General features: G+C 44.9%; 4 protein-coding genes and 1 long non-coding RNA gene across 21 annotated transcripts; 3 read left to right on the forward strand and 2 right to left on the reverse strand.

Annotated features, from left to right (window-relative positions):
• Positions 1-23,485: 23,485 nt before the first annotated feature.
• On the forward strand, positions 23,486-76,893 carry PTPDC1 (protein tyrosine phosphatase domain containing 1). Of its 7 annotated transcripts, none has more exons than XM_032307443.1 (10): positions 23,486-23,538; positions 46,152-46,239; positions 58,931-59,102; positions 61,094-61,174; positions 61,390-61,508; positions 62,534-62,671; positions 64,890-66,130; positions 69,111-69,296; positions 71,157-71,267; positions 73,800-74,208. In XM_032307443.1, exons 2-10 carry the CDS (start codon positions 46,158-46,160, stop codon positions 73,917-73,919), a joined length of 2,250 nt encoding a protein of 749 aa, XP_032163334.1. In that variant the 5' UTR covers positions 23,486-23,538; positions 46,152-46,157; the 3' UTR covers positions 73,920-74,208. The 7 variants fall into 7 exon arrangements, 5 of the variants coding, with proteins under 5 accessions (XP_032163334.1, XP_032163335.1, XP_032163333.1 ...); XM_032307444.1 differs by lacking the exon at positions 23,486-23,538 and adding an exon at positions 43,995-44,086; XR_004277417.1 differs by lacking the exons at positions 23,486-23,538; positions 46,152-46,239 and adding exons at positions 55,848-58,478; positions 75,444-76,893 and having other exon boundaries at positions 73,800-74,003.
• A 25,404-nt stretch (positions 76,894-102,297) lies between these two features.
• On the reverse strand, positions 102,298-180,398 carry LOC116570028 (basic proline-rich protein-like). The gene is made up of 3 exons (XM_032306517.1): positions 180,336-180,398; positions 178,893-179,666; positions 102,298-103,293 (listed from the first exon to the last, which is right to left on the reverse strand). Exons 1-3 carry the CDS (start codon positions 180,396-180,398, stop codon positions 102,298-102,300), a joined length of 1,833 nt encoding a protein of 610 aa, XP_032162408.1.
• Positions 179,083-220,606, forward strand: ZNF169 (zinc finger protein 169). Of its 10 annotated transcripts, none has more exons than XM_032307327.1 (5): positions 179,083-179,170; positions 198,076-198,162; positions 210,175-210,301; positions 210,725-210,820; positions 217,106-220,606. In XM_032307327.1, exons 2-5 carry the CDS (start codon positions 198,130-198,132, stop codon positions 218,599-218,601), a joined length of 1,752 nt encoding a protein of 583 aa, XP_032163218.1. In that variant the 5' UTR covers positions 179,083-179,170; positions 198,076-198,129; the 3' UTR covers positions 218,602-220,606. The 10 variants fall into 10 exon arrangements, with proteins under 10 accessions (XP_032163218.1, XP_032163217.1, XP_032163220.1 ...); XM_032307326.1 differs by having other exon boundaries at positions 179,089-179,192; XM_032307329.1 differs by having other exon boundaries at positions 179,089-179,192; positions 217,109-220,606.
• A 37,958-nt stretch (positions 220,607-258,564) lies between these two features.
• On the reverse strand, positions 258,565-262,714 carry LOC116570866. 2 transcript variants are annotated; one of them, XR_004277584.1, is made up of 3 exons: positions 262,559-262,714; positions 259,412-259,526; positions 258,565-259,247 (listed from the first exon to the last, which is right to left on the reverse strand). It is a non-coding gene; the product is annotated as an uncharacterized LOC116570866 (long non-coding RNA). The 2 variants fall into 2 exon arrangements; XR_004277585.1 differs by having other exon boundaries at positions 258,565-259,250.
• A 2,787-nt stretch (positions 262,715-265,501) lies between these two features.
• LOC116570175 (NUT family member 2G-like) lies at positions 265,502-272,915 on the forward strand. The gene is made up of 8 exons (XM_032306891.1): positions 265,502-265,665; positions 266,467-266,609; positions 267,847-268,546; positions 269,442-269,570; positions 269,966-270,105; positions 270,564-270,859; positions 271,551-271,667; positions 272,033-272,915. Exons 2-8 carry the CDS (start codon positions 266,594-266,596, stop codon positions 272,795-272,797), a joined length of 2,163 nt encoding a protein of 720 aa, XP_032162782.1. The 5' UTR covers positions 265,502-265,665; positions 266,467-266,593; the 3' UTR covers positions 272,798-272,915.
• The last annotated feature ends 15,443 nt before the right edge of the window (positions 272,916-288,358 follow it).

Below are 288,358 nucleotides of genomic sequence, written 5' to 3' on the forward strand. Positions count from 1 at the left end.
ACGGGGCCTCCCTGAAGTCAGAGTGGTTCTGCAGGCCTCGAAATTGGCTGCCATGTGCTGAGGGGTCCACAGAGGGGCCATGGGGACCCCCACCCAGGGTGGCCTCCAGTTGTTGAGAGCCAGGAAGTAGACTCTGCCGACAGCCTGAGTGAGCTCTGGAGTAGTTCCGTGGTCGGCAGGGCCCGCAGCTGGGCCCCTGTGGGTCGCCGGAGGAGAACTCTGCCTGCTCCCCTGACCACAGAAGCGCTGAAATGACTAGCCCGTGCTGCTCTGTTTACGGGAACTCGTTAGGCAGCAGTAAACTCCGATTCAGTAAGGAGCCCTGTGTGGTCCAACAGGACTTCTGCTGGGAGAGACAGAACATGAGAGAACAGGACTCCGGGGACCCTTCCCCTGACTGGGACCCGGGGGGCAAAGCTGGGAGTCCGCCCTGCTGAGGGACCGTCGCATGCCTGGTCCGCATGCACAGGCTGATACCTTTAGCAGCAAGCTGGCCACGGGGGCCAGGATCTCTTCCCACTTCTTGCCTGGGGCAGAAAAAAAGGACATCACTCTGGTCACCTGGTACCCTGCTATCCAGAGGCCATCTTGCTGTGCATAAGAGTGAGTCCGAGGAAGCCCTCCCTGGAAAGGGGGGGCTTCCCCCAACCCTGTCTGAGGCTGCAGGGCTGGCGGCCACACACGTGGGGCCGGGGTGTCCAGCTCCTCTGTCCCCCGTGCCTGGTTGACTCTCCTGGGCTCTGGGAGGCCAGACAAGGTAGCACATGGCATTGAAGTCTGTTCTCCGACCTGGGGTCTGGTGCGCTGTCCCTACCCGCTGTCTCAGCCCCCCACCCCACTGCCCTGCAGACGCTGCCCTGCCCACAGGAGGCCTCCCCTCCCTGGCTGCCACAGGCTTCAGCCTCTGCCAGAGCCCGGCCGCCCTGGCTTTCCCACTCTTGCTTCCCTTGTTCTCCTGGCCAGAGGAAGAGCTCAGCGGTCCCCGTTGGGGGGCCTTGCCCACTCCGTGCAGGGGAGCACATGAGGCATCAGGAAGGCCCTGAGTACGCCACGTCCCTATGCCGCCGTGTAGGTGCCGTGTGTGCTCGCCATGGGAGGGGCACGGAGCTGAACACAGCCCCGCGGCAGGTGTCCTGCAGCGCGGTAGAGATGGCGGGGCTGGAGCCACCCCAAGGACGTGTGTCCAAGAGTCAGGGCGCAACGCTATATCCACTAGCATCCCACACAGACAGCGCAGGGAAACTGGCCCTGGGCAGCTGGATGTTCCGTCCGTGGCCTGGAGGGTCCAGGGTGGGTACAGGTGGGTAGGGGCTTCCGAGGCTCGCACACACCCCGTAGGAGCCCGGCCGGGGGAGGCGTGTGCAGCTGGGTCAGAGCACCCAGAGCCTCTCCTCCGTCTCAGCTGAGAAACTCATGTTTCTAGGAGACTGGGGTAGTTCTGATCTTTAAAAACGCCCACAAGGAAGGTTCTGGAACAGGGCCGTCACTGGCTTTGTGGTTTCCTGGGCTCAGTCTGTTCTCTCAGCTGGAGGCTGGAAGTGCAGGATCAGGGTGTCCTCGGGGCTGCCCTCCCCCTGAGGGCTAAGGGAGGATGTGTCTTTGTCTCCTCCAGCTTCTGGTGGCTGTGGCCGCTCTAGCGTCTGTCTCTGTGGTCACGTGGCCTTCTTCCCATGAGTCCGTGTCCCCAGATCTCCCTCCTCATGAAGCCTCCAGTCACTGGGTCAGGACCCACCCTGTTCCAGCCTGAATTCATCTCAACAAATTACCTGTTTCCAAGTAGAATGACATTCAAAGGCCCCAGGGAGTTAGGACTTCAATATGTCTCTTTGTGGGACACAATTTACCCAGCACTGCCCACAGAGCATCTTCATACAAATTAGATAAAGACACGCTGTCTTGCAGATAGGCATGGAGCAGCAGCAGAGCACAGGCTAGGGCTGAGCCCCTTGCTTGCTCTCGAGCTTGATACCCTTGCACTGCACAATTGTAAGCAGCAGCCCTGTTCTAGAACCTCTCATTTATAGGTTTAACATCCATCCCAGGTAAAATGTCCAGACTGGAATTTCAGTTTCAACCTGGGCCAGAAGGTGTTTTGAAGCTCAAGGGAGGAGCCGAGGCAGGGGGCCAAGGCAGGGTCTGCAGCAGGTGAGGCCAGGGGTACATTATCTGCAGAGAATTTAAGAACAATCACAAAGCTGAGTATAAGATGATCTGCTTTTTATTACCACCATGCACCACTATTCTAAACAGGGTAACCCAAATCTTCCATTGGTTTCAGTTCTTTTTTTTTTTTTTTTTAAGATTTTATTTATTTATTTGACAGAGAGCAATCACAAGTAGGCAGAGAGGCAGGCAGAGAGAGAGGGGGAAGCAGGCTCCCCGCTGAGCAGAGAGCCCAATGTGGGGCTCCATCCCAGGACCCTGAGATCATGACCTGAGCTAAAGGCAGAGGCTTAACCCACTGAGCCACCCAGGCGCCCCTCATTGGTTTGAGTTCTAAACAATCACTACAGGGTTTCCAGGTGAGCACGTGCTTAGTCTCTGTCTTTTCGTGAACACTGTGGCCTATGTGAAGTTGCTTGGAGAACTGGGACATTGCAGCCACCCAGGCATTCACATCCATCTTGAGGGTAGGGGGCTTTGGGACCTTAGGCAGTCATGGTGCAGTGGAACTGCACACCCCTGACACCCAGGGTAGTCAGTGTCCCTCCAGAAAGCACAGTGACCACAAAGACAAAGATAAACCTCGAGCTCCTTCAAGTCTGCGGTTCTGTGAGAGTGCTGGGAGTTTTTATTAGTGTTTAAACCTTCCGACGGTGGAAGGTGTGAGGTGAGGGGTAACCCTTCTATATCTTGCACATAGTGGTTGCTACTAACCTGTGCTTAAATGGGGGTGCCTGGGTGGCTCAGTGGGTTAAGCAGCTGCCTTTGGCTCAGGTCATGATCTCAGGGTCCTGGAATCTAGTCCTGCATCAGGCTCTCAGCTCAGCAGGGAGCCTGCTTCCCCCCTCTTTCTCTGCTTGCCTCTCTGCCTGCTTGTGATCTCTGTCAAATAAATAAATAAAACCTTTAAAAAATGGTAACGAATGGGGGCCCCCAGTGGCTCAGTTGGTGAAGCATCAGCCTTTGGCTCAGGTCACGATCTCAGGGTCCTGGGATCGAGCCCCGCATCAGGCTCCTCATTCAGCAGAGAGCCCGCTCCTCCCCTTCCCGCCATCTCTCCCCTTTCTCTCTCAAATAAATAAGTAAAGTCTTTTTTTAAAAAATGGCCAAGAGCAGCAGCATGTACCAATGCCAGCTTCCTGCTGTGGATATTGGTTAACTACAGTTAATCAACCTCAGTCGTCACCACTTGCAGAATGGCCAGAAGGCACTCAGGGACCTCTCTATACCACCTTTGAATCTGTGATATAGTTCAAAATAAAAACTTAAAAAGGTAATGGGGGACAAGAATGATTTCAGAAACCAAGCCAAACCAAACCAACAAACAACCCCCCACCAAGACACCACAATGGTCCAAATCGCAAAGCGTAATCATTTTGTTTGTGAGTGTACATTTATTCTGTATGTGAACTATTTTACTGCATTCAGATATCTTTGAAATTGAGATTTATTATTCCTTTAAAATTATGTCACTTATTTGAATTCTATTTAAAGGTTTTTAAACCGTAACAGACCAGTATATAGGTTGAAGGTTTTCCCCTTGGAAAAAGTGCATTCAAGTCGGTTAGCGGTATCAACCCACTGGCTTCTTCCTATTTTGTGTGATATTATATTTTTTTACTGGCATGTAGTTCAGAAAAAGTCAACTGAGTTCCTTTACTGTCATGATGGAGGCTATGAGTAAAGTCATTTCGTGATTATAACAGAAAACAGTTTTGTCACGTAGTGGTGGGGTGCTAAATAAGGAGTCACTCAGGCAGGCTGGGTGCGGTGCCGGGCCCCGGTCGACCTGTTAGCTGGAATCCTCTCTCCCATCTTGGGGCCTGAACCCAGCTCTGCCCAGCGCCCTCCACCCTCTGACCCGTCTGTACATCTGGAGCTTGTTATCTGCGAGGTAAACACAGGGGCGCCCATGGCCCGAATGTCGGGGCAGGCTGGCTCTGCGTTTGGTTCCCGGGAGGGAGATAAGCTGCAGGAAGCTTTGCCCCCAGAGATGAAAGCTGCCCCACTCAGGCAAGTTACCAACGTAGCTCACCTCAGTTTCCTTACCTAGAAGGGGGAGAAGACCGTGCCCAGCCCCTAGGACCGTTGTGGGTGGCTGGCTCATGGACTGAGTAGCTGCAGGGAGGAATGGGTGGGTCCTGGACCATGACATTTGGGGCAAATATGACATCAGCCCTGGCAGGCACCTGGAGGGCCATCCAATTGCAGATGGGGAAACTGAGGCCCAGGGGTGGAGGGGTACTTGGGCTGTGTAGAGAGCAGCTGAGAGCAGTGACGCGTGTGCAGTGGTGAGGATGTGGAACACGGCACACCCAATGGGACCCAATAGCGCCTTTCCGCAGCACGAGGATGAGTGTCTGTGGGCCCTTTGATGTGGGAGGCCCACAGAGGGAACACAGTTGCTGTTAGGATTCCCGCCTGAACCCAGTGTCCACGTGCACTGGGTCCCAAATGACCAAGAGTCACCCCTACAAGAGCGTTGGTGGTGCTGTATTGGGCTCGGGTCTGTGCGGTTTCTGGACAGAAGACCACTGTCACCTCTAGTCTTGCAATGTGCCTTTCCGTCTCCAGCGGCTTCACTTATCATGTACCTTTGTGGAGTTGTCTTTATATTTCTTCCTTTAGCATTTGCTGAGCTTCATGGATGTTTGGGCTTGTCATTTTCCTCAAATGTGGAAATTTTCAAGTATAATGTCTTCAAATATTTTTATGTTTTTCCTCTCCTGCTGGGACTCCAATTACAAGTCTGTCAGACCACCCGATCTTGTCCCACCGCTCACTAACATTCCTGGGTTTTTTGAGTATTGTTTTTCTCTGCGTGCTTTAGTTTGGATACGCCCAAACTGCAAGCTGTGAGGTCGCTGATTTTTCCTTCTGCAGAATCTCATCTGCTCTCAGTCCCGTCCAGTTTATTTTTCACCTCAGTTTCACAGTCTTCATCTCTACAGCTTCCACGTGGGTCTTTTTCATGCCTTCCATTTCTTTCCTCACGATGTCCACATTCTCTTTTACAGCCTTGAACACAGTTACAAGATTTTTAATATAGCTGCTTAGTGTCTTCATCCATTAGCGCCATTACCTGCCACTTCTCAGTCTGTTTGTATCGACTGATTTTTCTCTTGGTTGTGGGTCCTTTCCCCTGCTTCTCTGCATCTCCGGTTGTTTGAGGATTTTATCAGCTCTGCAGTGCTGTTCAGTGCTGCATAGCATTATGTTATTTTACAGAGTGTTGCCTTTTGTTCTGTCTGCAATTACTTGCAGATGAATCCAATCCTTTCGAGTTTTGATTTTAAGATTTACTACAGGGAGGGGCGCCTGGGTGGCTCAGTGGGTTAAGGCCTCTGCCTTCAGCTCAGGTCATGATCTCAGGGTCCTGGGATCGAGCCTCGCATCGGGCTCCCTGCTCAGCGGGGAGCCTGCTTCCCTTCCTCTCCCTCTCTGCCTACTTGTGATCTCTGTCAAATAAATAAACAAATAATAAAATCTTAAAAAAAAAAAAAAAGATTTACTACAGGGATTTCAGAGCAGCTCTAGATCTAGGGATAATTTAGCCCTGCTACTACGGATGGCCCTTGAGAGCACATTGCCCAGCGTCCCAGGCAGTATGAGGACTATGGGAACAAAGACTATTCCCAGCCTGATCTAAACTCCCAAGAATTGTTGTCTACTGCTTTCTGAATCTCTTCCGTTGCTCTCAGAGAGTTTCCTCCCCTATACGCACGAGGACTCTTGACAAAGACTTGGTGGAATGCCTCTGCAGATGCCTGGAACTCTGTCTACAGCACTTCTGCACTCTGTCTTGAATTGTCTAACTTTCTTGATGCCACCATCTGTGTCCTGAGTGCAGTGGGACCTCTGAGTCCTGCTCTGCTGCACAGACATCACCCCAGGCAGTGATTTGGGACACCTGTGGGGCTCGCCCAACTTTTCACTTCTCAGTCCTGTGCTACCTGCTTTATAAAGCCTGGAAACTCTTGCTCCAGACATTTTCCCAAGTGTTCTATTTTTGTATGGCCAGAGGGCAACTCCCATAACGTTTAATCCTTCATGGACAGGAGTAGATGTCATCCACTGAGTTCTTAATTTCAGTTATTACGGCTTTCAATTCTAGAATTTCTGTTTGATTGTTGTTAATGGTTTCCAGTTCTCTGAGAAGAATTTTCCGTGTTTTTATGGGATGTATTGAAGACATGAAATACAAAACTTAAGTATTTTAAATTTCATGTCTGATAATCCCAGTATCAGGGCATTCTGTGGGTCTGTCTTCAGTCTTAGTTTTTTCTCTTAATTTTTGGTCAATTGTTGTCTTTTTGTGTGCCTTCCTAAATCTGGCTAAGTGCCAGACCTTTGTGGTTTACAAACTATGAAGACAGCTTGAGACTTTGGATTCTTTCTTACACAGAGATTTACTTTTGCTTCTAGCGGGCCATTAGGAAGGGACAGGCTACCTTATTATATGAGACACTGGGCTGCCTTGAAGCTGCCTTTTGTCCTTGTGATTGATGATCCGCTTCCTGTCTGCCTTTTTGGTTAGAGTGTACCCCTCCAGGGACCCAGTAGAGAGCCTGGGGCATTGGACATCCTCCCCTCCTTGGCCACCTCTGAATGACAATTGTCCCCAGGCCCATGGAGTCACCAACAGTGAGCTTCACAGCCTCTGCAGCAGCAGCAGTGTTTGTAACTGGCAGATACTTACCTTGAGGGGGCAATGTACCAGTCGTGGGCTCCCCTCCCTGGGCTCTTTGCAATGCTGTCCAAAGACACTTATTTGTACTGGGTCTGTCTTTTTATAGTCGTTCTTGGTTCGAGGGTTAGTTCGAGACAATCTGGTTCACTGTTACAGGAAATAAAACTCAGCCCTGATTTCTTCCTAGTAGTATCTTTTGAGCCTGAGATGGCAGAAGCTGTGCCCAGTGGTGAAACATCCCTGAAAACATCCTGTAGTAGAGGCTGATTTGGAGTTCCTGAACGCCGAGGCTGGGAACGTGAACAGGACCCTCCCCACCCCGTAATGAAGCCAGGCAGCAGGATCCTTGAACTCCAACAACTTTGTACAGAAGAGATTCACCGCTATGACACATGCAAATGCCTTGTTAGAAAGGGCGTGGCCAGCTAGGCATCCTAAGCTTAGGGACACGGTTATCCTATTAATATCCAGGAACTGGATATTAATATTCACTCAAGGGACCGTTGCTAGCAAATCTAAGTCAGGTTTCTGAGGGTATCATAAAAATCTAGTCCAGATGCTTGCATTAAGCTCTGAACCTCTTTCCTCAGTTGCCCCCAGGAGAACTCCCCCCACACACACCTTGATGTCCAAGAGTACCTCAGGCTCAAGGCTAAACTTTCTGTCTTTCCCCCAGATCCCTATTTTTCAGAGAAAAACTTCTGAAAGGACACTGATGATACTATTTTAATAGGGGCCACATCTGGGGAGTTTAACTGTAGGACCAGAGAACAGAAGGTGGGGGGCTGCTTTTGCTTTGTAGCTTTTGCTCCCTCCAGTCTTGAAAACAAATTTAAACGATGAATGGGTATCACCCTCTGGGCACGGCTGGCACGAGGGAGGGAGAGTGGATCTGATGGGCAAGCAGACTACAAGTGCACCAGCCCAGGTTCAAAGTCCAGTGGTCCCCAAATGCCCTGTGTAGCTGGTTTGGTAAAGCCAGGTTCCAGTCAGGCAGCATGCCTCGGAGAAGGCTGCCCATCCCAGACTGTCTGGTCGCGACACTCGTCTCTGCAGCTGGGAGACGTGGGAAGAGTGAGCTTGTATGAGCTAAGAGAGGACAGACGGACGATGGTGATGGATTGTAGCTCACTGTCTGCCCCCGACTCTCCTGACACAGGTTCCACCTGATTCCTCAGCCGAGAGCGAGGCGGGTGGCGGGCTTGACCAGCTGTCCACCAAAACTGGGACACAGGCACCCTGCAGCCTCCTTTGTGTCCCTGTGTGACCCCATGAGTAGATGTGGCCAAGGGAATGGGAGCAGAAGTGCGCTCCTCTCTTTCTGTCCCCGCTGTGTTGGTTTTTTCGGGCGGCGGTAACAACGCGCTGTACGCCAGGAGGCTTTAGCATCAGAGACCGTGGTCTCCCGGTCCCAGAGGGGACGTCTGAGGTCCAGCGCCGGCAGGTCAGTTTCCCCTTAGGTCTTTCTTCTCCCTAGGCCGTCTTCCCTGTGTCTTCACACAGTCATCCCTCTATGTGTGTCTGCACCCTGACCTCTCCTCGGTCCTGCTGGGTGAGGGCCCACCCTAACGACCCCATTAGAAGCAGTCACATCTGTAAAGACCCCACTTCCAGAGAAGTCACCAGAGCTTAGGGCTTTGACTCAGAAATACTTTGAATTGAAAAAAATATTGAAATATGCGAGGTGTCCGTACAGCAGCGCAGATGGTGTCTGGTGCCCCACAGACGGGCAGAGAGGGATGCCTTTGCACAGTGGGTGCCAGCGGCCTCAGGGACCTGCCCAGTACAGCCACCGTGGCTGGGGCAGTGGCCGGAACTGGAGCCACCAGCCACTTGGGTCTGCGGCAGCCCACTGTCCTCCTTCAGGAGCTCCCACATGCGTCTGATCGTCGAGGGCAATGGGGACACTGCGGGTGTCACTGGCTTCCTTTGGGGCTCTGAGGGCAGCATTGGTTTCTTCAGTCTCCTGGGAGGGGGTCTGCTTCCTGTGCACCAGCCTGTGGGGAGCAGAGGGTGCGGGTGGACCACTTGGCCTTTCCTGCCATGATGTTGAACCTGTACCCTCCCGGGTCATGGTGTGTATCTGTTCCCAGAGATCATGCTGACCTCTGACCTGACTGTGGGCTTACAGGCAACGGGGAGGGGCTGTGCTGTGTCTTGAACGGAACGAGGCTCCCTCTTGGAGGCGTTTGCCCCGGCAAAGTTTGCAGAGGGACATAAAGCAGAAGAACCTCTCCTTGGACAGCAGAAGGCGTCACTTCCGCTGCTGGTGGAGGCTGAGAGGGAACTGTGGGCTCCATGTCACCAGTTTCTTCCGAGTCCAGCCAGATTTCTCCATTCTGAGTTTCCTCCACTGTCAAGTTTCAAGATCCCGTTCCTTCCTGATCAATACCCTAACTTATATGAGAAACTTGGCAAGACTGAATTCCACTGTCGACATTGAGCAACCTGCATCGCTAAATACTGTGCTCGATTTCCATCTAAGAAATGATGCTCTACTGGGTCTTACGTGGGACCTCTGTGCTTCTCAGAAACGGCTCGGGCCAAGATTAACACCTCCCCAGCTCCCGTTTTCTCTCCGAAAGAGCTCAAGCGCACCCACTTCTGCTGTAACAGTCAAACCCAGCAGCCACTGGGATCCCAGTCCAGTGCTGTGGTCCACAGTGTGTCATGGTTCCCAGCCTCTCACCTCCCCTGGGCGAGAAGCTCAGCACTGCACAGGAGCCCCAGGGCACCCAGCGACCTCCAGATTCCATCTGTACAGTCCCAGCACCAGTCCTCTGTCAGTTTGGATCGGAGCGAGGCACAGAAACCACATAGCGATTTAAAGGGGAAGTTTAGCCTGAGGAATTGGTAAGCTGTGATTAGGGAGTAATGCAAAGATGAAAAGGGATCTCTGAAGGGAACCGGATGGCTGGATAAACAGACCACGGTTCTCACAGGAAGAACACACAGGCCACGTTGTTCTCGTACGGGGCGCACAGGGGAGCGCGGACTTGCAGGGAGTCCTGGTTCCTTCCTCAAGCCTGGGGCTCACAGTCATCAGGGGAGGTGTGGCTGCACCCGCCCCCCCAGGAGGGCCCAGGGTTTTGCTTGCTGCCCGGCCAGCGGTCACCTGCCGTCTCTGGGCCGCAGGAAACCGCGGTCTGGGTTCGCCTTCTCGTTGCCAGCACAGCACATGGTCTCAGGAGCAAGGCGTTCATGCGGGGTGAATTGCAGCTGCAGAGCCACCAAGCCCGTTCCGGGGCCCTGAGATTTCGGGGACATGCGTTCTGGGGCTCCGAGCGTGTGCCTGGGGCGGACGGAGCCCCCCTGGCGGTTCCCGGAGCAGGTGGCGGGAGCGAGAAGCGGATACAGCCGCGGCCGCCCAGGGCCCAGCGCCGGCCCTCTGGCGCCCTCTGCTGACCAGGCTTGACCTCACACCCGGGCCGGGGACGTGCGCTCGGAGCCCAGGCGGTCCGCGAAGCTGCTTCGGGGTGAGTCTGCGGCTCGGAGGCAGCGAGGAGCCCCGACGCGTGCGCCAGCCCAGGAGCCGCGCGGGTGCGGACCGGCGGGGGAGCGGATGAGCGACGGGGCTCGTCGACCGGACGGAGCGCGCCACGTGCAGCGGACGGTCGCGAGCTGCCGGCACGCGCGCGCGTCCTCGCGAAGGCGTGCTGGGGGCAGCGCGGGGCGCGGGGCGCGGGGCGCGGGGCGCGGGGCGCGGGGCGCTGCAGAGGCTCAGCCGGCGCGGAGTCAGCCGCGTGGGGCTCCGCGAGAAGAGAGGCCGGGGCACGCAGAACCTTCTGGGATGCTGGCGGTCGAGTCCTGCCGGTTCAGTGGCTGGACGTTGTTCAAGACTCCAAGTTCTACACTTTGACGAGCGCATATGATTCCTGCAAGTTATGCCACAATAAGGCTATTTTTAAAAAGTTAGCGGGAAAGGATGGCCTCAGGAAAAGCAAGACTCCTAGGAATGCAAACTATCCGATAAGGGGGCGCGGATCCCACCCCGAGGGCCGGCTGACAGCAGAGAACATGCCCGGGGCGGCGGGAGCTGACAGATGCTGACTCTGGCTTCAGGACCAGCCATTCAAACGAACACCGTCGACGCACACCTCTTGGTGGCTTTCCTTTTGGGGCGGGGTGTGTAAACCGAGTTTTCCTCCTCCTACTGTTTACTCGGCAATTTTGGCTGTGATGAATTTCCATGACTTTTGGAGGGGAGTCACAAAATTTCCAGGTAGGACTTTGAGCTAGAACAGGAATGAGCCTCCAGACGTTATTATGGGGAGTAATGGGACTTTGTGCGTCCCCTCCTGGGCGTGAGAAGGGAGAGTCCCCCACAAAGCGTGACCATGTCCTGTTGGAAAAGTGTGAGGCTTCTATTCTTTGTGGATCACAATTTGGACACAGGTGGTGGGTGGTCACGATGCTAGATTCCTGCTGCTGTCACTGTGGCCCACCCCTGCGTCCTGACCCAGGTTGCTCTGCAGGGGGAGGGGCATCGCCATGCTCCCAGGACCCTAGGGAGGGCAGGGCGACTCTGCATCCCAGCACCTGCTCCAGGAGTGGATGGTGGTCCCAGAGCAGGAGCGATGGCGACCCCTGGGGTCCTGGTTATTGTTTCTTCCTTTTTGCTCTTCTAGACCTTCTACCTCACTGGTAACCAATTCTCTGTATGAATGTTTCTGTGTAAACTCCTGCTGGGGTTTCTGTTTTCTTTTTTTAATGTTTCTGTGTAAACTCCTGCTGGGGTTTCTGTTTTCTTGATAAGACTGTGGCAAATACAGCGTCAAAAACAGCGGTCCTACATTACACGGTGGGTCGACACAACGGCCTTGCCCAGGGCCGGGTGGAGATGCGCTGATGACCTGATACCATTTAAATGGGTGGTTTTAAAGTATTTGTTCAACACTTACTTAGCAGGAAGGCTGAGCATGCTAACTAAATGAAGGCAGGACCCAGAAGGAAGAAAGGCTCCAGGTGGGGCCCCTCCAGCCTGTCCCCACCTCCAGAGAATTCATCTCTGGCCCCGAATCTGCAGTCTCTCCTTAGTAAAGAAAGCCCTGCGAGGAAGGGCAGCACCCTCTCTGGAGGTGACCTTCTCTTCCCCTGCTCTCTCCGAGGGCAGATCTGGAAAAGATGCTGTCTCTGCCTTGCTGCCGCCTTCCCTGACTTGGGCTGCTCTGCCCTGGCTAAAAGGAAACGTGGTTTTTCCTAAGTGCTCGGGTGCTCCTGAAAGGGGTGGCTTGGCCCTGCATGTCCCTCGCACCACTCCTGACCCCCCGCGCCAGACGTCCCCATCGTAACCATTTAGGCCGTGATACAGAAGGCACACAGCAAGTTGGAAAAGAGCGGAAACAAAGGATTTGAATGAGAACCAGCGTCTTGGAACATATTCATTTGTTCAGAGTATAATAGAAAACCACCAGCTCAACCAAGAGCCAGGCAAATCTCGACGTCATTGAGAAAAGACAGTGAACAGAATCCAACACTGAGCGGACACAGATGCTGGAATTATCCAGCAAGGGTTTTAAAGGAGCCATTGCGGAAATGCTCCAGGGAGCAAGTAGGAACCTGCTAGTGACCAATGAAAAAACAGAAAGTCTAAGTAAAGAGGTAGAAGGTGTAAAGAAGGATCAGAGGAGACATTTAGGCGTGAAACCTACAAATGAACGACTCAGCGGTCGGACAGTGGCAGGCGGACAGGAGAGCACGGAGGAAAGGGTCAGTGAGGCCAAAGGTGGAAGGACAAATTACGTGGCCCCAACGATGAGAAAATGGATCGGAGAAACACATGAACAGAGCCCCCAGCGGAACAATGACAAAAGTCGCCCAGGGACATACTGGCATCTCACCTGGAGAAAGAAGGTGGGCTGAAAATGCTCAAGGAAATCCTTGCTAAAATTCCCCCAATTTAGCAAAAAACGTTAACCTGCAGATGGGGGAAGTTGAGGATAATACAGGATAACCTCAGTGAAACCCACACAAGAACCCGCCACCATCAGACGGAAAACACAAGCAGAAATCTCAGGCGGCCAGAGAAACGAGGCCTCGTCTGCAGAGTGAACAGGCCGCCTGCCGGCTGACTCGCTGCCAGAAACAGTGGCCACTGGGGGATGCGGCGCGTCTCCTCGTGAGCGGGGACAGAAGACAGCTGGGGGCCCGGAATCCTGCCCTCCCCCCTTGTGGGGACACCTGTCAGGAACCAAGAGGACAGTGAGACGGGCTCCGAAACAAGGAAGACCCAAGTCCGTCCCCAGCAGATTGCTCTGAAAGATCTTCTCGAGACTGAAATGACAAAGAAGGATCTTGGAAACAGCGGGAAGGAGCCAGAGAGACACAAACGGTGAAGGTTTGGGCAGATGCAGCGTCTTCGCTTCTCCCCTCGAGCCCTCTCAGTCATGCTTGGTGGTTGAGGCAGATCGGTGTTGGGTGGGCCGGGGAGCAGGAGCAGCCAGGCGAGTGGTGCCTGGCCCTCGAGTGGCTTGCATGTGCTAGGTGGCCCAGCGTCCCCAGCAATGCCTGATGCTCTAGGAAGCAGCGCGGGTCGGTAGCTAAAGCAGGAGATGTGAGAACACAGCACAAAGCCAACAGAAGGCCATCCACTGGCAAAAAAGATTAAATCCTCCTGTTTTCTCCCATAAATGTGGCAGCAAAGTACAGGGAGGAAGGGCTTCGTGGTCAGGAAGAAGTCCGTCCAGTGCTTCTGTTCTCAAGCGGCCAGAGTCAAGGCGGTTGGGAAACCTTCAGGGAGGGGCGGGTTCTTCCTCGCCTTCCCCCCTGCCCTCCATCACCCGCCGGGTCAGAGCTCCAGCGTCTAGCAAGGTTTTCTCCCCATCGCCCCATTTTCTGTCCAGAACACACTTTGACCCAAGCTCCCACTTTGGAACATCAGGAAAAGGCTCTGTTTGCTGCCTTTTTCATCTGTTAACACTAATTACGTTGTGAGCTAATCAACAAAGTCACTGGTTAATTGGCTTTCATTTCTTCCAGAAATGTCAGGAGAAATGACATTTTTCAGAGCATCAAATGCATTCCTCAAATGGGGAATGAAATCTGGGTCTGGGCCACAGAAGAAGGTTTTTCTGCTGGGGTCGCCTGGTGGCTCAGTCATTGCCTTTGTCTGCCTTTGGCTCATGTCATGATCCCAGTGTCCTGGGATTGAGCCCCGCATCAGGCTGTCTGGTGGGCCAAGCCTGCTTCTTCCTCTCCCCCATTTGTGTTCGCTCTCTCGCTCGCTCTCTGTCAAATAAATAAAATCTTAAAAAAAAAAAAAAAAGAAGAAGATTTCCTGCTGGGCCGAGTGAGAGTAAATTGGGCAGACCGGGGTGAGAGCCGGTCAAGAAAGAAGCTGTCTCTTACGGCCCCATTTCCTTGATGGGGTCTGTTTCACAGCGGGGAGGGGACAAGTCTGCGCTGGGAGACCTGTCACTAACGAGCTGTGGAACCGTGGGCAGGTCAACTCCCTGAGCTTGCCCACACGGTGGGTACAAATCCACCCGATCTTGCCTTTGCAAAGAAGTAAAAGTATACAGTCAGCTGCAACGCACTACAACGATACCTTCCTTTTCAGAGGCTGGAGCACGCGCACAAGTGCAGAGGTCCAGTCACGGAGCTGAATCAGGAAGCAGGAAAGGAGAGGGGACGTCTTTGGCTTGGAGAAGCAGCACGGCGAAGGTGAGGAGGGGCAGCGCGCACCTGGAAGACTGCCTGGAGTTGGCACGGCCAGGTCTGAGGGCACAAGGGAATGGGCAGGAGGGGAGAGGGTGCTGGCATGGGCAGGCCAAGGCCACGGAGCCCTTCTCGTGTTGCCTGGGAGCAGCAAGGGCTTGGAGATGCGATCCACGCATCTGAAGAAGGCAAGGACCACCTCAGAAAGTGGCTGGAAAACCCTGCCCCCAGGAGGAGGTCCCAGTGTTGTAATGCACTAAAGTAACTGGAGGGCAGGTCAGGGGACTTCTGTGCAGGCCCCCAGCTTCAGTCTGGCTCAAATCGCTCATGCACGGGTGTGTCTGGGGGAACACTTGGCCTTGTGTCTCCCTGGGAGCTGCTCGTTCTGCAGAGCAGACCCGTTCTTTCCCTGCTCTGGTCCCTCCTCCTCGGCCCTCACAAGACACCCTGGTCAACTACTGGGATCACTGCCTTCCAGCTGGTGCGGCGAGGCTCTCCATCCAGAGCTCCCCAAGCTGCCCGCCCTCACGTCTCAGGATTTCTTTATAACAGAAAACGAAAGAGGAACATCAACATTAAAAGCACATTTTTAAATCTTCATCTTGCATGGTTCAGTTTGAAAACTCTGATTCCCAACCATCCGTCCCAAGGATTCTACTGCCCCCGTATGCTTTTCCGGGCCGGGGGTCCTCGGTCACGTGTCCCACGCCCCACAAGGCTTGCAGGCCAGGATTTCCATCCACATCGAACCCGCCGTCTCTTTAGTCTGGCGAAGCCTGTTGCTTCTGGTTCTTGTCTTGATTAGCAACCGATGAATTTCTTGCCATAAGATGACATAATAATAGTTCATAGCTTTAAAGTGTGATTGGACTCTTTCAGACATCAATACAAAATTTAAAATGTAGTTGTGAAGGTGTTTCCAAATCTCAGCCAACAACGCCCTTCTTTATGGGTTTCCCCTGCCCCTCAATGAGGGACCGAGTGCTTGGAGTGGCCCAGCAGGTCCAGCCTTGTGCTCCCGCCTCCCCTCAGCCACTCCTCGCTACCCTCCCTCCCACCCCGCGCTGCGCTGCATTTCTGGGGGGCGTGGGGCCTGATTTCTGTGAACTGCTTCTGTATAATGACAACAAATAAGCTGACATCCATTTTAAGATCCAGGGCAGAAGTGGGGTCCCAACCTTTCTCTCGGGTCTTGGTTCCTCCGTCCACAACGCCGGACTGGACTGGAGTTGGGCCCCAAGATCGGGATCAGGGATTCCCAGGGAGCCTCGGAGATGGGAGCAGTTGGCAAACGGCACACAGCACGGCCGGGGGAGGGACTTGCCCTGCGCACCAGGCTCGCGTTTCCTTAGTTACACCTGAAGGAGCGGCTACTCTACCTGTTAGGCCATTTCCACGTTCAGAAGGAGAAATTGTCCACAGACGTGAGATGGGGTTCTACAAGCAGAGCTGGGGTTCTGCGAGGCCTAATAGAACCAAAGCCATGTTTCTCTGCTTTTAAATGGAATTCTGTCGATTTAATAATGTGACCGGATCATCCAGGCAACAGGACCGAGAAAGGAAAAAGAAGTGTACTCTGGCCTTACAGATACCTTTCAACACATGGCCCATCCCGGGAGGTGGACACCGGTGCACATTCTTCTACTGAAGATGGAAGCCAGTGGAGGAAGCTCAGGAAATACTGAACTCGAAGAAAACCCGCACGCAGTGTGCGCATACCATGGTCACGGCCCTCAGTGCTCCCGTGCTCCTGCCTTCACTCAGAGCGCCCATTTCTTTAAAAACTTCAGTCTTGGTCGTTCTCTGTATTAAGGACGAGCTTACATGCGTGTGGTGAATCCTTTGACCTGGAGGCACCCCCAGCCTCCCCACAATCACTCACATTAGTAAGAAAACCAGTGAGCCCCACCCAGACCTCCCACTCCCCATCCACCGCTCTTTCTAGTACATTCTGTTTCCCCCGTATTGGCTGGTGGCCTTTTGAACAGATTTAATAAGGATCAGGCTCTGGCTAAATTCGAGAGTGCCAGCACCCACAGCCACTCGGAATCCCAAGCTAGCCTGTCAAGTTCACGCCGTGTCTGGAAACAGCCACGGGGCCGAGAAGGAAGCAGCCCACCGACCCTGTGCAGTCCACCCTCGCCAGCCGCCGAGCCGAAGGAACGCGGAAGAGTAAGGAGCTCTTGCTGGCTCACGGGGTCTCGCACCATCTGTGGGTGTGGGTCTTGTCCATTCTGGAACGTGAACACCCTCCTGAAATGCCTCAGGTGTGCCCACGGCTGAATGATGGCTGGAGTTTCCCGGCCACAGTGATTTGTGAACTTTCCAGAGGCTGTAAGGGAGCGTCGGGAAACCGAGTGGGCTTTGTAATCAGACCATCCCGGGTTTTAGACCTTGATTCCTCCACTTAATCGGATAACTCGGTTCCTCTGGAAGCTTCATCTGTCTGTGTAAAAGGGAGCAACCCTAGTATTCTTATCTTGTGGGGCCTCGTGGAGGCTGAACGGACGAAGTGTGCAGAGCACTTACTCAAGGAGCAGGCACTCCACAAATGGGCTCCTTTGATTGTTGGAATGCCACTAAGCTCCCTCTTGAAATACCTACACATTGATTTCCTCAACCCATCAATCACTTATTCCATAAACATTCACTAAGTGCCTAAGAACACGCCAGTCGCGGAGCTGCGAGCCAGGGGCTGAGACCGGCGGTGGGGGGTGGGGGGTGGGGACCGCACACGGTGCTAAGTGCTGAGGGTCCCGGAAGATAAGCCCCAGCAACAGACTTTTGTATTCGCTTTTCCTCCTTCTTTTCACACATTCATGCATCTAAGAGGCAGCAAGGCTCACAGGAGCTCTTGCTGCTTTCTGGTCTCCAGAATTTCTTATAGAATCAGGGTTCTCAGGAGAGTGCCCCTGGGAGACCTGCTCTGTTCTGCAGCCTCCCCCCCGCAGCGAGAAATAACCGTGTTCGCGGACAGTCTCAGCAGTACCGAAAGCGGTAGTGCTGTGGCAAGATCATCCTGGCCTCTTACGGAAAGGCTGTTGTGGTTTGGTACTTGTCCCCGGTCGTCCTGATCTGTCATGTTGGTTTATTCCTGCTGTCAGTCCTGTCAACAAGTGTGTCCTCATGCCTCATGTTATTACAGCAGAAGTGACACACATAAAATTTCAGGGAAAAGTGCATATTACTGGAAATCAAATTACTCAGAGACCACATGTTGGAGACATTCCACCGTGCTAATTTGTTCTGTTTTCCCACAAATCTGCAGCCACGAGTGACTCATCTTCAGAACAGCTCTGGAGTCGCTCATCTGGAATAACTCGAGAAAAAAAACCCCAAACCTTGTCATGGTCATCACTGAAGCAATCGATCTTACGGCACAATCATCCCAGGACAGTTAAAACTTAAAATGTGACATGAAACCAGAAGAATTTTAGAATCACAAGGTGTGAAGATTTTTACACTTTTGATGTGGAAAAGGTATTTCTAAGCATGACGTCAATGGCAAAAAGCATTAAGAAAATGACTAATAGAACTGGTTTCTGAGAAAATCTTAAAACTTTTAAAAAAGATTTTATTTATTGGAGATAGAGCACAAGCAGGGGGAGCAGCAGAGAGAGAGGAGGAAGCAGGCTCCCCGCTGAGCAGGGGGTGCAATGTAGGACTCGATTCCAGGACCCTTGGATCACGACCCAAGCCAAAGGCAGAGGCTTCACTGACTGAGCCCCCCAGGCATCCCAAGCTTAAAATTTTTCTATGACCAATGATTCCCCAAAATAGTGACGTAAATTAGGAAATAAACAAAGTGCTTTCACAATTGCAAAATGAACAAGTCATTTAAGGACAGTTCATAAAGCAATGTCCAATAAGCATAAACATGTTTGACCTCACCAATCAAAGAAATACAAACGAAAATGATGAGATATAATTTTTTACCATTAAAATGGCAAAGCTTACATTTATGGATAAGGCCGCTGTTGGCAAGTATGTGCACAAACCTGCACTCTCGCCCATTCTCAGGGGAAATATAATGGGATTAACTTTCTGGATGGCTATTTTCTAAATATAAAGAAATTTTATTTATTTTTAAAATTGCACTTAAGTTTGAGTCAATGCATGGAAAAAATGTCTTGGATGATATAAACTTCTATGTGTATTCCCCATGCTCTTCTGCCTTTCTTGAAATTTCTTTATTTACTTAATAAAGATTTAATTTATGAGAGAGAGAAAAAAACACTCTTGAGGACACACAGTGCAAGCAGGCGGTGGGGGGGGAGGAGTAGAGGGGGAAGGGCAGAGGGAGAAGCAGACTCCGCACTGAGTGCAGAGCCCAACATGGGGCTCCGTCCCAGGACCCCCAAGATCATGACCCAAGCCTAAATCAAGAGTCAGACACTTAACCGGCTGGGCCACTCAGATGCCCCCAAATTTGTTTTTTTCAATGAACATGTATTTTATAATTGAAGATAGATGTATTCCTACTTTTAAAGAAAAACTATATTCAAGAGCTTGGAGCAGAGTTTACCTATTATGGTGTCATTTTTGTGTCATGATGATATAACTTTTTTTTTTTTTTGCCTTGGAACATATTGACATTCATTTATTTAAAGATAATGTGACATATTTGTGTTCGTTAAGGTAGTCTGTCGATAGAGTTAAACATGAATGCCCATCGTATATAAAGAAATAAAATGAAAAAAATTGCAATCAGAGCTTTTGCACTGCTAAAAATTGCTCATATTAAATTGAGGAAATTGCGTTATGGCTATTTCAAACACAATTGCAATGACTGTAAGGAAACGAAATCACAGCTTGGATGACTGCTGTGCCAGAACATTCATTCCACCTAAAAGAGGACATTGGAGCTGAGCTAACGGTCATCTGCTTCAATACAAGCCCTCTGTCTGTTCAAGAGGGATTGTCCCTTCATCTTCCCCCATTGCACTGGGGGGATGCAGAGAGGCGGGGAAGCAGTGAGTACAGTATATACTTCAGAAGAACATAACTGGAGATGATGCTATGCAATAAGCGGTTTTCATATTTTTTAAAGATTTTATTTATTTGAGTGAGAGAGAGAGAGATCGTGAGCAGGGGTAGGTCAGTGGGGCAGGGGCAGACTCCCCACTGAGCAAGAAGCCTGACATGGGGCTCGATCCCAGGACCCTGGGATCATGACCTAAGCCAAAGGCAGAGGCTTCACCGACTGAGCCACCCAACTGCCCCTAAACTGCTTTAATATTAACCAAAGAATGCATATGGTGGAAGGTTGCAAATATGGCTTAAAGATTCATACTTACATCAGAATTTTCTTATTAATGCTGTAATTCATCCACCAGGCTACTGACTTACTCCAGCCAATCACTAATTTTCAAAGATTCACATCTGGAAAGCAACTACAGCAACAACAACAAAACCCAAACAGCAGAAGTGGGGATTAAAATAAGTGGAAATGCTAAAAAAATGATCATTTTAATGTAATCTAATTCGCAACTTTTTGATGCCCTAAGAAAAAGCATTATTTTGAAGGTGTCACCGGAGACACAGTATCACATATCAAAGCCAAATTAAAGAGTTTCCTTGCAAGTGGCTCTAATTAGTGGCCCTCCTGGAACTTAACCGAGCTGTGTCTTCATTCCGTACCACCCACGCTGTCGTCTTATCTCAACTTTACTGCTCTTTATCCGAGAGCACTGATAAGGCTCCCGTGTTTCAAAGTTAATACCCATTTGTCTGGGCAGGGTTTCCTCTTACAGAAGAATAATTAAGAAGCTTCACTGATGGATCAAATAAGTCATTTTCACGCACACCAAGAAGTTGCTAGAGAGATGAGAAGTAACCTTTTCATCTGCATCCTCAGAATTCTGTGTGTGATAGGCTTCTCACAATGATACTTTTACTCTAGGGTAGCAGGGAAAAGGTAAGAAAGTATATGTTAATGCATGTCAGTTCTAATCGACGTTCACCATCAGAAAATGCATTTGCGCATAAAATCTACAACTTTATTTGCTGGGAAAGAATGACTCAGGCTCATGGGACTACACTGAGTTGATAACGAATTCTCTGATTGTGTTTTTCTTCCTTTCTCAGTGTTTTGACTAGAAAGCCGGTATTATTTGCTGAGAAATGTCAAAGTGCTTATAATCAGGGTTTGTATGTGGTAACCTATTATCTCTCTTTTTAAAAAGTAGAATGTGCCTTGAATTTTAAGGCATCATACGTGAAGTGCATGGACTCCAGCCTAGTTTCTGCGCCCACAGTCTCACCGGGGAGGGCGAAGGACAGAGTGAGATCTTGCCATCACTCTTCCAGCCCACTGAGGGGCGTCTTGGTGTGGTGGCCAAAGTGACCAGGCACGCACGGTTTCCAGTCCATCGTCCTGGCTGCAGCTGTGGAAACTACTTCCCACATCCTCTCAAAGCTAGGTTCTCAGTGTAAATTAGGATTATGGGATTTGGAGGAGAAGAGAGCCTGGAGCACAGCTACCAGCTGTGTCTTGGAATCACAACCCTAGTGTGTCTCCAAGGTCGTTCTCCTGGACAGTTAGTTCTATTTCCTTCTGGGTGGGAGGCTGCAACCGTTTTAAGCCCTTAGAAATTTACAAACCTAAAGAATTTGTGGGTCATGTAAATAATGCAGTAGCCATGTTTCCACTAGAGAAACTTGCTTTTCCATTGAAACCCGGGAAAAGTCCAGAGAACATAGAATGAGGGTGAAATTGGATGGGACATTTGCACATATTGGTCAAAGAAAATTTTTGGTGGAACACCCCATCCAAATTGTCACAGAGAAATGATGTCTGTGTAGTCCAGACTTTTCCTAACAGTGCTGATTTAAAATACTAAGTATTTAATTTTGGGTTGCAAAACATGATCAAAGTAAGTACATCTTTCCAAGGACTAAAAATATAGTCTTCATAGCCAGTCCTGAGATGTGAAAATGAACTGAGACTACAGGTTACTACTGAGTGGGCTGCAGAAACAGCCCACACGATGCCTTACTCTCTGTGGTGCTCTCCATCCCATTTTGTACACTTTTCATGAACCCATAAGGCAGCCCCCTCGCCTGCTCTCCAGTGGGGATGTTTCAACCCCTGACTCCCCATCCCACTACTTCCCCCTCTCACTTCTGGTCGACCATCCAACTAGCTTACCTTGAGTCAACTGCCCATCCAGTATCTCAATTAAGAATGCCACTAAGACTGCACACAAGGTAGAGTAACTCCCCCCAAAGCAAGGAGGGACCTACACTGGTGGCCATAGGAGGCAAACCCCTTAGCATACAGGACCCATCATGACAGGGCACCATCTGATGCTTCAGGATGCCCTTCTAGTCCTCTGTTCATACCCAGCTGTCATATATGCGACACCCTTTCCCCTACATACTTTTGTACTATCATTCCTTACACTTAGCCTGTCCCCTCCAGTTCATTTTCAAGAACCCCATTCAGTTATTACCTCTTGCGGCCTTCTCTAATAACTCGCTCCTTGTTTCCCCTCTAGGATGGACACGTTCCCACACCATTCAGGGTTATCCTGATCCGTTCAGGTCCTCTGTGCCCCTAACTTTCTCCCCATAGACTGTGGGCTCCCTACAGGCAGGATAATGTCCAGCTTCCCCAACTAACCGCCAATGCTTACTGCAGCATCAAGTAGCGGAGAGCCATCGAAACCAGTCCTCTTGCTTATTAATAAACCCATTATGGGTACTCTCCCTTGGACAGTGCTGAGAAAAAGCAAGCTCAGCCATTCAACTCTCCTTCAGACTCTACTGTTTGTCCAAGACCATTCCTTTCACAATGTTACTATATTGTTTAGCCGTTGACCATATTTGTGAGGTCTGCTTCTTGAGCTAGAAGAGTGGCCTTGGCCTCATCTTGTTACCGTTGTCAGCCCTAGAGCTGCGTGGCCCTCCTTGATATAATTTTGTGGCTACAAAATTATATTCCTTAGTCCCTGTGCTTGTGACGCCGCACAGCGGCGGATACCGGGTCCCTGGGTAGATCTCAGAGCCCTCTGCGTTCTGGTTTGCCACCAGGTGTCTGCACCGCGGGGCTAGGAATGCCTGTCGCGGGCGTGTTGGGAGTGCATCAGGAAAAGACACGTAAAGCCCCTAGTACGGGGTCAGCCCCAGAACATGCCCTCGCCCGGGACGGAATTCAGCACGTGCCGGAGAAGGGCTTGTGCGTGCTGAGCTGCGAGATCCGGGACCGAACAAGCTGCCCCACGACCTAGCGATCCGCTACTCGTCTGCCGACCGCATCCTTCCCTGCTTTTCTGGAAGATCTCCCTGAGGGCAGACACGTGCTCGGACCCCCTTTCCCAGCTAAGTAGAGGCTGCCAGGCGGGGCTTCCGCAACGCCGAGCTCCCAAGTCTCGCCCCAGATCTGCGGTGGGAAGCGCAGCCGGGAGGCCCGAGCGGAGACAGCCCGGGGCCCGGGGTCCCGGGGTCCCGGGGGCCCTGGCTGACCCTCCCTCTCAGGAGGGAGAGAGGCAGCCTTGCGGCAAGGCTCGGGCCGGGCGTCCCCGGGTTCTGTGACACGGTCCCGCGTGTCGGGCGGCAGGTGCGGGGCCGACGGCCGGGCCCCCGCCGGGTCCCAGGACCGCCGCCCGCGCGGGGGTCCCCGGGCACACCGCTGGCCAGTGGGAGCGCGGCCGTCAGAGCGGGATGGCCCGAGAGCGGGAGCCAGGTCCCGGCTGCCCGTCCCGCGGACCCCGGAGGGCCGAAGCCCGGACGCCGCCCCTTCCTTTCGGCCGCCGCCCCGCCGCCGCCGGCTTTGAACGCGCGCCGAGTCGCGGGCGGCCTCCCGGGCCGCCTTGGGCTGCCATTGGCTGGTGCGTGTCACGTGCGGCGGCGCGCGGCGGCGATTGGCTCGGGGCGGCGGCGAGGGTGGGGCGGCGAGCGCGGCCCGGGAGCGACTCTCGGGCCTGGCGCCGGCGGCCGCGGGGGCGGGAGCGGGCGGTTGAGGGCTGAGCTGGGGGCGCGGCGCGGGGCGGCGGCGCCGGCGGCTGCGGAAGCGTCCTCTGTGCGCGGTGAGTGCGGCCGGGCGGGGAGGGAGGGCCGGTGGGCCTGGCGGGTCTCGGGAGAGATGGAGGTCGGCGCTGTGTCGCCCACGCCGGGATCCCGACGCGTCCGCCGCGGGTGGAAAGCGGGTGAGGAGCGAGGGGGCTGACGTGGGGCGGGGGTCGCTCCGCCATCTGCTCCCGGCAAGCTGTCGCCGGGATGGAAACCCAAGCCCGCCGTCTGCCGCCGCGGAGCCCCCTGCGCGCGACCCCGCCGCGGGCGCCTTGGGACCGCGCCGCCCCTCGGCCTTCGGGCTGGGGCCCTCACGTGCAGGGGCTCCCAGGTGTGGGTGTCCTCAGATGCAGGGGTCTCCGGGTACGGAGGCCCCCAGGTATGGATGTCCCTAGGTGTGGGTGTTCCCAGGTGCGGAGACCCGCAGGTGTGCGTGTCCTCAGGTGCGGGGGCCCCTACGTGTGGGTGTTCCTAGGTGCCGAGGTCCCCAGGTGTGGGCGTCGCCAGGTGCAGGGTTCCCCCAGGTGTGGGTGTCCTCAGGTGCGGGGACTCTCCCCCTCGAGGGTCCCCAGGTGCAAGGCACCCCAGAAGCGGGGACCTCCAGGTGCCCGGCCCGGCGCTCAGGGGCTGCATCTCTCCCCTGGCCTGGCGGGGACGCCGCTGCGGGCCTTGCGGGGGTCCTGAGTAGGCGCGCTAGGTCTGGGAAAGCGCTCTCAGGTTGCCCCCCGCCTCCCTTCCCTTCAGGGTGTGTAGCGCCTCCTTCCGTGCTCCTCTGACCCTCATAGAAAAATCCAGGCCCCAGGCGGCTCTCCAAGTTCGCGTTAGACCGCAGCACTAGAAGCCACAGCTCACCCCGAGGCCGCCGGTCTGGCTCAGATATTTGCGCGCCCTGCCGCGTCGCTCTGCTGTAGCCAACAGTCTCCTGCAGGGTCACAGGAAAGTGTCAGCCAGAAATCTGGAAATTGGGGCGCCTGCGTGGCTCAGTGGGTTGAGCCTCTGCCTTTGGCTCAGGTCATGACCTCAGGGTCCTGCGGGGAGCCTGCTTCCCCCTCTGCCTGCCTCTCTGCCTACCTGTAATCTCTGTCAAATAAATGAATAAAATCTTAAAAAAAAAAAAAAGAAATTTGGAAATTATCCTGAGGACAGACCCTAAATTACGGTTTTCTTTAAGGCACATCTCATCCTTTTTGCCAACGAAAAATGCCGCAGAATCTGAAGATTTTCTTTAGCTTTAAAGTAAGCTGTACAGTAGGTGTGAAAATGTACACGTTGGGATGTTTCTTTTCTCGTGACTTCAGCTGTTCTTTCTCACATGCTTCAGTCTTACCAAGAGATACATTGAATCATTTAGTCTACTCACCTTTTCTGAAAAGTTGAATGATCAAAATATTTCTTTGCAGATATAAACTCTGTCTTTTAATGCGCTTAATGTGTTGTTACTGGAAAAAAAAAACAATAGGTTATTTTTTTCTGGTTCCTGTGAGGCAGCGTGGAGTAGAGGAAATAATGTGGGTTTCGGTTTAAGGAAGAACTGATCTTCTAATCTCAGTTCCAACACGTTCTTGACTTTGGGCCTTGGAATGCCTGGAGGATTCTCACTTTGCTCATCTTGAAGATGGGGCAGTGTCTCCAGGGTTTTATCTGAGACTGGGTAGAAAACCCTTGGAGAATACTAAGACGACTGTTTTTCTACTGTTCTCTTTCTCCTTCACTGTTTTTAGGGCAGATTTGTGAGTTCCAATCGTGCTATAATATTCAATGTCATTTTCATTTTCAAAAAATATGCAATTTATTTTTGAGAATCTACTCTGTGTGAGGCAGTAAAAAAATCCATAAAAATAATAAGGAGCCACCTTTTATATTTTTGATAAATTAGAGGGCATGGACTATTAAACTCCTAATCGCTTTCCTTTCTATGACTAAAATCACCCATTTGTTAGTAAATACATAGGAACACTTTTTAGTATCTGGTCTTATGTTAAGTGGAGGGGATATATCGATGAGGAAGGCAAAGAAGGTCCCTGATCTTACAGAAATAGGGGGGAAAAACCAATAAAACAAGGTAATTGCAGATTGAACAGTAAAACTGTACAGCCTCTGAGTGTTAACATGAGGAGGAACTGTGTTTCTCACTGAGTTTAATTTGTAACAAATTAAAATTCTAAAATTTAGAATTCTAAAGTTTTAGAAAATTCTAAAAACTCTTGAGTCTCAAGGTTGTTACAAGTACTTTGTGTGGGATGCCTGGGTGGCTCAGATGGTTAAATGTCTGCCTTAGGCTCAGGTCATGATCTCAGGATCTGGGATCAAGCCCCATGCTGGGCTCCCTGCTCAGAGGGGAGTCTGCTTCTCCCTCTCCCTCTGCCTCTCCCCTTGCTTGTGCTCTCTCTGTCTCTCTTTCTCTCTCAAATGAATAAAGTTTTAAAAATCTTTTTTAAAAACTGCAATTAAAAATATAAAAGTAGTTTTTGTGTTAGAAAATAGGAAACTCTAGGAAAATAAATGAGCACAACTGACGATTTTTAGGTCTGAAGTATTTTTACAGTTGATCTAAGAGACGTAACTTATGCTTGTTCCATAAAAATGTCAATGCTTTGATAGTTCTTTGGCTTAATTTCTAAGAAGTTATAATGTTATTCTCTCTTGGAAATCATTTCCTTTAATGTCCATTAGAATGGACACCTAGAAAATTGTAACCCCAAAAATCTATCTTTGTGGTCTCTAAAATTATCTTTTTAAAAAAATATATTTTATTTGTTTATTTAACAGAGATCGCAAGTAGGCAGAGATGCAGGCAGGCAGAGAGGAGGAAGCAGGCTCCCTGCTGAGCAGAGAGCCCGATGCGGGACTCGATCCCAGGACCCTGAGATCATGACCCAAGCCGAAGGCAGAGGCTTTAACCCACTGAACCACCCAGGCGCCCTTCTAAAATTATCTTGTTAGAGGTTTATTTATTTATTTTAGAGAGCATGTGAGCAAGGGTAGGGGCAGAAGGAAAGGGAGAGAAGCAGGGTCTCTGGATCTTTTTACTGGAGAATGGTATTAAAATCCAGGATTTGCTCTGATGTGCTCATTGCTACTGGTGTGTCATTGTTTTTAGATCCTATGAGTGAGAGGAGCTAGGAAATAAACATATGTATATTTATTTACCTGTGTGTGCATACATTTCTATTATTTTTACTTTTACTCATTAGTTTCTGTAGTAAGCTAAATAGAAGTTCCCAATGATGTCTCAGACTCTCATTCAGAACTCCACAGTTCATTCTAGCCTTTGCCCCTTTACTTACCCGTTATCTGTAACCTCCCACTCCCAGCAGTGAAAAACCTGGCTTCTGCCATTCACCATGTTTTTACTTATTTTTTCAGCCCCATTATATGTGTTCACTATCAAAATCATTAACCAGCACCTCCATGAGAAACAGTGTTTCCAACTCTAGTGGGAAGGTATAGTTCCTTTTGTTTTGTCTTTCAGCTTCCAGTCTTTTCCAAACTACACAGGTCCCTTTCTCCTGTGGGTTTATGTCATATATTTATATATTTGAAATACAATTAAATTCTTTTTTTAAAAAAGATGTATTCATTTATTTGAGAGAGAGAGAAAGCGAGCATGTGCACACATGAGCAGGGGAAGGGCAGGGCTGGAGAGAGAGAATCTGAAGCAGTCTCCACGCTGCTTATGGAGCCTGACTCAGGTTCAATCCCATGGCCCTGAGACTGGCCTGAGCTGAAATCAGGAGCTGAACACTTAACTGACTGAGCCACCCGAGTGTCCCATAATACAATGAAATTCTTTTGTCATAGTCTGCCTCCCCCTTCTCTTCACTCCCCAGTTGATTTTTTAATTTGCATTTTAAAATATTGCATTAAAGTTTATTCTTCATGCTCTAAAATAGTTCTGGGGGTTTTGACAGATGGATAGCATCACGTATCCATCACTGTAGCTGCCTTCCGAATGGTACTACCGGGCCGCACTCATTCCCACCAGCAGGGAAAGAGGGTTCCTGTGGCTCTCCATCATGACAGCATTTGATATTGCTGGTTTTCTTGAGTTTTTGTTTTTTGTTATTCTAGTAGATGTATAACGGTATATCATTATGTTTTTAACTAGCTTCCCCGAAATGAGAATCTTTTTATATGCTTATTTTCATCTGTAGATCTTTAATAAGGTATCTGTTCAGATCTTTTGCCCATTTTTTTTGTTTCAGTAAAATAAAATAACAAGGTTTTATTTTTAATTTCAAAGTAAAGCTCAAACAATACAGAAGTGTATAAAGGAATAAAATAAGACAAACACTTGCTTTCTTGGCCCAAATGTAAATCTTTTAAAACTGGTGTTAGCCGATTGACCCGTGTGCTGCCAGTTTCGCCCTATGTTTCTAATGCACAAATGCATTTTTCTATCATTTTGAAAATTTTTAGAGATAAATGTAGCTAGACTAAAATTATTACTCTGCATTTGCTTTTGTTTTTTAACTTATCACTGTATTACAGTCGATTTTCCAGCTCAGTACATGTAAACCTAACTTGGTGGAAACATAACTGGTTTGTATTCCATGAGAAATATTAGAATGTGTCAGAATTTGCACAACCGTTTCTTACTCTCAAAAGAATTCAAATTAATACCAGTTTCTTTTCTATAAGAAAAATACTACAGCAACCACAATTTATAAACACTGATGGCCTTTTCAGGTTTTTGTCTTAAATAGAAATACTATACGTAGATACCTATAATATCTCTAATTACCCAACCAATATATGAGCAGGAAACAGTAGTAGTTAGTCCTCCTGCAAATGTTAAATTCATCTTCTCTCTATCCTGGAACCTGTCCTTCCTGCCACCATGTTCTCTTTCCCACCCCCGCCCTCTCCCCTTACCCTCTCTCTCATTGTGCCAATTTGGAAAAATTGAGTTTTCTTATTATTCAGCCTTAAAAGTTCTTGAAATAGGCACTGGGTGCATGTCCTCTATCAAATGTGGGATTTGCAGATATTTTCTCCCAGTGTGTCTTCTCATCCTCTTCAGTGGCTTTCACAGAGTTCAGGGTTTTCATTTTAATTAAATCCAACTTGAAAGTTTCTTTGTTCATAAATTTGCTTTTGCTTTGTACTTAAAACTCATCACCAAACCCAAGATCATGCAGATTTCCCCGTGTTTTCTTCTAGAAATTTTATAGTGTCTGCATTTTACATATAGGTCAGTGATCTGTTTCGAGTTAATATTTGTGTGAGGTTTAGTTTCTTGCATATGTACTTCCAGTGTCTGGCATCAATTGTTGAATGGCTGTTTTTTCCTCTATTGATTTGTCTTGGCACCTTTGTCAAAATGGACTGTTTTTGTGGGTCTGTTTCTAAGCTCTGTTATGTACCATTGATGGATGAGTCCATTCTTTTGCCCCTTTGTGGTCATTGCTTTATGTAAGTCCTGAAATCAGGTAGTATGAGTCCTCCAGCTTGGTTCTCCTTTTCTAGAATTGACTTGGCTGTTCTCATACCTTTACCTGTTCATATAAATATTAGAATAAGGTTAAGTATGTTTCCAAAAAGCTGGCTGAGACTTCAGTAGGAATTGCATGAAGCTAAGGGAGAATTGACATCTTTAGTATGTTGGGTCTTCCGATTCAAAAACGCTGATTCTGTACATTATTTTGTTACCTCTGCACCTAGGAACTTCATTTTGGGGACTGCTATTATATTATATTATATTTTATTAATTATATATTATAAATGTGTTGTTTCTTAAAATTCACATTCCAAGTATTCATTGCTGGCATATAGAAAAGCAGTTGACTTTTAGATCACGATCATGTACTTTCCAACTTGGCTAAATTCACTTATTATGTACAGGAATTATTTGGTAGATTCTTTGGGGTTTTCTGCATAGACAGTTATGTTGTTTGTGAATAAAGACAGTTGTATTTCTTTTTATCCAATTTGTGTACCTCTTATTTTTTTTCCTTGTGTGATTATACTTGCTAGGACTTCTATTATGAAGTTGAATTAGAAGTGGTGAGAGAGGACATCCTTGCCTCATTTAGGGAGAAAACTTATCTCACTATTTAGTATGATGTTAGCTGTGATTTTTAAAAATAGTCTTAATATATTAAGGAAGTTCCCTTCTAAGTTTTTTGAAAGTTTTTATCATGAATGTGTTTTGAACTTTCTGCTGCATATATTAATATAATCCTATCTTTTTTATTTTTTAATTTTATTATTATTATTTTTAAAGATTTGATTTATTTGACAGAGAGCAGGAGAAAGCACAAGCAGGGGGAGGTGTTGGGGGGGCAGCGGGGAGGCACGCTCCCCAGGTCATGAGCTAAAGGCAGACACTTAACTGACTGAGCCGTAGAATCCCAATCCTGTCTTTTTTTCATTGAGTCCATTAATATGATGAATCACATTGATTGCTTTACAAATGTTGAATCAGCCTTGCATTGGAATTAACCCCATGTGATCATGATGTTTTGCCCTTTTCATGTAGTCAGTTTGTTGGATTCAACCTGAGCCAAAGGCACATGCTTAACCGACGGAGCCACCCAGGTGCCCCTCATTTCCCTCTTTTAATCGACATCTTTCCCCCAAAGCATCGCTGGTTCCGAGTCAGGTTTTCTGTATTTAGTTGCTTTGTCCCTTGGTGCCAGGGAGGACTTTCCCTGGTTGTCCTGTCCTATATCAGAGGGAAGGTGCTTAGCATTTGGAAAGCACTTAAGGCCATAGTTGAGTAACAAGGAAGGGGAGGAGGGAGAAACTCTCAGGTATTTCCCATCTAAATTCTGTCTTCTCAAGGTTGTAAGTATTGGAAATCATCTTGAAGCATGAGCTAGTGTCACCTTATTGGGCACATCGTTTTTGCAAAAGTTTAACAGGCAATAAAAGGCAAAACTTGGGGCACCTGGCTCAGTTGGTGGAAGGTCCAACACTTGATCTCAGGACCTGATTTCAGGTTTGTGAGTTCAAGCCCCCATGTTGCATGTGGAACCTATTTTAAAAAATGCAAAACTTAAAAATAATTATACACAACAGAAAAAGTAATATGGGAACTGCAAATTATATTATGATCTCCACACATGTTCCCAGCGGAGACTCCATGACACCATCTGTGAGTGCAACAAACTCTGAGCACTGAGGATGGTGGACACAGGGCAAGTGTCATAGCGCCCGCCGACAAGGCAGATCTGCCGAAGCTCCTGCCCAATAAAAGGGGTTCCCTGATGCGGGGACATTGGAGAGGGGTCCCCAGGTAGGGATTCTCTTTCTCACGGAATTTTAGCCACACGAGAAGCAGTGGCCTGTCTACAAGAGAACGTTTTGGTCCAGTGACCAAACATACAGACCACGACGGAAATGTCTGCCTGTCGCTGAGATAGGGAAGCTGTAGGGGATCCACTTGGCAAACTGGAGTGGCCCAGCAGGTGCTCCAGAGTCTGGGAGCAGAGCAGTTTCCCCCGAACTGGGCTCGGAATGGGTGGGACAAGCAAAGTAGGCACTTTCTGTGGCCCTATTAGCTCTTCCCTCCCCAGTACTGGTTCATGAATGCTGTTACGGTGTCAGGAGACCAGTGGTTTAAAGCATGTACAGTGGTAAGTACTGGGAGTTTTGGAACTTCTGGTGGGCAGATTGTTATTTGGCCCAAACCAGAGTTCTCCCTTTTAATCAAACCAACAATTATTAGATTTCCAATATTGTTTTTCCTTTTCTGGGGCCAATTTTTGAGATCTTTGGTTAGTTTTTCCAAATTATCATTTGGGAGACTATTCCTTTGGCCCATGATAGAGGTCTGGCTGTTGGTTTCCTTGAGAGCAGCTCCCCCTCACCCAAAATATCAGTGAGGTGGTTTCCTTTGGCCTCCAGGGAGTCATATGCAGAATGTCCAGGAATGTTAATAATGGCCAGAGCAGCCAGTGGAAATATGTCATGTAATAAATTTTGGATATAGCCATTTAAAATTTTATCTCCATTGAAGGTAAACCTCACTGTTTCTATAGTATTTCAAAGTCAAGAGTTGCTGGAAAGCATACCAGCTCTTGATGTAAATGCTTGTTATTTTACCCTTGGCTAGGGTATCAAGTCAGGGGGTATAATTCAGCCTGTTTGGCTGAAGTAGCCAAAGGTAAACGTGCTGCCTCAGTGACTTCAAAGGGAGTTCCCCTGGCCGACCCAGCACGATATTTAACAGTTTCCCTTTAAAGAAGAACCATCAGTAACCCATTAAAAATCTTCATTTGATCTGCAGAGGAATTCCTGTAAATTGTCACAGGGTGTCAAAAGGTGATCTGTCAGCATTAAGCAGTCAGGGAGGGGAGAAGTGTAACAGGGTTAAGTGTATGCAGTGAGGAAGAGTGACACAGGCAGCATCTAGCAGGAGGGTGTCAGGAGGCGAGGTGACCGGCTGAGAATCACTGAGTGTGAGGAGAGTTCGGGAGGGCTTCTACTGCGCGGGGCAGGGATGCTTAGAGGGCACCCTGTGACTGTTTCTGCAGTGGCCTTGACTACGAGGGCAGCGGCAGGAATGGCTGTGAGGAGAGGGGGGTGACACCCGAGCCATAGTCAGGGTCCGGTTGTTGGCTGTAATGCCCTACAGGGCGACGATGGTCCCCGGTGGGGTGAGCGCTCCGGGAGCATTCCTTCCTTCTCACAGACAAAGAGAAAAAAGGGAAGTTGATGGTTAAGATGTCCAAAGGCAGGGGCCTTATTAGGCTTTTCCTTGAAGTCGCAAAAGCTCTGTCATTCTGATCTTTCCAAATAACAGGGTCAGGTTTGTTGATTTTTCAGTAAAGCAACAGAGGTTGAGCTATAGGAGAAAGTTTGGGATCCAGTGTCGACGGCAGTCAGCTAGTCCAAGAAAACCTCATCATTGGGGTTCAGTTTTAGGTTTAGGCATGTTCAGGATGCCTTGAGGTCTCCCTGGATCCAAATCTAATCTTGGTCCCAAGATCAGGGGCCCTGAGTATCCAACCTGGGTTTGAACACACTGCAGTTTTTCTTTGGAGGTTTTATGTCCCTTTAAAGGCAAAAGTTTTAACAGATGAACGTTCCCTCCTGTGAAGAGTCTGAGAAGCGGAGCAGAAGAGCTGATCGTTTCCATACTGGAACAAAGTAGAGCCTGCAGAAAACCTTCTGTCGTCCGAATCAGCTGTTAAGGTTTATAACAGTAAGAAGGACTCTGAGAAGTCCCAGGGCATAACTGTCCAGATGGATCTTAATTCTTCCCAAGTGAAAGCAAAAAGATTTTGGCTATCCTTACCTACTAGAATACTAAAAAAATGCACTGCATAGATCAGTTACAGTGAACAATTTGGTTTCAGTGGGTTTGGGTGTCAGTATGTGAGGTATTAGAACAGCAGGGTGCTGAGGGATACCCGTGGTATTTGTTGCTCAGGTTCCTGACAGAGCTTCATCCTCAGCCACTGAGTGTTCTTACAGGTGAGCTAGAGATACTACAGGGTCTGGTGCCGGAGATAATGAGGCCCTGATCCTCGTGATCTTCTATGATGGACTTGATAACTTGAAGGGCTGCTTTACTTACGCAGTATTGGCTGGTTCTGGGGAGAGATTCGGAAGAAAGTGCGCTGTGGATTCTGCCAATATCTGTTGGAGATTTTGCCCGTAAGGAGAATGGCAGCTGATCTCATCGGGACAGATGGTTAGTGTCTTTGGAATCAGGTCCGGGTAGCTCAGCGATGGAGCAGAGAAGAGATGCTGAAGGGGCGTTTGATTTACTTCATGTAAGTGGAGTTACCTGCATGTACTGTTCTGTGTCCGCCTTGTTTTCTTTACTAATTTATCTTATCTTGCTTTTGCATCTTTGTCAAAAATCAGTTGTCCTGCAGGTGTGGGTGTATTTTTGGAGCTTCTTTTTTGTCCCATTGCTCCCTTTATCTGGCTTTAAGCTCCTACTTCACTGTTTTTATTACTGCTGTTGGAAGTTAAGTAGTGTTAGATGGACAACTTTTTCTTCTTTTCAGTGGTGTTTTGGCTACAGGGGATCCTTTGTATTTCCATATGTTTCATGATTGGCTTTCAATTTCTACAAAAAGCTTTATGGGATTTTGGTTGGGATTGTGATGGCTCTCTTGGTCATTAGGGAGAAAACTGGTATCTTAACTAGTCTTCTGAACTGTGAACACGGTAGATCGTGCCCCTCCCCACCCATTTTTCTTAGTACTGCTTTATCGTTTTCAGTATACAAGCTTATCTCTTTTTTCAGATATATCCCTAAATACTTCATATTTTTCCATGCTAATGTGTGTTTTTAATTTTAATTTTATTTGTCCTCATTGTATAAGAATGTGATCAATTTTTATATATTGATATGTATACCATAGCCCTGCTAAATTGGCTTACTATTTCTAATAGGTTTTTTTGTGGATTGCATCAGATGTTCTATGTAAATAATATGTCATCCTTGAATAAACGTAATTTTACTTTTTCCTTTCCAGTATGAAAGTCCTTTACTTCTTTTTCTTGTATTATCGCTCTGGCCTCCATACTGTGTTAAATAAAAGTGACAAGACTGGATGTGCTTATCTTGGGGAAGATACATTGAGTTGAACAAAATCTCAACATATCAAAAATTTGTGGGCCTGGAGCGCCTGGGTGGCTCAGTGGGTTAAGCCTCTGCTTTCAGCTCAGGTCATGGTCTCAGGGTCCTGGGATTGAGCCCTGCACCGGGCTCTCTGCTCAGCAGGGAGCCTGCTTCCCTCCACCTCTCTGCCTACTTGTCATCTCTGTCAAATAAATAAATAAATCTTTAAAAAAAATCTGTGGGCCCTCTACAGCAGTGCTGAGAGAAGGTACGAGGATGGTTCAATATTTAAAAATCATTCAGAGTATCCACTGTGTCAACAGGTTAGAGACAAAAATCATATATGTATATCAATTGATGGAGAAAAAGCACTTGACACAATCAAACAGTGATACATTATTAAAAACTCTCAGAAAATTAGGAGTAGAGGGAACTGATTCAACTTGAAAAGAGCATTTTTAAACAGTTTGTAGAAATAAAACTATACTTTAATTCAAGCTACAGAAATAAAATTGGGTTTATGTATCAATCTTCTATCTTGCCAACTTGCTGAACCTGCTTATCAGTTCCGTAGTTTTTTCCGTCAGTTCCTTAGAACTTTCTAAATACAACATCCTATCTACAAGTAGAAATAGTTTTACTTCTTTGTCAATACAGAAGTCTTTCACTCCTTCTTCTTCCGTTATCGCACTGACTGAGGCCTCCATTACAATGTTCAGTAGATATGGTCAGAGTGCATATCCTTACCTTATTCATGGTCTTGGGAAAAAGCCCTCCATCTTTCTGTGAATCATGATGTTAGTGGTGGATTTTTCATAGATGCCCTTTGTCAAGTTGAGGAAACTCCCCTCCTACTGCTAGTTTATTGAATATTTTTACTGTGAGAGAATGTTGGATTTTGTCAGGTGATTTTTCTGTCTGTTGAGATGATCGCATGGATTTTGTTTTTATTATTGATACATTACATTGATCTTAATATTGATATGTTACATTGATTTTTGAATGTTAAACTAACCATGCATTCCTGAGATAAATTCCACTTGCTCATGGTGTATATATATATACTTCTATATGCTGTTGGATTCAGTTTGCTAACACTGAGGATTTTGCCTCTGTATTTAAAAGAGACATTGGTCAACAGTTTCTTTTCCTGTGATAACTTTCTCATTTTAGTATCAGTGTAATACTGTACTCATAAAATGAATTATGACATGTTCCCTCCTCTTCTATGTTTTGGAAGAGTTTGAAAAGTGTTGGTATTAATTCTTTTTTAAATGTTTGGTAGAACTCACCAGTAAAACCGTCTGGGCTTGGTTTTTCTTTGTGTGAAGTTTTTGAAATTATTTAATTTCTTTACTTGTTATAGATCTGTTCAGATTTTTCTATTTCTTATTTTTTGGTAGTTTCTGTTTATGTAGTAATTTATTTCATCTTAGTATTTTTTTTGCATACTTTTCTTCATAGTATTTTCTTATCCTTTTTATTTCTATAAGGTTAGTTATAGTGTCCCTTTCTACTCTTTAATAATGTGAGTTTCTTCTTGGTTAGTCTAGCTAAAAATTTGCCAGTTTTCTTGATCTCTATTAAAGAACCAAATTTTGTTTTTTTATAGATTTTACTTATTTGAGAGAGACTGAGCAAAAGAGAGAGAGAGAAGGAACAGGGTGAGGGAGAGAGGAGTAGGGAGAAGCAGACTCACTGTTGAGCAGGGAACCCAGCAAGGGGCTGGATCCCTGAACTCCAGAGTCATGACTTTAGCCAAAGGCAAGCACTGAGCCACCCAGGCACTCCTGGGAAGAATCAAATTTTGGGTTTGTTGATTGACTCCATTATTTTTTGTCCTCTTTCTTTTGTTTATTTCCTCTCTACTCTTTTTTATTTCCTACTTTCTGCTTACTTGGGTTCATTTTATTCTTTTTCCCGTTACTTAGGGTGAAATGGTAGATTATTGATTTAAGTTTTCTTCTTTCTTTCTAAGAAGGTACTTTGTATGTTTTAGTTCTTTTTAATTTGTCGAGGTTTGTTTTATGACTTAGCATATGGTCCACTATGAAGAATATTCTTTTTTTAAAAAAATACATATATATATAATTTTTTATGAACATATAATGTATTTTTATCCCCAGGGGTACAGGTCTGTGAATCGCCAGGTTTACACACTTAAACAACACTCACCATAGCACACACCCTCCCCAGTTGTCCATAACCCCACCCCCTTCTCCCAAACCCCCTCCCCCCAGCAACCCTCAGTTTGTTTTGTGAGATTAAGATGAAGAATATTCTTTGTGCACTTGAGAAGAATGTGTATTCTGCTCTTGTTGGGCATCTACAGTGTTCTGTAGATGTCTGCTACAACGAGGTAGTTTATAGTATCCTTTAAGTCTTCTGTTTATTTGCTGGTCTGTTTGTTATTGAAAGTGGAATGCTGAAGTCTCCAGCTATTTCTGTTGCTCTGTGTATTGCTCTCTTCAGGTTTTCAGTTCTACTGTGTGTATTTTGGGGTTCTGTTCTTTTTCTTTTAAGGTTTTATTTGTTTGAGAGAAAGAGAAAGCACGAACAGGGGGAGGGGCAGAGGGAGAGGGAGAGGGAGAAGCGGACTCCCTGCTGAGCAGAGAGCCCAACACGGGCCTCCACCCCAGGACCCTGGGATCATGACCTGAGCTGAAGGTAGATGCTTAACCGACTGAGCCACCCAGGCGCCCTGGGGTTCTGTTCTTAGGTGTATGGATATTTAGTCATTATATCCTACTGGTGAATTGATTTCTAACCATTGTAAAATGTCCTTATTGTGTTTACAGTAATAATTTTTGTCTTACTCTATTCTATACAGTATATAGCCATCTTGGCTCTATTCAGGTTACTGCTTACTTGGTATCTATTTTGACATCTTTTTTTTCTTTCAGCCTGTGTCATTGACTCTAAAGTGTGGTTTTGTAGACAGCATATATTCAGGTCATTTTTAGATTCAAATGGAATCCAATTTATATTTTTCTTTATGCTTTTGGGTCCATTTTTAAAAAGTATTTATTTTTTTAGGGAAGTTTTAAGTTTACAGCAAACTAGAGAGGAAGGGACGGACATTACCCATATATCCCCTGCCCACACACATGCACATGTGATCAACCTCACGCACCAGAATGGTTCCTTCGTTACCAGTGATGAACCTACATTGACACCTCATGGTTACCCAGACTGCTTACCTTAGAGATCACTCTTAATGTTCTGTGGATTTGGACATCCTGTAGATTTGGACAAATACATAATGACTTTATCCATCATTATAATACTCAGAACATTTTCACTGCCCTAAAAATCTGTGCTCTGCCTATTAATCGCTCCCTCCTTCCCCCAGCCCCACTGATCTTTTTATTGCCTCTGTAGTTTTGCCTCTTTCGGAATGTCATATATTTAAGTCATATATCATGTAGCCTTTTCAGATTGGCTTCTTTTACTTAGTGACAGGTTTTTAAGATTTCTCTGTCTTTTCATGGCTTGGTAGCTCACTTTTTTTAGTGCTGAATAATACTGTATTATTTTAACGTACCATAGTTTATCTATTCACCCATTGAAGAGAATCTTAGCTGCTTCCAAGTTTTATGAATAAAGCTGCTGTGAACATCTATGTGCAAGTTTTTGTGTGGACATAGTTTTCAACTCCTTTGGAAAAATAGAAATGCAATTGCTGGATTGTAGAGTATATTTAGTTTTCTAAGAAACCACCAAACTGCCTTCCAAAGTGACTGTACCAGTCTGCATTCTCACCCACAGTGTATGAGAATTCCTGTCGGCTCCACATCCTCATCAGCATTTGGTGTTGTCTTTGCTCCACAGTTTTGTTGTTCCAGTAGGTGTGAAGCTGTATCTCAGTGTTTTCATTTGCATCTTGGTGGCATATTATGTGAAGCATCTTTCCACATGCTTATTTTCCATCTGTATATCTTCTTTGGTGAGGTGTCTGTTACGGTCTTGGGCCCATTTCTGCAATTAGGTTGTTTGTTCTCTTACTGTTGAATTTTAAGAGGGTTTTTTTGTATATTTTGGATAACAAGTCATTATCAGATTTGTCTTTTGCAAATATTTTCTCCCAGTCTCTGGCTTATCTTCTCATTCTCTTGACATTGTCTTTGCAGAGCAGAATTTTTAAATCAAGTCCAGCTTATTAATTATTTTCTTCATAGGTTGTGCCTTTGGTGTTGTATCTAAATGGGCATCACTACACCCAGGGTCATCACGGTTTCTCCTGGGTTACCTTCTAGGAGATTTGCAGTCTTACATTTTATGGTTAAGTCTGCCATCCATTTGAGTTAATTTTCATCAAGAGCGTAAGGTCTGTGTCTAGTTTATTTTTTATGTGGGTGTCTAGTTGTTCCAGCACCATTTGTTGAAGAGACTGTCTTTGCTCCATTGTGTTGCTTTTGTCTTTGATCATTTGACTTTGTTTATGCGGGTTTATTTCTGGGCTCTCTGTTCTACAAACCTATATTTTTGTGCTTTGGCCAATTCTACACTTGGTTACTGTAGTTTTGTAGTAAGTCTTGAAGTTGGTTAGTGTCAGTCCTCCAGCTTTGTTCTCCTTAAGTATCCTGTTGGCCGTTCTAGGTCTTTCCCCTCTCCATAGGAATTTCAGAATCATTTTAATGATGCCTATAAAAGAACTTGAACTACCTTTAATTGAAAAAATTTTTTAAATAATATGTCATAGAAATGTATTTAAATGTGAACATAATTATGTATCCACAATATTTATATACTTAGTAAAAGGAATAATTAACAAATATTTGTTGGTTGAGATTCCAAATTATGCTGTCCAAAATGGTGTGGTATCTGGTGCTTGACCCAAAAGTGGCTGCTGTAGGGAGTCTTTCTTCCTGCTGATCCCACCTGCAGAGCAGTGACCTGATTCCAGGTGATCACTTGGTCCAAAATAGGATTTGGGGAGCAACATTAATACCCAGGACTCACCCAGGAATATGAAGCTTTTTCTAGGTTTGATTGATGATGTGGGGCTTCTTAATGCATTCTGGGATTTTGTGAGGATCGACTAAGGAATTGTAAAAGGCAGGTTTTATTATTTGCCAGCTGAAGAGAACCCAGGAGACACACCTTCACAGTGACCTGTATGAACATTGGCTGTTAGTTAAATGCGAATGGCTTGCCTAATACAGCAGTTCTCAAAGCTTCACTGGAAACCAGGTAGAAATGCAGATTCTCAGCCCCACCTAGACCTACTAAGTGGAAATTCTGTGAGTAAGGCCCAGCAGTCTGGTTTTTTAAGAAAACCCTTTTGATGGGTGTTGAATCAGTAACTGTTGACATCTTGATGAGTTCGAAGGATCTGTGGTGGTGACACTGATGTGGGGTGGGTTCAGACCTGTAGGAATGAGCCTCGGTGGCTGTGGGGAGAACACAGGGATGGTGGAAACCTTGCTTGCGAAAATCTGCTACACCTACTGTTAACATTTCACCCATTTGTTCTATCATAATGTGTTTTCTGAAGACTCTGAACCAAACAGCACAGTTTCTCTAAATGATGAAAAAGAAGATCCTGCTCTGGTGTTGTTTTTCCCTGATCTGTGATGAGTCTCCTGAGAGCCCAGGGGCCTTCCCTGAGGTGCATTCAAGGTGTGAGATCACAGAAGCGGGTGAAGTTCATAGCAAACTGTCAGACATCAGTATATTGAAGGCAGCCCTTAGTCCTTTCTGTGAGGACTTAGCTTGCTAGAAAGGCTGGAGTGATGTCAAGAAAGAAAAAGCATTTTTAAAAAATATTGCCTGCCTGCCCCCAGGGGTGATTTCAGGAGGAAAAGAATTTTATCTAGTTTCCTCATTTATTTTTGAGGTGCAGATTCAGAAGGGAGGATGTTTCCATTTAAAAGATATTTGCGGGGGGAGGGGGGTTTGCCTGGGTGGATCAGTTGGTTAAGCATCTGCCTTCAGCTTAGTTCTTGGTCCCAGGGTCCTGGGGTCGAGCCCTGTGTCGGGTCCCTGCTCAGGAGGGGTGTTAGCTTCTTCCTCTCCCTCTGCCCCTGCTCATATGCTCTCCGGCTTACTCTTTCTCTCAAGTAAATAAATAAAATCTTAAAAAAAGAAAAAAGAAATTTTTAAAAAAGAAAAATTGGGCTTTTTGTTTGTTTATTGTTTTTATTATTTTTTTTAAAGATTTTATTTATGTATTTGACAGACAGAGATCACAAGCAGGCAGAGAGGCAGGCAGAGAGAGAGGAGGAAGCAGGCTCCCCGCTGAGCAGAGAGCCCAATGCGGGACTCGATCCCAGGACCCTGAGATCATGACCTGAGCCGAAGGCAGAGGCTTTAACCACCCAGGAGCCCCTGTTTTTTTATTACATGTGGAATCGTAAAGATTCCTTAAGGACAAAAAACTAGTGTTTTATCAGGAAGCTAGGTTTTATAACACCCGAGCCACTAGGTAAATCTTTAGTCAGCCCTACATGATAAGGGGATGTAAGAGAATGGATAATTGGTATTAGGGAAGCCATCCTAAAGCAGAGAAAATCTGGGCAGAGTTGAAATTAAACAGACCCACCTCTCAATGAATTAGAAGGAGCACACATCTGTCAGGTTGAAGACCTGCAAGAAGTTGGAGATACACATATGATCAGAAACATTAAGATAAGGAACGTACCACTCCTTGCCTTCACATGGTGGTGCCGTCGTGTCATTCCGTGGTCTCAGCAAGAGCCTTGACATAGGGAAGGCATGCTTACTGCTTCCCCTTTGCAGATGAAAAGGCTGAGGTTGGGTGAGATTAAACAGTGGGGGTGGTAGCGGCAGCTGCCTGTGACTGAACAGGAATTTGTGTATTCCTTCCGCACCTTTTTACTGAGGACCTGCCGTGTGCCAGGCCCTGTTTTATACAGAAGCTGACAAAGTAGACAAAACTCTATGCCTTCCTGGAGCTGACATTCTGGTCATGGAAGGCAGACAATAAAAGGGATAAATCAGTAAATTATGTGCCATGTTAGGTGTGTTTTCTTCAAAAGTCCTGAGGGGCACAATGAAACAGGGAAGGGGAGCTGGTTTGAATTAGAAACAGGGTGGCTAGATGGGTTTTGAAGAGACGGGGAGCATGACCTGGCTGCAGTTAACAAGGACACTCTGGCTGCTCTGTTGAGGAGGGACTGAATTCCATTACGGTCAGGCCCAGAATGAGTCTGTGCGCGGGCTTGCAGGTCACCTTTGCAATGACTGTGGGCAGATGTGAGGCTTGGAGATGTTGGCAAATGTGCTTAAGGTCGTAGAGCTGGTAAGTGCCAACTGCTCTGTCCATGCGTGTGTGGATTCATGACCATACAGTCGGACCAGCTGCATTTTCTGTTAGGAGAAGGAGGAGGCCAAAATGTGTAAAGGAGGTTTGTTCTTGACTCTTGTCTTTGGGGCAGCAGTGACTTAAGATTTGGATAAAGGATTAACAAAGTGCACAAAGCAGAACAAATTTGAAAATCTTGCTGTGGATAGAGAGGCTTGGAAAGTTTCTTGCAAGCTAAGGAATTATCATGTAGCAGAGTTAAAATGCATACAGTGATACTGAAATTTCTTTTCTCCAGTTTGAGTCTTTCCTGTTGAGAGGCTGTGTGTGTGGTGGTGGAGAGCACAGATTCCGGAGTGAATGGTGTGAATTCAGAGCCCAGCTTTGCTATCTAACAGCTGTGTGACTGTAGGCAAATTATCTAACTTCTCTTTGCCTTCATTTTCTAATCCATAAAATAGGAATAATGTATGAAACTAACCACATTTTTAGCACATGGTTCAGCAGTCATACTCCGTGGTGTTCCCGTAAGAGCTGAAAGACCTATGCACACGACACCCGCGCGTGAGTATGCACGGCAGCTTCATTCACAACTGCAAAGCCTTGGAAGCAAGTTTGATGTCTTTCAGCAAGTGACTGGTAACTAAACTGTGATTCCTCTAGATAATAGACTATTATCCAGCACTAAGAAGAAATTGACTGCCAGGCCATGAAGATGTGTAGAAACCTTAAATACATATCACTAAGTGAAAGGTGCTAATCTGAAAAGGTGACATGCCATGATGCCACTAATTTGACATTCTGGAAAAGGCCAATCTGTGGAGACAGTGAACAGATCAGGAGTTGTTGGCTTGGGACAGAGAAGGGGGTGACTGAGCAGCAGAAATTCTCTGTGTGATCCTGTGATGGCAGGTGCATGTCCTTATACATTTATCCACATCCCATAGAGTTCCAGCACCAAGAGTGCTCCCTAAGGTGAACTGCGGACTGTGGGTGATGACGAATGTGTCTGCGTGGGCTCATCCGCTGTGTCCAGTGTGCTGGCGGGTGCGGGGCTTGATGGTGAGGGGGTCTGTGCGTGTTGGGGTGGGACAAAGGGTACAGAGGAATCCTCTGTACTTTCCACTTAGTTTTGCTATGAACCTAAAACTGCTCTAAAAATACACTGTCTGTTTTCTTTTTTAATTGGAATAATAGTAGTACTCCGCACACGGCGGTGTGGTGAGGATTGAGTAAGGCAAAGAAGGGACTTGGAACACTGCCTGGCATGGAGTAAGCTTATGTGTTTTAGTTATTATTAATGTATTATTTGTGGACATAAAAGTATATAGCTTTCGTAAGTTCACTCACATACTTGGAGATCTCTATTTTTCCCACACAAACTTAAATTTTTCAACCTCAAATTCTTCTACCACGATTGCCATGTAAAAAGCAATCCCGTTGGCCTGTATCTTTAATGTGGGCAGAGGGCCTCTTGCAGCGGGAGGAGGTGGAGGGCAGGTTGACTCCTTCCCAGATGTCCCACTCAGACATCTTGAGCCCGATGGCCGCGGAGCGCAGTGATCTGCACACCGCGGAAGGAGGGCCTCCCTGCAGGCACGTCTAGCACGGTCCCCACCCGCTACGCCCAAAAGTACACGTGCAGGCTTCTTGTCTGGAAGGGGGAAGGGAAGGCAGTGTCCTCAGAACTCTTCAGGTCACTGCAGAGCCTGTCTCTCGTGTGAAATGGCTTTTTTATGAAGGAGAACATTCTTTTGGTCAGACTCTTACTTCGTGATGACTCTACAGTATGAGTGATCGTCCATTCCTGTTCTGAGTTTTAAGTATTGGGTACTAATTAGTGAGCCTGTGATTAATCCTAAATGTTGAGTCATTTTGAGGAACATCTTGGGATGAAAGCAAATTGTAGGATAGAGCGAGCAAAATATCTGTCATTAGCAGCAGGAAATGAAATTAAAGATGACCGTGCAGTGAAATCACAGGATCACTGTCCGAACCCCGTTTCTCCTGACTCTGCAAGCAGGCACACGAAATGCAGCCAGTTGTGAATGAAGCTGATGTTTCGTAAATCTTCCCGAGAAAGTCAGCCATTACTAACTATCAGCAGGACTGTTTTCTGGGTAGTCAAGGGACTACTTTACAGTCTTACAAAATACTCTGATGCTGGTTTGCAAATTAAAATAACAGTAATATATTGGATACGTGTATGCCAGACATTGTGCTAGAAATACACACGCAATTGTTCTTTATCCTCACAAGAAGCTGAGAAGGATACGATAATCCTCATTTTACAGAAAAGAAAATTGAAGCTCAAAATGGTTCATACGGCTGGCAATGAACAGAGTCAAGGTTTAAACGCAGAACTTCTGACTGTACGATACGGCTGTAGCCTAGCGGAACCACGTGTACTCGGTCCGTTACCCAGAGCTGGGCGACACATCCCTGCTTTTCGCAGAGTCAATGCGCAGAGAACACTTGCAGACTTCCTGTGGATGCCAGTTATGCAGAGAAGGCCAGGGGGGTTCTGCTTCCAACCACAGGGAAATCACAGAGACCAGGGTTACACTTTCGCCTTAAACAACTAGAAAACCAGATAAAATATATGAAAATGGGGTTTTGCACAGTGGAAAGCAGGCAACTTAGGACAGTGATCCCTGAGAGGAGAGAAGAGACATGGTGAGCCCCGGACTGCACTGTCTGCCTCCCTGGAAGCAGTTTGCACTGCCGCGTGGGAGGACACCTAGAAGGAGCCTCAGATGCGCCGAGAGCCAGGGTGAGATGAAGGGCACCGGGGAGAAGAGGGTGGCACCGGGAGGGCCGTGGACGCACGCGGAGGGCCTGCAGTCTCCGCCGGCCTTGGAGTTTGACTGAGGGCTGGTCTGTGCACACTACCCAAGGCCGGGGACAGACGCAGGGAAGAGTGGACAGTCCCATTCTCAGGGCTCTCAGAGGGGTGGAAGTGGCTCATGTTCCCACCAGCCAGAGAAGAAAGGCCTCGTGGTCCGCAGAGAGGCAGGTAGAAGCCTCGGAAAGATGTCCCGTTAGTGATGGGACTAAATCAGCTTACAGGGAAGGCTGCTGTCGAGCTGCCGTGCCACACTGGCCGCAGAGTTAGTCTGAGGAGACAAGGGAGAGAGTCAGTGGTCGAGGTCTGCTGGCTGAAGAGTGGGGGTTTCCTGGAGGAAGCTGGAACGGGCCGTGGGACAGGAGTGGGGACTGGCGCTTGGTCAAAGCGGAGGGCTGTTTACTGTGTCGGGCAGCGGAGCTGGGGGGCTGCGACACTGTTTAGATCAAAGCCGGTGGTGACACCTGCAAGGAGTAGGAAGAGGAGCCCGCACTGATGCTTTCGAGTTGTTTTAACTCGGAGACTTTGAAAGGTCTGGAAGTCCCGTTTCCCAAACCGATGTTTATGAGATGTCACAGATCTTTGAAAATGAATAGTTTAACTCTAAGCATATATTAACTCTCAGGTAATTAGACCATTAAAGAAAAATCCATTTTTCCACTGCTTTTCTTAGTGTAGAAGAATTACTGTTTCATAAAAAGCATGTATTCGTGTTATTTTATTAAATTAAAATTTAATATTTAAACAATACAAATGTAAATGCTTTACAAATAAACATAGCTTTTACTATTTTTAAGATGACTTTTATAGTAGTATAGTCACATTTGGATACATATGATTTTTTATTTAATATTTTATTTATTTATTTGACAGAGAGAGAGAGAGATCACAAGCAGGCAGAGCGGCAGGCAGAGGGAGAAAGAGAGGGAAGCGGGCTCCCTGCTGAGCAGAGAGCCTGATGTGGGGCTGGATCTCAGGACCCTGAGATCATGACCTGAGCCGAAGGCAGAGGTTTAACCCACTGAGCCACCCAGGCTCCTCTACATATGATACTCTTTGAAGATGGGCCATCTTTAATTTTGTAGATTAACTATTATGTTTTAGCAATACTGTCAGCCTGCAACAAAGGGATAGCATTTATCTATTATTAAATTATTAAATTGGGATTTACATGTTACTTTGGAGAAACTCTCCTTTTTAAAAAAAATATATATTTTTTTATTTTTATTTTATTTTTAAAAAGATTTTATTTATTTATTTGACACAGAGAGAGAGAGATCACAAGTAGGCAGAGAGGCAGGCAGAGAGAAGGTGGGGAAGCAGGCTCCCCGCTGAGCAGAGAGCCCGATGCGGGGCTCCATCCAAGAACCCCGAGATCATGACCTGAGCCCGAAGGCAGAGGCTTAACCCACTGAGCCACCTAGGTGCCCCTCTTTTTTTTTTTTTTAAGATTTTATTTATTTGTCAAAGAGAGAACAAGCAGGGGGAGTGGCAGGCAGAAGCAGGCTCCCCACTGAGCAATAAGCCTGATGTGGGACTCGATCCCAGGACCCTGACTGTGATCATGACCTGAGCTAAAGGCAGATACTTAACTGACTGAGCCACCAGGTGCCCTAGTAAGTTTTAAATTTTAATTCCAATAGTTAACACACAGTGTTATATTAGTTTCAAGTGTACAATACAGTGATTCAACACTTCCATGCATCACCCAGTGCTCATCATGACAAGGGCAGTCCTTACTCCCCATCACCTGTTTCCCCATCCCTCCCCCATGTCCCCTCGGTACCACCAGCATGATGTCTGTAGTTAAGAGACTGTTTCTTGGTTTGTCTCTCTCTTTTTCTTTGCTCTTTGTTTCTTAATTTCGGCACAAGATCGCATTCTTTTTAATGGCTGGATAGTACTCCACCGTGTGTGTGTGTGTGTGTGTTCGTAAATGAACATCCCGTAGGCAAACTCTCAGAAGCTACTCTTTTTTTTTTTTCCCCAACAGACTACCATGCCTGCAGGAATCGTACCTGGAAATGAAGAACCGTATTCCACTTTAGTGAGTAGCAGTGCATATGCTGCAAACATGAAAGGTGAGAGTGCTTTGACACACTTGTTGCCTCTTTGTGCAAAGCGCCATCTAATACAATGGTGTGAGTAGACATGACAGAAGGCTCGAGGCCTTATACTGGGAACCCAAGTGCAGCTGCTGTTTATGGCTTTTGTTTATTTCTGCCTCCCTGTTTTGACCTGTTGGAATTCCTTTTCAAAATCTGGAATAACGGGTCTCTTGAGAAGGAATGTTGCAGTGTCTCCTGCATCGTCCTCTCAGACTGAAATGATCTGTTCCTGTCATCCAGCACCTCCTTGTGAGTCACGCTTTCCTTTCTTTCCTCTCTCCTTCCTCGCAAATGTCACTAGACGCCCGTTCAGAGGCGTGGAACCCTGTGCCTCCCGGTCTGTTTTCTCTCCTCTGCCCCATCCCGGGGTTTTGGTCTTTTCATGGTAGCCCCGGGAAGGGAGGGTGCTGACTGGGGCTCTTGCTGCCACACGTGCCCTCACTCCTTCGCGCTGCCACAGGTGCTAAACTGGGGGCACACCCTGACTTCCTGCCACGTTGGCCCCGCTTGTCCTGCTGCTACCACCCACCAGCAGTGAGCCAGATGTTGAGTCATTTTTCTTGGCAGTGCCCTTTGCATGATTTTCCTGCTGCCTCCTCTAGGTTTTCGCTGTTCACTTCAGTGTTCCTGTGCAGGGAACTTTGACGGACTGACCCCCGAAGTGGCATTAGATGATGTGAGGATCTGAAGATAGTAACTGGCACTGGGTGGCTTGTGCTCTTGTAAAAATCCAGCCACGAGGGACGCCTGGGTGGCTCAGTTGGTTAAGCAGCTGCCTTCGGCTCAGGTCATGATCCCAGCGTCCTGGGTTCGAGTCCCACATCGGGCTCCTTGCTCGGCAGGGAGCCTGCTTCTCCCTCTGTCTCTGCTGCCACTCTGTCTGCCTGTGCTCGCTCTCGCTCCCTCTCTCTCTCTGACAAATAAATAAAATCTTTAAAAAAAAAAAAAAAAAAAAAAATCCAGCCACGCCACCAGGGGGAGCTGTCGTTTTACCAGGAAAAGGAGTGTCTCCTGAGACCTTGCCCAAATGCCAGGTCCTCGCAGGTCCTCCTTCATCTGTCCCTGCTGTGCCTGACTCTGGGGGCACCAGGGCGGCTGTTGACTGCCTTTTGTGGACAGCGTCTGTGTGTCAGCTTCCGTGGTTTGAGAAGGAAGCACTGTCTAAAACCAGTGCAGGAACAGTGCCGACTTGCTGCTTCCTTGGTAGAGTGATGTGTTTTCTCCTAAGGGACTCTCCAGCTAGCGAGCCTAACAGTCAGACAAACCTTTCCGCCTCTCCCTTCTTCTGTTGAAATGTCCCCTCTTAGCCGGGGTTTCCCACCAGGGATTCTCTTGGCTTCTGAAGCAGGGAAGTCTTCAGTGTACAGGAGAGCGCCGGGTGCAGCAGACAGCATCCCTGCATCCCCCTATGGCATCCAGTCGTGCCCCAGACTGCAGTGACCGCCAGCGAGCCTGACACGCTTCCAGATGCCCAGGGAGGGCTGTACGGCCTGGGTGCGGTCCTCTCACTGAGCCGTTTTACCTTTCCTAAAACCGTCTTTGTCATTGAAATTTTTCCCATTGTATTCATGTAGCAAATTTTTAATTAGGAAAAATCTGAAAAAATAAGAAACTTTACATCTAACTTTTTTTTTAAAATATTTTATTTGTTTATTTGACAGACAAATCACAAGTAGGCAGACAGGCGGGGGGGGGGGGGGGGGCGGGGGGAGGAGCAAGCTCCCCGCCTAGCAGAGAGCCCAATGCAGGGCTGGATCCCAGGAGCCCAGGATCATGACCTGAGCTGAAGGCAGAGGCTTAACCCACTGAGCCACCCAGGCACCCCTGCATCTAACTTTTTTAGAGTGAGTCTCCTCTATAAAGGTAGTCAGTTATACTCTATTGGGTTAACATTGGGATGGGAAGTATTTTGTTATTATTGGCTAATGAATCATGGGGAAATTAGGGGATATGTAAGTAAAGTTTTTAAATTATTTGTAAAGGAAAGTGGAAAACTCAGCAGGAACTATCTTTGGAATGAGACAAACCTAGATTTAAATCTTGGTTCTACTTTTCGAAAAAAATATTGCGGGGAGGCAGAATTTCAAACATTCATGAAACTATATAGAATACTATATGTGGAGGTCCTGATCTTTTTGGAGGTACCACCCCCACACGTGGGTGCCATCCCCCATGGAGGTGCCACCCTGCCACCGAGGTCCCCTTCCCTCCCATGTGCCGTCTCCCAGCTTTAACATTTCTGCTCACTCACTTCCTCCCCTCCTTTCCCGACTTCCTATTACTTCATTTCATTCCTTAACCATATCACCATTACCATAATTTTAAAAATTTAACACTTGCTCAGCATTATCAGTATCTAAACATTGCGCAAATTTCTCTCTCATAGATGTGTGTGTTTTTGTTCACATCAGACCCCAATAGAAGTCAGTATTTTAGAATTGGTTGGTATGTATCTGACATCTCTCTTGCATGAGGGTTTCTCACTCTTTCCTTTAATTTATTTGTTAAAGAAACCAGGGTTTTTTTGCCCTATGGAGTTTGCCACAATCTGTATTTTGTTGATTATATTCACACGTTGTTTCCTATAAACTGAACTGGCAGAGGGACATAGAGTCTAATCAAGTTTTCTTCACTTACAAGAGTCTAATCAAGTTTTCTTTACTTACAACCATATTTGATGAAAGGTCTGTATTCTTCCATCAGAATGCCCGTGGTGTCTGGTTGTCTCTCTTGTGACGTTAGTTCTTTTGAAATAATTTCAAACTCACAGAAAAGCATAAAAAAATTTCCCATATACTGTTTACCCAGAGACCCTCATTCAAGTTTTATAAACTGTCCCAATAATATCCTTTAATAGCAACAGGACACTTGTCATGTGTTTTCAGTTCCTTGCAGTGATCGGATGCTGCTGGTTCTCTCTGGACCTTCAGGAAAATTCCAGGCCAGTTCTGTTGCGGTATGTTGCTCACTTGGCGTTTGTCGGCTCTTACACTGTAGTAACATTAAGATCATACATTTTTGGCAGAAACATCCCAGAAGTGATCTCGCTGCATCCCATCGGGAGACCCAGATGGTCCCTGGAGGTGTTAAGTTTGATCACTCAGAACAGTGGCGTCTGCTGAGATTTATGCGTTAGGAATCGTGCTTTTTCGCTCACAGCTCCTATTTTGTGGCAAGGTCTTGGAGAGTGTCACCACCCCGCTTTGTCCAGCTCTTGCTCGGCGCTTTGAGGCTCCTCCTGAATTAACCATCCTGATGGTAGATCATGAAGTGGGGCGTTCCTGATTCTGGCATTGCTTCTGTGTGTCTCAGCCGGCACTTTCCTGTAGGGAGGAACTTTGTCCTCCCCTTTCTGGGTCCGGTTGTTTCTCCATTGCAGTGTGGATTTGTGTTCTGGTCAGGGAAATGGATCAGTTACTGTCGTTTGTTTTCATGTTCAGCTGTACCACACTTGGCCCGGAAGAGCCCCTCCCGGCAGAGCCGTCTCTGCGTGCCTGCTTCCTGGCCCAGCTCCCTGTCCTTTCCCTGTCCTAGCCCTGAAGTCACCTCTATCTGCAAGGAGCTCTGGTCCTTTCAGTGGGGAAACCCCAAATTTGCTCACTGCTGCAAGGACGTTGTAGTTGGCCGTGCTCCCTGGGGGACAGGGCTAGGAAGTGTGTGTTGGTGAGTGTACACAGATGTCTGCCTGCTTTTACATGTGTATTTGTTTGCATGTGGTGGAAACTCTGAGTTCGTTCTGGTACTTCCCATTCTCTTCCGACACTACACCATCGTCCTAGCCTTTCCCATTAGTAAGTTTATAACTCCCTTCTTCAGGAATGAGAAACCTCATTGTCATTAGCCCCAGCTTCCTTCTTTCCTCAGGCCTCCTTCTCTTGAGCAGTCTCCCAGCCCTGGATGGCCTGCCATGGCTTGCCTCAGCTCGCCCGCACAGTCTGCAGCCCGCCAGGCCGCGTGCCATACTCTGCGGCGGTTGACCCTTGGGCACATGGGGGTGGGGAGCACTGACTGCAGCGCGGATGCAAAGCCACAGATAGCTTCTGGCGGCCCAAGAACTTACCTACTAACAGCTGCCTGCTGACTGGGAGCCTTACTGATAACCACTGATTAACACACATTTTGTGTATCACATACTGTATTTTTATAATAAAGTGGAGAAAAAATATTAAGGAAATCACAGGGAAGAGAAAATACATTTACGACACTGCACTGTATTTACCCATAGACGTGCGTATAGGTGGACATGTGCAGTTCACACCTGAATCGCACAAGGGTCGCCTGTAGTTACCTTCCTTGTGTTGGGGCTGCCCTCTGGTACATGGCCCTCACTTAGGCCTGCCTCAGAGCTGTTTTTGTTTTGACTATGTATACACTTTTAATTAAAATTTTGAGATAATGGTACAGTCACATGCAATTGTCAGTCATAGTAAGGACCCTTCACTCAGTTCCCACGACTAGTAACATCTTGCAGATGCTCTAGTGCCATATCACAGCCAGGATGTCGATGTTATTTCAGTGAAGATACAGGACAGCACTTTGGGGGGCCCAGTCAGTTACGTGTCTGATTCTTGGCTTCAGCTCAGGTCATGGGATCGAACCCCATGTCGGGCTCTGTGCCGGGCGTGGAACCTGCTTGCAGTTCTCTCTCCCTCTCCCCCTGCCCCTGCCCCTGCCCCTGCTCGCTCATCACTCAGACATTCTCGCACCCTGTCTTTAGAAAAAAAGGATATGCAACCGCACTGTTGATACAAGGAGCCCTCCTGTTGCCCTTTTATTGCCGGACCCATTTCTGCCTGTGAGTCGGGCCCCTAACAAGTACTGTGACAGCAAAAGTACAATCAACACAAGAAAGAAAGAGATAAATCAGACTTCATCAAAATTTAAAACTTTTCTGCATCAAGAGATGCCATCAGCAGAAAGGAAAGTCGTTCTGCAGAATGGGAATGACTGTTTGCAAGTCACATATCCATCTAATTAGGGGCTAATTTCCAGAATATAAAGACAATCCTAGAACTCAGTGAGCAAACACAACCTGATCCAGAAATGACCGGAGTAGATGCTTCTCTGAAAGGACCCAGAGAGGTCCAATATGGACCTGAGAAGCTTATTTTAACCATTGTAGACATGCAGACCAAAACCACGATAAGATTCCACTGCCTACCCGTTTGGATGGCTGTTACCAAACAACCAGACCAGAAAGAACAATGTTGGGAAGTAGGTGGAGAAACCAGAGTCCTAGTATGTTGCTTGGCATAAATGGTGCAGCCACTGTGGAAAACAATATGGCAGTTTCTCAAAAAATTTAATAAAGAATTACTCCGGGGATGCCTGGGTGGCTCAGTCGGTTAAATGTCTGCCTTTAGTTCCAGTCATCCCAGGATCCTGGGATCAAGCCCCGTGTTGGGCTCCTTGCTGCGCAGGAAGCCTGTTTCTCCCTCTGCCTGCCTCTTCCCCTGGTTCTGCTCTCTCTCCCCACCCTTGCTGACAAATAAATAAAATCTTAAAAAAAAAAAAAGAAAGAAAGAAAAAAAGAAAACAAAAAAATAATTACTCCATGACCCAGCGGTTCTACTTCTGGGTATATACCGTAGGACAGAAAGTGGGGACTCACGCCAGTGTCTGTGCACCCACATTCATAGCACCATTCGCAATAGCCAAAAGTGGGAACCAGTGCACAGAGGCGGGCACATACGTGCAGTGGTTAGGATTCAGCTCAAAGAAGCCGGACGCCTGCTTCAGCGTGGTGGGACCTTGAGGACACTACGCCGAGTGAGATCAGCCAGACACAAAAGGATAAATACTACATGAGCCCACGTCTGTGAGGGACCCAAACGGTCAGATTCATAGGGACAGAAAGTGAAGGAGTGGGTGCCAGGTACTGGGTCGGGGAGAGATGGAGAGTTAGTATTTAATGGGGCCAGAGTTTGGGTTTAGGAAGATGAAAAAGTTCTGGAGATGGACGGTGGGGATGTACTCATAATGCCAGTTAAAGTACTGTACACTTAAACTTGGCTAAAATGGCCTATTTTAAATCATATATATTTTACCACAATTAACAAAAGGGAAAAGGAAGGCGCTTTCTCATCTTTTTCTTTTCCCTTTCTTTCCTGAACAAGTCAGTCCCAGGCCACGGGCAGGGCCACAGGAAGTAGGCACCCACACCAGTGGGTGAGCGAGGCTACAGTGCTGGAGGCCGGCAGAGTGAGCGGGACAGCCGTCATGAGGCCGCACGGGACGGTGGGTGTGCAAGGCTGGCCCCACTCGGGTGTTAGAGCCCTCAGGGTATCGGAACACAGGCAGGGCATCCACACAGGTCGTGGCAACAGCAGCCTGGCTGGGCTGTTAGAGCCCACATTGGAAGGGAATCCATATGGAGGAGGGGGCAACAGCAGTGTGGGGACATCAGTCACATAGAGGGGCCCAGTTAAAGGTGACGGTAGCAGGGTTCTCACCATTACAAAAAGATGGGGGGCCCGTGTTTGTTGGGTTGGAATTGGTAGTGTAGGGTGAACTCTTGGTTTTCTGTTTGTATGTATATGCGTGCGTGTAGAAATAAACATGGACGTGAACATGTGGAATGTGCGTGTGCGTGTCTACGGTGCACGTGTCCTTTAGCAGTGCCTGCTGAGGAGGGCTCCCGGCAGCAGCGTGCTCAGAGCCACGAGCACACCTGGTTCCCAGACTTCCTTCCCCGGGGCCATTCGGCCACGAACACCTGGGCTTCTTGGGTCTCATCATGCGGAAACAGATACATTCTGCAAAATAACGGGCCTGCACCCTTCGGGAGTCCAGGGAAGACCGAAGAGCTTGCTCTGGAGTGAATGAGTGAGACACGGGGCACCCAGTACAACATGTGGCTCTGACGGTGTGGCACGATTCACCATGAGGAGCTCTGAGACCATCAGGGAAGCTCGAGCGAGGGCTGAGGGACAGAGGAGACTGGTCACGTATCAGCCATCGTCTTCTGATTTGGGGGAGTCTAGAGGATGTCTTTATGGGAAATAAATGTTAAATTATTTGAAGTTAACAGGGCAGCGTGTCTGCATCTTATTCTCGGATGGTTCAAGAAAAAATATCTTTTTCTGTAAGTTTGAGATAGCTTCAAAATAGAGGGTAAATTCTTTTCCAAAAATTTTTTTAAACTAAACCAAATTGTCTAACCACATTGCATGCTGCTAAGTGGTCCACCAAGACAGAAACTCTCCGGAGGCCATCAGAGATCGTGGAGCAGTTGCCGGTGGGTGATGGAGGCAAGGACACGGGTTGGGCCGAGACAGGTGAGGTGCCAGTGGCCACTGCCGTCGCTGTTCAGAGGTGTTGCTGTGAAGGGGGACCAAGGGCTCTCTGAAGCAGGGGCTGCGGTGAGGGGCATGGAGACAATGGTGTATGCAGGAACGCTTGGACAGTTAAGAAGCTATAGCCCAGGGGCTCCTGGGTGGCTCAGTGGGTTAAAGCCTCTGCCTTCGGCTCAGGTCATGATCCCAGGGTCCTGGGATTGAGCCCCGCATCCGACTCTCTGCTCAGCGGGGAGCCTCCTTCCCCCACTCTCTGCCTGCCTCTCTGCCTACTTGTGATCTCTCTCTCTCTGTCAAATAAATAAAAATAAAATCTTAAAAAAAAACAAAAGAAGAAGAAGAAGAAGAAGCTATAGCCCAAGTAGGGCGAGTTGTGGAGAAGTTCTGTCATCAGATATTTGAAGATCTTGCAAAGTCAAAGAGATGCTTTGGTTTAGTTTTCGGAGGAAAGAAGAGCCAGTGTCTACAGAGCAAGGGGCTCTGACTAACGCGTTGAGCCATCCAGCAACGGAGTGGTTGGTGGCCTTGCATGAAATGAACTCCTGTCACAATCAGTGGCAAGCAGAAGCTGCTCCTGGAAGGGACTCCTCTGGTGACTTAGGGTTGAGGCCAGGTGGACCTCCAGCTCCCTCTGCACTCTTGGGCCCATGGTCACGGTCACCTGAGTTTGTTCAAATAGAAAGTTCCCATCCCTTTTCAAAATCTTGAGTCTAAGCAGAAATGACCGGTGCTTGGAGTTCTACATCTGCTCTTACCACCGTGTGTGGGGCTTAAGGAGGAAAAGACCGAGCTGGTGGGGTCCTCTCAGTGGGTTTCTTTGTTGCTTGCTGCACTTACCACAAGGGTAGACAGTCTCACGCTTGCAGTGACCAGGGAATCCCTTGGATCCTTAAACATGATTTTGAATTGGGGAAGGTCCGATTGCTGCCTGCAGTCAGGCCAGTGGCCATGAAGGTGTCAGGGCATGGAAGCCGGAGCACAGTGCCCTCCTCCTTTGTGCTTCCAGGGGCCCTTTGTGTGTTGTTGGTGACAGCAGCTTGGGGCGTATAGTTTTGGTCACCAGGATTATCCTTTGTATTATTTTCCTGCTTTTTCTTGGAGCCTGGTTTCTTTTTAGAGACCATATATTTGGAAGTGAGAAGGGTAAGCGCAGTAGCAGGGTAGCGCACCCATGAGTTTGCGTTCGTGGGACGGAGAAAGCGGGCATTTGTCTTCTTACGTATCTCGAAGACTGTGTTGTCAGAGGAGTGAGAAACAGTTGAGTTGTTAGCAGGTAAGTGGGAAGATAGCAGTAGTGTGGATTTGTGTGGACCACAGATAAACTTATAACTGTGGAGGGACAAGGAATTTAGGAAACTGACGTTCTTTCTGTAGCTGCCAGAAAAAATACTCTACCTTTTAAGTGTCTGCAAAAGCATGACCCTTCACAAAATTACTCTAACTCTGGAACACTCCATTTTATGTATCACAATATCACATGAGATAGGAATTAAAATAGTATTGTGGCTCCTGTTTATCTGAAGAGAAGGCCTCTATTTTTTTTTATCCTGCTGGTAATTTATGTATTAAAATGTTATTTGTAAGAGTCTGAACAACTCATCATTAGCAACCTGTAACTCATCCCAACTTAAATTTTATAGTGGATTTTTAGGTTGTTCTACAAATATGCTTTCTTAACGAATACAGAAAGACCAGTTTGGTACAAATATAATATCTTCTTTTCTGAGAATTTGAAAATAATCTCTTTAAAGTTATTTCATGATTGTTTTCTGGCAACTTTCTGTGAACAAAAACATGGTTTTCGAAGGCCACAAACTAAGGAGATGTGAGATTTTGGAGGTCAGGGAGATTGAAACAAAGCTTTTTGCCGATAGCTTTTCTCAATCCTTATTTTAATGCTATATTTCTCTATGAACTCAGGAAAAAAACCTGTGTTGAGTTTTTTAAAATATTACCTCTTTTAGCGTCTTTGTACATAGTTGTTGAAACCTGTAAAGACTCACCGATATGAAAATATGAGATTTGAAAATTCTGCTTGCAGCCACCTCAGCCCTAGGAATTTGCTGAAGAAGAAATTTGGATATGAAGATTTAGGTTCTGAGATGTTTAATGTCTTTTTTTTTTAAGATTTTTTTTTTTAATTTGACAGAGATCACAAGTAGGCAGAGAGGCAGGCGGAGAGAGAGAGAGAGAGAGGAGGAAGCAGACTCCCTGCTGAGCAGAGAGTCCAACACGGGGCTCGATCCCAGGACCCTGGGATCATGACCTGACCTGAAGGCAGAGGCTTTAACCCATTGAGCCACCCAGGCGCCCCTAATGTCTTATTTTTAAATAAGCTCATGGTTTATGGCCTAAATGTCCAATAGCAAGGGAACGAGGACATAAGTTCAGGTGCGCCCGCTGTGCGTGAGGGTCCTCGTGCGTCCATTAGAGGAGACTTGTGGGACGCAGGGCAAACGGGAAGGTGTGGCATCTGCTTCGAAAAGCAGGAAGACATGTTCACAGAAAGTCCACATGTCTGCAGACAGAGGCAGGAAGAGAGGTCAGTGCCGTCTTAGGGGTGGGACTAAAGGCATGCTTCCCTGTTGGAAAGCCACTTAGCATCAGTGAAAACTGGCTTTCAGAGGTGGATTTGGCCACAATTCGGGCATTTTGCCAGTGAGTAGTCTGGAGCCTAAGACTGGGTGACAGTCCTGCCATGGCTGGGGGAAGGAGGTGTCCATCCTGCCTGTCATGCCCATACCCGCAGGTGGACAGGGCTCCTCTTGAGCAGCAGGTGTGCCCCCGCACTCTTGAGTGAGGGGCGAGCACTCAAGGAGGGTACAGCTGCCTTTCAGACTCCTGTCCGCCTTTGGCGCCACTTCCCTGAAGACCTGCACTCGGGGTCCCTAAGCGTCCAGTGATGGAGTCCACGGAGTGGTTCTAGGTGTATGGGAGGTCAGCCCCGTGTTTAAGATTCTACAGCAGAAATTGTTCTTGAGATGATACATAGCCAGCCCTTCCTCAGCATCAGCACACAAGGCTGACTGCCATCAAATTTATTTTAATTCTTGGAGCCTTTGAGAGCAATGCCACTTGGGCCCTGCGCCGTGGACGTCCTTAGAGCTGCAGTCGTGGGGCATCTCCCACTCGCTGGTGGAGACTTTCCGGCCGCTGCCTTACATGCTTCTCAGCTCCACTGGAGCTCGCCTGCTGGGTTTCTCCACGGGCTGCGTGAACCAGCTTCAGACAGCTTGTTAGCGCCCTGGCTGCCATCTGTCCACTCCTGCACTGTCTCACACCTCGATTAAATCCATTCACACCGGCACTGTCCCAGCAGGCCCCTGGTCCCTGGCTCCCAGCCCATGAGCCCCCGCTCAGAGACTTGCTTGGAACTCCTGCCCCACATAGCAGATGCGGACCGCTGAGTTGGAGTACTCAGGGCCATCGGCCTCCAGGCACCTGCTTGCCCTCAGTGCGGCATCTTCTACTCCTCTCTCTCCTGTGAAGCTCTGTGGAAGCTTGGCTTTTTGGATTGTAACGTCAAAAAAATTGTTTTCCATCACAGTATGTGAACAAGGACATGCCCCAGGGCTCAGGTAGGAATTTAGGCACCAAATGAGCTTCTCTGTCTCTGTCTTATCTGACAGAGCCTGTTCAGTTGGGATTCCATTTTAAAGGGCAAGTGCTTACAGCGTTACTGATGATTAAAATAAAACTGAACAGACAAAAACGAGCCGTACCTGTGGCAGGAGGTTGTTTCTGTCTGCACATGGCTGAAACACTGTTTGGAGAGACTGAGAGAGACATGGAGACACAGAGACGGGGTGGGGCGAGCCTGACATTCACGAGGGCGGAGGCGGACGTCAGTGTTAGATTTTCTGTTCTTTGTGTCCTTTATCCTCGAGTCGCAGCCACCTCCTCATCCAGCTCCTGAGAAGAATGTGACACTTAGTGCATTTTTTCCACATGCCTCCACTAAGACATTCCTGAAGCTTCGTTTCCCGCACAGGCAGTGACAAAAGGCACAGAATTGCATCTTTGAGTGAGAGGCACGGCCGGAATCTGTGTTTTCACACTCTGAAGGCAAAAGTATGGCAGCCCGTGTCTTCTGATTGGATCAGCCCTACAGATGTCTTTATGTGTTCTGTCCAAGTATTTTTTAGAATAGTTCTGTCAGGAAAATCATAGGGGACTCTCTGGTTTTGAAGAACTGAGTGGTGTTTTAATACTGTTATGAGGTGTGCTACACATTCTGCTTCCTTACAGTTCACTTCCTGTCCACCCTGGTCCAGGCAGGAGTAGAAAGAGAAGTTTTTTCGGACTGTTCAGAGAATAGATATGAAAGGAATAACAGTTGAAACCTTTCAACATGTGTATAAAAGACACAGAATGTGTCATAAACACATTTTTCTAAATTCATTACAGTGCGTTACGTGTCATTCTTTGAGCTGGCAGATCTTTCAGCTGTGTATGAGAAACATAACAGAGTAGTTGCAATTTAGTATAATCTGTTTAAAATACATGCTCCTCCCTCTCTGAACAATCTGTCCAAAATGCAATCCATTCATGTGGGATTTCGCCTGTACAGCCCTGAGTGGGAATCAGTAGTTTCTTTGTTCGTCACTATGGAAACAAGTCAGCCTATCCCCGACGGCTGTCGGATCTCGCAGGCTGCCGCTGCCGCTGCCATCCCCTCGGCCGCAGCTCTTCCCGCTGGGAGCCCAGCCATGCAGGACCTGCCCCGGCGGTGCTCGGCCCTGCCCTTCCTCAGCGCCTTCTTCCAGGGCCGCCGGCACTCATCCTCGGACCCCATCCCGCAGCAGGGCCGGCGCGGCTCGGCCGCCCAGACGCTCTCCTCGGCCTCCCTCCAGGTGATGGTGGCAGTGGCCTCTGTCAGCTGTGCCGAAAGAAACCCAACTTGCCTCCAGAGAAAAAGTAAAAGCTTTTTTCCTCCTTAAAGATTCCCGCAGCTTTGAGTTTAAATTCAGGCTGTTGACAGTTAATTCTACATCGTACTTTTTACTGTCTGTTGTACTAAGAGCTCCAGTGGACATGTAATAGGAGATAAAGTGATTGAATGTTTTGTGCTTTTGCATTGAAAATGTAATTTTTGAAAAAACTCATTTCGCTATAAAAGATGTGCTTTTATAGTTTCTTCTTCTACACCACCCGTATGACATGTAGAGATTACTGTGCATGAAAGCCTTTTCTGTATTAAGAGATCACGCACTCAGATGAGAAGGAAAGAGTTTTATTTCTGACAAAATGAAGGGAATGTAGCACCAGCTCGTCCTCTACAGTCCTGAGAGAATATGGAAGCTGTTTCTCATGTTATTATTCCACACGGAGAGTGGAATTTTGAATCCTCCCGTCCTTGTGTGTTCTAGGAAATTCAGGACGTCCGACACCGAAGTATACAAAAGTCGGAGAGCGTTTGCGGCATGTGATTCCTGGACACATGGCCTGCTCCATGGCGTGTGGTGGCAGAGCATGCAAGTATGAAAACCCGGCCCGCTGGAGTGAGCAGGAGCAGGCCATTAAGGGGGTCTACTCGTCATGGTAAGTGCCATTAAGGGGGTCTACTCGTCGTGGTCAGTGAGTCTGCGGCAGGGAGTGGCTGTGGAGGAGGGAGCGTGGGGGGCTGCAGTCCCACCCAGGACCCCACACCCCGCACCCGGCCTTGTGGTTTGATGAGCTCACACAGGTACTCAGACCCTCATCTGTAAAGTGGAAATAACAAAACCAACCCACAGGGGTTTTTTAATTAAGTGAAACGATTACGTAGAGTACCTTAAAGAAATGGTGGTGAGATAGCTCTTAAATATCAGAAGTCACCAGAAATAATGTGTTCAGCTCTAAATCTGAGAAGGCAGGAGGCTCATACGTGGTTTGTCAGCGTCACACAGGTACACGTCAGCCTCATTTTTTTGTTCCCGTCTTGTGTATGAAAGGGCACGCTTCCCCGCAGATACACCGCCCGCGTGCCTCAGTAGAGAGCCGTGCGCGTTGTTGGCTCAGCAGACAGCAGAAGGTGCCTGCGTGGTTGGTGGGACACAGATGTGACTCCTGTGGTGAATCCTTCTGCTTCTTGTTATTCGTAGTAAACTGTCAAGTAGACCTCTTTTGATGCAGTGATATCTCTGATGAATTCTGATAATCAAGCTAAATCACCTTTGTTTGTTTTGTTTTTTCAAGATGGCACAAGTGGTGGGGGCAGGGGGAGGAGCAGAGAGGGAGGAGCAGACTCCCTACTGAGCAAGAAGCCCAATGTGGGGCTCAATGCGGGGCTCGGTCCCAGGACCCTGAGATCATGGCCTGAGCTGAAGGCAGAGGCTTAACCGACTGAACCACCTGGGCATCCTCCCAAATCACCTTGGAAACCCACAAAGCAGAATTCATGGTTTGAAGAACTCTAGTAGTGAATCATTTTCTGTAGCAAGAATCCATTTCCAAGCTAGACTTTTGTCGACCGGCCTACCTAACTTGAAGCCTGTGCGTGGTGTTAGAGTTGGGGTCTGTGGTCCCAGCCATTCCCCATAGATCGTATTCTAGTCTAAAGAGTGTTGTGCGAAATCAAGCACTAGGCCTGAGGTGTGGTCAGACTGTAAATTCCGTATAATATAGCTTGAGATCACAATAATATCTTTGGTTTATTGTTGACCAAACATCTGAGTCTTTTTCATCTGTCATGGTTTCGTGGTACTTCTCTCCTCATCTTATGCTAAGTACTACTGAATCTGGGGGAGTCCCCAGCGGGGGGCGTGATATCTTTGGATTGTGCTCTGCTCAGCTGATGTCTCTGTTACTCGTCAGGCTCATGTGACCCCTAGCTCCTGACAGACTGCCTGACATGTCTTTCACCAGACTCCTGAGGAGGGGCAGCTGTCTGTTGGGGGGCCTCTGTCCACTTGTCCTCAGGCCAGGCACTGTGCTAGACACTGTCAAATTATTATGTCATCTTCATAAAGCTCCTGGAAAGCAGACGTGGTTTATGTCATCTGTTGATGAAGGAATTGAGGTCCAGAGAGACTAAGTAACCTACTATCCAGCTAGAAGTAGAAAAGCCAATATTTGAAACCAGTCCCAAATGATTCCAAAGCCCATATGTTTTGCCGAATTAGAATAACTCAGCATTTATTCATCACCACATGCCAGGATTTGTGCTAAAGGCTTACACCCACATTGTGTTGAATTCTCATGCCAGCCCTGTGAGGAAGGCGTTACCCCTACTTGACATAATAGGTAACTGAGGGGCAGAATTACCTTTGGTGCCCAACGAGGTTCCTCCACCATACCCACTAGAGTCTCATGAGAGTCCTTGAAATCACACTGCCAGAGTCCATGAATACTTTATATCCTGGAATTTTCCCCAGAGATTCAGGAGCCTTAGAGCCCTCATGATGCAAAATTGAAGCCAGAATCTGTATAAGAAAATTGTGTCTAGAATTGTTAAAATCAAAGAAAAAGTAGGGACTTGATACATTCTCTTAGTTTTTAGAACTGGAACATTCCAAGTTTTGTGCGTCTCACCAGCCCCTCCCCCCTCCTAGGGTCACTGAGAATATCCTGGCCATGGCTCGCCCGTCCACAGAGCTCCTCGAGAAGTATGGCCTCATTGAGCAGTTCCAAAGGTAAATGCCATGTCGTTGACACACTCGCTAAGCCAGTTCTTGTTTTCTCGTCCGTTGCTTTTGACTCCAAATAGTCGAATAGGCAGTGGAGAGCTTATTTCAGTTAGGAAATTGAGGTTTTAAGAGTGATTAATAATGTTTATTAATGCCAAAAATGCTTGATTGTTTTAAACATGTGCTCTCAGTATGATAACTTTTTTCTTTTCTCCTGTAAGTCATGGCATAAAAACAGTCATCAACCTGCAGCGCCCTGGCGAGCATGCCAGCTGTGGGAACCCTCTGGAACAAGACAGTGGCTTCACATACCTTCCTGAAGCTTTCATGGAGGCTGGCAGTAAGTCCCTCCACCTCCCCTCCATGAGGTACCAAGAAGGGCCCCCAGACTTGTCGGCTCAGCTCTTTCATCACAGGGTGATAGAATGACCACTTTTGGGGGCTGGGAGGGCACAGTGGGGGCGGCGGGCTCCCTCCAGGGGAGACGATCTGACTGATTCTAGACAATGCCACCCTTCTTCTCGTTCTTCTCGGGTGGTGCTGCTCAAAGTACAGGATTTCTTTTGTCCTGGGAGAGGGATCTCGGGAGGAGCCCCGTAGAAACAATGCCCGCATTAGTTACCATAACAGGACACTGGCCCTGCTGCTCGGGCCCCCCCACCTCCAGGAGTCCCTGTTTTTGCTTCACACATGGGCCTCGCACGCTTAGCGAGTTCCCACTAGTCCGGGTCACACAGCGTACACCCAGCAGCAGGATTGGAACACAGGACTCACTCGTGCTTTCACTGCTGCCCAGCTCTGATTCTGGGCAGGACACGGGGACTTTTCATGCAGCAGCCCCAGAAGTCCCCGTCTTGGGAGCCTGGGACCGAGCCACCGAACGTGTGCCATTCAGAACCAGGCTGGGAGGGACCAACCCTGGCCACTTTTGCGACTTGTTTTTAAGAACTGTGTGTCCAGCTCTTTCTGTCTCTGCTGGTGGGAAGTCTGAGTGTACCCACCTTGTGCCATTTATCAGTCCTTTGAACGCATTTCCATGCTTGAACAAAGTGCCGTGCTTTCTCTCTGTAGCTGAGTCATTTGGGCCAAGGTCATGGACTTTATTAATTTGCAATCCTGTTTCACCTTAATTCTTTCTGGCTGAGTTTTAGTAGGAAATATCTTAAGTAATATAGAGTGTGCTTTGTAAGAAATGTTAACAATGAACTTACTGGAAATATAAAAACCCTATTATTTTAGGCCTCTGCATCTAGTCTTACAGCTTTACACTTTTCATGAATTCACTCACCTTCTTCAGATGGCTATGCAAGTACTTTTCCTGTATGTTCATTGTTTTTTCCTGTTTTCTTTTTTTTCATTGCCCAGTTTATTTCTACAATTTTGGATGGAAGGATTATGGTGTAGCATCACTCACCACCATCTTGGATATGGTGAAGGTGATGACATTTGCCTTACAAGAAGGAAAAGTAGCGGTCCATTGTCATGCAGGGCTTGGTCGAACAGGTAAATAAATTCTAGGAAGTAGATGTATTGTCTTGTAGAATATTTAAACATGTAAAGAATAGTATTTCATAATTCTAGAGGATAATATTTTTTAGAATCCTATCAAAGTTTTGGAGTCAAATGGTAGAAGCCACTGAAAAAAATTGGAAATATCTTCAATAAGTAGTTTCAGTGATCCTTTATTTGTGAGAGTGCTTTTGAGAGACTTAAGCCAGAAAAGTCGTCATATTTACTGAAAGATAGATGGGTTTTTACAGCCTCACCAAGTGACCACCCTGGTTTTTCTTCTTCGAAGGAAACAACCCTAATGCTTTATTTATACTAGGTAATGTCTTATAAAAATGTAATTTTCCTTAACCAAAATAATGAAAATAGAAAGCATTGTTTTAGTTGTTGTGTTCTAAGCACTTTACACTCGCTGGTTTTTTTTTTTAAGTCTTTAACAACAATGTGAGTTTTGAAGGAGGTTAAGTAATTTGCTACATTGAGTAAGTGACAGAGCCAAGATTTAAATTCACGGCTGGAAGGATTTTATTTGTGGAGGGAATCTCTCTGTGCCTAAAATTCTACATAAAAATCAATGAGTTTACTTACAAATGCAGCACGTCTCAGTGCAGTGCTGATACAAGGACAAAAATAAATATCATAAGGTTAGAATATAAATTGTCATCGGGTGCAGCCAGACTCCTGAGCTCAACACTGCCCACAGTGTACCTGTGTACCTGCTTCCAGGCCTCCCACCTGCTGGGGAGTGTGTTTGGGGCGGGGGCTCAGTTCTGCCCGAGAACAACAGCTCTTAGGGTCCAGCGAAAACCTCACTATTCCTGGCGATTCCACGTGACAGCACTGCGGATACTTCTTACACCAAAGTGCCAAGTCCTGGTGAGAAAGATTTGTGGCACGATGCCCCTACTGGGAACCATGCAGTTTGCGGAGGTCCTGATTTTCATGTGTAACGTGATGAACAAACTTGGTGAATCACACAGATGTCTGCTGATTTGCCTTTCATCTTGATATTAGTTAACTGTCAAAGTTGGGTTAATTGATTAATCATCACCATGATGTTATTCATTTTAATTTAATATTAATTAACAAGAATAATGTTTATAACATTAAGGTTGTCTCCTTTAGTAAAAAGTATTTATAGAATAAAGTTATATCTTGGTCTGGAGAAAAGCACTGTTAGTATAGATAAAAGTCCAGAAATAAACTTCAATATGAATAATCCCCAAAGAAAAAAATGCCTGAAAAGGAAGAATGCCAGGCTGGGAATGTGGCAACAATTCTGCAAAGATGGCAGAAGTGGAAAGTAAGTGTGCAGTCAGGGCGGGTAATGGAGTGAACTGTGCTCGGGCTCCTTATCCTCTTTAGACCAACTTTAACAGGGATGAAAGCAAATCCTGCTCTATTTCCTGCTCTGAATTGCTTTTAAAATACTCCTTCCAGTCAATCCGTACCTTCCCCTAACCCCCTTTCACTCCCTCAGGCCCTCACCACACTCCTTCCTTCAACACCTCACCACACTCTCTCCCTCATCCCTTCACCACTCTCTCCCTCAACTTCACCATACTCTCCCTCATCCCCTCACCTCTGCTCACCCCTCATCCCCTCTCCCCCTCACCGCACTCTCTCCCTCACCACTCTCTCTCCCCCCCACCCCCTCACCTCCTCTTACTCCCTCATCCCCTCACCACACACTCACCCCCAGCTCCTCACCATACTCTCTCCCTCAACATTTCACCACACTCTCCCTCATCCCCCTCACCCACATTCATTTCCTCATCCCCTCACCCCTGCTCACTCCCTCATCCCCCTCACCATATTCCTTCCCTCATCCCCCCACACACTCTCCCTCAACACTTCACCACACTCTCTCCCTCGTCCCCCTCACCACTCTCTCCCTCATCCCCCTCACCCCTGCCCACTCCCTCATCCCCCTCACCACACTACCATTGCCTCACCCCCTCTGACTCCCTCATCCCCCTCACTACTCTCATTCACTCCCTCTCAGGGTACAGAGATAACCGTGGGTTCTCGGGGGAGAAGGGACATACAGACAAGTGAATAAACACTTGTACAAGAAGTCAGTCAGTTATAATTGTCCTTAAAATGGTCCTTTATATGGTTTCCTAATGCATATTCAAAATTTAAATCTTAGAGAGTGGTAAATAGGTCAGTTATAACTTTTTCATACCAGTCTTCTCTTCTTCACCCCTAGGCGTTTTAATAGCATGTTACTTGGTTTTTGCGACAAGAATGACCGCTGACCAAGCAATTATATTTGTTCGGGCAAAGCGACCCAATTCCATACAAACTCGAGGACAGCTGCTCTGCGTCAGGGAGTTTACTCAGTTTCTGATTCCTCTTCGCAATATATTCTCTTGCTGCGACCCCAAAGCGCATGCCGTGACTTTAGCCCAGTATCTTATTCGCCAGCGGCATCTGCTTCACGGGTATGAGGCCCGACTCCTGAAACACGTACCCAAAATTATCCACCTCGTCTGCAAATTGCTGCTGGACTTAGCCGAGAACAGGCCAGTGGTGACGGCAGAGGTGGCAGAAGTGCCCAGCCTGTCCGCCGAGATTGAGAAGACGGTTTCTGAGATGATCACCCTGCAGCTGGATAAGGAGTTGCTGAGGCAGGGCAGCGACGCATCCGACTGCTTCCCTGCCACCGCAGTGGCCACGGATTTTGAGAATCAGGATGGGATTCTTTCCAGCGAGCAAGGGATTGACCCTCTCTGGAAGAGGCGGAATGTCGAGTGCCTTCAGCCCCTGACTCACCTGAAGAGGCGACTCAGCTACAGCGACTCAGATTTAAAGAGGGCCGAGACGCTTCTGGAGCACGGGGAGACTCCGTGGACGGGGCCTGCCCAGGCCTTGCTTGGCCGTAACCCCAGGCCGCAGAAGCCCGTAAGCCACTGTTACACCCCCCAGTCTCCACAGCTTGAGCCAAGTAAGGAAACGCTTGTCCGAAATACATTCTCTTTCTGGAATCAGGCTAAATTTGGAGGTCTGGAAGGACTCAAAGATGAGGAGTCACCGCTTTTCCATAGGGAGACTGTTGCAAAGGAAGTACAGCGGAGTCGAACCTTCTCTTCGGGTGTTTCAGGTTTATACAACCCTAGGGAGCCAGTTACACCGAACCTTGCAGATACCCCGACGGAATCAGACAGTTCTTCCCAGCAAGTGCCCCGCTGTCAGTACGAAACTCCCGCCGGTTGCTGCTCCGACATGCCCCGCAGGCCCCTGGACTGTGGCTTCAGCCCCAAAGCACCCTTTTCCGGCGGACACAGCCAAGCCCAGGACAGCAGAGATGTGTCCGCAGCTGCTGCACACGGTGTTGTGCAGTCTGGACTGAGTGCCGAAGCCAGGAGAGTACTGGCAGCCAAAGCCCTGGCAAGCTTAGATGAGTTGGCAGAGAAGGAGGAGGTGAAGAGGAAGGTAGAAATGTGGCAGGTACTTGTATCTCATTTAATTATGCATGGGGGGGTACTTATGTCAGAGCGAAAACGGAATACGTTTTACCAAATTGAAGGGTTATGGGAATTTGAAGACCTGTTTCGGTAATACCTGACTTCGGAACCTCAGGTTTCTCAGTGTCTGTGTGAAAGAGAGCGCGCAGTGCTTGGCACTTAGCCGGGTCCTCCGAGCAGGGCACTGATGCCCAGGCCTGTGGCGGCTTCTTGCTTTCCTGCTGGCTTTGTGGGACAGACAGACCGCAGCAGACAGCTTTAGGAACTGACTTGAGCATCTCTAACCTGGATCTGGGGGGGAGCCACACTTGGAGAATCACTGACAGAGAGACATGAGTAAAATCAGAGAAAACTCTTGTCCAAAGTCCCCAACGCAAGTGTTGAGTGAGGTCAGGACGCGCGATGGCTGCTGTCCGCTCGGCTCCCCTTCCTGCAGACCTCCCGGCGCTCCCGTGTGGCCACTGTCAGATTCCACAAAGCACTGGGAGCGAGCCGCAGAGTACCTTTGTGTCGTTAGTTTTCTTAAAGAGATGTTATTTATTTATATAGCGCGAACGAGAGAGGTGTGGGGGCAGGGACAGAGCGAGGGAAAGGGTCCCAGACTCTGCGCCACGCCTGACCTGGGGCTCCGTCTCATGAGCCTGAGCGCACGACCTGAGCTGAAATGGAGTCAGAAACTGAACTGTCTGAGCCACCCAGGCACCCCTGTGCCATTTGTTTTACCCAAAGTTGTGTCTTTGGGGTCCATTCCTGGGCTTTTACTTACATTAGAATGTACAGTTGTAAATTTTAACCCCTCTTTATGGTGTATTTTCATTAGAAACAGTCTTAAATCAGTTGTGCTCTTCACCCTGAATGAACAACTGGTGTACACAAAAGGTCTTAACCACCTAGTTACCAGAAACTAGTCAACTGCCCAAATGGTGGGGCTGACCTGGGCAGGCCTGGCTCAGTGAAATCTGGACTCATCAGTCTGTAATGTCCTACGAATTATCTATGTGGCTGCTCCTCTGTATTCTTCATTAATTAAGCAAGATGTGTACACTTTTCAGGAGGGTCAGAACCTTCCAGATGCAGAGATGGGAAAACTAGGCCAGAGCCTTGCACCCATTTACAGCTGTGGGACTGCAGAGCACGTGCACGTCTGTCAGAACTGCAGGTGTTCGCTGAGCAAATACGTACAGATACTGACTTCCCACAACGTGAAGTATTTTTTCTTATTCCAAACTGAATAGGACTTTGGGTCCTTCTGGCTGCTCAGTCTGCGAGCCCTTCCCTTGCAACACCATAGCCAGGAGAGCTAGTGGTCGGACCCCTCAGAGGTCAGCCTAGTGGGTGGGACTGTTGGAGCACAAAATACAAAAGCATTTTCCAGAGGTGAACATGACCCTTTTGTTTGGATAGGCTTGCCCTTTGCTACACTGTCTGGATTTTGTTACGAGTCTTTCAGCAGTAAAACAACCTAGCTGAGTTCTGGAAGGAGTCCAGAGCTATGATTTGGGCGGCACCGCACTGCCTGTGCCCCTGCTGGGACCTCTCTTGGCTGCTGCGTCACCTGCTCTCACGGTGACCTGGAGGGCAGAGGATACCCTAAGATTCTTCCTTAATCTTCACAACCCTTATGAATTAAGGATCACAGATAGGGAAGCTGAGGGTCACAGGGGTCAAGACACGTGCTCAGGATCATGTGGCCTGAATGTGGCCGGGCGGGGATGCAGCTCATGGGTTTAACGGTTTGCTCAGCCCCCTGGAGGATTTCAGAAAACAGAGTAACCAGCATTTTCCTGGGAGGGCCTTAGTTGTGCTGCTCTGCCGAGCTTCTGGTTACTGCAGAGCCGATCGGCTGTTGTGTGACCCGTGGGGACCGGGGCCTCCACACAGCTAAACACAGTGGCTTCTTTATGAGAAAATAAAGAGGAACCAGAGGAACCCAGAGCCGCAGGACCATCACGTCAGGGGTCAAGCAAAACCCAGGGAATGCCGCCTGCACGGTGCTGCTTTGGGCTCCTGGCCAGGTACCCTCTTCCCTGGGCCCGCACTTCTGCCGTCAGGGCCCTGCTGCGGGTGCTGTAGGAATCGGATCGGCCGCCTGCTACAGGCTGTCCCGGTCTGAGTCTTATGAACTGACCCGAAGCGTGAATGAATGAATGTGCAATTCTGATGCTTATTCCTGTAGCACACATACACTTTATTTAGAAGTTATTAGAAGAAGTTAGAATTCTTCCTGTTTGCTGCTCTCTGCGAGGTAAACTGTTAGGGCCTCCTGCTTTTAACTTGTCTTGAGCATTTGGGACATGGGCCAGACTCGCTCGTCCCCTCCGCTGTCCGGGCTCAGGGTGTGGGGCTGACTCTGTGTCCCGGCCTGCATGCGACTGTGGAAAGGAACGTGAGACAGGTGTGTCTGCCACAGTGGCAGACTGTTCAGCACTTTTCTGGGGCCCGCTTTGAAGGTTTAGTCAGCTTTTCCTCGTCCCAGGGTAATTTGTGAATGTTGCCTTATATATGCCTTCTCGTCTGCCGTTCTGCTTCCTCACAGTATGTCTGTTTTTGTTCCAAGGAACCTAAAAACGAAGGCTCCCTCTTCCCGAACAGTATCTGTGGTTTCAGAGTGGGGAGAAAGCTTAGCATTTAGGCCAACTGAGCCCCCTCTCTGAGGGAGCTTTAATGCACACGTGGGGCCGGGGTCAGCTTCACAGAGGGAAACTGAGGCTTGGAGAGACTCAGCATCTCAGCCTATGTGCCACCTGGGGGTTGGGGGCACTGGGAGGGGTCCCTGTCCACGCTCAGCCTAAGACTGTCACTCGTGGACAGCCTGAGGGCCATCAAACCTCAAATGGTGCTGCCTCCCTGTCCCCCCCCGCCCCCGCTCACCCTCCCCCTTCTCCGTTCCTCCATCTCCCCTTTTCCTCCCCTCCCCTCCCCGCTCCCGCTCTCCGTTTCCCTTTTTCTTCCCTTCTTCGTAGAAAGAACTAAATTCCCGAGATGGAGCTTGGGAAAGAATATGTGGCGAAAGGGACCCTTTCGTCCTGTGCGGTCTGATGTGGTCGTGGGTGGAGCAGCTGAAGGAGCCCGTGATCACCAGACAGGACGTGGACGCGCTGCTCGGCAGCCACGCGGACACCGCGGACGCGCTCTCTCTGCTAGAGAAGGTAAAGAGGCTGTGGGGCGGCTTCCGTTAACCAAGGGCCTTAGCATAGGCTTCGTGCACAGAAGTCCATTCTAAAGAAGGGGACTTGTGCGGAATCCCATGTCTGGGCCTGATTTAGGTTCTCCCAAGGTAAGAAGAAATGCACGCCCAGCATCACATGTTGAAGATACAAAGCCAGATGAGAACACCCGTAATCCCAGCGGCCCCACCGTGAACATCTGCAAGTCCTTTCTGTCAGACTTAGTGCATTTGTTACTATGGTCAAGGACAACCATATACTTCATTTTTTTTAATGATTTATTATTTTTTATTGACATATAATGTACTATTGGTCCCAGGGGTACAGGTCTGTGAATTGCCAGGTTTACACACTTCACAGCACTCACCATAGCACATACCTTCCCCAGTGTCCATAACCAGCCACCCTCTCCCTACCCCCCTCCTTCTGGCAACCCTCAGTTTGTTTTGTGAGATTAAGAGTCTCTGATGGTTTGTCTCCCTCCCGATTCCATCTTGTTTCATTTATTCCTTTCCTACCTCCCAACCCCCCATGTTGCCTCTCAACTTCCTCCTATCAGGGAAATTATATGATAATTATCTTTCTCTGACTTATTTCACTTAGCGTAATACCCTCTAGTTCCATCTACGTCGTTGCAAATGGCAAGATTTCATTTCTTTTGATGGCTGCATAGTATTCCATTACATAAATATACCACATCTTCTTTATCCATTCATCTGTTGATGGACATCTAGATTCTTTCCATAGTTTGGCTGTTGTGGACATTGCTGCTATAAACATTCAGGTGCACGTGCCCCTTCGGATCACTACATTTCGTATACTTCATTTTTTTAGACACAGACACGGATGCTCGTACACATGCGCACGTGCCTTCACAGATGAGGATGTCCAGGATCCAGAGTCTGTTTCGTAGTCTGCCTTCTCGCCCCTGTGTGAGGGAATGAGAGAGGTCACCCCTGGGGCAGCGGCCAGGCCCTCGTCAGGTCATAATTTCTGTTTTCCCTTCCGTTCATCTCCACGGCCCAGGATGAGGCCCTGTCTCTCAGGAAAGGCAGGCAGAGTGTGTGAGAGAAGGACTTGAACTCCGGTGGCTCTGCACACAGCTCACACCCGTCTGGCACAGGGCGTCCACCGCACCTTCCCCATCCTTTACCCCGACCCCCGCACGTGGGGTGTTTTCATCATTTCAGCTTTTTACTCTGGTAGCCATCCCTGGAGTGACCGCTTGTGCTTGCAGGTTTTCTGCGTTTCCAGTTAGGCCCTCAGAGTAGATTCCCAGAAACGTAGTCAGTGGCGCTTGGGCGAGTGTGCCGACACGTGGTGGCTCCAGAGGTGAAGGGTTTCTTCTGCTTCTCTAAATCAGCACAGGGAGTCGAGTCGGACACGTTCCTTGGGCACCTTCCCCTGAAGTTCTGTCCTCCCTCTGCAGCTCTTGCCATAGACAGGGCGTGCCTGTACCGACGCTGGCCACCCGCCACTAGTCCGTGTACCGCCGTGGCACATCAGCATCCGTCAGCGGACCCGAAACAGTGTGTACAGAAACGAGTGGGTCCTCTCATCAGTTCACTGCAAGGAAGACGTTTGGTTTGAGATTGCGCTTGTGTTCATGTCCAGTTATGCCTTATGTACCAACTCAGCAGCTTTGATTGTATCTCCCCGAAAGCTTTTCAGATTGTATGAACACGTAACAGGAAGCATTGGCGGAGCCCTTGGTAGAGAGTTTGGTGTTTGTGGTTACGCGTACTTGGTCGCACATCAGCTCCCGCCTATGCAGTTCCTTTGAGCTTATGTCTTGAGGCATTTTTCAAACCACTTGTTTGATTTTAATTTCTGCAAACACAGGGCCAGCACCAGACCATTCTCTGTGTGCTGCACTGCGTTGTGAGCCTGCAGGCGATCCCTGCCGACGTGGAGGAAGCCATCCTCACCCGCGCCATTAAAGCCTTCACCAAGGTGGGTCACATGCTGCTGTCAGCATAAGCGCAAATCAGAATGCAGAGGCCCCTCACCTGCTCTAAAATAAAATTCAGTATGTTTTTCCATAATGGAAATGTGTTGGACACTTCTCAAACGTAGTCGTAGACATTGGCCAAAAAATAGTAGTTTCTCAACAGTGATATTAGAAAAAACTGAACTGTGGGGTTTTTGAAGGAGAACACTGAAACAAAGAGCTTTCATACAGAAACAAGTGGATGTGGAGAAAATGATTTTAAATCATGTGCCAAGTAGGAGAGATTCTTTTCTGGGTGAGCCCATTCTACTTTGGGCCTAAACACATAGCTGACCCCTGAGAACTCAGCATCAGTGACCCGGGACCCTGCCCTAGTTGGCAAATCAAAGCAGAAGGTAATAAAAGAGTTTCTTTTCTGTGCACACCTTTTGGCTTGCAGCAGTCCGTCCTGGCTGAAGCAAGAACCAGGGCTGTGCCGGGAGAAAAGGCTCCAGTCAGCCTTTCAGTCTGGTTCCTCTCATAGGGAACGTGACCCTGTCCTGAGGCCCAGAGCCCAGCTTCTCCCCGTCTGCAGTAAACAGGAGTGATGCTGCCACTTACTGTTCGTGCAGCTGGCCGCGGCTCCCCCCAGCGCTCCAGAGCGTGCCCTTGCAGGCGTCCGGCAAGCGTCGGGGTCCCTCTCGGGAGCTTTGCGGCTCCAGGCCTCCCCTCAGCAGTTTCCACAGCCAGCAGCTCAGTTGTCCTCTGCACCTTACCCGGATGTCGTCACAGGCCGCGGGGCCACCAGCCCTTGGGGAGGGTTGCAGTTGGGTGCTTAGCAAAGTGAACGATTCACACCATTATTAATGTTAATGAGAGGTTTTTCAGGTAGGATAAACAATGTAGTGAAATTTCTGAATTTAATTGAAAAAATCCTTAGTATTGGTTTCTCTGAATGTGGTAGGAATTCTTTTTCATTTCTGTTGGCCTTTTAGGGGGATCCTGATGGAAAGTTCAACATAGCAGTTGTCCAAATCCAGCTTTGAAAAGGTTGGGAGACATTTATGGCCCTTTGCCCTGTACACATCTCATGAACAGAGGCCCTGGTCACCCTCATTCTGGGCCAGCTCTTCAAGGAGGCTGTACAGCAGCTGCTTCCAGTGTGACAAGGGTCCTGTTTCCCTTCGGCCAGAGCTTCCCAGGCCTGCGACCCCTCAGCAAACACTGGGGTCACCTGCACTCAGAAAGACCAGCTAGGATGCAGAGCCCCTGCTTGTGTGGCCCACAACTCTTCGGGGGACAGGGGGCTTGGAGGGCGAGGACGACCGTGTGATTGTGACACACATGCTGTCTGGTGTCATAGAGTTTTTTGTCTCTGACCTGGCTGTCTTGTGTCCACAAATATGTTGGCCAGGCCCAGACCCTCCGCAGCACTGCCCAGGGAGCCACAGTTTCTGTTGGAGTGGGAGTGGGCAGACGAGTGGGAATTGCTCTGCTTCTCTGTGCTCCTGTCACTCGACCCTGCAGCCTGCTGAACTTGGGCCAACAGCCCAAATACAGGGACTCAGTGTGTCCCCACTCTAGAGCAAAGCAACGAACTTCCATGAAAGTTCTCTTTGGCCAGCAAACACGTGAGCCTCTCATGTTCACAGCTCCCAGAAACGCCAAGGCGGTGGGCATTGTGATGTGCACGTCACAGAGGTTGGGTGTGAACCGGGCTGGCGGAAAGCGGGGCTCCGGGCGGGGGTTGCCACAGGGCAGCCCTTACAGCTGGCGAGTGTTGTTTTGATAGATGCCTTCCCTTGTGCCCGCGGCCGTTAGTCTCCAGACTCAACACTCTGCCCTCACAGCTGCCTGGCTTCATGACGACCTATGAGGACACATGTCCAGGCTGGGGGTTTCAGTTTTTGAGTTTTCGTTCATGAGTTTGGTATTGACAGGATTGGCAGTTCTAATATAGTCTTTCAATTAGTGTTGATGTGTGAGCTGTGTTGTGTATGCTGTGCGTTGTATATAATTGTGTTTGGAAGTCCGACTTTTTCTCCACCTTCCTTTCTTTTTTTCTTTTTTTTTAATTTAAGATTTTATTTATTTATTTGAGAAAGAGCATGAGAAGAGAGAGGTCAGTGGGAGAAGCAGACACCCTGCCTAGCAGGGAGCCCGACGTGGGACTCGATCCCAGGACTCCAGGATCATGACCTGAGCCAAAGGCAGTCGCTTGACCCACTGAGCCACCCAGGCACCCCTTCCACCCTCCTTTCTCTTCTCCCCAAATCAGCTGATTAAAATTCTGCTACTGTGGGGCACCTAGGGGGCTCAGTGGGTTAAGCCGCTGCCTTCGGCTCGGGTCATGATCCCAGGGTCCTGGGATCGAGTTCCGCATCGGGCTCTCTGCTCAGCGGGGAGCCTGCTTCCTCCTCTCTCTCTCTCTCTCTCTCTCTCTCTCTGCCTGCCTTTCCATCTGCTTGTGATATCTCTCTGTCAAATAAATAAATAAAATCTTAAAAAAAAAAAAATTATGCTACTGTGTCCTGAGTCTATTCATTCTTTGTCGGCAGGTTAATTTTGACTCTGAAAATGGACCAGTAGTTTACAACACCCTAAAGAAAATATTTAAGCACACACTGGAAGAAAACAGGAAAATGATGAAAGATGGCCCTCAGCCTGATGTTTAGTGACACTTCCCAGCGCTTCCCTGGTGGCTGGCGGACATCTCAGACCTGGGGACCCAGATGGCTTTTCTGCGCACAGATGAGCAGGTTGGAGCCTGGAGCCACTTCGTCTCATAGCACTTTATCTCAGACGCTCTTGGTTTGGTTTGTGCTAAGAACGCTCATTTCTGTTGGAAGCAACTATTTATTTTAAAATATCCTCAAGCTACATTTTTGTGCTGAAAAATTGCCGTAACGTTGGTGCCACTTTTTTATATTTATTTAACTGAATTAATATTGTTTTATTAATATGTAAGTATGTGGTGTTTACATCTTTATTCTTTTTGACATTTTGGAAACAGTTGTAACTCTTTTTTTCCAAAACAGTCATTTTGTCAATATAATCCTTGCTGGAGCTTTTACCAAATAGGTGATTCTAGTAGTAAAACCTCACTGTGGATCCATCCCCCTGATCCAGGACCTAAGGACGTCACAAAGTGTCTTAAGCTGTTTTGTATTTGTTATTAAGAAGGCTATTGATACGACATTTTTTAAGGATTTTTTTTTAATTTACAGATTTTTTGTTTTTTCTTTTTATAAACACGTCATAGGATTTCTCAGAGTGATTTAGTGATTTAGTTTTGTGTTGAAGGTTGACTGAGGTGGTGGGATTTTTTACCACAGGAAGTAGACTTGCTCTTGGTTAGGCTTCCAGACCCCCATGCGACCCCCGCTGTCACAGGAAGCAGGAGCGCCTCTGAGCACATCCAGCCCGATGGCCACCAAACAGCATCTTCACAGAGGAACAGGGGCCACAGTGGGCAGTGTGGGCAGCTGCTTCGACTCCGCAGGGAGGACCATTGGGCGGGGACAGGCTCAGTGCAGCAGCGTGACCACCAGCCCACACCTCCCACGTCTGCCCTTTCGGGGGACCCCGTGATCTCAGGGCCCTGTCTGCGGCCACTTGTCACTCAGAGAACTAAGAGTCTTAAACTAAATGTGGTACATGTAGACCGCACTCACCCTTGGGCCCGAGATAAGAAACAAGTGAACTAGTTACAGCCTAACTAGTTCTCTGTGGACTGAACCGTCTTTCAGCAGTGGAAGCTGTGATGAGTGTGTGCAGTGCCAGAGGTCAGGTCACAAGGAGGGCCCTCATTTTTCCCAGTAAATGTGATACTCATCTAACTGATTCCATACTAAGGCAATGACTTAATTTTAGAGACAGAATTTCGGGGGAAGCGAGCCTAACCACGGATGCGTCTGCCCACCTCCTGCACCTCCTAATCAGGCGCTGGCGCATCGGGAATATCGTCATCCTTGGCGGTCTTACGAACTCTGGTGGCAAGTGCTGTTGCCTCCCACACTGTTTCAGTTTTCTTAGGAAACCAGATCCAGTGAATTTTAATGAACCGGTTACCCGTTCCTGAAATGTCTCATTTTTAAGTGCCTGAAAGGGAAAGGAAGAAAAGATTACATTTTATCCAAAGGTACATTACAAAAAATGGGTTTTTTACCCAAAAAGATATTTACCGTCATTTCTGTCAGTCTCACATGGGCAGGTGCCAGCACGGCTCATTGGACAAGTGGCTGTTGGCCTGTGTGTCTGAGATGGTCCCGTGCAGCCCCGATGTGACCATGGCATTGCGCCAGACTGAGGAAGAGAGCCGGTGGGAGAAGCAAATCGGCTGCCTGCAGGCTTTGTATGTATTGGAATAAAAGTGAAAAGAACAACCCACAGCCCTCGTATATCTTTAGCTTGGAGCTTCTGGTGACACAGTTGTGGCTGGTGACGGGACGGTCCTGATGGGCGGACTGGGTCATGGGCTGGACGTCAGCCAGGCTCTGGTCGGCCCCAGCTCTGTTGTCCAGATGAGCCGGCGGGGACGGGAGGAGGGAGGAGAGAGAGCTCAGGAGGAGCAGGCGCGCGGAGTCCGTAAGGCCGGCGGGGTTCCTGCCTTTCTACAGTTGAGTGGGTGAGTTCTCTGCAGCCCAAGGGATAGTTCCACTGACCAGAAGAACTTCGGGATTCAGCTTAACAGAAGTGTGAAGGGTCAGGAGCACACACTCAGAACTGAGGCCATGGGCGTGCCTGTGCATTGTCTGGGTTCCTTCCGTACCGGCGAGAAGTATTGTTCATACGTGCCTGTTGAAGGAGTCCCAGACTGACGACTCCAGTCCTGCCTGTCTCCCTCCCAAGCCACCTGCCTGCCTCTGGTGCTCCCGACAGAGGGCCCAGCTGGGAAAATGGGCCCTGTCACTCCTGGGCTCTGTGGTGGCTCCCTAGAGCATCGTGTTCTTTGTCACGTAGTGAAAGTACCCATCTTCTCTGTCCTCTGGAGACAGCTGAGCTGCTGTGTTACTGTCGCATGATCTCAACTGTCTCACTTAGGAAGTGCAGGACTTGCGGCCACTTACGGTTTTCCTTCTATCTGAGAGCTCGCCGATGCCCTCTGCGCCAAAGTGCTGCTGACTTTGAGGTTGCTTTATCTGTTTGCAGAGCTCAGAAACGCCCTGTCATATGGTTGGTCGTGTCTTCAGCCAGATCCCCAGTCTTATCTCGGGAAGCGCGTGTGCTTCCATCATGCCAGAGTCCATGCAAAACAACGTGTCACGCTTCAGAGAAGTTTCTGCTTTCTCCTAAATGGAGGACTCCTGCTCATGAGCTTGTCTGCGGTTTCAACCAGTTCTCTAGACATCTCAGGACATCTCTGGAGACGATATGCTGCAGAAAGAGTGCACACCCCAAGTTCCCAATATCTGAAGGTGATTTTCGGGATCGATTAAATCTGACAGTTTACTTAGGACATCTTTGTTCTTGCTTCACGTGAACAAGGGTTGATATATTTTCGGTGCAAGTAAATCAAGAATGACATTCCCTTTGGTGCTTTTTATGAATATGGCTCAAGAGTATCACCTTCTCTAAAGGAACCTACTCGGGACGCCTGAGTGGCTCAGTCAGTCGTTAAGCGTCTGCGTTCAGCTCAGGTCATGACCCTGGAATCCCAGGATCGAGCCCCGTGTCAGGCTTCCTGTTCAGCAGGGAGTCTGCTGCTCCCTCTCCCTCTGCCCCGTCTATTTCTCTCTCTCTTGCTCACTCTCCCTCTCTCTTAAGTAGATAAATTTGAAAGAAAATAAAGGAGCCTTCTCAATGCTAGATGGTTGAAAATTGTTTACAGATAATGTGGCAGGAGAAAAATTTAACAAATCCTGGGACGCAGTTGTATGTTCTGTTTTAGTTATGCTTTTAGGCATGAGCTGGCCTCTGACTAGCGCAATACTGGCCGTAAAACTGACTTGTGAGCGATCATGATGGAGGCCTTGAGCAGCGTGGCTTGGGTAAACCTTCGCTGTCAGCCATCGCTGAAAACATCCAGTCGTGCAAGACCATGTCCAAACCAGACTTTACGATCATAAGGCCTTGTTGTGCACTGGAAATAAAAGTTTCCTGTGTCCACGGCAGCTCATATCACAACAAAAGGCTGGTATGTGCTTGCCTCCTGGCTTTGTTGATTAAACTGAAAAGACTTTTTTGACCCTTAAGAGTGCCTGTTTTAGGGAGAAGTTATATTTTTGGAATAGTTTCCTATTTACATGGCCATTTGATTACAGCCTGAAAATACTCCTTGGCTTTGATTGAGTGAGCTGCTTTCTCGTTTTCTTTCTTCTCTTAAAAATAAATTAAATCAAAATTACTCAGACATTGAACTAAACTGAACCATGTGAAATAACCTGCAGGTCAAAAATGATCAAATGTGGCCATTTTCTGTGGTCCAACCTAATATTAAATTTAATGTTCCTAAAACAAGTAGGTGACAGTTCCTGAATTACTTTAACAAAGTTTTAATTAGGTGACCAGTTATTGTCTAACAATATTCTATATGCTCATAGTGGACTTCAAAACAAGTGGAAGAGACCAACACGAAATTCCTTTCAGCAGGCAAGGCCATGCCTCCTCTGTGCGTGGTGCTCCACTGATGCTGGGACACACGGGGTCCTTTTTTCAGTCATTCGTCCTCTGTCAGGACCCAAGTTTAGCACATGCTTGGAACTAGTACTGGAATCCTAATTCTCAACATTGTCACTCATTTAATTCTGAACATCCTTCAAAACTCATCTCTAATTCCTTGGAACAGAATGTGTTAATTGTAGTCAAATTCAGCTACTTGACCTACAGCCCAAGGAGATAGAGGGGTATTACAGGCTGGATTAGGTCCTGCAATTCATGTTGAAGTTCTGACCTCTGATACCATCATTGCAGATGGAAGATGAGGTCACTAGGGTGGCCCTAATCCAGCATGACCAGTGTCCCTCTGAAGAAGAGGAGATGAGAACACAGACATGCACAGGACCATGACCAGAGAGGACACAGGGAAGATGGCCGTCTACTGCCAGGAGAGTGGCCTCAGGGAAACCTCTCCTGCCCACACCTGGACCTCAGACTTCCCGTTTCCAGGGCCATGAGAACATAAATTTCTGTTGGGTCAGCCTGGGCTGTGGTGTTTGTTAGAGCAGCCCGAGTGGACCAGTGCAGTCCTCAGTGCTTCCGCCATCTCTTGTGTGTGTTTCTCTGTCACGTCACCTCAAACAGCACAGTGCTTGGGTTTGCATGTCTCTCAACATCATACAGATTGCAGAACGCAGTGTGTGTTCTGTGACTTGCTCACATTTGTCCCTGTTGGATAGCGTTTACCCCTCCCCGTCTCGTGCTCTGGGGACTAGGACACAGACATAATGGAGCAGGGGAAGGAGGGTGGCGTGATTCCACTCACCACCCCTACACATGAAAACTACAAAATATTTCCAAGAGAGACTTAAAAAGATGGAGAGATACACCTGTCCGTGAGTTGGAGGAGTCAAGATTGTTAATATGCCAGTTCCTTTCAGATTGATCTCTAGAGCCCATACAATCCTAATCAAAGTCCAAGCGAGTTTTTCTTGAAGAAACTGACAAACCGATTCTGAAATTCCGTATGGGGAGGCAAGTGACCTAGAACAGCCAAAAGAACTTCTAAAAAGAACAAAGTTGGCAGGGTAACACTACTTGATTTTGAGAATTATTATAAATCTGGACCAGCCAAAACTGTGTGATTCTAATACAACAATAGGCAGACACATCAGTGGCACAGGATAGTCCAGAGAGAGACCCCCACACACATGGACTCCTGAGTTTGGACAAAGGTTGAAAAGGCAATGAGGAGAAAGGACGGTCTTTCAACAAATGGTGCTGGAACAACTGGACAGTTATAAGCAAAATAACAATGGAAAATCCTTGGATCCATATGTTGCCTTATCTACAAAAATCAACTTTTAAATGTAAAGTCTAAAATTATAAAATCTCTAAGAGAAAATATATGTGACCTTAAGTTAATCAGAAGTTTGTTGGATACAGCACCAAAAGGACAGTCCATTAAAGAACAAGCTGATAATCTGAGCTATATCAGTATTAAAAACCTTCGCTCTTCAAAAGACACCGTGAAGAAAATGAAGGCGAGCCATAGACTAGGGGAGACTCTTTCTCAAAGCGTGTGTCTGATAACAGACTATCTGAAACCTCTCAAAACTCAACAAGATAAAAGAAAAGTAGCCCAAACTTACAGAACTGCCAAAGATCTGAATACCCACCAAAATTACAGGATTGGCAAATATGTGAATGAAAAGGTACTAAGCAATATTAGTCATAGAGGGCGCCTGGGTGGCTCATTCTGTTGGGCATCTGCCTTCAGCTCAGGTCATGATCCCAGGGTCCTGGGATCGAGCCTCACATCAGACTCCCTGCTTGGTGAGGAGCCTGCCTCTTCCTCTCCCTCTGCTGCTTTGCCTGCTTGCACTCTCACACTCTCTCTATCAAATAAATAAAATCTTTAAAAAATATATTAGTCATAGAAAGCCAAATGAATCTGCACAGCGAAGGAAACAAAAACTAAAAGACAACTACAGAATGGGAGAAGATATTTGTAAATGACATATCTGATAAAGGGTTAGTATCTAAAGTGTATGAAGAATTTATATAACTCAACAGCAAAACAAATAATCCAATTTTAAAATGGACAAAAGATAGACACATGAGGGCGCATGGGTGGCTCAGTGGGTTGAGCCGCTGCCTTCAGCTCAGGTCATGATCTCAGGGTCCTGGGATCGAGTCCCGCATCGGGCTCTCTGCTCAGCAGGGAGCCTGCTTCCCTCTCTCTCTCTCTCTGCCTGCCTCTCCATCTACTTGTGATCTCTCTCTGTCAAATAAATAAATAAAATCTTTAAAAAAAAAAAAAAGATAGACACATGAAAAGATGCTCAACATCTCTTGGCATCAGGGAAATACAAATCAAAACCACAATGATACCATCTCACACCTTTCAGAATGGCTAAAATCAACACAAGAAACAGCAAGTGTTGGCGAGGATGCGAAGAAAGGGGAACACTCTTACACTGATGGTGGGAATGCAAACAAACTGGGGCAGCCACTCTGGAAAACAGTATGGAGGTTGCTCAAAAAATTGAAAATAGAGCTACTCTACAACCCAGAAGTTGCACTACTAAGTATTTACCCACAGAACACAACACTAATTCAGAGGGGTATGTGCATCCCTATGTTCATAGAATCACCATTTACAATAGCCAAATTCTGTAAAGAACCCAACTGTCCATCGACTGATGAATGGATAAAGAAGATGTGGCGTACATATCCAATGGAATATTACTCAGCCATCAACAAGAACAAAATCTTACCATTTGCAATGACATGGATGGATCTAGAGAGTATTATTCTAAGTGAAATAAGTCAGAGAAAGACAAATACCATACGATTTCACTCATATGGAATTTAAGAAACAAAACCAAAGGACAAAGGAAAAAAAGACAAACCAAGAAATAGACTCTTCACTACAGAGAACACACTGCTGGTCACCGGAGCGGGGTGAGAGGGTAGGTGAAACGGGTGACGGGGAGTAAGGAAGCACTTGTGATGAGCACTAGTTGACATAAGAAGTGTGGAATCACTTTATTGTACTCCTGAAACTAGCAGAATACCCTATGTCAATTGTACTGGAATTAAAAGAAATGCAAATGAAAACCACAAAGAGAGAACACTACACACCTTGTAAGATGCTGACAGTGCAGAAGCCGGGGTACCCCAGGTGTTGGTAGGGATACGGAGAAGTGGGAGCTCACACTGTGAGTGGGGACATATAGTGGGGCGCACTTTGGAAGCAGTTTGGCTGCAGCTTCAGCGGGGGGTGACCCAGCCATTCCGTTCCCACACACGTGTGCATCCCAACAAAGACTGGTACAGCAGTGTCTGTAGCAGCTGCGTGTGGAATACCCAGAAACTGGGACGGCACAAATGTCCATGAACAGGAAGGTGGAAAACCCCATCATGGCAGATCCACACGTGGAACGCCATGTGGCAATACAGTGAGCGGACTCTGATTCACGCGACAGCAGGAATGACTCAGCCTCACGGCGCTGAGCGGAAGAAGCCGCACGGAAGGAGTATGTGCCATGTGACCTCCTGTACACAAAACTAGGGAATGCAGAGCAGTGTGTCGTGACCAGGCACAGATCCAGCCGCCCAGGGCCAGGGGTGGCCCGGGAGTGTGAGGGGATGCACCTCGTCACGGTGGTGACTGCGCCCCTGGGTTCGTGGGTGAAGTTCATGGTTTCATGTCAGAAGGTATCAAGTTGCACACTTTAAATACTGTGTGCCAATTTTTCTGTTCCAGAAAATAGACTACGTTTGTACAAGAGGAAACAGTGCCTTGGAAGGAGGAACACTGGAGTGGTCATGCGCGTTTTCTCTGGGAGGGGACACGCGGGCCATCACGTTCCAGGGGCACGGGAGCTCTGACTGTACTTGAATTTCTATAACACGAGTTTGCTCACAGCATAACCGTGCTGCGTTTTCCACATGAGAAAGCAGCGGCTCGCTCACAGCTGGTCTCTGGTGCTCGTGGAGCTGGACCCGAGAGCCTCGGAGTTGCCGTGTTTTTGCAGGGGGAGCTCTGTTTCTGCAACCTGAAACTAGCTTTGCATGAAGTGAAATGCGTTTCTCGTGTTAAATGCTGGTTTCCTGAAGATTTCTAAAGGACTGATTTGGGGAAATCTGCTCTTTGACAGATGTCCCACACTCCCTGCTGCGCGGCTGCACGCGGAAGGCCGCTCTCGCCTGACTCCGGCTCCGGCATGGACTTCGGCCGCCGCCCCTTCGGAGCGCTCTCTCCTGCCAGATGTTTGTCTTCCTGCTCTCTCTGGGTGAAGGTTCAGAGGGGCCTTCGCAGCCTTAGCCACGTAATTACTTTTTCAACAGTTAAGAGCTTTGGCAGCTGGCATCCGCAAACTGGTGTGAAGACGCGGAACCCGCAGTTTAACCACAGAGCTTCCGAAGCCTCTGGAGCGGGTTCGGGCCGCTGCCCACCGCCCCCCCCACAAGGGCACTGCCGGTGCCCCGGGAAGTCGCCCCCGGGAATTCTGACAGCCTCCTGGCCGCCGCCCAGGGACTGTGAGTCATGAAGAAACCCCGTGTGCAAAAGAAACCGCTGGCAGACAAGAAATGGCTCCTGAGAAGGTCTGTGTCTGCGCGGGAGAGGAGGAAGTTGAATTAAACACGGGACCGTGTTCGTTCTTTCCCCTGCCGTCCCTCACGCCGGCCTCCCCGCGGCCCCTTCCAGCCCTGGCCCTGGTGACACGGATCCAAGGCCGTCCCCCTGAGGATGCAGGTGGCCCCGGGAGGCAGGACCGGCTCTTTCTGGGGAGCGGTGTGCCCTCGGAGCCAAATCTCTCTGGGAAGAGGGAGGACACGGGCTTGGCCTACGGCAAGTTGGGAAATGGAGGGACAGGAATTTTGGACAAGCTGGCAGTGTGCAGAGGTGCTTCTGGCCCGTTGTTCTGAGACCAAATCCTTCTTTATCCCTGGACTGTTGGAGGGTCTGGGGTCATTCTGCTGCCAAATTTCAAAGGGTCTCCCCCACCCTGTCCAGTATTTTAAATCCACAAGCACAGGGGAGCACAAACAGCCTATCTCTTGACTTTCTTTCCTCAGCGTGGCCTCCAGGCCCTCGTCTTCCCCTGGCTGGGCCCCTGACTGTGCCCAAGGTCCTGGAGAGGCCTGGGCCCCCTGCGCCCCACCCCCAGCTGCCACAGGGGCTCCGCAAGCCTGGAGCAGGCACATGTCTCCCCTGAAGATACAGAAGTGTGTCCTGGAGGCCGGCCCCTCGCCAGCAGGCAGGCGCTGCCGTCCGGCCTGGCCAGGGCACGTCCCTCCCCGAGGAACCGGGGAGTCCAGATGGACGGGGGTAAGTGATGTGGAGCAGGACTCCAGGCAGGTGGGGCCTGTCTTCTCACTTGGGATCCTCCCTTGACCCCGAGCCGACGCTAGCTAAGGAGGTGGCTCTTGGCACTTGGGGGAGGGGGGGGCAGGAACCATGGCCCGCCTTGCTGAGGATGTTATGGGCTTGGAGCGCTGACAGGGTGACCGGAGGAGATGGAGCACCAGGGTGTGTCCCTGCCCAGCTCCCAGGGCCAAGCCGGTCTGGAGGAGCCCCTCCCCGCCATCCCCAAGAGCCGGGCCTGGTGGTCCAGCCCCTCCTCGGCTCCGTAGCTCGACCACCTCCCCCAACCCAGGGACTGCTTGTTTTAAAGGCAGGTATATTGAGATGATGTAGTCAAATGCCCTTTCACATTCTGAGTTTTGCAAACACACAGTCCTGTGGCCACCACCACGGTGGTGGCTGGTGCAGGAGGTCCCCGCTGTCCCCACACAGCTCACCGCTCTGTCCTCCGGCTTTGCCTTCTCAGCTGTCACACAGCGGCAGGCTCTGGGCCCCCACCGATGTGCCTGTGCCACCGCGTGTATCGGCAGTGGCTCCCGTCTGTGGCTCAGAAGCTCCTGCTGCATGAACTGGCCATGGCCTTGGGTCCGTTCTCCCAGGAACCCTCAGGTTGGTGCGAGTTTGGGCGATTGTGACTAGGACACGATGCCCTAGCCAAGCCCCAGCAGGCTCTCCTGGGAGCTCAGCCTGGATTTCTGTTGGTGAAAAGTCGGGGCTTTGGCTCCCTGTCTTTGTGGCCCCTGCCTCGCTCCTCGTTCACAACCACCATCCATTTCCTCTCCGGCCTGTGGCCCGCGTGGTCTGTGCTCCGTCCCCTGGTGCCTGTCCCCACACACTCAGCCTTTCTAAAGAAAGTCTCATCACATCCTCTGCGTCACCTTCCAAGTCCCCCACACCTCTGAGTCCCTCCTTCCTTCTTCCAGTGACATTTATCCTCCTGGGCCCATCCTAGGGACCCCCACCCCGACTCCTTGCATAGCCTCCCAGGCTCCAGGCCGAGTGGCCTCTGGACCGGTTCTTCTAGGACAACACTCATGGCTGCAGCAGGGCCTGGGGGTCTGCGTGTTGGTGCCCCCACTAGACTCTGGGGTCTTGGAAAGCAGGGCACCTTCTGATTGAAATCTGACTCCCAGACCAGCAGGCACCTGGTGGTCACATCCAAGGGGAACACAGAGAAGTCTATGCCACAGAAAGGGGTGGCGTACCGAAGGGGCAGAGGGAAACCCCACAAGCCAGAATGCCTCAAGGCAGGAGGGAGGATAGAGGGGCAGAAAGGTGTTGGCCTTTCTTAGGTTGGCACCTGGGCCTGTCCCCGCAGTGCACACTCTTGCTGCTGGCCTCCACGCCCCATGCACCCCAGAGACAGCATGGACCCCTGCCCTCTCTCCTCGGTGCTCTGTCTCCCCGACCCTGCCTGCCCGGACGGGCTCACTCTGCAGCACCCATGCCCTCCAGCCCCCAGGATGCCCCCTGAGTGACTCGGCCCTGGAGGCTGTCCAGCCTTCTCCACACACTGTTCCGTGGGGAACAGTTTCAGTTGGGGAAGACGGGACAGCCCTGGAGACAGATGGTGTGGATGGCTGTGCACTTACCAATGGCCCAAACGGCCACTTCAGGGGCACCTGGTGGCTTAGTTGGTGAGCGTCCTGACTCTTGTTTCGGCTCAGGTAATGATCTGAGGGTCATGGGATCCAGCCCTGCAGCAGGCTCCGTGCTAGGCGCAGAGTCTGCTTGAGGTTCTCTTTCCCTCTGCCCTCCCCCACCTCAAATAAATAATTTTTTTCATTTTTAAAATTTAAATTCAATTAACATATACTGTATTATTAGCTTCAGAGGCAGAGCTTGTTGATTCATCGGTCTTCTGTAACACGCAGTGCTCGGCACTTCTCGTGCCCTCTTAATGCCTGTCACCATTCCCCCATCCCCCCACCTACCCACCGCCCCTCCACAACCCTCAGTTTGTTTCCTGGAGCTAAGAGTCACTTCATGTTGGCCTTCCTCTCTGGTTTCATCTTGTTTTTCCCTCCATTCCCCTTCTGTTTTGTTTCTTAAATTTTTAATTTCTTAAAAATTAAATTTCTTGACCCATTTAACAAATAAATCTTTAAGGGCTGAAGGCAGAGGAGTGGCAGGAGAACGGAGAGCCCGCAGAGTGGCAGCACCATGGAGCCCACATGGCCGTCACATGTCTGCATGTTGGGTGCCAGCTCTGTGCCTGTCGAATGAAGGCCAAGGGCTTACGGTGGGTTTCCATGGCTTTCTCCCCGCTGCCTGTGGTCCTGCAAGCACGTTCAGGAGTGGGAGGAGGCCGTGCATCTCCCCGGGAACGCCCCCGTCTGCAGGCCCTCACTCGTGAGCAGTGCAGCCTGTCAGAGGCCAGGGGAAAGCCCGCACGGGACCCCAGCAGCCGGAACCAGAGCAAGCCAGCCGTGCACACGAGGTGGAGTATGTCCCGCGGTGTTCTTCTACATCAGATTCACTAAAGAGCTAAAAGTAAGGATTTTAGACTTTGCAGACCACATATGGTCTCCGTTACATAGTGTGTGTTCCTGTTTTTGTTTCTTACTGTGTCTTAAAAATACAAAATGCACCTGCGTCCAGTGAGCTATACAGTAGGAAGCTGCAGGTGGGCTACAGTTTGCCCCCGATATGTGCTGGTGCCCTGGGCATCTGGGGGACAGCCCTGGAGGAAGCCTGGCATGTGCATGGTGATGTGTCTCTCATGGCTGTGTCCGTGGCCTGATGTAGCGGCCTGGTGGGGCAGGCCCCGGGCGCCGTGCCGTGTGTGCGTGGCTCTGTTCACACCTGTGCTGCTCCTTCTTGGCTCCCACAGGCGGGTACCAGGGCACAGTCTGTGGTCCTGGGGTCAGAGAGACAGAGGTGTGGGGCCCTCAGTGGACTCTGTATTTTGTCCTGTGGGCAGTGGGGAGCCAGCAGTGTGGACCTGGGAACCATAATCCACGCCACACATCCGGTGGGACCCGATCATCGTCTCTCCCCCGAGCTGGAGCACAGGAGCCACGACTGGGGCTTGTCCAGATCTCTTCGGTATTTGTGGAGGGAAGGAAGGAAGAAAGGCAGATGGAACGGATCACCCGTGAGCAGAGGGCGACCTATTGCAGACGGGGGCCGGCCCTCAGTAGTCATCAGTCGGGCATGGGGGAGGGGTCGAGGCTGCCGGCCAGGGCAGTGGTTGCAAAGCACCAGATGCTTGGATTCATTTATGTTTTTCATTTTTCAACTTGGAATTTTCACTTATTTTGTATTTGTTTTAAAGCTCTCTCAAAGTAGCACATATCAGGCTGAAGAGTCAACCTTAGAAAAGATGGAGAGCAAAAGCCATGGCCTCTGCTCTACCTTCCCCCGCCCAGGCCTACCTAGGCATCCCCTTGGAACTTGTTCTAGAGAGTTCTTCCTGTGGTACCTCACAGTACTAAATAGTGTGCTCAGTCCTTAATGTCCCGCACCCCCAGCTGTGGGCGTGGCTGGTGCTGGCTTCCTCTGCCAGCTGAGCGCCCGTCTGGGAGGCTTCACACCACCTCTGGTCCTGCCGGTGTGGGTCTAAGCCACACGCTGAACAGTAGGGACAAAGGGATTCCCTGTAAAACAAGGTTTCGCCGATGTTTGCCCACCAGACTCCGGAAGATCGAGGGTGCCCACGCTGAGCCTGGGTGTGGGATGTCCCCCAGAGGAAAGCGTGGGAGCAGGGCTAGCCCAGACGGCCGGGGCACGCGCACGTGTTATTTCTAACTAGTTTCTTCCACGCAGCGTCTTTCTCGGCTTCTTTGTGCTATGTCTCAGCCGTTCCTCTTCCCGCTGCCGGGCCCCCGTGCGCGCACACCTACTACCCACTGGCCTCCTGACTTGCACTCCCCCCGACCCCGGGCTCAGTTACTGCATCTCCTCCGGTGAGACGCAGATGCACGTACTCGCTCACGCCAACTCCCAAGTGGCGCAGGTGGGAAGAGCAGCTTTGCTGGTCTGGCTGGAGACCTGAGGGTGGCTGTGTGGCATGTGTGTCCTCCTCAGCGTTCAGAGCCCCGCCCCGAGGGGGACCGGGGTCACTGTCCCCTCCCCTCTCACTCCCCATATAGCCCACCTGAGGGAAAGTGTGCTGAGCAGGTGGATTCTGAGATGCTGGACTGTGACGGTGGCACCGGCTCGTCTGTTGTGCTTCAAAACCTGTTTTATTACTAGTCAGGGGGCAGGTGGCAGGAAACCATCAGATCAGAAGGTAGCTTGCTACCCACAGTCCCCTGAGGGGTGGCTTTGCCACGGAGGGCCACATGGTGAAACACTGGCATCAGCCGGTGAGTTACCTTATTTCCACGGGAAGGAGCAGGCAAGGCAGAGTGCAGTAGGTCTGGGATTAATGGGTGAATGACCTCAGCGGGCTCTGGGCCCAGGGGCTGGGGACCCTGGGTGACCAGGGCAGGCGCACTGACTGGGGGGCGAGCGCTGACCGAGGCTGTGGTGTGGCTCCGTGTGGGCTTGTCTGCACGTGGAGGCAGCCCCCAGGTGCGCCCTCCACCATCCCCATGCATGGCCCGTCTCTCCAGGGTCTGCCAGACCGAACGTGGCAAATGAGAGATGCAGTTAATACACTTGGGTCCTTGGTGCCTAATTGAGGCGCCCTCTCCTCAAGGCTACAGCCCTGGTCTTCGCGGTCACCCCGGGAGACCCGCTTCCTCCCTACCCGTGCTCCCCTGTGCGTCATCGTCACCTGGGAGCATCCCCAGCAACAGGCGGGGCACAGGCTACCCAGGAGAGGGCTGGAGGGCAGTGTCCCCTCCCCGTGGTGACATCACAGTTGGTGATGGGCACTTGCCACAGGCTTGCGCCTCTGTGTGTTAGCTCGTCTCTCTGAAGGAAAGGGGAGGAAACGAGTCGCAGAGGGACACGCTGGCTGGAAACGTGCAGGGCAGGTCTGAGGAGGGGCCAGAGACAGTCCCCACCATGGAGCACAGCCAGCTCGCTCCAGTGTGCCAAGAGCATGGGGACGCCACCATCCTGGTGCCCAGTTACAACTTTATTCTTGCCAAGGTGCCCAATGGCCAAAATCGCTCAGCAGCCTTACAGCTGAAATCAGGTGTTTGCTGAGGAGTATGGCATCAGATTCCTTTCCAGAAACATTCCACACCCGCGCGGACGACCTTTCGCTCCTCACACTGAGCCCAGGGATGGGACGCGCATGTCATTCTGCCACGCAGCCCACGGCAGGATTTAGGGGACCACAGAGAGCGGGGCTCAAACAGTTGGTCTGAGGATTTGGCTGCCCCTCGTCATCCCAGTGACAGAGGGTGGGGGAGGGGGGCCAGCGAATCCGCCAGTCCTCCTGCTGCTTCCGCTCCTCTTGGAGAGCTGAGCATGTTGTTCATAGCGGCCGGCATGGAGCCCTCGCTGTATTCCGTACAACACTCAGAACGTCATGCGCTTATGCGCACGTGTCTGCACACGACCCAGGCAAAACTCTGTGTCCTCTGCATCCCAGATCCCAGTCAAGGGACCTTAAAGGTAATTCGATGCATGTAGTCTTCCCCAGGTCCCCTTCACCTGAGGACGAACCCGTGTCAGTTGAAACTCAGGTGTGACTTGGACATAACACCAGTCGGCTTCAGTTGTAGCACATCTGAGTCCCTCAACGACCCTGGAGGGCCGGGGTGCTCCTTGTCCCCCGATTCCGGGGCACTGCCCACCAGCTTTCGGCGGCTTTGTTAACTGCAGGGCGTGAACTAAGCTGGTGATTTCTTTGAAGGAAGTCAGGATGATTCCCTGGTCTTCATAATGTGACTCTGGCTTGAAGCTCTGCAGCCAACGCCAGGAGCAACAGATGCGGCCCCAAGACACAGTCTCGTGGTGCCAGGGGCTCCCGGCTCTGCACTGCAGGTCCTGGGTTTCCACCCTCACTGAGCAGGGTGTCCCTGTGACCCCCCACTTCAGCCAACCTCCTGGGCTGCCAGGCCACTCCGGCCTCTGCTGTGTTCCTTCAACTGTCCCTCCTCCCCCGAGGGCATCGTGGCAGTTCTGAGCAGGCCGGCCGCACCAGTGAGAGGCCCGAGAGAAGAGTGCGCCGTTCGGCGTCGCTGTTTGGACTCTGCCTCTGAGAGTCAGTTTCATCTGCCACAAATTCTCAGTGGTTCTGCAGCGCGGTCAGGGGTGATCTCCCCTGCCGAGGCGTGAGTGCTCGTCCTGGACCCCCACTGGTGGAGGGAGCGTGAAGGGTCCCCTTCCACCCGCATTGTGCTCGCCTCAAGCCTGCAGCGGGCCTGACATTGTGGAGGCGTATGTGTCTAATGTGCCGAATGCTGCGGGCTGACGGGCGTCTCACCAGGCGGGCTACGGACACCGCAGCCAGGCCTCCTCGCAAGCCCCAGGAGGCTTGGCATAGCAGACGGGAAGGGACTCTGCTCTTCTTCTAATCCCAGTGCTGCCCCTTCCTGGTGGCGTGTCTGTGGGCACATTACCTAGCGTCTTGGAAGCTTCCCAGCTTCCTCGCACAATTACCGTCTAACCTGGTCGTTGTGAGGATTCCGTGGAGGACCCAGCATCGTGTGCTCCTGCTGAACAACCAGTTGAGTATCCCCGGACTACCATCACCTCTGTCCTCCGCCTTCCAGGGCATCCTGGGCAGGTGGCCCTTGATACCTGCTGAAGAATGAATGCTTCTTGCAGGTGTCACTGGCCAGGGACATGGCAGGTCCTGAGCACACAGCGCTGGGACATGGGGTAATGAGTCAATCAGACGTGCCTCAGCGATGGAGAACCAATGTGTAGATCTGCAGCCTCTTTGGGGACCACAAGTCTCAGCAGGTGACCAATGCATAAAATTAAAAAAAAAAAAAAGTGATGAAAACCAGTGATGAAGAAAAATATCTTAGAAGAGACCAAAGGGGGGAGAAAGATGTTCCATACAGAACAAAAATAAGGGTGACATCAGATTTCTCATTGGAAACAATCCAAGCAAGAAGACAGTGGAGCAAAATTTTAGAAGTAGTCAATCTAAAATTCTATATCCACTGAAAATATCTTTCAAAAAGGAAGGCGAAATAAAAGTCTTTTCAGACACACAAAATCTGAAAGAATTCCTCACCCGCAGACCCACACTTCGAAAAGTGTTAAAGAGAGTCCGTTAGGCAGACGGAAAATCTGGATCTGCCCATAGGAATGAAGAGCACCCGAAGCCAACACAACTTTCAAAGGTTTTTCTTATATTATTCGAACCTCTCTAAAAGATAATTGGTTTAAAAACAACAATATATCGTGGGGTTTACAATATGTAAAAGTGAAATGCTGGACAAGAAGAGTACAAAGGCCAGGAGGGGCAAGGTGGGAGGGGGCGGGGGGGGGGGTGGTGTGAAGGGCGGCAACTTCCCTCCGAGGCAGATTGGTACAAGTTAAAGACAAATTGGACCAGCCCCTAAAGCAACCACTACACTGGCAAAGACAGAATTATACAGAATAAACCAGCAATGGAAACAAAACAAGATCACAGAAAAATACTCAATCCTAGAGAAGGTAGAAAAAGAGGAAAAAGGAAACAAAAAACAGATTAGACAAATAGAAACAAATACCAAGATGAAGAAACTCAAATCTAGTCACATCTCATGCAATGAAAATGATCTAAATCCTCCAATTATAATGGTGATTGCCAGAATGGATTAAAAAATCAAGACGCAACCATATGCTGCCTGTGATAAATACACTTTAAAAAGGAAGGCACACACAAACAGGTTAAAAGTAAAAAATGGGAAGGAACAAGTCCAAAAAGAGATCTCACACCAAATAGTATTACCAGAGGTAAAGAAGATCACTTCATTTTTTAAAAGATTTTTATTTATTTTGAGAGAAAGGGAGGGGGCAGGGAGGGGCAGAGGCAGAGAGAGAGATCGCAAGTAGACTCCTTGCTGAGTGCAGACCCCAGCTTGGGGCTCGATCTCACCACCCTGAGACCATGCCCAGAGCTGAAATTAACAGTGGGATGCTCACCCGACTGCACCACCACGCCTTAAAGGTCACTTCACTCTGATGAAGGAATCAACAAATCAAGAGGACATAGTGGTCCTATGTTTGTGCTTCTAATACTTCAAAATGTATAGAGCAAAAACTGATAGAAGTCCCGGGAGAAATAGACAAATCCATAATTTTCGATATGATTCTCCCAGTCGCTGGCAGAGCAAGTAGGCGGGAATTCAGCAGGTGTCTCGGAGACTCAGACCAGACGCTGCCCAGCAGCCGCAGAGCGCACAGTTCGCCAAGACAGACCGTGGAGACAGTCCCCCTGTTTGAAGGGCTTGAAGCCACACCAAGTGCTTCTCCAGCCGTAATGCAATTCAGTTAGAATTCAACCACCGAGATCTCTGGGACGACTCCACGTATTTGAAAACTAAAGAACCCACAGATCAAGGAAGAAACCAAAATGGAAACCACTAGCTGTTCTGAACGGGATGGAAGTGAAAACACAACATTGACGCTTGAACACATCCCACTTGGCCATGGGACGGTGTTCCGTCAATGTGCTGCTGTAGTTTCTCCCCTAGTGTGATACTCACTGGAGCTGCACTGATACTTGTAAGTAGTGTGTGTGTGTGAATGTTCTTCTTTCGATGCCATCTTTTCAGAACTGCGTCTCAACTTCTTCTTGTTTCATGAAAGACACTTCAAAGTCTTTCACGCCCCATGCTGGGAACAAGTTGAAGATTTGGTAGAATTCTTTGGGAACAATGGGGCCGCGTGATTTTGAGTGGGCTCGTTCCTCAGTAACTTTATTTTGTTGTTCAGAAACTTCTGCTCAAGCTGTCTCTCTCCAGTGGGGTCAGTCATGTTAAGCTATTGTTTCTCAGGAAATTATCCATGTCACCTGGATTTTACATTTAATTAAAAGTAGTCGTCTATTTAACAAAATATTCATTGGATTCAATTCAATTTATTTCTCCCTTCTCATTTCTGATTTAATATGTTTTTATTTTCTCTCTCTTTTTCTCGATTTATTTATTCAGTGCTTTGTTTTGTGTTATTTTAGTAAATCAGAATTTTATTTTGTTATTCACAGTATTGTAATTCTCTAGTATTTCTTTTTTTTTAAGGTTTTGATTTATTTGAGAGAGAGAGAGAGAGACAGTACAAGCAGGGGGACCGGGAGAGGCAGAGGAGAAGGAGAAGCAGGCTCCCAGCTGAACAACAGCCTGATGTAGGACTCGATCCCAGGACCCTGAGCTCATGACCTGAACAGAAGGCAGAGGCTTAACTGAATGAGCCACCCAGGCGCCCCTCAACTCAAGAAAACAATTGAAAAGGCAAAGTATTTGTACAGACTCTTCCCCAAAGAAGGTATACAGATGGCACACAGCGCATGAAGGAATTCTCAGCGTCTCTGGTCACGATGAGATCCTGCTCACGCCACATCAGTGTTGGCAAGGATGCAGAGGAAGTGGGGTTCTCGTCCGTCATTGTGGGGAACGTAAAATGGTGCAAACACTTTGGAAAACAGTTTGGCCATTTTTTTAAAAAGTTAACATATGATCAGGTCATTCCACTGCTAGGTCTCAATACCCAAGAGGAAAGGAAATATAGATGCCTACAGAGACATGCCCACAAACACTCGTAGCAGCTTTATTGTAAATAAACACCGGAAACAATGCAAACATCCAGATGAATGCATAAACAACGGTACACACAACCTGTAAATGTGTCTGAAAATCGCCGTGTGAAGAAGGCAGACAAAAAAGGGCACAATTCCATTTATACAGAATCCTGGAAACTGCCTCATCACACGCAGGGAGGGCAGAGTCTGCTGGGAGGCCATGGTGGGGGTGGAAGGGAGGCCGTGGCCAAGGGCGAGCGGGACAGTTGTGCTCCCCACCCTGGCTGCGGTGATGACTTCCCCTCACCCCCTAAGCTTCGAAACCCATCAAATTGTATGCTTTTTGCATGTTAGTTACAAGCACTAAAGTTGTTTTAAGAACTTGGAGTGTTTTGAAGAGCTGGGTTTCTGGCACTCCTCCGAGCCTCAGGCGTCATCTTCAACGAAGCACCGCCTCCTTCTTTTGTTCACTTGGGTGTTTGTATCTGTTGGGTGCCTGTTCGGTGCTAGGCCCCAGGTGTCCGACGGCGAGCGAGACAGGCGTCCTGCTCCGTGAATTCATGGCCCTGCCGGAGGGACCAGTGGGCAGGGGTCATTAGTATCTTGGCTCTGTCCAAGGCCTGGGGACGTGTTACACGGAAGTTCAGGGGCCGACCAACCCCACAGGCCCCGCTGAGTGGGAGGGCTCCGCTCCAGACCACCGGCTCATCCCGCTTCCAGCTCACTCCAGGGTCCGAGAAGCCAGCTGTATTTTAAATGGGATCCAAGGCTCGGAGATAAGCAAGTCCGCTCTCTCGTGAGCGTCTCCATGGGAGTTGCTGTCACATTACAAAGTAATTTCACTGCATCACATATTCCTTATCATAGAAACAGAATTCAAATGACTCACTCAGTGTTGGAATCTGTGTTAAATTTTTTGTTGTTGTATTTGTGGTTCTGTTCTCTCTACAAAGCCTAAAATACTTAGAAAATACATCATTTTATATTTATCACAAAATAGATCCTTTTACAAGTGTAAAAAAAGTCCACAATTTGTAGTGCTTAACATTTCTTATATAGCACGGAACTGTAAGCTTTCTTGGAAGCCAAAGAGCCACCAGACTAACATTAAAAACGTACAGAGAAAGAGATATTTAGCATCTTGCAAGGCCCAGGTGGGGGAGGGGTACGACGAGCTCACCGGCCGGTTCCTCATCCTCTTTGTTCTCTCTGGCCTGTGGGAGCCCCGATCCCAGAACACCTTCATTTCCGTGGCTCTGACCCTTTGTGGACCTGCGGGAGTGGCCGTGACCTCTCCTGGCCATGCCCACTTGTGCAGCTCCCCAGGTCCCTGGTCAGGGGTGCCGCGTTCTGTGTCGGCCCTGACGGTGCTCAGGCCTCCCCGTGAGTCCCACGCTCCTCATCTCGGGCCTGGACGCTGCAGTGGCTCCCACGGGGGCTCCCCACTAATCGCCAGCACTTCCACTCATCCCAATCCCTTGTTCAAAATCAAAATCCCCATGTGGTGGCAGGGGTCCACAGACTGCGAATACCACGGCCCGGCCCCCCTCCCGCTCCCCCCAGCCGCTCCCCCGCCAGGCCCCCCTCTGAGCCCTGCTGTGCCCCAGCCTCAGCGCCAGGCTGCTTCTCAGACGTCCTTCGTGCTTTGTGTCAGAAGACCAGGCCTTGACCATTATTTGGTCCTGCCGTCTGAGGACAGCTTCTCTGAGATGCCTTCCTGGGGTGCCCCAAGCCCCGGCCGCCTGCCCCCACCCCGCTCCACGTCCCTTCATCTTTGGGCGGCGTGTCTGTCTGTGCTGCAGGCTCTGCTGTGTGGCGGTCATTGTGCGTCGGCTGCCCGCAGGAAGCTCACTCGAGGGGCCAAACAAGACGTCTCGGCGCTCGCCGGGCCGGCCACCGGAGCGATGTGGAGGCAGCCACATCTGTTTCTCAACTCAACTGGCAACTTGAAGACGGCTTTGGAAATGGTGACTCCTGATATGGGACGGGAGAGTGGCGTCATTTCGAGGTCGGCTCACAAGGTCGGGATGTGTTCCTGTCGTGCTATGGTGACCGGTGGTGACACGTGCAGGACTGCAGGGACACGCAGGGCTGGAAGAACCGGTCGCTCCCCAGAGCGAGGAGGTGTGGGGAGGGCGAGCCCGGTCTGCTGAGGGCCTGCTGCGTGCCGGGGGTGGCTGTTCACCCTGCAGCGTCACCTCGCACTCTGTTCTCTGCAGGACCTGGGTCCCTTTTCCACGAGCAGGAATCTCAGAGGCGGGGCTCTCCAGCCATCAGGGCCCAGAAGACGCTGGGGGCTGCAGGACAAGACCGTGCCTCCTGCGGCGGACGGCGGGCCACAGAGCTGCGGCAGCTGAGCTCGAAGGGCTGAGTGGGTGACTGGCGGGTGGGCCAAGACGGAGGGGCCGTGGCCATGGCCAGTCCAGGGCAGGAGATCTTGACCTTTTCTAGAACGATCCCAGTGGGCAGATCTGAGATTTCATTCCCCTCGAAGTTATTCGGGCCATCCTTTGATTTGGCCATTCTTTCCACAAGGATCTGCCCTGATTGTAATGAAAGCTCAAGAGTGATGATTTTTTAAAAAAAAACGAAGGTTCTGTTTTCTGACTGAGATGTCCAGAGCTGGGCAGCCTGCCCAGGCTGCTCGGTGCCCTCGAGGCTCTGCCCTCTTCTTCGGCCATGCTGGGGGCGCCCTTGTCACACGGTCACAGGATGCTGCCCACGGGGGCCCCGGCCGGAGGAAGGGGATGGGCAGGGGTCGAGACTTGTCCCAGAGGCATCTGCCCACTTTGCAGCCGCTGTCCCAGAGGCCCCACCCAGCCACTCCTACTTCTGCTTCGGTTGCACGCCTGGTCACCCCTAACTGCAAGGGAAGCAGGAAACCAACGTAGTATTTTTAGTTTCCACACACCGCTGGCAGGGCTCAGGGTTCTTTGGGTAGGAAAGGTGAAAAATGGGTGCTGGGCTGGCGACCACGGGTGCCCGCCACACCTGAGGAGGCCCTGTCCACGGAGGATGGCGGCGGAGACCATGCCATGGAGTGCCCACGGCCGCCCTCCCGAGGTCCTTCCTAAGGACGCGCTCACACTGCCCCTGCAGGACAGGCAGAAGCTCCTCCAGGAGCTCTGAGCCAGGACCGCTGACACGTGGGCCACAGTCTGTACCACTGGAGTGCCCTAGAGCCACTTGGAAAAGGCAGCTGGGGAGCGAGCACTCCTCCAAGTCGGAGAAGTTAGAGCTGGTTGCCCGGGAACTTGGGGCAGTCCGGCCGCTGGGCCCGCCGATGAAGGCACCCCGACGGCAACACTGGAGCGCGGTGCGGTTTCTCCGTGAGCACCAGAGGCTCAAGGTGGACAGGCAGAGACTGGGGGGCGGTGTGCCCCCCAGGGCCCCGCCGCGGACACTGTTTCCATCGGGTGTTATTTTCTTTTTCTTTTTCTTTTTTTTTTTTTTAAAGATTTTTATTTATTTATTTGACAGACAGATCACAAGTAGGCAGAGAAGCAGGCGGGGAGGGGGGGAAGCAGGCTCCCTGCTGAGCAGAGAGCCCGATGCAGGGCTCAGTCCCAGGACCCTGGAATCATGACCCAAGCTGAAGGCAGAGGCTTTAACCCAGGCGCCCCTCAGGTGTTATTTTCAAAGAGGTCATCAAAGGAACAGACCGGGCTGCCTCGGTCACCCCCCGAGACTGACCCCGTGCTGGCCAGCTCCTGGCAGGCGAGCCGCGGCACCCAGTGCCACCGATCCCAGCAAGTGTTTGAGGATACTTTGTGCCAGGCAGGTCAGGCGTGGTGCCAAAACCGGAGGAAGAGACAAAGCTTCCCGAGAGCCCATCTGACCGCTTGCTTCCCCATCCCCTGCACAGGGGAGTGAGGCCGGGTGCAGGGATCGGCCACACAGCACAGGATCGTGGCCTCAAAATGCCGGCAGCTTTCGTCGTTTTGGCTGCAACTTGAAAGTTGCCAGACTTCTTAAAAAGAAAAAAAAGATTCTTTCTACATTGTGGTTTCTCTCTTGACTTGGGGGTCTTACATTGCTAGTTGACCATCCAAAGCTTTTCCTTTTTTTTTGTTTTTTTTTTTGTTTTTGTTTTTTTAAGTGGAAATCTGCTGTAACAGCTTGTTGCCTGAAGCTCACATCGGAGGTTCTGAATTGCGGGGGCCACTGCTTGGCTGTGGGGTGCGTGCTGCACGAGGGAGTTCTTGGCACAGCTGAACAGAACGGCTTTGTGCTCTGATGACTTTCCTGGCTCTGTTGCGCCTCGGATACTAGAAATCACAACGGCAGTGATTCTCCAGAAGTGAAGTCTTTGGCTGGCTCTCGCCCATGGCCTTTTGACGTCCATCATAATAACCACAATTTGTTGAATGCTTAGTATCACTACGAGGCACTCTTTCTGCAAGGGAGTTATTTCCAGTCTCAAAATCACTGAAAGAGATGAGATTTATTATCTCTGCTCCATAGGAGGAACCTCAGGGTCCAGGAATTGAGATGACTAGCCCAAGATGACACACTTCTTGGAGGGGTGGGATGTAATGTGAATCCCAGTCCAGCAGGAGGAGGCCTGGCTGGTTCCAGCCCACCCCAGAGACCTCAAACGCCATGCTGACCCAGAAATGTCTCCCTAAAGGACACTGGTGCTTCTTCAAGAGGGAGGGGGCGCTTCTTAATGCCAGCCCACCTGGGCTTAGTTAAATATTTGCCCTAAAAGTAAGTGCTTATGGAATCTTTGGTAACCCCAATTGTGCACGACCATTGCCTTTAAGGCTTCATGTAATGACATAATCCACCTCGGAAGGTTAGCAGCAGAGTCCCATGGCACAGGTGAAGAAACGGGGCTGGGGACAGGGGGTTGGGGGAGGGCGGAGATCTGTGGATTTGTCCAAAACCACAGCTGGCCGCCTGCGTTCCAAAGGTCTTTCTCAAGCCGCCTGCTTCCACTGCCTCCTGGCCGGGGACATCTGAAACGCATGAGCACAGGGTGGGGAGGCCTCGAGGATGTCAGTCGACAGAGACTCAGCCCTGACTTTCTTCTTCCTCTGTTTTCGATACTTGTTTTGTGTATTTTCTGCAGAATGACTTTTCCCTCCTTACAGACGGGTTGAGGCTGTGGGTGGGTGGGTGAGGTCTCTTCCTCCTGTTCCTGTTTGATACATCCCAGGAAAGGCTCCTGCTCGGCCTAGACCCAAGTCAGGCCTGAGCCATGCCCCACAGAGGAGGCGGTGGGGACGTGAACTTCGCTGACCTCAGAGGAGCCAGGCTCATAATAAAAATCAAGCAGGCAGGGGCCAGGGCGGGGGGTTTACTGTGACAAACAGCAGAGCCCACTCTGTGCATAAAGAAAAGATTGTCCTGTTGGAATGTAGGCTGAGTGTAGCCAGAGATCCCGGGTTTTTTTGAGAAAAGCAAGAAATCCAGATTTTTTATGTTAAATGTCTTGATTCTTTTGAAAGTTGTCAGCTAATTAAAAATAGATTTAAAACATTGCGTGGGTGGAACAAAGCCCTTCTGTGGACCAGATGGGACCTCCCGACCATTACCAGTTTGCAGCCTCTGGTGGAGGTGGACAGTTTCATAGCTGCCCCTCCCCCAGGGACTCTGGGGCGCATTGGCCAAACGAAGGCTCTCCCCCATCTGACCGTGACTTCCCAGGCCAGCACTTCTCCAGGGGGTGTGCAAGGAAGCAGGAGGTCCCTGGAGCCACAGGCAGGCAGAGTAGGGGGCCCTCAGGAGGCACTGGCCAGACATCTTCCTCCCGATGGACACATACCAGAGCTCTGCTGGTGGGGACCCAGGCGTAAAGGTGAGAAGACTGAGCTTTGAAGAACAGGGAGCCCAGAGACAAGCTGCTCATCTGCACCCGGCTGAGTGTCAGGGCAGAGGAGGGGAGCCCAAGACACCCCCAGTCTCACCTGGGCACTGACGGCGTCACAGGGAGCTGCCAGGACTGTGTTTGTTTTAGTTCAAGTTTCGGCTGCCAGACAAGGGTGGACAGTGGACTGTTCTGAGGCTGCCTGCAGAGAGGTGTGAACCAGCAGTGGGATCGGGACAGCAGGGCTGCAGGGACACTGGGCCTTGGGGGCCCCGTGGGAGTTTGTAGTCTTCCCAGAACTCCGTGTCTTCTGCTCACTCTGTCTGCCTTTCCACCTTGTCTGCTGGCTGTGGCCCCCACGACCTGGATCCCACTGTGACCTCTCCACCATCGGTGTCCTTCAAGCTCAGGCACGGGGAAATGCCCTTGTCGCTTCCGTTTTGATTGCACATGAAGAGACTGAGCACCTACCGCGCGCACGGGGCCCTGTTCTAGGAGATGGGGACCCATCCATGAACGTGCAGATAAGCAGGCCAGGTTCAGGGAGCGTGAAGAGGGCCAGGTGTGTTCAAAGTGGGGGGCTCAGGCTGCGTGGTGAATAGAGGACTCTCTGAGCAGGCCAGACTTAAGCGCCCTCTGAATGACAGGACCTGCCAGAGGGGGCAAGCATTCCAAGCAGCCTGAGTCATCCTGGTCACGGGGAGTGGGGAGGGAGGCTGAGGCCAGGCCGTGGCACAAGCTCCCCCGTGGACCCAAGGATGACTGCAGGCTAGTCTGCATTGCCAGCAGCTCTTTCTGCTTGTGTCCCGTGATAGGCGCTCCTCCTGCCTCTTCCCCCCTGTCTGTTTGTCACTGAGGTGTTCCTCAGCGCTCCCCTGCTGAGATCTAAGTGAAAGCAGCGTCTGTGCCTGAGGGAACCCTGGGACACAGACACCAGGACTTTCAGCCATGCTTGCTCTATCCCCAAAGCTGCAGGTGTTTCTACAAAATGCCCTCTCCTCCTTCCCTAGACCCACCTGCAGAACAGACACGGGGGGCGCATACCCACCCACTCAGGCTGGCTTGCTGTGAAGTGTCCCCACACTTGATGGGCGCAAATCAGATGGAAGTCGTGTCTCTGTCACAGTCCAAGGTTTTGTGGAGGATGCCCTGTGATACTACTGGAGGATTGGGGTTCACCCCAGGTGGCCCTCCGCTACACTCCACTCCACCCAGCCCACTGGGAATCAGAGCGGGAGAGAAGAGGCCAGCTCTTTCCTTGGCGGGCAGAACCCAGAAACCTCACCCATCCTTCTGCCCACATCTCACCACACAGAACATAGTCACGTGGCTCCATCCTGGGACACTCTACTGCTTCCGTTACCTAAAAACCGGGTTCCTGTTTATTGCAGAAAAATGGATATTGGGGAACAACTGACTATGTCTGGATAATTTTTATATTTTTTCCTGAGTATGAAAACAAAACATAGTGCTAAGAATCCAGAAATAGGTGGGGCCCCTGGGTGGTGCAGCCGATGTGTCGGACACTTGGTCTTGGCTCAAGTAGTGATCTCAGGGTCGTGAGATCGAGCCCTGTGTGGAGCCTTGTGCCAGGCTCCAGGCTCAGCAGGGAATCTGCCGAAGCTTCTGACTTCCTTGCCCTTTGTCCCTTCTCCCCCCAGCTCTCTCTTTCTCTCCGATAAATAAATCTTAAGAAAATCAGAAATAGGTGAAGACAATAAAGACCACCAGTATTTCCAGAGCTAACTGATGTTTAAGACTCAAGGGGTCATACCATAGACATGATTTTATAGCCTTACTTCCTGCTTAACAGTATAACCCTGGTAACGCCCGAATCAGTAGAGACCTACATTACCATCATAGTGTTTCAGGCACATTTAAGTGGTAACTATGATGACCTTGGAGAGAGCTGTGATTTGTATTTATTTGACTACTAGTGAAGGCCAGCATCTTTTCACATTTATTGGTCATTTTTATTTCTTCTGTGAATTGCCAGTTCATATCCTTTGTCTCTGTTTTAATGGACTGTCCACTTTTATTCCTATTGATTTGAAAAGAAAATCCAGGTTACATATTAAGGATAACACGTTAGCACTTCTATAGTGCTTATGTGCACCAGCTCTAAGTACTGGTAATGTAGGTTCACCTAAACCTTAGGACAGTTCTGTAAGCTCAGTATTACTGGAATCCCCATTTTATCTTCCTAAGCACAGAAAGGGCAAGCAGTGTGGCCAATGCTGTGTCGTGGTGTAGTCGGGGGAGGCAGAACTGGGATTTAAACGCAACGTCTGGTTCAGGTTCCTGCTCGTAACTGCTCGACATTTTAATTAATGTTTTGCCACTTATAGATTTTACAAAATCGTTTTTCCAATTTGTCATTGGTCTTTTAACAGTAAGTTCTTTTTTTAACTGGTTTTTCCAATAAATCTTTTCCATCTTGGACTTTGGAGTTGCTCGGTTGGCCCGGCCTGGAAACTAGAGAGTAATGTATTTCATACGCACTTTACCAGAGTTCCTGAGAACTTCCAGGGGAGTGGAGAAAATGTCAGGAACACTCCTAGTGCGATGGGGCTCCTAGCAGACGTCCCGGCAGCACCTGGGCGCCCGGCCTGGGCCACGCCGTTGAAGCCCACCGCACCTGCTACCTGGGTGCCCGGTGGGCGTCCGCATCAGGGCGCCAGGAATGCAGCCGGCTCAGTGGGCTCGCGCTCCGGCCTGAGCACGTCTTCCTCCCAGGAGTCCTCCCGGAATGCTGCCCACGCTCAAGCGTGCCCTCCTCTAGGCTCCCACGGAACCGTCCCCCGCCTCTGGCACGTGGGGCGGGCAGCTCTGCGGGAGCTGGGAGGTGTGAACGCACCGGGCAGGCGCGACCCGCTCGTCTCACACCGTGCGCACCGGGTTCCCGCGAGCGGGAAGGAGCCCCGCGGGCCCGGGGGCGGCTCCCAGCGCAGACCCGCCCGCGTGCGCAGCGGCAGCGCGCGCCCCGGGTCCCGGCCCGAGAAAGTCGCCGCGCGCGCGGGGCAGCCCCGCGGAAGGTTTGACTTGAAAGTGGGAAGATGAAGGTTCGCTTGGAGAAGCGTCCGAAGACAAGAATCTAAGAACGCTGGGACAGCCCGCAGACACGACTGCCTCGGCCACAAACGGGTACCGGCCTCCGCGGGGCGCTCGGCCGCCCAGCGCGCCCTCGGCGCCACGTGACGGCGCCCGTCCATCACGCGCAGGGGGCGGGGCGCCCCTGCCACTCTCCGGCCCGTCCAATAGGTAGCGGGTTACGGACAGGGTAGGCGGACCCGCCCATCCCTCCGCCGGCCGCCCAGCGCGGGGCGGGCCCAGCCGCCGCCTTCCAGTGGGGGCCCGGCGAGCCCGTCTCGGCCGAGGCGAAAGGGCGAGGCACACGTCAGTCAAGCGGCCCGGCCAATGCCCTCGTGCGCTGTCCTCGCGCCCGCCCCCGCCCCGGCCTCCCGGCGCCCGCGCTGCTTTCCCTCAGGCCGCCGCGGCCCGCCCGCCCGCGCCTCCATCCGGGTCCTCGCGCGCGGCTCTCGGGCGGTGGCGGGCGGCGGGCGCGAGGGCTGGGCGGTCCCCGCGGAGGGCGGCGGCGGCGGGCGGCGGCCTCCTCTGCGAGCTCGAGGTGGGTACGAAGACGGACGGCAAGCGCAGCCCCGTCGCCATTTTCCTTCCCTCCGAACCCTAGTGGCGGTGGGAGAGGGGAGCGCTGCGGGAAGACCGGCGCGGGTCTGAAGCCGGAACGGGCGGGTGGTGAGCGGGGACCGTGGGTGGCAGAGGCGGCGGCAGCGGGCGAGCGGGGGATGGGCGCCGCGTGGCGCGGTCAGCCGGCCCCAACCCCCCTCCGCTTCCCGCCCAGTGCCTCACGGACCGGGGGGAGGGGTCATTCTTCACATTCTTCACCCCGCCCCTCCCCCTCGCCTCAATCAAACTTGGGCGGGGGAAGTCCCGCCCCCGGACCGCGCCCATTGGTCGGCGCCGCCTCTCGCTGTGGCGTGACTGGCTGTGGGAACGGCCAGGTCCCCCTGACGTCACTTCCGCTATCAGGTTTGTGGGCCGGGGAGACCTTGGCCTTGGGGGCTGGGATGCAGGAGGGAAGGTAGGAAGTGCTGGGGGAGGGCCGGCGCGGGCGGGTGCAGGCGGGCCCTGGGCTGGCTCCCTGCCCCTAATCCGCCCGGCCAAGCGCAGCCTCCGTCCCGGAGCAGCTGTGCGGCCGGCTCCGCCGCCGCGACTGTCCTTGGCGGGGGAGCGGGGCGGGCGGCGCGAGGAAGTGGGATCCCGGGGGACGGACTCGTGCTCGGCAACCCGGGCCCCCGCCGGCGGCCGCATCCCCGAACCCGGGCCGCTCGCCCTGCACGCGGGCTGGCCAGGGCTCGTCCCCGAAGGGCCCCGGGTGGGGAATGCGTAACCTTTCTGTCCTTGGCCCGCGATGGCCTTGGGTGTCCCAACTTTTACAGTAGGGCCTGGCCCCTGCCGTGTGGATCCGAGCGGAGGGGAGGGCGTGCTCGGGGCCCGGCCCTTCCTTGGTGGCGGACTTCTCCCCGCGGGGGTCGGCCGGCGAAAGACGGCGTCGGGGCGGCGGGTGTGAGATGCCCGCCGCGCATCGGGAGACCGGACGAACGTGCTGCTTTCTGGGCGCTCGGTTCCTAAAGTCAGCCGCTCGCTGAGCCGCCCCTGCCCCTAAAGCCGTGCAGTGGTATGCGATTTAAGGTCGGACTTGAGATTTGTATGTAGTTTTGTCCGAATCCAGCTTTTTCCGCCGGCTGGCCTGCATGCAGGGACTATGTGTAGTTGAGGAAGGACTTGGGTTACTTTGGGTTTTGTGAGGATTTGATTGATACAGTCTTGAAGCTTGTTGAGTTTTTTGAGAGTAGACAAATGTTGATCTCTCCTGGGTTCAGTTATGACTAAACAGCATTTTAAAAATTTTTAAAAAGATTTTGTTTATAAATTTGACACAGAGAGCACCAGTAGAGCAGCAGGCAGAGAGGGCGGGGTGGGGAAGCAGGCTCCCCGCGGGGCAGAGAGCCCGATGTGGGGCTCGATCCCAGGACCCTGACATCGTGACCTGAGCCCAAGGCAGAGGCTTAACCCACTGAGCCGCCCAGGCGCCCCTAAATAGTATTTTTAAATGTGTCTCTTGGATGCGGGCAATTACAGTTAATGTGGGGAAGAATTTAACCCTTTTTGGATACTTTGCAGGGATAGTTAGTGTTTTTCTTCATGATGGAACGGCTGTGGGTCCTTCCCTCCTCTCCACTAAGTTCAAACTGTTAAAGAGATTCAAGAATTACGGAGGTGTGAGGGAAAACACCTGTTCATAAATAAAAGGAACTTTGTAAATGAGTTCAGACTTATGGAATGAAGAGATCAATATTTTACAAGTTGGTCCTGTTTACACCTTAAGAGCATTTTATTCCTGTTAGCATGAACTAGAATTTCTTGGTTTAGAGTACAGCATGTTAGCTATTTGTGCCTTTTCTTTTAAAAGCATGTACAGTATAGTTTTACAAATAGTGGGAAGTACTCTTTATTAAGAGCTCTACGCCCTTGTCTCAAGCTGTAGGTCTTGACTCATTGGGTCATGAAATCACTTCAGTGGGTGATGGCTAGAATTTTTAAAAAATAAGAATAGAAAATATTAGGGTGTTACATGAAACTTGGTTCACTTATATGCACATATATTCCTGTACAATTTCTTTTTCTGGGGTGACAAGAAACTTCGAAAAATAGCACTTCTAAAGGGTATTTTTCTCATTTATAGTACTGGTCTTCTGCAGGGAATACTATAAGCCCTGTTAATTTATCACTTAGCATTTTTAATATTTTGAGCAGCTTTTATTTAGACAGTAAAGGATCCCAGAATATTAATTCCAGTGATCTGTGTGTGTGTGTCTACATGAGTGTAGAAGAATCTGGATCCCCAGTAATGAGTTGTCAACATTGCCTCATGTGACCTTAAGATGGGAGTCAAGGAGGTCTGGTCACTCTTGCCCTTTGCCTGTGTGGGTGTTCTAAGCATTGCACAATCACCTGAGTGGACTTCATTAAATAACCAGATACAGTGAAAGCCACTCCTCCTCTTTTTGGTGCCAGATCTTTGAAGTGTAGAGTGTATTTTACAGTTACAGCGCATTTCTCTTTGGGCTAGTTGGAATCCATTGCTTCAGTAGTGACAGGTTGCTAATGGCTACTGAGTGGATAATGTAATTCTAGTGGATTGTCTGGTTGCTTTTTAAACATTAGCTTTCTCTAGCTGTTTGCAGTTTCATATTATCATCAGAAATGTACTCTGTCTCTAGCCTCATCTCAAATGTGAGAAAATTGCATCACGTGATTTCTTAGGCTCTTTCTAGGTCTAAGATTTAAGTATTCGGGAGCAGCTGACAACTACACTTGTGATAAGTGTTACTTTTGCTTCTCTAGAAATATTTTAGGAGATTTTCGATGATATGTTTTAGAATGACATATTAAGGATGAATATGATTTGGGAGCATTTTGTTCTGTTAAGAAACCATTTTTTACTTTGTGTCAGTATTCATTATCAGGAAGTTACACCAGTTTCCTGCTCACTTGGTAGGTGTGTGTTTATTTGGTCAGTTACATGATATAATGTATAGAAGGGAGGATTTTTCTTAGAATTCACTCTTGTACAATGTAGGCTATTAATTGTCTACTAGAATAGAGGTAATTATAGTAAACTGGAATCTAGATTTAAAAACCAGAACCTACTACTTCTTCGTTTTTACGGATGTGTAGATAATGTAGTGATTTTTCAACCTGGGGACATATCAGTATAATGAAAGGTCGGAAGAGATTTTAAAGGATTGAGAAGTAATGGTGTATATATGAGGACTGTTAAGCAGAATAAGTCACCCAAGTGGAACATTGCCTCACTCTGAGTATTTGAATGCATTGTAGTGTTTGTAGCAGAAATTTATTAGTTATACAGGGGTACCTTGGAATGCACTTGTGCTAGCAGAGAGGTTCGCCCCAAATTAACATGCAGCACTGGAAAATTTACAGAGGAGATCCAGGAATTGAGTTGGTATTAGTTACTTTCTTAAAAATTTTCAGAATTGACATATTTTGTCTAATTAAAAGCATCTCAGAGTGCCTGGATGGCTTAGTTGGTTTGGCATCCAACTCTTGAACTCAGCTCAGGTCTTTATCTCAGGATCATTGAGTTCAGGCCCTGTGTTGGGCTCCACACTGGTTGTGGAGACTAGTTTAAAAAAAAAAAAAAAGCATCTGTGTACCTGCTGTATGTTTAAGTGAGTGAAAGGAAATTGTCCTTTTGGAAAATAAGACACAGTACTTCACAGTTTAATACTTGACATGGATCCTCAGTGCAGTGTTTGGTAGGGTAGGAAATTGAGATCTTAGAATTGGGTTAACTTTCACTAGCAAAACTTATTTATATCTGAAAACATTTTGTCAGTTTTATATCAGCTTATATTGGAGTTGATTCTTTGCTTGAAAATAGTGCATATGCTCTGTCAAATAAATGAAAAATGTTTTACTATTCAGCCAACATCAACAAATAAATGATTTCATTGATATTCAACTGAATACTTGAGATTGAAGGAAATCTTCGCAAAGTAGCCGGTATTCTCTTTGGTTACCAGCAAGTGAAACAATGACAGGACTGAAGGAAATGTTTTACTTTATTTGTGTGGAAGTTTGTCAAAAGTGAAATTTATACAACCATACATAGAAGGGCATATGAGTATGGATTTTTAAAAATAAACTTCCTGAGCTACTTTGATAGGAGTGTGAAAATTAATGTAAAGTCTAGGAAACTAGACTTCTAGAAAATCAGCATTTTTTTTTTCAAGATTTATTTATTCATTTGACAGACGGAGACCACAAGTAGGCAGAGAGGCAGGCAGAGAGATCGGAGGAAGCAGGCTCCCCACTGAACAGAGAGCCCGATACGGGGCTTGATCCCAGGACCGTGGAATCATGACCTGAGCCGAAGGCAGAGGCTTCAAACCACTGAGCCACCCAGGCGCCCCTAGAAAATCAGCATTTTTGCCCAGAACTCTTAATAAGTATGAAGTGTATTGAAGGTAGAGCATGATTGCTACTGGACTAAGTTTAGTATATTTTCAGAATTTTAGAAGCTAGTTTGTATAAAATACGGTCTTTGTAAAATTGTGAAATAGAAAGGTGAAATTTACATATTTTACTTCATTAACATGTAGCTTCAAAATGTATATTCAGATGTGTCTTTTGAACCACAGTACTTAACTGTTTTGCCACAGACTTCCTTTCAAATGTGGTAAAAGTTACAGATTATTGCAGAAAAATTGTATATAAATTTCTGGAGGTTACTGTAATGCTTCTTGAAGCCTGCTATGGGTGCGGGTTAAGAACTCTTGACTTTGTCGTGGTGAGCACTGGGTGCTACACGCAATTAATAAATCTTTGAACATGACATCAAAAATTAATGAGGAACCGTATTTTGGCTAACTGATCATTAAAAAAAAAAAAAAAACCCAAAACCTTGACTTTAAGGTGTTGGCTGTGTAAGTAGTATGTTAACTATTTTGTTATATAGTATGATTTACTAAAATATATGTGGATTCTAAAATGTATTAAGTATTGAATCTTGTAGTTATGGAACCTTAATATTAGTACAGATACCGGCAGACAAGCTTATTGGTAATGAATAATTAGCCTCCTCACAGTACATTTTAAGTTGACAAAGCAAGTTTTACATTGAACGTAAGTATTTTTGACTATTGCAAGTAAATCTGGGCAAGGAAAATTATTGTTTGAGACAGTTTCTTAAATTGATTTAATTTAGTAAGAAGAATAGTTAGGATTTGTTGAGTACTTCTGGGTCATGAAGGTGTTTTGCCTATGTTCCCAGTTCTGAAAACGATCTCGTGACGTGTGCCTGTTAGTTCCCTAATCTGAAATGAGAGAACTAAATCTCGGGGAGGTTATGTTTGTCCAAGAACAGCCACCAGGTACCTGCTCAACCCCAAAGTCATTGGCCTGAACTTCTTTCTTAAACCGTTATAGCAGTTTATTAACGATACGTTTATCCAAATTCGGTTGTAACTTTTTAATGACTACAATTTTTAATGTGTGAGGAGTAGTTCAGGATACAAATTGGGATAGTATGTGAATAAGCATTGAAAGTGGGTATAAAAGTGTGTTACTTTGTAAAAATTTTATCTGAAAGATAAATTCAGATAGTTTTAACTAAGAGGATCTTGTCTAAGAAGTTTTTAAAAAGATTTTATTTATTTGAGACAGCATGAGCAGGGAGAGGGTCAGAGGAAGAGGGAGAAACAGACTCTCCACTCACTGAGCAGGGAGCCCAATGTGGGGCTCGGCCCCAGGACTCCAAGATCATGATCTAAGCCAAAAGCAGACACTCAACCAACTGAGCCACTCAGGGGCCCCTTGTCGAAGAATATTTTAGTGAACAATCTAATAATTGAGGGTTGCAGCTGCCAGATACAGAGCATGCCCTGTGCACTCAGCATTGTACTTGGTGCATTTTGTATTTTACTTCTAATCCTTCTTAACAGCCTTGTAAAATTTGTCAGATTTTTATAAGTTCAAATAATAAATGCCCAGAGATACCTGATGTAAATTAAGTAAATATATGGTAGAATAAAAGGCTGGGATTCAAGTCAGGTCTCTGAAATCCACTATGGAAGGAAAAATCTCAACTGAAAATTTGCTAGCGACATGCCCCTACTCCTTTTTCTTTCCCAGTAGCCAAGAAGTTTATAGTTGTGGTTGTGTACATGGTAGCGTTTTTACTTAACCTTATCTCTTAATGAACATTTCCATGAGTCCTTATAATCCATAAGTTCTAGTACATGGATTGTGTTCTTGTTTCTGAAAGCTTGCTTAATTAAAAATTGCCTCCTCTCAGGTGTTCGATTTTAGTTTCCCAAATTTTGCACTTCTCAGTGCTTTTTAGAAAACTGAGGCTGAGAACCATCAGTGGATCATAAAATCAATTTATTCTGTATAATAGAAAATACAAGAGTGAGGGATGGTGTTCGTTTGTGAATGTTAATATTTTGTACTGGTATTACCGATTTATAGACACATGAATATGGTTTAGAAATACTAAATACTTTAGTTGCTGTGGATTGTGGAAAGGTGGAAACCACTGTTATAATTAATAGTAATGCTATGTAATAGCTGTTTCTTCTTCCCCTTGTTCATAAACACCCAGCATTTGGATTATATTCATGTATGTTTCCCCTCAAATTGACAGCATTTTAATAGCCCTTGGTGTGTAAATGGCCAGATTGCTTTCTACCAATATGGTACTTACTGACATTGCTGGATCAAGAAAGATAGTACAAAGTAAGCATGCCATACTTGGTGAGTTGAAAAATGAATACATTTTAGATTGTGAATTTTTTAAAATATTTATTTATTTGACAGAGAGAGAGAGAGATCACAAGTAGGCAGAGATGCAGGCAGAGAGGGGGAAGCAGGATCCCTGCTGAGCAGAGAGCCCGATGCGGGGTTTGATCCCAGGACCCTGAGAGCGCGACCTGCGCCGAAGGCAGAGAGGCTTAACTCACCGAGCCACCCAGGCACCCCTAGATGGTAAATTATTTCATTTTAGATTCCTATGTTTGATGAGGATTCAGACTTTTTTTTTTTTTTTTTTTTTTAAGATTCTGTTTGTTTAAGAGAGCTGCAAGAGTGAGGTCAGGGGCAGAGGGAGAAGCAGACTCCCTTCTGAGCAGGAAGCCTGATGGCAGGACTTGATCCCAGGACTCCAGGATCATGACCTGAGCCAAAGGCACCCTCAGACATGTTTTAGATGAGAAAAATTGATTGGAGTTGAGGATTGGGGTAGAAGTACTACCAGCTGGTTTTACTGCTAACTGTTGGCTGTCATTTTATTTTGTATTGTTTATTGTTTGTTTATTTTTTTAAAAGACTTTATTTATTTGAGAGAGAGAGCATGAGAGGGGAGAAGGTCAGAGGGAGAAGGAGACTCCCCGCGGAGCTGGAAGCCTGATGAGGGACTTGACCCTGGGACCCTGGGATCACCATCTGAGCAGTTGCCCAGGCAGTTGCTTAACCAGCAGAACCACCCAGGCACCCTGGGGACTGTCATTTTTTTTTAAAGAACCATGCTGGTTCTAAGGAAAGATTTTGACTTATAAAGGCTTGGCTTTTTAGGGACAGTCATCTGCATGTTCATACTTTGGATCATCTGGCCTTATAGAATGGAAATGAGCTCAGGTATAGTAAGTTTGAAGATCTAGTGCAATTTTCTGTAATTTGGGGCAAGTTATTACACTTAGCACAAGTTCCCACCTATGGAAATAGAGATGACTGTTAAATAAGGTGAAGATGGCACCTGTGAAGGTCTTGACGTGGCACTGCACGTGTGTTGGGTGCTAATAAATCTTCCCCTTATTCTCACAGATCGTTGAGCCCAGTATACTGATGTAACAGTGAGTGAGCAGGGCCAGAATTTGAATCTGGGTTTTAGATGACTCCAGACGAGTATTGTTCCTATGAAACATTCATGTACAAGTTTGTATGTTTAATTTTCTAGGGAATATACCTATTATTTGGAATTGCTGGTCATTTGGTAACTAACTTCCTAGTGAGCAACTAAACTTCTCCAAAAGCTCCTGGCCCCATTTCACATTCCCACCAGCTGTATATGAGGGTTGGAATTGTAATTTCTCCATATCCTCACCAACACTTACTTGTCTTTTTGATCATAATTATCTGAGTGGATCTGAATGTGGCATCCTATTGTGACTTTGGTTTAGGTGTACCTCATGTCTCATAAGTAATACCTGAGTGTCTCTTGTACTTGGCCATTTGTGCTTGTTAGTCATTGGAGAAATACCTGCTTAAACCCTTCGCCCTTCTTTAAAATAGGTTATTTGTCTTAAGTAACTTTTATAGATGGTGTGTGATAGGGGGTCTAAATTCATTCTTTCACGTGTATATAGCCAGTTGTCCCAGCACTATTTGTTGAAAAAACTATCCTTTCCCCCATTGAATTGTCTTGGCACTGTTGCTAATGTAACTAATGTGATCATATTGTTTAGTGCAAAAGTATTGTACTAAGGTCTTAAATATGTTGGTCTCTACCTTTGACACCCTCACAGCACCTTTCTGGCTAGAGGAAGGTGCTGGTCCTGAGTCCGATTCAGTTAATTTTCTTTTAAAAAGACTACTTAGTGTTAGTTGCCATGGAATTATGTGCATTGGGTTTATTTTATTTTTTAAAAGATTTTATTTATTTATTTGACAGATCACAAGCGGGCAGACAGCAGGCAGAGAAAGAGGGGGGGAAGCCGGCTCCCCGACGAGCAGAGAGCCGGATGCGGGGCTTGATCCCAGGACCCGGAGATCGTGACCTGAGCCGAAGGCAGAGGCTTTAACCCACTGAGCCACCCAGGCACCCCAGCATTGAGTTAATTTTAAAATTAAGTTCTCGGGGTGTCTGGGTGGCTCAGTTAGTGTCCTGACCTGATCTGAGTTGGGTCTTAATCTCAGGGTCATGAGTTTGAGCACTGCATTGGGTTCCATGCTGGTTGTGGAGAATGAATGAATGAATGATTAAGGAAGATTCTTTGTGTATTTTTTTATATCATCCTCTTGCATATATTAATGCATTTAATCATAGATTATAAGGTGTATAGCATTGCTGGGTTTTGGGGGGCATTAGATTTCATTAGAGGTTCTTTATAATGGATTTTTGTTTGTTTCTCATGGAAAGATAGGTGATTTTATGAATTTTCACTTTTGACAAAAATGTCAGGATGATAGTCAAATAAGAGATAACGTAAGAAAGTACTTTCTGTATCTTGTAAACATACGGCATTAGGAGCAGATTCAGATAAATAAGCATTTAATACTAACCAAATAGTAGGAAATGAAAGCACTGCATAGATCATAAATGTAACTAGAACTTAAAATGCTAGTTTCAGAAGGTTTGTTCCATTAAACTTGTGTTCAAGGTGAGTGAATGAAATTTTTTTCTCCGTTCATCACACAGGGAAACCAGGGTGACTGAGGAGGACGCCTTCGCGTGGTGTTGAGCTGACCCCGGACCTTCTCTTCACTGTGGGATGAGGTAGTAGGTTGTATAGTTTTAGGGTCACACCCACCACTGGGAGATAACTATACAATCTACTGTCTTTCCTAACGTGATAGAAACATCTACATCCCAGCGGCCTCACAGAACGTTGATAACTATTATACAGTATTCTAACTTGTGTAAAAATGCTGTAGTGCAGCGTTTTTTATGTTTTGCAAGTTGCTGACTCATTTACTGATTAAAAACTTTAGCAAGTAGACCAGATGGCAGTGGGGATACTTTGTTTCTCATTTCTTACATATAAGGATAAGTGTGTATTTTTAATTTGATGCTAAAATTTTTATGTTGTATATTTCTTTTGAAAAAGACTGTGTTCTCCATTCCAGAAGAAAAGATTGCTCTGTCAGAGTGAGGTAGTAGATTGTATAGTTGTGGGGTAGTGATTTTACCCTGTTCAGGAGATAACTATACAATCTATTGCCTTCCCTGAGGAGTAGACTTGCTGCATTTTATCTAGATGATGTTAAAACTCAGAAGAATTAATTTTGACATGATTTTGTATTCTGTTTGTATCAGTTGCTGGTTTTTTTCTGTGGTAGGATAGTGTACCTACAGTACGTACAGTGATCTAGTAGTTTTTACATTTCACATACAGTGTGTTCTGGGAATTTAAATTTAAATGAAAATCTCAGAGTGGAAAGAATAAATCTTAACAGGGGACTAAGCCCCTCTGGAATTAAGAATAGGTTGATCGCTCTGCATCCCACTGCGTGTGTTCAGGGCCAGCAGTAAATGCAGACTGGAAAGGCACTGTCTGAGCTGAACTGGACTCGGGTTGCTTATCACTCCTAGTTTGGGGTTTTGGGTGGCCTTCGACAACATTGTAAGTAAACACTGTTTCACTGGTATGTTGACTTGGACAGCTTCACCTCCAGCCTGGGAAAGAGAGATGGGCTCTGGGTCCTACCATTGCTCCTGGTAAGTCACAAAGACCTCAGCTTTGTCCCCCAAACCTGAAGGGGCCCTTGTCACAAAGGGGAATCCCCTGAAGCTGTCAGATGGGGAAATCCATAGTTGATTGTTTTTTTTTTTGTTTTGTTTTTTTTGTTTTTTTAAGATTTTATTTATTTTTCAGAGACAGAGGGAGAGAGCGCGAGCGAGCACAGGCAGACAGAGAGGCAGGCAGAGGCAGAGGGAGAAGCAGGCTCCCTGCCGAGCAAGGAGCCCGATGTGGGACTCGATCCCAGGACCCTGGGATCATGACCTGAGCCGAAGGCAGCTGCTTAACCAACTGAGCCACCCAGGCGTCCCAATAGTTGATTGTTTTAAAGGAAAATGTAAGGATCGTGCTAGAAAGGGCTACTGGAGTTTTAACACCCCCAAAGGCCCACGTTTCAGCCTTCGTCTGTAACCAAACCGTATCCTGCCTTAGGCCTTTAGAATCAAAAGAACAGTAAAAGCTCCCGTTGAAAGCACTTGCTGTCTATTTTGTTTTGGGAGGAGAGAAAGAGGTAATGTGTGGAGGTGAGGAAGAGGTTACCTCCTCCCAAATGTTTCCTCCCATCTGTCCTGAATCTTACTGTCTCAGATAATTCTAGTACATTGCCATCGGCAGCAGGAACTTTGTACAGAGGAAACGTCCAGTTCTCTTGGGTGGGCCTTTCATGTTCATTGCCTTTTGATGTGCCAAAGAAAAGTGGGAATGTTCGAGAAATTCTCTTTGGCTTAATTTTTCTGAAGCGGATAAATTGGGTATTTCTCTTCACTGTGTGGGTGGTGGTTTTTTGACACACGTTCTGCCCCTGTTGTGGACATCCTGGCTACTCCGCAGTTGGAATAATTAAGGTCTGGAGAAGAGGAATCTGTATCTTCTAGCCAAGCCCAATAAGTAAATCAGGTTGTAGAGAACTGATATATTCTGTAAAAGCACTTAAGTCAAAAACTCAAATCCCGGGGCCCAGGAGGGGCCTGGAACTAAGAAACACTTGGTGTCCAAAGGGAACTTGGTAAGTTAACGTGCGTCCGTGGGTGGTGGCAAGCAGCATTTCCATACAGTGTCACCTCATTTTCCAGTGGCTCAAAAGGGGCTGGAGATTTTGTGAAATTAGGTATTTAAATTTTGGCAATACTTTGTTTTTAAAAGTCTTTGGCTCCAGCAGTATAGATGGGCTGGGAGGTATTGGGCTTCTAAGATTTGTATCTTCTGATATAATTGCATTTTTGTTCTTTTTAACAAGAGGTTTGGTTTTAAGCAAATGCTTTTGTGCATATTACCAAGGTCATGGCCAATAGCCTCAGTGAAGAAAGTCTAATTGATGTGAATTTGAAATAAATCCCAAAGAATATGACCTGATTTAACAGGTTAGTTTGAAGTACAACTGCCAAGTAGAAGACCAGCGTGGGAAAAAATGGGTTCCTAGGAAGAGGTAGTAGGTTGCATAGTTTTAGGGCAGGGATTTTGCCCACAAGGAGGTAACTATACGACCTGCTGCCTTTCTTAGGGCCTTATTATTCCTCGGTAACCTGTTCCTTGTCATCTTGTTTTGGTATAAGCACTGTTCTTCCTGCGGGTTTTCTTAGAAATGAAAACATTGCAGGAATACCACAGGAAGCCGTGTTCGCCTTAGTGATTTCCAGAGCACACCGCGGCGCCGGTGTTGGTTACTACAGGTCAGCTAGTGAGCACGTGGGCCTCTGAAGAGTACCTGGTTGCTTATGAGTCTCACTTTGAGGTCACAGGAAAGTTTCGAAAAACAGGTTTTTTGGTTTTGGTCAGGTTCCTGTTTCTAATCTAGAAACCACTAGCTGTTTCCCTCTGTGTAGCCTGTGTTAAACTTGAATGAAGGCATTGAACGAGGCTCTCAAAATATTTGCTGTTTCCTACACTGTTTGTAAATATTTAGCTTACAGGGGTCTGGAGGTGGACTTGAAGTTTGGGCGGCTCTAGAGTGTGTTGCATATTGTGGGAACTGTCGTTGCATTGAGCTCCATTCTGGTATGTAACCTTGTGAGTGAATCTTGAATGTGTACATGGACACTAAGTTTTCAATAAAATACTATTTTAAAACTTGTGGTTTTAAAATCATTTTTAAATCCTCTCCATCCTTGTAGAAGACTTGTTTTAAGATCTGTTAAGATCAGTTTTATTCACAGTGATTTGCTGATCATACTCTTCACAGATGTGCATTAATGAAGCTGACTTGCATATCCAACACCTCCATTTGTACAAGCGCTTGTGTGTCTCTGCGCACACAGTTATTTATGCTCAGGGTGCCTCCACTTTCTTGGGAGTAATTCGTCTGCATCTACTCAGGCGGACATTACCTTGCAAAAAGTGCTGTCCTCTGATCCCCCAGTCTGGCTCAAACATCTCTTGAGCCTGGGATGTGCGTGTATTCACATCCCAGCACTAGATTTAATTTACTCCATACTACTGTGAACAGTAATGTAAAGTTTCACATCCCGGAGGAAAGGTGAGGAGGTGGGTTCCAGGCATAGTCCTCACCTCTGACTGGGGCTTTAAACTTCTCTGTAGATTGAGATAGTTGGATGTGGCTCTTAAGATGCCTTTTACGTTGTATATCCTTTTAAAATTGAAGGATTCCGGTTGATGGGCAAAATTACATAAATTTTGTGTGCACTGATTTGAGTGAAAAATGCATTGGGAAAGAGCGAGAAAGTGGAATTGATACTGGCTATATACTAAGATTAGAGGTGATACTTTCATTAACATTTCCGATTTCTGCTAGTTATGCTTCCAGAAGTATTCTAAATTCTTTTCTAACCATCCTCATTGAAACACTTGGGCCCTATCAACCAGACTTCATTTTTTCCTCCATTCCACTGAACTGACTTCCATGTGTTCTTGCTCCCCCCATTTTGTGTTTCTTAGCTTGCCTTCCTCTGTCAAGGTCTTGGCGGGAGGGAAGCTGAGGGACCGGCCCCTGCACATCGGCCAGCAGTGCGCTCAGCAGTGTTGGCTGGTTGGGTGGCCCACCTGAGCCATCTGCTGGGTGTGGATGCCGGGGTCCTGCCTCTTGTTTGAAACCTGTAACTGACCATTTTAGTTGGACTTAGAGGCTAGTTTTCCCTAAGTAAGAGGGCTGTGGGGTAGAGTAATGGCTGTGGGCCACTATTAGTACCAGCAGAGTGTGGGTTAGGGAAGTCGGTGTTTCAGAAATGCTGAGGCTGCCCACTGCCTGCCGGAAGCATCCTGACCAACATCCTAAAAGCTCTAGCTTCTTGCCATCTCCAGGACATCGTTTCCCTTTTCAAGATGTCCACTTTTTGTCACAAAGACTGTTACAAACTGTCCGTCAGCCTTTTGAAGATGACTGGGCACTGCTGCCCGGTGACCCCTCTGCTGACAGCGGGTGGGGTCACAAGGGCAGGCCCATTGCCAGGCCAAACAGTCTTTTTCCCCAGCAAGCAGATGGGGGAGGAGGCGTGTGGGGAACCGCAGCAGAGGATGTTAGGGAATGGGGTGTGGAGAAGGTGAGCAGGCTCTGGCCCGCACCTGCCATTAACGCCTGGACAGTGGATTTCCAGCTGAGGCAGGAGGTCCAGTCGGAAGGGCCGTGGGGCCTCCACCTCTCCAGGGAGCAGCCCAGCTGCTCAGGAGGCCTGGGTGGGTCCTATGGTGTTCTTTTGGTTTGGTACAGAACTAGAGCTGATCAGGCTTTTACTCCCACTTAAATGAACATTTTGTTTAGAACAGTTTTAGGGTTGGGGCTCCTGGGTGGCGCAGTTGGTTAAGCATGTGCCTCTGGCTCCGGTTGAGATCCCGGTGCTGTGGAAGGGAGCCCTCTCCCGCCGGCAGCTCCCTGCTCAGCGGGGAGTCTCCTCCCTCTCTTACTCATCCCCACTCATGCTCTCTCAATTAAAATCTAAAAAAAGCATTTTGGGGCGCCGGTGTAGCTCAGTCCTTAAGCATCTGCCTTCAACTCCTGGCATAATTCCAGGGTCCTGGGGTCAAGCCCCGAGTTGGTCTCTGCTCAGCGGGAAGCCTGCTTCTCCCTCTCCCACTCCTGCTTGTGTTCCCTCTCTCACTGTCTCTCTGTCAAATACTTAAAAAAATTTGTAAAAAACAAAACCAAAAACCAGTTTTAGGTTCATAGCAAATAAAGCAGAAGGTAGAAAGTTCACGTATACACTGTAGCTCCCTCCCAGACTTTCCCACCCCCGACGCTCAGACCACTGTGTTAAGCCTTAAAGCCTGTCGTCTCTCCCTTTACGGGAAGTTCTTCCACCCCTGGGATTAGGCTCAGAAGCTTAGCTTGTTGCCTCATGGAAGCAGACACAATGATATGACCAGGGCGGATTTCGTGGCTGCAAATGCCAGAGTCAACTGGAAAGTAAGTGGCAAAAGCAGGTACTTGAAATTATTTTTTGGCATTTTGTATAAACTTGTCAAGAGGTAGACCTGGAGGACTGAGGGCAACGAGTCGTGTAGCCAGAGTAGGGGGAAGTGCTGGGGAGGGAATCCCTAGGCTCATCTCTCTGGGACAGGCCTGATGGGAGCCTAGGGCCAGTGGGTGGCAGGTTTGCTGCCCTTCCCCAGAGTGCAGCCTGGAGAGAAGACAGAACTTCCAGGGAAGCCTAGATACAAGGTGGCGTTTCAGCCCTGAAGGCCGGAGAGCTGTGGCTACCCCACGGAGGTGCTGGGACCTCTGGAAAGGTACTGTAGCTCTTGGTCTAGGGAGAGGTGGTAACTGGATGCCACCAGTGAGCTGTAAGGAGTGATGGAGGGTACCTTCCAGAAGGTTGTGGAGGAGAAACTTGTGCCGTATCCTGCTGCTTATTTTCAGACACAGTTGTGTGAAGACCAGGGCTGCTGCTGCCGTCTTGTGACCATAAGAGCGAGGGATGCCATGCCAGCCTAGAGCTCTGACATCACTGAGCTTTGGGGACAATGCCAGTACTTGCCCACCTCCACACTTGAGTTACGTGAGAAGAATGAAGTCTGCCCCGATGAGTGGGTGTGCTGTTACTTGGAGAGGAAAGCTCCCTCACAGGATCCCACCTAGCTCAGGGAAGTCCAGGGCAAGCCCCCAAATGTGCTTACCTGTTGGGGAGGAGTGATGGTGCTGAGATCGTCTGCTAGGAAGGAGCCTTATGGCTGTGCGGAGGATGCTAAAGACTGAATCTCATGGAGGCTGCAGTAAGACCTGAATATGAGCATGACCTATGGCGGAGATTGACACAAAATTACATATATATAAGGTGTACAGTTGGTGGTGTGATGTAAGCATATCTTATGTAGCAACTGCCACAAACTAGCTAAGTCATCACCTCCTAGACTTACATTTGTGTGTGTTGAAAACTCTTAAGATCTACTGATAGCAAATTTCAACTGTGTAATAAATTATCAAGTGTCGCCATGCATACAGTGGATTTCTAGAACCTACTCATTTTATAATTGAAAGTTAAAGAAAGTGAACCCTCTGGTCAGTATTTCCCCATTCCTACATGTCCCAGCCCCTGAGAACCGCCATTCTGTACTATTTCTCTAAGTTCAAAAATTCTGCATAGAAGTGATCATGCGGTATTTGTTTTCCTGCATCTAGCTTATTTCACTTAACGTAATGTTGTGTAGTAATTCACATTATCTTAAATGGTCCTCCTTTCACGTATAATGGTCGATGACATATACCACACTTTAGCCATTCATCTGTCCGCGCACATAGGTGGTTTCCATACCATGGCTATTGTGAATATTGCTACAGCGAACACAGGATAACAGATACCTCTTGAAGATTCTGATTTCATTTCTTCTGGATAAATACCTGGAAGTGGAATCGATGGGTTATAATGGTATTTCTATTTTTAATTTTTGGAGGAACTGTGATACGGTTTTTCATGGTAGCTGCACCATTTTATATTCCTACCAACAATGCACAGGGTTCTCTCTTCACCAGTCTTGCCGACATTTTTTTTTTAAAGATTTTATTTATTTGAGAGCATTAATAGGAAGAGGCAGAGCGAGAAGCAGGCTCCCCACTGAGCAAAGAGCCTGATGTGGGACTCGATCCGAGGACCCCGGGATCATGACCTGAGACAAAGGCAGACGCTTAACTGACTGAACCACCCAAGCATCCCTCTTGCCAACAATTTTATCTATTGCTGTTTAATGATGGCCATCCTAACAGGTGGAAGATGATATTTCATTGTAGTTTTCATTTGCATTTCCCTGATAATTAGTGATGTTGAGCACTTTTTATGTACTTGTTGGTCATTTTTATGTCTGTTTTAGACATTTTTATGTCTTCAATGGCTATTGAAGTCCCCTGTGTGTTTTCTTAAAATTTTAATTCCAATATAGTTAACATACAATGTTGTATTAGTTTCAGGTGTACAGTATAGTGATTCAACAATTACATACATCATTCAGTGCTCATCATGATAAGTGTACGTTAATTCCTTCACCTAGTTCGCCCCTCACACCCCCCTCCCTGTCGGTTGTCTATAGATAAAAATGTTCTTTGGTTTATCTCTTTTTCTTCTCTGTTCACCTATTTTGTTTCTTAATTTCCACATATGAGTGAAATCAGATGGTGTTTGTATTTCTGACTTATTTCACTTAGCATTATACCCTCTAGATCCTTTCATATTTGTGTAAATGTCAAGATTATAATTTTTTTATGGCTGAGTAAGATTTCAGTGTATAAAGATACCCTATCTTTTATCCATTTCGTCTTTATCAGTGGACACTTAGGATGCTTCCATATCTTGACTACTATAAATAATTCTGCAGCAAACATCCAGGTGTGTGTATCTCTTCAAATTTGTATTCTTTGGGTAAATACCCAATAGTGAAATTACTGTATCATTTGTTAATTCTGTTAATTAACTTTTTGAGGAACTGCCATACTGTTCTCCAGAGCGGCTGCACCTGCTGGCGTCCCCACGAACAGTGCAGGAGTGCTCCCCTTCCTCCACACCCTCACTAACACTTGTTTCTTGTTTCAGCTTTAGCCATTCTGACGGGTGTGAGGTCTCATTGTAGTTTTGTTTTGCATTTCCCTGATGATCAGTGATGTTGAGCATCTTTTCAGGTTTCTGTTGGCCATCTGGACGTCTTCTGTGGAGAGGTGTTTGTTCATGTCTTTTGCCCATTTTTTAATTGGGTTATTTGTTTTGGGGGTGTTAAGTTGTATCAGCTTTTTATATTTTGGATACTAACCGTTTATTGGATACATCATTTGCACATTTCTTCTCTCATTTTGCAAGTTGTCTTTTAGTTTTGTTGATTGTTTCCTTTGCTGTGCGAAGTTTTTCTCTCCTCTCCTCCCCTTCCCTCCCCTCCTGTCCTTGATGAAGTCCCAGTAGTGCATTGTTTCCCTTGCCTCAGGAGGCGTATCTAGAAAAGCGTTGCTATGACTGATGGCAGAGAAATGACTGCCTGTGCTCTTTTCAAGGATTTTTATGGTTTCAGCTCAGACATCTAGATCTTTAATCCATTTTGAGTTTATTTTTGTGTATGGTGTGAGAAAGTGGTTCAGTTTAATTCTTTTGCATGTTGCTGTCCAGTTTCCCCGACACCATTTGTTGAAAAGACTCTTCCCATTGTATATTCTTTCTTCCTTTATTGAAGATTAATTGTGGGTTTATTTCTGGGCTCTCTGTTCTGTTCCATTGATCTCTGTGTCTTTTATTTTTGTGTGCCCATACCATACTGTTTTGATGACTACACCTTTGTAGTGTATTTTTAAATCTGGGATTGTGATAATTCTGGTTTTTTTTTTTTTTTTTCTCTCTCAAGACTGTTTTGGCTATTTGGGATCTTTTGTGGTTCCATATAAATTTTAAGATTCTTCTAGTTTTGTGAAAAATGCTGTTGGTCTTTTGATAGGGATGATGTTATTATCTGTAGATTGTTTTGGGTAGTATGGCATTTTAACGATATTTTTACTTCCAACTCATGAGCATGGATTATCCTTCCATTTATTTGTATCCTCTTCATCTCTTTCCTCAATGTTTTGTAGTTTCCTGAATATTGGTCTTGTGCCTCCTTGGTTAAGTTTTTTCCTAGGTATTTTGTTATTTTGGTGCAGTTGTAAATGGGATTGTTTTCTTGATTTCTCTTTCTGCTGTTTCATTATTAGTGTCTAGAAATGCAATGGGTTTCTGTATTTTTTTTTTTTTTTTAGATTTTATTTATTTATTTGACAGACAGAGATCACAAGTAGGCAGAGAGAGAGAGAGAGAGGAGGAAGCAGGCTCCCCGCTGAGCAGAGAGCCCGATGCGGGACTCGATCCCAGGACCCTGAGACCATGACCTGAGCCGAAGGCAGAGGCTTAACCCACTGAGCCACCCAGGCGCCCCGGGTTTCTGTATCTTGATTTTGTATTCTATGACCTTACTGAATTCATTGATCAGTACTGGTAGTTGTGTGTGTGTGTGTGTGTGTGTGTGTGTGTGTGTGTAGAGTCTTGGGTTTTCTGTATATAGTATCATGTCATCTGCAAATAGTGAAAGTTTTACTTCTTCCTTACCAATTTGAATGCCTTTTTTTTTTCCTTTTTGTTATCTGATTGCTATGACTAGGACTTCCAGTACTATGTTAAATAAAAGTGGGGAGAACGGACATCCCTATCTTGTTCCTGACCTTAGTGGAAGAGCTCTCAGTTTTTCACCATTGAAAATGATGTTAGGTGTGGGTCCTCTAAACCCACTTTGTTGAGGGTTTCTGTCATGAATCGTTGTTATACTTTGTCAAATGCTTTTTCTGAATCTACTGAAATGATCATATGGTTTTTATCATTTCTCTTGTTAATATGGCATATCACATTGATTGGTTTGCAAATATTGAACCACACTTGCATCCCAGGAATAAATCCCACTTGATTGTGGCGAATGATTTTTTTAAAGTATTGTTGGATAGAGTTGGCTAATACTTTGTTGTTCAGTGTTCATAAGAGATACTGGCCTATAGTTCTCTTTTTTTGGTAGTGTCTTTATCTGGTATCAGGGTAATGCTGGCCTCATGCAATGAATTTGGAAACTTTCTGGCCTCATCTTTTTTTTTTCCTTTTCTTAATTTTTTTTTTTTGCATAGTTTGAGAAAAGTAGATATTAATTTTCTAATCTTTGGTAGAATTTACCTGTGCATCTACCTTATCCTATACTTTTGTTTGTTGAGTTTTTTTTTTTTTTTGATTACTGATTCAATTTTATTGTTAGTAATTGGTCTGTTCAAATTTTCAGTTTCTTCCTGATTCAGTTTTGAGAGGTTATATGTTTCTAGATATTTATATATTTCTTTTAGGTTGTTTAATTTGCTGGCATTTAATTTTTCAAAATACTCTTTTGTAATCCTTCCTATTTCTGTGGTGTTACTTGTTATTTCTCCTTTCTTTTTTTATATTATTTACTTGAGTCCTCTCTCTCTCTTTCTTCCCTCCCTTCTTCCCTCTTAGATTAGTCTGTCTAAAGGTTTATCAGTTTTGATCTTTTGAAAGTACAGGATGCTGATTTCATTGATCTGTGCTACTATTTTGTTTGTTTTTAATTTCTTAAATTTCCTGGTTGAGTCATTCATATTTTAATAGATTGTTATTTAACTTCCATGAATTTGTCGTCTTTCCAGATTGTTTTCTTGTGGTTGACTTCTAGTTTCATAGCATTTTGTACCATGCTATGTAGCATGTACATGGTATGACTTTGAAATTCTTGAATTTGTTGAGAGTTGTGCCCTAATATATGATCTGTTCTGGAGAATGACCCATGTGCATTTGAAAAGAATGTGTATTCTGCTCTGTTAGGATGGAACATTCTAAACATGTTTGTTAAATCCATCTGGTCCAGTGGATCATTCAGAGCCACTATTTCCTTGTTGATTTTCTGTTTGGATGGTGTATCCATTGATGTAAGTGGAGTGTTAAGGTGCCCTACTATTATTATATTACTACTGATTAATTTCTTTATATTTATCATTAGCTTCTTTATGTATTTGGGTGCTCCTATGTTAGGGGCATAAATATTTATAATTGTTATTTCTTCTTGTTGGATTGTTCCCTTTATGATTATGTAGTGTGCTGCTTTCTCTCTTACTACAAGTCTGTTTGTTTTTAAAGTCTATTTTTTCTGATTTAAGTATTCCCTCTCTGGCTTTCTTTTGACATTCATCTGCATTATAAATGTTTCTCCATTTTCTCACTTTCAATCTGTCTTTATATGTCTTTAGGTCTGAACTGAGTATCTTGGAGGACAGCATATAGATGGGTCTTGTTTTTTTAATCCTATCACCTCGTGTCTTTTTTTTTTTCCCTCTTTTCTTTTTTTTTAAATCCCTTTAAAATTATTTTTATTAACGTATTAACTTCATGTCTTTTTATTGGAGTGTTTAGTCCATTTACATTCAAAGTAATATATTTTCCAAAAATTCCAGTATAGTTAGTGTACAGTGTTATATTAATTTTAAAATGCTGAAAGGGAAAAATCTACAGCAAAGTCATTATTGATAGGTATGTACTTATTGCTCCTTTCTTAATCATTATGGTTGTTTTATAGTTCTTCTCTGTTCCTTTCTTTTCACTCTCTTTATTCTTTTCATATCTATTCTGGTTTTTTATTTGTGGTTACCATTAGGTTTATATGTAACATCCCTGCATATAGCAGTCTATATTAAGGTTGATGATCATTTAAGTGTGAACCCATTATTTACTCATCTCCTCACCCCTTTTTAGGTATATGATGTTCATACCTTACATTGTTTTATTTTGTGACTCCCTTGACTGATTTTCACAGAGATACTTATTTTTACTGCTTTGGTACCCTCTACTTTTCTTACTCCTACTTGCAGTTTTTCTTTTCCACTCATTCTCCTTTAACATATTTTGTACGGCTGGCTTAGTGATCATTAATTCCTTTAACTTTTGTTCATGGGGGGAAGCTCTTTGTCTTCTATTGTGAATGATAGCCTTGCTGGATAGATTATTCTTGGTTGCATTTTTTTTCCTTCAATCTTGAATATATCATGCCACTCTATTCTGGCCTGCAAAGTCCTGCTGAAAAATCAGCTGATACCCTAATGCTGTTTCCCTTGTATGCAAATGTTTTCTCTCTTACTGCTTTTAAAATCCTCTCTTTATCACCACTTTTTTTGACACTTTAATCCCCACATGTCTTGATGTGGAATTTCTTGGATTGATTTTGTTGGGGACTCTCTGTGCTCCTGAATATCTTGTTTCCTTCCCCAGATTTGGGAAGTTTTCAGCTATTATTTTTACCTTCCTTTTTTTTTTTTTAAATTAACATATAATGTATTATTTGCCCTAGGGGTACAGGTCTGTGAATCATCAGGCTTACACATTTCCTAACACTCACCATAGCACACCTTCCCCAGTGTCCATAATCCAGCCACCCTATCCCTACCCCCTACCCCCAGCAACCCCCAGTTTGTTTCATCATGAGATTAAGAGTCTCTTAATGGGGGCGCCTGGGTGGCTCAGTTGGTTGAGTGACTGCCTTCAGCTCTGGTCATGATCCTGGAGTCCTGGGATCGGGTCCCGCATCAGGCTCCCGGCTCTGCAGGGAGTCTGCTTCTCTCTCTGACCTTCTCCTCGCTCATACTCACTGTCTCTCTCTCTCTCAAATAAATAAATATTAAAAAAAAAAAGAGTCTCTTAATAGTTTGTCTCCCTCCCAATCCAATCTTGTTTCATTTTTTCCCTCCCTACCCCCCATGAACCCCACCCTGCCTCTCAAATTCCTCATATCAGAGAGATCATATGATCCTTGCCTTTCTCTGATTGATGTATTTCACATAGCATCATACCCTCTAGTTCCATCCATGTTGTTGCAAATTCAAGATTTTGTTTCTTTTGATGGCTGTATAGTATTCCATTTTGTATATACGCCACATCTTTATCCATTCAACTGTTGCTGGACATCTAGGTTCTATCCATAGTTTGGCTATTATGGACATTGCTGCTATAAACATTCGGATGCATGTGCCCCTTCGGATCACTACATTTGTATCTTTAGGGTAAATACTCAGTAGTGCAATTGCGGGGTCATAGGGTAGCTCTATTTTCAACTTTTTGAGGAACCTCCATGCTGTTTTCCAGAGTGGTTGCACCAGCTTGCATTCCCACCAACAGTGTAAGAGGGTTCCCCTTTCTCTGCACCCTCGCCAGCATCTGTCGTTTCCTGACTAGTTAATTTTAGCCATTCTGACTGGTGTGAGGTGGTATCTCATTGTGGTTTTGATTGGTATTTCCCCACTGCCGAGTGATGTGGAGCACTTTTTCATGTGTCTGTTGGCCATCTGGATGTCTTCTTTGCAGAAGTGTTTGTTCATGTCCTCTGCCCATTTCTTGATTGGATTATTTGTTCTTTGGGTGTTGAGTTTGCTAAGTTCTTTATAGATTTTGGATACTACCTCTTTATTTGATATGTCATTTGCAAATATCTTCTTCCATTCTGTCAGTTGTCTTTGGTTTTGTTGACTGTTTCCTTTGCTGTGCAAAAGCTTTTGATCTTGATGAAGTCCCACTAGTTAATTTTTGCCCTTGCTTCCCTTGCCTTTAGTGATGTTTCTAGGAAGAAGTTGCTGTGGCCGAGGTCAGAGAGGTTGCTGCCTGTTCTCCTCAAGGATTTTGATGGATTCCTGCCTCACATTGAGGTCTTTCATCCATTTTGAATCTATTTTTGTGTGTGGTGTAAGAAAATGGTCCAGTTTCATTTTTCTGCATGTGGCTGTCCAATTTTCCCAACATCATTTGTTGAAGAGATTTTTTCCACTGGATATTCTTTCTTGCTTTGTCAAAGATTAGTTGACCATAGAATTGAGGGTGTATTTCTGGGCTTTCTAAGAATAGAGATTGATCCATTGATCTGTGTGTCTGGTGGTTTGTTTTTTGTTGTTGTTGTTGTTGTTGTTGTTGTTGTTTTTCCCAGTACTATACTGTCTTGATGATGACAGCTTTGTAATAGAGCTTGAAGTCTGGAATTGTGATGCAACTAACTTTGGCTTTCTTTTTCAACATTCCTCTGGCTATTCAAGGTCTTTTCTGGCTCCATACAAATTTGAGGATTATTTGTTCCATTCCTTTGGGAGAAAAAAACTTTTTGGCATTTTGATAGGCATTGCATTGAACATGTAGATTACTCTAGGTAGCATAGACATTTTCACAATATTTGTTCTTCCAATCCATGAGCATGGAACATTTTTCCATTTCTTTGTGTCTTCCTCAGTTTATTTCATGAGTACTTTATAGTTTTCTGAGTACAGATTCTTTGCCTCTTTGGTTAGGTTAATTCCTAGGTATCTTATGGTTTTGGCTATAATTGTAAATGGGACTGACTCCTTAATTTTTCTTTCTTCTGTCTTTTTGTTGGTGTAAAGAAATGCCACTGATTTCTGTGCATTGATTTTATATCCTGAACTTTACTGAATTGCTGTACAAGTTCTAGCAGATTTGGAGTGGAGTCTGTTGGGTTTTCCACATAAAGTATATCATCTGCAAAGAGTGATAGTTTGACTTCTTCATTGCCAATTTGGATGCCTTTAATTTCTTTTTGTTGTCTGATTGCTAAAGCTAGGACTTCTACTACTATGTTGAATAGCAGTGGTGATAGTAGACATCCTTGCTGTGTTCCTGACCTTAGCAGAAAAGCTCTGTTTTTTACCATTGAGAATGGTATTCGCTCTGGGTTTTTCATAGATGGCTTTGATGATATTGAGGTATGTATGCTCTGTCCCTACACTTTTTAAAGAGTTTGATCAAGAAAGGATGCTGTACTTTGTTGAGGGTATCATATGGTTCTTGTTGTCTTTTATTAAGTATTGTATCACATTGATTGATTTGCAGATGTAAACCAACCTTGCAGCCCTGGAATAAATCCCACTTGGTTGTGGTGAATAATCCTTTTTAATGTACTGTTGGATCCTGTTGGCTAGTATTTTGGTGAGAATTTTCACCTTTGTGTTCCTCAAGGATATTGGTCTGTAATTCTCTTTTTTGATGGGGTCTTTGGTTTTGGGTTCAAGGTGATGCTGGCCTCAAAAAAATGAGTTTGGAAGTTTTCCTTCCATTTCTGTTTTTTGGAACAGTTTCAGGAGTGTAGAATTAATTCTTCTTTAAATGTTTGGCACAATTCCCCTGGGAAGCCGTCTGGCCCTGGGCTCTTGTTTGTTGGGAGATTTTTGATGACTGTTTCAATCTCCTTACTGGTTAGTCTTTCCAGGTTTTCTGTTTCTTCCTCATTCAGTTTGGTAGTTTATACATCTCTAGGAATGCATCCATTTCTTCCAGATTGTCAAATTTGCTGGTGTAGACTTATCCACAGAGATGTGGCAGGCCAGAAAGAACTGGCATGATATATTCAGCGCTCTAAATGAGAAAAACGTGCAGCCAAGAATACTATATCCAGCTAGACTTTCATTGAAAATAGATGGAGAGCTAAAAGGCTTCCAGGACAAACAAAAACTAAAAGAATTTGTAAACAACAAACCAGCCCTACAGGAAATATTGAAAGCGGTCCTCTAAGCAAAGAGAGAGCCTAAAAGTAGTAGACCAGAATGGAACAGAGTCAATATACAGTAACAGTCATCTTATAGGCAATACAATGGCACTAAATTCCTATCTTTCAATAGTTACCCTGAATGTAAATGGGTTAAATGCCCCAATCGGAAGACACAGGGTATCAGAATGGATAAAAAAACAAAACCCATCAATATGCAGTCTACAAGAAACTCATTTTAGACCCGAAGACACCTCCAGATTTAAAGTGAAGAGGTGGAAAACAATTTACCATGCTAATGCTAATGGACGTCAAAAGAAAGCTGGGATAGCAATCCTTACACTACATAAGTTAGATTTTAAGCCAAAGACTATAATAAGAGTTGAAGAAGGACACTATATCATACTCAAAGGGTCTGTCCAACAAGAAGATCTAACAATTTTAAATATCTATGCCCCTAACAAGGAGCAGCCAACTATATAAACCAATTAATAACAAAATCAAAGAAAAAGTGGAGAGAATTTGCTCAGGCTGGAGACTAGAACAAAGCCCAGGGCTAGATTTAAGGTATATTTTGATCTATTAGAAGAAATTGTATCCCAAAATTTTTTAGGAAAAAAAACCCCTATATGTATACAAAAAATAAAGTTAAGTACAATGAAGGATACAATATGACTATAATAATGAAGGTTTAAAATGATTATTTTTAAGAAACGTATGGTTAAAATAAACTACTTAAAAAACTTTAAAAGAGGAAAAGTTAAAAAAATTAGAATAAGAAAAAAATAAAATTAAAAGTTTAATTAACTTTGCAAGACTAAAGAATGATAGGGATAAAGCCATGAATCCCATGCTTTGCTTTCCCCTCCTCTGGAATTCCACCGTTCTTGATCAGTGAGCTTGGTCTTGGCTGCATGTTCTTGCTGATCTTCTGGGGGAAGGGCCTGTTGTAGTGATTCTCAAATGTCTTTGCCTGAGGCAGAATTGCACTGCCCCTGCCAGGCCTGGGCTAAGTAATCTGCTTGGGTTCACTCTTGGGAGCTTTTGTTCCCTGAACACTTTCTGGAGAGCTCTGGAGGACGGCAATGAAAATGGCGGCCTCCCGGGAGCTTGGGCCCTACTCCTCAGTGTGTCCTTGGAGAAGAGGGGTCAATCCCTCCTGTCTCCCTGGTCTCTGGCTGCACTCCAAGCTCACCTGACCTGCGACCAAGTGTTTCTGTCTCTGGCACACGACCCCATTTGGAGTCTCCAAACCCAGCAGATTCCTGCCACACTGCTCTTCCGGTGGAGAAGTGTGGATCTCCCCGGATCTGCCACTTGTGGGGTCCCTGCTCAAAGAGCAGTGGCTCAACTGTGCCAGGGATCACAGTTTAAAGTAACCCCGAGCTGAGAGCTCACTCCTCAGCTCTGTCTCTGCAGCCGGCTTCCCCGCTGTAATACCTGTGAGCTCTGCTACACTCAGACACCCCAAACCTTCTGTGACCCTGCGGGACCTGAGACCACGCAGTCCCTGCAAGGGCTCCACCCCCGCTTCACCTCTGGAGTGATGCCCCCCTGGAGCAGACTTCTAAAAGTTCAGATTTTGTGCTCCGCTGCTCTGCTGCTTGTCAGGATCCGGCCCTTCCCCCCACGGTCTGTCTGCCCATCGCTTCAGATTCGCTTCTCCGCACGTCCTACCTTCCAGAAAGTGGTCGATTTTCTGTCCCTGGAATTGCTGCTCTTTACTTCGTTCTCATCGCTTTTCCTGACCTTGGCTTTCAGGCTTTTCCTGTAGCCCATTCAGCTCTACCAAGCTCTAGAGATTTTTCAACACCCCATCTAGGTGGAGGCTCCGGGTACCCTCCGGCTGCGCCATTCCACCTGCTGCTTCCCCCAGAAAAAACGCGGCTGCTGGGCTCACTTCCTCTATTATTTCTTCAAGTAAACGTCCTGCTTCCTTTTCTCTCTCCTCCCTCTCAGATCCCTATAGTGCAAATGTTATTACTCTTGATGGTGTCATTATGTTTTCTAAGTCTGTTTTCACTTACTATTATTATTTTTCTCTCTCTTATTTAGCTTGATTGCTTTCCATTACTCTGTCCTGCAGGTCAGTGATCTGTCCTTGTGTTTCTCCTAGTCTGCTGTTTATCCCTCTGGTGTATTTTTAATTTCAGTTTTTCAGTTCTTCATTTCTGATTTGTTTTTTATGTTTTCTCTTTCTTGAGGGTCTCACTGAGGTCCTCTACTCCTTGAAAGTCCAGTGAGTATCTTTAGGACTGTTACTTTAAATTATCTATCAAGCCTATCACTTATCACTGTTTTATTTAGCTCTCTTGCTGTGATTTTGTTCTCTTCTTTCATTTGGGAAATATTCCTGTGTCTCCTTATTTTGTCTAATCCTCTATGTCTGTTTCTATGTGTTAGGAAAGGCAGCTGTATTTCCTGCTTTTGAAAGTCCTGGTCCTACGAAGAAGAGGTCCTGTAGTGCCTTGCAGTGCAGTGTCCCCTGCTCACTGAACCTGGTGTTTCAGAAGCTGCTTCTCTGTGTGTTGCGCATGCCCTACTGTTACGGTTGAGCTAGGTTTGTCTTCAGACCAGTCATCTGCAATGGCTCTCTTTGCCATTGTTGAGGGTAGGGTTTGGTCCTTTGTTGTTACTGGGTCAAACCGGGACTGCCTTGGGCTTGAACTGAGTCAGACCAGGCCTTTGCCAGATATTCTATAGCACAGAACTGCAGGGCACTCTCCTTGTGTTGCCTCAGAGAAGTTTTTGTTGGTGGGCGGGGCCTGTAGTCAGATCTGGTGTCTGCTCCTAGTCTACTGCTGGGGCCTCAGTTGGACTGCTACGGATAGTTTTCTTCCCCTCTCTGGGGCAGGAGTCCCTTTGGAGTGGTTCTGGCCCCATTAGGGCTCTTTGCACACTGCCATGCTTGTGGCACCACTCTGGATGGGCTTGGCCAAGGGTGTATTTAAGATAGGTGCACAGGAGGACATGGGGGTAGGACGCAGTGCCAGCAAGGTCGATTGGTCTGCTGTGGGAGGATACCTGGAGCCAAGGCCTGGCTCTAAGGGGCAGATCCACAGGAGAATATAGGGCAGGGCATGCAGTGTTAGCAAAGTTTGTGCTGGTCTGCTGTGAAGCGAGGCCAGCTGGAAGGGGCTGTGTCCACCAGAGATCACAAGGGTGGGGCACACTGTTAGCAGGTCAGGTAGAGCATGTTGGTGCTGCACTAGTTGTCATACGTATCTATGTGTCAAGGCTGGGCGGGGGGGGGGTGGTGGTGTAAAATGGTGTTTGCCAGTTCTTCTGTCTTGGAGAAGTATCCCAATGATCTGCGCCCCTACAGCACATGCTCTAAGATGAGTAAACAAATGTCCCCCCTGTAGACCCCAGACATTTTTCAAACTGCTGCTTTTTGCTGTATCTCCACAGGGCTGTTGGTTGTGCTGTCTTTTTAAGGCCAGGGACTCCCATTTTCTGCCACTCTCTAGCTCTTCCAGAGCTGAGCCTGTAATTTTTAAAGTCCCCTAGTGTTAAGCACCACAGATTTTAAAAACTCAGGAAATACAGCCCCTCTGAAGGAAGTACAGCCCCTCTGAAGTCAAATGTTATGGGATTCAACTTACTCCTGTGCCCAGGTACTTTGTGTGAGAGTCTGTTTCTCTCCTTTCTCTGTACTCATGCCATCTCTTCCTCCTGAGGACAGTCCTGTGCATCTGCCCTTCCCACCTCTTCTTGTGGCCTCTTCTCTACATTTAGTGGTGGAAATTCTGCTCTGCCAGTTTTCAGGTCATTTTCTGAGTTATTTACTCATGTGGGTGTTATCTGCTTCTAACTATGGAGCAAGGTGAGCTTAGAGGCCTCCTACTCTGCCATCTTCCCCAGACATCTCCTCTGCCCATTTTTTAATCAGAATATTTTGCAATTGATTTCCTTATATATTTTGGATATTGGCCCCTTATCAGATAGATGGTTTGTAAATATTTTCTCCCATTCTGTGGGTCTCCTTTTAATTTTTGTTGATTTTCTTTTGCTGTGCAGAAATTTTTAATTTGTTGTGGTCCCACTTGTTGATTCTTGCTTTTGTTACTTGTGCTTTCAATGTCATCCAAAAAAGCACTGCCAAGACTGATGTCAACTATTACTAAAATTTGTATGGAACTACCAAAGACTGTGAATAACAACCTAAGCAATCTTGAGAAAGAAGAACAAAGCTAGAGATATCACAATCCCAGGTTTCAAGATATACTACAAAGGTGTAGTAGTCAAAATAATATGGTACCAGCACAAAAGGGCACATAGATCAATGGAACAGAATAGAGAGCCCAGGAATAAACCCATACCCATGACAAAGGAGGTAAAAATATACAATTGGGAAAAGGCAGTCTCTTCAGCAAATTGTTCTGGGAAAACCGAACAGCTACAGGCAAAAGAATGAAACTGGACCATTTTCTTACACCACGCACAAAAATAAACTCAAAACGGATTAAAGACCTAAATGTCCTTTTGTCTGTTGAAGGGCATCTTGGTTCTTTCCACAGTGTGACAATTGTGGACATTGCTGCTGTGAACGTTCGGATGCGTGTGGCTCTTCTTTTCACTCCGTCTCTATCTTTGGGGTAAATAAATACCCAGTAGTGCAACTGACTCCGAGAAACAAACTGAGGGTTTTAGAGATTAGCCCAGTGATGGATATTTAGAAGGGCACATATTGCATGGAGCACTGGGTGTTAAAAGCAAACATGGAGCACTACTTCAAAAACTAATAATGTACTGTATGGTGACTAACATAACATAATTAAAAAAAAAAAAAAAAGGAGAAAAACCCCTAAATGTGATACCTGAAACCATGAAACTCCTAAAAGAAAACTATAGGCAGTAACTTCTTAGGCATCAGCCATAACAACGTTTTTCTAGATAGTTTTCCTGAGGCAAGGGAAACAAAAGCAAAAGTAGACGTGGGACTAAATCAAAATCAAAATAAATAAGAAGGGTTTGCTCAGTTTGCTCAGGAAACAAAGAACAAAAAGGGAACCTACTGGGGTGCCTGGGTGGCTCAGTGGGTTAAGCCGCTGCCTTCGGCTCAGGTCATGATCTCAGGGTCCTGGGATCCAGCCCCGCATCGGGCTCTCTGCTCAGCAGGGAGCCTGCTTCCTCCTCTCTCTCTCTGCTGCCTCTCTGCCTGCTTATGATCTCTGTCTGTCAAATAAATAAATAAAATCTTTAAAAAAATAAAGGGGGGAACCTACTGAATGGGCAAAGATATTTGCAAGTGATATACCTTGTAAGGGGTTGATATAAAAATATATGAAGCACTTACATGACTGAACACCAAAAACAACAACAAATAATGTAGTTAAAATGGGCAGAAGACCTAAACACACATTTTTCCAAAGAAGACATACAGATGGCCACAAACACATGAAAAGATGCTCAACATTACTGATCATCATCAGGGAACTATAAAAACTGCAATGAGATATGATCTCACACCTGTCAGAAAGACTAAAGTAAAAAAGACAAGAAAAGGGCGCCTGGGTGGCTCAGTGGGTTAAGCCGCTGCCTTCGGCTCAGGTCATGATCTCAGGGTCCTGGGATCGAGTCCCGCATCGGGCTCTCTGCTCAGCAGGGAGCCTGCTTCCCTCTCTCTCTCTCTGCCTGCCTCTCCATCTACTTGTGATTTCTCTCTGTCAAATAAATAAATAAAATCTTTAAAAAAAAAAAAGAATTGGCGAGGATGTAGAGAAAAGGAACCCTTGTGAACTACTGATGGGAATGTAAATTGGTGCATCCACTGTGGGAGACGGTATGGAGTTTTTCCAAAATTAAAATTAGAACTACCATATGACCCAGTAATTCCATTACTGCGTATTTACCCAAGGAAAACAAAAGCACTATTTTGAAAAGATATACACACGTCATGTTTATTGCAGCATTATTAACAATAGATAAGACATGGAAGTAACCCATGTGTCCATGGACAAATGAATAGATAAAAAAGATGTGGTATATATCCATAATGGGATATATGCGGCCATAAAAAATGATGAATTTTGCTGTTTGTGACAATGTGGATGCTAAGTAAATAAGTCAGACTGAGTAAGATAAATACTATATGATTTTACTTGTGTGAAGAACCTGAGAAACAAATGAATAAACAAACAAAGATCAGAAACAGATCCATAAATACAGAGCAAACTGGTGGTTGCCAGAGGGGAGGAGGGGGGAGGGCTGGGCAAAATGGGTAAATGGGAGTAGGAGGCTCAGGTTTCCAGTTGCAGAATGAGTAATCACAGGGAGGAAAGGTACAGTGTAGGGAATATAGTCAGTGGCACTGTACTAGCGTATGGTGACAGAGGGCATCTATACTTGAGGTGAGCATATTGTGACGTTTGGAGTTGTCAGATCACTATGTTGTACACCTGAAACTAGCATAACTGTGTGTCAACAATGGTAAAAATAAAATGACTCTTGTCCATGATTGTATCCCTCTGTTTGCTCTAAGAGTTTCACGGGGACAGGTCTAGTGTCCTTTCATTTCAACTTGAAGAACTTTGAACATTTCTTGTGGGCAGATCTAGTAGTAATGACTTCTCTCAGTTTGCTTGGGACTTCTGAATTTCTTTCTTAGTTTTAAAGAACGGTTTTGCCAGATATAAAATTCTCGGTTGACATTTTTTCTCCTCCTCCTCCTCCTCCTCCTTCCTCTTTTCTTCTTTTAAAAATAAATATAATCACATTGCCTTCTGTCCTGCAGTTTCTCCTGAGAAATCTGCTGATAATCCTACTTGTGATTCCTTGTACGTGCTGAATAGCTCCGCTGTTGCAGCTTTTGAGATTCTCTTTTTGTGTTTGGCTCTTCACAATACAGCTATAATGTGTCTTGGTGTGTGTCTCTGGATTTATCCTACTCGAGCTTGCTGAACTCCTTGAATTTGGAGAGCTTTGGTTTTTTCCTCAAATTTCAGAAATTTTCTTCAAATAATCTCTCTGCCCCTTTATCTCTCTCTTCTTCTGGGATTCCTATGGTGTATACATTGATCTTCTTGATGGTGTCTGCTAAGTCCCTCATATTCTAGTCACTTTTCTCCTCCTGCTGCTGCTGCTTCTTCCTTTTTTTTTTGCTCCTCAGCGTCAGTAATTTCAAATGACTGCCTTCAACTTTACTGATTCTTCTGTCTGCTCAGGTCTGCAGATGAACCTGTCCAGTAAATTTTTCACTTCATTGTAGTTTTCATCTCCAGAATTACTTTTTGGCTCCCTTCTACTATCCATCCCTTTGTTTAGTAGTACTTTGTTCCTATGTTATTTTCCTGATTTCCTTTAGTCTTTATCCAACTTTCCCTTTATTCCTGAGCATATTTAAGACATTTGTTTTAAAGACATTGTCTAGTAAGTCCAGAACGTGTGTTTCTTCAAGGACAGTTTTTTGAGATTTATTTTGCAGTTTTGAATATGCCCTTAGTTTCTGTGTATGTTTTGTGATCTTTTGTTGAAAATTGGGCATAGGGGAAAACAGCCACCTTTCCTCGTCTTTGGCAGACAAACCTGAAGGACCTTCGGCAATTAGCAGGGCATGTCCTTAGCCTTGAGATTGGTCTAGCATGAAGCTAGCACCTTCTCAGTTCTTTTTGGACATGAATCTTGCTTCAGACATATGTATGCAATTTTTCCTTCTAGCTTTTCCAGAATAAATATTAACTTCCCAAAGAATCTCACCAAAGCTTCCTAGGGCCCTAGATGTTCTCTTGTGTTCCTTTGCCTGTAATTCTTGCTCCAGGTGCCCATGGGTCTGAGTTTTTCATGTGCTGTTGTATCCTCCACTGCCCTCAGTGACTTGTGCCAATCTGAGTTCTGAGCTAGGCTGTTCCCTCTCTGAGCTTTGGGTTGGGCAAGACAGAAACCAGTCCTTCAGGTAGCCCACAGATGAGTCCTTCCAACCTGAGGGAGGGAATGGGGAATTGGGTTACCTCCTGTCAACCATGCTGTGCACCTGGGAGAAGGTGGGGTGAAGATGAATTTAAAATGCCACATTTCCTACCATTTCAATGTGGCCTTTTCTTCATTGGGCAATTGCTTGGTTGCTATAGAGTTTGGTTTCTAGAACTCCTATAAAATTACATTACTCAGTCTCTAATTGTATTTTTAATGTTTCCTTGGAAGAATGAGGGCCTGGAGCTTCCTGGTCTGCCATCTTGCTAAAACTTCTTTATTTTAGTGATTCTAACTGGTGTATAGTTATATTTTCTTGTGATTTTAATTTGCATTTCTGTAAAGATTAAAATAATGTTGAACAAGTTTTCATATGCTTATGTGCCATAATTATTTCCTGTTGGATGAAATGTCTATTCATATATTTTGCCCATTTTCTGGTTGGCTTGTTTTTCTAATGTTGAGCTTCCAGGATTTTAAATATATTGTAGATAGGAATCTTTTATTGAGTAAATCGTTAGCAAATATATTCTCCCAGCCTGTAGCTTGTCTTCTCTTCCTTTAACAGGGTCTTCCTTTAATGTAGGTTTTTTTATTTTGATAAATTCCAATTTATCATTTTTATTCTATTTACTTTTAGCAATGTATCTAAGAATTCTTTGCCTAGTTAGTCCTAGATCCCAAAGATTTTATACTATATTTTTGGTAATGTTTCATAGTTCTATATTTTACATTTTAATCCATGATCCACTTTGAGTTAATTTTTGTGGAAAGTTTGAGGTTTGGGTTGATTTTTTTTTTTTTTTTTGTACCTATGAATATCCAGTTAGTCCAGCACCATTTGATGAAAAGACCATCTTTTCTCCATTGAATTGCTCTTTCACCTTTGCGAAATGTCAGGTTTATATGTATGGGTCTATTTATGGATTTATTATTCTGTCTCATTGAACTATGTGTGTATCTCTCTGCTAGTGCTGTCCTGTGTTAATTATGTTAGCTATATAGAAAATTTTTGTTTTATTGTATTATGGTTGTCAGCACACAGTACCATTAGTTTTCGATGTAGTGTTCCATGATTCATTGTTTGCTTATAATTTTTTAATTATAGAGAGTGATTTCTAACTGTTCTTTTTTTGTTTCAAAATTATTTTAGCTATTGTCATCCCTTTGCCTTTCTACATAGTCAATAAGAAGTTTATCTATGTCTTCAAAATATGTAGCTGGGATTTTAATAGGAATTGTGTAGATCATTCTGGAGAGAACTGATATCTTCACTATGTTGGGCAACCAGAACATTAAAAAAAATCTTAATTTATTTCATGAGCATTTTGTAATTAAAAGGATATAGGTGCTTCATGAATTTTGTTACATTTATAACTAAGTATACATTTTAAATTGTATTGTGTTTTAACATTCAATTACAGTTTATTGCTAGATGGTAGAAATGCAATTGCTTTTCATGTGTTGATATTATATCCTGTGACATTACTGAAATCATACTAGTTTTAGGAGATTTGGGGCTGGGTTTTGGGTGTGTGTGTGTGTGTGTGTGTGTGTGTGTCTTTTTAGATTCTTTGTAATTTTCTACATAGGGAATCATCTTCAAATAAAGATACTTTTATTCTTTTGCAATATCAATGTCTTTTATTGACTTTTCTTTTTAACTGAGATGAAATTCACATAATGTATAATTAGCAATTTTAAAGTTAATTCTGTGGCATTTAGTACATTCATAATTGTTTTTAACTTCCTGAGGAACCTCCATACTATTTCCCAGAGTGGCTGTATCAGCTTGCATTCCCACCAACAGTGTAAGAGGGTCCCTTTTCTCCACATCCTCACCAACATTTGCTGTTTCCTGACTTGTTAATTTCAGCCATTCTGACTGGTGTAAGGTGGGATCTCACTGTGGTTTTGTTTGTATTTCCCTCATGCCAACGGATGTGGAACATCTTTTCATGTGTCTGTTGGCCATTTGGATATATTCTTTGCAGAAATGTCTCGTTATGTCTTCTGCCCATTTCTTGACTGGGTTGTTTTTTGGGTGTTGAGTTTGATAGGTTCTTTATAGATCTCGGATACTAGCCCTTTATCTGAGGGACATTCTGTCCCTCTCTTTCTCCTTCTGCTGTGACCCCATTAATTCTAATATTGTTTGGTTTTATGGTATCACTGATTCCTTGAAGCCTCCCCTCATGATCCATTAGCTGTTTTCCTCTCTTGTTCTCAGCTTCCTTGCTTTCCATCATTTTGTCTTCTATATCACTCACTCTCTCTTCTGCCTCATTTACCCTAGCCTTTAGAGGATCAATTTTAGACTTCATCCCAGTTAAAGCATTTTTAATTTCAGCCTGATTAGATTTTAGTTCATTTCTTTTTTCTTTTTTCTTTTTTCTTTTTAAGATTTTATTTATTTATTTATTTGACAGAGAGAGAGAGATCACAAGTAGGCAGAGAGGTAGCCAGTGGTGGGGTGGGGAAGCAGGCTCCCTGCTGAGCAGAGAGCCTGATGCGGGGCTGGATCCCAGGACCCTGAGATCGTGACCTGAGCCAAAGGCAGAGGCTCAACCCACTGAGCCACCCAGGCGCCCCTAGTTCTTTTATTTCTGCACTAAGGGATTTTCTAGTGTCTTTTATGCTTACAAGCCCTGCTAGTGTCTTTATAGTCATTTTTCTGAAATCTAGGCCTGACATTTTGCTTATATCCATATTGATTAAGTCTGTGGTAATGAGTATTACCTCCAGTCCGTCTGTCCTTCCTTCCTCTCCTCCCTCTAGTCATTTTGTCCAGAGAAGAATAGATAAACAAGAGAACAAAATTAAAAATATCAACCATGACCCCAGCAAAATACACACTAGACAAATCCAAAAAGACCCAAAACCAAAAAAGAAAAGAAAAAACAAAAAGGAAAAAAAGAATATAATCTCACCAGTGAACAAAGCAGTGTGATACACTTCGTCCTGGGTGTATTTTGGTCTGTCTGTTAGAAGACACTAAATCCCAAAACTGTAAAGAAAGAAAAACTTGTATATATACAAAAATAAAATTGAACACAGTGAATGGAAACCAAAAATGAAGAGTATATCTTTAGAATCTAAATGTAAGAATGAAAATTAAATAAGACTTAAAGAGTTGATAAAATAAGAAACTAGTTGAGAAGAAAAAAAATTTTTTTGAACTGAAAGACTCACGACTAATGAGAAAGAAACCCTCAAATTCTATATTCTGTTTTCCTCTAGTGCAGGACTTTTTCAGTTCTGTGTGATCCATACACTTGGTATTAGCCTGATGTTCCTGCTGGTCTTCTTGGGGAGGGGTCTGTTGCACTGATTCTCAGGTATCTGTACCTGGGCCGAGTTGCACTGCCACTTGCCAGGGGGCTGAGCTGAATGTAAGCTGTTTGGGGTTGCTCTATGTGGCTTCTTTTCTTTGAAGGCTTTCCATGTGGCTTTAGAGGATGGGAAAAAAGAATTAAAATGGCCTTGCCCCGATTTCCAGCTGGGGAGCTGAAGGATCATAGCCCTGACTCCTCAGTTCACCCTCAGGGAAAAGCAATCAGTCACATTCGTATGTGCCAAACTCTGCAAAACCTTGCAGTGTGCAACCCTGCCCACCTTCCCCGGGGAAGGAGGAGGGTTGCTACAGTTCTGCTGCTTGTTGGGTGCCTGCTTGGAGAGTGGTCGCCCGATCCTGAGTTTGGGAGACCACTCCCAGCCTTGCTGATGATAACTTCTTCCCTGCTCCGGTGCTGGGGGGCTCTGCTGCACTCAGGCACCCTAGTTCTTTCGGTGACCCCAAGGATCCTGAGACCACACTGTCCCATCTAAGGTTCTGCCCTGCTTTACCACCTGAGCACCTTTCAGGCAGGACATCCCTCCCTTGAGCAGACTTGTAAAAGTTCCGATTTTGCACTCTGCCGCTGTATCATTATTCGGTAGCCAGCTGACAGAGGCCCCCCCACCCTGCCATGGTTTATCTTCCTCTCTGTCTTCTCAGAGTCACGTTTCTGCACCTCCTACCTTGCAAAAAGTGGTCATTTTTCTATTTGTAGAATTACAGTAACTATTTTCTTAGATCTCAGGTCGAATTCACAGGTGTTCAGGATGACTTGATAGAGACCTAGCTGAATCCAAGGGACCGGATGAAACAGGGTCCCCTATTCTTCCTCCGTCTTACCTCTCCTCACAAAGCATCTAATGCCTTTTTCTTTTTTAAGTACAGACGTTTTAGAGAATGTGAAGTGGTACCTCATTGTAGATTTGATTTGCATTTCCCTTAATGACTTGCGATGTTGAGGATCTTTTCATACATTTGTTGCCCATTAATAGACCTTTAGAGAAATATCTCTGTAAGTCCTTTGGCATTTAAAAATTTTGTTTGTCTTTTGTTGTAAGAGTTCTTTAAATATTCTGGATATTAGTTCCTTATTAGAGATACACATTGCAAGTATTTTCTCCCATTCTGTAGATTGTCTTTTTACTTTCCAGAAAATGTTATTTGATACACAAAAGTTTTAGGTTTGGATAAAATTTAAAATTTAGCTCATGCAAGAATCCATTGCCAAATCCAAAGTGAAGAAGATTTACCAGTACATTTTAAGAGTTGTATAATTTTAGATCTTATATCAGGTAATTGATCCATTTTTAGGTAATTTTTGTATATGGTATGAGATGGGGTCTGACTTCATACTTGAATTATGTGGCTATCCAGTGTCCCATCATGTGTTAAAGAGACTGTTTTTCCTTCCATTGAATGGTTTTGGTCCCTTTTCACAAATCAATTGGCCATAGATGTGTTGTTTTATTTCTAGATTTTCAGTTGTATTTCACTGGTCTAAATATCTATTTTTGTGCCAGTACCATGGTGTTTTGACTACTCTAACTTTACAGTAGGTTTTGAAATAGGGAATGTAAGTCCTCTAAGTTTGACCAATCTTTCTACCTCCCCCCGCCCAATCTCAAGGCTCTTGGAATTTCATAAGAATTTGAGAATTGGCTTTTCCATTTCTGTGAAATAGGGCATTCAAAACATTTTTAGGTTTTCATTTAGTTCCAGTTAACATACAGTGTAATATTCCAAATGTACAGCATAGTGGTTCAGTACTTCCATAGAACACCCCATGCTTATCACAACACCTGCCCTCCTTAATCCCCATCACCTATTCAACCTAATCCTCCACCCACCTCCCCTCTGGTAACCATCAGTGTGTTCTTTAGAGTTAAGAGCCTGTTTCCTTGTTTGTGTCTTGTCCCCCCTACTTTGCTCGTTTGCTTTGTTTCTTAAATTCCACATATGAGTGAAATCATATGGTATTTGTCTTTCTCTGACTTATTTCACTTAGCATAATATTCTCTAGCGCCATCCATGACATTGCACATGGCAAGATTTCATTCTTTTCCATTGTGTATATATACCACATCTTCTTTATCCATTCGTCAGTCAGTGGACACTTGGGCTGTTTCCATAATTTGGCTACTATAGATAATGTTGCATGTATCCCTTTGAGTTCATATTTTTGTATCCTTTGGATAAATACCTAATAGTGCAGTTACCGGATTTTGGGGTAGTTCTATTTTAATTTTTGGGAAATTCTATTTTCCAGAGTGGTTGCACCAGTTTGCATTCCCACCAACACTGCAAGAGGTTTCCTTTTTCTCCTCATCTTTGCCAACACGTATTGCTTCTTGTATTGTTGACTTTAGCCATTCTGACATTCTACATTTCATTGTTGTTTTGATTTGTATTTCCCTGATGATGAGTGATATTGAGTGTCTTTTCATGTGTCTGTTGGCATCTGGATATCTTCTTTTTTTTTTTTTAAGATTTTATTTTATTGAGAGAGAGAGAGAGTAGGGAGGTGCAGAGGGAGAGAGAGAATGCTAAGCAGGCTCCACACTCAGCACAGAGTCTGATGCAGGGTTCAATCTCATGACCGTGTGATTATGACCTGAGCCAAAATCAAGTATCAGACACTTAACTGACTGAGCCACCCAGGCATCCCCATCTGGATGTCTTCTTTGGAGAAATATCTGTTCATGTCTTCTGCCCATTTTTAGTTAGATTATTTGTTTTTTAGGTATTGAATTTTATAAGCTCCTTACGTATTTTGGATACTAAACCTTTATTGCATATGTCACTTGCCTATATATATTCCCATTCAGTAGGTTGCCTTTTAGTTTTGTTGATGGTTTCCTTTACTGTGCAGAAGATTTTTATTTTGATGAAGTCCCAGTAGTTTATTTTTGCTTTTATTTCCCTTGCCTTAGGAGACCTGTATAAAGAAGTTGCTACAGCTGGTGTCAAAGAAGTTACTGCCTGTGCTCTATTCTAGGATTTTTATGGTTTCAGGCCTCACGTTTTGGTCTTTAATCCATTTCGAGTTTCTTTTTGTGTATGGTATAAGAAAGTGGTCCAGTTTAGTTCTTTTGCGTGTTGCTGTCCAGTTTTGCCAACACCATTTGTTGAAGAGACTATCTTTTTTCCATTGGATGTATTGGATGTTCTTTCCTGCTTTGTAAAAGATTAGTTGACCATATAGTTGTGGGTCCGTTTCTGGGTTTTCTTTTCTGTTCTGTTGATCTATGTGTCTATTTTTTGTGCCATTACTGTCTTAAAAAAAAAGATTTATTTATTTATTTAGTCATTCATTCATTCTAGAGTGGGATAGAGAGAGTGTGATTGGGGGGAAGGACAGAGGGAGAGAAAGACTCCCTAAGCAGATTCCACACTGAATGCAGAGCCTGACATGGGGCTTGAGCCCATGACCTGAGATCATGACCTGAGCTGAAATCAGGAGTCAGATGCTTGGGGCACCTCGGTGGCTCAGAGAGTTAATAAGCCTCTGCCTTCAGCTAAGGTCATGGTCTCAGGGTTCTAGGTTCAAGCCCCGCATAAGGCTCTCTGCTCAGCAGCGAGCATGCTTCCTGCTCTTTCTCTCTGCCTGCCTCTTTGCCTACTTGTGATCTCTCTATGTGTTAAATAAATAAAATCTTAAAAAGAAAAGAAAAGAAGAGTCAGATGCTTAACAGACTGAGGTACTCAGGCACCTCAGTACCATACTGTGTTGATCATTACCGCTTTGTAATATAACTTGAAATGCAGAATTGTGATACCTCCAAGTTTGCTTTTCTTTTTCAAGGTTGCTTTGGCTATTTGGGGTCTTTTATGATTCCGTACAAAATACAGGATTATTTGTTTTAATTCTGTGAAAAATGCTTTTGGTTTTTGGTAGGGATTGCATTAAATCTGTAGATTGCTTTGGGTAGTATAGATATTTTAACAATTTTTTTCTTTCAATCCATGAGCATGGAATTTTTTTTAAGGATTTGTTTATTTACTGTAGATATAAAAAGATCATGTGAGTGGGGGATGGAGGGGCAGAGGGAGAGGATGAGAGAGAATCTCAGGAAGACTCCCTGCCTGAGCCTGACAAGGGGCTCCATCTCACAACCCTGCGATCATTACCTGAACCAAAATCCAGAGTTGGATGCTTAACTGACTGGGTCACCCAGGCGCCTCTGGAATGGCTTTCCATTTCTTTGCGTCTTTTTCAATTTCTTTCATCAGCATTTTATAGTTTTCAAAGCTCAGGTCTTTCATTTATTTGGATAGGTGTATTCCCAGATATCGTGTGTGTGTGTGTGTGTGTGTGTGTGTGTGTGTGCGCGCGCGCGCACGCGCGAACGCGCACACACATCTGCAATTATAAATGGGGTTGATTCTTTCATTTCTCTTTCTGCTGCCTCATTATTGGTATTTAGAAATGCAACAGATTTCTATACATTGATTTTATATTCTGCAACTTTACTGAATATGTGTATCAGTTCTAGCAGTTTTTGGGTGGACTTTTTTGGGTTTTCTTTTCTTTCTTTTTTTTTTAAGATTATTTATTTATTTGTTTGTTTATTTATTTATTTGCTAGAGAGAGACACAGCGAGAGAGGGAACACAAGCAGGGGCAGAGGGAGAGGGAGAAGCAGGCTTCCCACGGAGCAGGGAGCCAGAAGCGGGACTTGATCCCATGATGCCGGGATCGTGACCTGAGCCGAAGGCAGCTGCCCAATGGCTGAGCCACCCCAGGCACCCCTGGGTTTTCTATATATAATATCATGTCATCTGCAGATAGTTAAAGTTTTATTTTTTTCCATGTTGATTTTTATGCCTTTTATTTCTTTTTATTGTCTGATTGCTGTGGCTAGGACTTCCAGCACTATGATGAGTAACAATGGTGAAAGTGGACATCCTGATCTTGCTCCTTATCACAGAGGAAAAGCTCTCAGTTATTCCCCATTGAGAATATTAGCTGTGGGTTTTTCATATATGGTCTCTATTATGTTGAGGTATGTCTTCTCTAAACCTACTTTACTGAAGGTTTTTTTAATCATGAATGGATGTTGTACTTGTCAGATGCCATTTCTGTGTCTAATGAAAGGATCATGGTTCTTATCCTACCTGTTACTAATTTATTTACTAATTTACACAATTTACTAAATTTTCTAATTTACACCTTGATGGTTTGAGAATATTGAACCACCCTTGCAACCCAGAAATAAATCCCACTTGATTGTGGTGAATGATTTTTTTAAAGATTTTATTTGTTTATTTGACAGACAGATACCACAAGTAGGCAGAGAGGCAGGCAGAGAGAGAGAGCAGGGGAAGCAGGCTCCTCGTGAAGCAGAGAGCCCGATGCGGGACTTGATCCTAGGACCCTGAGACCACGACCTGAGCCGAAGGCAGAGGCTCAACCCATTTAGCCACCCAGGTGCTCCTGAATGATTTTTTTAAAATGTGTTGTTGGATTTGGTTTCCATCTAAAACTTTTGGATAAATTTTGCGTCTGTGTTCATTAGGGATATTGGCCTGAAGTTCTTTCTCTCTCTCTCACTCTCTCTCTCTCTTTGTTTTTCAATACAGTTTTTGAAAGATTTCATTTGTTTGTCAGAGAGATAGAGAGAGCACAAGCAGGGGGAGAGGCAGGCAGAGGGAGAAGCGGGATCGCCCCTGAGCAAGGGGCCTGATGAGGGACTCAGTCCCAGGACCGTGAGATCATGACCTGAGCCACAGGCAGCTGCTTAACGGAATGAGCCACTCAGGCATCACCCCCCCTCGCCTTTTTTTTGTTGTTGTTGTTAGTGTCTTTGGATAGTTTTGGTATCAGGATAATGTTAGCCTCATAGAATGAATTTGGAAGCTTTCCTTCCTTTTCTATGTTTTGGAATAATTGGCAAATAGGTATTAACTCTTCTCTTTTTAAAAACATTTTATTTATTTATTTGACAGAGAGATCACAAGTAGGCAGAGAGGCAGGCAGAGAGAGCGAGAGGAAGAAGCAGGCTCCCTGCAGAGCACAGAGCCCGATGTGGGGCTCGATCCCAGGACCCTGAGATCATGACCTGAGCCAAAGGCAGAAGCTTAACCCACTGAGCCACCCAGGCGCCCCTGTATCAACTCTTCTTTAAATGTTTGGTAGAATTCACCTATGCAGCCATCTGGTATTGGACTTTTGTTTGTTGGGAGTTTTTTGAGTACTGATTCAATTTCTTTGCTAGTTATTGGTCTGTGCAAGTTTCCTATTTCTTCCTGTTTCAGTGCTGGTAGTTTATATGTTTCTAGGAATTTATCCATGTTTTCCAGGTTGCCCAATTTTTTGACATATAGTTTTTCATAATATTCTCTCATAATTGTTTGTATTTTTGTGGTGGTGTTTGTTATTTCCCCTCTCTCATTTGTGATTTTGTTTATTGGGTCCTTTCTTTTTTTGATAGGTCTGGCTAAAGGGTTTTTAATTTTATTACTTTTTTCGAAGAACAAGCTCTTGGTTTTACTGACCTGTTCTTTTGTTTTGTTTCTGTATCATTTATTTCTGCTTGGATCATTTATTATTTCCAACTTTCTGCTGGCTTTAGCAATGTTTATTCTTTTTCTAGCTCCTTTACATGTAAAGTTAATTTATTTGAGATGTTTCTTGCTTCTTCTTTTTTTTTTAAAGATTTTATTTATTTATTTGACAGAGAGATCACAAGTAGGCAGAGAGAGAGGAGGAAGTAGGCTCCCCGCTGAGCCTGATGCGGGACTCGATCCCAGGACCCTGAGATCATGACCTGAGCCGAAGGCAGCGGCTTAACCCACTGAGCCACCCAGGCGCCCTGTTTCTTGCTTCTTGAGGAAGGCCTATATTGCTGTATACTTCCATCTTAGGACCGTTTTTGCTGCATCCCAGAGGTTTTGAATCATCGTGTTTCATTTTCATGTATTTCCCTGTCTTCTTTGATTTCTTGGTTGACCTCTTCACTGTCCAGTAGCATGCTATTTAACCTCCTAGTAGTTGTGGTCTTTCCAGATTTTTTTCTTGTGGTTGACGTCTAGTTTTGTAACATTGTGGTCAGAACAGATGCGTGGCATGACTTAGATCTTTTTGTTTCTGTTGAGGCCTGTTTTGTGTCCTAATATGTGATCTGTTCTGGAGAATATCCTATGTACATTTTAAAATAATATGTATTCTGGAGGCACCTGTGGCTCAGTCAGTTAAGCATCTGCCTTCAGCTCAGGTCATGATCCCAGAGTCCCAGGACTGAGTCCCACATCGGGCTCCCTGCTCAGCAGGGAGTCTGCTTCTCCCTCTGAGGCTCCTTCATCTCATGCACTCTCTCTCTCACTCTCTCCCTCTCAAATAAAAAAAAAAATCTTTTAAAAAAGAGTGAAACAAAGGATATCTCTACATACTCTGAAGCCACCAAAAGAATATCCATCCATAAATCTCACAACGTAGATGAAATGAACTGCTTCCTTGAAAAACAAACTGCCCAGACCCACCCAGTGTGGAGTAATTTGAACAGTTTTGTAACTATTAAGGAAGTCTAATTTGCAATCTGAAAATTCCTTCAGAAGAACTCTATGTTATCTTTACTTTTCCTTTCTTCTGTGATGGGTAGATTTCAGGGGTATAGAACCCTCGGCTGACACACGTCCTCCCACTGTCGCTGATTTCTGTTGTTTCTGACGAGAAGTCAGCTAGTAATTATATTGCTCTCTATGTCATAAGTCCTTTTCCCTTTCTGGTTTCAAGATTTTCCCTGTGCCTTTGGATTTCAACAGTTTAATATGGTGTTATAGGTGTGAGTCATTATGCATCTTAGGTACGTAAAATAACAATTTTCATTAAATTTGGCAAGGTTTTGGCCATGGTTTCTTCAAATATATACTTTCCGCACTTCTCTGTTTCTTCTCCTTCTAGAGCTCCATTACATACATTTTGGTGCACTTGGTGTTGTTTCACACTTCTCTGTGGCACTCTTCACTTTTAAAAAGGATTTTATTTATTTGAGAGAGAGAGAGAGAGAACACAGCACGGGGAGGGGCAGGTGGAGAGAGAGAAGGAGGCTCCCCACTGAGCAGGGAGCCCAGCTCATACCTGGAACCCAGGACCCTGGCATGATGACCTGAGCCAAAGGCTGCCACCCAGGTGCCCTGGCACTGTTCATTAAAAAAAAAAAAAATCATTTTCTTTCTGCCTGTTTTATTGGAAGGTTTCCTTTGAGCTGTCTTCAAGTTTATTTATTCTTTCTTTCACCATCACAAATCTTTTCTTTTTAAAAATTGTGTATTTTTCAGAGTTCATATCTATTGAAAAGAATGTTTTCTTAATTACAGATACCTTTTCCCCCCAACTATTACAAACAAAATTAAGTATCTTCATTAAATATAAATAAATACATTTTAAAAATCTATTTTACAAGTAACCTAAAGTTTATGTTTTCCTATCCTGAACAAATTTCTTGGAAGAGTTAGCTTGAAAACTACATGGCAAAGACTGCAGTATACACAACATTTACTTTTAAAGTTTTAGCATTGTTTTAGTTTTCACTACAGGGTTTACTGTAAAGCAAAACAAAACGATAATGAAACTGCCAAATATCAAATACCGTGTGTCCACTGGTAATCAGTTTTCTATCTGTTCAGTTTGCTAGATCACAGAAAGTTGTTACACGTAGGTGTCAACCAAGAGCCCATACTGGGATACACATTTTACAGTGGGAATGGAAACCTGTGTGACTATCTTACCTAACTCTCTCTATTAAGAGAAAATGCATTACTCGCCCCACTTCTTAAACCTTTCACAACATGCCCTCGATAAATGGCACTGGTACTTAGGTCTTTATGAAACGACCTGAGAAGAGTGCAAGCGTCACATTTCTCATCAGACAAATAAGGACAAGTCAGTCCTTGAGAGCTATGGTCCTTTCAGCCCACGGCATTCTTGGGCTAGTGCCATGATTTAAATTCACAACTCTCGACCTCCAAACCTGTACCTGCTCCAGCCGCCAAACCACATGTAAAACCATTCCCTCACCTTGTTTCTCAAATTGAGCCAAGAATCAGAATTTCCAAGGGATGACCTGATGCTACCTCTGATGGACTGTAACCGGCAATTGCTGCCCTACTCCTGAGCAATACAGCTCAGCTTGCCTTTTAATATTCAAACATCTAAAGTGATGGCACAAATATGAGGAGACCGGTTCGTATGAACATTTTTTACATCACCATGTAATATTATCACCTGTCCTCATTCCTTTAGAATAATTCTGACCTCAGTCTTTAACTTTGCTTTGTTAAACAAAATCACATGCAGCGCCTGGGTGGCTCAGTGGGTTAAGTCTCTGCCTTCGGCTCAGGTCATGATCTCAGGGTCCTGGGATCGAGTCCCACATCGGGCTCTCTGCTCAGCGGGGAGCCTGCTTCCCCCTCTCTCTCTGCCTGCCTCTCTGCCTACTTGTGATCTCTCTCTCTCTGTCAAATAAATAAATAAAATCTTTAAAAAAGCAACAACAACAGAATCACAGATTTCAAATCCACCTGGAAAATAAATCAAATATACATAGCAAAAAGTAGGACTGAGCTTCAATTAATGGAGCTTTAATAGAAACCTGGTCAGAGGAATCACTGCCTATAAAAGAACAAACAAGTCATGACAACTACTTATTGAACTCAACTATCAGATCAGTCCCTTTCCCTATTTCATAAAGTATAATTATCAAATACAACACAGCCTTCTTCAGACTTGCTGGTAAAATTTTCATTTCAATTATTGTAATTTTTCATCTCAGAATTTCCACTGTGTTTTTTAAAAATAATTTTTTTCTTAATGATATTCTCTACTTGAATACTGTCATTATTTATTCCTTTAATAATTTAGTTGTTGTTTCCTTTATTTCTTTGAAATATATATATTTAAAATAGTTTTCTTAAAAAAATAAAACAGTTTTCTTGTATATCTTTGCCAATTCCGTTGTCTGAGATTAGTCAGAAATAGTTCGATTGACTGCTTTATTTCCAAAGTATGAGTCATACTATTTCTTTACATGTCTCATAATTTTTTTGCATGAAAGTTTACCTTTTAGACAACTGCAGGAACTCTGAATTTTTGTTCTTTCCCGACAATGTATGGCTACTGGTGTCTAGCCCCCACCCCCACTTTTTTTTTTTTTTTTGTAAGCCTGGATTTCTAGAAGTTGCTTCTGTTTCAGCATATCTTAGTTGTCAGCCAAAGATTAGTCAGAGGTTCTGTTCAAACACCTTGAACCATTAAGGTTCCCACTCATTGGGGATATATCTGTGCATAGTTTGGGGGAATGTATTCAAAGTTCAGGCCATTTGCAAGTCTCCTTTAACTTTTATTTCTCTTGGGCCATTTCACGTCTCCACATGGATGGACACTCTTACGGTCATCCAAGAATGTACAGATGGCTTGAATCCCCTTTGGTCTCGCCGGCACATGTTGCAGGCTTCCAGTAAGCCTGGGACATGTGGAGAGCTTATTAAAGTTCTCCTTTTGTATCCTTGTTAAATTTCTGGCTAGTCTTCTGGTCCTTTGCTTTCCTTGGCCAGGACTGAAACTCTCAAGTAGTTGGTTCACTGGTATTCCTCTCCTGCCCCACCTTTTTTTGCCTCCTAGATGCTCGATGCTACTCTTCCTGATAACGTTGTTGGTTGTAGGGGTGTTTGTTCTTGCATTCTGCTCCAAAGAAAGTAAGTCTCCCCTCCCAGTGAATCTTTTGGTTTTCAGGGTTCGGCCCATTATAAAACTGAAACTGACCCAGCTGGGTGGGGGGGGGGGGTGGGAGCAGTCCCAGCAATAATGCCGCATATTTTTCATTCAGTAGTTTTTCATGACTAAATTATTTTTTAAATGATTTTACTTATTTATTTGACAGAGAGAGTGAGAGTGAGCACAAGTAGGCAGAACAGTAAGGTGAGAGGGCTCCATCCCAGGACACTGGGATCATGACCTAAGCCGAAGGCAGTTGCTTAACCAACTGAGCCACCCGCGTGCCCCTTCATGGTTAAATTATAAGTTTGTTGTCTTTTTGTCAACTTTCAGAGTCCTGAAATCATTTTTTGGACAGTTTTTATCCAGCTTTATTGTTTTATTTTTGGAGAAGAAATTTTACTGAGCTCCTAACTTTCCCATGTTGGAATCCCCATATTCTTAAGAACCTCAGTTCTTATTTTTTTTTAATCATTTTTATTTATTTATTTGACATAGAGAGAGAGATCAGAAGTAGGCAGGGTGGGGGGAAGCAGGCTCCCTGCCAAGCAGAGAGCCTGATGTGGGGCTCCATCCCAGGATCCTGAGACCATGACCCAGCCGAAGGCAGAGGCTTAACCTACACTGAGCCACCCAGGTGCCCCAAGAACCTCAATTCTTAGCACTGTGAAAGATGTTCTTTTGGAGAAAAAATGTTTTAATTCAAACTAGCATTGTACCAGTCAGTTCTGGAAACATGCTCGAGGGTGGCTCTATGTCGGCTCCAAATAGCTGTCTTGATTAACTGAACATTTTTGTCTTGAAAATGCCAGTTTCCTTTTACATGGATCGTTCCCTCAGTTCCCTCCTTTTACAGGCAGCACCATAGCCCTAGCAAGGCCATTATTAACACTGCTCCTCTGTTTTAGATGCAGAAGATACAGCTCAAACCTCAGGCTTTGGAACAGCCTGGATGGAATTCAGTTTAAATTCAGAGCCAACGACTAAGAACTTTGTGATCTCAGGTGAGCTACTTTGCCTTCCTAACATCCAGCATCATGATGACAATATGCCCCTCAAATGCGGTCATGTAGATGATGGAAAATTATGCATGTAACACTCTTAGCATTTTGTTCAGTAAGTGGTAGGCATCATTACAGATGAAGAATCAGTCCCAGAGGGATGAGATGATTTATATGAGGTCATATAACAGTTAGAGGCAGAGATTTGTGTACTTTACACACAAATATTTTGGGCTGGGCAGGTAATCCATTTTACAGAAGAGGTAAAGTGAGGCATGAAGAAGCCACTTGTTCTTTCTATCCTGTAATTCTGGAATGTACCATAACCTCTTGAGACTGAAACTCTGCTGTTTTGCATCCATGTGCACATTTGCAGAATGGTCCCAAGGAAGAAGCAATGATACGGAAGTGATTTTTTTTAAAGATTTTATTTATTTATTTGACAGAGATCACAAGTAGGCAGAGAGGCAGGCAGAGAGAGAGAGAGAGGAGGAAGCAGGCTCCCCACTGAGCAGAGAACCCGATTCAGGGCTCGAACCCAGGCCCCTGGGATCATGACCTGAGCCGAAGGCAGAGGCTTAACCCACTGAGCCACCCAGGCACCCCAATGTGGAAGTGATCTTACAAATAAAACCAAGAGTGCGTTTTGACCTTGTCACAGATTAGGTGAATTCCCAAGAAAGCCAACTCTGAAGTGGAGACTAGTTTGCGGAACACTTATTATACTATGCTCTCAAGATCAACATTTTAGGAGGGGAAGGAAGCAGGCAGGACTGGGCAGAGACATTCAGTAGGAAGCTTAACAGTAACTACAGCCAGCCACATACATTAGGGTCTGTGGAACTCAGATGGCCTTTCAGTGTTGTCCTGACTTGGGATAAGAGAGTCTGGTTCTAGACTCATATGCTGATAAGTTATTGGACACTGGTGATACACCTAGTGTGAACCGACTCTCTGCAGCCAAGGCAATCTCCTTGGCTGGGACTGAGGGTTGCCTGCCAATTGTGCCTCCAGCAGCTGGGATAATGATTCTTCATTTCTGAAGAGGGATCTAGGTGGCACATTCTCGCATCCACCCCAGACCTGAAGTCAAGAAGAGCAGAGGAAGGTTATGTGTGGGTAGAGACCATGTGCACAGGGTGATCATCCAGTGGCTGTTAAGGTGGCCAGCAGGGCGTCAGAGATGGAATGGCAGCTTTGACCTGATCTCAGGAGATTCACGTGTACCCTGGCCTTTCATTGTATGAGTTGTTCATGAACCGTGGCTAGGAAAGATGATGAATTGGAAGTACCAAGCACCATGAGAGATGGGCGAGCAATGAGGAAGGATTGTTTAAATCTGAACACAGTGTAGTCCAGTCCAGGGTTTCTTTATTCCAGCCACGCAGACAGGTGAAATTTCCAGGGGTGTCTTCTATGGAGAAATTGAAACAGAGAAGTCTGGCTTCCAGGTATGAGGTAGGAGTAATATGCTGGAGTGTTGGGTGAGAATTTGAACATTGAACATGAAATCCTTTATTTTCACAGAACTCCTGTTGCTGGCGAATTCTCAACCCAATCCTATTCCTTAGAGGCAGGGGATTGTAGAAAACACCTGTCCCAGAGAAAAAGATCTCCAAATACTGACATTTGAGTGAACCATAACTAAGAAGATGGCACATTACCTGATCACTTGACAAACGGCAGTTTTCTTTTTTTTTTTTTTAAGATTTTATTTATTTATTTGACAGAGAGAGAGAGAGGGAGAGCGAGCGAGCACAGGCAGACAGAGTGGCAGGCAGAGTCAGAGGGAGAAGCAGGCTCCCTGCCGAGCAAGGAGCCCGATGTGGGACTCGATCCCAGGACGCTGGGATCATGACCTGAGCCGAAGGCAGCCGCTTAACCAACTGAGCCACCCAGGCGTCCCGACAAATGGCAGTTTTCAAAGCATGGTCCATGGACCTCCAAGGGGGCCCCAAGATTCTTTAGAGGATCCAAAGATTAAGTGATTTTTATATTTTATTATTTTTATAGCATATTTCAGATGCTGTTTGCCTTTATAAATGTGTTAACCTTCACACAGATGGTACAAAGCAATAAATAAAACTATTGGTCCTTTTAGCATGAATTAAGGTAACGGCACTAAACTATACTAGTAGTCATTCTTCACTGCCACACACTGAAAGGTTTTTTTTCTAAAAACCCAAGATTTTCCTCAATGAAGTAAACTTATTAATTCTATTAAAGTCTTTTTTTCTAAATGAATTCTATTCAAATATTCTTTTTTTTCTAAATTAATTCTATTCAGGGCGCCTGGGTGGCTCAGTGGGTTAAGCCGCTGCCTTCGGCTCAGGTCATGATCTCAGGGTCCTGGGATCGAGTCCCGCATCGGGTTCTCTGCTCCGCGGGGAGCCTGCTTCCTCCTCTCTCTCTCTCTGCCTGCCTCTCTGCCTACTTGTGATCTCTCTGTGTCAAATGAATAAATAAAATCTTTAAAAAAAAATTAATTCTATTCAAATCTTTTCCCCCTAAAAACCTAAGATTTCCCTCGATAAAGTAAATTTATTAATTCTATTCAAATCTTGACCCTTGAACACATGACTTTTTAATACTATGTGACAAAATGGGAAGTAGCAGAAAGCATTTTTGAGCAGTTATTTCTGTTTGTGACTGATTTTTTTTCCCATGGGAAAACTATTTCTTCCTTGAAAGAACTACTGACAGATAAAATATGAATATGCAGATATGGGTATTTGGCAGAAATTTTCTCAAAAATGAATAAGATGAGCCTGTCATTTCTGATGCTATCTGTTGCTAATGATAAAATTTGAGCTTTTAAGTGAAATTTAGAATTACAGAAATTAAAAAAGAGAATTGTGTAAGTTTGTATAAGTGTGAGAGCTTAGCACTTTCCCAATATTTAGATATGTTTCTTACTAGATCATTGGGATATTAATGATATTTTTGATATTATGTAATGAAATGTGTTAACATTTGAAAGCCTTGCAAATCTCAGTAAATCAGTATTTTCCAAATAACCAATGAGTGATGTAACAAAATCATGTATGAGTAAAATATCTATTCAGTGTGCAAAAAAAGCTAATAGATTTTTAAATTATTATTGAAGTATAATTGACAAACAGTATTGTATTAGTTTCAGGTGTAAAGCATACTGACTTGACAATTTATATGTTACTCAATCCTTACCATGATCGATGTAGTCACCATTGGTCACCTTACAAGGGTATTACAGCATTATTGTCTATGTTCTCTTTGGTGTACTTTTCATCTCTGTGACTTTTCATCTCTTTATTTTATAATTAGAAATATTACCTCTCAATCCCCTTCATCTATTTGACTTTCTCTGCCCTCCTCTCTTGCAAACACCAGTTTCTTCTCTGCATTTAAAAGTTTGTGTATTTGTTCATTTGTTTTGGTTTTTAGATTTCACGTATTAGTGAAATCCTATGGTATTTGTCTTTTTCTGTCTGATTTATTTCACTTAGCATAATACCCTCTAGGTCCATCCATGTTATTGCAAATGGCAACATCTCATTCTTTTTTATGGCTGGGTAATAATCCATTGTACATATGTCACATTTTCTTTACCAATTCACCTACCAATGGACACTGGGGTTGCTTCTTTTTCTTGGCTATTGTAAATGAGGTTGCAATAAACATACAGATGCATATATTTTTCAGATCAGTCTCTTCATTTTCTTCAGTAAATACACAGTGGTGGAATTACTAGGTTGTATGACATTTCTATTTTTAATTTTTTGAGGAATTTACATACTGTTTTCCACAGTGGCTGCCTCAGTTTGCATCCCCATCAACAGTGCATGTAGGTTCCTTTTCCTCCACATCCTTACCAACACTTGCTGTTTTTTGTCTTTTTTTATTTTAGCCATTATGACAAGTGTGAGGTGACAGCTCATTGCAGTTTTAGTTTGCATTTCCCTGATGGTGAGTGATGTTGAGCATCTTATCCTGTGTCTGTTGGCCTTCTGTATGTCTTCTCTGGAGTAATGTCACTTTAGATCTTCTGCCCATTTTAAGATTGGATTATTTATGGGTTTTGTTTGTTTGTTTTTTATTGTTGAGTTATGTGAACCCCAAAATACATTTTAGGTATTAACCCCTTTTAGATATATCATTTGCAAATATCTTCTTCTGTTTAGTAGATTGTCTTTTTGATTTGTTGATAGTTTCCTTTTCTGTGCAAAAATGTTTTATTTTGGTGTATTCTCAATAGTTAATTTTGGTTTTGTTTCCCTTGCCTGAGGAGACATATCTGTAAATACTTTGCTAAGGCTGATGTTCAAGAGATTACCATCTATATTTCTAAGTCTTGAGTTTCTCCCTGGTATCCTTTCTTTTTTACCCTAAAGGGCTTTTCACATTTTGTATAGGTCTGGTGTACTAGAGACAAAATCTTTAAGCCTTTGCCTGATAGCATCTTGTTTTGCCTTCATTTTTATCTTTATTTCTATTTTTTAATATTTTATTTATTCATTTGAGAGAGAGACAGAGACAAGCGGGCGGTGGGGGGCAAAGGGAGAGGGAGAAGCAGGCTCCCTGATGAGCTGGGAGCCCAATATGGGGCCTGATCCCAGGACCTGGAGATCGTGACCTGAGCTGAAGGCAGGTACTTAACCAACTGAGCTACCCAGGAGCCCCTTGCCTTCATTTTTAAAAGAATATTTTCACTGGATATGGAATCGTAAGCTGACAGACTCTGTCTTTCATTTTTTTAAAGGTGTGCTTCCATTGTCTTCTGGCTATCATTGGTTCTGATGAGATGTCAGTCATCTTTCTCCTCACTGTTCCTATACGTGCATTGTCTTCTCCCGCCAACCACCCCCCACCTCTGGCTGCTTTCACAATTTTGTTACCTTTTATTTTAGGAGTTTTTTTTTGTTTTCAGGTCTCATGTCTATGTCTTTAATCCATTTTGAGTTCATTTTTGTGTGTGATGTAAGAAAGTAGTCCAGTTTCATTCTTTGGTGTGCAGCTGTCCAGTTTTCCCAGCACCATTTGTTGAAGAGACTGTATTTTTTCCTATTGCATATTCTAACCTCTTTTGTCTAGACTAATTGACCATGTAAATGTGAGTTTATTTCTGGGTTTTCTATTCTATTCCATTGATTTATGTGTCCATTTTTGTGCCAGTAGCACACTGTTTTGATTACTATTAGGTTAATGGATTTTAATGTAAACAATATGAGAATTTATTTGTAGGTATTCAGATTCCACATTGCATTCCTTTAAGAAACTACCAGTTGTTGAATTTCAGCATATTATCAAAGTAGAGTACCCATAATTATCTTTAAAAACTATTAAAACAACTCCCACATTCCAACTATATATTGGTATGAGGCTAGATTTTGATCATATAGTTCAACAAAAAAAGTGCTAGTACCACCAACTGAAGAAGTAGATATGAGAATGAATTTGCCTTCTATTAAGTCAGACATTAAAGAGAGATTTGCAAATGTAAAATAATGCCAGTCTTTCACCATTTTTTGGTTTTGAAAAATAGTTATTTTCCATAAAATTTAATTTAACATGTAATGTGCTTATTACTTTAAATAAGTATTTTAAAATTTTCTTAGTCTTAATTTTTAATGTGTAAATACTGATAAACGTAACCCATTTAAACAGAAATTCTTTCGTGTCTTTGATAATTTTTAAGTGTCTAAAGGATTCCTGAAACCAAAAAATTTGGACCCATTGCTCTGAAGATTACCATATACATATGTAACTTGTCACTGTCTACCGTTAAAATATAATATGTTGCTTCATGGGTGATATAAGAGCTTTATACAGGGTATGTCCAATTGTCACCTTTACATATGCTGTGCTTTTGTTGTCATATATGTTACTTCACTATAGACTAAAATTCCCATGTTATGCTGCTATTTTCACTTGACACAGTTTAGGAATCCATAGACTAGGTGTGCTGCTCAGATCTGCCTTTAAGAAAACACTCCCTGTTCAGCTGTGAGAAGTGCAGTTGCTTGAGAGCCTCCGATTACAGATCCTCCAGGACCTGCCTCAGCTTTAGAACTGAGGTCATGGTTCATTAGACAGCCTGCAGCTAATGAGTAAGCATGGGGGGCTGGCCAGGACCTCGCCATTCCTGCACAGTACATAGCTTCTCCAGTGCATTTGCTTTGCTGTGGCGCTCCCTATGATAGTGGCTAAAGTTTCAAGAGATCCTCCTACCAAATCCTGCTCTCTCTCCTTTCCTTTCTCAGGTGTTGAATTTACATTGTGGTCTGAAGGCTTCCCCTGCCACATTCTGACCCCTCTTCTTACCTTTCAAAGACATCATCCTCAATAAAACTCCTGCATTCCAAACTCTATCTTGTCATTTGCTTTCTGGAAGATCCAACCGACACAATGGTATGTCTTTCAAAAAGGTATTACTCTGGTGTTTTATTTCTCTCTGTAGAATTGGATTTCTCCCTGGTATCCATTCTCTTTAACCCTAAAGGACTTTTCACATTTTTTATAGGTCTGGTGTACTAGAGACAAAATCTTTCAGTCTTTGTCTGATAGTATCTTTATTTTGCCTTCATTTTAGAAGACTATTTTCACTGTATATGGAATTGTAAACTGAAGTCTTTGTCTTTCATCTCTTTAAAGATGTATTTCCATTGTCTTCTGACTGTCATTGCTTCTGATGAGGTGTGTTAGTCATTCTTCTTCTCACTGTTCCTCTACATGTATTGTCTTTTTTTTTTTTTCTGACTGCTTTCACAATTTTGTTATTATTTGTTTTTAGCAGTTTGACCTAAATGTGACCATATGTGGACTTCTTTGCATTCATCTTCTTGTGGTTCATAGATCATGTTGGACTTGTGGGTGGCTATATTTTATTAATTTTATTACATCTTGGCCATGGTATCTTCAAATACTTCATCTGTCCCATTCTTTTTGTTGTACTCCAATAAAATAAAGGTTAGAATGATATTGTGTCACATGCTTCAAAGGCTTTATTCCATTCTTAAAAAACAGCTTTATTGAAAAATAATTGACATATACTAAATGACACATATTTTAAATTTTTATTTAAATTCAATTTAATTAACATATAATGTATTATTAGTTTCAGAGGTAGAATTTAGTGATTCAGCAGTGGATTACAACACCCAGTGCTCATTACATCAAGTGTCTTTCTTTCTTTCTTTTTTTCAAAGATTTCACCCATTTATTTGACAGAGAGAGATCACAAGTAGGCACAGAGGCAGGCAGAGAGAGTGAGAGAGGAGGAAGCAGGCTCCCTGCTGAGCAGAGTGCCCGATGCGGGACTCGATCCCAGGACCCTGAGATCACGACCTGAGCCGAAGGCAGCGGCTTAACCCACTGAGCCACCCAGGGGCCCCATCAAGTGTCTTCTTAATGCCCATCACCCAGTTGCTCCATCACCCACCCCCAGCCACAACCCTTCCAGCAACTTTCAGTTTGTTTCCTAGAGTTAAGAATCTCTTATGGTTGTCTCCCTCTCTGTTTTCATCTTATTTTTCCTTCCCTTCCCCATGTTCATCTGTTTTGTTTCTTAAATTCCCCATGAGTGAAATCATATGATATTTGTCTTTCTCTGACTGGCTTTTTTCACTTAGCATAAATGACACATATTTAAAATGTACATTTAACATTTGATAAAGTATACATTAAAATTTGATATAAAATTTAAAATTTAGTAAGTTTTGACATATATATGCATACATAAAACCATCACTCCATCATCTCCAAACATTTCCTCAGCCCCTTTAATTTTAGCCATTCCAGTAGGTGTTTGGTGGTATTTTATTATGGTTTTCATTTGTATTTCCCTAATGACTAATGATGTTGAGCTTCTGATTCATGTACTTATTTGCTATCTGTATATCTTTAGTAGAATTTCTGTTCACACTTTTGCGCATTTCAAGAAATGAGTCATGTGAGACTTTGTTAATTGAGTTTTGAGTGCTCTTTATACATTTGGATATGAGTTCTTTTTCAGATATTTGATTTGAAAGTACATTTCTTTTCAAGCCCGTGGTTTCTTTCCCAGTCTTCTTAACAAGTTCTTTCAAAGATTTGAAATTTTTAATTTTGATGAAGACATTTTTAATTTTGATGAAGATCAGTTTATTAATTGGTTTTCTTATGGATCATGCTTTTGATGTTGTATCTAAGAAATCTTTGCCTAACCTAAATAACCTTTGTTGAACCTAAAGTCATAAAGATTTTCTCTTGTGTTTTATTTATAAGGTGTTGTTGTTGTTCCTTAACGTTTTGTTTTGAGATAATTATAGTTGCACATGCAACTAAAAAAATAACACAGAGGAGGGCTGCTTGGGTGGCTCAGTGGGTTAAAGCCTCTGCCTTCAGCTCAGGTCATGATCCCAGGGTCCTGGGATCCAGCCCCACAATGGGCTCTCTGTTTGGCAGGGAGCCTGCTTCCCCCTCTCTCTCTTCTACTTGCCTCTCTGCCTACTTGTGATCTCTGTCTTTCAAATAAATAACTAAAAAATCTTAAAAAATATATAAAGAAATAATACAGATTAATACAGAGGAATGACATATACTCTTTACCCATTTCCCCCCATGGTAACATCTTACATAATTGCATTACAATGTCACAGCCAAGAAATTGACATCAGTACAACCCATCAGCTTTGTTTAGATTTCATGGTTATTGGGCCCTCATTTGTGTGTGTGTTTGTGCATGTGTGTGTAGTTTTATGTGATTTTATCACAGGTATAGATTCATGTGACTAGCACCACAATCAAAATACAAAACAGGGACGCCTGGGTAGCTCAGTGGGTTAAGCCTCTGCCTTCAGCTCAGGTCATGATCCCAGGGTCCAGGGATCGAGCCCCACATTGGGCTCTCTGCTCAGCAGGGAGCCTGCTTCCCACCCCACCATCTGCCTCTCTGTCTACTTGTTATCTGTCAAATAAATAAATATAATCTTTAAAAAAAACACAAAGCAGATTCATCATAAGGATCACTGTCCTTTTATAGCCACAGCTACCTTTCTTCTTCCTCCTTCCTCATCCCTGATAACCATTAATGTGATCTCCACTTCTCTAATTTTAACATTTCCACAATGTTATGGAAGTGAAATTTTTAAAATATTTTAAAAAATAAATAAAATAATATATTTAATTACTTCAGAGAGAGAGAGAGAGAGAAAGCACAAGCAGGGGAAGGGGCAGAGGGAGAGAGAGAGGGGAAGCACAGTCCCCACTGAATGTGGAGCCCATCACAGGGCTCAATCTCATTGAGACTGAGCTGAAACTGAGAGTTGGATGCTCAACTGACTGAGCTACATTGGTGCCCCTAAGTGAAATTATTTGTATGTTACCATTTGAGGTTGGCTTTTTTTCACTTAGCATAATTCCCTTGAATCCATTCAAGCTGCTGTGCTCCTGTTGATGGCTGAGCAACATTCACTCATTGTTCCTCATTTTTGGCCATTAGGAATAAAGCTGCTATGAACATTTATGCACACGTTTTTGTGTGAGTGCAAGTTTTTGTTTTTCTGTGATAAATTCTACGGAGCATAATTTCTGGGACATATGGTAGAGACATACTTACCTTTATAAGAAACTGCCATATTCTTTTCCAGAGTAATTGTATCATTTTACATTCCCAATAGCAATGTGTGAGCAATCCAGTTTTTTCACATCCTCACCAGCATTTGGTATTAACACTGCTTTTATTTTGCTCATTTTGATAAGTGTGTAGTCATACCTCATTGTAGTTTGAATTTGTATTTCCCTAATGGCTAATGATATTGACCATCTTTTCATGTGCTTATATGTCATCTGTATATATTCTCCAGTGAACTTTTTTTTTTCATTTTTTTTGACCTTTCAAAAAGTTGGGTTAATTTTTCTACTTTTGAGTTTTGAGATATTCTAGATACAAGTCTTTTGTTGGATTTGTGGTTTGAAATTATTTTCTCCCACCTGATAGTTTGCCTTTTTGTTCTCTTTTACAGAGTGAAAGTTTAAAATTTGTGTTCAATTTATTAATGTTCCTTTTTATGAATCATGCTTTTTATGTCAAGGATAAGAATTCTCAGCCTAATTCTACTTGTCTTAGGTCTCAAAACCTTTTCTCCTTTTTTTTTTTTTTGTTTCAGATGTAGAATTTAATGACTCATCACCTACATACAACACCCAGTGCTCTCACAAGTGCCCTCCTCAGTACCTGTCACTCACCTAGCCCATCCCCCACCCAGCTTCCTTGATCAACCCCCTGTTTGTTCTCCACAGTCAGGAGTTTCCTATGGTTTCCTACCCCCCACCTTTCTCTCTCTCTCTCTCTCTCCCTCTTTTGGTAGAAGTTTTTTGCATTACATCTAAGAATGTGATCCATTTTGTGTTAGTTTTTATATAAGGTGTGGGGGTTAGTTTGAGATTCATTCCCTTCCCCCCCCCCAGGAATGTCCAATTGCTCCAGCACTATTTGCCAAAAAAGCTAATCTTCTAGCACAATACTTTTGCATCTTTGTCAAAAATCAGTTTGGTGGGCATCTGGGTGGCTCAGTGGGTTAAGCCTTTGCCTTTGGCTTGGGTCATGATCTCAGGGTCCTGGGATCGAGGCCCACTCGGGCTCTCTGCTCAGCAGGGAGCCTGCTTCCCCCTGTCTCTCTGCCTCTCTGCCTACTTGTGATCACTCTCTGTGTCAAATAAATAAAATCTTTAAAAAAAATCAGTTGGGTATTGTAAATAGATCTATTTTGGGATCTCTATTCTATTATATGCATCTGACCTGCTGCCAGCATCACACTGTCTTGATTACTGTAACTGTATAGTAAGTTCCCACTTTCTTATTCTTCTTTTTAATTATTTTAGCTGTTTAGGTCCTGTGCCTTTCCATTTAACTTTAGAATAAATTCACAAAAACTTGCTGGGGTTTTGGTAGGAATTGCATTGAACCTAACAATCAATTTAGGTAAAATTGACATTTTTATTGTGTTGTTTTCCAGTTCATGGTCACAGTGTATCTGTTCACTTATAGGAGTGCTTTGATTTTTTATATCAACATTTTATAATTTTCATCGTACAAATCCTATACCTGTTTAATCAGACTTATATTTAATTCAGTTTCTTTGGAAAAACTGTAAATGGTATCGTGGTTTTTTTTTTTTTAAAGATTTTATTTATTTATTTGACAGAGAGAAATCACAAGTAGATGGAGAGGCAGGCAGAGAGAGAGAGAGGGAAGCGGGCTCCCCGCTGAGCAGAGAGCCCGATGCGGGACTCGATCCCAGGACCCTGAGATCAGGGCCTGAGCCGAAGGCAGCGGCTTAACCCACTGAGCCACCCAGGCGCCCCTGGTATCGTGGTTTTAAATTTGGTTTCCAAATGTTTGTTGTTAGTATAGAAATGCAATTCATTTTTGTATTTGATTTTGTATACTATTACTGTGCTGAATTCCTGCTGTACATTTTATAGTTTTGGGTTTTCTGATTAGGTCTGTAATCTATTCTGAATTAATATTCAATATGGTAGGAGTTATGGATTGAAGTTCCTTTTTTTTGTTTTGCATCTAGGTATGTAATTATTCCAGCTCTATTTCTTGAAAAGATTATCCTTTATCCACTGAGTTGCCTTCATATCTTTGTCAAAAACCCAGTTTTCTGTATATACGTGGATCTATTTCTGGACTCTCAGCTCTGCTCCATTTACTGTTTGTCTATCTTGTTGTCAACACCATACTGTCTTGATTGCTGTGGCTTTCTAGTAAGTAATGAAATTAGACTTTCTTAGTATTCAAATTACAACTTCGTTCTTTTTTTTTAAAGTAGTTTAGATTCTTATAGATTTTTGCATTTTCATATGAATTTTAGAATCACCTTGTCAATTCCTAAAAAAAAATCTTCTGGTATTTTGGTTGGAGTTTTAGTGAATCAGGAGATCAATTTAGGGAGAATTAACATCTTAATAACATTGCATTTTCCTATATATGGACAAAGTATTCTTAAAATGTCTTTTTTTATTATGTTATGTTAGTCACCATACAGTACATCATTATTTTTGATGTAGTGTTCCATGATTCATTGTTTGTGTATAACACCCAGTGCTCCATGTAGTACATGGAGTCCTTAATACCCATCACCAGGCTAACTCATTCCCCTATGCCCCTCCCCTCTAAAACCCTCAGCTGTTTCTCAGAGTTCATAGTCTCTCCTGGTTTGTCTCCCCCTCTGATTCCCCTGCTTCATTTTCCCCTTCCTTCTCCTAATGTCCTCCATGCTATTCCTTATGTTCCACAAATAAGTGAAACCATATGATAATTGACTTTTCTGATTGACTCATTTCACTCAGTATAATCTCCTCCAGTTTCATCCATATTGATGCAGAAGTTGGGTATTCATCCTTTCTGATGGCTGAGTATATTCCATTGCATATATGGACCACATCTTCTTCTTCTTCTTCCTCTTCCTTCTCCTCCTCCTCCTCCTCCTCCTCTTCTTCTTCTTCTTTTTCTTCTTTTTCTTTTTTAAGATTTTACTTATTTGACAGAGATCACAAGTAGGCAGAGAGGCAGGCAGAGAGAGAGGAAGGGAAGCAGGCTCCCCACTGAGCAGAGAGCCCGATGGCGGGGCTCAATCCCAGGACCCTGGGATCAGGACCTGAGCCGAAGGCAGAGGCTTTAACCCACTGAGACACCCAGGCGCCCCTAGACCACATCTTCTTTATCCATTCATCTGTTGAAGGGCATCTCAGCTCTTTACACATTTTGGCTATTGTGGACATTGCTGCTATGAACATTGGGGTGCATGTGACCCTTCTTTTCACTACATCTGTACCTTTGGGATAAATCCCAGTAGTGTAGTTGCCAGGTCATAGGACAGCTCTATTTTTGACTTTTTGAGGAACCTCCACACTGTTTTCCAAAGTGGCTGTATCAATTTGCATTCCCACTAACAGTGTAAGAGGGTTCCCCTTTCTCCACATCCTCTCCAACATTTGTTGTCTCCTGTCTTGTCAGTTCTTGCCACTCTAACTGGTATAAGGTGATATCTCAATGTGGTTTTGATTTGAATTTCCCTGATAGCCAAAAAAATAAATAAAATATCTTTCTTTTTAGAGAGGGAGGTGCGGGGAGAGGCAAAGGGAGAGGAAGAGAGAATCTTAAGGAGACTGCATGCCCAACACAGGGCTTGATCTCACAACCAAGATCATGACATAGAGCTGAAATCAAGATTGGATGCTTAACTGACTGAGCAACCCAGGTGCCCCTTAAAACGTCTTTTAAAAGCAATGTTTTATAGTTTTAGATCTTTCAAATATTTTGTCGTATTTATCTATCAGCATTTTGTTTTTGATTATAAATATTGTAATAAAATTTTAATTTCTGGTTATTCTTTATAAAAATGTTCATTAAGGAAACACATTTTTTAGAATCTTTTTTGTAGTTGCTGAACTTGTTAGTTTCCTTGGAACTAATCATTGAATTGTCTACATGGATGGTCATGCCATTTGTGAACAAAGACATTTTTACTTTTTCCTTTCCATTTTGGATGCCTTTTATTTATTGTTTTGCACTTATTCCACTGCCCTCCAATTCAGTGTTGAATAGAAGTGGTGAGAATGGACATCCTAGACATCCTAGACATCCTTTTAGGATGTTTTAGGAGACAAAGGTTTTATTCAGTATGAGATCAAATATAGGTTTCACAGGTTGAGAAAGTTTCCTTCTGTTCATAGTTTGCTGACGGCTTTCACACATTATGAATGGATTGGATTTTGTCAGTTAATGTTTCTGTGTCTGTTTAAATGATGTTTTTTCTCTTTCAGCTTATTAAAATATTAATATTTTACATTGAGTTTCAAATGTTAAGTGAACCGCATTTCTGGGATAAACCACTTGTTTTTGATATATTATTCATTAAAAAAATCTTCACACTATTTTTTTCAGTCTTTACTTTTTGTGTTTCAATTTGAATACTTCCTGTTGACTTATCTTGAGTCCCTCTATTCTTTCCTCTGCTGTATCATGCTAGTAAGTCCATTGAAAGATTTTTTTTTTCTTCTCTGATGTATCTTTTATTTCTAGCATTTCTTTTTGGAGGAAAAAAAAAGTTTAGCGCTGTATGTTAAAGTTCCCTACTGTTCATGTTGTCCTCTTTCCATTAGATTCCTTAAAATAATCTTCATAGTTATTTGAGGTTTTGTTTGTTCCACTATTGGGGCCAATTCTGGGTCAAGAGTCTTTCCTGTGTTGAAGCTGACAGCTGTCGAGACCACTGCCTCCCATTTCTTAAAAGACCCTGAGTGTCTTAGAGTCCCTTCAGTCCCTCCCACTGTCCCTCAGAGTCCAGCAAACACTGCCTCCCCACTTGGCCGAGTCTCTTGGTTCCCTGACCTGTCCCCATTCTGTGGACCACCACTGCCCCAGACCCCATGTAATGGCCAGAGTTCCTGTGGAGTTCTGTTTTCCTTTCCTTTTTTGTCCCCATTTTTTCCCCCAGCAGTCTATGAGTGTCTGTGCCTCAGAGGGAGTCTCTTTTAGCTCTATTCTTCTGTCCCCAGTCTTACCCGAAAGCACTCAGTGAAAGCCCGTGAAACAGCTGTATGGTGTCTGTACACTCCCTTTACTTCTGGGGCAACTGAAGATTCTAAATTGTCAAACTAGCCCCTGTTTGGCCTTCAGAAAGTCTTCCTACACGTATCTCTGGCACCCTCCTCCTCTTCCTGCGGCTCTTGCAGTGGTAGAATAACTGTGGTGCCTTTTCTTTCAAGAGGACTCTGTCACTTTCTGTATTTTAGCTTAGTAGGTTTTTTGGTGACCTCAGCTTTTTGATGGGCTAAACCGTCATTTTGTTGTTGTTGTTTCAAATTTTTGTTTAAATTCTAGTTAGTTAACATATAGCATAATACTGGTTTCAGGAGTAGAATTTAGTGATTCATCACTTACATACAACACCCAGCACTCATCACAAGTGCCTCCTTCATGTCTGTGGCCCTCTAGCCCCTCCCCCCCCCCCACCTCCCTCCATCAAGCCTCAGTTTGTTCTCTGTAATTAAGAGCCTCTTATGGTTTGCTTCCCTCTCTCTCTCTTTCTTTTTTTCCCTTTCTATCAGTTTTTTTTTTTAAAGATTTTATTTATTTATTTGACAGAGAGAGATCACAAGTAGACAGAGAGGCAGGCAGAGAGAGGGAGGGAAGCAGGCTCCCCGCTGAGCAGAGAGCCCGATGCGGGGCTCGATCCCAGGACCCTGAGATCATGACCTGAGCCGAAGGCAGCGGCTTAACCCACTGAGCCACCCAGGCGCCCTCTATCAGTTTTTTAAACCTATGATTTTGTAGAGTATCTGATTCTTGTTGTTGTTATTGATCTTAAAGGTAAGATAAATAGTTTCCTCATGACTTTATGTCCTAAGTGTCTCCTTAGTCCCAGTCCCCGTTGATGCTGAGGTCCAGGGACATAGTCACCCCATCATCCTGCCATCCTTCCCTTTTGCTTAAGCTGAGGAGGGTCTGGTTGACCTCACTGCAACCCCACAGGCCCTGACTAATAGCGGCAAGAAAGGCACTGTGGAATGTTGTGGAGGAGTGGCACTGCCCTCTACCAGAAATGCCTCTGCTTCTCTTCTTGCAAAGTAGGGAATTTAAGTTCTGCTCACAAATCTCTCGGGAAATTCTTCTGGAATAATGGATGTGAATGAGCTCTGTAACATGTACATACATATATTACTGCTAATGATAAGGTGCTTTTTCCCTGAAGCTTCAATATCTGTGGGATCCCAGTCTTCTCTCCATTGGTACTTCCACGTTTTGGTTCAGGGCCATCACTTGAAGTTTAGTATCTGATAGGTGTCCTGGATGAACACTTTAGGCATCTGTGCCTAGGCTATTCTTCTTCTTTTTTTTAAGCTTTATTTATTAGACAGACAGAGATCTCAACTAGGCAGAGAGGCAGGCAGAGAGGAGGAAGCAGGCTCCCTGCCAAGCAGAGAGCCCGATGCAGCTCGTTCCCAGGACCCTGGGATCATGACCTGAGCCGAAGGCAGAGGCTTTAACCCACTGAGCCACCCAGGCGCCCCTGCCTAGGCTATTCTTATTACAGATGTGGTCTATGGATTCCTGCTACAACTCTTACCAGCTGTGTGGTGTTCGAGAAATAGTATAACATCCAAAAGCCCCAGTTTCTTTATTTGTAAGAGATAAAAATAGCACATAATCCCAGAGTAATTGTAAGAATTAAATATCATGTTTGTGATGTGTGTTTGTCACACCAGAACTGACCTGCCCAAGACCGTGTGGTTGGTTTGCATCAGGTCTTGGCTGGAACCCTGTCAGGGATACCTACGGCATTGTTTGGAGTCACTGAGTTCTGTGGTCTCTGAATAGCTTCCCTGGGCTCTCTGCCTTGCCTTGCCCTCATATTCCAAAAGACCATGCTTTTAAGGTCTCTCCCCTGCACCCAGACCTTTGCTTATTCTTTTATGTTTAGCTCACACATTCTCTGGCTGTGCCTTGAGCAGTGGGCAAGCTAAGGACAGGCAAAGACAGAGACGGCTGTTGCAGGTTGTGTGGGAGAGAGCATTTCTGGTCGGAAAATAATGGGAGCAGAGGCCATGGGACAGGTAAGCAGGGTAGTGTGTATATGAAGCAGGGCACAGGCTGCTGGGGTGCATGAAAGATGTATATTGTGGAAGGTGCTAGAGTATCATCTACAGCTGGACTGTTTGAACCGTAAGCAGATCTAGGACCCCTGGCTCTCATTAGTAGCTGAAGAGGAGTCCACCAAAGTGGTTCGAAAGGAAAAGACATGAGCATCTGCATTTACTGCTGGACGTCTTTCTCCTGGTTTGCTCCAACCATGTCAGAGGTCACTCAGTCGGAGTAGATTCTAATGTTTCCCTCCCTCTTCATTCCCATTGTGGGCTCTGCAAGACCCAGCCCCATCTACCATCAGAAAGATTATATCTGCACACTTACACTGCTGAGACTGAAGACCCTAGAAAGGCATAGACTGTGACCAGAAGGTCTCAGCTTCTCCTGCTTGTCCACATAGATCTCTCTGTGCCTTAGTTTCCTCAACTGTGAATTGGGTTAACAGCACCTACTTTAGGGGGGGTCCTATGTGGATTAAAGGAGATAATGTAAGACAAGTGCATAGCACAGGGTCTGGCATGAAGCCAGCCTCCAGGAAAGACTTCTGCTCTGGGCCTCCCTTGGCCAGTCTTCCCTCTAACATGTCCCACTCACAGACACTGTGGTCTGAGGACACAAACCAGCTCTTCTCTCCCCTTGTTCAGTACATGGGCATCGCCCGAGAGGTAAGCTGCTCCATTTCTGCCTTCAGGAAATCACAGGTGACCCGTGAGCAGCACAGAACTGAAAAGACTGGCAGTCCAGGTTTCTGGCTCAATCAGGGGTGTGTGGAAGGACAGTCCCTTCCTTCCTCTGTGACCGTGGTGGGTTTGCTAGGATAGCCGTGTGATGCAGAGGAAGACACAGTCTGCATCTAGTGACATCTTGTGACAGCTCTGTGAGTCACTGCGGGAGAACTTGGGCAAACTTCTCCACGTCTCCCCTCCTGTGTCTTCACTGGAGTTGGGCTGAAGGGGGTGGTGGTCAGAGAGAGAATATAGGAAAAGCACTGCACACTGGCTGGCCCTGCCTGTGCCCAGTGGGGATGGCGTTCTCACACTTGGGTTCCCCATGAGACTTGACTGAGGGAAGGAACAGTCAGGACAGTCAGAGGCTCCTTGCTGATCTGGGGCCTTGCTGTGATCTGGACCTCTGTGATGGGGAAGGAGTTCTGTGACATCCCCATGCCATGTGTCTATCCATCTTGGGGCAGCTCCTTGGCTCTGTGTGAGAGAGGTTCTACAAAGAGTCTAAACCCAGCACTGTCCAGTAGAAATATAATGTGAATCACATGTGTAAGTTCAGGTTTCCTAGTAGTCACATTAAAAAAAGTAAAAAGAAAAAAAGTGGAAATTTTAATGTATTTTATGTAAACCAGTATATCTAAAATATTGTTTCAGTATGTAACCAATATAAAAGTATTATTAATGAGATACTTTATGTTCTTTTTTCATATACAGTCTTCAAAATCCCATGAGTATTTTCTTGTAAAACAATCTCCATTAGGATTAGCCACATTTCAAGTGCTCAAGAACCATTATGCAGCTAGTGGCTACCATATTGGACAGATTCAGCATCTAAGACCTGGCCTCCAGGAACAGAGCCATGCTGCCACCTGGTGGTTACACCATCAAATGGCAGCCTAAGCACCCAACCTAGGCCAGGTCCTGCCGGGCGCCCAAGAAAAGTTACTGCTTCCCACCCTGGGGTGCCCTCAACCTAGTGTGACAAAAAAGGTGGCAAAAAGAACCAAACTTCAGAGGCTACCCTGGGATTTTGAAAGCCTAAGGATGATATTCAGCCAGAGAGGAGAGAAGGCCCTAGAAACAAGGAGTCATTTCACAGATACGGAGATTAAGGGGAATGACCTGCTTAGGGTCATAAACAGGTTATAAATAAGCAGCTGCCCTGAGGGGAGGAAATCCTCACCAGGACACCAGCGCCTCTCACCTGGACCAGGAAAGTTGCTTTAAAAAATTCTCTTTCTTTCCTTCTTTTCTTTTCTCTAAAATTTTATTTTTCAGTGTTCCAAGATTCATTGTTTCATGCACCAAACCCAGTGTTCCATGCAATAAATGCCCTTCTTAATACCCACCACCAGGCTCACCCAACCCCGTACCAAAACCCTCCAAAACCCTCAATTTGTTTCTCAGAGTCCACAGTCTCTCATGGTTCTTCTCCCCCTCCGATGTCCCCCAACTCACTTTTCCTCTCCTCCTCCCAGTGTCCTCCATGTTATTTCTTATCCTCCACAAGTAAGTGAAACCATATGATCATTGACTTTCTCTTCTTGACTTGTTTCACTCAGCATAATCCCCTCCAGTCCCATCCATGTTGATACAAAAGCTGGGTATTCATCCTTCCTGATGGAGGCATAAAACTCCATTGTATATATGAACCACATCTTCCTTATCCATTCGTCTGTTGAAGGGCATCTTGGCTCTTTCCAACTGTGGCCATTGCTTTTATGAACATTGGGGTGCATGTGGCCCTTCTTTTCACTACATCTGTGTCTTTGGGGTAAATACCCAGGTGTGCAATTGGTGGGTCATAGGGAAGCTCTATTTTTAATTTCTTAAGGAATCTCCACACTGTTCTCCAAAGTGGTTGCACCAACTTACCTTCCCACCAACAGTGTAAGAGCGTTCTCCTTTCTTCACATCCTCTCGAACACTTGTTGTTTCTTGTCTTGGTTTGGCTGTTCTAACTGGTGTAAGGTGGTATCTCAATGTGGTTTTGATTTGAATCTCCCTGGTGGCTAATGATGATGAACACTTTTTCATGTGCCTGTTAGCCATTTGTATGTCGTCTTTGGAGAAGTATCTGCTCATGTCTTCTGCCCATTTTTTACTTGATTATCTGTTTTGGGGGTGTTGAGTTTGAAGAGTTCTTTATAGATCTTGGATATCAGCCCTTTGTCTGTAGTGTCATTGGCGAATATCTTCTCCCATTCCATGGTTGCCTCTTTTTTAAAAAAATATTTTATTTATTCATTTGAGAGAGAGAGAGAGAGAGCGAGCATGAGAGGAGAGAAGGTCAGAAGGAGAAGCAGACTCCCCGTGGAGCTGGGAGCCCGATGTGGGGCTCGATCCTGGGACTCCAGGATCATGACCTGAGCCAAAGGCAGTTGCTTAACCAACTGAGCCACCCAGGCGCCCATTTGCCTCTTTTTTTGCTGTTGTTGACTGTTTACTTTGCTGTGCAGAAACTTTTTATCTTGATGAAGTCCCAATCTTTCATTTTCATTTTTGTTTCCTTTGCCTTTGGAGACATGTCTTGGAAGAAGTTGCTGTGGCTGATGTTGAAGAGGTTACTGCTTATGTTCCCCTCTAGGATTTTGATAGATTCCTGCCTCATGTTGAAGTCTTTTATCTATTTCGAGTTTATCTCTGTGTATGGTGTAAGAGAATGGTCAAGTTTCATTCCTCTACACGTAGCTGTCCAATTTTCCCAGCACTATTTACTGAAGAAACTGTATTTTCCATTGGATATTTTTTCCTGCTTTGTTAAAGTTTATTTGACCATACAGTTGAGGGTCTATATCTGGGCTCTCTACTCTGTTCCACTGGTGTATGTGTCTGTTTTTGTGCCAGTACCATGCTGTCTTGGTGATCACAGCTTTGTAGTAAAGCTTGAAATCAGGCAACATGATGCCCCTAGTTTTGTTTTTCTTTTTCAACATTTTCTTAGCAATTCGGGGTCTTTTCTGGTTCCATACAAATTTTAGGATTTGAACTCTAGTTCTAATATCCTACTAATGTCCATGTTGATTAGTTCCTGGAGGTCAGTATAGTCTCTTGTTCTTTTTTTTTTTTTTCATTTTGTCCAGAGAAGAATAGATGAATGAGAGAACAAAACACTAAAAGCGTAACAGCAACCTTAGAAAAACATACACTAAACAAATCAGAAGAGACCCAAAACTGAGGAGAAAAGAAGAAAAAAAATGGAGAATATGATCAGGTTGGTGAAGAGAATAGAGCCACACTCTAGATTTTGGGTGTATTTTGGTGTGTTAGAAGAAACTGCCTCCCAAAATTTTATTTTATTTATTTATTTTTATTTTTAAAAAATTTTTTATTTTTTATAAACATATAATATATTTTTATCCCCAGGGGTACAGGTCTGTGAATCGCCAGGTTTACACACTTCACAGCACTCACCAAAGCACATACCCTCCCCAATGTCCATAACCCCACCCCACTTCTCCCAGCCACCCTCCCCGCAACAACCCTCTGTTTGTTTTGTGAGATTACGAGTCACTTATGGTTTGTCTCCCTCCCAATCCCATCTTGTTTCATTGATTCTTCTCCTACCCCCTTAATCCCCCCCCTCATGTTGCATCACCACTTCCTCGTATCAGGGAGATCATATGATAGTTGTCTTTCTCTGATTGACTTATTTCGCTAAGCATGATACCCTCTAGTTCCATCCACGTTGTCGCAAATGGCAAGATTTCATTTCTTTTGATGGCTGCATAGTATTCCATTGTGTATATATACCACGTCTTCTTTATCCATTCATCTGTGGATGGACATCTAGGTTCTTTCCAGAGTTTGGCTATTGTGGCCATTGCTGCTAGAAACATTCGGGTGCACGTGCCCCTTCGGATCACTACGTTTGTATCTTTAGGGTAAATACACAGTAGTTGCTGGGTCATAGGGCAGTTCTATTTTCAACTTTTTGAGGAACCTCCATGCTGTTTTCCAGAGTGGTTGCACCAGCTTGCGTTCCCACCAACAGTGTAGGAGGGTTCCCCTTTCTCCGCATCCTCGCCAGCATCTGTCATTTCCTGACTTGTTAATTTTAGCCATTCTGACTGGTGTGGCCTCCCAAAATTTTAAAGAAGGAAAAACATATATATACAAGAATGAGAGTAAATACAATGAAAGTAGTGAAAAGAAGGGACACGTGGACCCCAATGTTCGTAGCGGCAATGTCCACAATAGCCAAACTGTGGAAGGAGCTGAGATGTCCTTCAACAGACAAATGGATAAAGAAGATGTGGTCCACATATTCAATGGAAAATTACTCAGCCATCAGAAAGGATGAATACCCAACTTTAGCATCAACTTGGGCTGGACTGGAGGAGATTATGCTGAGTGAAATAAGTCAAGCAGAGAAAGTCAGTTATCATATGGTTTCACTTATTTGTGGAGCATAAGAAATAACATGGAGGACATTAAGAAAAGGGAAAAATGAAGGGGGAGAAATTGGAGTGGAAGACGAACCATGAAAGACAATGGACTCTGGAAAACAAACGGAGAGTTTTAGAAGGAAGAGGCTTGGGGGGATGGTTGATCCTGGTGATGGGTATTAAGGAGGGCTGGTATTGAATGGAGCACTAGGTGTTACATGCAAACAATGAATCATGGAACACTATGTCAAAAACTAATGATTTGGAATGTCTGGAAAAGAGTGATTCCTTGGGGTGTCTTAGTATTGCCATGCCCTGTGATTAAAGTCCATGAAGAAGTACAACAATGCAATCTGGGCAGGACTGGCACGGACTCAAACCCTTCAGGAATGAAGGTTTGGGTCACCCCACCAGGCAAAGAACCATGACCGGCTGAGATGTTTGCTAAGGGCAAAGGGACTATGGAATACATAGTGGCAAAGGTAGTTATCAATGCCAGCTACAACCATGTGAGCAGTTACAGAAATGAGGACTGTAGTTGCCCTGAATGTTCTTTCCTTATTTTGTTATGAACATGTTAGTGCGCTGTGTGGATGCATGTGTGTATGTACACATAATATAGTATACTTTGTTTTTGGCACTTTCTTATCCCCTTACCATGTAATGTAAGATGCATTGACTTTTCATTATAGCATTTAAATATTGGTTTTACATTATGGTATTTAAGTTATAGGATATCAAGGAGAAGAGTGAACATTATTTAAGATCTTTGCATCATCTTCTGGGAAAAGGGTTAATGTCTTCATTTGTATGCAGGATAATTGTATACTGGCAGGAGGTGTGACCATATTATTCCATATTTATGCATGACTGAGATAGAAATTTTCTAAATATTGTTATTTTGATAACCCAAAGCTGTTTTGCTACTTCTTGTCCTCTCCAAGTTATACAGTGAAGCCAATGGAACATAGGAAGAAACTCAGTATTGGTTCCTCCCTCATAATCCTCACTTCCTCCACTCCTTCCTGAACTGTAGTTTCCTTCACCACCACTCCTTCCTGAACTGTAGTTGCCTTCACCACATGGTTCCCCTATCTATGTTCCCGCTGCCACCAAAATGTCCACTCTTCCTTGGACCATATTTATAAGATTGCTAGTTATATTCAAAGTCACTGTAATTTCCACTTGCATAATTTCTTCCTACGTCATTATCAAAACCACCTCTGTAGCCCCCACCCTGTTTCCACACCTAGATCTCCACCATTATATCTTCATTCTTGTCCTTTTTTTTTTTTTAAAGATTTTATTTATTTATTTGACAGAGAGAGATCACAAGTAGGCAGAGAGGCAGGCAGAGAGAGAGGAGGAAGCAGGCTCCCTGCTGAGCAGAGAGCCCGATGTGGGACTCGATCCCAGGACTCTGAGATCATGACCTGAGCCGAAGGCAGCGGCTTAACCCACTGAGCCACCCAGGCGCCCCTCATTCTTGTCCTTTATAAGCATGCTGCCTCCAAAAATGCCATCTCCAAATCCTCTTCCATGCCCATTATAGCCATCCCTAAATCCATATCTTCCTTCATACCCATCAGAACCTCCTCTAATCTTGCCTTCTGATCTACTGCCTCTGCATCAATCCTTTGAGGCAAAATGCCTTCCACTGCAAGTCCCAGAACTTTGGATTCTCTGCATTTCTTGTCTGCACAAAGACTTTCTTACTTCTGACCACAGATGATGGTACAGTATTTCCACAGTACAGTTTTATCCACAGGATCATGATCATCAAGATAATAAAACCAATGCCTCTCTTCTTTCCAGACTGCCTATCAGTAATGATCTCAAATGGTATCACATTTTCCATATTACTTGCATAGTTTCTTAGGTGATGTTCCTTAGTATCTTCTTTAATTCTACCACAAATAGCTTCTTCATGGTTACATGAGCACCGGGTCTTCCAGATTTCTCTTGTACATTTTGTACATTTTGTCTCAACCACTCTCCCATCAATTAAATGAGATCTTGCAGCCATGACAGCACCAAACCTCTGCCATGTATGAAAAAGTTACAAAACCCAATATTCTTGAGCTCTTGCTCAAAGGATTCCTTATTATCACAGTCTGTAAAATTTCCCCATGGCTTGCAGTAGTTCCTCAAACTTTCTTTTGTGGTTTCAAAACTTAAGCCACCTTTAAAGAAGTTCCAGAAATGTCCCTCCTCTTTCTCCATGGCAGACTCAGTCACTTCAGCTGGACTTCATCCAGAGAGATGAGAGAGACCTCTGCCTACGAGCATGAGTAGCTTGTCCTGGTGCTGCTGTCTTGAAGCCTCCTTTTCTTGTCTCTGCTTTGGTGTAATTCATACAAAAGCCTTCCATACCACAAGGTAGTTTTCAAAATCATTTATACATCATCATGTTATATCTTTGATTTCTTTTTACATTTGTTTTGTGAGCTAGCTTTAGCTTCCCACAAATAACTACTTTCTCAAGCAATTCAAACTGATTTGAAACCATTCTCTCCCACTTTTCCTCTCTCTCTTTCTACTTCTCCCTCCCTGGTTGCTTTGCTGACTTTCCCTTTAGTTCCTTTCAGCTAAATTGTACCATTATCACACTGATTATTACAGTATTAGATTAAAATGCTAATAATGCAGGAAATTTTCCCCTGGGTTTTGAGCTCTGCTCTCTTTGTGTTCCACTCTCCAGGATTCATTCAGCACCTGTTTTAAGGCTTCGTTTTTTTCCAGAAGGACCCATTTAGCCTTCAGTCTGACTCCTTTTTTGGAATTGGACTCTTCTTACTGGAACTATGCTGGCCTTTGGTTTGATTCCTTCTGCAGCAAGGCTGTTCCTGTTGAAACTGTGTTGTTTTGGTATTTTTCTTTATGTTCTAGAGGAAAAACCTCTAAGAAATGGGACCTCAGTCACCAAAATACTTTGAGGGTCCCCTGCTACATACATACATTGGGACTCCAGCTGGTTTTATGTTTAAAAAGACTATAGTCCTTCCTTACGTGCACTGACTTAACAAGAGTAATTTATTTTTTTTATTTGAACATAGTTGACAGACTCTGTTATATTAGTTTTAGGTGTACAACATTGTGATTTTAAAAGTTTACACATTATGCTATATTCACCACAATTGTAACTACCATCTGACACCATACATCACTATTACTATATTATTGACTATATTCCTTATGCTGTATCTTTTATTCCCATGATTTATTCATTCCATAATTGGAAGCCTGTATGTCCAACTCCGCTTCACCCCTTTTAGCAATCAGTTCACCCTCTGTCTCTCTGGCAACCATCAATTTCTTCTCTGTATTTATAATTCTGATTCTGCTTTTTGTTTATTCACTTTTTAAAGATTCCACATATGAGTGAGATTATATGGTATTTGTCTTCCTCAGTCTGACTTATTTCTTTTAGCATAATACTCTTTAGGTCCATCCATGTTGTTGTGAATGGCACGATCTCATCTTTTTTATGACTGTGTAATATTCCACTAGTTGTCCGCATGTATGTATGTATACATACCACATCTTCCTCATCCATTTGTCTATTAGTGGACTCTTAGGTCGCTTCCATAACTTGGCTATTGTTGGTAATTCTGCAATAAACAGAGATGAATATACCTTTTCAAGTTAGTGTTTTAATTTTTGAGGGTGAATAGCCAGTAGTGGAATTATTGGACCATGGAGTATTTCTATTTTTAATTTTTTTTTTTTTTTTTTTTTTTTTTTTTTTTTTTTAAAGATTTTATTTATTTATTTGACAGAGAGAAATCACAAGTACACTGAGAGGCAGGCAGAGAGAGAGAAGGAAGCAGGCTCCCCGCTGAGCAGAGAGCCCGATGCGGGACTCGATCCCAGGACCCTGAGATCATGACCTGAGCCGAAGGCAGCGGCTTAACCCACTGAGCCACCCAGGCGCCCCTCTATTTTTAATTTTTTTATGGAACCTCTATACTGTTTTTCATAGTGGCTATACCAGTATCTATTCCCATCAATAGTGTATGAGGGTTCCTTTTTCTCCACATCCTTTCCAGTGCTTGTTATTTCTTGTTTTTGATTTTAGCATTCTGACAGATGTGAGGTGATATCTCATTATGGCTTTGATTAGCATTTCCCTGATGATTAGGGATGTTGAGCATCTTTTTATGTGTCTTTTGGCCATTTATTTGTCTTCTTTGGAAAAATGTCTATTCAGGACATTTATTTATTTGTTATTTATTTAAGTGGATTGTTTGTTTTTTGGTGTTGGGTTATATAAGTTCTTTATATATTTTGGATATTAACCCATTATCATATATATCATTTACAAAATATCTTTTCCCATTCACTAGGTTACCTTTTTGTTGGTGGTTTCCTTTGCTATGCAAAACCTTTTTATTTTTATATAGTACCAATAGTTTATTTTGGCTTTTGTTTTCCTTGCCTTGGGAGACATATCTAGAAAGTACAGATTTCCCAGAACTGAAGTAGACAACATCTGACCAGACAGCTTTTCCATAATGTCTGGACCGGGGTAGTACACCTTCTTCTTACTGTTGTTTCTTCTATCTTTTGTAGGAAGACAGTACCCCTTTCTGCTTTATCCAACTCTATCCAACTGAAAGTGGCGGGGGGGATATCTTCTTATTGTGTGTGTGTGTGTGTGTGTGTGTGTGTGTGTGTGTGTGTGTGTGTTTTAGAAACAACCTCATTATGATCCCAGGACAAGTAAATTTCACTTGTATTCTTCAAAGGGTTAGAAGTTTCAGAATCCACAAAAGTCTTCTTTCTTCTGAACTATTAACTGACTTTGGATCCTTATCCAAATTCATCATCTCTGAATTTACAGGCTTATAAGCCTATAAATAGCATATTTGGTCCCAAACAGTTCTTTTTTTTTTTAAGATTTTATTTATTTATTTGACAGAGATGACAAGCAGGCAGAGAGAGGGGGGGGGGAAGCAGGCTCCTTGCTGAGCAGAGAGCCTGATGTGGGGCTCGATCCCAGGACCCTGGGATCATTACCTGAGCCGAAGGCAGAGGCTTTAACCCACTGAGCCACCCAGGTGCCCCCCAAACAGTTCTTTTGAGATAATAACACTGTTAGAATGTGTTTGAAGTTGCCCTGTTTTTGCAAAAAGTTCAGCTGTTTCATATTTATATCTGCATGGTATCTTCCCAAATGTACTTGGTTAATTCTTTGAGTGTGCTCTTGCAGTATCCACTAAACAGCTTTTGTGGTTGCCTTTTTAAAAAGGCTTTTATTTATTTATTTGAGAGAGAGAGAAAGAGAAAGTATAAGCAGGGACAGCTGCAGGAGAGGGAGAAGCAGACTCTCTGCTGAGTAAGGAGCCCAACGCAGGGTTCAATCCCAGGACCCTGGGATTGTGACCTGAGCAGAAGGCTGAGGCTTAACTGACTGATCCACCTAGGCATTCCACAGTGGTTGCTTTAAGCAGAAACTTCCAGGAAGTATACATGATCCCATGTTTGTCTTTGTGAAAACCATTCTCCCCTAAGATGGAATAAAGGCCAACAGATATTTCCTTTGGCTACTTTCAGACCTTGATTCCTGGTTTAGAACCATTGTACAATTTGGAATTGTTACGTTACTTCTGTAGTGTATAATTAGGTTTCATATTTTATTGCCTGGGGAAACTTAAAGAAAAACCTTTCATCTAACCAAAAAAGCAATGCTGGCTCAACCTTTCAAGATGATCTTCAACACTTATGATCTTGAGAAGATGTGGACTTCAGGTTAGAGTACCTGAGAGTTCTCCCTCTTGACCTTCCTTGTTACTCAGATGGGGCCGTAATTGTTTTCCACCTGCTCTGCCTTTTCCCTCTGACGTAGGCCGTGACAACCAAGAAACATTTTTCCTGGCATCTAGAGACAAAACTACAAACATAAAAAACCTGCCGCTTGATCAACAGTGCTTTTGAAGAAAAATCTTGATTGAAAGAGGGAAATGTGAAAATAAAAGAAAACCTCATTTAGAATGGAGCAAAAAAAAAGAAAGAATGGAGCCAAGAGGCAGGCAGGGGAGCTCTCAATTCCTGTCATTCAGGGACCATTGCATACAGACTAGGAAAAGATCCTACTTTACTACATCAGGAGGAGTTAGGTTCCTCCTGCTCCCCACGCCCCTGCAGCAGCCCAGCCGATGAGAGAGATGGTCACAGCTCAGCCAATGAGAAGCCACTACACCTCGAACTCCTGGTTCTCTCCAATGGACTTTTAGGTTTTTGTTTTTGTTTTAAAGATTTTATTTATTTATTTGACGGACAAAGATCACAAGCAGGCAGAGAGGCAGCAGAGAGAGAGAGGGAAGCAGGCTCCTTGCTGAGCAGAGAGCCCGATGCAGGGCTCGATCCCAAGACCCTGAGATCATGACCTGAGCCGAAGGCAGAGACTTAACCCACTGAGCCACCCAGGCGCCTCATGGACTTTAAGTTTTAGAACAGCCCCTCCCAAGGCCTCCTTTCTTCCTTAAAAGAGCTTCCTCTCATTTGTTCCTGGACTTGATGGTTTTGCTAAAACCTGCTAGTATGGGACTGCAATTCTTCATTTCTCGGTGAACCCGTTTTTGCTGTTAATATGACTGGCAGTGTGTGATGTGATGTGTTGTGATGTGATGTGATGTGATGTTGTCATTAGGAGGCTCCACCCCCAGCTTGGAGCCCCGCGCTGGGCTTGAACTCGGGCTGAGATCAAGACCTGAGCTGAAATCCAGAGTCCCACCCCTAACTGAGCCGCCCAAGTGCCCCCTGGCAGTTTTATTTTGAAAGTTAACACGTTTTTCCTCTAATTATTTTTTCTTATGAACTTCAGTATCTTCTCTAAAAAGAACAATGCCAGTACGTCTGGCATTTTATTTTTTAGGAAGTTCGTTCAGTTTGCAGTTATTTAAGTGTAAAGGCGGCTGAATCTGCAGGGTGGAGGACAGTTACACATCCAGGTCGGCATTTCTTTATTATTAAACACACAAGGGCCCTATGAATTAAAAGGATGTTCTGCTCACCGGAGCCACCCTTCTCTTGTACGGGAAAGTCCGTTTGATTTTACTTCCCGATTCTTCACAATTTCCGCAAAAGCCTCCATCAGTCCCTGCAATGAGGCGCGCAAGGGCGTGCCGCGGGCGGCTACCGCATGGGGTCGCCCGAGGCCCGGGCCGGTCGGGAGGCGTCGGCGCAGGCGCGCCGCGCCCCGAGGCACTGTGGGTGCTGAAGCTCTGCGCCCGGGGCACTGTGGGCGCCGCAGTCCCGCGCCGCGGGGCTCTGGGCAGGGCCGTCGCGTGCCGGCCGGCGTCGCTGGTCCCGGGCGGCCGTCCTTAGGCGCTGGTGGTAAGCGAGTCAGCCGCGGGAGGGTGGGGAAGGCCGCGGGAGCGCGAGCGGCGTCGGTTTCCCGGCAGGGCGGGGCGGCCCCTGGGAGCGGCTGGGGCGGGAGCTCGGGCGCGCGCCGTCCGCGGGTCTGGAGTCCCGGTCCTGTCCCGCAGGCGCACGCGGGCGGTGGGCGCGTGGGTCGGCGCAGCCCCCGCGGTGCTGCCCGTGGCGTTTGGCCCCCTGCGCCCAGGTCTTGGCGGGGAGGGTCGGCCTGGGGCGAACACCCAGCTTTGCCTCGCTGTTGGCGGCAGCCGGGGCAAGAGACTCGGGTCAGTGGCCTCGGGCCCGCGGACCCCTGAGGGCGCTGGAAGGGTCCCGCGGGGTCCGATCCCCGGGCTGCGCGCTGCGCGCTGCTGTTGTCTGTGGCCCCTCCGGCGGCTGGGGCGGCGCAAGTGGAGTGGGGTCCGCCGGCCCGGCGCTTTCCCGCAGCCCCCGGCGCGGCCCGCCCCCGGGATTGCTGGAAGTGGGAGAAGCAATGGAGGTTCCGACCTCCGTACCTAAGTTCTTAGTTTTAACTTTCTTCAAGAAAAGGAAACCCAGGCATACCCAGAAGTAGCTGTGAAGCTCATGGGTTCATCACTCAGATCAACGGCTTGAGAGCCCTGTCCCTTCTCCCTCAGTCTGCAACCCCGAGTGTGCACCTCCTTGGGCGGTGCCTCCGTCCAGGGGGCTGTGCCAGGCTTGCCATTGGAACCCCCATCCCGCCCAGAACCCCCCAGCTGTCCCGTTGGGAGAGTTCAAATCCAGGTCGGCCCCTTTTTCACTGACTCATCCGGAGCAAGTACGGAACCTCCTGGCGCTGATGTGCGTGTGCAGAGTTAAAACTTGTGTCTGACACATGCTAAGTGATTGATAAGGTTCATGTGTGTTTTTACTGAGCCCCATGGGCATGCAGCGGATCAATATACCGGGGATCAGCCTGAATTCAAAGCAGGTTTGCGCTAAAACCCGCACCCTCTCTCCCCGAGCCTGTCCGTCCCTTCCCTGCCTGCTTCTGATGCTTTGGAAAGTGGGACCCCGCCGCGGGCTTGGCAGTTTACCTGTCTCTGGGCGGGGAGAGACTCCCGACGTGGGGACCGCGTCTGCTGTGCCCAGGCGGGCCCAGGAGCAATCTGCGCGCCCCCACCGCATCAGGGGTAATTAATTGCCTGTCACGGAGGGGAGAAGTCCGGAGGGCCTGGCCGTCCATCTCAGCGGGTGCCACCTCCTTGTGTTCTTGTGGTGCCACCTTGGCCGTGTGTGTCCTATTCCCCGCGGGCTCAGTGCTGCAGGTGGAGTCCCACGCAGCCTGGCCTGTTCTTGACGCATTCCTGGGGCACGTGTCTCTGCCTTCATTCAGGAGCTTTTCGGCATCTCCATACATTCCCTCTGCTGTATTCTCAGGGCCTTGGCCGTGCTAGCGAAACAGAGACGGGGAGAAATGCTGTTGTGAGAACAGTAGTCCTGTGTTGGCCGTATTTTTATTTCCTCAGCCATCTTGCACATTAGGTGGGAGAACGTTCATTGTGTAGAACGGTACATGGGGCAGTAGAGGATTAAATAACTTTTACCTTGGAGGTAGCTGTTCTTCACTTTCCAAGTTAACATTTAAAAAGAGGTGCTCTATTTTTAAAGACTGTCTCTTACCTCTAATGCTGATTAAAAAACATTCATTCATTTTCTTCTGATCCTGGTTCTCCGCCCCTGTGGACATGAACAGGAATCAGGCCACCCCATGTTTGCAGTCCACATATTCCCAGCCTTTTAAAGTTTCATCTACTTTCCTTATTTTTTTGGAGTGTGAGCGAAAATGGAATTATTAAATTTAAAATTTATTATGGAAATTTTACAAACAGCCAAATGTAGCAAGAATATCGAAAGAGCATCTCTGCAGCCCTCATTGGCTTCAGCAGTTGTCGCCATTCTGTTCTTCTTCTTCCTTTTTGGTTTTCTCTGATGAAGTATTTTGCACAAATCCCAGATATCATAAGGAATTTTATAAAAATGTACTAAAGTGTAACTAAGTTTTATTACTTTGTGTACAACATATTCATTCAACAACTCAATGCATTACTCATGCTCACCATGATAAGCGTTGTTATTATCTATCATTCTACAATGTTATTACAGTATTACTGACTATTCCTTATGCTGTACTTTTCAGCTCTGTGACTTATGCATTTTATAACTGGAAGTTTGTACCTCTTCATCCCCTTTTTCTCTTTTGCCCCTATCCCCACCCCCTCCGCTCTGGCAACCACCATTTTGTTCTGTTTCTGAGTCTTTTTTGTGTTTTGGTTGGTTGGTTTGTTCTTCATGCATTCATCTATTGATGGACACTCAAGTTACTTCTGTGTCTTGGCTACTGTACATAAAGCTGTAATAAACATAGGGATGCATGTATCTTTTTGAATTAGTGTTTTCATCTTCTTTGTGTAAATACCCAGTAATAAATTACTGGATCACATGGTAGGTTTATTTTTAAGTTTTCTAGAAAACTCCATACTGTTTACACAGTGGTTGTACCAGTGTATCTACTTACATTCCCACCAACAGTGTGTCAAGTTTCATTTTTCATCATATCCTTGACAACCCTTGTTATTTCTTGTCTTTTTAATACTAGCCATTCTGAATGGTGTGAGGTGATATTTCATTGTAGTTTTAATATGCATTTCCCTGATGATGAGTGATGTTGAGCATCTTTTCATGTGTCTGTTGGCCGTCTGTATTCTTTGGAATAAGGTCAGTTCAGGTCCTCTTCCAGTTAAATGTTTTTTGGTGTTGAGTTGTATAAGTTCTTTATGTATTTTGGACATTAGCCACTTACTGGATATATCATTTGCAAATTTCTTCTCCCCATTCAGTAAAAGTTGTCTTTTTGTTTTGTTGATGGTTTCCTTTACTGTGCAGAAGCTTTTTATTTTAATGTGGTCCAAATAGTTTGTTATTGCTTTTGTTTTTCTTGCCTGAGAAGGCATATTTATTTATTTTAAGATTTTGTTAGAGAAAGAGAGTGAGAGAGAGCATGTGCGTGTGCACACAACCAGGGAAGAGTGGCAGGCAGAGGGAGAAGAAGGGTCACTGCTGAGCAAAGAGCCCAAGGTGGGACTTGATCCCAGGATCCTGGGATCATGACCTGTGCCAAAGGCAGATGCTTAATTGACTGAGCCACCCAGGCCTCCCTGAGGAGGCATATTTAGGAAAATACTGACAGCTGATGTCAAAAGAAATTACTGACTCTGTTTTCAGTATAGTACAGCATAAAGAATATGAAAATATGTACAGCATAGGAATTTTATGGCTTCAAGTTTCACATTTAGGTGTTTAATCCATTTTGAGGGCCTTTCTCTTTTTAAAATTTCAATACAATTAACATCAGTGTTATACTAGTTTCAGGTGTATATATAGTGATTCAGCAATTCTCGGTGTTACTCATTGCTCATCAGGATAAATGTATTGTTAATCCTCTTCACCTGTTTAACCCATCTTCCTATCCGCTTCTCTGGTAATCATCACTTTGTTCTCTATAGTTAAGAGTTTGCCTTTTGGTCTCTTTTTTCCTTTGTTTGTTTGTTTCTTAAATTCCACATACAAGTGAAATCCTACGGTATAAGTCTTTTTCTGACTGGCTTATTTCACTTAGCAGTATACCCTTTAGATCCATTCATGTTGTAAATGACAATATTTCATTCTTCTTTATGGTTGAGTAATTCCGTGTGTGTGTGTATCACATCTTCTTTATTCATCTATTCATCTGTCATTGGATAATTAGGTTGCTTCCACATTTTTGCTTTTGTAAGTAATGCTGCAGTAAACATAGGTGTACATACATCTGTTTAAATTACTGTTTTCATATTCTTTGGGTAAATACCCAATAGTGAAATTACTGCATCATCTGTTCTGTTTTCATTTTATTTCCTTGAGGGATCTCCATATTGTTTCCCACAGTGGCTGCACCAGTTTGCATTCCCACTAACAGTACAAGAGGGTTCCCTTTTTCTCCACATCCTCCTCAACACTTGTTGTTTCCTGTATTTTTTATGTTAGCCATTCTGAAAGGTGTGAGGTGGTATTTTGCTGTTGCTTTTGTTTTTAATATTTTATTTATTGACTTGACACACAGAAAAAGAGAGATCAGAAGTAGGCAGGCAGAGAGAAAGGGGGAAGCAGGCTCCCTCCTCAGCAGGGAGCCAGATGTGGGGCTTGATCCCAGGACCCTGAGATCATGACCCGAGCTGAAGGCAGAGGCTTAACCCACTGAGCCACCCAGGCGCCTCTCATTGTGGTTTTGATTTGCATTTCCCTGATGATCCGTGATGCTAAGCATCTTTTCATGTGTTGTCTTCTTTGGAGAAATGTCTGGTCTTGTCTTCTATTCGTAATTGGATTATTTGAGAGGTTTTTGGTAGTGTTGTATAAGTTATATATTTTACCTACTAACCCTTCATTGCCTTTGTCACTTGCCAATATATATTTCCATGCAGTGGATTGTCTTTTAGGTTTGTTGGTTGTTTTCTTTGCTGTGCAGAGCTTTTTATTTTGATATAGTCCTAATAGTATATTTCTGCTTTTGTTTCCTTTGCCTTAGGAGACAGTATCTAGAAAAATGTTGCTATTGCTGATGTCAGAGAAATTACTGCCTGTGCTCTTTTAACAGGATTTTTTTGGTTTCAGGTCTCGTATTTAGGTTCTTAATCCATTTTGAGTTTATTTTTTTGTGTATGGTGGAAGAAGTGGTCCTGTTTCATTCTTTCATATGTAGCTGTTGTCTTCCCAGCACCGTTTGTTGAAGAGACTTTTTCCCATTGGATATTATTTCCTGCTTTGTCGAAGATTAATTGGCCATCAGTCATGGGTTTATTTTTGTGTGTTCTTTTCTGCTGTTCAGATCTATGTGTCTGCCTTTTGTGCCAGTACAGTGCTATTTATTTATTTATTTATTTGACAGAGAGAGAGAGAGAGAGATCACAAGTAGGTGGAGAGGCAGGCAGAGGGAGAGGAGGAAGCCGGCTCCCTGCTGAGTAGAGAGCCCGAGTGGGGCTCGATCCCAGGACCTTGGGATCATGACCTGAGCCACCCAGGCACCCCTACAGTGCTGTTCTCATTATTATAGCTTTGTAGTATATCTAGAAATCTGGGATTGTGATACCTCCATTTTTGTTCTTTCTTAAGATTGCTTTGGCTATTTCTGGGTGTTTTTTGTTTTGTGTGTGTGTGTGTGTGGTGTGTATAGTTCCATACAAATTTTAGGATTATTTGTTCTAGTTCTATGAAAAAGGCTATTGGTGTTTTTTTAGAGATTGCATTAAATCTGTAAATTCCTTTGGGTAGTATGGACATTTTAACAATAAATGTTCTTCTGAACAATGAGCGTGGAATATCTTCCCATTTTTTTGCGTCATCTCCAGTTTCTTTCATCAGTGTTTTATGGTTTTCGAAGAACAGGTGTTTTACCTCCTTGGTTTAGTTTATTCCTTGGTTTTATTAATTTTTAGGCAATTGTAAATGGGATTGTTTTCTTAATTTCTGTTTCTGCTACTTTGTTATTAGCGTGTAGAAATGCAATGGATTTCTGTATATTGATTTTATATCCTGTGACCATACTGCATTCATTTATCAGTACTATAAGTTTTTTGTTTTTTGTTTTGTTGTTTTGGTGGAGTCTTTAGGGTTTTCTTTATATAGCCTCATGTCATCTGCAAGTTGTGCAAGTTTTACGTCTTCCTTACCAATTTGGGTGCCTATTATTTCTTGTCTGGTGGCTAGGACTTCCAGTATCATGTTGAATAAAAGTGATGAGGATGATCATTCATGTTTTTGATCTTAGGGGGAAAGCTTTCAGTTTTTCACCATTAAGTATGATGTTAGCTGTGGGTTTTTCATATATGGTTTTTATTATGTTGAGGTGTGTTCCCTCTAAAACTGCATTGATCAAGGTTTTTATCATGAATGGATGTCATTCTTTGTTAAATGCTTTATTTCCATCTATTGAAATGAACATGGTTTTTGTGCTTTCTCTTATTGATGGGATATATTATGTTGAATGATTTGCAAATACTGATCCATCTTTGCAGCCCAGGAATAAATCCCACTTCATTGTTGTGAATGATTTTTATAATGTATTGTTGGATTTGGTTTGCTAATAGATTTTTTACAAAGCAGCAGAAATCATGACTGATTATCTGGTATGATAATAGATGCTGTCTAAGAGCCCAGAAAAAGACCCATATAAATATAGTTAACTGATTTTTGTCAAAGAAACAAAGCACAATGAAGCAAATACTGTATTTTTTTTTTGAGGGTTTTTGCATCTATGTTCATTAGAAATACTGGTAGTCCCCCCCCTTTTTTGTGGTGTCTTTATCTGGTTTTGGTATCAGGATAATCTTGGGCTCATAAATGAATCTGGAAGCTTCCTTCCTCTATTATTTTTTGGAATAGTTTGAGAAGAATAGTTATTTACTCTCCTTTATTATTTTATTTTTTTTCATATATGAGCTATTTATTGGGTAGAAAATCCAAAAGAGTTGACAAAAGCACTTGTGAAAATCATAATTTAGCAAATTTGCAAGACAAAATTTTAATATACAAAATGCAACCCTGCCCTATGCCATCAGTGAACAGTGTAATATGAAATGGAAAACACAATATCATTTACATTAGCCCAATGGAAAAAAAAGAAAAAGGAAGATAAAATTGTTAGGTACAAATGTAATAAGATATGTACCAGATCTTCTACATAAAATGCTAAAAAATTCAAATGAATACAGTTATAACCAAATAAATGATTTGGATGTTCCATACTCATGGATAGAAAAACTTAATGTTGTGAAGATGTTGGTTCTACTTATTTCAACTTAGAGATTTAATGAAATGCCAATCAAAATGCCACCAAGTTATTTTGTGGATGCCAACAAAGTGATTATAAAACTTATGTGGGAGAAAAAAGACCTAGATAGCCAACACTATATTGAATAGGAGGAAAGTTGAAAGATGGATGATCTCCAAATTCAAGATTTTTTACAAAGCTGCAGAAATCATGACTGATGGTCTGGTGTGACAGTAGATGCTGTCTAAGAGCCCAGAAAAAGACCCGTATAAATATAATTAACTGATTTTTGTCAAAGAAACAAAGACAGCACAATGAAGCAAATACTGTATTTTTTTTCTTTCTTTCTTTCTTTCTTTTTTTTTTTTGGTTAGGATTTAAAAAAATTTTTTTATTGTGATATGTTAATCACCATAACAAACATCATTAGTTTTTGATGTAGTGTTCCATGATTCATTGTTTACATACAGCACCCAGTACTCCATGCAATATGTGCCCTCCTTAATACCCGCCACCAGGTTCACCCATTTCCCCACTCCCTCCCCTCTAAAACTCTCTGTTTCTTGGAGTCTATAGTTTCTCATGGTTCGTCTCCCCCTCTGATTTTCCCCCTTCACTTTTCCTTTCCTTCTCCTAATGTCCTCCATGTTATTCCTTATGTTCCACAAGTAAGTGAAATGATCATTGACTTTCTCTGCTTGACTGACTTCACTTAGAATAATCTTCTTCAGTTTCATCCATGTTGATGCAAAAGCTGGGTATACATCCTTTCTGATGGCTGAGTAATATTCCATTGTGTATATGGACCACATCATCTTTATCCATTTGTCTGTTGAAGGGCATCCTCGGCTCTTTCCATGGTTTGGCTATTGTGGACATTGCCACTATGAACATTGGGGTACAGATGGCCCTTCTTCTCACTGCATCTGTGTTTTTGGGGTATATACCCAGTGCAATTGCTGGATCAAGGGTAGCTCTAGTTTTAACTTTATGAGGAATCTCCACACTGTTTTCCAAAGTGGCTGCACCAACTTACATTCCCACCAACAGTGTAAGAGGGTTCTCCTTTCTTCACATCCTCTCCAACATTTGTTGTTTCTTGTTAATTTTGGCTGTTCTAACTGGTATAAGGGGGTATCTCAATGTGGGTTTTTTTTTTTTTTTAAGATTTTATTTGACAGAGATCACAAGTAGGCAGAGAGGCAGGCAGAAAGAGAGGGGGAAGCAGGCTCCCTGCTGAGCAAAGAGCCCAATGCAGGGCTCCATCCCAGGACCCTGGGATCATGACCTGAGCCGAAGGCAGAGGCTTAACCCACTGAGCCACCCAGGTGCCCCCTCAATGTGGTTTTGATTTGAATTTCCCTGATGGCTAATGATGATGAACATTTTTTCATGTGTCTGTTAGCCGTTTGTATGTCTTCACTGGAGAAGTGTCTGTTCACGTCTTCTCATTTTTTGACTTGATTATCTGTTTTGGGGGTGTTGAGTTTGAGAAGTTCTTTATAGATCTTGGATATGAGCCCTTTGTAGTGCCATTTGCGAATATCTTCTCCCATTCTGTGGGTTGCCTCTTTGTTTTGTTGACTGTTTCCTTTGCTGTGCAAAAAGCTTTTTATTTTGATGAAGTCCCAGCAGTTCATTTTTGCTTTTGTTTCCCTTGTCTTTGGAGACGCATCTTGAAAGAGGTTGCTGTGGCTGATGTCAAAGAGGTTACTGCCTATTCTCTAGGATTTTGACAGATTCCTGTCTCACGAGGTCTTTCATCCATTTAGAGTTTATCTTTGTGTGTGGTGTAAAAGAGTGGTTGAGTTTCATTTTTCTATACATAGCTGTCCAATTTTCCCAGCATCATTTATTGAGGAGACTGTCTTTTTTACAGAGGATACTTTCTCTTGCTTTATCGAAGATTATTTGACCATAGAATTGAGGGTCCAAATCTGGGCTCTCTACTCTGTTCTGTTGGTCTGTGTGTCTGTTTTTGTGCCAATACCATCCTGTCTTGGTGATCACAGCTTTGTAATATAGCTGGAAATCAGGCAATGTGATGCCCCTAGTTTTGTTTCTCTTTTTCAACATTTCTTTGGCGATTGAGGGTCTTTTCTGGTTCCATACATGTTAGGATTGTTTGTTCCAGCACTTTGAAAAATGCTGGTGGCATTTTGATCAGGATGGTGTTGAAAGTATAGATTGCACTGGGCAGCATAGGCATTTTATCAATGTTTATTCTTCCAATCCGTGAGCATGGAATGCTTTTCCATCTTTATGTGTCTTCTTCAGTTTCTTCATGAGTGTTCTGTAGTTTCTCTAGTATAGATCCTTTACCTCTTTGGTTAGGTCTATTCCAAGGTATCATGATTCTTGGTGCTAATGTAAGTGGAATCGGTTCTCTGATTTCCCTTTCTACAGTTTCATTGTTAATGTATAAGGACTTCTGTGCATTGTTTTAATATCCTGCCACATTCCTGAATTGCTGTATAAGTTCTAGTAATTTGGGGGTGGAGTCTTGGGTTTTCCACATAATGTATCATGTCATCTGTGAAGAGAAAGAGTTTGACGACTTCTTTGCCAATCTGAATACCTTTTATTTCTTTTTGTTGTCTGATTGCTGTTGTATGACTTTCAGTGCTATATTGAACTATAGTGGCGAGAGTGGGCATCCTTGTCGTGTTCTTGATCTCAATGGGAGAAGGCTGAGAGCCTTACCCACTGAGAATGATATTTGCTGTGGGTTTTTCATAGACAGATTTTATGAAGTTGAGGAATGTTCCCTCTATCCCTATACTCTGAAGAGTTTTAATCAGAAAAACATGCTGTATTTTGTCATATGCTTTTTCTGCATCAATTGAGAGGACCATATGGTTCTTCTCTGTTCTCTTATTGATTTGTTCTATCACATTTATTTGTGAAAGTTGAACCACACTTGCATCCCAGGGATAAACCCCATCTGGTCATGGTGGATAATCATTTTAATGTACTGTTGGATCCTGTTAGCTAGGATCTTGTTGAGAATTTTGGCATCCAAATTCCTCAGGGAAATTGGTCTGAAATTATCCTTTTTGATGGGGTGTTTGCCTGGTTTGGGGATCAGGGTAATGCTGGCTTCATAGAAAGAGTCTGGAAGTTTTCCTTCTGTTTCCATTTTTTGAAACAGCTTCAGGAGAAGAGGTATTATTTCTTCTTTGAATGTTTGATAGAATTCCCCCAGGGAATCCATGAGGTCTTGGACTCTTGTTTTTTGGGAGGCTTTTTTGTTTTTGTTTTTAAATCACTGCTTCAATCTCATTACTGGTTAATGGTCTATTCAGGTTGCCAATTTCTTCCCGTTTCAGTCTTGGAAGTTTATAGGTTTCCAGGAATGCATCCATTTCTTCCAGTTTGCTTAACTTATTGGCATACAGTTGTTGATAATAATTTCTAATTATTGTTTCTGTTCCCTTGGGGTTAGTCATGATCTCTCCCCTTTCATTCGTAATTTCATTAATTTGGGTCCTTTCTCTTTTCTTTTGGATTAGTCTGGCCAGTGGTTTATCAATCTTATTAATTCTTTCAAAGAATTAGCTTCTAGTTTTGTTGATGCATTCTTCTGTACTCTGGTTTCTAACTCACTGATCTCTCCTCCCCTCTTAATTATATCCCTTCTCGTGCATGGGGCTGACTTAATTTGTTGTTGATTCTCCAGTTCTTTAAGGTGTAAAGAGAGTTTGTGTATTCAGGAATTTCTTTTTTTTTTTTTTTGAGTGAGGCTTGAGGCTTGGATGGCTATGTATTTCCCCCATAGGACCACCTTTGCCATATTCCATAGGTTTTGGACTGATGTGTCTTCATCTCATTGGTTTCCACGAATTGTTCAAGTTCTTTGATTTCCTGGCTGACCCAAACATTCTTGAGCGGGATGGTCTTTAGCTTCCAAGTGTTTGAATTTCTTCCAAACTTTTTCTTGTGATTGAGTTTCAGTTTCAAAGCACTGTGGTCTGAGAATATTCAGGGAATAATCTGAATCTTTTGGTATTGGTAGAGACCAGATTTGTGACCCTATATGTGGTCTATTCTGGAGAAAGTTCCATGTGCACTTGAGAAGAATGACTGTTCTATTGTTTTAGGGTGGAATGTTCTGTATATATTTATGAGGTCCATCGGGGTCCAATGTGTCATCCAAAGCTCTTGGGGTTATTTTTTTGTTGATTTTCTGCTTAGGTGATCTGTCTGTCGCTGAGAGTGGCGTGTTAAGATCTCCTACAATTAACGTATTCTTATCAATGTGTTTCTTCTAATTTTGATGAACAGTTGGCTTATGTAGTTGGCTGCTTCCATGTTTGAGGCATAAATATTCACAACTGTTGCATCTTCTTGGTGGATAGACCCTTTAAGAATTATGTAGTGTCTTTCTATATCTCTGACTACAGTCTTTAGCTTAAAATCTAATTTGTCTGATATGAGAATTGCTATCCCAGCTTTCTTTTGAGGCCTGTTGGCATGAAAGATGGTTCTCCATTCCTTCACTTTCAGTCTGGATGTATCTTTAGGTTCAGAATGCTTCTCTTGTAGATAGCATATGGATTGGTCCTGTTTTTTAATCCAGTCTCCAGTCCTGTGCTGGTTTATGGGGCATTTAGGCAGTTCATGTTGAGAGTGATTATTCAAAGATATGTATTTATTGTCATCATGTTGCTTGTGAAGTCCTTTTTTCTATAGATTGTCTCTGTAAATTTCTGTTCTTTATCACTCTTGGGGTTTTTCTTCTTGTGTAGAACCCCCCCTTAATATTTCTTGTAGTGTTGGCTTGGTGGTCTCATGATCTTTTAGTCTTTGCTGGTCTTGAAATTTCTATGTCTCTCCTTGCCAGAGAATGTATTCTGAATGTCAGCCTTGCCAGATAAATTATTCTTGGCTGAATGTTCTTCTCATTTAGTCCCCTGTGTCTTGCCGGCCCTTTCTGGCTTGCCGGGTTTCTGTGGACAGGTCTGACATTATTCTGATGTTTCTCCCACTATCCATAAGAAATCTCTTCCCCCTAGCTTCCCTTAAGACATTTTCTCTGAATTTACGATTCATGAATTTCACAATCACATGTCTGGAGGTCTTTCTACCCTTGTTTATCTTGGGGGTGTCCTCTCTGTGTCGGGGACACGAACACTTGTTCCATTCCCCAGATTAGGGAAATTCCCATCTAGGATTTGCTCAACTATATCTTCTAGTTCTGTCTCTCTTCACGCCTTCAGGGATCCCAATAATTCTGACACTGGAATGTCTCATGGCATCATTTCTCTGATTCTGTTCTCATGGCCTCTAAGTGGTTTGTTCCAGGCCTCTTCCTGATCCTTCTTTTCTATCAGTTTGTCTTCTAGATCATTAATTTGACCTTCTGCCTCATTTACCCTAGCTGTTAGAGTATTTAATTAGATTGGATCTATTGATAACATTTTTTAAGTTCTGCCAGATCAGCTCTCACTGTTGCCACTAGTGGTTTTCTCCAACCTAGCCGTTGTCTGGATAATTATTACCCTGAATTCTATTTCTGACATCTCGCTTATGTCCGTATCCAATAGCTCTGTGGCAGAGGTCACAGTCTCTGAGTTTTTCCTGTGTTGGGGTCCTCCTCTTAGTCATTCTGTTGAGGGATGGTTGAGGCAATATACAGAGTCCAAAGTATTGACCAGAGTCCAAGCAAAATGTACCTGTTTATAGGGACTTTAGGGTTTCTGGCCTCTTGCTGTTTCAGCCTGTCTTCTGGAGGGAGGGGCCTGCCATGCTGTTAGGCAACCCTGTTTGGGCAGAATTGCCTTGCCCCCTGTGGTGGGGAATGGACTCAGTGAAAACCAGTTTGGGGGTTGGGGGGCCTCTTGTTCTCTGGCGGCTTTCCCTGGTGGGTTTCTGTGTCCCTTCCAAGAGTCAGAGCAGAAGTGACTGTTTCCAAACTTCTGTCTCAGACAGAGAGATCGCAGACTGTCCTCCAGAAAGCCCTCCATGTCACACTGACTCCATTTTTGTCTGTGCTGCTAAAAACAGCAGCAGCCTGGGTTGTGTGCCCCACAGCAGCAGTCCCATCCCTGCCTCTGGGTCCAGGCATATCTCTTCCCTTTGTGCTTTTAAAACCACCAGCCACTCCCAGGTCATATGCACACCCTGGCAGCTCCAGGTTTCAGCCTGGGGGGCGCTGCCCTAAAGTTCTTTCCCAGTGGCTGCCAGTCTGAGTCTGTGCCCAGGCTCCAGTGCAGGATCTTTTAAGCTCCTGTGTTACTTCAGCTTCCCAGTGCCAGTGCTTATGGCAGCTCCCTCCCCCTTCCGTTTATCTTCCAATATCTGTCCACAGAATCATGGCTCCCCGTTTCATACCTCAGAACCTGCTGCCAGAGATACTCTGTTGGTATAGATCCTGATATATCTTCTTACATCTCAGGCTGATTTCATGGGTGTTCAGAGTTGTCTGGCAGAGATTCAGGTCAGTTGGTTGAAATAGGGCCCCCTACTCCTCCACCATGTTGTTGTTGTTTGAAAATCATACTCTCCTTTAAATGTTTGGTAGAATTCACCTGTGAAGCTGTCTGGTCCTGGACTTTTGTTGATTGGGAGGCTTTTATTAGTGATTAAATTTCACTGCTGGTAATCAGTCTGTTTAAATTTTCTATTTCTTCCTGCTTCAGTTTCAGTAAGCTATATGTTTGTTTGTTTCTTTCTTTCTTTCTTTCTTTTTTAAAGATTTTATTTTATTTCACAGACAGAGATTACAAGCAGAGAGGCAGGCAGAGAGAGGAAGGGAAGCAGGCTCCCCGCTGAGCAGAGAGCCCCATGCGGGGCTCGATCCCAAGACCCTGGGATCATGACCTGAGCCGAAGGCAGAGGCTTTAACCCACTGAGCCACCCAGGCACCCAAGCTATATGTTTCTAGGAATTTGTCTAGTTCTTCTGGGTTGTCCAGTTTGTTGGCAAATGATTTTTCATAATTTTGTATTTCTGTATTGTCAGTTGTGCTTTCTCTCCTCTCTCATTTCTGATTATGTTTGAGTCTGCTCTTTTTTTTCTTTTTTTTTTTTTTGACCAGTCTACTTTTTATCAATTTTATTTTTTTCTTCCCAAAGGAACCAGATGCCGATTTCATTGATCTGTCCTATCGAGTTTTTATTTGGCTTGGTTTTGTAGCTTCTGTTTTATTTATTTCTGCTGTAATATTTATTATTTCTTTCCTTCTACTGGCTTTGGGTTTTGTTTGTTCTTTTTCTGTCTCCTTTAGTTGTAAGGTTAGGTTATTCATTTGAGATTTTTCTTGTTTCTTGGGGTTGGCCTATACTGCTGTATAATTCCCTCTCAGAACCACCTTTGGGCCATTGTATTTTTCCCATTTGTTTTTTTACTTCCTCTTTGATTTCCTGGTGGACCCATTCATTATTTAGCAGCATGTTATTTAACTCACATATATTTATACTCTTTCCAGATTTTCTTCTTGTGGCTGATTTCTAGTTTCATAGCATTGTGGTCCTAAAAGATGCATGGTATGATTTTGATCTTCTTGAATTTGTTGCAAGTTGTTTTGTGGCCTAACATGTGATCTCTTTTAGAGACTGTTCTATGTGTACTTGAAAAGAAATTGTATTGTTTTAGGATGAATTGTTCTGAATATATCTGTTAGATCCATCAGGCCAAATGTGTCATTCAAAGCCACTGATTCCTTGTTGGTTTCTGTTTGGTTGATCTATCTATTGATGTAGGTGGGCTGTTAAGGTCCTGTACTATTATTACTATTATTTCCTTTATGTTTATCATTAGGTGTTTTATGTATTTGGGTGTTCCTGTATTGGGTCACAAATACTTACAATTGTTATATCTTTGTGTTGGATTGTTCCTTTTATGATTATATAGTGTCCTTTTTTGTGTCTTGATATATAGTCTGTTTTACAGTCTATTTTGTCCAATTTATATATTGCTACTCTGGCTCTCTTATCACTTCCATTTGCATAAGTGCCTTTCCATCCCTTAACTTTCACTCTGCATGTGTCTTTGGGTCTGAAATGAGGCTCTTGTGGACAACATATAGATGGGTTTTGCTTTTTTATCCATAATGCCACCATGGGTCTTTTTTTAAAAAGTATTTTATTTATTTATTTGAGAGGCAGAGAGAAACCATGAAAGAGAGAGAGCATGAGAGAAGAGAAGTCAGGGGGAGAAGCAGACTTCTGGTGAGCAGGGAGCCCGATGTGGGACTCGATCCCGGGACTCCAGGATCATGACCCGAGCCACCCAGGCGCCCCTACCATTTGTCTTTTGATTGTTACATTTGGTCCATTTTCCTTCAAGGTGTTTAGTACTAGGTATGTGTTTATTACTGTTTTGTTACTTCTTTTCCAGTTGTTTTTGTAGTTCTTGTCTGTTCCTTTTTTCTTTTTGTCTCTTACAGTTTGCTGGCTTTCTTTAGAGATAAACTTGGATTACTCTGTTTTTTGCTTATCTGTTATTGGCTCTTCATTTGTGATTACCATTAGGTTATATATATAATATCTTATATATATAGCAGTTTTATTATGTTGATGGTCACTTAAGTTTGAACTGATTCTTTTTTCCTCTCCCTGCCATGTTTTAGATGTATGGTGACATACTTTACATCTTTTTATTTTGTGAATTCCTTGACTAATCTTTTTTAAAGAATTTATTTTTTTTATTTGAGAGAGAGTGTATCAGTGTGGGGAGGAGCAGAGGGAGAGGAACAGGCAGATTCTGCATTGAGTGCATAATCATAGTCATAATCTCATGACCCTGAGATTATGAGCTTAGTCCAAATCAAGAGTTGGTCATTCAACTGAGTCACCCAGGCCCCTCTCCCTTGACTGATATTTATAAATATACCTAATTTTACTGCTTTTATGCTTCCTACTTTTCTCAATCATGCTTATGGTCTTTTGTTTCCACTCATAAAGTCCCCTTTAATGTTTCTTGTGGGGCCGGTTTAGTGGTCATGAATTTCTTTTCTTTTTCTTTTTTTTTTTTAAAGATTTTATTTATTTATTTGTCAGAGAGAGAGCGAGTGAGAGCGAGCACAGGCAGACAGAGTGGAAGGCAGAGTCAGAGGGAGAAGCAGGCTCCCTGCGGAGCAAGGAGCCTGATGTGGGACTCGATCCCAGGACGCTGGGATCATGACCTGAGCCGAAGGCAGCTGCTTAACCAACTGAGCCACCCAGGCGTCCCAGTGGTCATGAATTTCTTTAACTTTTGTTTGTCTGGTAAACTCTTTATTGCTCCTTTTATTCTGAATGATAGTCTTGCCAGATGGAATATTCTTAGTTGCACATTTTTTCCTTTTAGCACTTTGAACATATCATGTCACTGTCTCTGGCCTGCAGAGTTTCTGCTGAAAAATCAGCTGATAGCCCGATGGGGTTTCCTTATGTGTAACTGTTTTCCTTTCTCTTGATGCTTTTTTTTTTTTAAAGGTTTTATTTATTTATTTGACAGACAGAGATCACAAGTAGGCAGAGAAGCAGGCAGAGAGAGAGGAGGAAGCAGGCTCCCTGCTGAGCAGAGAGCCTGATATGGGGCTCGATCCCAGGACTCTGGGATCATGACCTGATCCGAAGGCAGAGGCTTTAACCCACTGAGCCACCCAGGCGCCCCTCTCTTGATGCTTTTAAAATTCTCTCTTATTCACTTCTTTTTGCTATTTTAATTACTATGTGTTTTAGTGTGGATCTCCTTACGTTTATTTTGTGGGAGACTCTCTGTACCTCCTGGGTCTGGATTTCTTTCATCCCCCAGATTCAGGAAGTTCTCAGCCATTGTTTCTTCAAATAAATTTTATGCTCCCTTTTCTCTTTGCTCTTCTGGGATCCCTGTAATGCAAATGTTACTACTCTTGATGGTGTTCCTGAGTTTTCTAAGTCTGTTTTCACTTTTCATTACTATTTTTTCTTCTTCCTATTGAGCTTGCTTTCCATTCCTGTCCTCCAGGTCATTGATTTATTCTTCTGCTTGTTCTAGTCTACTATTTATTCTCTCTGGTGTATTTTTAATTTTAGTTATTAAGTTCTTCATCTCTAATTAGTTCTTTTTTATTTTTTTCTATATCTTTGTCAAGGGTCTCACTGAAGTCCTCCACTCCTTTCTCAAGTTCAGTATCTTTATGACCATTACTTTAAATTCTTTCTGAGGCATATTATCACTGCTTTGTTACCTCTTTTGCTGTGATTTTGTTCTATTCTTTCATGTGGGATATATTCCTCTGATTCTTCATTTTGTCTAATTCTGTGTCTGTTTCTGTGTGTTGGGAAAGTCAGCTATGTTTTCTGCTCTTGAAAGTCATGGCCTTATCTCTTTTTATAAGATTTTATTTGTTTGACACATAGAGAGAGCGAGAGAGCGAGAGAGAGCACACACAAGCAGGGGGAACAACAGAGGGAGAGGGAGAAGCAAGCTGTCCACTGAGCAGGGGGCCTAATGCAGGGCTCGATCCCAGGACACTGGGATCATGACCTGAGCTGGTCAGACACTGACTGAGGCACTCAGGTACCCCAGCAATTGATTTTTGTATATTAATCTTGTATCTGCAGCCTTGATTTACTCACTTGTTAGTGCCAGAAATTTATTGATTCTTTGGCATTTTCTAAATAATTAGGTCATTTGCAAAGTTATTATTGCTTCTTCTTACCCAATATGTGTACCTTTTATTTCTTCTTTTGTCTTCTTATATTAACTAGTACTTCCAGTGTGAAATTTGTAGGAGAGGTGAGAGGGGGATATCCTTGCTTTGTTCCTGTTCTTCAGGGACAGCATCTGCTTTCTCAGCACTAAGCAGTGTATATGAGTGGTGGCTTTTCCACTCTTTTTTAAAGCCTACCCACAGTTACCTGCTGAGGCCATCAGCACAGCCTGTTCTTAACCTGAGCCTGAAAAAATTAATGGCACTTCTTTACTGGTCTCTGACATCCAAACAGTGTTCATATTTCCTGGATTGCTCAAAACTGTTAAAACACATTGCCTTTGGTTGCTGGGTCTCGAAAGTCCTTTCTATAAGAGCTCTCTCTCTTTTTATGCTGTTAACTTGTTGAAAGCTTCACATTTTGAAAAGATTACACACATGTCAATTCACCCCTCCAGTACTTCACCATTTTTTTTTTAAAGATTTTATTTATTTATTTGAGAGAGAGAGAAAGCACGAGAAGGGGGAAGACAGAAGGAGAAGCAGACTCCCTGCTCAACCCCAAGACTCCAGGATCATGCCCTGAGCCAAAGGCAGTCGCTTAACTCTAACTGAGCCACCCAGGTGCCCACTTCACTATTTCTTAATAATGACTTGTTTTCCCCATATGCTGAATATCATGATCACAGCTAACAGTGTTCACAATACTTCTCTAATGCCCAGTTCATTTTAAATTGTCCTTTGTGATCCCCAAAATGCTTTCGGTTCATTTGTGTGAAGCGTATAATCACATCTGAAGAATGATTATCTAGTCTTTTCATTAAGGAAAGTCTCCCCTCTTAATAATTTCTTTGTGACATTGGCTTGTTGAAGTCTGGGCCATTTGCTGACTGCCCCTTCTTAAATCTCAAGTCGCATTTAAAATCCTGGGAATTCAATCTTGGACATATAAATGGGGGGGCAGCCAGAATGATGGCACCCACCCTGCCTAACTTACCCCCCGGGTCTACATTCTGTGGAGACCTGTAGCACTCCTTCTCTTTGGATTTCCTGGGACTTGTCCTTTGGCTTTAGGGCAGATGTGGATGGTGAGTTTCTGTTTTCCCTATGATAAGTGATTTTGGCTGTCAGTGTGAGTGCTCTCCTATGGGTACTCTGAGGCCCTTTCCTTCTTAATAGAATCCCCACAGTGAGAAAAGTCTTATCTACCTGCAGGGGGCTGAAGGCTTCAATTCTCAACTGGGGATTGGGACAGCCTATTGCTGATCTGGCTCTAGGATCTCCCCCCGCCCCTTTTCTGGATACTGGTTAAGAATGAGCAGCTCTGATGACCCCTGCAACCTGCCTTCCTTATCTTTACTCACCACTGCTGAACTGGGAGGCTAATGGAAGGGTACTTCTCCCAAGCGCCCCTTCACCTCTGTTCTCTTTCCTCAGCTCTGCCTTGGAACTTGACTCTTCTCTAGGAAGAGCACTAAGCTTACCAGGAATATGGCCCCAGGGCTTCTGACAACGAGGGATGAGGTGAGTCCTGAATTTTTTTCCTAGCTCTTGCAGGATGGACTCATTGTCTTTGCTTGTTCTGGAGCTGCCCTGGTGGTGTTAGGTCGTATCTAGCCCTGATTTTGGAGGTGTGGCACATCTTACCCAGAGCCTTTTCTCAGACTCCTCTGTTCCATTCATGACTTAGGCATTCAACAAGTAGTGAACTGTAATCAACACAGTTAAAATACAAATACAGGATATTCATGCTTATGTGCCCAGTGATTCCCAAAGCCTAAACAAGTGAAGGAAGGCTTTCAGGACAAAGCTCTTTGCAGAGCTGCAAGAGCTGCCCCTGATGGACTTGGCAAATTGAAGAACTTCCAGTGGGAGTGTGACAGGAAGTCTAGTGCATCTCAGAAACCAGATGACTGGCAGGCTGTCCGTGACCATTTGGAAAAATGGAGTCGCCAGTGGCCTTTGGTCACATCAGTTTTCTCTGTGTAGTGGTGAGGGTGTCTGCTTGTTACTTGGGGATACATTTAGTTTGGCTAGTCCTACGCTTGAATGATACATATTATATATCTATATCTATAGATATATATAAAAATTATATATATATATATTTTTTTCTTTTTTTAAAAGATTTTGTTTATTTTACTTGAGAGGGAATGTGAGCAAGAGAAAGCATAGAAGAAGGGGAGAAGAAGACTCCCTGCTGAGCAGAGAGCCCAACACGGGGCTTGCAGGCAGATGTTTAACCAAATGAGCCACCCAGGAGACCCTGTACTTTATATTTAAATGAGTTTTCCACACTTAAAAATGGGAAGATTGTATCTGAAGGTCTGGATTGCCAGCTTCCTTGAGAATAGGTCATTCATCACTCTCCAGAATCCACACTCTTGGCAAATGACAAGTAGTTGAACTCAAACAGTGTCACTACAGTGTAGTCATACTCCCTTCCACCCCCTGGCCCCAAGGCCGACGAGTCTAATTCACTCACTCATTACTGTTCTGGACTCTGAATTCTTTGCCTTCACCTGCTCTGAGCCTGGATGGACAGTTCAGCCAGAATCTGGAAAGCTAGGCTGAAGGTTGTGGGCTTGAACTTAGAGTAAGCTGGATTTTGAAGGATTTTGAGATGGATTTCGCCATGTTGAAATCAAGGATTGGGAAATAAATAGTATAGTTGATCCCTTGAACTATAGTATAGTTGATCCTTGAACTATAGTTGAATAGTGTAGTTGATCCTGGATTTGAACTGTGTAGGTTCATTTATATGTGGATTTTTTTCAGTAAACACAGTGCAGTATTATAAATGTATTTTTTCTTTCTCATAAGTTTCTTAATAACTTTTTTCTCTAGCTTACTTTATTTTATGAATATAGTATATAATACACATAACACAAAATGTATGTTCACTGTTTATGTTATTAGTGAGGCTTTCAGTTAATTGTAGGCTATTAGTTCAGTTTTGGGGGGAGTCAGAAGTTATACAGAATTTTGAATGTATGGTGGTTTGGCACCCCTCACCCCTGTGTTGATCAAAGATCAACTGTAACTGAATAAATACTATGTCTTAAAGGTTTTCTCTAAGATTAGGCAGTATGTGAAATTGGCATAATTGGATAAAATTAACATTTATTAACCACCTAAATAGATAGCAGATGAGATTCTTTTGTCTTGGTTTTATCAATTACACAAAGTACTGTCAGTTGTATTCAGTTTTTCATTGCCTTTTGTATCAGGTGTAGAATTTTTTGCAAAAGATCTGAATTTAATCTTAAATACTTGGCTCATACAGTGAATAGTTGCCTGTTACTGTACAAGTTAAAAATAAATGACTGGTTATCAGAACCATTGAGAGCTGCTTGCCCCTCAGTTTTCAAATATTTTATACCTTTGAGGGAAAAAGTTTATGTGGCACATGCAACTCAGAATGTTACTTAAGGTAAGAGAGAAAACTTCTGATGTTTCACTTTATCGTTTATGATGTTAATAGAGAAGCATTCTTGGCCAAAATGGAATGTAGCACTTGCTCACTTTTTCCATCCCTACTCTGCACTTCCTATGGGATCCTTAGCACACCCTGAATCTCATCCTGTCTGTGACCAGTATCACTCCATATACATTTTTTTCTTTTATTTATTTCCTTATGAGAAATTGATGTGAGGGCTTAAGTGTCTGAAATGCTAAGTTTTTTAAGATGAAATTTCCATACCTGGAAGAGTGTCAGACATGCAAACCTACTTGTTTCAGAAAGGGACCACAGTCCAAACTTTTTTTTTTTTTTTTTTTTTTTAAGAGGAGGGGCAGAGGGCAAGAGAGAATCTTAAGTGATTCCATGCCCAGCATGAAGCCCGATGTGGAGCTCAGTCCCGCAACCCTGACATGACCTGAGCTGAAATCAAGAGTTGGATGCTGAACCAGCTGAGCCACCCAGGCACCCAAAACAATCTTAACTTTTTTTGGGGTGGGGGAAGCATAAAGGGTTTGTTTTTCTGTTTGAGGCATAGAAATTACATATTTTAGGATTCTTTAAATTGCATTTCCATGTACTTTGGTATGTATCTGATCTGAATTACATAAAATCTTTTGACCTGTATTCTAAATGAATATATTGTTGGCCATATATACACATGGTATTTGGCCATGTCTAAGGAGTTTGGCCTGATAGAAGAAATTGGAATATGCTTTAGGGTTGTGACGTAGATCAGGGCTGGACCTACAGGTTGTTAACTAGTAAGAAATTAGCACTCTTTCATTTTTTTTTTTTTTTTTTTTTAAAGATTTTATTTATTTATTTGACAGAGAGAGATCACAAGTAGGTAGAGAGACAGGCAGAGAGAGAGAGAGGAGGAAACAGGCTCCCTGCTGAGCAGAGAGCCCGACGCGGGACTCCATCCCAGGACCCTGAGATCATGACCTGAGCCGAAGGCAGCGGCTTAACCCACTGAGCCACCCAGGCGCCCAGCACTCTTTCATTTCTTAAGAAATTGTTTTGAATGTCTGCTGTGTGAGGGAGCCTTTAGTCAACAAACAGTGATATCCACAGCACAGCCTCCATTCTTATAAAACTCCTAACTTATTTAGGTGTTTGTCTGTCACTGGAGTTAAACATTTAAAAGTTCCTTTATTGAGGTATAATTCACATCCAATAAAATTCACTATTTCAAAATCTACAGTTTGTAGATTTTAGTATATTCACAAAAGTTGTTCAACCCTCACCACTAATTCCATAATGTTTTCGTAACCCCCAAAGAAAGTGCACACCCATTAGGAGTAACTCCCTTTTCTTCCCTTTCCTAACCACTGGCAAGTGCTCATCTATTTTCTTTCTCTATAAATTTGTTTTTTCTGGGTACTTCATATAAATGAAACCATATAATATGTGGTTTTTGTATTTGTTTTCTTTCACTTAGCATAATATTTTCAAGGTCCATTCATGTTGTAGCCCATATCAATAATATTTCATTTCTCTTCATGGTTGAATAACAGTCTGTTGTTTTTTCATTCATCATTCATCAGTTGATGTACATTTCATTTATTCTTGTCATTGGAAATTAGGATCTTTGGTCTATGCACATATTTGATTTTAATGATAAAATTGATCTAGTGACTACCCCAGTGTCAGATCTTTAAAGGTGAAGAAACCCAAGAATCCGTCAAACTCCTAGAGGAGAACATAGGCAGTAACCTCTTCAACATCAGCCACAGCAATTTCTTTCAAGACAAGTCTCTAAAGGCAAGGGAAACAAAAGCAAAAATGAACTTTTGGGACTTCATCAAGATAAAAAGCTTCGGGGCACCTGGGTGGCTCACTGGGTTAAATCCTCTGCCTTCAGCTCAGGTCATGATCCCAGGGTCCTGGGATCGAGCCCCGCATCGGGCTCTCTGCTCAGCAGAGAGCCTGCTTCCTCCTCTCTCTCTGCCTGCCTCTCCACGTACTTGTGATCTCTGCCTGTCAAATAAATAAATTTAAAAAAAAAAAAAAAGATAAAAAGCTTCTGCACAGCAAAGGAAATAGTCAGCAAAACTAAGAGGCAACCCACGGAATGAGAGAATATATTTGCAAATGACATTTCAGATAAAGGGTTGATAGCCAAGATCTATAAAGAACTTCTTAAACTCAACAACCAAAAAAATAAAGAATCCAGTCAAGAAATGGGCAGAAGACATACAAATGGCTAACAGACATGAAAAAATGTTCAGCATCACTATGCATCAGGTAAATACAGATCAAAACCACGTTGAGATACCACCTTACACCACTTCAGATGGCTAAAATCAACAAAACAGGAAATAACAAATCTTGGTGAGGATGTGGTGAAAGGGGAACCCTCTTACATTGTTAGTGGGAATGCCAGCTGGTACAGCTACTCTGCAAAACAGTATGGAGTTTCCTCAAGAAGTTAACAATAGAGCTACCCTATGACCCAGCAATTGCACTACTAGATATTTATCCCAAAGATACAGATGTAGTGAAAAGAAGGGGCATATGTACCCCAGTGTTCATAGCAATAGTCCACAATAGCCAAACTGTGGAAGGAGCTGAGATGTCCTTCAACAGATGAATGGGAAAAGATGTGGTTCATATATATAATGGAATATTACTCGGCCACCAGAAAGGATGAATACCTACTGTTTGCATTGACGTGGGTGGGGCTGGAAGGAATTATGCTTAAATAAGACAACCAGAGAAAGACTATTATAATATGGTGTCACTCATGTGTGGAACATAAGGAGTAGCATGAAGAACCACAGGGGAAGGGAGGGAAAACTGGGAAGAAATCAGAGAGGGAGACAAGTCATGAGCTACTCTTGACTCTGGGAAACAAACAGGGTTGTGGAAAGGGAGGTGAGTGGGGGGATGGGGTATCTGGGTGATGGGTATTAAGGAGGCAGGTTAAGTTATGATAAGCACTGGGTGAATTTGAAGGGATTTGTAGAATACAACTTATATTCTGTAACTCCAATTGAATTAGAAACCAATAATAAGATACCTAAGTAAATCTCAAGTATTTAGAAACTAACCAACACATTTCTTCACATTTCTTCACTGCTCCTTACATCAAAGAAGAAATTGCACTGTGACATCAGAAGGGTGGAGGAAGGGAAGTATGTGGCTCTGCGCCTGCCGCAAAGCGACTGATGAGCTGCTGAAATCTGCCAGAATTACGTTTTGTCAAACTTGGGAACCTAGTCAAAAGTGGAAAATTTGGTGAAGAAAGAAGCTCCTACTTTGTGGCAGAAGAGTGCGGCAGCATTTTAAACTGCCTGCCTATTAACTATATCAAATATACACAAAGAGCTAAAGGAAGCCATAAACATGGAACTAAAAGGAACTGGGCCAACAGTGTTTGAAGAGACAGAATATCAATGAAGAAATTATAAAAAGGAGTCATACAGAACTTCTGGAGCTGCAAAGTACAACTGAAGTGAAAAATTTGTTTTGGGAGTTTAATAGCATATTAGGCAGGCAAAATAGAGTCAGTGAATTTGAAAATACCTAAACTGAGATTATCCACTCTGAGGAGCAGGAAAAAAAAGAACATTGAAAAATGCACAGAACTTAAGAGACCTGTGAGACACCAACAGATGTACTTACATATACGTAGTGGGAATTGCAGAGGGAAAGGAGAGGATAGAAAACTTTAAGAAATATCCAGACACTCCCCAAACTTGCTTTAAAAAACAGCCATAAAGCTATACATCTAAGAAGCTTAGTAAACTCTAAGTAGGATAAACTCAGATCCACACCCAGACATGTAGTCAAAATTATCAAAATCCATACACCAAGATAGGATTTTGAAAGCAGCAAGAAGATATCTGTTACCTACTAGGAAGGGTTTTTCAGTAAGATTAAGAGCTGATTTCTCATTAGAAATCATGGAGACCACCAGTCAGTAGGATAACCTATTGAAGGTCTTGGAAGAAAGACTGTCAACTAAGATTTCTATATCCAGCAAATTATCCTTCAAGAATGAAGGAGAGGGGTGCCTGGGTGCCTCAGTGGGTTAAAGCCTCTGCCTTCAGCTCATGTCATGCTTTCAGGGTTCTGGGATCAAGCCCCACATCAGGCTCTCTGCTTAGCAGGGAGCCTACTCCCCGCTACCCCCAGTGCTGCCTGCCTCTCTGCCTACTTGTGATCTCTGTCAAATAAATAAATCTTAAAAAAAAAAATGCAGGAGAAATAAGAGGTTTCCAGATTTCAAAACAAAAAAACCAGAGAGAGCTCATTAACAGTAGGCCTGCTCTACAAAAAATGCTTCAGGCAAAAAGGAAGGACACAAGACAGTAACTAAACCATTAGAAAGAAAATTTAACACTGGAGCACTCAGCAGGGAGTCTGCTTGAGGCTCGCTCTTTCCCTTTTGCCATCCCTCCACTTACATGCATGCTCTCTCTAAAATAAATCTTAAAAAAACAAAACAAAACAAAAACCTTAATGAGGTTTTGCACCAGTCAGATTGGGTTTTACCAGAAATAACAAGTGTCATGCACTGTTGGTGGGAATGAAAGGCGCCATTGTGGAAGACGTCTGGAGACACCTCAAAAACATGAAAAGAGAACCACCATATGATCTGTCACTGTGAGAGTAGATCTGTCCTGGAAGAAAGGAATTGTCAATCCCAAGTTCTATACCAAATGAAGTATCTTTCAGAAATGAAGGGAAAATCAGGACATTTTTCAGATGGAGGAAAACAGAATTTGTCTCTAGGAGCATGGACAGATGCAATTTTAGAAACAAAAAGGAAACAATAAAAGAGGGAAACTTGGAGCATCTGTGTACAGTAAACAGTTAACATAACAGGCTTCAGACTGTTATTCCTTTTTTTATTATTTTTTATTTTTTTAAGATTTTATTTATTTATTTGATAGAGAGAGATCACAAGTAGGCGGAGAGGCAGGCAGAGAGAGAGACAGGAGGAAGCAGGCTCCCTGTTGAGCAGAGAGCGCGATGCGGGACTCAATCCCAGGACCCTGAGATCATGACCTGAGCCGAAGGCAGCGGCTTAACCCACTGAGCCACCCAGGCGCCCCAGACTGTTATTCTTAAGAAATCCTGCTTGCAAGATGATCCTTCGGCAAGATCCTTGGGATCTTGCATTTCTGGGAGGTTAGCACCATTCTCAGAATTGGTAAGAATGGTTGACTATAGTTGCATAGTTTGCAAAAGAAAGAGCCTGTGACCAGTCCCTACTAAAAAAGTTGGGCAGTGAGCCTCTAATGAGCTTCCTTATTAGACAGTGTTTAACGCATGTTGTCACACGTCCTTGGTGGTGGAGTTAAGTGGGTCATGTATTACTCCACTGGGAGAGTATTCTTGGATGCTTGTTCCTGGTTTCCTTTAGACGTTGTCTTTTGTACCATTTCTCTCTGGTGATTTTGCTTTGTATCCCTTTGTTTGTAGCCATGTGTACAACCATATGATGAGTCTTGCAAGTCCTAGTGAACATCAAACCTGGGGGTCATCTTGGGGACCCCTGACACCATCAGGAAGAAAGAAAACACAGGAAAAATATAGGTAAATATAGGAGGCACTCCTCTTGGCACATGAATTCTCTAAACTAATTTTGATGGTTGATGCAAAAATTATTACACAGTCTGATGTGATTCTAAAGATAGGAAATATTTAAGATTACCAGAAGGGCAAGAGGATGTAATGGGAGGTAAAAGTTTCTGTACTTCCTTAAACTGGAAAATGAAGATACCAGTAGACTGATTAGTTATATGTATATAATGTAGCTCCTAGAATAGCTACTAGAAATGTTAGATAAAAAATACATAGCACTGGAGAAATCAAAATAGAATTCTTAAAAAAAAAAAAGTCCAAGTAACCCAAAAGAAGTCAGTAAAAAGAAAAGCAAAAAGAATAAAATGATCTAAATACACCAGCCAAAAGAGGGACTGGCATAGTAGAGTAAGAAAAAGCAGCAATGACAACAACAAACCCTATATTTTGTCTAAATGAAACTTCAAACATTATAACATAAGCAAGTTAAAAGGATAAAAAAAATCATGCAAACATTAACCAAAGGAAAGCTGGAGTGGCTATATATTAAATCAAGTAAGGTAGACTTCAGAGCAAGGAAAGTTACCAGATACAGGGTGATAAATGGTCAATTCCAGGAAGACCGTGATCCTTAATATGTCTGCATCACATAACAGTTCACCGTATTTGAAGAGAAAACTGAAAGAAGAAATAGACAAATCAACGATTTGGAGACTTTAACACCCTTCTCTCAATGATGGAAATAGTGGACCCCAAATCAGTGAAGAGTTTTTGTCAATACTATCAACCAAGAGAATGTGATCTTTACAGAACACGTCACCCAACAATAGTAGAATACATATTCTTTTCAGATGCCCACAAAAACATACTAAGGTAGACATATCCTGAGCCATAAAACAACACATAAAACACAAGTATTTGTTCATCTTAACAAAAGTAGAGAACTGATAACAGACAATGTGTGTTTTCTGACAACAGAATCAAACTTGAAATCAGTAAGAGAAAGATGACAGAAAAGCCTCTAAGCACTTACAGAATAAACTACACACTTCTAAGTTATCCATGCATCAAAAATGAAATTTCAAGAGAAATAAAAATATACATGGAAGAGAATGGAGAAGAAAATACAATATATCAAAGTATCTGGAATACAGCACTGAATATGTATGTTAGAAAAGAGTAAGAATCTCAAGTCAATAAGCTTCTACCTCAGGAACCTAGAAAAATAAGAGCAAAGTACACTCAGAGGAAAACAAATAGAAGGAAATAATAATGTTAAAGGCAGAAATCAGCTGCTCTTCTGAAAACAGTAACATTGAAACAACTTCTAGCAAGACTAAGAAGAAAAAAAAAAAAAAGAGTAGACACAAATCACCATATCAGGAATGATACAAAGGGGCACCTGGGTGGCTCAGTCAGTTAAGCATCTGCCTTTGGCTCAGGTCATGATCTTCGGAGATCAGATCTTCTGGGACTCGGATCTAGTCCCACATTGGGCTCCTGGCTCAGCAGGGAGTCTCCCCTAACCCTCCAAATCTCATGCGCGCACACGCATTCTCTCTCTCCCTCTTTCTAATAGATAAAATTTCTACATACTCTGAAGCCACTAAAAGAATATCGACCCATATACTTCACAACTTAGCTGAAACGAACTGCTTCCATGAAAAACAAACTACCAAAACCCACCCAATATGGAGTAATTTGAACAGCTTTGTAACTATTAAGGAAGTCTAATTTGCAATCTAAAAATTCCTACAGAAGAACTCTACGGGCCCAGATGTTTTTACTGTGGAATTCTGCCAGATCTTTAAAGAACATTTAACACAAGTGCTATATGACTTCTTCCAGAAAATAGAAGAGGAAACACTTAACAATTCACTCTACGGAGCACATATTACATTGATACCAAAATAATTACATGCTATTACCAAGTACAATTTACTTTAGGAATGTAAGACTAGTTTCATATTTGAAACTTAGTGTAATCCACCATATTAATAAACTAAAAAGAAAAACCACATGATTGTATCAGTTGATGCAGTAAAGGCATTTATTTGACAGAATTCAACAATAACCATAGTGGGGAAAAAAAAATTCTTGTAACAAAAGGAATGCAGGGGAACTCCTCTACTTGAGTAGGGACATCTACCAAAAAATCTATATCTAACTTTTTTTCTTTCCTCAGTGAGGCTTTTCTTGGCCATTTACCTAACCTTTTTTTTTTTTTTTTTAATTTGCTGAGGTATACATAATATAAAATTTACTGTTTTAACCAATTTTAAATGTACAGTTCAGTGGTATTAAGTATATTCACACTGTTGTAAAACCATTCCCATTCTCCAGGTCCAGTACTGCTTTATCTTCCCAAACTGAAATTCAGTTCATTAAAAACGGACTCATTCCTTGATCCATTCATCTGTTGATGGACATCTAGGTTCTTTCCATAGTTTGGCTATTGTGGACATTGCTGCTATAAACATTCGGGTGCATGTGCCCCTTTGGATCACTACGTTTGTATCCTTAGGGTAAATACCCAATAGTGCAATTGCTGGGTCATAGGGCAGTTCTATTTTCAACACTTTGAGGAACCTCCATGCTGTTTTCCAGAGTGGCTGCACCAGCTTGCATTCCCACCAACAGTGTAGGAGGGTTCCCCTTTCTCCGCATCCTCACCAGCATCTGTCATTTCCTGACTTGATGATTTTAGCCATTCTGACTGGTGTGAGGTGATATCTCATTGTGGTTTTGATTTGTATTTCCCTGATGCCGAGTGATATGGAGCACTTTTTCATGTGGCTTAAGTGGGTAGGAGAAGAATAAATGAAACAAGATGGGATTGGGAGGGAGACAAACCATAAGTGATTCTTAATCTCATAAAACAAACTGAGGGTTGCTGGGGGGAAGGGGTTTGGGAGAAGGGGGTGGGATTATGGACATTGGGGAGGGTATGTGCTTTGGTGAGTGCTGTGAAGTGTGTAAACCTGGTGATTCACAGACCTGTACTCCTGGGGATAAAAATATATGTTTATAAAAAATAAAAAATTAATTAAAAAAAAAAAATGGACTCATTCCTCGTTCCTCCCAGCTCTTGGTAGCCTCTTTTTTACTTTGTTGCTAAGTACCTGTGTACCTGCTGTAAGTGAAATCAAACACTTTTTGTCCTGTGACTGGCATATTTCATGTAGCATAATGTTTTCAAGGCTAATCCTTGATGTTGAATGTATCAGAATCTCCTTGCTTTTTAAGGCTGAATATATGCCATTGTATGCATATACCACATTTTATTTATCTGTTGATGGACATTTGAGCTATTGTGAATAATGCCATTAGAGACTTTGGTGTGTAAATATAGAGTGGTAGATAGCTAAGAGTGGAATTGCTGGATCGTAGGGTCCATTGTACATTTACTGTATGAGGAAATGCTGGACTTTTCCACAGAAACCACACCATTTTACATTTCCTACAAGAAATGCACAAAGGTTCCATTGTCTCCCCACACTCTGCCAGAAATTATTCTTTCCCTTTTCTTTGGTAATAGCTATCCCAGTGAGTATGGCATGGTATCTCATTGTGGAACAGTATTCTTAATGCTGTGAGACATAACACTTTCCTCCTTATGTCAAGAATAAGGCAAAGATGTCTGCTTTTACCACTCTTTATTATGCTGTTAGTACTGTAATAAAGCAAGAAGAGGAAAGAAAACGCATATAGATTTATATAAGGGAAGAAATAAATCTGGCCCTATATGCAGATGCCATGCTTGTCTATGTAGAAAATCTCAAGGAATGTAGGAGGAAAAAAAAAATCATAGAACTAAGTGAGTTCAGTCATGCTGCAGGATTTAAGGTAAACAGTAAACTGTACTTCTATATCCTAGCAATGAACATAAGTGTCACTGAAATTAAAAATATAATAGCATTAGAAGTTTTTAGGTATCAATCTAACAAAACATACATGAATTTGTATGCTGAAAACCACAAAATGCTGATGAAAGAAATTAAAGAACATCTCAGTAAATGGAGAGACATACCATATTCATGGATTTGAAGAGTCAATGTAGTAAAGATGTTAGGTCTCCTCAGATTAATATAAAGGCTCATGAAAATCTTGTCAAAATTCCAACAAGGTTTTTGTTTTGTTTTGTAGATACAGATCAAGATTCTAACATTTATATGGAAAGGATATGTCTTAGAATAGCTAAAATAACCTTTAAAATGAAGAATAAGGTGGAAGGAATGAGGCTAGCTGATTTCAAGACTTAAACTATAGCCAATCAAAGCTGTGTTTTTGACAGCATCATAGACATAAGATCAAAAGAAGAAAGGAGAGGACCCCTAACTAGACCTATGAGCAATGTGAGAAGAAGGTTAATAGTCTTGAACACATGGCACTAAGAGTTTGGGTTAAAAGCGGGATCTGTGAAACTCACCAGGGTGCCCCACACCAGCATTCTTTCTGATTTGGCCCTGGTTAGTGGCTTAGGTTGACTAGTGCATGTGGCTGGCTTCTGGGTGAGCAGGAATGTGTTTGTGTTACAGGCATTAATGGCCTTCAGGGATGTGGCTGTGGCCTTCACCCAGAAGGAGTGGAAGTTACTGAGTCCTGCTCAGAGGACCCTGTACCGGGATGTAATGCTGGAGAACTACAGTCACTTGGTATCACTGGGTAAGGACAGCTTGTCTCAGGTCTCAGACTGCCTGTGGGCATCTTAAGATTTTATGTAACAGCTGCCATGCTTTTGACTCAGAAAGGAAAATAGTATTTTCCCTGTACCCCCAGAGAACGTCTGGGGGTATATGGTCTGACACTGAATTGCCAGGCCTCTTCCAAGGCTGGGCCCCTCCTCCACAGTGATTTTCCTTCAGATCTGGGAATCCCAGTATTCACTTAACCACAGTGTACTGCCTTTAGATCCAGAATTCCCCCCTCCCTTTACTCATCCTTTCTCAGTGCTCAGAGAGCCTTTGCACACCTCCCCGTGCTTCCCTGGCTCCTTTTGGGTTATTGCATTTGCTTGTTGACTGAGTTCTGCCATAGCCTCTTAAGCCTCTAACCTAGGGTCACCTTGGTTTCTTTCCCTGTGAGTAGGAATTGCCTTTTCCAAACCCAGACTCATCACACAGCTGGAACAAGGGGAGGAGCCCTGGAGAGAGGAGAGCGAATGTCTTCTGGACTTTCGTCCAGGTGAGTGGGAAGCAGGGGGCAGACGAGACCGGGCAGTGAGGCTCTCAGCAGATCCGGAAGGAGGAGGGCACCTGGATTTCTGGGGAGCGCTCTTCTTCGGGCCCCGTGCCATGCCATCCTGCTCACCCAGAGAGGGCTTCCCTGGCATCCTCTTTCCCCCCAGGCAGTCTCATTCCCTCATGTGGCATCTCTTTTCCAGCACCTTTTCCAGTTCGCTGATCTCCGCGTTCTTGGCTTTTGTTGGTTGACTCTGCATAGCGTTTGGCCTCTGACACGGAGTCTTCTGCCCCTGGGAGACACTGTTGTTTCTGTTCTTAACCTGGTAACTTCTTAGTGCATCAGTTCTACTCCATAAATCCCCGTAACCTTGTTTCTTTTATGATGGATTATTTAAGATTACAACAGGGTGTATAGAATTGTATGATGAGTGCCTGTGTGCCTTCCCTGTGGTCTAAGAGACAGACGTTAAAGACCAGAAAACAGTCCCTGCACCTTCCCTGGTTTGTCTTGCTCTCCACCCGCCCTGAGAATCCATTTTCCACATGAGCATTCTCATGTGCCTTGATCCTTTTTACCCCATCTGATGGGTCCTTCAACCATATAGTGTTTGCATGTTCATAAATGTCTCTACACATAGTATTGCACTGCACACAATATAGCCAGTGTGGTTAAGGACAGGCCTGTTAATGGAAGAAATATCACTGAAAGTGTAAAACAGACCCACACTTATCCAGTCATTGGATTTTCAACAAAACAGTTTAAGGAGGGGAAGGTAAGTCTTTTCAACATATGATACTAGAACCACTGGGTATCCATATGAATGAGAAAAACCTTGATCCCTGCCTCACACCATACACAAAAGTTTATTTCAAGATGGACCATAAACTTAAATGTAACAGCTAAAACTGTACAGCATTTAGAAAATTCAGATCATCTTCATGACAATAAAAATTTAAAAGAAAAATCAGACTTCCTCCAAACATCTGCCAATCAAAAGTAACTGTTAAAGAAAGAACAGAAAAGCTTCAGTCTAAGAAAATTTTTGCAAAATGTACATATGGCAAAGGACTGGTGTCCAGAATTAATAAAGAACTCCCAGAGCTTAACAATTTAAAAAAATGTAATAAACTGGCAACTGGAAGAAGATCTGAATGGATACTTTACAAAGTAAAGTATATGATATACATTTGAATGATCAAAAAGCATAAAGTGCTTAACATTTAACCATTAGCGAAATAGAAATTAAAGCCCCCATGAGATAGCACTACACACCCATCACAGATACGACGAAAACTGTCTGGAGGATGCGAGACAATGGGAATTCTCTTCTCATATGTTTATGGAAGTGGAAAATGGTACAGCCACTTTGGGAAATGGATACTCATAAAACTGCATATACTGTAGCTTTGTGACCCAGTGTATTAGGTTGAATGGTATCCCACCAAAATTCACGTCTATATGAACACGTGAATGTGGACTTACTTTGATATCAGGTCTTCACAGATATGATCAAGTTAAGATGAGGTCATACCAAGTTAGGGTGAGTCTTAATTCAACAAATGCATCCTTACAAAGAGACAGAGATACATAGAAGGAAGAAGGCTGTGTGATCACAAAGGCACAGACTGGAGTGACACAGCAACAAGCCAAGAAATGCTAAGGATCGCCAGCAACCACCAGAAACTGGAGACAGGTGAGGAACAGATCTCCCTCAAAACCTCCAGAATAAATCTACCCTGCCAAGAGGTTGCTTTTTGAACTTACAGCTTCTGAACTGTGAGAACAGATTTCTTTGAAGTCTCTCAGTTTGTTGTAATATGTTACAACAATGCTAGGAAACTAAAATACCCAACCTTACTCTAGGTATTTATCCAAAGGAAATGAAAACATGGGTTTCCAAAACAAAATACCTAGCATAAGAATACTAATAACAGCTTTTTCACAATAACTAAGGACTAGAATCCATTAAGGTATCTACCAAGGGGAACGGATAAACAGTTGTCTATTTATCTGATGGGATGCCACTGAGCTTTAAAAAGGAACAGAATACTGATGTATGCAACAGCACGGATGAAGCTCAGAAACTCTGTACTGGAAGAAGCCTACAGTAAAGAGTATTATGATTCCATTCATGCAAAACTGTACAGTGGGAAAAATTAATTTATGGTAAAATCATAAGACCAGTGACACCTCTGAGGGATAGGGTGGGGGTTTACTAGGATCGGCCAGAAGGGAGCTCTATGGGATGGTAGTAATCTGTTTTTTGATAAAGTTTGGGTTGTAGACATGTACAACTCATGCAAAATTTCACATTTCCTGTAAGTAAATTCTACTTAAATACAAGAAATACAGTACTCTAGGCAATGATACGCATCTGTCGTTTACTTCTGTTCTTTTATTTCCTTCCCTCTGCTGGTTTTGGGTGGCATTTGTTCTTTTTCTAGCTCTAGTAAGGTTAGGTTGTTTGAGATTTTTCTTACTTCTTCAAGTAGGCCTGTATCGCATATACTTCCCTCTTACAACAGTTTTTGCTGCATTCCCAAAGGTTTTGGACCATTGTGTTTTCATTTGTTTCCATGTACTTTTTGATTTATTCTTTGATTTCTCAGTTGACCCACTCATTGTTTAGTAGCATGTTATTTAGCCTCATGTATTTATGGTCTTTCCAGATTTTTTCTTATGGTGGATTTCTAGTTTCATAGTGTTATGGTCAGAAAAGATGCATGGTATGCATCAGTCTTTAATTTCTTGAGGCTTGTTTTGTGGCCTAATATGTGATCTGTTCTGGAGAATGTTCCATGTGCACTTGAAAAGAATGTGTATTCTGTTTTAGAATGGAGTGTTCTGAATGTATCTGTTAAATCCCTCTGTTCCCATGTGCCAATGAAAGCCACTCTTATTGCTTTTGTTTGATCTGTCCATTGATGTAAATGGTGTGTTTAAGTCCCCTATGATTATTGTATTACTATCAAATAGTTCCTTTATGTTTGTTCCTAACCGTATTACATATTATAGTGCTGCCATGTTGGGGTACGTAACCATTTATTATTATATAGTATTATTCTTTGTCTCTTTTTATAGACTTTTATAATCTATTTTGTCTGACATAAGTACTGCTACCCCAGCTTTCTTTTGACGTCCATTTGCATGATCTCCTTCCCCTCACTTTCAATCTTCATGTGTCTGATTTTTTTTTTTTAAGATTTTATTTGTTTAACAGAGATCACAAGTAGGCAGAGAGGTGGGGGGAGCAGGCTCCCTGCCGAGCAGAAGGCCTGATGCAGGGCTTGATCCCAGGACCCTGGGCTCATGACCTGAGCCAAAGGCAGAGGTTTTAACCCACTGAGACACTCAGGCACCCTTGATTCTTCTTTTTTTTTCACGGTTTGTTGGTTTTCTTTAGCAATGTAGTTAGATTCTTTGTTTTATCTATTACTGTTTTTTGATTCGTGTTTACCATAACATGTTCTGCACACAGCAATCTATTTTAAGCTGATGGTCACTCAGTGTCGCCTTCATTCTTTACTCCTCCCCTCCCCCCATGTTTTAGGTATATGGTGTCCTAGTTTACATCTTTTTATTTTATGAATCCCTTGACCGACTCTTATAGAAGTACTTTCACTGCTTCTGTTTTTGGCTTTTCACTCTTATTATCTTATCATTCCACGGAACGTGTTCCCTTCTACAGCTGGTTTAGTGTTTGTAGACTACTGTAGTTTTTGTCTGCGAAACTCTCTCACCTATTCTAAATGATGGCTTTGCCGGATATAAAGTATTCTTGGCTGCATATGTTTCCCTTTCAGCACTTTGAATATATCATGCCACTCTCTTCTGGCCTGCAAAATCTGCTAGCCTTATGGGGTTTCCCTGTGTATGTAGGTCGTCTTTTCTTTCGAAGCGGCCTTATAATTCTTTACTACTGTGTCTTGTCATTTTAATTACTTATGTGTCTTATGTGTTAATTTTGATTTTGTTGGGGGATCTCTGTGCCTCCTGAATCTGAATTTCTTTTTCCCTTCCCAGATTTGGGAAATTCTTAGCTGAAATTTCTTCTCCTCCCCACTTTGTCATCTTCTGGGACCCCTATATAGATGCAAATGTTACTATGTTTTTGTTTTTAAGATTTTATTTATTTGACAGAGATCACAAGTAAGTAGCAGGCAGAGAGAGAGAGGAGGTAGCAGGCTCCCCACTGAGCATTGAGCCCAATGTGGGGCTCAATCCCAGGACCTTGGGATCATGACCTGAGCTGAAGGCAGAGGCTTAACCCACTAAGCCACCCATGCGCCCAAATGTTACTATGCTTGATGGAGTCACTGAGGTCCCTAGTCTGTTCTCCGTGCAGTGTTTCTCATCTGCTTAGTCGGACTGCTTTATGTTACTCCATCCTCCAGGTCACGGATACATCTTCTCCTTCCTACTGTAGCCTAGTGATTCCATCCGCTGCATTTCTAGTTTCACTTATTGAGTTCTCATCTCTGATATGTTATCTTTGTGTGAAGGGTCTCACTGGTCTCTTTATTCTCGAGTCCACTGAGTATCTTTATAATCATTACTTCAAATTGTCTTTCAGGCTACTACTTCTGTTTTACTTAGCTCTCCTGCTGTGTTTCTATCATGGTCTTTCCTTTGGGACATAGTCCTCAGCCTCATTTTGTCTAACTCTCTGTTTCAGCTGTATCTCCTCTAGAAAATAGTGGTTCTATGAAGAAGAGGTCCTGTAGTGCCCATGCAGTGTTCCCTGTTCACCAGGACCTGGGGCTTCAGAAGTATCTCCTATGTGTGTTGCCTGCATCTTGCTATTGTCTGAGTAGCTTTTCCTTTCTGTCTTCTGCACTGACTCTGCCTGTTGTAGGCTGTGCTTGCTATCTATGGTGTGAGGGAGACCTAGGCAGATCGGCTCTGAAGGAGAGTGGCCATAGGAGGGCTCAGTAGTAGGGTGATGGTGTTAACAAAATCTTCATTGAGTCGCTAGGCCAGATTCCCCAAAGGGTGGTAATTGGCCAGGGACATGGCGTATAGTAGCAGCTGTGGCCAACAATGGACGTTTGGCAGCTGGGGGCCTATGGTGCCTGGACATGGCAATGCACAGTGGCAGCAGGATCTGCACTGGGCCACTAGTCCTAGGCCAGTCCCCCGCAAAATGCAGCAGCTTGGTGTGTGCAGCCACGGGGCAGGGCATGCATGAACTGCTAATCCTAATCCAGATTCCTTTGAAGATATGCAGTGGCCACAGAAGCACAGCACACAGGACGTTAACAGAATGTCTGCTAAGCCCAGGCCTGAGGCCGGCAGGCTTGGCACAGGCAATCCTCAGGAGAATACATGGGTGCGGTACGCTGCTAGCAGGTGAGGTTAGGTAGCCTGTGTCCCCGCAGCCCTCCTCCCCACAGGTTGCCCTCGCTTTATGCTGGGGAACGGGGGAGGAGAATGGCACCTGTCCGCTTCTTTGGTCCCAGAAAGCCCCCCTGCCGCCACCCCCCTCACTCTGAAATCAGTTTGAACAGATCTCCCTCTTGTGCAAGCTTTCACTTCTATGTTGCCTCTCCTTGGGCTTCTGGCACTTTAGGGTTAGGCCCTGGCTATCCCTGGCCTAGCACTGAAGTGGCTGACTTTTAAAGCTCCAGGCTCCAAATCCAGCGCTTATACAAACTCACTGAATTCAGCCTCTCTGGTTTTCAAGGCCAGACATTCTGGGGATTTGCTTGCTCTCTGTGGGCTCCATGCTGCTTTCTCCTTTCCATGACCACAGCTTCATCCTTCAGGCAGCTTCCAGCCACTGTTTCTGTCCTTCATAACCTCTCAAAGGTGAGTCGCGGAGTTCTGCCAGTCTTCAGGTCCTCCTCGTTTACAGACTCGGTATGAGTGACAGCAGTTGTAACCACGGGACCGGGTGAGCTCAGGGTCCTCTCACTCTGCCATCTTGCACTGCTGCCCCCGAGTCACATGGTTTCTCAGTGGAAGCATATATTTGTGGATAATGTTCGCATCAGCTTTGATGACTCACTGGCTTGGAGAACCGTATTGGAGGGGAAATGAGTAACTCTAATGGCGGCAGTTTGTAGTGGGGAGACTGCCTTGATGCTTTCCCGCTGGGCTGGTGTTTGGAGCTGGCTCATCATGTGTGTCTTCTGTGTTGCGATAAGGAATGTGGCAGCGAGGGATGGAATGTAGGTGGGCAGAGGAAGCCTTGGTTGTGGGAACAGCGAGGAATGAACGTTGGGTCGGTGGAAGCCACCATTCACAAGGCACCTGTGGTGATTCTGACCAACATTTTCTCTCCAGCAGAACCAGGGACCGAACGCCAGCCATATGGCCATTCCTGCCCGCTGACCTTTTCCAGCACACAGTTCCTCGAACAGTATGTGCTGTGCGGCCACCTTCCTCCGATCGTCCGCAGCTCATACGCAGGGAGCCCCATCCCAACGGAAGCTCGGGCCTGCTCAAGTGAACAAGCAGACGATGGAGACACAGAAGGGAGACTTCACCTGAGTGGGGTTTCCAGGGTGCTCTTCAGACCCTCTCAGGGCCAGCTGGCAGACTGGGTGGAAGGCAACAGAGCGGGGCATCCTGAGGAGGCAGGCCTCTCAGCATCTGAAGCAGCCACGTGTGGAAAATACAGACTGGGGTTTGATACCAAATCTAACTTCTTGAGCCTCCAAAAGCACCATGAGTGCCGTGACTGTGGCAGAAGCTTCTGTCAGAAGTCAGACCTCACCAAGCACCAGAGGACACACTCAGGGGAGAAGCCTTACAGCTGCAGGGAGTGTGGGCGAGGTTTCGGCCGCAAATCCTCCCTCACCATCCACCAGAGGACACACTCAGGGGAGAAGCCTTACGCGTGCCGGGAGTGTGGGCGCCACTTCAGGTACACATCCTCACTCACCAACCACAAAAGGATACACTCTGGGGAGAGGCCCTTCGAATGTCAGGAATGCGGGCGAGGCTTTCGCCAAAAGATCGCCCTCATCCTGCATCAGAGGACACACTTGGAGGAGAAGCCCTTTGTGTGTCCTGAATGTGGCAGAGGCTTCTGCCAGAAGGCGTCGCTCCTCCAACACCGCAGCTCGCATTCGGGCGAAAGGCCCTTCTTGTGCCTCGAGTGTGGGCGAGGCTTCAGGCAGCAGGCGCTGCTCCTCAGTCACCAAGTCACACACTCAGGGGAGAAGCCTTATGTCTGTGCTGAGTGTGGCCACAGCTTTCGCCAGAAGGTCACCCTTGTCAGACACCAGAGGACGCACACGGGGGAGAAGCCTTACCTGTGTCCGGAGTGTGGGCGTGGCTTTAGCCAGAAGGTGTCCCTCCTGGGACACCAGAGGACGCACACAGGGGAGAGGCCTTACCTTTGCCCAGAGTGTGGCCGTGGCTTTGGTCAGAAGGTCACCCTCATCAGACACCAGAGGACACACACAGGGGAGAAGCCTTACCTGTGCCCAGAGTGTGGGCGCACCTTTGGCTTCAAGTCACTCCTCACCAGACACCAGAGGACGCACTTAGAGGAGGCAGCTGATGTGTACGGAGTATGTGAGCAAGGACTTGGCCAGAAGTCCCACTTCACCTCTGACCCGAGGTCACACTCGGGGAAGCCATGTGTGTGCAGTGAGTGTGGACGAGGCTTCGGCTTCAGGTCGGCCCTCATCAGACACCAGCGCACTCACTCGGGAGAGAAGCCGTATGTGTGTAGAGAGTGTGGCCGAGGCTTTAGCCAGAAGTCTCACCTTCACAGACACAGGAGGACCAAGTCTGGCCATCGCCTCCCACCTCCAGGGCTGCTCTCCTGACCTTCCCTTTCCTTAGGAGTGGCAGAAAACACCAGGAAATGTTCCTCAAATGCAGTGGAGGAAAAAAACGTGTTCTTTCAGTGATTGGAAGATACCTGATTTATGGTTTATTTTCCATGCTAGCCATGTTTTAATTTGTTAGGGCTGCCATAACAAAACACCACAAACTTGTTGGCTAAAGAACAACTCTCTCACAGTTCTTGGGACTGAAATCCAAGATCAGAGGATGCACTTTGGTTTCCACTGAAGCCTCGCTCCTCAGCTGGCAGATGCCTGCATCCTTACAGTGTCCTCTCCTGGCCTTTGTACGTGCGCTTCTTCTATGAACCACAGCCTTACTGGGTTAGGGCCCCCTCTATCACCAAATAAGGTCACACTTAGGGTTCTGGCTTCAACATATGGAAATTTGGAACATTTCGGCCCATAGGTCAGCCTCCTGAACCCCCAAAACTCATGTTCTTAACAGCTCCCAAAGTGTTGACCAATTCCAGTAATGAGTCTGTCCAAAATCTCATGTAAATCAAATGTGGGTGAGGCAAGGGGTACATTTCATCCTGAGGCAATGTTCCTCTCCAGCCGTGAACCGGACAAGTTACCACAGATGGAGAACTGCATTTCCTTAACACAAGGGGAAACTTACAAGGGGAAACAAGATTGATGGGTCCTAAGCAGGTCTGTGACCAGCAAGCAAACTCTATTAGGTTTTAAGGCTTGAGAATAATGGCTGGTAGGATACTTCGCCCTCTAGTCCTGCTGGGGTGGTGGCAGCAGTGCGCAGCGCCCTGAGGCCATGGAGGCATTCACCCTCCGGGTCCACCATGGGAATGGCAGACCAACTGCTTTCTTTCACCGTTGGGGTCACCATTTCCTCCTCTTGGTGGGTAGCACCACAGAAGTCTGACAGCTGGCCTTTGCTCTGTCCTGTCTGTACCATTCTTAGTTCAACTGAGCATCAAATGACTGTCCATTGGTGTTCTCTCCAGAGCAGGCTTTCTCATTTTCACAATATGGATAGGCTAAGAATTCTCTAAATCTTCAAGTTGTGGCTTCTGTTTGCTAAACAGTTCCTTCAGTTTACCTCCCTCCTCATGTATTTCTATGAGGAGCAATGAGAAAGAGGTATACCTTTCAACACCTGCTTAGAAATATCCTCAGCCAAGCCACATAAGATTTCAACCCTCCACTGAACACTGGAACACAATCCATCGATATTCTTTGGTGCTTTATAATCAGGATTCCCTTTAGTTTCTAGTAGTGTTCCACATTTCTGTCTGAGGCCCCAGCAGAGTCCCTTCTAATTCCTCTGTTCCTCCCATAGCCTTCTTGAAGCAACCCTGGCTTTCTCCAGCAAAAGCACATCAAAACACTTCCTCTATCCAAGACCAGTTCCAAAACCCCCTCCATAGTTTTTCACGTTTAGAACAGCACACCACTCAGTACCAAAGCTGTATTCTTTTGCCAGGGCTGCCGTAACAAAACCAGACACTGGAATTCCAAGACCACTTCGACCTACCGAACCTTACCCACTGGCTGGCAGGTGGTGCCTTCTCATGTGGCTGTTCCCTCGCATGTGTGCCAGAGAGCACGTGAGCTCTGGTGTCCCTTACTCCACCCCTACAACATCATTTAACTTTCGGTACTTCCTTAGGTCCTGTACTCAAATACTGTCACATTAGGAAAGGGCTTCATCATGGACTTTTGGGGGAAAATTCCATTCATAACACCTGCCCTCTGGACACCCCCCCCCAAATTCCTGCCTGGCCCTCGACCCCTGCCATAAATCTGATCTTTCCTTTCCCAGGAGTGTGAAGCTAGCAGGAAGCACTGGGAAGTGCTGCACTTCCCTGAAGTGGAACGCAAGCAGCATGCTGGTTCTCTCAGGGGCCAGGGGTATGTGTGTGTTTGGCGGGGGTGGAGGGGTTGGGGGGAAGCTGGGCATACCTGCTTTCTAAGCCCTCCTCCACACCCAGGTCTGTTTAATAAACTGCTTCCGTATAAAGCTAAACCCCGATCAAACGCCTCATTCAGCTATCAAGAATCCCATGGTCCTGAACCTCAGGAGACATGGAAGGTCACATTTGCTTGTTCTGGACTCTGACCCTGTGTGTGGGGAGGGCCGTCATCATCACCCTTTCTTAGGTCCTCCAACAGTGCCATCGAGGCACCCCCTCTTCCTGCACCCCCAGTCCTGCATCCTGTTAGCCACACCCATGTACCAGTCCTGCAGCCTGAGGACTTGGGGCATTTCTTCCATGATCCTGCCTAGTCCTCCAGTCAGGGACTAAAGGAGCCAGAGCACCTGTCTTTATATCCAGCCCAAGGTATTGTCCCTGTAGCCTGCCTCTTGCTCTTGAATCCCCAGAGCCTGACAAGTGCCCAGCCCAGGACAGGCCTTGTCCCTTTGCTTTGGGCACAGAATGGTCCCCACAAAGTCCTTTTTCCCAGGCCCAGAGGCTTTACTGGCTTAAAATCCAGAGGCAATAAAAGATACACAAAAAATAAAAACCCCCAAATTTTACATGTCAAAAAATTAGTAGTATCAAAAGACAAATGTCTGGAAGGAAAATCTATCAACATATTTCATAAAGGATTAATATCTCCTTTTTCTAAGAACTCCCCAAAATCAAAAGGCCAGAAATGCCACAGAAAGTGGGCAAAAGACATGATCACTATTAAGTATACAAATAAGCACAATCTGCTGCTTACAGCAGAATGCCAAAGGCCAACTGGTAATTTTTTTTTTCCCTAGTAACATTTTATTACTATGGTGTTTTTCTCAAAGCTAAGAAATTGGTACAGCACTGTTAGGAACTATTCAGTTTTCCACTATTATCTTTTTTGTGATCTAGGATCCCATACTGCATTTGTTCTCATGTCTCTCTAGTCTCCTCCAATCTGGGATAGTTCCTCTGTCAGTCTTTGTCATCCATGAACTTGACTCTAGAGTTGGTCAGATATTTTACAGAACCTCAGTTTGGAATTGTCTGATATTTTCTCATTATTATATTTGCATTATAGACTTTCTGGAATACCACAGAAGTGAAGAATCCTTACTATATCATATCAAAGGGTAATAATACCAACAAGGTTTATTCCAAGTAATGTAACCTTGATCACTTAGTAAAAGTGGTGGCTGCCACGACTCTCTACTGTAGACTTCCCATTTTTCTCCTTCCATGCTCCATTCATTGGAAGTAATCAGTAAGTCCAGTCCATACTCCAAGAGAAGGGAATTAAGCTCTAGCTCCCAGAGAATGCACCTTATGATTTGTGCTGCTTGCATCCACCACCCCACAGAATAAAGTGGCCCAGTGTATTCTGGCTCCCAAACTAGCAAAAGACACCCCGGGTAGGTCCATTCCTCGCTGGATGGAACAAAAGTCCTGCTGACAAGACCAGGTGAGCCCAGCAGCACCAGCAGGTGGAAATGATTATTTTCTCACAGGGTTGAGAACTCTGCCTCACCTAGACCCAGTACAGCCAGGGAGGGTCGGTGCTGCCACATAAACACCTGTTCCAGGAAGTACTCTTTGGCTCCAGAGACCTGAGATTGCCATCTAGATGCAAGACACTTAGGAAGGTGGCACCAGCAAGGAAATTCCTGCTAAACTGCCCAGCCCAAGCTCCATCTCCCTTCCTGGTAGACAACAGGTCACCAAGAGGCACTGGACATGGGGATCCTGACACGTTAGCAGCTCAGCCTGTGACGCTTTTGCTTCCCTTTTTAGCCAGAGCATCCCTTCCCCATCTGGAGACACCAGGCATCCTGTTTTGGGGCAACTCTTTCCACACTCCCAACACCAGCAGGAGAAAGTGGAAGAAACAGTGGTACCAAATAAGCCAAGTAGACCTAAATAGCATTGCAAGAGCTCTGAAAGTTACACTGTCATTGGATCAAACAGAACCCACAAAATAGGCTCTGATTTGGGAACAAACCTTAAAAATAGAGAGACTGTCTGCTAGAGTCAACGGTTTAAGTAAGACCCAGAGTCTCTCAACAGCTAAATGTGCAAAATGCAATAGAAAGTTACTCATCATAATAAGAACCAGGATATCACAACTTAAAATTTATGAGAAAAGACAATCAACTGACACCAGCACTGAGATAAGTATGATATTGGAACTGACAAGGATTTTATTTTTTTTTAAGATTTGATTTATTTGACAGAGATCACAAGTAGGCAGAGAGGCAGGCAGAGAGAGAGAGAGGAGGAAGCAGGCTCCCTGCTGAGCAGAGAGCCTGATGTGGGGCTTGATCCCAGCACCCTGGGATCATGACCTGAGCTGAAGGCAGAGGCTTTAACCCACTGAGCCACCCAGGCGCCCCAGAACTGACAAGGATTTTAAAGCAGCCAGCATAAAAGTGCTTCAGACAATCACAAATTCTCTTGAAACAAATGAAAAAAGTACAAGATCTCAAGAACAAAAAACAAAAAACCAGAAGTTACACCAAAGTTCAACTGGAAATTGTAGAAGTTAAAAAAAACAAATTTAAAAGCTTATTGGATGGGCTTAATGGTAGAGTTGATATGCCAGAAAATGGAACTGGAGAACAGAGGGTAGATTAATAAAATTTAGTAAATCCGAAAAATGGAGAAAGAAGACTGAAAAAAAAAAAAAAATCTTTGGGACAAGAACAAAAAACCTACCTTTTATGTTGAGTCCCAGAAAACGAGAAAGGAAGTGGGACTGAGAAAACATTTGAAGAAATATTTCGAAGAAATGACCAGAAACATACTGTATTTGGCAAGAAACAGAAATGTGCATATCAAGAAGCCAAGTGAACACCAAATTCAAAGATGTCCACACTAAGACATTATTAAAATTCTGAAATCTAAAGACAAAAACAAATCTTGAAAGCAGCCCCAGAGATATGTCTCATTACCCACAGGGGGACACCAATTCAAATGGCAGCAGATTTCTCATGAAATTATGGAGGTCACAAGAAGGTGGCACAACATTTTTCTTCCAAGTGCTGAAAGAAGACTATTAACTGCAGACTGAGTATCCGCCAAAACCATCCTTCAAAAATGAAGGCAGAATTAACAAACACATTTCCAGATGAAAGAGAACTGTAAGAATTTGTTGCTAGCAGACCTGACTTTAAAAAATGGCTAAAAGGAAGTTCTTCAAACAGAGAAAATAATAAAGAATGGAGCATCAGGAAGAAAGAAAAAAACATGAAAAGAGCATAAATATGACACATAAAACAGGCCATCCTTCTACCGCAAGCTTTTAAAATTAGATGTGATGATTGAAGCAAAAGTTATAGTATTGCCTGATGCTCTAGACAATGATGTTTAAGAGTGGGAAAAGTAAAGGGCCCTGAATAAAAATAACATTTTCACACTTCACTCCAAGTAGTAATATATTGATAGACTGTGATAAGGACTTAGGTGTATTGCAATACCCAGAGCAACCACTAAGAAAACTATACAAAGAGATACACTAAAAAACAAAGAATTAATCCAAAGAGAATCTTAACAATCAACCCACAGAAGAGAGAAACAGAAAAATTAGACTTAGAGGAAACAAATTTAAATTTGTTAATAAAATGGCCAACTTAAGCCCTAACAGATCAACAATTAATTACCTTAAGACTGGTTCTAATTACACCAACCAGAAGACAAAGATTGTGAGGGTGGACTTTAAAAAAAACAACTCCCCAACTATACACTGTTCATCAAATTCAATGACAAAGGTAGACTGAAAGTACAAAGTGTGGGATAATATACACCATGCAATCATTAAAAGAGTTAAGTTCCCACATTAATATCAAATACAACAGGCTTCACAGCAAAGAAATTACCAGAGACAAAGAGGAATTACTTCCTCCTATATTATTATTATATAATAATACAGGAATCAATGCACCTGGATGATTTAACAATCCTAAATGTGAATGAACCAAATAACAATATGCGTGAGGCAAAAACATAGAGCTGAAAGAGATTTTGAGAAAATTCATTATTATTGTTGAGGACCTCAACACTGCTCTCTCAGCAACTGAGAACTACAGAACAAAAATCAACAAGGATATATAGTAGACCCGAACACCATAATCAAGCACCAGGATCTGACATATGTATCACTCCATCCAAAAACAACAGAATATGTTTGTTTTTCAAATCAGCAGCGAAATACTCACCAAGACCATATCCTGGTCCATAAAACATACCTCAACAAATTTAAAAGAATTAGTAAAGAGTATATTCTTTAATTTAATCAAACCAGACATCAAAAACAGAGACAACAGGGACACTTAGACTCTGAAATTTAACAGAGTACTAAACAATGGGTCAAACAGGAAGTTGTTTCAGAGGAAATAATTAAAAAATATATTGCACTGAATGAAAATGAAATAAAACATATCAGCCTTTGGGGTGCTACTAATGCCATGAAGAGGAAACTGATAGCACTAAATACATCATACATACAAAAATGTTTCAAATCAGTAACTGAAATTTATACCTAAAGAAACTTGAAAAGTAGAACAAACCCAAAAGAAGCAAATGGATAGAAATAATAAAGACCAATGTAGTTCATACAGAAAAATAGTTAAATCAAAAATAGTTAAAGGAATAAAATCCTGGTTCTCTATGAAGTAAAAGAAACTTAACTAACCTCTTGTAAGAATGACACAAATTAGAGCAAAATTACAGATTATCAAAATCAGGAATGAAATGGGGTATCACTACAGATCTTGTAGCCATCAAAATGGTAATAAGGGAGTGCTATGAACAATTTTTACTATGGTCATGAATTCTGTATCTCTGAAGAAGTGCACCAATTCCTTAAAAACCACATCCCCAAATTCTAGATCAAATACATAATCTGAGTGTTTACATAACCACTATAAAAATGAATTCATAATATTCCTTTTATACATGGTTGGGTTCTATTTGCTAATTTTGAGGATTTTTGCATGCGTTTTCATGAGAGATACTGGTCTGTCATTTTATACTTTTACATTTTTTTGCTCTGGTTATTAGGGAGTACTGGCCTCATAAAATAAGTTCAGAAATGTTCCTTCCTCTTTTCTGGGAGAGACTGTATAACATTGGTATTAATAATCCTTCTTCAAATGTTTGGTAAAATACTCCAGTGAAACCATCTGGGCTTGGAGATTTCTTTTCTAGATTTCTTTTAAGATCTACTACTGCTCTTGTACTGAGTAACTTTTCAGGCTAATAAGTACTTCAAAAATTGTGCATAAACCCAAAACTCAACCAAAAAAAAATTAAATAAATAATGCTTAGGCCTCATAAGCACCACATTTCCAATAAAGTGCAGTCCTTCACTGTATCTCCCAGGGCTAGAGCTGAAAGCCACAAGGGAAATTTGTGTGGTGGTGTGTTTTAGGCAATCAGAACAAAGATAAAATGGCCTTTCCTTCAACTGTGGTGCTGCTTCTGTTCCATATGGGAACAACAACAAAAACCTCCCATCATCTTATTTTTTTTCAATGGTAGAAAGATGGGACACAATTTTTTTTCTATTAAATCCACATAATATGGTTGGCCCAGCTGAGCACAGAATGAAGGGTCTATCTTTTCAGTCTGTGCAGGAAGATTCTGGTTTCCTCAGCCAACCACTACTTACTCACTCTTGGGTCTCCTGGAAGGGACAGGGTTTTGCAATCAGCACCATCCCCTCTCGGGTCTCCTGGCTCCATTCCAGAAGGAACCAGACTGAAATGTGATGAGAACTCTCAGAATAATCAGTCCAAGAAGAGAAGAGGCAGCACAAATGGACATGATGCAGGAAATCAGCAGCCCCATTTTCTGCATACATGCCTGAAAGCCAAGCATGTAACTCATTTATTCTGTCCATAGGACAGATATTTGTCATCCTTGAAACTGGTAATAATATCTACCATTTGGTTTTTTTGTTTTTGTTGTTGTTGTTTTAGAAATAAGTGACACAACATGTAGAATGTTCAGGGTACGAGATAATCAAATATTAGAAACTCTGCATTCCCAACTTCAGCTCTTCTAGAACAACTTCTAAAGTAAAAACATTAGGGGGTTTTAACCCCTTTCATAAAACATCAAGATCCCTGAAATAAGACACTCTGTACTAACATATATGCCCACTCCCCAACACAGGGATTCTAGAAAATCATATAATTTTAATACATAGCTTGCCTTGAAAAAGTGGAAATAATCAAATAAAAGATGAACAAAACACAAAACAAAAATCTGGGGGCTGATGTTAGCATTTTCTTAGACCAAAATACAATAAAATTACAAATAAGAAAAACCATAAGAGGGACGCCTGGGTGGCTCAGTGGGTTAAGCAGCTGCCTTCGGCTCAGGTCATGATCCCGGCGTCCTGGGATCGAGTCCCACATCGGGCTCCTTGCCCTCCGCAGGGAGCCTGCTTCTCCCTCTGACTCTGCCTTCCACTCTGTCTGCCTATGCTCGCTCTCGCTCACTCTTTCTCTGACAAATAAATAAATAAAATCTTTAAAAAAAAAAAAAAAAAGAAAAACCATAAGAAAAAGCCTCTTATATTTAGAAAACCAAAACCAAAATTCTATTAATTCACGTGTTAAGAAATGAGGTCATAGAAACCTATGTTTGTAACTGAATAATACTGAACTCAATATATATCATAAATAGAGAACAATTAAAATGTTAAAGGAAAATCAATAGCCAAGATGCCATTATTTGACACTAATATTGGATGTAAATGAGCATTTCACTCAGAAAGTTGGAGAAAAAACAGGTAAATGCTCAAGGAAAAAGAGAATAAAAAAACAAGAAAGTGTTTAGTAGCAGAAACTAAATGAAACAGGAAGAAAAAAAACTTAAGTGTATTCAGGTTCTCCAGAAAAACAGAACCAATAGATGAGGGTGGTGTGTGTGTGTGTGTGTGTGTGTGTGTGTGTGTGTGTGTGTGTGTGTTTATTAAGGAATTGGGTCAAATGATAAAGGGGCTGACAGGTCTGAATCTGCAGGACAAGCCAGCAGGCTGAGAACCCAGTGAAAAGTATGTTTTGGAGCACAAATAAACAACAAAATATAGAGATAAACTCAGACACAAAGAACCAACTCATTCTCAGAGGGGAGAATAGGTTAAAAAAAAAAAAGGTAGCAAGCATCCTTACGGCATAATTTCTTATCTGGAAAACCTCCGTTTTTATTTTTATGGCCTTGAACTCACTGGGTGAGGCTTAACCACACTTTTAAAAGTCATCTCTACTTAGAGTCTACCAGTGGTAGGTGCTAATTACACCTATGAAATACCTTTACAGAAGTATCTAGATTTGTGTTTGATTAAATAAGTAGGTACTATAGTCTAGCCAACTTAACACATAGAATTATCCATCAGAGCCCACCTTTGTCAGCTTGACACATACATACATCTCCTTAAACCATACTTAATCTCCAAATAAAGTAACAACAAAGTTACTTCTGCCTAAAGTGATACAACTCTGTAGGGAAGTGGCAGTTCATTTTTGGTCCTACAGAGTTCACTGGACATGTAGGTGTAGTTGGTTCATGCCTACATTCTCCCACTACCCATGCTGTATTCTCTTTGCCCTCAGTAAGCCCCTCAACTCATGGTTCCTTGCCAGATGAAGTGTCTCAAACTTTCATTTCTTTTTTTAAAATTTTATTTATTTATTTGACAGAGAGAGATCACAGTAGGCAGAGAGGCAGGCAGAGAGAGAGGGGGAAGCAGGCTCCCCGCCAAGCAGAGAGCCCGATGCGGGACTCGATCCCAGGATCCCGAGATCATGACGCAAGCCGAAGGCAGAGGCCTAACCCACTGAGCCACCCAGACGCCCTCAAACTTTCATTTCTGAATGGGCCATTAGTGGTTCTACCTGAATTGTAATTTTCCATTTACTTTTTAATATTTTTTAACAGATTTTTATTTATTTATTTATTTGATGGAGAGAGAGAGAGATCACAAGTAGGCAGAGAGGCAGGCAGAGAGAGAGGGCTGAAGCAGGCTTCCTGCTGAGCCGAGAGCCTGGTGTGGGGCTTGATTCCAGGACCCTGAGATCATGACCTTAAGCCAAAGGCAGAGGCTTAACCATTGAGCCACCCAGGCGCCCCTTCCACTGATTTTAATCCCAGGACCTGAGTGATGTCCTAGGGTATTTCCTGTGTTGTAAACACTCTCTTCCCTAACTCCACTGTGTAGTGGCAGCCCAGTTTCTCCCAAATAATTAGAACCAGTCATCCCAGCCACTACAGTGACCTTTTTTGCCTATTGAGAGGCATGAGGATCTGAAAGTGGCTGGGGGAGAAGGAGTCTCAATTTCCGGGTCAATAGAATTACTGCTGTCTCCTGGTGGAAGCAAAATTTTTGCTAGAGGATCTCAATGGCTAATAGTGACTAGAGCTGCTCCCTTTTCCACCCCTTGATTCCTTCCTGACTGTGGGGAAAACACTATATACTGAAGGCAGATTTAGAGCATATACCACTGCTTGGAGTATACTGCACAAGCCATGCAAAGTGCTGCCACCTAGGCTGGCACTGGAAATGAATTTGCAAAAGGCCAATTCACTTAAGGCAACTATTCAGGATTGTGGGGAAATGATAAGACCAATGAATTTCATGTGTTAACCCATTCACACTCATTTGCTGTGAAGTGAGTTCTTTGACCAGAACCAATGCTGTATGGAATACCATGAGGGTAGGTAAGACATTCTGTAAATCCACATATGATAGTTTTGGTGAAAGCAATGCCTGCAGTGAAGACAAAACCCAATCTAATAGACTAAGTGTCTATTCTAGTAGAAACAAAGCTCCAATTCCTCCATGACGGGAGACAGGTTTTGCAGTCCTTTGTATTCCACAGGACTATGTTACTGCTTTGTCTGAGTAACTCTATGGGCTCTCAGGGAACTGAAACCTACTTCTCATGAATATGGCACCATACCTAGTCTCTGATAAGGAGGGCTGACAAAACAGTATAGAGAACTTGCCAATATGCCACTTGAGGTCCTGATGGCTTCAAATATCAAAGCACATAATACTGGATTTTATTCAAAGAAATTATGGCTAAAACTTCCCAATTCTAGGGAAGGAAATGGACAACCAAATCCAGTAAGCTTAACAGAATCAAGTTAGAGGAATCCAAAGAAGTTCACACCAAGAAGCATTATAATCACACTGTCAAAAGCTGAAGACAAAGAATTATAAAAGCAACAAGAAAATAACGACTTCATGTATAGGGTCCCCCGTAAGATTTTGAGCAGATTTCTCAGTGGAAACCTTGCAGGCCAGACGGTAGTAGGACAATATATTCAATGTACTAAAAGAAAAAACCTGACAACCCAGAACACTGTATGTGGCAAAACTATCCTTCAAAAGGAAAGGAGAGAGAAGCATTTCCCCAAATAAACAAAAGCTGAAGTTGTTCATTCACCACTAGACCTTTCTTACAAGAAATGCTAAAGGGAATTCTTCAAGTGGAAATGAAAGCATATGAAACAGCAACAGGAGAGCAAATGAAATATACTCCCTTGTCGAGATAAATATGCAGAAAAATACAGACTACTGAAAATATTGTAATGGTGAGAAAATAAATTCTAATGTAGAATAGATAAAAATATATAAATATGTTAAGCAATTCACGGCATAAATAAAAAGATTGTAAATTTTGACATCAATAACATGAACTATGTAGGAAGAGAAGTAAAGGTGTAAAGCTTTTCTATACAACTCCTTTCTATCACAGCTAAACCTAGAGGTTAAGATGGTAGAGTGGAGGAACCCTGAGCTTGCCTTGTCCCTCAAACACAGCTAGATCAACAGGCAACTATTCTGAAAAAATAGGAATACAATCAGGATTAAGAAAACAACCAGCACAACTGGAGGGGGATAACAGGAAAGATGAGGCTCAAGGAGTGGTGAAATGGGGGAGAGAAAAACTGCAAGACAGCGAAGGAGAGGGAACTTTTTGTGGAGAAAATCAGGGAGAGAGGAGGAGAGAGTGAAGCACGTAGGACGTGCACAATAAGCCATAGTGAGGGGATCATCTAGGTCCCAGAGGAGAAGCTCCCCTTCCTGGAGTACATTTGGAAGAGTGTAATGTGCTTCTCCAAAAACAAAACGTCAGCTGGGAGCCACCGAGTGGAGTTTAATAGCAGGGAAAGAGGTGCGCAGACATCCAATACCCGAGCTGCAGCTTTTCGCTATGAGCCCAACAGATTTAAGCCACCATTTGCACACCAAGTGGCTGCTTTTCTGGGACAGAACTGAATAGAGAGCAATGACATACAGACTGCAGATAACCTGGCTGCAGCGTTTCACCGTGTGCCACAAGAGACTCAAGATGCTGCGCGACTGCTCTTCTGGGACAGAACAGAGTAGGGGACTGAGGCGCATGGCAGATAACCTGGTTGCAGCTTTTTGCTGTGCATCATAATAGACAGTAGCCACTAGGTGCACACTGTGCAACCACTTTTCTGGGACAGGATGGTGCTGGGTGTGTTGCAAGCCTCTCCAGAGGAAGAGGGGAGTGGATCAATACTTTGCCAGGCACTTTAAAATTTGGAGTTTTGAATCCTAGCCACTGGCCAGAGATGAAATGCAGCAGATCCATGGCTCCAGATATGCTGATGGTCCAGGCACAGACAGGTTAAGGGCAGACATCTGACAAAAGCCCAGGACATAAGAGACTATTTGCTTTTCTCTGAGGGCCTCGAATTGCCCTCCCAGGGACAAGAAGGTGGGGGAGACATCATCTTCCTCCTTCACCATCTCTCCTTCCACCTGCCCACCAGCACAGACTTCCAGGGGAGGCTGGACTCGCTTACCCCAAGCCCCCCCTCCCCTGGCAGGGTCATCTTTATAAGGGCAAGACTGTTTGTGAGCCAGCCCAGAAGAACTCTCCCTCAGAAGACCAACACAGGCCCCTAGCATGTACTAAGTGTACTGATGAAAGAGTGCTACAAAGCGTCAGCTTCAATTTTAGTGGAAATAGGACCAGGCTTTCTTTCTTTCTTTTTCTTAAATTTTTCATTTTTAAAAAATCTTTTCTTTTATATAAATATTTTTTCTTTTTTCCTCTTTTTTTTGGGGGGTATCAGGCTTATAATTTCTTGTTCACTTCTTGATTTGTTTCCTTCTCTTATTTGAACAGGCTTTTGATTTTTCTTCTTTCCTTACTCATTCACCTTCTTTCTTATTCTTTAGAATCAGGCTTATAGTTTTTTTTCTTTGCTTTTTTGTTCCTTTCTCTTTTCCCTAGTCTTGGATCATGCTTTTTTCTTTTTTCTTTTCCAAGCTTAACAAATAAAGCAAACCTAGTTAAAGGTCTAAACACTCCCCAGGGAAGGAGGAACTCTGCAGAGGATGGACCAGTGGGAAAGAGTAGCCAAAATCCATCAGCCAACTGTTTCTGGCACCAGAAACAGTTCCTGAAGTGCCAGGCCCTGGACAGTGTATGATATATATATCTGTATTATATATCTCTATCTATATTATATAATATATATTTTAATATAGCATACTTTCAGGTGCAGGAACCATAATAAGCTTTCATAACATGCAAAATATGGAAACTTAGCCAAAATGACAGGAAGGAGGAATTCTCCCCAAAACAAAGGTCAGAAAGCTATCACAGCCACGGACTTTCTCAAAGCAGGTATAAGCAATATATCTGGGAAAAAACTCAGATCAACAGTTAAAAGACTACTAACTAGACTCGAAAAAAGCATAGAAGACAGCAGAGAAACACTTGCTGCAGAGATAAATGACCTAAAAACTACTCAGGCTGAAGTAAAAGCTGCTATAACTGAGATGTAAAGCAAACTGGTTATAATTACTACGAAGACTGGAGAAGCAGAGGAGGCGACAGATGATATAGAAGAAAAAACTAGGGAAAATAATGAAGCTGAAAAGAGGAGGGAAATAAAACTCTTAGGTCCCTAAGGTAGGCTTAGGGAACTCAGCAATTCCATAAACCAAAACGGTATCTGTATCATAGGAGTCCCAGAAAAGGAAGAGTGGGAAAAGGGGCAGAAGGTTTACTTGAACAAATTATAGCTGAGAACTTCCCTAATCCAGGGAAGGAAATAAGCATTCAAATTCAAGAGGCACAGAGAACTCCCTCAAAGTCAACAAAACAGGCTAACACCATGACATATTGTAGTGAAACTTGCAAAATGCAGTGTATTTCAGAGAATCCTGAAAGCAGCTTAGGAGAAAAAAAAAATTCTTAACCTACAAGCGCAGGCACAAAAGGCTGGAAGGAGATCTGTCCTCAGACACCTGGCAGGTCAGAAAGGACTGACACAATATATTCACCATGCTAAGTGGGAAAAATCTATAGCCATCAATACTGTATCTATAAGGCTGTCATTCACAACAAAAGGAGAGATAAGAGTTTCCAGGAAAAAAAAAACTAAAGGAATTTGTGAACACTAAACTAGCCCTGCTAGAAAATTAAAAGGCACCCTTTGAGCAGCGAGAGAGATGAAAAATAACAAAGACTAGAAAGGAATGGAGACAATCTACAGGACACTAAATTTATACAGTGGCACTAAATTCATATCTTTCATTAATCACTCTGAATGTTAATGGACTAACTGACCTAATCAAAAGTACCAGAATGGATTAAAAGAAAAAAAGACCCATAGGTAATTTGCCAATGAGAGACTCACTTTAGATACTTAAGACACCTCCAGATTGAAAGTGAGGGGGTGGAGAAACATTAATCATTTCAATGGATATCAAAAGAAAGCTGGAGTGCTCATCCTTATATCAGACAAATTAGATTTTAAACTAAAGACTGGATAAGAGATGAAAAAGGACACTATATCATATTAAAAGGGTCTATCCCTTTTAATAAGACCTAATAATTGTATATACTTAAGCCCCTCACTTGGGAGCAGCCTAATGTGTAAACTACTAATAATAAAATTAAAGAAACTCATTGATGATAATAATACAATAATAATAGGGGACTTTAATATCCCGCTCACAGTAATGGACAGATCATCGAAGCAGAAGATCAATAAGGAAACAAAGGTTTTGAATGACACACTGGACGAGGTGGACTTCACAGACATATAGAGGGCATTTCATGTTAAAATACCAGAATAAACATTCTTCTTGAGTGCACATGGAACATTCTCCAGAATAGATCACACACTACGTCACAAATAATGTCTCAGTACAAAAAGACTGAGATTATACCGTGCATATTTTGAGCCACAATTCATTAAGTTTTGAAGTCAACCACAAGAAAAAATTTGGAAGGGCCACAACTACATGGAGGTTAAAGAGTACCCTACTAAATGAATGGGTCAATCAGGAAATTAAAGAATAATTTAAAAACATACTATGGAAAATAGTGTGGTGGTTCCTCAAAAAATTAAAAATAGATTTTCCACATTATCCCTTAATTCTACTTCCCATTGTATACCCCAAATTATCCTTTAATTCTACTTCCCATTGTATACCACAAATAACTCAAATTAGAGACTTCAAGAATCACTTGTTCACTCATGTTCACAGCAGAAATTACTTGCTACAGCCAAAAGGCAGAAGAAACTCAAATGCCCACTGATAGATGAAGTGATAAATAAAATATGGTATGCACATAGAAAGAATTAATATTCTTTAAAAAGTAGTGTCATATTTAATTCTAATATTCAAAAATAAAAATACTACATGTACTAACCTTGAAGCATTAGATTAAGTAAAGTAAGCCTGTTGCAAAAGGACATATACTGTTGTTATTCCACTTAATATAAAGGACATAGAATAATTAAAGTCACAGAAACAAAAAATAGGATAAATTCGGTGATCCCAGCATCTTGGGATCGAGTCCCACATCGGGCTCCTTACTCAATGGGGAGCCTGCATCTCCCTCTGCCTCTGCCTGCCACTCTGTCTGCCTGTGCTCACTCTCTCTCTCTCTCTCTGACAAATAAATAAATAAATAATCTTAAATTTTAAAAAATAGGATAAATTCATAGAGACAAAAACCAGGCAAAATTGGGGATGGGGAAAATGTGGAATTACTGTTTAATAATTACAGATTTTCAGTTTTGTAAGAAAAAGTTCTGTGGATGATGGTGGTAATAGTAGCACAGCAATGTGAATGTACTTAATGCCACTGACTTGGCTTTTTTTTTTAAGCTTTAATTATTTATTTGAGGGAGAATGAGTGAGAGAGAGCATGAGAGAGGAGAAGGTCAGAGGGAGAAGCAGACTCCCTAAGGAGCTGGGAGCCCAATGCGGGACCCGATCCTGGAAATCTGCCATCATGACCGGAGCCGAAGGCAGTTGCTCAATCAACTGAGCCACCCAGGCGCCCTGACTTGTGCTTTTTAAAACAGTTAAAATGGTAAGTTTTATGTGTATTTTTACCAGAATTTTTCAAGACATATACACATAAAGAAAAACTAAACAAGTTCATCACTAGTAGGTCTGCTCAACACGAAATGTTATAAAAGATAAACAGAATTGGCAATCCTTTAAGTAGATGGACCAAACAAAAGACACAAGGCTCAAATTAATAAATTCAGATATGAATGTGGAGACATTATCTTTCCATAAAGAAAAAGAATCATAGGAGAATCCTATGAACAGTTTTATGCCAATAAGCTGTATAACCTAGATGAAATCAACATCTTCCTAGAAACAGAATACTAAAACTGACTCAAAGAAATAAAAATCTGAACAGACCTACATCAAGTAAAGGAATGCAATCTGTAGTAAAAAACAAAACAAAACAAAAACAACCCCCCCAAAACCCAATGAAGAAAAGCTCAAAACTAAACAGCTTTACTAATAATTCTACCAAACATTTAAAGAATTATCACCAATCCTCAAACCCTTCCAAAAAATACAAGAGGGAACATTCCATAATATCAATATTACACTGGCATCAAAGCCCCATAAAGATACCACAAGAAACAAATATTATTCCCCTATCCCTCATAAACAGATGCAAATATAAAGACAGTCTCTTCAATAAATGGTGCTGGGAAAACTGGACAGCTATATGTAGAAGAATGAAACTCGACCATTCTCTTACAACGTACACAAAGATAAACTCAAATGGATAAAAAACCTCAACGTGAGACAGGAATCCATCAGACGCCTAGAGGAGAACATAGGCAGTAATCTCTTTGATATCAGCCACAGCAACTTCTTTCAAGATATGTCTCCAAAGGCAAAGGAAACAAAAGTGAATGAACTTTTGGGACTTCATAAAAATCAAAAGCTTCTGCACAGCAAAGGAAACCATCAAAAAAACAAAGAGGCAACCGACGGAATGGGAGAAGCTATTTGCAAATGACAGTACAGACAAAAGGTTGATATCCAGGATCTATAATGAACTCTTCAAACTCAACACACATTAAACAGGCAAACATATAAAAAAATGGGCAGAAGATATGAACAGACACTTCTCCAATCAAGACATACAAATGGCTATCAGACTCATCATCACTAGCCCTCAGGGAGATTCAAATTAAAACCACATTGAGATATCACCTTTTACCAGTTAGAATGGCCAAAATTAACAAAACAGGAAACAACATGTGTTGGAGAGGATGTGGAGAAAGGGGAGCCCTCTTCCACTGTTGGTGGGAATGCAAGTTGGTGCAGCCTCTTTGGAGAACAGGGTGGAGATTCCTCAAGAAATTTAAAATAGAACTTCCCTATGACCCTGCAACTGCACTCCTGGGTATTTACCCCGAAGATACAGATGTCGTGAAAAGAAGGGCCATCTGTACCCCAATGTTTATAGCAGCAATGGCCACGGTCACCAAACTATGGAAAGAACCAAGATGCCCTACGACGGACGAATGGATATGGAAGATGTGGTCCATATACACTATGGAGTATGATGCCTCCATCAGAAAGGATGAATACCCAACTTTTGTAGCAACATGGACGGGACCGGAAGAGATTATGCTGAGTGAAATAAGTCAAGCAGAGAGAGTCAATTATCATATGGTTTCACTTATTTGTGAAGCATAACAAATAACATGGAGGACAAGGGGTGTTAGAGAGGAGAAGGGTGAAGCCCACATGGGGTCAGCATGGCCCCAGGTCCCATGGGGTCACAGAAGGATTGGGGGTGTCTAAGTGTCATAGAGCTCATAAGTATTAGAGTGGGGAAGCCAGCTACAGAGACAGAGCCGAGGAGTGAGCTCTCAGCTCAGGGTTACCTTGAACCATAATCCATGGCACAGGCCACTGCTCTGTGGGTGGGGTCCTCACAAGATCCAGGGAGACACCCCCTGGAAGAGCTCAGGGATCTGTGTGGTTCAGAGACTCCAGGCAGAGCTGTGTACCAGAGACAGAGATGCTTGGTCACAGGCTGGGTGAGCTCGGAGCATGGCTGGAGGCCAGGGAGAGGGGAGCAATTGAGCAATATCTCTGACGATGCACAGGAGGAGCTCTCATCTCCTGGCGGCCAGAAGTTGAGAGGCCGCCATTTTCATTCTCGTCCTCCAGACCTCTACGGAAAGCGTTCAGGGAACAAAAGCTCCCCAAAGCTAACCCAAGCTGATTACTTAGCCTGGCCCCTGGTAAGGGCAGTGCAATTCCACCTCGGGCAAAGATACTTGAGAATCACTACAACAGGACCCTCCCCCAGAAGATCAACGAGAAATCCAGACGAGACCAAGTTCACTTACCAAGGAGAACAGCGGAATTCCAAAGGAGAAGAAAGCAAAGCATGGAATTCATGGCTTTCTCCCCATGATTATTTAGTCTTGCAGTTATTTTTTTTCTTCTAGTTTTTTTTTAACTTTTACCCTTCTTCTTTTAACGTTTTTTTAACTAGTTTATCTTAACAATAACTTTCATTAAAAAAAAAAAACTTTTTTGAACCTTCATTATCATAGTCATATTTTATCCTTCATTGTATCTAACTTCATTGTACCTAACTCTATTTTGTGTATACACATAGGGTTCTTCTAAAAAATTTGGGGTACAACTTCTTCTAATAGACCAAAATATACTCTAAATCTAGCTCCTGGCTTGTTCTAGTCTCCAGCCCGAACAAATTCTTTCCACTTTCTGTTTCTTTATTCTCCCAACTGACTTACTTTATCAACTCCTTTTTTAGAAATTAAAAAAAAATTTTTTAAGCTTTATATGCATATTCCATCCCTTCATTGTGCTTACCCTTATATATGTTTTTCATTCTTTAAAATTTTGGAAGGTCGTTTCTTCTAAGAGACCAAAATACTCCCCAAATTAAGTGGGTGACCCTGTTCTAGTCACTAGTCTAATATATATACATATTTTTTTTCTTTTTTATATTTTTTATTTGTTTTCCTTTTTAAATTCTTTTTTCCTGAACTTCTTTCTCTCCCCCACCCCAACGATTTGGGGTCTTTTCTGATTTGGCTGAAGCACATTTTCCTGGGGTCTTTGCCACCCTTTTAGTATTTTATTTACTCCTTCATATATTCTTATCTGGACAAAATGACAAGGCGGAAAAACTCACCACAAAAAAAAAAAGAACAAGAAGCAGTACCGAAGGCTAGGGACCTAATCAATATGGACATTGGTTATATGTCAGATCTAGAGTTCAGAATGACAATTCTCAAGGTTCTAGTCAGGCTCGAAAAAGGCATGGAAGATATTAGAGAAACGCTCTCCGGAGAAATAAAGCACTTTCTAGAGAAATAAAAGAACTAAAATCTAACCAAGTTGAAATTTAAAAAGCTATTAATAAGGTGCAATTAAAAAAATGGAGGCTCTTACTGCTAGGATAAATGAGGCAGAAGAAAGAATTAATGATATAGACAACCAAATGACAGAGAATAAAGAAGCTGAGCAAAAGAGACTCAGACAAATACTGGACCACAAGGAGAGAATTTGAGAGATGAGTGACACCATAAGATGATACAACATTAGAATAATTGGAATTCCAGAAGAAGAAGAAAGAGAGAAGGGAGCAGAAGGTATATTGGAGAGAATTATTGGAGAAAATTTCCCTAATATGGCAAAGGGAACAAACATCAAAATCCAGGAGGTGCAGAGAATCCCCCTCAAAATCAGTGAGAATAGGTCCACACCCCGTCACCTAATAGTAAAATTTACAAGTCTTAGTGACAAAGAAAATCCTGACAGCAGCCCAGGAAAAGAAGTCTGTAACATACAATGGTAAAAATATTAGACTGGCAGCGGACTTATCCACAGAGACCTCGCAGGCCAGAAAGAGCTGGCATGATATATTCAGAGCACTAAACAAGAAAAATGTGCAGCCAAGAATACGATATCCAGCTAGGCATTCACTGAAAATAGAAGGAGAGATAAAAATCTTCCAGGACAAACAAAAACTGAAAGAATTTGCAAACACCAAACCAGCTCTACAGGAAGTATTAAAAGGGGTCCTCTAAGCAAAGAGAGACCCTAAAAGTAGTAGATCAGAAAGGAACAGAGACAATATACAGTAACAGTCACCTAACAGGCAATACAATGGCACTAAATTCATTTCTCTCAATAGTAACCGTGAATGTAAATGGGCTAAATGCCCCAATCAAAAGACACTGGGTATCAGAATGGATAAAAAAGAAAACCCATCATTATGCTGCCTGCAAGAAACTCATTTTAGACCTAAAGACACCTCCAGATTTAAAGTGAGGGGGTGGAAAACAATTTACCATGCTAATGGACATCAAAAGAAAGCTGAGGTGGAAATCCTTATATCAGATCAATTAGATTTTAAGCCAAAGTCTATAATAAGAGATGAGGAAGGACACTACTATATCATACTCAAAGGGTAGGTCCAGCAAGAAGATCTAACAATTTTAAATAACTATACCCCTAACATGGGAGCAGCCAACTATATAAACCAATTAATACCAAAATCAAAGAAACACATCGACAATAATACAATAATAATAGGGAACTTTAACCCTCCCCTCACTGAAATGGACAGATCATCCAAGCAAAAGATCAACAAGGAAATGAAGGCCTTAAATGACACACTGGACCAGATGGACATCACAGATATATTCAGAACATTCCATCCCAAAGCAACAGAATACACATTCTTCTCTAGTGCACGTGGAACATTCTACAGGATAGACCACATCCTGGGTCATAAATCAGGTCTCAATCAATATCAAAAGATTGGGATCATTCCCTGCATATTTTCAGACCACAGTGCTCTGAAGCTAGAAATCAATCACAAGAGGAAATTTGCAAAGAACCCAAATACATGGGAGACTAAACAGCACCCTTCTAAAGAATGAATGGGTCAACCAGGAAATTAAAGAAGAATTGAAAAAATTTGTGGAAACAAATGATAATGAAAACACAACGGTTCAAAATCTCTGGGACACAGCAAAGGCAGTCCTGGGAGGAAAATATATAGCGATACAAGCCTTTCTCAAAAAACAAGAAAGGTCTCAAATGTAGAACATAACCCTATACCTAAAGGAGCTGGAGAAAGAACAACAAAGAAAGCCTAACCCCACCAGGAGAAGAGAAATCATAAAGGTCAGAGCAGAAATCAATGAAATAGAAACCAAAAAAACAGAATGAATCAAAAAAACTAGGAGCTAGTTCTTTGAAAGAATTAATAAGATTGATAAACCCCTGGCCAGTCTTATCAGGAAGAAAATAAGGACCCAAATAAATAAAATCATGAATGAAGGAGGAGAGATCACAACCAACACCAAAGAAATACAAACAATTATAAGAACATATCATAAGCAACTCTACGCCAACAAAGTTGACAATCTGGAGGAAGTGGATGCATTCCTAGAGACATATAAACTACCACAACTGAACCAGGAAGAAATAGAAAACCTGAACAGACCCATAACCAGCAAGGAGATTCAAACAGTCATCAAAAATCTCCAAACAAACAAAAGCCCAGGGCCAGACGGCTTCCCAGGGGAATTCTACCAAACATATGAAGAAGACTTAATTCCTATACTCCTGAAACTGTTCCAAAAAATAGAAATGGAAGGAAAACTTCCAAACTCATTTTAGGAGGCCAGCATCACCTTGATCCCGAAACCAGATGAGGATACCATCACAAAAGAGAACTACAGACCAATATCCTTGATGAACACAGATGTGAAAATCCTCACCAAAATACTAGGCAATAGGATCCAACAGTACATTCAAAGGATTATTCACCACGACCAAGTGGGATTTATTCCAGGGATGCAAGGTTGATTCAACATCCACAAATCAATCAATGTGATACAATACACTAATAAAAGAAAGAACAAGAACCATGTGATACTCTCAATAGATGCTGAAAAAGCATTTGACAAAGTACAGCATCTCTTCCTGATCAAAACTCTTCAAAGAGTAGGAATAGAGGGCACATACCTCAACATTATCAGAGCCATCTATGAAAAACCCACGGCAAATATCATTCTCAATGGAGAAAAACTGAGAGCTTTTCTTCTAAGGTCAGGAACACGGCAGGGATGCCCATTATCACCACTGCTATTCAACATAATACTAGAAGTCCTAGCCTCAGCAATCAGACAACAAAAAGAAATTAAAGGCATCCAAATCGGCAAAGAAAAAGTCAAACTGTCACTCTTTGAAGATGATATGATACTATATGTGGAAAACCCAAAACACTCCACTCCGAAACTGCTAGAACTTCTACAGGAACTCAGTAAAGTGTCAGGATATAAAATCAATGCACAGAAATCAGTGGCATCTCTTTACACCAACAACAAGATAGAAGAAAGAGAAATTAAGGAGTCAGTCCCATTTACAATTGCACCCCAAATCATAAGATACCTAGGAATAAACCTAGCCAAAGAGACAATCTATAATCAGAAAACTATAAAGTACTCATGAAAGAAATTGAGGAAGACACAAAGAAATGGAAAAAATGTTCCATGCTCCTGGACTGGAAGAACAAATATTGTGAAAATGTCTATGCTACCTAAAGAAATCTACACATGTAATGCAATCCCTGTCAAAATCCCATCCATTTTTTCCCCCAAATAAATGGAACAAATAATCCTAAAATGTATATGGAACCTGAGAAGACCTCAAATAGCCAAAGGAATATTGAAAAAGAAAGCCAAAGTTGGTGGCACCACAATTCCGGACTTCAAGCTCTATTACAAAGCTGTCATCATCAAGACAGTACGGTACCGGCATAAAAACAGACACATAGATCAATGGAACAAAGTAGAGAGCCCAGAAATAGACCCTCAACTCTATGGTCAACTAATCTTCGAGAGGCAGGAAAGAATGTCCAGTGGAAAAAAGACAGCCTCTTCAACAAATGGTGTTAGGAAAATTGGACAGCTACATGCAGAAAAATGAAATTGGACGACTTCCTTACACCACACATGAAAATAGACTCAAAATGGATGATGGACCTCAATGTGAGAAAGGAATCCATCAAAATCCTTGAGGAGAACACAGGCAGCAACCTCTTTGACCTCAGCTGCAGCAACTTCTTCCTAGGAACATCACCAAAGGCAAGGGAAGCAAGGGCAAAAATTAACGATCGGGACTTGTCAAGATCAAAAGCTTTAGCACAGCAAAGGCAACAGTTAACAAAACCAAAAGACAACTGACAGAATGGGAGAAGATATTTGCAAATGACATATTAGATAAAGGGCTAGTATCCAAAATCTATAAAGAGCTTAGCCAACTCAACACCCAAAGAACAAATAATCCAATCAAGAAATGGGCAGAGGTCATGAACAGACATTTCTGCAAAGAAGACATCCAGATGGCCAACAGACACATGAAAAAGTGCTCCACATCACTCGGCAGCAGGGAAATACAAATCAAAATCACAATGAGATATCACCTCACACCAGTCAGAATGGCTAAAATTAACAAGTCAGGAAATGACAGATGCTGGCGAGGATGCAGAGAAAGGGGAACCCTCCTACACTGTTGGTGGGAATGCAAGCTGGTGCAACCACTCTGGAAAACAGCATGGAGGTTCCTCAAAAAGTTGAAAATAGAGCTACCCTATGACCCAGAAATTGCACTACTGGGTATTTACCCTAAAGATACAAACGTAGTGATCCGAAGGGGCACGTGCACGCGAATGTTTATAGCAGCCATGTCCTCAATTGCCAAACTATGGAAGGAACCTAGATGTCCATCAACAGATGAATGGATAAAGAAGACATCGTATATATATACCATGGTATACTATGCAGCCATCAAAAGAAATGAAATCTTGCCATTTGCGACGACATGGATGGAACTAGAGGGTATTATGATTAGCGAAATAAGTCAATCGGAGAAAGACAACTATCATATGATCTCCCGGATATGAGGAAGTGGAGATGCAACGTGGGGGGCTTAGAGGGTAGGAAAAGAATAAATGAAACAAGATGGGATTGGGAGGGAGACAAACCATAAGAGATTCTGACTCTCACAAAACAAACTGAGGGTTGCTGGGGGGGAAGGCGGCTGGGAGAGGGTGGTGGGGTTATGGACATTAGGGAGGGTACGTGCTATGGTGAGTGCTGTGAAGTGTGTAAACCTGGTGATTCACAGACCTGTACCCCTGGGGCTAATAATACATTATATGTTTATAAAAAATTTTTTAAAAAAATTAGACGCTAGATTTTCCCATTAAAAAAATACTTGGCAAAGTTATTCATAATTAAAGAGATCAAAATCTTCCAAGACAAACAAAAGTAAAAGGAATTCATTGCCATTAAACTGGCCTTACAAGAAATTTTAAAGGGACTTGAAGTAGGAAAGAAAATGCCATAATTAGACTATCATGACAGGAAAAACTTCATTAGTAAAAGAAAACACACAGTAAAGGAAATAGGCAATCACTTATAAAGCTGGTGTGATTTATAAGTGATTATAATCACTTATAAAGCTTATACATCACTTATAAAGCTGCTGTGAAGGTTTAAATACAAAAATTGTGAAATCAATTACATCTTGAATCACAAATTGGGGCACCTGGGTGGCTCAGTGGGATAATGCCTCTGCCTTTGGCTCAGGTCATGATCCCAGGGTCCTGGGAACAAGCCCCACATTGGGCTCTCTGCTCAGCGGGGAGACTGCTTCCCTTCCTCTCTCTGCCTGCCTCTCTGCCTACTTGTATCTTTGTCAAATAAATAAATAAAATCTTTTTAAAAAATCACAAATTAAAAAACGTAAAATATGACATCATTTACATAAAATGAGGAGAAAATAAAAATGCAGTTATTTTAGAGTATGTTCAAACTTAAGTGACCATCAACCTAATGTGGATTGCTGTATTCTTAAGATGTTCTATATAAACCCCAAAGTAACCACAAACCAAAAACCTAGACACCCAGAAAGAATAAGCCAAACATAATACTAAAGAAAGTCATCAATTACAAGGAAAGAGCAAAAGAAGGAACAGAGAAGAGCTACAAAAACAACCAGAAAAGAGTTAACAAAATGGCAGTTTAAGTACATACCTATCAATAATTACTTTGAACTGAAATTATCTAAATGCTCAATCAAGAGACAAATGAGGGTGGAATGAATTAAAAACAGGAAGGAAAGGAAAAAAAAATTCTGATGCATATTATGCTTGCCTATAAAAGACTCACTTCAGACCTTAGGACATATACAGACTGAAAGCTCAGGAACAGCAGCAACAACAGAACATTTATCATGACAAAAAAAGAAAAAGAAAAAAAGCGAGATAGCAGTACTTACATTAAACAAAACAGACATTATTTTTTAAAAACACTTTTTAAAAAAGGATTTTACTTATTTATTTGAGAGAGAGAGAGAATGAGAAGGGGTGGGGTCCGAGGGAGAAGGAGACCCCACCAAGCAGGGAGCCCAATGCAGGACTGGAGCCCAATGCAGGACTCGATCCCAGGACTCCAGGATCATGACCCGAGCCAGAGGCAGTCACTCAACCCACTGAGCCACCCAGGCGCCCCAACAAGACAATAAAACAAAGACTCTAACAAGAGACAAAGAAGGGTATCACATATAATGAGAAAGGGATGACACCAACAAGAGAATAAACCAATTGTAAATATCTATGCACCCAAGACTGCAACACTTAAATATATGAAGCAAATATTAAAGAGAGAAACTGATGGTAATACAATAATACTAGGTGACTTAACACCCCACTTAACACTAATGGATAGATCATCCATGTGGAAAAAACAAGAAAACAGTGTCTCTGAATGACGTAATAGGCCAGATTGGACATAAAACATATACATAGAACATTTCCTCCAAAAAAACAACAGAATACACGTTCAAGTGCTCAAGGAACATTCTCCAGAAGAGACCACTTGTTAGGCCACAAAACAAGCCCTGATAAATTTGAGACTGGAAGCATACATGCATCCTTTCCAACCACAACAATATAAAACTAGAAACAAATTACAAGGAAAAAAGCTGGAAAAAACCCCCAAACATATGGAGGATAAACAATCTGCTACTATACAGCCATCGAGTCAGTGAAGCAATCAAATAAATTTTAAAAATTCATGGATGGGTTAGAAGATGGCAAGATGCCAGAGCACTAGGAGGACTCTAGGCCTGCCTCTCCCACAAACCCAACTATACCCCAGAAATAGACCTGAAGACTGGTAGAACAAACTCGGATAAAACAAAAGGGAGACAAGAGGCCCCATCAAAGAAGGCAGGAAGTGTGGAGAGGCAGGCAATTCAGGAGACAGACTGTGGTCACTGTGGTGGGGAGGGAGCCACAGTCAAAGAGAAGGGCAAGAGGCAGATTAACACACCGGAGCTCAGAGCGAAAACCTAATTCCCATAGCAACTAGCTTAGAAAGCAAGATGGGCCTATGACATTGTGTCATCTGTAAATATTGTTTAAACGTCTATACTACCCAAAGCAATCCACGCATTTAATGCAATTCCTATCAAAATACCACCAGCATTTTTCATAGGACTAAAACAAGCAATCCTAAAATTTGTATCAAACTGTAAAATAGAGTCAAGGCCCCAAAGAGTCAAGCCAATCTTGAAAAAGAAAAGCAAAGCTGGAGGCATCAAAATTCTGGACATTGAGTTATATTAAAAAGCTACAGGAGATGTCAAAGAGGTTACTGCCTATGTTCTCCTCTAGGATTTTCATGGATTCCTGCCTCATGTTGAGGTATTTTATCCATTTCGAGTTTATATTTGTGTATGGTGTAAGAGAGTGGTCAAGTTCCATTCTTCTATACGTAGCTGTCCAATTTTCCCAGCACCACTTATTGAAGAGACTGTCTTTTTTCCACTAGATATTTTTTCCTGTTTTGTTGTTGTTTGATCACAGAATTGTGGATCCATATCTGGACTCTCTCCTCTGTCCCACTGGTCTATGTGTCTGTTTTTGTGCCTGTACCATGCTGTCTTGGTGATCACAGCTTTGTAGTAAAGCTTGAAATCAAGCAACATGATACCCCCAGATTTGTTTTTCTTTCTCAACATTTCCTTAGTGATTTAGGGTCTTTTCTGGTTCCATACAAATTTTAGGATTGTTTGTTTCAGCACTTTGAAAAATGCTGGTGGAATTTTGATTGAGATGACATTGACTGTAGACTGCTCTGGGCAGTACAGACATTTTAATAATGTTTATTCTTCCAATCCATGAGCATGGAATGCTTTTGCATCTTTTTGTGTCTTCTTCAATTTCTTTCATGAGTGTTCTGTAGTTCCTCAAGTATAGATCCTTTACCTCTTTGGTTAGGTTTATTCCAAAGTACCTTATGGTTCTTGGCACTATAATAAATGGAATCAATTCTCTAATTTCCCTTTCTATATTTTCATTGTTAGTGGATAAGAAAGCAACTGATTCCTGCACATTGATTTTGTATCCTGCCACATTACTGAATTGCTATATAAGTGCCAGTAGTTTGGGGGGTGGAGTCTTTTGGGTTTTCCGTATAAAGTATTATGTCTTCTGTGAAGAGAGAGAGTTTGACTTATTTGCCAATCTGAATACCTTTTATTTCTTTTCGTTGTCTGATTGCTGTCGCTAGGACTTCTAGGACTATGTTGAATAAGAATGGCGAAAGTGGGCATCCTTGTTGCATTCTTGATCTCAAAGGGAAGGCTGTCAACTTTCACCCATTGAGAATGATATTTGCTGTGGGTATTTCATAGATTTTATGAAGTTGAGGAATGTTCCCTTTATCCCTATACTTTGAAGAATTTTAAACAGGAACAGATGCTGTGTTTTCTCAAATACTTTTTCTGAATCAATTGAGAGGACCATGTGGTTTCTCTCTTCTCTTGATTAACTCTATCACATTGATTGACTTGCGAATGTTGAACCACCCTTGCATCCCAGGGATAAGTCCCACCTGATCATGGTGGATCATCATTTTAATGTACTGTTGGATCCTATTAGCTAGGATCTTGTTGAGAATCTTGGCATTCATATTCATCAGGGATATTGGTCTGATATTCTCCTTTTTGATGGGGTCTTTGCCTGGTTGGGGATCAGGGTAATGCTGGTTTCATAGAAGGAGTATGGAAGTTTTCCTTTTGTTTCTATTTTTTGTAACAGCTTCAGGAGAATAGGTATTATTTCTTCTTTGGATCTTTGGTAGAATTCCCCAAGGACTCTGTCAGGTTCTGGGCTCTTGCTTTTTGGGAGGTTTTTGATCACTGCTTCAATCTCATTATAAGATATTGGTCTAGTCAGGTTATCAATTCTTCCTGTTTCAGTCTTGGAAGTTTATAGGTTTCCAGAAATGCATCCATTTCTTCTAGGTTGCTTAACTTACTGGCATATAGCTGTTAATAATAATTTCTGATGACTGTTTCTATTTCTTTGGTGTTAGTCATGATCACTCCCCTTTCATTCATAATTTTATTAATTTGGGTCTTCTCTCTTTTATTTTGGATTAATTTGGCCAGTGGTTTATCAATCTTATTAATTCCTTCAAGACATGTCTCCAAAGGCAAAGGAAAAAAAGCAAAAATAAACTTCTGGGACTTCATCAAGATCAAAAGGTTCTGCACAGCAAAGGAAACAGTCAATAAAACAAAGAGGCAACCCACGGAATGGGAGAATGATACTACAAACAAAGTAGTATCACAAATGATACTACAGACAAAGGACTGATATCCAAGATCTACTAAGAACTCCTCAAACTCAACACTCAAAAAATAGATAATCACGTCAAAAAATGGGTAGAAGACATGAACAGGCACTTCTACAAAGAAGACACACAAATGGCTAATAGACACCTGAAAAAATGTTCATCATCATTAGCCATCAGGGAGATTCAAACCAAAATCACATTGAGATACCATCTTTCACCAGTTAGAATGGCCCAAATTAACAAGACAGTAAACAACAAGTGCTGTAGAGGATGTGGAGAAAGGGGAACCCTCTTACACTGTTGGTGGGAGTGCAAGTTGGCGCAGCCACTTTGGAAAACAGTGTGGAAATTCCTTAAGGAATTAAAAATAGAGCTACTCTATGACCCGGCAATTGCACTATTGGGTATTTACCCCAAAGATACAGGTGTAGTGAAAAGAAGGGCCATCTGTACCCCAATGTTCATAGCAGCAATGGGCACAATCGCCAAACTGTGGAAAGGGCCAAGATGCCCTTCAACAGACGAATGGATAAAGAAGATATGGTCCATACATACAATGGAATATTATGCCTCCATCAGAAAGGATGAATACCCAAATTTTGTATCAACATGGACGGGACTGGAGGAGATTATGCTGAGTGAAAGAAGTCAAGCAGAGAGAGTCAATTATGCGGTTTCACTTACTTGTGATACATAAGGAATAACATGGGAGGACTTTAGGAGACGGAAGGAAAAGTTAATTGGGGGAAATCAGAGGGGAGATGAACCATGAGAGACTGTGGACTCTGAGAAATAAACTGAGGGTTTTGGAGGGGAGAGAGGTAGGGAGTTAGGTGAGCCTGGTGGTGGGTATTAAGGAGGGTACATATTGCATGGAGCACTGGGTGTGGTGCATAAACAATGAATCTTGGAACACTGAAGAAATAAAATTTAAAAAAAATTCACGGAAACTAATGAAAATGAAAACACTTGGTCCAGGGGCACTGGTGGCTCAGTGGGTTAAAGCCTCTACCTTCGGCTCAGGTCATGATCCCAGGGTACTAGGATCGAGCCCCACATCGGGCTCTCTGCTCAGCAGGGACCTGCTTCCTCCTCTCTCTCTTCCTGCCTCTCTACTTGTGATCTCTGTCTGTCTTATTTAAAAAAAAGAAAAGAAAAGAAAACACTTCAGTCCAAAACCTATGGTATACTGCTAAGGCAGTCCTAAGGGGGAAATACATAGCCATCTAAGCTTTAATCAAAAATAAAAAGAAAAATCCTGAATATACAAGCTAACTGTACACCTTAAAGAACTGGAGAAAGAACAACAAATAGAGACTAAGCCAAGGAAAAGAAGAGAAATAATAAAGCTTAGAGCAGAGATCAATGAATTAGAAACCAGAAATACAGTAGAGCCGATCAATGAAACTAAAAGCTCCTTCTTTGAAAGAATTAATAAGATCAATAAACCACTGGCCAGATTTATCCAAAGAAAAGCCTCCCCCCCTTGCAGACCCAAATTAATAAAATTATGAACGAATGGGGAGAGATGACGACTAACACCAAGGAAATATAGAAACAATTATTAGAAATCATTATGGCCCAGCAATTACACTACTGGGTATTTACCCCAAAGATAAAGGTGTAGTGAAAAGAAAGGACATATGTACCTCAATGTTCATAGCAGCAGTGTCCACAATAGCCAAACTGTGGAAAGAGCCAAGATGCCCCTCAACAGATGAACGGATAAAAAAGATGCGGTCCATACACACAATGGAATATTACTCAGCCATCAGAAAGGATGAATACCCAACTTTTCCATCAACATGGATGGGACTGGAGATTATGCAGAGTGAAATAAGTCAAGCATAAAATATCAATTATCATATGGTTTCACTTATTTGTGGAACATAAGGAACAGCACGGAGGATACTAGGAGAAAGAAGGGAAAAATGAAGGGGGGACTTAGAGGGGGAGAGGAACCATGAGAGACTATAGACTCCAAGAAACAAACTGAGGGTTTTACAGGGAAGGGAGCAGGAGGATGGGTTAGCCTGGTGATGAGTATTAAGGAGGGCATGTCTTGCATGGAGTAGTGAGTGTTTTATGCAAACAATGAATCTTGGAACACTACATCAAAAACTAACTGAAATACTGTATGGTGACTAACATAATTTAAAAAAAGAAAAAATTATTATCAACAACTATATGGCAGGCAATAAATTAAGCAAACTGGATGAAATGGATGCATTCCTGGAAACCTATAGACTACCAAGACTGAAACAGGATGAAATTGACAATCTGAAGAGACCAATAACCAGTAACGAGATTGAAGTAGTGATCAAAACCTCCCAAAAAACAAGAGTCCAGGGCCCAATGGATTCCCATGGGAATTCTACCAAACATTCAAAAAAGAAATAATACCTATGCTCCTGAAGCTGTTTCAAAAAATAGAAGTGGAAGTAAAAATGGACTCATTCTATGAAGCCAGCATTACCTTGATCCCAAAACCAGACAAAGACCCCAACAAAAAGGAGAATTACAGACCATTATCCCTAATGAACATGGATGTCAAAATACTCACCAAGATACTATCCAATAGGATCCAATGGTACACTAAAAGGATAATTCTTTTTTGTTATAAATTAATTAATTTATTTTCAGAAAAACAGCATTCATTATTTTTTCACCACACCAGTGCTCCATGCAATCCGTGCCCTCCACCACCGGGTACCCCAACCTCCCACCACCCCCCCGCCACTTCAAACCCCTCAGATTGTTTCTCATTCTCACCACTGTTGTTCAACATAGTACTAGCTGTCCTAGCCTCAGTAGTCAGACAACAAAAAGAAATAAAAGGCACTCAGATCAGCAAAGAAGTCAAACTCTCACCTTTCACAGATGACGTGAAACTTTATGTAGAAAACCCAAAAGACTCCACCCCCAAATTGCTAGAACTCATACAGCAGTTCAACAACATGGCAGGATATAAAATCAGTGCACAGAAATCAGTTGCATTTCTATACACTAACAATGAGACAGAAGAAAGAGAAATTAAGGAATCGATCCCATTTACAATTGCACCCAAAACCATAAAATACCTAATAATAAACCTAACCAAAGAGGTAAAGGATTTGTACTCTAAAAACTACAGGGGGGTCTGGGTGGCTCAGTGGGTTAAGCCCCTGCCTTAGGCTCAAGTCATGATCTCAGGGTCCTGGGTCCGAGCCCTGCGTCAGGCTCTCTGCTCAGCAGAAAGCCTGCTTCCCCCTCTCTGCTGACTGCTCTGCCTACTTGTGATTTCTCTGTCAAATAAATAAATAAAATCTTTTAAAAAAATAAAAATTTTTAAAAACTACAGAACACTATGAAAGAAATTGAAGAAGACAAAGAGATGGACAATATTCCATGTTAATGCAATGGAAGAATAAACTTTGTTAAAATGTCTATGCTTCCCGTGCATTCAATGCAATCTCTATCAAAACACCATAAAAAAATACCATCGACATTTTTCACAGAGCTGGAACAAATAATCCTAAAATTTGTATGGAATCAGAAAACAAACAAAACAAAACAAAACAGCCAGAGAAATGTTGAAAAAGAAATACAAAGCTGGTGGCATCACAATGCCTGACTTCAAACTATATTATAAAGCTGCGATCATCAAGACCATAGGTACTGGTACAAAAACAGATAAATAGATCAATAGAACAGAATAGAAAACCCAGAAATGTACCCTCAACTCTGGTCAACAAACTTTAACAAAGTGGGAAAGAATATCTAATGGGAAAAAATCGTCTCTTCAATAAATGGTGTTGGAAAAATTGGGACAGCCACATGCAGAAGACTGAAACTGGACCATTCTCTTATACCGCACACAATGATGGAACTCAAAATGGATGAAAGACCTAAATGTGAGATAGGAAACCACCAAAATCCTAGAGGAGAACACAGGAAGGAACATCTTTGACCTCAGCCATGGCAACTTCTTGCTAGACATGTCACCAAAGGCAAGGGAAACAAAGGCAAAAATGGACTATTGGGACGTTATCAAGATAAAAAGCTTCTGCACAGCAAAGGAAAGTCAACAAACATAAAAGGCAACCTATGGAATGGGAGAAGACATTTACAGATGACATATCAGATAAACGGCTGGTATCCGAGATCTATAAAGAGCTTATCAAAGTCAACACTCAAAACACACGGGGCACCTGGATGGTTCACTGGGTTATTAAACCTCTGCCTTCAGCTCACATCATGATCTCAGGATCCTGGGATCAAGCCCCACGTGGGGCTCTCCGCTAGCCGGGAAGCCTGCTTGCCTCCCTCTGCCCCAACCAGGCCTCTTTGCCTCCTTGTGATCTCTGTCTGTTAAATAAATAAATGAAATCTTTAAAAAATGAGCAAAGAAGACCTACAAATAAGAGACCCATGAAAAATGTTCAACATCACTACCCATCAGGGAAATACAAATCAAAACCACACTGAGATAACACGTTATACCAGTTAGAATAGCTAAAATTAACGAAACAGGAAAAAAACATTGGGTGAGGATGTAGAGAATGGAGAACCCTCTTGCACTGTTAGTGGGAATGCCAGCTGGTACAGTTACTTTAGAAACAGTATGGAAGTTCCTCAAGAAGTTAACAATGGATCCCCCTACCCTATGACCCAGCAAGTGCACTACTGGGTATTTACCCCAGAACCACACAGAGGTAGTGAAAAGAAGGGGCACATGCACCCCAATGTTCATTGCACCTATGTCCATCATAGCCAAACTGTGGAAGGAGCAGAGAGGCCCTTCAACAGATGAATGGATAAAGAAGATGTGGTACATACATACAATGGAATATTACTCAGCCATCAGAAAGGATGAATACCTACTATTTACAACAATGTGGATGCAAGTGGAGGGTATTACACTGAAGTGAAATAAGTCAACCAAAGAAAGACAGTTATCATATGGTTTCGGTGATATGTGGACTATAAGAAACAGTGCAGAGGATCATAAGGGAGGGAGAACTGAATGGAAAGAAATCAGAGAGGGATACAAACCAGGAGACTTCTGACTCCGGGAAATAAACTGAGGGTTGCTGAAGGGGAGGTGAGGGGGGCGGGTGGGGTAACTGGTGGATGGGCATTAAAGAGGGTATGTGATGAGCCCTGGGTGTTATTAAATGCAACTGATGAATTATTGAACACATGTGAAACTAATGATGTATCTTATCTTGGTTAACTGAATTTAAAAAGATGAAGTCTAAAAAAATTAAGTGACCTCCAGATTCCATAAAACCCACACTTTTTTATTTGAGAGAGAGAGAGGGAGGAGAGGGCAAAGGGAGAGTGACGGAGAGACTCTCAAGCAGGCCCTATGCACAGCATAGAACCTGACATGAGGCTCCATCTCAGATCATTACCTGAGCCAAAATCAAGAATCAGATGCTCAATCAACTGAGCCACCCAGGCACCCCCACAGAATCCCTATTAAAATCCCAATGGAATTCTTTACAGAAATAGAAAAAAACAATCCAAAAATTCATACAGAATCACAAAAGATCCTGAACAGCCAAAACCGTTTTGGACAAGAACAAAGCTGGAGGCATCACACTTCCTGATTTCAAAATATATTATAAATCTATAATATATTAGTACTGGCATTTAGACCTATCGATCAGTGGAACCAAGAGCCCACAAATAAATCCATATATATAGTGTGATCTTCAAGAAGGATTCCAAGAACTCACAGTGGGGAAAGGTTAGCCTCTAAGAAATGGTGGGAAAAAAAGATCACTACATAGTTAAGAGTGCAACTGGTTCCTTATCCAACTTCATCTACAAAATTAAATGAATAAAAAAGACTTAAGACCTGAAACTGATAAAAACAAAGGACTAAAACTTCTTAACATTAATCCAGGCGATAACTATTGGATCTGATACCAACAGCAATGACAACCAAAAGGTAAAAACAGACAAGTTTATTTGCATCAAACTAAAAGCTTCTGCACAGCCAAGGAAACCATCAAAAAATGAAAAGGGAAGCTATGGAATGGGAGACAATATTTGAAACTATGTATCTGACAAGGGGTTAAGATCCAAAATATATGAGGAATTCCTTCAACTCAACAGCAAAATAGCAAATAATGCAAAAGAAAGTCAACCAAGTATTTGAATAGCTCTTTTTCCAAAGACCTATAAATGGCCAACAGATGTAAGAAAAGTTGCTCAGTATTACTAATTGTCAGGCATTTCCAAATTAAAACCACAATGACATATGACCTCACAACTGCTAGAACGGTTGGGGTATTTCACACTGCTCATTCTGCCACTGGGATGTATTTTGCATCTTCATGGCCTGCCATCCAGATGCATTGATAAAGGTTATGTTTAGTTTGCTGGGATGGGTCAACCAGTTTGACTGCTACTCGGCACATACAAGTGCTTGGTCATAACTGCTTACCTCTGAACATCAATTTCATCACCTGAAATGTGAGACAATAATGTACCCACTAGGGTTTTTTTTTTATGGATTTGGCAAGCATGAGTATGAATGTATGCCTCATAGTGCCTGGCACATGCTAAAAACTCAGTGGGGCAGTGATGATGCAAATTTACTTTTCACCAGAGCCTGATGAATGCAGCTGGGCACTCAGTTTGGGTGCCAAGTAGGCGGAAATGAGAGGCAGGAGGATGGTGTGAGAACATGGGGAAGAGGAATCCCTCCTACCTGGAGAAGGTGACTCTCAGCCACGCTGTCGGGGGAAGAAAGCAGGGTGGGAAGCAGGGGCAGGCTGGGGAAGGCCAGGGAGAACTGACATGCAGGAGGCCTCATGCTGATGTCACCAGAGGGCACAAAGTACAGTAGAACATATGCACAGACAGGCCAGTCAGCCGGGCCAGGCCTGAGAAAGACCCTGCGGGGAACTTGGCCCTTACCCTCTGTGGGAGCCATCCAAAGAAGAAAGCAGATTCCTCCCTCAGGAACTACCCTTGCATCTACCACTTCCTGGCAGAGTTCACCCAATGGGTCACTCCCACCAGCACATTCTGGAGAGAACTGGTCAAGTCTGACCTCCTAGAGGAGAAACCCTGATCTCCCAGCCACTCCGCTGAGGACAGGACTCCTGGGGCAGTCAGCCCCACTCTGCTTCCAGCCACTCGCAGAAGTGATACTCCCAGACCCATCCAGGCAAGCTTAAGAAGACCACTGACCATGCCAGGCGAATGGCTGCTCTAGAACAGAGACTGGATGACTCTGAGCAACAGAAGATCACAACAAACAAGGGTCAGTCCACATGGGAGAGCCTCACAGTCACCAATATGCCCCGTGTCCCCCTCCTACACCAACACACACTCCAGCTAGACACAGTGAGCCACCATCACAGTCCCACAGAGCTCTGCATGTCTCCAAACACACAAACCCTACCCACCAGATGCCTACTAGTGCACCTAGAACTTTCATGTCCCAAACAGACATACACCTTCAACCCCAATAAAATTACAGCCATGGTCTTGAATACAAAAATGTACTCCCAACCATCCCCCAATAATCAAACGCTAAATACGCACATCCTCATATCTAAAAAAATCCACTCAGCCCTGTATCACTCCCCATTGAAATCACACAAACCTTCCAACAATAACTGAATACATAAAAACCAAACTCACATACTTAATATTAAACACAATCCCATAATCCTAAATATACCACATATAGTCCCCCAGAACTGTTAACGTCCACTTACGTGCAATGCCTCCAAAACTCAACACACAAATACCATCCAATAGATACACATGGGGTTTCCTACTTTCTCCTAAATACTCCTCAAAAAAATGACTTCACCACCCCAATACAAACATATACCTGTCTCCCTCTTGATAACCTATAAATGGTATCTGTCTATACCCCCCAATTACAGACACATAACTCACAACACCCCACTACACTGACAAGCTGAAGCTCCCAAAGCCCTCTACTCCCTAAATTCTTACCCTGACTAAATAAGTATACACACAGCCCTGATAGTGCAAATACACATAAAACCCACACACAAAGCATTAACACATAACATTAGGTCTTCTCAAATGCACAGACACATATTCACAATAGTTTCAAAATGCACAGACACACACACTATGCCACACCAACTATATACTCACGGCTCTCATTGCCCCCCAAATCGTACATACACAGTTGCTACCCATCTTTAAAATTATCCTGAACCATCCATCCCCCCAAAATACACCCATAGGTTCCCCCCATACCGATATTCCGGATCCAGGTTTTCTCCCCAACCTCCTTCCAAACACAACACACACACACACATACAACAATCCCTCCAATTCCTGTCCCTACCCAAGGTCTCCAAAAAAAATAAGTACTCATCAGATCTTCTTAAACCTGAATATACAGGGGCGCCTGGGTGGCTCAGTGGGTTGAAGCCTCTGCCTTCGGCTCAGGTCATGATCTCGGGGTCCTGAGATCCAGCCCCGCATCGGGCTCTCTGCTCAGTGGGGAGCCTGCTTCCTCCTCTCTCTCTACCTGCCTCTCTGCCTACTTGTGATCTCTGTCAAATAAATAAATAAAATCTAAAAAACAAACAAACAAAACCCTGAATATACAGAGCCAGTCCCTCAAACCTCTTAAAATACACAAGAACTCTTCCAAATTCATCACACTTCAAGAACCCCCACATAAATACCCACATGTGCAACCTTTAATGCCCCAAATATACATGCACCCAGAATAAGCAATCCCCAACCCTCAAATATATGTATTAGATTCCTCACTAAACACTCTGAATTTACACACACCACAGCCCACCCTGTGCTATGGACAATCTATACACCCACACCAACTTCCTACCAGCACTGTGAACATTCAGAGGCACTCACACAATGACAGTGTGTACACAGCGTGTACACAAGCACACACTTGTACACAGAGCTCCACCCTCATGATGAGAAAACAGCTCTTCTGAGGGGCTGCCAGGGCATTCTACAGCATGACAACCTGCTCACACCCAGTCTGGACAGTTCCATAAAGACCTGAGCTCAGAATTCCCACCCCAAGCTCCCACTCTACTTTTCCTAGGGCACCTTTACAGGTAACCACTAAAGAGGGGAGACCACGAAAATTTAGGGACCTCCTCCCCAACCACCTATAAGTTCTCAGTGCTTACTACCCTGCTCTCTATGTCCTGCTGGCTGTGACCTGAGACAGAGAACTGCCCTTCCATTGCACACACCCCATTACTGGGATCTGTAAGTAAATGCTGTGACTCCATGTCCTTTGGAGGGGCTGAACTGAAACTGTGCCTTCACTTCCCCAAAGTGGGAGTGCAGGTGCTGAGGGAGCTCCCTCCTTCAGCAAGTCATACCCTGCAGGTTCTCAATACAGTGTACCAGGCTCGGGACCCCCAACATACCTCCAAACCATATACAAGGGCCATCCCCACCTCCCCAGACACAAGCACACCCCTCCATGCTCCCTGACTTGACCCACACAAACACTCAAGGCCCCAAGACGTACATACACAATTCCCTCCACCTTGAAGACACTCACACACTCAGAATCTATGCAAAGAAATTGCTAAAAGCTGTAACAGGCAGGAGTCTGATGACAATGGCATGCATCCCGGGTGGACAAGAGCACCTTTGGGAGACAACGTCAGCGTCCTGCTCCCTCAGGGATGGCGGCAACTACAGAGAATAGCCTTGCCCGGGGGCATCCTGTTTCCAGGAAGGCATTTGTCTCATGGGCTGATGAAGGCCTGGCCAATTTCTTCCAACGGCGACAGCTCTGAGAGACCGCATAGCCCCTCAGCTCCAGGAGGAGAAGCAGAGGCTGTTCCGGAGTCTGCCGAAAGACCAGTGCCCAGTTCTTCCTGTTTCTACCCTCACAGGTGCTGTTTAGTAAATACCTTGTTTCCTAAACTCTGTGTCTGGTTCTGTGTTCCAAACTATGACACTCTACACACCCATGACAATTATCAAGCATCAAGGAACACAACAAAGACCCCTCTCCTGGCTCTTACATTCCAGGGAAGAAAAGAGATAATAAACATATGGTCATAACACGAACTTGGATGCATGCATGTGCACAGTCAGGACTGTGACAAAGGACTCTTGATCTCTTGGGAGGAAGTGAGGGAAGGTGCAAAGATTTGTAAGTCAGGACAGGTTTCTTGCTCGAAGCAGGAGAAAGACGCAGGAAGGACGCAGACCACTGGCCCCCAAGCTAGAATTCTCTCAGCATCCCCAACTACTAGCAGCCACAGGAGCAGAGTCTGGCTGAGGGTGGAGGAATTTACCTCCTGACGTGCTCCCACCCCCTCGCCCCGCAGAGTCAAAGCCTGCCTCCAGCCTCGGCCTGAGTCCCATCTTCTCCCTCCTCTGTTCCTAGTGTCCCACTGACCCTGTTCTGCTTGTCCTGGTCTCTGTAGGTTGTAAGCCTCCTCTCTTGGACCCTAGCAGACATCAGAACAGGGTCCTTTGTGTGGAGAAAGGGGAGCACTCTTACACTGTTGGTGGGAATGCAAACTGGTACAACCACTCTGGAAAACGGTATGGAGGCTCCTCGAGATGTTAAAAACAGAGCTACCCCAAAGATACCGAGGTCGTAGAGAAGAAGGGGCACATACACCCCAATGTTCATAGTAGCAATGTCCACAATAGCCAAACTGTAGGAGAAGCTGAGATGTTCTTCAACAGATGAATGGAAAAAGAAGATATGTTTCATATAAAGAACGGAGTATTACGCAGCCACTTAACATTTACACCAATGCGGATGGAACTGGAGGGTATTCTGCTAAGTGAAATAGGTCAATCAGAGAAACACAATTATCGTAAGGTTTCACTCAAAGGGGAACATAAGGAATAGTGCAGAGGACAATAGGGGTGAGGGGGACTGAATGAGAAGAAGTCATTGAGGGAGACAAACCTTACGAGACTCCTGACTCTGGGAAACAAACTGAGGGCTGTGGAGAGGGAGGTGGGCAGAGGGATGGGGTTACTGGGTGATGGGAACTGAAGAGGGCACGCGGCACAGTGAGCGCCAGGTGTTGTCATATACAGCTGACGGATCACTGAACATTGTATCAAAAGCTAATGGTGTATGATGTGTTGGCTAACTGAATTTAAATCACAAAATTAAAAAAGAAAGAACAGTGTCCTTTGTAGGAACAGTTCCCTAGTGGCCACAGAGCCACCTTTTGGGTCTCCTCAGATCCACTCTTGTGTTGCTGCATGCCCCAGGGCGGTTGAGAGGGTTCAGGTACTCTCTCCCCAGCAACTTCTGAGAAGTAGAGCAAGTTGGAGCTTCTAATGGCCTGGCCAAAGGGGCCACTCAGTACGAATCCTGAGGACTCAGGATTCCTTCTGTCCATGGAGATACGGGGGAACACAGGCTATGCCCCATGATACACACTCCGAAAAGAAACTTGAGGCCCCAGAACAACCAGCTCTGACTAGCCTCGCCATTCCAGCAATTCCCAGTCATTCCATCTGAGTGGGGGGTGTTCAGTGCTGGTTCAATACCACAATATTCCTATTTCTCTCCCTTAAATCTCAGAGTCTACATCTTCCCATCTCAAAGACAAGGCACATTGAACCCAAGAACGTATACCTTGTACATATATTGCATTCTCTTCAGAATACTCTTTAAAATAGAAAAGCAGGCAGAGCTCCATTCTGCTGACAAAACACAATACAATTAGCATACCACACCGGCATTTTATTGGGGACAGGTTATGAAGGAGGCAGGGAGAGCTACTAGAAATCCACCCGTACTAAGAAAGTCAGTTCAAGAAGCTGGCGTTAGCACCTTCTTTTGGAGGGAGATTCAGGAGACTCACCATAAGGAAGGCCCACAAATGCTGGGTGGGTCCAAGGGAGGTGGGAGGCAGGAGGCAGCTATGTGGCCAGCTGGTGGCCATGCTCATCACGTGGCTGGTGGGTTTGCAGCTCCACCTGGACAGAGGAAAGAGCATCAGGTTTTCCTCTCAGAGAAACATGAAGCTACGTGCTTCCCAGTGTTAGGAGCATCCTGAACATTCGGAAAAGAAAGGAGAGCATTTCTAAAGGGTTTGGGAACACGAGAGCCATATCCATTCAGAGCAGAACATCCCAGTCCTCCTGGGTCACAGCCCCTAGCTCTTCTTCATGGACAAAGCCTCCCCAGCCCCAGTCTTGTCAGTTCGCTGACCCCTAGGGGTCCTGCCTAGCCCTGAGGACTCAGGTTTCCACTGAGATAGGCTGGTTGAGAACTAGTGATTCCCAACACTCCCCATGACTCTGGGCAAGTGGTTCTGCAGGCTTGCACCTCCTGGACCCATGTAGAGGCTGTTCTTGCCTACCAGCCATGCTCCAGAAGAGACAATGATGCAGCTTACCTAGGGGGTTTACAAGGGGCTGTCTGGGAGAGCACGCTCTCTTGACCTCCTCTCTAGGAATCCCCACAATGTTCTGAATGTTGCCTGTCACAGCAACAACCCATTTATGAAGGCTCTGCTCTGCACAGCCATGTCTACCAGGGCCATCCATCTTGGGGTGCCCTGATGCAAGGACCACAAATCCTGAAGGAGTGTCCACCTGCCTAACATATAAACACCCCTGAACCTACCTGCACGAAAAACTGGAAATCACCAAATATATAGCGATCCTTTGGCCCTAAAGAATGGGCCAACCTGATTAGGAGTAATGCAGCGGTTCAGAATGACAAGGGTCAAGGCACACATACAAGGGCCCAAAGCTCTGGATGCCCCCACTCACACACCCAATGATGCCTGCTTCACACACAGACACCAGTGGTGTGCCGGTCAATACTTCATAAAATGCTCTCAGAGGAAGGTGGGAAAGGCTTCAGTTTGTGGTTTTTACCTGGCACAAATATTCCCAGCATGACTAATTTCAAGCTACCTACCTAAAGTCATTAAACACAGAACTAGGAAAAGAGATGCACCACTGACCATCCCAAGTTAGTACGAGCCAGTTCCAGTGCACCATATCCCCTCTCATAGAAGTATGTGCACACAATCCACTATACGCCAAGTAGGGAATCAACTCCCACCCCAGATACATACACAAAACACTATGTATATCTGTGCATATGTGCATATATATACAAATATCCATACACGAATACACATAGATCTCCTAACACACACACACACACACATTTCTATCCTCATCCTGAATTATAGAAACCACCTTCTACTATCTACTACCAAACACATTCAGACACAGAGTAGTACGACCCAAAGAAACACACTCTGAATACTCCTAACTTCAAACCTTACGAACAAACTTGATAATTCATGCAGTTGGTGCTGGATATATCCAAAATCCAGTAGATACACACAAACCAATATGTGTGTGTGTGTGTGTGCATATATATGTGTGTGTGTGTGTGTGCATATATACATATACACACATATATACATATATGCATACACACACATATGCACTCACACATATGTATACACACATATACATATATGCGCACGCACACACACACACACGTCACAAACATCCCTCACCATCCATACATGAAACAACTTCCAAATCCCAAACTATCTGTAGTGAGTAGCAGCCAGCTTTCACACCTGCAAATACTAAGAATCGTATCACATACCTCTAATACAGAGAAATACGATTCTCCAACTCTCCTGTATGAACACTGAGCCCCATCTCCCCATCAGATACATGCATGCTCACTGTCCAAAATACACAAGCTTAATGGCCCCCTACTGAAAAATACAAACACACGGCCCCAGCAAATATTCCTCCAAATAACCATGGTCCCTGAATACACACACAGACTCAATACACACACATCTCTCCACAAGCCCGAAATACACCTAAAATAACCCAGTGTACTACGACTATGCAAATTTATCACCCACACCGTGTCACATACACATATGCCACACCACCCCTACATACATAACCTCACAGTCCCCGAGTCTCATACAGAATCAACTCTCCCATCTCGCACAATAGTCATACAAAACCCGTATCACACATATAAACCACCCACCAGTGCCATAAAACTATTCACAGGTTTGCCCTCAACACACCAATCCAAACAGGACGACTGCCAATCAGAAAAAGATACACGAACCGTTCCACGCGCTCGGACACACCAAGGATCCTCCTGCAATGCCCGTATAGAGAAGCCGAGCGCGGTCTACCTAAACCAACGCACACTTTCCCAAGCATGCCCCACCCGCACGCACATACGCTTTCAAATCTGCTCTTACTCACACGGATCCCCAGTCAGCGGGGAAAATCTCCCATCGCGTATTCCACTCAACCCCGAATTACAACCCCTAAGCACCGGCTCCTTCACTTTGGAAGGACCCTGACCGCTTACACCCTCCTAACCGCACCCAGCCCACTCTCACACACACGAGCTTCGCCGCCCCTTTTCACGAACAGCCACACATCAGCACACACCTGCCCACTCGGACCTAACAAGCCCCTCCAAGCCCCACCTGTGCTCCCCTCCGGCCCGGCCCGGCACACCTGGAACCACTGCCGCTCCTCACCGCGGACGCGCCCCCAGGGCCTCGCGCGCCGCACCAGGCTTCAGGGACCACGACTGCCGGCAGCTGAGGGGAACCCACAAGCCGCCCAGGACAGCAGACCCTTGGGCCCCTGAACCTGAGACCCACAAGCGCATACCCCGGACACAGACCCCGGGGACCCAAGAACAGACCCCACACCCGTGCGCCTCTCGAGACCCCAGACTCCAGAGCGCGGACCCCAATCGTAGACCCTCTGAATTCTGGACCCTCGAGCGCGGACCGCAAACCCTCAGAGCCTCCACAACCTACACCCCGGACCCCAGAGACCTGAGCACTGACCCCAAACACGCGGGCCCCCCGGGACGCCAGCCACCCAACGCGGAGCCAGACCCGCGGCCCCAAAAGCCCAGGAACCGACCTCACCCCTACAAGGTCAGGGTGCAAACAGCCCGCCCGAGGGACCGCGCGACGCACCTCAGCATGCGGCGAAGCCTCAGACACTGATCGGCCAGGACTCGGGTCCCCGCGGGCCACACCTCAGGGCGCACACACTGCGCAGCAAGAACTCCGCAGACCGCGGGCCGCCACCCCGCACGCCCGCGAGCACGCGCCTTCATCAAGCCCACCTCGCGCAAGCCCCAGGCGGCACGCACGGCCCCGCCCCTGCCCGAGGACCGTTAGGGACCCCGCCCCCGGGCCCGCGCAGGCGCGCCTTCTCCCGCGGGCAGCCTCAACGGAAGCTGGGAGCCGTTGCGGGGGCGGGTCCGGGACACGTTCAGCCCCGCCCCTCGGGAGGGGTGCGCGTGCGCGTGCGCGGGTCTGCGCCTCCGTGGGGCTGCGCCTGCGTGGGCGCGCGCGGGGCAAGCCCAACCCGGCCCGAGAGCCCTGCCCGAGAGGCTGGAAGCAATGGGTCCCGGAGCCGGGGGCTGCGCGGGGACCACTACCCTCCCGCACTCTTTGCGGTCCTCCTGCCTTCAAGCCAGCGCGTGGGAACTGAGCGCTCACGGCCCTGACATCGCAGACGTGCGCTCCCTGGCCTCGGACGCGACCTTGCGAACGACCTGGGGCAGGTGCCTCCGAAGCCCGAGGGCCCCGCGGCCGACCACCTCCGTCCGGACTGCGCATCTGCTGCGCTTTCCCGCCTTTCCGCGCCCTCTGCGCCCGCCTGAGCCCCGGAGCCCGCAAGGTTCCATGGAAGCGCAGTTCGGGCGGAGAATTCAGGCCCGGGGAACACTCGACGCCATCCTCCCGGACTCCATTCCCGGACCTGCCCCCGGGCGCAGCCCGTCCACAGCACGTTTCCTGGCGGCGCTGCTCGGTGCCTGTGAGCGTCCACACAGCTTTGCTCGCGAGGCGCGTCTTCCGCCGTGGGTCACCGCGCGCCTGCTGCAGGTGATGGAGCGGGCGGCACGGCCGCAGGTTTGCTCCGGCTCCCTCCGCTTCTGGAATATCGAAGGACTTCAGTGCGCGTGAAGAAAGGGTGCAACGGACTGCCCTGATTTGTGACATTTTTGGAAGAAGCTGCAATCACCCCATCTCCTGCCAGTCCGTGGCCAGGGGAGGGCTGTTTCGGTCGTGGCTCTCCGCAGACCCGGGAGCCCTGTCCAGACACGGCTCGCTCTCAGCAGCCACTACAGGCTTGCTCAGAGACAGCCCGCGAAGGCTTTCTGGTACCGCCTTCCCCGACCCGTCTTCCCAAACTGCATGTGGGCGAATTTGATTCCATCTGCTTCTGGGCTGTAGGATTTTGAAGCAGTACCGAAATGGTTGCAGCATTGAGACGAGACCCTTTTTCCACAGTGCCAGGTTTGAATCCGTGGCCCGAGAAGGCTCCTTCAGATCCTACATCTGAGCCAGGAGCGAGAACCTTGTGACTTTGGAGTCAACTTTGCTTCGCGGGGCGTGGGGCCAGGCAAGGAACTGTTTCAGCGCCTTCACCAAAGAGAGTTCCTGTTCAGTGCATGTTCCGAGAGTGCAGCCACGGTTCTAACGCTCCCTTTCCTTCCCCAGCACCCTGCTGGCCTAGGAACTCTGCCGTCATGGCGGTGGGAATGAGGCTGGTCTCCCGAGACATCGGGCTTCAGCCTCTGAAGTTCTCAGCCCACATCACCCTTGGCCCATTTCCTAAGAGCCCTCTGTTCTCACACAGAAAACACAATGCTCCGTGGCATCATGGTGTTCCCAGCAAACTGACATTGACGTGAAACATGAAGAGTCAATGAGATTTTAAAGGGGTGCTGCCATGACTCCCACGTGCATGGGGCCACAATCAGTGTGAGCCTGGATTCCTAAGAACGAGGGTCTACCGTTTGCATGCCCATGGCAGGGCTTCCAGGCTCAGAGTGGCCGGCCAGCCCTTAGAGGAAGCTGGTTGTGTGAGTGGGAAATGGATAGGAGTGGATACCCCGGGAGGCTTTGTCTCAAGGGGCACATCCATTTCATGAGGAGTGACTGTAACGGCTCAAAAAACCAGGGCTATCGGGTCTTTCTATGCCCCTTTGCAATAAGAAAGGGGAAGATCTTCTATGCCTTCTTCCTATCCTCACCTCCACTAAGCCTAGACGCTCAGTGATATATGATGGCTCTTCCAAATTCCAAATCCTTCCAAGAGCCTGCAGACACTCTGTCGGTGTGTGTGTGTGGGTGTGTGTGTGTACACACAAATGAGCTTCGCAGTGAAGCCAAGATAGCACTCTGGAGTGTTCACATCCAAGACCTTTTTCTCACAGGTAAGTGACTAATAATAACTGGATACGTTACACATTTTTGGTAGAGATGTCAGATAAAATGCAGAATCCCACCCAAATGCAAAATTAGGTAAAGGGGGAAAAATCTGCATTAAAAATACATATCCAGGGGTGCCTGGATGGATCAGTGGGTTAAAGCATCTGCCTTTGGCTCGGGTCGTGATCCCAGGTCCTGGGATTGAGCCCCGCATCGGGCTCTCTGCTCAGTAGGGAGCCTGCTTCCCCTTCTCTTCATTCTCTACCTCTGTGCCTACTTGTGATCTGTCAAATAAATAAATAAAACTTTTTTTTTTTTTTTTTTTTTTTGTCAGAGTGAGCACAGGCAGACAGAGTGGCAAACAGAGGCAGAAAGAGAAGCAGGCTTCCTGCTGAGCAAGGAGCCCGGAGCGGGACTTGATCCCAGGATGCTGGGATCATGACCTGAGCCGAAAGCAAGCCGCTTTACCAACTGAGTCACCGAGGCGTCCCAATAAATAAATCTTTTTTTTTAATAAGAAAAGTATATCTCAAATATTGTATGGGACACATTCTTGGAAACGCCGATTCCATGTTTATCTGCGATTCTAATTTAATTGAGTGTTTATTATTGTTATTTGCTAAAATTGGCCACTCCTATTGGATGGGGCCCTTCGAATTATAGAGGACTGTAGCACTTCTTCTGGGCATCTAGCCCCCAGACAGGAGGAGAGGAGCCGCATTATCAGGACAAGAACCATCACTGTGCATATCCACACACATTTTGGGACCTCTATCAACCTTCAACCAGAGAAACGAAGAGCGTACATTTACTTTTTGAGGCACAATGCCATCTCTCTAAAGATCTAAAAGACACAGGTAACACTGGGTTCCTGGGAGAAAGGGGCCGGGTTGCCAGGAGTAAGAGGTGGGAGGAAAAGGCGTCCCTGCGCAGTCTACTATGCACAGTGTGACTTTGAACCAAAGGTATTGCTCGTTAGAAAGTTTCCACTAAGGTAGTGAAAGAGGTTAGAAATCCATATCAAACAGCAACACAATACGCCAGGGAACAGGACGTTGTGATTTCTGGTCCCGTATGGTAGGGTGCACGAACTCTCTCTGCGAGACACCGGGGCTTTCCAGAAAAAGGGACCCTAGTAAGGCCGGTGCTGCTGGATCTGCTCGGCTCCGAGATCCACAGGGCACTGGGCACAGAAGCACCCGAGGCTGGAGAACGAGGTGCGAGCAAACCCACGGGATCTGCTGACACCGTGCTGGTTTGAAACCCTCAGTTCCACGTGGCCTTAAGGACGCATGTGCTCATCAGCATATCTGTTCTGGGTTTTGCTCAGGAAGTCCAGCCCCTGTTGAATAAGTCAAGAGCCAGGTAGGAAGCAGAGCGGGTGGAGAGACACAAACCCAAGTTGCTGGATACAAAATCGAACCAGAGGAGCACCGGGTCACACCGCGGTGCAGTGAATCTGGAAAACAGTGTCTGAACTGCCTGGAAGGCGCTCCCTGATTGTGCTGTCCCTTTATCGTTCGAAAGGAACTTGGGGTTCTGGCCCACCTGCCAGAGCCTGACTCATGGAATGTATCCCACCCTCAGCCAGGGCAGTGGCCCTCCGCCCCTCCCCCGCCACAGAATGTCATGAGGTCATGCATTCTCACCCTGTTTAGATTCAAACTTTCCCAGCCTTGGCTTGGGTCTTGAGTGTCTCTCCTGCAGCAGCTCATCGTGTGGGGCCCGGACCTGACTTTTGTCACTGTGGAGGCTGCCAGGCGGCAGCGTCTTCTGCCTGTGCGGATGGCTTTCCAAGGAGGTGAGCCTTTGGCTTGGGTTGGACGTGTCAGGGGCCAGGCCACCCCTGAAGTCCTTGGGATTCAGATGTGACGCCGGCCAGGGGCACTTGGGTGGGGTTAGATAGAGGAAGAGAGCGCACTGGACCCCCAGGGACCGCTGGCCGGGGGGCTGAGAGGCTGGGAGTCTGCAGAAACCTGCAAGGACCTTGGGCAGGGGCTCCTTGGAGGTGGGTCGGGCCCTGTCGGGGGAAACGCCCTGTGTGTGGGGAGAAAGGATGGCGGAGTCTCGCCGATTCTCTCCGGGGGCACACGCCTCCTTGGGCACGATGCAGGGAGAGGTGGGAGTGTGTCATGACGGCGGCACAGGCCGGCCTTAGCCAGAACGACATTCCATGGGACTGTGTGCGGCCCAGTGTGCAATGGCGTGTCCTGCCCGAGACCTGGGCCGGTGATCACTCTGACCCCACGTGCCCCAGGCCACATAGGCCTTGTCTTGGATTCGGCAGGGTCGGGGCACCAGGTGGCCTCAAGGGAGGGCTCGGGTTCTTCAGCTGCTCTGGGTCGCTCCCCTCTTGAGGAAACGCAGTTCCCACCTGCTTCCTCTTGTCCTGTGTTCTGGGCTGCTGACCCAGGCTGGCCCTGTGTCCGGGGTGTGTGGATGGTTCTGAGACGGGCTTACCGCAGGGTTTGGGGGGAGCTTTCCTGGCAGATACAGGTCAAGCGTTCTTGTTCGGTTGAGCTGGGCCGTGGAGGAGAGGGTGGGACTCACTGGGAGCGTCGGGAACGGGAAGGCTGGCGGGAGAGGGGCCCGAACGGTTCAGACGCTGTCTGTTCACAGGGGCCCTACAGGTGCCTAGGATGGACCTTGCAGAAGGTCTCCAATGGCCAGGGAGGCTTTTGAGGCCATTTCCCACAGGTCAGGGGTCCAGCCAGGCCCGAGTCTTGGGAGGCCGCCCGTGAGGCTGGACAGTCGTGTGTGGGGGTCCGTGGCTGGTTCTCAGAGGCAGTGCTGGCCCAAGGGCCTCTGCTGCGCCGACAGGATGTCGTGGTGGGAGGGGCGGAGGCGGGAGTTCCCTGAGGGAGGCCAGAGCATGGAAATCACTCTGGGACACTGGCAAACTGCACCTTTTCCTGGGATGTCCCTCACGCGAAGCCACGGGATTCACGGCTCTGCTCCCGGGGGCTAAGGGGGTCCCGGGTCCTCCCTCCCGGCTGCGGATTCTCTGACCCCATCCGGCCCTTTCCTTCTGTCCACAGCATCTGCAGTGCTGGGAGGCCATGTGGCCACGGACCAGGGAGCCTCCCTGTCTGCTTTCATGGCACGGCCCTTCCCCCCACCCACTGCCGGCGCCCCGCACCGGCCACTCTGGGGGCAGCACCCGCCGCCCCTCCTGACCACGCCATTCCCTCCTGGTGGCCCCCTGGTGATGCCAGCTTTCTCCAGGACTCCGCTGGTGGCAGGAGAGGCTGGCCTTGGCCCCAATGGGACTGGGACCTGCAATGTCACTGTGCAGGTCAGGTCAGAACAGGGGTGCTCCGTGACCCCCCAGACTCAGACCATCGTCCTCACTCCGGCCCCCCTCAGCTGGAGTGCTCCAGGGGCCCTCGGTGGGGGTGCTGCGTGTCCCGCACCCATCTTCGTGACAGCCTCTGCGGTGGAGACCAGCATGCCTGCCTCGGCCCGTGGGGGCTCCCAGGCCGGCAAGGGAGGCTTGGCCCCAAGCCTTCCACCTCCGGCTCAGCCCCCAGTCACGCAGCTGACAACCGTCGTGCCCCCAGTCAACGCCAGGCCACAGCCTCATGGAGCTTCCAGGAGCCGGACCACGGCCTCGCCCCAGGACTCCTGTAACCCCAAGAGTGTTTATGAGAACTTCCGGCGCTGGCAGCGCTTCAAGTCGCTGGCCCGGAGGCACCTCCCGCAGAGCCCCGACGCAGAAGCTCTCTCCTGCTTTCTCATGTGAGTGGCCTCGGCTCTCCCGCAGCCCTCACGCAGGCCCACCTTGGGGCGCGCACACAGGCCGGTGATCTAGGGCCGCTGGGAGGAAGGTCTGCGGCCGGGTCCCTGCTCTAGGAAGGCACGTTCTGGTCCAGGACACCTTTCAGTCACGCATCTCAACTAACACTGGGGCGGTGTGTGTGTGTGTTGGGGGGGGTTGTCCAGCCAACCTGTACCTTGCAGAGACATCACGGTGACAGTCGCTGGGGACTCACAGGCAGAGAGGGTTCGGGTGTCAGAGGAGCAGCTTTGGTTTGGTGCTGCACTCTCTGTCACCCTGTCTCCATACAACACGGGCCTGGGGCATCTCACGGCTAGGGGAATACCCCAGCAGAGGAGGCTTGGGACTTGCAGGGCCAGCAGAGGTCCTGTGCGGCCCCCCCCCCTCGCTGTTCCAGAGGATCCCTCAGAACCGGAGGGGAGGGAGCAGAGGTGGTGTAGGGGTGAGTGTGGGGGATCCTCCCTGCGGAGCTCTGACCGGGCAGGCCTGGCCTTGGCATCTGGGGTCCCTCCTGAACACGGGGTGATGGCATTTCCTGCAGAGGCTGGACTCAGTGCTGGGCACCTTGATGTCCGCGAGTATTATTACGAGAGGCAGAGTCCAGAAGGACTGACTTCCCAGGCCACCCCGTCCCTGCTCCTGTCAGTGGACAGTCAGCCTGGAGCCCAGGGCCCAGGGCTGGTGTGGTGGGAGGCGGTGACCGTGGTGGTGGTGAAGGTTGATTTGCACACCCCGACACCCCCTGTCACCTGCCAGCACTCGGTCATGCTGGGTGGGGGACACGGGCTCCAGAGGAACCGGGGAAGGCTGGGGGTCACCGGACTGCAGCCGGCCCCTGACCCCGACACCTTACAGCCCGGTGCTACGGACCCTGGCGCGCCTGAAGCCCACGATGACGCTGGAAGAGGGAGTGCGGCGGGCCGTGCAGGAGTGGCAGAGCAAAAGCAACTTTGACCGCTTCATCTACTACGAGATGGCGGGAAAGTGAGTCGGGGTCTCTGGCCCGGGGCTGCTGGGCAAGTGGGCCGGGGGCAGGGTCTGGCTGTGCTGACGCTCGTTGTCCCACAGGGCCGCCCTCCCCACCTCCCTGGCGGTTCCACCTTCCCTTGCTCTGGACCCACCCCTGGCTCCGCCAGAATGTCTCAGGACGGGGTTGGGGATCCTGAGGCCTCCTCGCCTGGGTTCGGACTCCCTCCGACTCAACTCCCTGAGGGGGTGGTGGAGGCGATGCGCCGGACAGCCCGCCTGCCTCCTTGGTGGCCCGGGCCATGGCCGTCCCTCCAAGGCCCCGCCTGTCCCGGTCCCTCAACCTGCTGCTGGCCCTGCTGGCTCCAGGGCTGGGCCCCTCCTCAGTGCGGCCTGGGCCTCCTCACCCCCAGGTTCATGGAATTCGAGATGGAGGAGGAGATGCAGATGCGGAAGTTACAGTGGGTGAAGGTGGCCCAGGGCCTGCCTCCCCCAGCGCCCCCGAAGCCTGAACGGCGGGGGCCCCCAGCCGCGGAAGCGGGCCCGCAGCCAGGTAAGGCCCCCACATCCCCACGACCGCTGGTAGACCATGGCTATGGGGGCCGGGGGAAGGCCTCTGTCCCTGGGTCGTGTCTGCTCCCACAAGGGGACATTATCCTTTGACCAGAGCAGCCGGGGGTCTCAGCTGCCCTTTGTCAGGATGGGTATTGACCTGGTGAATTTCTTGACTCCTCGCGCCACGCCTGTCAGAGGACCCCGCACCAAGTCTGCCTGGGAAGTGGACTGTGGGGAGTGGACTGTGGGGAGACCCCTGGAGGATCGGTGGGTCCCCCCTTGCTCACGTGGCTGGCTGTGAGACGCTCCTCCTCCCGCTCTGCCAGTCCCACGGTGCCCATAGCTTCCGGTGGCCCTGACCCAGCCCCCAGGGACATCAGTGTCCCCCTAACACTGCCCTCCCGATGCTCTGCCCGAGCCCCTCACGCCTCCTTCCTCCTTGTCGCTCTGCCTCAGCGTACGTTCCCAGGAAGGCGGGTTCCAGGGCCCAGCCCTCCCGCCTGCAGCCACACCGACCCCCGCGGCGCCGGCAGACCAAGGCGCCCAAGGAGATCCCTCCAGAGGCTGTGAGAGAGTACGTGGACATCATGGAGGGGCTGCTGGGGCCTGGCCGCTCAGCCCCGGGGGGCCCGGCAGGTGAATGGGGAGAGGACGGAAAGGAGCCACAGCAGGACGAGGCCGCGACCTACCCGGACCCGGGTCTCCTGAGCTACATTGACGAGCTGTGTTCCCAGGAAGACTTCATCACCAAGGTGCGCTGGCCCGCAGCCTGGTGTCTGGAAGATTCCAGGGACTGGCACTCCAACGCCCAGTTCGGGACTGAGACCAGGCCTTTGGCATTAAGCGCTTTCCTTGTTCCTGGGCTGTGTGTGCATGTGTGCGTGCATCCTTGTGTACTTGCCCGTGTGTGTGCAGGGATGTGTGTATACTGCTGTGCACAGGCGTGCATACACACGTGGACGTGTGTGCACACATGCCCAAGCATCGTGTTTGTGTGTTCGTGTGTGTTTGTGCATGTGCATACCCGTGCGTGTGCGCGTAGAGGCGTGTGCGTGTGCATTTGTGCCTTGTGCGGATGTCTTTGTGTATGTCTGCATGTGGTCCTGTGTGTCCGCTCATGTGTGTGTCTACCTAGGCGTATATCCTTTGGTCTCTGAGAGTGCACATATGTTTTGGGGGTGTGTGTGTCTGTGTGCATGTCCAGGTTTTGTCTCTCTTTGTACACATATGTGTGAATGTCTGTGTGTCTGCACACATGCACGTATGTGTGTGTGTGTGTGAGAGAGAGAGAGAGAGAGAGGCCAGTGACTGTAACGTGAAAACTTCTCCCACCGTCTGGAGAAGGATGGGTGCGTCTTCACTTTTCCACATTTCCTGCAGACCCTCCTGGCTCACAGGGGGCTCCCTGCCACGTCTGGCCCCAGCCTCTTTCCTCTGTCCCAGGTGGAGGCAGTCATCCACCCCAGCTTCCTGGCGGAACTGCTGTCCTCGGAACCACAGCTGGACCTCCTGGCCCTGGCTGAGAAACTGGAGCAGGAGGAAGGGCTCAGCCTTGCAGAGGTGAGCCAGGGGGAGGACGGGCTCCAGGCAAGCTGGGGGATGGAGGGGACCCAGGCGATGCAGGGGGAGGCAGTGGGGTCCCAGGTGAGCCCGAGGAGGGGACTCCAAACAGAGACCCACATGACTCTGTCCCCCTTTGCTTCTTGTGAGTCACAGCACTGGGGAGGCCAGCGTCGGGTGGGCACAGAGCAGAGAATGGGAAGTGGAAGATGGGCAGCCTGGGACGGGAGGGAGGGAGGGACTCAGGGGGATGTCAGCAGAGCCACAGCCTCGTGGGTCACCCTCCCTGCCTCCCCCGGTGCCACCGTCCCATTCCCCCGTCTCACTGGCCTATGCTGGCCAGTCACTGTCCCCTCCTTCCTCAGCTGGTGGAGAAAAGACTGGCGGCCTTGAATACGGAGGAGGGTGTGCAGGCACCGCCACGTCTCTGCGCGGCCCGATCGGGCCCCAGTGCAGAGCACGAGACTGGTCCCGGGAAGGGGCTGGGGGTCAGCGACAAAGCCTGCCCAGCAGACACCGACGGCCAGGACCTTCAGAGGCACGGCCGAGCACAGACACACCTGTCGGGGCCCAGAGCCTTTGCTCTCTGTCCCGGACGACAGGAGACCCCTGCACCCAGGACCCGACAGGTCCCTGCCCCTCCCCAGGGTCAAAGGTGCGCCGCCCCTGGACCGGGCCCCAGGGATGCCCCGCTTCTCAGAGAGGCCCCTCCTGCTAGGGACACTCGAGGGCTGGTGGATGGGTCCAGTGAGGACGAGGAGGAGCTCCCCAGCCTGGCCTTCCTCCTGGCCTCTCAGCACAGGCTGCTGCCCTGGAGGCTCTCCCAGAGTCCCGCTCCTGCCTCAGTCATCCCCAGCCCTGGCGGTTGGGGGCCGCAGGGGGCTCCACGGGCCCCCTCTCCTCAGAGAATAGGCCTCGGCCCGGCCACCGACCCAGCTACAAAGTCCAGGAAGCGGGCTCTGTGTGAGGGTCCTGCCTCTGTGGCAAAGATGCCCCTGCCTGGGGCCAACCTCAGGGTGTCTGGGAGGCCGGCCTTGGCTGTGGGGCTGGTTCACCCCTCACAGCCTGCAAAGAGAAGGCGTGACTCCTTGGTCACAGGGAGGAGAAGGAATCGTCACTGCAGCCAGTAGGGAGAAGTGGGCCTGCGCTCCAGGGCCGGCACACCCCGGGGCCCCCCAAGGAGCCTAGGGGGTCCTTCTCATCCTGGTGCTGATCCTGCCTGTGGGAGGGAGGGGGGGGAGGGAGGGAAGAAGGGGGGGAGGGAGGGAGGCCATGACTGTGGGGCGGGGTGGCTGTAGCCCATTGGGGCACCATGTGTAAATGGGGAATAAAGTTAGTTTTGTCGTTAACACTCTGGGCCACTGTCTTCCTACTGCCGTGTGGGCTGCCACCGGCGTGTGGGCTCCCCATCCCACAGGACGGAAGAGCTTGAGAGGGGCTTCCTGGAGCTCCCGTCACCATCTGGATCCCTGAACGTCCAGGGATGGGGAGCCCTCTGCACCACGACCGTTTTTGAGAATGAAGTCCGCAGATAGCCCCATCTTCCAGAGCTCCCTCTGCCTCCCTGAAGCTTCCGCCACGGGTCCGACTGGGCACGTGGTCCTCAGCAACTGCAGGGCTCCCTGTGGGGGGCCTGAGGAGATGGGCTCTGGGCCTCAGGCTCATGGTAGCAGGAGTGTCTTCCGGTGCCAGCGGGATCACTGAGATAGGAGGGCCAGTGGGGGATCCCCCCAATCCCAGTGAGGATGGACTCGGGGCACGGATGAGGGCGGGTGGGGGCACTGGCCACGGTGTGCACACAGGAACCACAGCGGTGGCGCAGGTGGCAAGTCCCGTGGCGGGATTTCTGGACAGGGCCGTCTTCTCCAACCATGCAGGGAGGTGACCCTGCTGCCCCCCACAACTGCCCTGCACCTCCTCTCACTGGGAGTGCTGGTCCCCTCCAGCCCCTAGCCCTGTCCCACCCAGATGATGTGGTCCCAGGAGCGAGCACTCAGGCCCTCCAGGTTCTAGATTCTGGTGCCTTTTCCGGGTTTGGTGAGGCCCCTACAGCACTCAGCACTCCCAGAACTGCTGTTCCTGGACGCAGGATGGGGCCCAGGCCATCCAGGGCAAGGGACACCTGGCCCTCTGCTTCCCTCCTCCCGACCCCAGCAAAGAGTTTGGTGGAGAACGGAACTCAAGCCGGTGTCCTTGTCCCGCTGCACGGAATCCTCAGGCCACCCCACAAGGACGCCTCCCTTTCCAGGCAGGCGGCTCTGGAGTGCTCCCCACCCTCCTGCCCCTTCCAGAAGCAGAGGTTTCCTCTTGGTCGCACTCCCCAGCGCCTGCCCCTCCCTGTCCAGCTGGGCCTGCTTTGTTGAAGTTTATTTGACCATAGAGTTAAGGGTCCATATCTGGGCTCTCTACTCTGTTCCACTAGTCTATGTGTCTGTTTTTATGCCAGTACCGTATGGTCTTGGTGATCACAGCTTTGTAGTAAAGCTTGAAATCAGGTAACATGATGCCGCCAGTTTTATTTTTGTTTTTCAACATTTCCTTAGCGATTTGGGGTCTCTTCTGATTCCATACAAATTTTAGGATTATTTGCTCCAGCTCTTTGAAAAATACCAGTCGAATTTTGATCGGAATGGCACTAAGAGTATAGATTGCTCTAGGCAGTATAGACATTTTAACAATGTTTATTCTTCCGATCCAAGGGCATGGAATGGTCTTCCATGTTTTTGTGTCTTCTTCAATTTCTTTCATGAGTGTTCTGTAGTTCTTTGAACACAGATCCTTTACCTCTTTAGTTAGGTTTATTCCCAGGTATCTTATGGTTCTTGGTGCTATAGTAAATGGAATCGATTCTCTAATTTCCCTTTCTGTAGCCAAGTGCTGGGGATCATGGAGGGCACGGATTGCATGGAGCACTGGGTATGGTGCAAAAACAATGATTTCTGTTATGCTGAAAAGAAATTAAAAAAATATATATATATAAACAGAAGGGAGGAGGGAGCCTCCAGGATCCTGTATTGTTGGAGTGCAAAAGCCTTCTGCTTTTGAAAAAGAAAAGATGAAAAAGAAAAACAAAGCTGGAGGTGTCACATTGACTGATTTCAAGCTATATTACAAAACTGTGATCACCAAGACAGCATGGTACTGGCCAAAAAAACAGACACGTAGACAAATGGAACAGAGTAGAGAGCCCAGATATGGACCCACAACTCTACGGTCAAATAATCTTCAACAAAGCAGGAAAAAATACCCAATGGAAAAAGATAATCTCTTCAATAAATGGTGGGAGTAAATAATGGGAAAATTGGGCAGCTATATACAGAAGAATGAAACTCGACCATTCTCTTACACCACACACAATGTTAAACTCTAAATGGATGAAAGACCACAATATGAGACAGGAATCCATCAATATCCTAGAGGAGAACATAGGCAGTAACCTCTTCAACACTGAGTGAATCTCAAGCAGACTCTGCTGAGCATGCTTGATCCCATGACCCTGACTTCGTGACCTGAGACAAAACCAAGAGTCAGATGCTTAACTGACTGCACTATGCAGATGCCCCCAAAAGTTCTTAAAGTTGAATGGAAAGAGCACTAATTGATAAAATGAAAATGTATGAAAATATAAAACATGCTGCTAAAGGTAAGTATACAGACAAATTTAGAATAGAATAATAATGTAGGATGGTGGTGTGAAAATAAGCTAAGTCTAGCACAAAGATTAAAGAATAAAACTCCTTCTTAAAAGAGTTTGTTTATTTGAGAGAGAGCAGAGTGAGGGAGAAAATGAGTAGGGCAGGGGAGAACAGAGGGAGAGGAAGAAGCAGGCTTCTCCACTAGGCATGAAGCCTGAAATGGACACTGGGATCATAAACTAAGCCAAAGACAGACACTTAACTGACTAAGCCACCCGGGCACCCCTAAAGAATAAAAGTATTAAAAATAATAACAGTTGAAATGATTTGTTAAAGAATACCTAATATAAAAAGATGCAATTTTCGACACCCCAAACATAAAATGAGTTCAAAAATGCGAGATTATAAATGTAACACTAAAAGGGTGTAGTTTTTGTATGCAATTGAAATTAAGTTGTTATCAGTTTAAAATAGACTGCTTTATCTGTAAGATGTTTTAGGGAAGCCTCATGGTAACCAAAAAGAAAAATCTGTAGATACACAAAAAACAAGGAGAAGAGCATTATAGTATACCATATGGAAAATCATCAGTTTACAAGGAAAAATAGTAAGAGACAAACAGGGAGCTGTAAAATAGCCAGAGTACAATTAATAAGATGGCATTAGTAATTCCTTACCTATCAGTAGTTTCTCTAAATGTAAATGGATTAACTTCTTTAATCAAAAGACATAGCAGAAGTATTAAAAAAAAAAAAAGACACCGCCTCCACCAAAAGACCCAACAATATGCTGTCTACAGGGGATTAATTTCAGCTTCAAGGACACACAAAGACTGAAAGTGAGGGATGGAAAAAAATCATCCATGCAAATGAGAACATGAATAGCTACACTTAGATATATAGACTTTAACTCAAGTACTGCAACAAAAGAATAAGAAGGTCATTTATAATGATAAGGACTCAATTCATCAAGAAGACATATCATAAATTTATATACACCCAACATCAGAACACCTGAATATATTAAGCATATACTAACATATTGGAAGGGAGAGACCACAATACAATAATAGCAGAGGATTTCAACAATGGGTAAATCAGTTAGACCAAAAAAAAAATCAGTAGGAGACACTGAACTTAAACCATACTTTAGACCAAATGGACCTAACAGACGAATACAGAGCATTCCATTCAACAGCTGCATAACATGTGTTGGGATGAGCACTGGGTGTTAAATGCAACTAATGAATCACTGAACACTATAACGAAAACTTCTGATGTACTATATGTTGGCTAACTGAACATAAGGAAAAATAAAATTAAATAAATAAATAAAAATTTTAAAAAGAATACACATTCTTCTAAAATGCACAGGGACTATTTTCAAGGATAGATCATATGCTGGGTCACAAAAGAAGTCTTACTTAACAAACAGATGAAGACTGAACTCAATACTAAGCATCTTTTAAACTACTATGTTATAAAACTAGAAATCAGTAATAGGAGGAAAACTGGAAAACTCACAAATGTGTGGAATTAAACAACACACTCCTGAAAAACCAAAGGGTTAAAGAAGACATCAAAAGGAAAATAAAATATCTTGAAATATGAAAATGGAAACACAACATATGAAAACTTAAAGGATATAGCAGAGGTAGTTCTAAGAGGAAAGCTTATAATGATAAAATGTCTACATTAAAAACAAAGATCCCGGGGCACCTGGGTGGCTCAGTGGGTTAAAGCCTCTGCCTTCGGCTCGGGTCGCGGTCCCGGGGTCCTGGGATCGAGCCCCGCATCGGGCTCTCTGCTCAGCAGGGAGCCTGCTTCCTCCTCTCTCTCTGCCTGCTTCTCTGCCTACTTGTGATCTCTGTCTGCCAAATAAATAAATTTTAAAAATCTTTAAAAAAAAAAACACAAAGATCCCAAATAAACAACCTAATTTCACACCTCAAGAAACTAGAAAAAATATGCACAACGTTAGAAAAAGGAAGGAAAAAGCAAAGACTAGAGCAAAAATAAATAGAGTCCAGAAGAACAACAGAAAAATCCAGGGAAAGTAAGAGCTGATTTTTGGAAGAATGAACAAAATTGACAACCTTTGAGTAGCCTAAGAAAAAGGGACAAAAACCTCAAAAGCAGAAATTAAAGAGGAGATATTACAACCGATACCACAGAATACAAAGGATCACAGGAGACTACTATGAACTATTATACACCAACAAACTGTACATCCTAGAAGAAACAGATAAGTTCCTACAAACATACAACCACCCAAGACTGAATCATAAAGACACAGAAAATCTGAACAGACAAGTAAGTGAGGATAATTGAGCCAGTAATATAAAACCTCCTAACAAAGACAAAAAGCGCCCAGGACAAGGGTTTTCCAGGTGAATACTACTAAAGATTTAAAGAAGAATTAAATTTGATTTCTTCTCAAACTCTTCCAAAAAACTGAAGAGGAGGGAGCACTCCCAAACTCATTTTATAAGACCAGTATTACTCTGATACCCAAACCAGTTTAAAACACTACAAGAGGAGATTACAGACCAGTATCTCTGACAGATATGGGTGAAAATTTCTCAGCAAAATACTGGCAAACCAAATTCAACAGCATATTACAAGGGTCATAACCACAATCAAAGGGGATTTATTCCTGGGATGTAAGGCTGGCTCAACATATGAAAGTCAATAAATGCAATATACCACATTGGTAAAAAGATAAAATGATCATCTCCACAGATGCAAAAAGAAGCATTTGACAAAACAAAACACACTTTTATGTTAAAAACTCTCCAGGAGGGCGCCTGGGTGGCTCAGTCATTCAGGATATTCCTTCAGCTCAGGTCATGATCTGAGAGTCCTGGGATCGAGTCCTATGTCAGACCCCCCTGCTCAGCAGAAAGCCTGCTTCTCCTCACACTCTGCCCCTCCGCCCTACTTGTATTCTCTCTCACTGTCTCTCTCAAAGAAATAAAACCCTAAGAAAAACTATCCACAAATTCTGTATAAACACAATTTTTAAAATTTTATTTTTTCCAGTGTTCCAGGATTGTTTATGCAGCACACCCAGTGCTCCATGTAATACGTACCCTCCTTAGTACCCACCAACAGGCTCACCTAACCCCCCATGCCATCCCCTCCCAAACCCTCTGTTTGTTTCTCAGAGTCCACAGTCTCTCATGGTTCGTCTCCCTGTCCAATTTCCCCCAATTCACTTTTCCTTTCTTTCTCCTAAATGTCCTCTGTGTTCCTTATGCTCCACAAGTAAGCAAAACCATATGATAATTGACTCTCTCTCTCTGCCTGACTTATTTCACTCAGCATAATCTCCTCCAGTCCCGCCCATGTTGATACAAAAGCTGGGTATTCATCCTTTCGGATGGAGGCACAATATTCCATTGTATATACGGACCCGTATCTTCTTTATCCATTCGTCTGTTGTATGTGGCCCTTGCTTCTATGAACTTTGGGGTACAGATGGCCCTACTTTTCACTACATCTGTATCTTTGGGGTAAATACCCAGTAGTGCAATTGCCGGGTCATAGGGAAGTTTTATTTTTAATTCCTTAAGGAATCTCCACACTGTTTTGCACAGTGGCCGTACCACCTTGCACTCCATCATCAACAGTGGAAGAGTGTTCTCCTTTCTCCACATCCTCTCCAACACTTGTTGTTTACTGTCTTGTTAATTTTGGCCATTCTAACTGGTGTAAGGTAGTATCTCAACAACTAACACCAAGGAAATAGAAACAATCATCAGAAATTATTATCAACAGCTATATGCCAGTAAGTTAAGCAACCTAGAAGAAATGGATGCATTTCTGGAAACCTATAAACTTCCAAGCCTGAAACAGGAAGAAATTGATAATCTGACTAGACCAATATCTAGTAACAAGAGTGAAGCAGCGATCAAAAACCTCCCCAAAAACAAGAGCCCAGAACCTGACAGAGTCCCTGGGGAATTCTACCAAACATTCGAAGAAGAAATAATACCTCTTCTCCTCAAGCTGTTTCAAAAAATGGAAACAGAAGGAAAACTTCCAGACTCTTTCTATGAAGCCAGCATTACCCTGATCCCCCAACCAGGCAAAGACCCCACCAAAAGGAGAATTTCAGACCAATTTCCCTGATGAATATGGATGCCAAGATTCTCAACAAGATCCTAGATAATAGGATCCAACAATACATTAAAATGATGATCCACCATGACCAGGTGGGAGTCATCCCTGGGATGCAAGGGTGGTTCAACAGTTGCAAGTCAATCAATGTGACAGAACAAATCAGGCGAAGAGAGAGAAACCACACAGTCCTCTCAATTGATGCAGAAAAGGCATCTGACAAAATACAGCATCCATTCCTGATTAAAATTCTTCAAAGTATAGGGATAAAGGGAACATTCCTCAACTTCGTAGAATCTATGTTTGAAAAACCCACAGCGAATTTCATTCTCAAAGGGGAAAAGTTGACAGCCTTCCCTTTGAGATCTGGAACATGACAAGGAGGCCCACTCTAACTACTCTTGCTCAACATAGTACTAGAAGTCCTAGCAACAGCAATCAGACAACAACAAGAAATAAAAGGTATTCAAATTGGCAAAGAGGAAGTCAAACTCTCTCCCTTCACAGATGAAATGATACTTTGTATGGACAACCCAAAAGACTTCACCCCCAAACTACTAGAACTCATACAGCAATTCAGTAATGTGGCAGGATACAAAATCAATGGACAGAAATCAGTTGCTTTCTTATGCACTAACCACAAAAATATAGAACGGGAAATTAGAGAATTGATTCCATTTACTATAGCACCAAGAGCCATAAGATACCTGGGAATAAACCTAACCAAAAAGGTAAAGGATCTATACTTGAGGAACTACAGAACCCTCATGAAAGAAACTGAAGAAGACACAAAGATGGAAAACCATTCCATCGGATGCTCATGGATCGGAAGAATAAACATTGTTAAAAAGTCTACACTGCCTAGAGAAATCTATAGTTTCAATGTCATCCCGATAAAAACTCCACTGACATTTTTTCAAAGTGCTGGAACAAACAATCCTAAAATTTGTATGGAACCAGAATAGACCCTGAATCACCAAGGAAAATGATGAAAAGAAAAACAAAACTGGGGGCATCACGCTGACTGATTTCAAGCTTTACTACAAAGCGGTGATCACCAAGACAGCATGGTACTGGCACAAAAACAGACACATACACCAGTGGAACAGAGTAGAGAACCCAGATATGGACTCGATGGTCAAATAATCTTCAACAAACCAGTAAAAATACCCAATGGAAAAAGGACAGTCCCTTCAATAAATGGTGCTGGGAAAATTGGACAGTTATGTCTAGAAGAATGAAACTCGATCACTCTCCTACACCATACACAAAGATAAACTTGAAATGGATAAAAGACCTCAGCACGAGGCAGGAATCTACCAAAATCCTAGAGGAGAACACAGACAGTAACCTCTTCGACACTGGCCACATCAACTTCTTCCAAGACATGTCTCCAAAGGCAAAGGAAACAAAAGCGAAAGTGAACTTTTGGGACTTCATCAAAATAAAAGGCCTCTGCACAGCAAAGGAAACAGTCAACAAAACAAAGAGGCAACCCATGAAATGGGAGAAGATATTCACAAATGACCCTATAGACAAAGGACTGATATCCAAGATCTATAAAGAACTCCTCAAACTCAACAGATAATCCCGTCAAAAAATGGGCAGAAGAAATGAACAGCCACTTCTCCAAAGAAGACATACAAATGGCTAACAGACACATAAGGAAAAAAATGTTCATCATCATTAGCCATCAGGGAGACTCAAACCAAAACCACATTGGGGGAGGGGGAGGAGTCAAGATGGCGGAGAAGTAGCAGCTGAGACTACTTCAGGTAGCAGGAGATCAGCTAGATAGCTTATCTAAAGTTGAAAACACCCACAAATCCAACGGGAGATCAAAGAGAAGAAGAACAGCAATTCTAGAAACAGAAAATCAACCACTTTCTGAAAGGTAGGACTGGCGGAGAAGTGAATCCAAAATGATGGGAAGGTAGACTGTGGGGGGAGGGGCCGGATCCCGGCAAGTGGCCGAGCAATGGAGCACAAAATCAGGACTTTTAAAATAAGTCTGTTCCGCTGAGGGACATCGCTCCAGAGGATAAACCAGGGTGAAGCCCACGCGGGGTCAGCGTGGCCTCAGGTCCCGCAGGGTCACAGCAGGATCGGTGGTGTCTGAGTGTCGCAGAGCTTACAGGTATTAGAACGGGCAGCCGGAGTAGACAGAGACGCTCTATCACTCCTCAGAGACAGAGCCGAGGAGTGAGCTCTCAGCTCGGGGTTACCTTGAACCAGTCGCAGGCTTGGTGAGCTCGGAGCATGGCCGGAGGCCAGGGAGAGGGGAGTAATTGGGTGCTATTCTCTGAGGGCGCACAGAGTGGGTCCCCGCTGAGCTCTCGGCTCCTCTGGGCCGGAGACCGGGAGGCTGCCATTTTCATTCCCGTCCTCCAGAACTCTACGGAAAACATTCAGGGAACAAAATCTCCTGAAAGCGAACCTGAGCTGATTACTCGGCCTGGCCCCTGGTAAGGGCAGTGCAATTCCGCCTGGGGCAAAGACACTTGAGAATCACTACAACAGGCCCCTCCCCCAGAAGATCAACAAGAAATCCAGCCAGGACCAAGTTCACCTACAAGGAGTACAGGTTCAAAATCAAGGAGAGTAGTGGAATTCCAGAGGAGAAAGAAAAGCACTGAACTCATGGCTTTCTCCCCATGATTCTTTAGTCTTGCATTTAATTTAATTTTTTCTCCTTTTCAATTTTTTTTCTTCTGCTGCTCATTTTATTAACTTTTACCCTTTTCTTTTTTTAACATTTTTTAACTACTTTATCTTATATACATTCTTTTTTATATTTTTTCTTATTCGTTTTCTTTTTTAAAATTGTTTCTCTTTTTTTTCTGAACCTCTTTTTATCCCCTTTCTCCCACCCCACGATTTAGGATCTCTTCTGATTTGGTTAAAGCATATTTTCCTCGGGTCCTTGCCACCCTTTTAATATTTTACTTGCTCCTTCATATAATCTTATCGGACAAAATGACAAGGCGGAAAAATTCACCACAAAAAAAAAAAAAAAACAAGGGGCAGCACCGAAGGATAGGGACCTAATCAATACAGACACAGGTAATATGTCAGATCTTGAGTTCAGAATGACGATTCTCAAGGTTTTAGCCGGGCTAATGGAAGATATTAGAGAAAACCTCTCAGGATATATAAAAGCCCTTTCTGGAGAAATAAAAGAACTAAAATCTAACCAAATTGAAATTTAAAAAGCTACTAATGAGGTGCAATCAAAAATGGAGGCTCCCACTGTTAGGATAAATGAGGCAGAAGAAAGAATTAGTGATATAGAAAACCAAATGACAGAGAAGTAGCTAAGCAAAAGATGGACAAACAGCTAATGGACCATGAGGGGAGAATTTGAGAGGTAAGTGACACCATAAGGCAAAACAACATTAGAATAATTGGGATTCCAGAAGAAGAAGAAAGAGAGAAGGGAGCAGAAGGTATACTGGAGAGAATTATTGGAGAGAATTTCCCTAATATGGCAAAGGGGACAAGCGTCAAAATCCAGGATGTGCAGAGAACCCTCCTCAAAATTAACAAGAATAGGTCCACACCCCATCGCCTAATAGTAAAATTTACAAGTCTTAGTGACAAAGAGAAAATCCTGAAAGCAGCCGGGAAAAGAAGTCTGTAACATACAATGGTGAAAATATTAGATTGGCAGCAGACTTATCCACAGAGACCTGGCAGGCCAGAAAGAGCTGGCATGATATATTCAGAGCACTAAACGAGAAAAACATGCAGCCAAAAATACTATATCCAGCTAGGCTATCACTGAAAATAGAAGGAGAGATAAAAATCTTTCAGGACAAACAAAAACTGAATGAATTTGCAAACACCAAACCAGCTCTACAGGAAATATTGAAAGGTGTCCTCTAAGCAAAGAGAGACCCTAAAAGTAGTAGATCAGAAAGGAACAGAGACAATATACAGTAACAGTCACCTTACAGGCAATACAATGGCACTAAATTCATCTCTCTCAATAGTTACCCTGAATGTTAATGGGCTAAATGCCCCAATCAAAAGACACAGGGGATCTGAATGGATAAAAAAAAAAACAAAACCCATCTATATGTCGCCTACAATTAACTCATTTTAGACCCGAAGACATCTCCAGATTTAAAGTGAGGAGTTGGAACACAATTTACCATGCTAATGGACAGCAGAAGAAAGCAGGTGTGGAAATCCTTATATCAGATCAATTAGATTTTAAGCCAAAGATTATTACAAGAGATGAGGAAGGACACTATATCATACTCAAAGGATCTGTCCAACAAGAAGATCTAACAATTTAAAATATATATACCTCTAACATGGGAGCAGCCAACTTATAAACCGATTAATAACAAAATCAAAGAAACACATCAACAATAATACAATAATAGTAGGGGACTTTAACACTCCCCTCACTGAAATGGACAGATCATCCAAGCAAAAGATCAAGAAGGAAATAAAGGCCTTAAATGACACACTGGACCAGATGGACATCACAAATATATTCACAACCTTTCATCCCAAAGCAACAGAATAGACATTCTTCTCTAGTGCACATGGAACATTCTCCAGAATAGATCACATCCTCGGCCCTAAATCAGGTCTCAACCAGTATCAAAAGATAGGGATCATTCCCTGCATATTTTCAGACCACAATGCTCTGAAGCTAGAACCCAATCACAAGAGGAAATTTGCAAAGAACCCAAATACATGGGAGACTAAACAGCACCCTTCTAAAGAATGAATGGGTCAACCAGGAAATTAAAGAAGAATTGAAAAAATTCGTGGAAACAAATGATAATGAAAACACAACGGTTCAAAATCTGTGGGACACAGCAAAGGCAGTCCTGAGAGGAAAACATATAGCGGTACAAACCTTTCTCAAGAAACAAGAAAGGTCTCAAGTACACAACCTAATCCTACACCTAAAGGAGCTGGAGAAAGAACAAGAAAGAAACCCTAAACCCACCAGGAGAAGAGAAATCATAAAGATCAGAGCAGAAATCAATGAAATAGAAACCAAAAAACAAACAAACAAACAAACAAAATAAAACAATAGAACAAATCAACGAAACTAGGAGCTGCTTCTTTGAAAGAATTAATAAGATTGATAAACCCCTGGCCAGACTTATCTAGAAGAAAAGATAAAAGACCCAAATAAATAAAATCATGAATGGAAGAGGAGAGATCACAACTAACACCAAAGAAATACAGATAACTATATGAACATACTATGAGCAACTCTACGCCAACAAATTTGACAATCTGGAAGAAACGGATGCATTCCTAGAGACATATAAACTACCACAACTGAACCATGAAGAAATAGAAAACCTGAACAGACCCATAACCAGTAAAGAGATTGAAACACTCATCAAGAATCTCCAAACAAGGGCGCCTGGGTGGCTCAGTGGGTTAAGCCGCTGTCTTCGGCTCAGGTCATGATCTCAGGGTCCTGGGATCGAGTCCCGCATCGGGCTCTCTGCTCAGCAGGGAGCCTGCTTTCTCCTCTCTCTCTCTCTCTGCCTGCCTCTCTGCCTACTTGTGATCTCTCTCTGTCAAATAAATAAATAAAATCTTTAAAAAAAAATAATCTCCAAACAAACAAAAGCCCAGGGCCAGATGGTTTCCCAGGGGAATCCTAACAAACATTTAAAGAAGAACTCATTCCTATTCTCCTGAAACTGTTCCAAAAAATAGAAATGGAAGGAATACTTCCAAACTCATTTTATGAGGCCAGCATCACCTTGATCCCAAAACCAGACAAAGATCCCATCAAAAAAGAGAACTACAGACCAATATCCTTGATGAACAACAGAAGCGAAAATCCTCACCAAAATACTAGCCAATAGGATTCAACAGTACATTCAAAGGACTATTCATCACGACCAAGTGGGATTTATTCTAGGGCTGCAAGATTGGCTCCACATCTGCCAATCAATCAATGTGATACAATACATTAATAAAAGAAAGAACAAGAACCATATGATACTCTCGATAGATGCTAAAAAAGCATCTGACAAAGTACAGCATCCCTTCCTGATCAAAACTCTTCAAAATGCAGGGATAGAGGGCACATACCTCAATATTATCAAAGCCATCTTTGAAAAACCCACCACAAGTATCATTCTCAATGGAGAAAAACTGAAAGCTTTTCCGCTAAGGTCAGGAACACGGCAGGGGTGTCCATTATCACCACTGCAATTCAACATAGTACTAGAAGTCCTAGCCTCAGCAGTCAGACAACAAAAGGAAATTAAAGGCATCCAAATCAGAAAAGAAGTCAAACTATCACTCTTCGCAGATGATATGATACTGTATGTGGAAAAACCAAAAGACTCTACTCCAAAACTGCTAGAACTTGTACAGGAATTCAGTAAAGTGTCAGGATATAAAATCAATGCACAGAAATCAGTTGCATTTCTCTACCCCAACAACAAGACAGAAGAAAGAGAAATTAAGGAGTCAGTCCCATTTACAACTGTACCCCAAACTATAAGATACCTAGGAATAAACCTAACCAAAGAGGCTAAGAATCTATACTCAGAAAACTATAAAGTACTCATGAAAGAAATTGAGGAAGACACAAAGAAATGGAAAAAATGTTCCATGCTCCTGGACTGGAAGAACAAATACTGTGAAAATGTCTATGCTACCTAAAGCAATCTACACATTTAATGCAATTCCTATCAAAATACCATCCATTTTTTTCAAAGAAATGGAACAAATAATCCTAAAATGTATATGGAACCAGAAAAGACCTCAAATAGCCAAAGGAATATTGAAAAAGAAAGCCAAAGTTGGTGGCATCACAATTCCGGACTTCAAGCTCTATTACAAAGCTGTCATCATCAAGACACAATGGTACTGGCACCAAACAGACACACAGATCGATGGAACAGAATGGAGAGCCCATAAATAGACCCTCAACTCTATGGTCAACTAATCATCGACAAAGCAGGAAAGAATGTCGAATGGAAAAAAGACAGCCTCTTCAATAAATTGTGTTGGGAAAATTGGACAGCCACATGCAGAAAAATGAAATTGGACCATTTCCTTCCACCACACAGGAAAATGGACTCAAAATGGATGACGGACCTCAGTGTGAGAGAGGAATCCATCAAAATCCTTGAGAACACAGGCGGCAACCTCTTCAACCGCAGCAGCAGAAACATCTTCCTAGGAACATCGCCAAAGACCACAGAAGCAAGGGCAAAAATGAACTACTGGGATTTCATCAAGATCAAAAGCTTTAGCACGACAAAGGAAACAGTAAACAAAACCAAAAGACAACTGACAGAATGGGAGAAGATATTTGCAAATGACATATCAGATAAAGGGCTAGTGTCCAAAATCTATAAAGAACTTGGCAAACTCAACACCCAAAGAACAAATAATCCAATCAAGAAATGGGCAGAGGACATGAACAGACTTTTCTGCAAAGAAGACATCCAGATGGCCAACAGACACATGAAAAAGTGCTCCATATCACTCGGCATCAGGGAAATACAAATCAAAACCACAATGAGATATCACCTCACACCAGTCAGAATGGCTAAAATCATCAAGTCAGGAAATGACAGATGCTGGCGAGGATGCGGAGAAAGGGGAACCCTCCTACACTGTTGGTGGGAATGCAAGCTGGTGCAACCACTCTGGAAAACAGCATGGAGGTTCCTCAAAATGTGGAAAATAGAACTACCCTATGACCCAGCAATTGCACTACTGGGTATGTACCCTAAAGATACAAACGTAGTGATCCGAAGGGGCTCGTGCATCCGAATGTTTATAGCAGCAATGTCTACAATAGCCAAACTCTGGAAAGAACCTAGATGTCCGTCCACAGATGAATGGATAAAGAAGAGGTGGTATATATACACGATGGAATACCATGCAGCCATCAAAAGAAATGAAATCTTGCCATTTGCGACAACGTGGATGGAACTAGAGGGTATCATGCTTAGTGAAATAAGTCAATTGTAGAAAGACAACTATCATATGATCTCCCTGATATGAGGAAGTGGAGATGCAACATGGGGGCTTAAGGGGGTAGGAGAAGAATCAATGAAACAAGATGGGATTGGGAGGGAGACAAACCATAAGTGACTCGTAATCTCACAAAACAAACTGAGGGTTGCTGGGGGGAGGAGGGTTGGGAGAGGGGGGTGGGGTTATGGACATTGGGGAGGGTATGTGCTAAGGTGAGTGCTGTGAAGTGTGTAAACCTGGTGATTCACAGACGTGTACCCCTGGGGATAAAAATATAGGTTTATAAAAAATAAAAATTTTTTAAAAACCACATTGGGAATAAAGGCCATTTATGACAAGCCCATGGCTAACTTTGTACTCAACGGTGAATCCCAAAAGGTTTCCTCCAAGATCAAGACAAGAATGTCTACTCTCCCCACTTCTATTCAATAAAGTATTAGAAATCCTAGCCAGAGTGATCAAGCAAAATAAGAAATAAAAGGCACGCAAATCAGAAGGAAGAAATAAAACTATGTTTGTAGATGATACGTTCTTAAATACAGATAATCCTAAAGACCCCACCAACAAACGGTACTGATAAATTCGGTAAAGTTACAGGATACAAAAAATCAACATTTCAGATTCAGTTATGCTTCTATACACTCGCAACCAAACATCTGAAAAAGAAATCAAAAAGAATTTCACTTGCAATAGCAACAAAAACAATAAAATACTTAGGAATAAATTTAACTAAAGAGATGAAAGATCTAAACACTTAAGACAGTAAGATTTTGAGGCACCAGGGTGGCTCAGTGGGTTAAGCCTCTGCCTTTGGCTCAGGTCATGATCTCAGGATCCTGGGATTGAGCTTTCTGCTCAGCAGGAGGCCTACTTCCCCCTCTCTCTCTGCCTTCCTCTCCGCCTACTTGGGATCTCTGTCAAATAAATAAAATCTTTTTTTAAAAAG

Source organism: Mustela erminea, chromosome 12 (genome assembly GCF_009829155.1).
Source record: "Mustela erminea isolate mMusErm1 chromosome 12, mMusErm1.Pri, whole genome shotgun sequence".
NCBI lineage: Eukaryota > Metazoa > Chordata > Mammalia > Carnivora > Mustelidae > Mustela > Mustela erminea.

Bases quoted from the DNA above. Each gene is read 5' to 3' on its own strand.
- PTPDC1 (XM_032307440.1), top strand. From the start codon at position 58,097: ATGCAATCCATTCATGTGGGATTTCGCCTGTACAGCCCTGAGTGGGAA. The intron at 58,479-58,930 runs GTAAAAGCTTTT...TGTGTGTTCTAG, and splicing joins AACTTGCCTCCAGAGAAAAA to GAAATTCAGGACGTCCGACA. The intron at 62,672-64,889 runs GTAAATAAATTC...CTTCACCCCTAG, and splicing joins TGCAGGGCTTGGTCGAACAG to GCGTTTTAATAGCATGTTAC.
- LOC116570028 (XM_032306517.1), bottom strand. From the start codon at position 180,398: ATGGACGGCCAGGCCCTCCGGACTTCTCCCCTCCGTGACAGGCAATTA. The intron at 179,667-180,335 runs GTGGGGGCGCGC...TCCCACTTCCAG, and splicing joins AATTAATTACCCCTGATGCG to CAATCCCGGGGGCGGGCCGC. The intron at 103,294-178,892 runs GTAAAATCAAAC...GCACGGCTTTAG, and splicing joins AAATTGTGAAGAATCGGGAA to GGGCAGGGGCGGCTCAGCGA.
- ZNF169 (XM_032307327.1), top strand. From the start codon at position 198,130: ATGGCCCCAGGGCTTCTGACAACGAGGGATGAG. The intron at 198,163-210,174 runs GTGAGTCCTGAA...TTTGTGTTACAG, and splicing joins TTCTGACAACGAGGGATGAG to GCATTAATGGCCTTCAGGGA. The intron at 210,302-210,724 runs GTAAGGACAGCT...CCCTGTGAGTAG, and splicing joins CAGTCACTTGGTATCACTGG to GAATTGCCTTTTCCAAACCC.
- LOC116570175 (XM_032306891.1), top strand. The intron at 269,571-269,965 runs GTGAGTCGGGGT...CCTCACCCCCAG, and splicing joins TACTACGAGATGGCGGGAAA to GTTCATGGAATTCGAGATGG. The intron at 270,106-270,563 runs GTAAGGCCCCCA...GCTCTGCCTCAG, and splicing joins GGAAGCGGGCCCGCAGCCAG to CGTACGTTCCCAGGAAGGCG.